Source organism: Neoarius graeffei, chromosome 5, assembly GCF_027579695.1.
Source record: "Neoarius graeffei isolate fNeoGra1 chromosome 5, fNeoGra1.pri, whole genome shotgun sequence".
NCBI lineage: Eukaryota > Metazoa > Chordata > Actinopteri > Siluriformes > Ariidae > Neoarius > Neoarius graeffei.
This window is the reverse complement of record NC_083573.1, coordinates 69426300-69659607: the sequence shown is the minus strand read 5'-3', so window position 1 is coordinate 69659607 and position 233308 is coordinate 69426300. Positions and strand designations below refer to the sequence as shown.

The 233308-nt window shown below is 41.5% G+C and overlaps 8 protein-coding genes and 1 non-coding gene across 15 annotated transcripts in view; 4 read left to right on the top strand and 5 right to left on the bottom strand.

Moving 5' to 3' along the window:
• Window positions 1–19803: 19803 nt before the first annotated feature.
• Window positions 19804–72266, top strand: limd1a (LIM domains containing 1a). Of its 4 annotated transcripts, XM_060922313.1 has the most exons (9): window positions 19804–21542; window positions 35942–36043; window positions 54249–54316; window positions 55666–55728; window positions 56353–56509; window positions 58239–58290; window positions 58892–58975; window positions 61758–61826; window positions 70555–70639. In XM_060922313.1, the coding sequence occupies exons 1-8, from the start codon at window positions 20423–20425 to the stop codon at window positions 61807–61809; spliced, it is 1698 nt and encodes a 565-aa protein (XP_060778296.1). In that variant the 5' UTR covers window positions 19804–20422; the 3' UTR covers window positions 61810–61826; window positions 70555–70639. The 4 variants fall into 4 exon arrangements, with proteins under 4 accessions (XP_060778296.1, XP_060778297.1, XP_060778298.1 ...); XM_060922314.1 differs by lacking the exon at window positions 70555–70639 and having other exon boundaries at window positions 56379–56509; window positions 61758–61827; XM_060922315.1 differs by lacking the exon at window positions 58892–58975 and having other exon boundaries at window positions 19805–21542.
• A 6564-nt stretch (window positions 72267–78830) lies between these two features.
• trnar-acg (transfer RNA arginine (anticodon ACG)) lies at window positions 78831–78903 on the bottom strand. Its single transcript has one exon. It is a non-coding gene; the product is annotated as a tRNA-Arg (tRNA).
• Window positions 78904–82615: 3712 nt separating this feature from the next.
• echdc1 (enoyl CoA hydratase domain containing 1) lies at window positions 82616–86232 on the bottom strand. 3 transcript variants are annotated; one of them, XM_060920678.1, is made up of 7 exons: window positions 86194–86219; window positions 84986–85159; window positions 84552–84790; window positions 84333–84475; window positions 83613–83665; window positions 83440–83520; window positions 82616–83361 (listed from the first exon to the last, which is right to left on the bottom strand). In XM_060920678.1, the coding sequence occupies exons 3-7, from the start codon at window positions 84778–84780 to the stop codon at window positions 82959–82961; spliced, it is 909 nt and encodes a 302-aa protein (XP_060776661.1). In that variant the 5' UTR covers window positions 84781–84790; window positions 84986–85159; window positions 86194–86219; the 3' UTR covers window positions 82616–82958. The 3 variants fall into 3 exon arrangements, with proteins under 3 accessions (XP_060776661.1, XP_060776662.1, XP_060776663.1); XM_060920679.1 differs by lacking the exon at window positions 84986–85159 and having other exon boundaries at window positions 86194–86232; XM_060920680.1 differs by lacking the exons at window positions 84986–85159; window positions 86194–86219 and adding an exon at window positions 86131–86187.
• A 2217-nt stretch (window positions 86233–88449) lies between these two features.
• Window positions 88450–106712, bottom strand: mtcl3a (MTCL family member 3a). Its single transcript, XM_060922310.1, is given in 8 exon segments — window positions 88450–89617; window positions 95146–96706; window positions 96820–96899; window positions 97024–97476; window positions 98276–98509; window positions 105617–105784; window positions 105884–106165; window positions 106167–106712. Coding segments are annotated over 8 exon segments (3024 nt in total). The 5' UTR covers window positions 106203–106712; the 3' UTR covers window positions 88450–89407.
• Window positions 106713–110833: 4121 nt separating this feature from the next.
• On the bottom strand, window positions 110834–116751 carry LOC132887015 (protein SOGA3). Its single transcript, XM_060922311.1, has 6 exons — window positions 116678–116751; window positions 115063–115813; window positions 114722–114946; window positions 113371–113529; window positions 113146–113214; window positions 110834–112126 (listed from the first exon to the last, which is right to left on the bottom strand). The coding sequence occupies exons 2-6, from the start codon at window positions 115762–115764 to the stop codon at window positions 110906–110908; spliced, it is 2376 nt and encodes a 791-aa protein (XP_060778294.1). The 5' UTR covers window positions 115765–115813; window positions 116678–116751; the 3' UTR covers window positions 110834–110905.
• A 5527-nt stretch (window positions 116752–122278) lies between these two features.
• elovl4a (ELOVL fatty acid elongase 4a) lies at window positions 122279–129198 on the bottom strand. Its single transcript, XM_060920677.1, has 8 exons — window positions 129168–129198; window positions 129006–129073; window positions 126610–126701; window positions 125521–125708; window positions 125204–125284; window positions 124537–124708; window positions 123264–123391; window positions 122279–122943 (listed from the first exon to the last, which is right to left on the bottom strand). Exons 3-8 carry the CDS (start codon window positions 126674–126676, stop codon window positions 122635–122637), a joined length of 945 nt encoding a protein of 314 aa, XP_060776660.1. The 5' UTR covers window positions 126677–126701; window positions 129006–129073; window positions 129168–129198; the 3' UTR covers window positions 122279–122634.
• A 6832-nt stretch (window positions 129199–136030) lies between these two features.
• On the top strand, window positions 136031–141988 carry dctn3 (dynactin 3 (p22)). Its single transcript, XM_060920675.1, has 7 exons — window positions 136031–136147; window positions 137743–137827; window positions 137915–138001; window positions 138696–138779; window positions 140643–140701; window positions 141304–141363; window positions 141571–141988. The coding sequence occupies exons 1-7, from the start codon at window positions 136052–136054 to the stop codon at window positions 141655–141657; spliced, it is 558 nt and encodes a 185-aa protein (XP_060776658.1). The 5' UTR covers window positions 136031–136051; the 3' UTR covers window positions 141658–141988.
• A 1614-nt stretch (window positions 141989–143602) lies between these two features.
• Window positions 143603–178681, top strand: ttk (ttk protein kinase). Of its 2 annotated transcripts, none has more exons than XM_060922309.1 (25): window positions 143603–143709; window positions 144160–144249; window positions 147875–148097; window positions 148204–148310; window positions 150688–150831; window positions 150972–151080; window positions 151212–151275; window positions 151361–151461; window positions 151544–151637; window positions 151792–151882; window positions 152062–152284; window positions 155926–156032; window positions 156142–156285; window positions 159704–159852; window positions 160004–160146; window positions 160233–160356; window positions 169477–169569; window positions 169658–169815; window positions 169972–170123; window positions 170223–170347; window positions 170432–170506; window positions 171060–171236; window positions 171326–171422; window positions 171569–171654; window positions 171751–178681. In XM_060922309.1, exons 2-25 carry the CDS (start codon window positions 144162–144164, stop codon window positions 171829–171831), a joined length of 2955 nt encoding a protein of 984 aa, XP_060778292.1. In that variant the 5' UTR covers window positions 143603–143709; window positions 144160–144161; the 3' UTR covers window positions 171832–178681. The 2 variants fall into 2 exon arrangements, with proteins under 2 accessions (XP_060778292.1, XP_060778291.1); XM_060922308.1 differs by having other exon boundaries at window positions 151194–151275.
• Window positions 178682–181948: 3267 nt separating this feature from the next.
• Window positions 181949–233308, top strand: part of bckdhb (branched chain keto acid dehydrogenase E1 subunit beta) — a 196880-nt gene continuing 145520 nt past the window's right edge. Inside the window, exons 1-8 of the mRNA XM_060922307.1 lie at window positions 181949–182178; window positions 194732–194809; window positions 195188–195256; window positions 206006–206139; window positions 215538–215693; window positions 223331–223439; window positions 228802–228899; window positions 229556–229666. Of these exons, the coding sequence (XP_060778290.1) occupies window positions 181980–182178; window positions 194732–194809; window positions 195188–195256; window positions 206006–206139; window positions 215538–215693; window positions 223331–223439; window positions 228802–228899; window positions 229556–229666 (954 nt within the window). The 5' untranslated portion in view covers window positions 181949–181979. The remainder of the gene's footprint in view (window positions 182179–194731; window positions 194810–195187; window positions 195257–206005; window positions 206140–215537; window positions 215694–223330; window positions 223440–228801; window positions 228900–229555; window positions 229667–233308) is intronic.

Below are 233308 nucleotides of genomic sequence, written 5' to 3'. Positions count from 1 at the left end.
AAAACTATATGGATATGCCAGAAGCCAAACCATGCATGCAGGGCATTCTCAAGCAAAAGGGATTAAAGTTATTTTTTTTAAGATTGTGTATATTTTTAGTCTTTAGTATTTGTAATTATTTGTATCTGTACATGCACGACCCCACCAGCTCTGCTGATCAACTTATCATGTTTAAATAAAGTTATTCATTCATTCATTCATTCATTCATTCATTTGTTATGAGTTGGAAAATTATCCATCTGTTGAGTTCCCTGATGTCTCAAACTACTTGGTGCTGCAGACATCGTTCTACACGGACAAAAAGATGAAAACCTGGAAGAGCATTGAGGCGAACAAATTTTTATATCTGGTGAGGATCAGGACCCTACAAGATAAATCCTGTATCGTTTTTGCCAGGGTAAGGAGGAATTTCTGGGCTTTTTGTCCGCATCTTTGAGAAGGTTGCTAGGATGCTATGAATTTTAGTATCAGGTACAAACACACCACATCTGCTCGATTCCCAATCCTCCCTGCTTTTCTCTTCCAGCAGGCATCACAGATCCATATAATTTACCCACAAATGCATTTATTTATTCAGCCTACTGTGAGTGCGCTCTCCCTCTGTGTGTGTGTGCGTGCGCACACACACGCAAGCACACACAGGTTAAATGCAGAGGAGGAGGAATGTGATAAAAATAAATGCTTGTTCTTCTTAATTTACCCACATATGTATTTATTTCACTTGAAAAGTTTTCGGCAAACCAGCTACCGGATTTGGGACACTACGACATCCTGAACTATTTAGTATTTGGCTTCAAACTTGAAAAAAATTCACAGCCCCCTAGATGGCGCTTCACAGCCCACTAATGGGCCACGGCCCAGTGGCTGAGAAACACTGGTCTAGACATCGCTTTATTCGCTTCATTATCACTGTATTATTTAAAATAATGTAAAGAACAGTTCAAAGAAATCACTGAAAACCCAATATTAGCATGATGGTAATGTCCATGATGACATTCATGTCTGTGTATGTCTGACCCCAACTGTATACATGGTTAAGACTACTGATCATAAGGTCACGCGTTCAAATCCCAGCTCCACCATGACCCTGACCAGGATAAAGCGTGAATCAATTTTCAGTACAGTTTCTGTGTTAAGGATTTAATTTAGATAACAATCGGGCAACCAGATCTTTTCAATATCTGTTTGTTAGTTTTGTTATGAAATGGTAGCAAAATATTTTCTAATGCTTTTCTGGCAAATATACATGATATGGAAAAAGAGTTGACGCCATTTTCTTTAATTATCAAATGCAACAGTTAATAATTGCGTTGAAGAAATACATCTCATGGTTTTAAATGAAAAATATTCTTCTTTAAAACTACTACATCATTATTATAATCATTATTATGATATGCTATCATTTACATTTCGATCAAATTTATCTTCTACCCATACACCAGAGGTGTATACACAAAGCAAAGGATTTTCACTCGACTAATTAAAACAATCTTTGATTTGAAGTAGGCATGTTGCAACAGGGAATTATTAGTCTGTGCAAAGCAGTGAAATTGCATGACTGGATTTTGTGAATGCTATTGTGTTTTGGGGGTTTAGGCAATATTTTGACAAGTAGCAACTATGTCACTGATTGAACAGGTCACACTGTTTTCACAGATGCCACTGGTTCGTGTTTGCACCTGTACTAATTGGATTATAAGGATATTTGTGTGGGGAAAGCAAATTTAAATTAACTACAGCAATATCATATTCATTTTTAAAAAAAACTGGTACATGCTAAATATATTTAGCAATATAACTCGACTATATTTGTTTTGGTTGAGAGGAACGTAGTGCCAGTGTAAGGAAAGAGGAAAACTCTGTCCATCTCTTGTTTCACTTTAGCACACTTTAGCACAAAACCTGCTGTCATAGATCTTTCTTCAGAACATCTAAAATCAGGACAACACTGAGATAGAAACTCAATATGTTTACATACTGAAAATATAAATTTAGAAGAAGCCTTTATTTGTCACATGCACTCTCAAGCACAGTGAAATTCGTCCTCTGAAGCAGTGAACACACACATGCGCGCACACACAAGTGAGCAATGAGTGCACACTCATACCCAGAGCAGTGGGCAGCTATGCCACAGTAGCTGGGGGCCAGACGCCTTGCTCAAGGGCACTTCAGTCCAAGGCCGCCCCCATGTTAACCTAACCACACGTCTTCGGACTGTGGGGGAAACCGGAACACGCAGGGGAAACCCACGCAGACATGGGGACAACATGCAAACTCCACACAAAAAGGCCCCCGTTGGCCACTAGGCTTGAACCCAGAACCTTCTTGGTGTGAGGTGACAGTATTAACCACTACACCACCGTGCTGCCCATATATTTATATTTATATGCCGCCTTATATATTTATATGTATATATACTGTATGTAGCTATAAAGAACATCATAAACATAACGTAACTGTAGCTACAGAATACATGTCTGCAGTTTGGAGTAGCTAATTATGAATAGATTTTATAAACAAAACTAAATGCATTAACCTCGGAATGGCTGCATTATCACTTTATCTTTATGCTCTTATATATGCTCAGTCTGAAGGGGTTCACTGAGTTTGTAATTGTTTGGTCTGGTGTATTCACTTGTGTGTTGGGCCACTCAAGAGTGTGTTTTTATCACAGACAAGCATTCCACTCCTTCACTCAGCAGATAGTGTAGCTGTGGTGGAATGTGTGGCTCGCAGCAGGAACGGTGTGTGTTTTCTCACACACAGCACACAGGGCTGAGGTGAAACCAGGGACACGTGGACTGAAGCGGTTATTTGCCACCTGCCTCTTCTACTCACACAGTCCTCCACTGTTTTGCTTGTATTTCTATTCATTCTTTTCATTTATAGAGCATAATGCTTGCTTTTCTTGGATTTTTTCTGCTTGTATGGTGCCTCTGAAGTGAGATATGTAACCTTAGTAGCCATTCTTATAATTTACCTCAAATAGCTTGATCATGCAGCAAGTTCTATAAAACTTTAAAATTGTTGTGTGCTATACAACAAATAGCCACAAGCTATCACTATGTCTACTCACTAGTATTGAAACATTTCAAGTGCAGTGTGAGCATAACTGTGTGATTCATAGTTCATAGGTTTCTGTTACCAAAAAAAATAAAGGGGAAACCACCTTGAAGTCTTTATAACGGAGTTTTCAGGCTACTGGAATAAAGCACAGAGTAGGGCCGTTTTAATCAGTCAGTATGTCATGGCTAGTCTACAGCTTTTGCCACAGCTGGGGGGTGGGGTGGGTGGGTGGGTGGAACGCAAGGATTTATTATGGTAGTTTCACATCTATGTTGAGTAATTTGGGTGTCGCTGGCCGCCTACACTGATACTTTATTGCTCAACGAGAAGGCATAATAAGAAAACAGACCACTGGCTCACTAACCACCAGAAAGGGGCACAAAATAAGTTAATTGTATTACGATGTCTTAAGTATACAGTACATGTAAATATCACATTTAAAACATATCGCCAACTTTACTGGATTTGGTTGTTTTACAACCCCGATTCCAAAAAAGTTGGGACAAAGTACAAATTGTAAATAAAAACGGAATGCAATAATTTACAAATCTCAAAAACTGATATTGTATTCACAATAGAACAGAGACAACATATCAAATGTCGAAAGTGAGACATTTTGAAATTTCATGCCAAATATTGGCTCATTTGAAATTTCATGACAGCAACACATCTCAAAAAGGTTGGGACAGGGGCAATAAGAGGCTGGAAAAGTTAAAGGTACAAAAAAGGAACAGCTGGAGGACCAAATTGCAACTCATTAGGTCATCTGGCAATAGGTCATTAACATGACTGGGTATAAAAAGAGCATCTTGGAGTGGCAGCGGCTCTAAGAAGTAAAGATGAGAAGAGGATCACCAATCCCCCTAATTCTGCACCGACAAATAGTGGAGCAATATCAGAAAGGAGTTCGACAGTGTAAAATTGCAAATAGTTTGAACATATCATCATCTACAGTGCATAATATCATCAAAAGATTCAGAGAATCTGGAAGAATCTCTGTGCGTAAGGATCAAGGCTGGAAAACCATACTGGGTGCCCGTGATCTTCGGGCCCTTAGACGGCACTGCATCACATACAGGCATGCTTCTGTATTGGAAATCACAAAATGGGCTCAGGAATATTTCCAGAGAACATTATCTGTGAACACAATTCACCGTGCCATCCACTGTTGCTAGCTAAAACTCTATAGTTCAAAGAAAAAGCCGTATCTAAAGAAGCGCAGACATCTTCTCTGGGCCAAGGCTCATTTAAAATGGACTGTGGCAAAGTGGAAAACTGTTCTGTGGTCAGACGAATCAAAATTTGAAGTTCTTTATGGAAATTAGGAACGCCGTGTCATTCGGACTAAAGAGGAGAAGGACGACCCAAGTTGTTATCGGCGCTCAGTTCAGAAGCCTGCATCTCTGATGGTATGGGGTTGCATTAGTACATGTGGCATGGGCAGCTTACACATCTGGAAAGACACCATCAATGCTGAAAGGTATATCCAGGTTCTAGAGCAACATATGCTCCCATCCAGACGACGTCTCTTTCAGGGAAGACCTTGCATTTTCCAACATGACAATGCCAAACCACACACTGCATCAATTACAGCATCATGGCTGCATAGAAGAAGGGTCCGGGTACTGAACTGGCCAGCCTGCAGTCCAGATCTTTCACCCACAGAAAACATTTGGCACATCATAAAACAGAAGATACGACAAAAAAGACCCAAGACAGTTGAGCAACTAGAATCCTACATTAGACAAGAATGGGTTAACATTCGTATCCCTAAACTTGAGCAACTTGTCTCCTCAGTCCCCAGACGTTTACAGACTGTTGTAAAGAGAAAAGGGGATGTCTCACAGTGGTAAACATGGCCTTGTCCCAACTTTTTTGAGATGTGTTGTTGTCATGAAATTTAAAATCACCTAATTTTTCTCTTTAAATGATACATTTTCTCAGTTTAAACATTTGATATGTCATCTATGTTCTATTCTGAATAAAATATGGAATTTTGAAACTTCCACATCATTGCATTCCGTTTTTATTTACAATTTTTACTTTGGGCGGCACGGTGGTGTAGTGGTTAGCGCTGTCGCCTCACGAGAAGAAGGTCCTGGGTTCGAGCCCTGGGGCTGGCGAGGGCCTTTCTGTGTGGAGTTTGCATGTTCTCCCCGTGTCCGTGTGGGTTTCCTCCGGGTGCTCCGGTTTCCCCCACAGTCCAAAGACATGCAGGTTAGGTTAACTGGTGACTCTAAATTGACCGTGAGTGTGAATGTTTGTCTGTGTCTATGTGTCAGCCCTGTGATGACCTGGCAACTTGTCCAGGGTGTACCCCGCCTTTCGCCCGTAGTCAGCTGGGATAGGTTCCAGCTTGCCTGCGACCCTGTAGAAGGATAAAGTGGCTAGAGATAATGAGATGAGATTTTTACTTTGTCCCAACTTTTTTGGAATCGGGGTTGTAGTTTAAGTGTGTGAGTTCATAATAAACTCCTTCACAACACTTTCCCCTTAAAAGGAATTTGTTTTAGTAATGTCAGTAGTGCATTAAGAACCAAATCATCACTATACTCATAGAAAAAAAAGCTCAAAATGCATGCATATTGTATATTTTAATGCAGGTTAATAGCTAAAATTTATGTGTCCATTTTAAATAGCTGAGATGGAGGGTAACATTGCTCCTCTACAGTGGAGGGCAATATATTTTTACAAAGCAAAAAGGAACCATACACTGATCAAATGATTCTGAAGTTAAAGGTCATCTAAAGTGTGAATAACATAAGTGCCTGAAGTGGTTGAAATGGGATCCAAATATAGAAAAAAGAATTAACACTATATAAAAGAATGTGATTGACTATTAATCTATTATTTTAAGAAAATTATTGTTGTTGTTACATATTATGTAATCCAGATTTATTTCCCCGTAGCTCTTATCATAACCTCCACTCTTCTGAGAAGGCTTTCCAGTGAGTTTTGGAATGTGACTGTGGAGATTTGTGCTCATTCAAGTCCCTTTCACATACAAAACCAACCATTTTTCCCTTCTACGTTTAGAAATCTCTCTAGCCCCCCCCCCCCCCCCCCCCCCCCCCCCCCGATGATGAATTACTTTTGGTAAATAAAAAAAATCTGATGTATTTGTTTTGTTTAAAATGATTTGCACATCCAAAAATGCAGCAAAACCTTCCCATATACTGATCAATAGCAACTAACTCATCTGAATGAAGTACTACAAGCGTGCCTCCTGTCATGGTGGCGTAGTTACCATTACTATGGGGGTCACGTGACAGTGCAAAGCCTCTATAGTGATAAACAGTTTTCAGTGTGCGTATGAGTGGGGTATCAGCCACAAGAGCACTGGGACGTTGGGTGAGGAGACCTGGGGCAGAGTCCCCATTCCTATTCATCCCAAAGGTGTTCACTGGGGTCGAGGTCAGTGCTCTGTGCAGGTCACTCAAATTCTTCCACTCCAACTTTGGCAAGCCATGGCTGCATCTGAATTCTCAGTATGCACTAACAACAGTCAAGTACCTACTACCCGAGCATAACTGTAGTACATACAAGTATGCAAGTGAGTAGTAAGGACACAATTTGGACGTACTCTGCTGTCATCTTACTGACCTGGATGTTCACAGTTGACATAAACCCATGTATGCCGCAAAAATAAAAAGTATATAGTGGTGCTTGAAAGTTTGTGAACCCTTTAGAATTTTCTATACTTCTCCATAAATATGACCTAAAACATCATCAGATTTTCACACAAGTCCTAAAAGTAGATAAAGAGAAGCAAGTTAAATAAATGAGACAAAAATATTATACTTGGTCAGTTATTTATTGAGGAAAATGATCCAATATTACATATCTGTGAGTGGCAAAAGTATGTGAACCTTTGCTTTCAGTATCTGGTGTGACCCCCTTGTGCAGCAATAACTGCAACTAAACGTTTCCGGTAACTGTTGATCAGTCCTGCACACCAGCTTGGAGGAATTGTAGCCCATTCCTCCGTACAGAACAGCTTCAATTCTGGGATGTTGGTAGGTTTCCTCACATGAACTGCTCGCTTCAGGTCCTTCTGCAACATTTCGATTGGATTAAGGTCAGGACTTTGACTTGGCCATTCCAAAACATTAACTTTATTCTTCTTTAACCATTCTTTGGTAGAACGACTTGTGTGCTTAGGGTCGTTGTCCTGCTGCATGACCCACTTTCTCTAGAGATTCAGTTCATGGACAGATTTCCTGACATTTTCCTTTAGAATTCACTGGTATAATTCAGAATTCATTGTTCCATCAATGATGGCAAGCCGTCCTGGCTCAGATGAAGCAAAACAGGCCCAAACCATGATACTACCACTACCATGTTTCACAGATGGGATAAGGTTCTTATGCTGGAATGCAGTGTTTTCCTTTCTCCAAACTTAACACTTCTCATTTAAATCAAAATGTTCTGTTTTGGTCTCATCCGTCCACAAAACATTTTTCCAATAGCCTTCTGGCTTGTCCATGTGATCTTTAGCAAACTGCAGACGAGCAGCAATGTTCTTTTTGGACAGCAGTGGCTTTCTCCTTGCAACCATGCCATGCACACCATTATTGTTCAGTGTCCTCCTGATGGTGGACTCATGAACATTAACATTAGCCAATGTGAGAGAGGCCTTCAGTTGCTTAGAAGTTACCCTGGGGTCCTTTGTGACCTCACCAACTATTACACGTGTTGCTCTTGGAGTGATCTTTGTTGGTCGATCACTCCTGGGGAGGGTAACAATGGTCTTGAATTTCCTCCATTTGTACACAATCTGTCTGACTGTGGATTGGTGGAGTCCAAACTCTTCAGAGATGGTTTTGTAACCTTTTCCAGCCTGATGAGCATCAACAATGCTTTTTCTGAGGTCCTCAGAAACCTCCTTTGTTCATGCCATGATACACTTCCACAAACATGTATTGTGAAGATCAGACTTTGATAGATCCCTGTTCTTTCAATAAAACAGGGTGCCTACTCACACCTGATTGTCATCCCATTGACTGAAAACACCTGACTCTAATTTCACCTTCAAATTAACTGCTAATCCTAGAGGTTCACATACTTTTGCCACTCACAGATATGTAATATTGGATAATTTTCCTCAATAAATAAATGACCAAGTATAATATTTTTGTCTCATTTGTTTAACTGGGTTCTCTTTATCTACTTTTAGGACTTGTGTGAAAATCTGATGATGTTTTAGGTCATATTTATGCAGAAATATAGAAAATTCTAAAGGGTTCACAAACTTTCAAGCACCACTGTACACTATATAATCAAAGTTTGTGGACATCTAGCCATCTTTCCTCAAACTGCTTTGTTTTCCTCAAACATGATTGTCTAGATGTCTTTATATGCTCTATAGCACTACAGTTTTCACTTCAGTGGAACTGAGAGGCCCAAACACCTTCAAATTAACTGCTAATCCTAGAGGTTCACATACTTTTGCCACTCACAGATATGTAACATTGGATCATTTTCCTCAATAAATAATTGGCCAAGTATAATATTTTTGTCTCATTTGTTTAACTGGGTTCTCTATCTACTTTTAGGACTTGTGTGAAAATCTGATGATGTTTTAGGTCATATTTATGCAGAAATATAGAAAATTCTAAAGGGTTCACAAACTTTCAAGCACCACTGTATATACTTCTGAAATGTCAGAAATGTTTAAACAATTCCTGATACGTTTTGTACACCACTGCAACAACTGGCTTCTCTTCGGATAGCCATTTTCTTTCTTTTTTTTCCAGGGTAATTTTTATTTCTCTTCCATTGTTTGGAGGCTCCAGCTGAATTATGGTATAACATAGTATAACTAGTGTATGTGGTATGTTTACATACCACAGATGCAGTAGCTCATCCAACTACTATGAAATGCCTATTGAGTATTCAGACATCCTACATACTGATTTTGCAAACTAATAGCATGGACACGTGTATTCAGATGCAGCCCATGTCTTTGTGGAACTCACTTTTATCCCTTTTTGACCAACAGGGAATGGGTTCTTGAACTGGTTCTGTTTAGGATTCTTTAAACCTTGGTGCCAGTTAGTGAACCAGCCCACGTTTTCTCCAGTTTTTGAGCAGAACTGTTGTAATCAAGGGCAGCATGGTGGTGTAGTGGTTAGTACTGTCGCCTCACAGCAAGAAGGTCCTGGGTTCGAGCCCAGTAGCTGATGAGGGCCTTTCTGTGTGGAGTTTGCAGGTTCTCCCCATGTCTGTGTGGGTTTCCTCCAGGTGCTCCGGTTTCCCCAACTGTCCAAAGGCATTTAGGTTAGGGTAATTGGTGGCTCTAAATTGACCGTAGATGTGAGTGTGAATGGTTGTTTATGTGTGTCAGCCCTGCAATGACCTGGCGACTTGTCCAGGGTGTACCCCGCCTCTTGCCCATAGTCAGCTGGGATAGGCTCCAGCTTGCCTGCGACCCTGTAGAATAGGATAAGCAGCTACAGATCTCATTATCTCTAGCCGCTTTATCCTGTTCTACAGGGTCGCAGGTAAGCTGGAGCCTATCCCAGCTGACTGCGGGCGAAAGGTGGGGTACACCCTGGACAAGTCACCAGGTCATCACAGGGCTGACACATAGACACAGACAACCATTCACACTCACACCTACAGTCAATTTAGAGTCACCAGTTAACCTAACCTGCATGTCTTTGGACTGTGGGGGAAACTGGAGCACCCGGAGGAAACCCACGTGGACACGGGGAGAACATGCAAACTCTGTACAGAAAGGCCCTCGCTGGCCACAGGGCTCGAACCCGGACCTTCTTGCTGTGAGGCGATAGCGCTAACCACTGCACCACTGTGCCGCCCGCAGCTACAGATAATGGATGGATATTGTAATCAAGGATGCATCATGAATAGAGGGTGTTGCACAATTCACAGCGTGAGTAAACAGTACTAGCAGGATGGCGGTGCACAGTGATTACCTGTGAACTTTTATTCTGTGATTAAAGATATTTGTTTTCGGTCCATTTATTTTTCTAAAGATGTATCCTTTTCTGCTGTGTTCTCCATTGCTGTGCTCTGTTTTCTCTCCAAACTAATGACACAACCCCTGATGTCTTCACAGTTTGTGCTGGAAAAAGCAGCTATATTTCGGTTTTGGCTGTGAACCAACTTTTCAGGTTCTGAACCAATTTATTTTTGGTCGAAATTCTCTGAACAGTTCAAAATCTGGTGCTTGAATAAGAATGGAACCTGTTCCCTGATGATAGAAAAGGTGGATTTGTGCACAGGGGTGATCTCCATGCATCTATTATCTGTAGCCACTTATCCTGTTCTACAGGGTCGCAGGCAAGCTGGAGCCTATCCCAGCTGACTATGGGCAAGAGGCAAGGTACACCCTGGACAAGTCACCAAGTTATTGCAGGGCTGATACAAAGACAAACAAGCCATTCACACCTAAGGTCAATTTAGAGCCACCAATTAGCCTAACCTGCATGTCTTTGGACTGTGGGGGAAACGGGAGCACCTGGAGTAACCCACGCAGATGCGGAAAGAACATGTAAACTCTATACAGAAAGGCCCTTGCCGGCCACTGGGCTCGAACCCAGGATTTTCTTGCTGTGAAGCAACAGTGCTAACCACTACACCACCGTGCCGCGGGTGCAATGTCGTACTGGAAAATGTTTGGGCCTCTCAGTTCCACTGAAGTGAAAACTGTAGTGCTATAGAGCATATAAAGACATCTAGACAATCATGTTTGAGGAAAACAAAGCAGTTTGAGGAAAGATGGCTAGATGTCCACAAACTTTGGTTATATATTGTACAGTGGTGCTTGAAAGTTTGTGAACCCTTTAGAATTTTCTATATTTCTGCATAAATATGACCTAAAACATCATCAGATTTTCACACAAGTCCTAAAAGTAGATAAAGAGAACCCAGTTAAACAAATGAGACAAAAATATTATACTTGGTCATTTATTTATTGAGGAAAATTATCCAATATTACATATCTGTGAGTGGCAAAAGTATGTGAACCTCTAGGATTAGCAGTTAATTTGAAGGTGAAATTAGAGTCAGGTGTTTTCAGTCAATGGGATGACAATCAGGTGTGAGTAGGCACCCTGTTTTATTGAAAGAACAGGGATCTATCAAAGTCTGATCTTCACAATACATGTTTGTGGAAGTGTATCATGGCACGAACAAAGGAGATTTCTGAGGACCTCAGAAAAAGCATTGTTGATGCTCATCAGGCTGGAAAAGGTTACAAAACCATCTCTAAAGAGTTTGGACTCCACCAATCCACAGTCAGATTGTGTACAAATGGAGGAAATTCAAGACCATTGTTACCCTCCCCAGGAGTGGTCGACCAACAAAGATCACTCCAAGAGCAAGGCGTGTAATAGTTGGCGAGGTCACAAAGGACCCAAGGGTAACTTCTAAGCAGCTGAAGGACTCTCTCACATTGGCTAATATTAATGTTCATGAGTCCATCATCAGGAGAACACTGAACAACAATGGTGTGCATGGCAGGGTTGCAAGGAGAAAGCCACCGCTCTCCAAAAAGAACATTGCTGCTCATCTGCAGTTTGCTAAAGATCACGTGGACAAGCCAGAAGGCTATTGGAAAAATATTTTGTGGACGGATGAGACCAAAATAGAACATTTTGGTTTAAATGAGAAGCGTTATGTTTGGAGAAAGGAAAACACTGCATTCCAGCATAAGAACCTTATCCCATCTGTGAAACATGGTAGTGGTAGTATCATGGTTTGGGTCTGTTTTGCTGCATCTGGGCTAGGACGGCTTAACATCATTGATGGAACAATGAATTCTGAATTATACCAGCAAATTCTAAGGGAAAATATCAGGACCTCGATCCATGAGCTGAATCTCAAGAGAAGGTGGGTCATGCAGCAAGACAACGACCCTAAGCACAGAAGTCGTTTTACCAAAGAATGGTTAAAGAAGAATAAAGTTAATGTTTTGGAATGGCCAAGTCAAAGTCCTGGCCTTAATCCAATCAAAATGTTGTGGAAGGACCTGAAGCGAGCAGTTCATGTGAGGAAACCCACCGACATCCCAGAGTTGAAGCTGTCCTGTACAGAGGAATGGGCTAAAATTCCTCCAAGCCACCGGCACAGATAGAGGGGGGGACGGGGGGGATTCATCCCACCCAGATTTAAATTCACCTTGTTCGGTCCCCCCCACTTATAGGGCGGAAAAAACGTCTATGCTGTCTTTCTTTGCATAAGGCAAACCTCACGGAAAAATCAAAAGACTAATTACCATTCGGTTTATTGAAGTGCACAGCAGTACATACATAGTTGCAACTGCGCAGACTGCACAGGTTGCGAGCTTGAGTTTGGTTGCTATGGTTACCCACAACAAGTTTGACAGGCATATCGGGGACAGCTCCTCCTAGTTCAGGACCCCAACACGGCATGATGAAGGGTGCCAAAAGGCAGAAAACGATTGCATCGTTTTTTCAAAAAACAACGACTGTAAGTAAACTGTGCCTTACTTTATCATATCACCTTGCAATTTTTTGATAGTCTGTTCAAAATAATGTCGTAGTGAAAGTAAAATCGTACGGAGTAGAGATGCCTTTCTGGTAGCCTCCTTCTTTCGGTGGTAGCCTGTAGATACAGTGCTCAGAAGGCAGTTTTAATGTTTAATCTGGCGTTCCCTGCCATAATTTCAGCGAGCATATTGTTTCATAAGGAAACTTTGCGAAGAGTTGTTGACTGACTGCCGCTCACGCAACACATAGGCATAGTTAGAAAGTCAGGATGCACTGGTTTACACTTTACACACACACATATAGCCCAGCCTCTCGCTATGTTTAACAGTTGGAACTTAGCGGTTTTAAAACTAGTTTTGCAGTTTTGCAATTTCTGTGCGTGATGATAATGTGTAAGCTTTGGATTTCCATAGGCTATGTTAAAATGTTATCATTGTCCTGGCCTGCAGGTAGTTCCTGGTGATGGCAGTGAAGGAGGTGAAATAACATGTATACACACTACCGTTCAAAAGTTTGGGGTCACCCAGACAATTTTGTGTTTTCCATGAAAAGTCACACTTTTATTTACCACCATAAGTTGTAAAATGAATAGAAAATATAGTCAAGACATTTTTCTGGCCATTTTGAGCATTTAATCGACCCCACAAATGTGAAGCTCCAGAAACTCAATCTGCTCAAAGGAAGGTCAGTTTTATAGCTTCTCTAAAGAGCTAAACTGTTTTCAGCTGTGCTAACATGATTGTACAAGGGTTTTCTAATCATCCATTAGCCTTCTGAGGCAATGAGCAAACACATTGTACCATTAGAACACTGGAGTGATAGTTGCTGGAAATGGGCCTCTATACACCTATGGAGATATTGCACCAAAAACCAGACATTTGCAGCTAGAATAGTCATTTACCACATTAGCAATGTATAGAGTGTATTTCTGATTAGTTTAAAGTGATCTTCATTGAAAATAACAGTGCTTTTCTTTCAAAAATAAGGACATTTCAAAGTGCCCCCAAACTTTTGAATGGTAGTGTGTGTGTATATATATATATATATATATATATATATATATATATATATATATATATATATATATATATATATATTAGTGCTGTCAAGCAATTAAAATATTTAATCGCGATTAATGTCGCGACTGTCATAGTTAACTCGCGATTAATCGCAATTTAATCGCACATTTTTGTCACATGAAAAACCATGTAATTCTCTTATCAGCATAAAAAAGTGAATGGGCTTGCTCACCGTTCGAACTACGGGGGTACTCGGGGGATCCGAATCCGAGATCCCCTAAAACAGACATGAGATCCCTTGAAAACATGATTTGGGAAATGTTGGGGGGTCTCGAAAATATTGGCAAAATGATGTTTATTGATATAGCAATCGTGTGTAACGGGAAGCATTTGCATATCCGAAGTGAGCGCGCGATGGAGATCCGCGCTCTGAGACAAGCGCAAGCACCCCCCCAAGGGAAAAAAAGGGACCCCCCAAAAAAATATCGGCATAGTTCAAACACTGGTTGTACCAATGTTTTTTTTTTATTGCAGAGCATAACACGTCTTGTCACAGCCACTGCAAAGTGGGGCTGGAGCCGCCAATGGGAAAACGAAACCTAAGCCGAGCACCGTGGCTCTTCGGGGGAGGGCAGAGGACTCTGGCTGTGCAGGGCGTGGCATTACAGTCTAGCTGCTATCGTTTTTCTAAGCAAAGTCTCTGTTCCAAGTTCCTGGCAGTTTCAAAAGCTTATGAAAAACCTACATCATGTCATAGAGCGTTAATCTCACGATAAAAAAATTATCGCCGTTAAAATTGAGTCAAGTTAACGCATTAATAACGCGACATTTTTGACAGCACTAATATATATATAAATATACATATATATATATATATATATATATATATATATATATATATATATATATATACACACAAAATGGAATCATTTGCTGACAGCTCAGTCCCCCCCAGTTCAAAAATCCTATCTGCGCCCCTGCTCCAAGCCGGTGTGCAGAACTGATCAACGGTTACCGGAAATGTTTAGTTGCAGTTATTGCTGCACAAGGGGGTCACACCAGATACTGAAAGCAAAGATTCACATACTTTTGCCACTCACAGATATGTAATATTGGATAATTTTCCTCAATAAATAAATGACCAAGTATAATATTTTTGTCTGATTTGTTTAACTGGGTTCTCTTTATCTACTTTTAGGACTTGTGTGAAAATCTGATGATGTTGTACGTAATATTTATGCAGAAATATAGGAAATTCCAAAGGGTTCACAAACTTTCAAGCACCACTGTATCTGACACTTTTGACCTTCCTTGTGGATTTTTTTTTACTGCAACTTTAGGGGTTAGGTTTAAGTTTAGGAGAGCATTAATTAGCTGTGTTAATAATTATATGGGCACGGTGGTGTAGTGGTTAGCACTGCTGCCTCACAACAAGAAGGTTCTGGGTTCTAACCCAGTTGCTAGAGGTGAATAGTAACAAAGTACATTTACTTAAGTACACTTTTTAAGTATCTGTACTTGAGTATTTTTTTTTTTGGAAACTTCTGACTTTAACTTCACTACATTTGAAAGAGAAATATTGTACTTTTCACTCCACTACATTTCTGTCAAGGTCCTCATTACTTGTTACTATGAAGCAGCTTTGAAAGTGGATGTTTTTTCTTTTTTTTTCTAAAACGTGGGTGTTTTTTTCGCAGGTGACACTGAGACAGCCGATCAGTAATCACTCGGGTCACGTCACGTCCACAGACTGTATAAAATCAAGTTCAGTGATTTCTCAGCAGCATTATTTGAACACGATCAGTTGATGGCAGAATGGAAGGAGGCGGTTCTTCTGGGGAATGCACGCACTCATGGCCCATGAACCCATGTTTCAGTTTTCTGAAAGGATTAAAGATTTGTTTCATTTTAAATGTTTGCTTTATTTGCCTAAAAATAACCACATCACTGCCTACAAAAACTCGCCATCCAACCTGCAGAAGCATATTGAGGGATGTAAAAGTTTTATTCCATGAGAAAGCTTGCAGTAAAATTGTGCTTTTGGAGCTAGCGATAACGTTGCAATAGCTATGCAGTCTGGTTAGTCAAATGACTTTCTATGGATTTTCCCGCCAAGTTGCCATCGCCTTGTCCATGGCTAACGTTTACACATAGCTAGTTAACTTGTACACTGTTAGTTAGCATGTAAAAATGAAGTTATGCTAACATGAATAACGTTAACTTATCTGAAGTGCTTTCAGAAATATGTTTTAGCATAATCTTGCCAAATAAACAGAATGTAGAAATCTTTCTTTTCTAGTTGCGTTAGCTACCCAATATGATTTTGAGTTTGAAAAGAGTTTGCTAGCATGTCAGGTGGAGCTTCACTGACTAGCTAGTTAAACCACCATGATGGGACAGCATGCGTTCATTTTGTGAATTCACATTTCTGTCTTTGGTAAGCATTGTGGCAAGAATACAATGATGCGTTGACAGAAAATGTACTTTTAATACTTAAGTCTTTTTAAAAGCAAGTGCTTCAGTACTTTAACTTAAGTAAAAAATTGACTGTACAACTTTCACTTGTATCGGAGTAACATTTGACCAGCGGGATCTGTACTCTGACTTAAGTAATGAAGTTGGGTACTTTGTCCACCTCTGCCAGCGGCTGACAAGGGCCTTTCTGTGTGGAGCTTGCATGTTCTCCCTGTGTCTGCGTGGGTTTCCTCCTACAATCCAAAGATATGCAGGTTAGATTAATTGGCGGCTCTAAATTGACCGTGAGTGTGAATGGTTGTTTGTGTGTCAGCCCTGCAATAAGCTGGCGACTTGTCCAGGGTGTATCCTGCCTCTCGCCCATGGTCAGCTGGGATAGGCTCCAGCTTGCCTGCAACCCTGAAGAACAGGATAAGCTACAGATAATGGATGGATGGATGCATGGATGGACATTGCCCCTGTGCACAAATTCCCCTTTTCTATCATCAGGGAACAGGTTCCATTCTTATTCGAGCACCAGATTTTGAACCGTTCAGAGCATTTCGACCAAAAATAAATTGGTTCAGAACCTGAAAAGTTGGTTCCCAGCTGAAACCGAAATATAGCTGCTTTTTCCAGTGCAAACTGTGAAGACATCAGGGGTTGGATCATTAGTTTGGAGAGAAAGCAGAGCACAGCAATGGAGAACACAACAGAAAAGGATACATCTTTAGAAAAATACAGCACCCTCCACAATTATTGGCACCCCTAGTTAAGATGTGTTAAAAGCCTTAAAATAAATTACATTTTTATTGCAGAAGCATAATCTCACACTGAAAATTGTAGAAAAATGTAACCCGTAACTCAAGTGAATTAAAAAAAAAATCCCTGACTAAGAAATAATTATTTTTCATAAAATCACCTGTTCCACAATTATTGGCACCCATAACAATTCCTATAAAATAAATGTAATTGAGGGCGGCACGGTGGTGTAGTGGTTAGCACTGTCGCCTCACAGCAAGAAGGTCCTGGGTTCGAGCCCCGGGGCCGGCGAGGGCCTTTCTGTGTGGAGTTTGCATGTTCTCCCCGTGTCCACGTGGGTTTCCTCCGGGTGCTCCGGTTTCCCCCACAGTCCAAAGACATGCAGGTTAGGTTAACTGGTGACTCTAAATTGACCGTAGGTGTGAATGTGAGTGTGAATGGTTGTCTGTGTCTGTGTGTCAGCCCTGTGATGACCTGGCGACTTGTCCAGGGTGTACCCCGCCTTTCGCCCGTAGTCAGCTGGGATAGGCTCCAGCTTGCCTGCGACCCTGTAGAAGGATAAAGTGGCTAGAGATAATGAGATGAGATAAATGTAATTGAAGCGTTTCTGTCATTTCTACTGTAGTTTATAAAGTTGATCAGAGTATCTAGGAACCTTTCATTAGTAATTCATCACATCCTATTTCCCTGGGGTATAAATATGATGTGACACAGAGGCCTATTTCTCTTATCCACTCTTCAACATGGGAAAGACAAGAGAACACACCATTCAAGTAAGGCAGATGTGTGTCGACCTTCATAAGTCAGGCAATGGCTACAAGAAAATAGCCACTCGCCTACATATGCCCATATCCACAGTCAGAGGAATCATCAAGAAGTTTAAAACAACTGTAACAGTGGCAAACAAGCCTGGACGAGGATGCAAGTTTATCTTGCCACCACGCACAGTGAGGAGGATGGTAAGAGAAGTAAAAAGTTCTCCAAAGCTCACTGTTAGAGAACTGCATCAAAGAGTAGCATCTTGGGGTCACAAAGTCTCCATAACAACCATCAGGCGCTATCTACATGCCAACAAGCTGTTTGGGAGGCATGCACGGAAAAAGCCTTTTCTCACTTATAAGCATAAACGTAAACGTCTGGAGTTCGCTAAGCGGTAGTGGGACTTCAACTGGGACCGTGTGCTTTGGTCAGATGAGACCAAGATAGAGCTTTTTGGCAACAAACACTCTAATACATCACAAAAGACGAGTATGCAGAAAAGCACCTTATGCCCACTGTGAAGTATGGGGGAGGATCGGTGATGCTGTGGGCCTGTTTCTATTCCAAAGGCCCCGGGAACCTTGTTAGGATGCATGGCATCATGAACTCTTTGAAATACCAGGACATTTTAAATCAAAATCTGGTGGCCTCTGCCCGAAAGCTGAAGATGGGTCATCACTGGGTCTTTCAGCAAGATAATGACCCTAAACATGTGGCCAAATCTCCACAAAAATGGTTCACCAGACACAAAATCAAGCTCCTCCCATGGCCATCTCAGTCCCCAGACCTCAACCCAATTGAAAACCTGTGGGGTGAGCTGAAGAGGAGAGTGCATAGGAGAAGACCCAGGACTCTGGATGATTTAGAGAGATTGTGCAAAGAGGAATGGTCAAATATCTCTCTCTCTCTGTATTCTCCCATCTTATGAAATGTTATAGGAGAATATTAAGTGCTGTCTTGTTGGCAAAAGGGAGTTGTACAAAGTATTAACATCAGGGGTGCCAATAATTGTGGCACACATGATTTAATGTAAAATAATTATTTCTTAATGTGGGATTTTTTTTCCCATTGAATAAATGCACTTGAATTAAAGGCTGGATTTTTCTCTTTTTTTGCATTGTTGTCCTATATTATTATTATTATTTTTTAAAATGAATTTATTAGAAGCCTAAGAACATATCTTAACGAGGGGTGCCAATAAATGTGGAGGGCGCTGTAAATGGACCGAAAACAAATATCTTCAGTCACAGAATAAAAATTCACAAGTAATCAGTGTGGGGCGGCACGGTGGTGTAGTGGTTAGCGCTGTCGCCTCACAGCAAGAAGGTCCGGGTTCGAGCCCCGTGGCCGGAGAGGGCCTTTCTGTGTGGAGTTTGCATGTTCTCCCCGTGTCCGCGTGGGTTTCCTCCGGGTGCTCCGGTTTCCCCCACAGTCCAAAGACATGCAGGTTAGGTTAACTGGTGACTCTAAATTGACCGTAGGTGTGAATGTGAGTGTGAATGGTTGTCTGTGTGTCGGCCCTGTGATGACCTGACGACTTGTCCAGGGTGTACCCCGCCTTTCGCCCGTAGTCAGCTGGGATAGGCTCCAGCTTGCCTGCGACCCTGTAGAACAGGATAAAGCAGCTAGAGATAATGAGATGAGATGAGATGAGATGAGATAATCAGTGTGCACTGATACCTGTGACCCACCACGGGATAAGCGGTTACAGATAAAACAAACAAACAATAATTGGGTGGCACGGTGGTGTAGTGGTTAGCACGGTCGCCTCACAGCAAGAAGGTCCTGGGTTTGAACCCAGCAGCCGGTGAGGGCCTTTCTGTGTGGAGTTTGCATGTTCTGTCTGTGTAGTTGTGCTCTGGTTTCCCCCACAGTCCAAAGACATGCAGTTAGGTTTATGTGGGGCAGCCTTGAGCGAGGCACCTAACCCCTGACTGGTGCTCTGGTGTGGCTGCCCACTGCTCTGGGTGTGTGTTCACTGCTTCAGATGGGTTAAATGCAGAGGATGAATTTCACTGTGCTTTAAGTGTGCATGTGACAAATAAAGGTTTCTTCTTCTAATTATATCAGTGGAAGGTCCTCACAAGGACAATAAGGTGTGTGTGTGTGTGTGTGTGTGTGAGAGAGAGAGAGAGAACTGCCCGCCGCTTGACGTTTTTAGTGTACTGTACCTTTAAATAAATAAATAAACAAACAAACAAATAAACCAAAGCGCGCGAGAGTTGTCGGTTACATTCATTATAAAAAGTTATAAAGCGCGTGCTCGTGTGTGTGATGCCTTCCGGTTACATTCAGTATAAACAGTTATAAACTTATAAGGCGCGCGCTCGTGTATGATGCCTTGTGTGTTTTATGAGAAGCGGAGTGTTTTGTAGGATAAGTAGATGAGATTATACTCGGGTTTCCATCTCACAGGAGTCTGAAGTGAAGCTGTCGGAGTGTGAAAGAGGTCCGAGCGGATCTCACTCACTTGACTGTGTGTGGTTAAAAGCGGAAAGCATCCTGTGAATGATTCAGTTCAGATGAACAGAGCAGGCTCGAGCTCTCTCTCTCTCACACACACAGTCAGTCCGACTGCAAGGCTTCCACACTCCTCTCTTTCTGCTCAGACTCGTCTTTTCGATAATACAAACGTTTCTCACGAGGATTATCTTTTAACCCTTTTCCCCCCCATGCGGATTATTTTTGTCTTTTTGCTACACTGAGAGGATATAAACAAACAGTCATTTCTTCCCCTCTTCTGTACAGTTTGTACTCGGACTTTGGTGAGTTTTCGGCGTTTGTTGCCTTTCACGTTTCACCATGGACAAAATGACAAAGATATTTTAGGAAACTTTTTGTGTTTACTTTGTATACATACTCCTGTCGCGTTTTAACCCTGTGGTCATGGATAAATACGAAGATTTGGGGCTCGAAGCGAGCAAGTTCATCGAAGACCTGAACATGTACGAGGCGTCCAAGGACGGACTGTTCCGCATGAAGAGGGACGCAGGAAATAACCCGGACTTTGAGGAAACCAGGAGAGTGTTCGCCTCCAAAATGACCAAAATTCACATGCAGAAGCATCAAGAAGAGATGGCGAGAAACAGCCTGGGAGAAAGGCTAAACGGTGGGCATGTCAAAGTAGCAGATGGCACGTTTTACACCAAAGACAGACCTCCTATTAGTAACTCCAGACATGAAGCTGCATCTAAGCCACCTATTCTGTCAGGACCGAGCACATGTTATGAAGGACAGAAGCATCATCCAGCCAGCCCACATGATGCCAGGGTTTTTAGCTATGGAAGCAATCATGATAATAAAGACCTGTCACGCTCATACCATAATCCATCTGTAGAACCTGGAAACTCTTGTCCTCAAACTATACCTCTTCCTAGCAGTCCTTCTGGCACTTTGGTATCTAAGAACAATCCTCAATCCCAGGCATCATCATCATCACTATCACCCAACTTTGGCTTGAGTTCAAGTGGAACGAACCTGAACCGTGGAGCAACTTCTCCTGTCCATCAGACTTCACCATGCCAAACTTTAACACCCGCTGGGAAGCCTGATTGGTTCCCACCATCAGTCACAGGTGCTCATGGAGAACCAGACTGTCACCACAAGTCTTCTCCTTATGTGAGCCCTACTCATCACGCCGAACCCATCGTGCCTCAGAAACCCTATGGAGACCCACGCCTTAACGGGGTTCCTCAAAGCACTGGGACGTGCTCCGCTGTCCAGCTGTCCCCGCTAGCGCAAAGCCAACCAGAAGCGCATCAGCCTAAAGGTCAAGTGCAGTGTCACACTCGAGGTCATAGCAGTTCCACTGTTCCAGACAACTTGCTGAACCCTGCAGAGCCAGCTCGGAGTGATGCCCACAGCCCCCCACAGGCACTCAAACTGCCATGCCACACTCTCCATATACAGCCCGAGTCTGGGCCATCTACAGCTGAAATAAAATTAGAAGCTCTAACTGAACGCCTGGAAAAGGAGATGGATGCCCAGCCTAAGGCTGACTACTTCGGTAAGGCATACGTGATCACTCCCAGTGTCGTTTCCCCCCCCCCCCCCTCCCCCTACTAATCTTTTTCTCATCTGTAATTTTGGAGAACAGTATTTAACAGCCCACTGATTGAAAAACAAGCTGTCTGTTCCACTTGACCTTCACAGTGTGTGTGTGAGAAAGAGTGAGTGAGAGTGAAGCAGGGTGGAGTGAAGCCAAGCTGAGGGATGAAGTCAAGCATGTGTCTAAATGATGCATTGTAGCTCCCTGTTGCTTGTATGTCTCCAGCCTATGAGATTTCATTTAAATTCTAGTGTTAATCATTGTTTGTTTGTTTTTCTTCGAGTTCATCAGCCTTTAACCTCATCAGCTTGTCTTAATGCCTCTGAACTAAATCTGGGGGAAAAGCCTCAGCTTTCATATTTCTTGTTCAAAACTATACGCTTTGATCACAAGTTGGATAATTTGTTTGCATTTCATGAAAAAGTGCCTGAATGGGCTTTTTCATAATGTGATTAATTATAGACATTACTAAAGAATACATTTTCACCAGTAAACCCACCATTACAGAGCAATTACAAAGTACACAGAATTGGTAAATGTAGTAAAGCAGTTAAAGGCAACATTACTTCTTCAGAGATCTGAGCACTATATGATAAATTTAGCTCCATGAAAGCACAAATCAATGGTAGCAGAATTTAGTTGGTAAATGTCTTGGTTTGTGAATATCACTGCTTCCTTTTTTATGCCCTCCTGATGTGTGCTTCCTGTTATGATGTCTTTCCTGTATTTCAGGAATTCGGGTTTTGAACGTTTCTGCATACTGCTTAGCACAGCAGTGTTTTTGTTATTGACCTCACATTATTTATAAAGAAGATTTGATTCAAACACTCCTGATGTGATGACTTGAAATTTACAAGATCATTACAGGAGAATTATTTAGAGATTATTTCAGAGGATCCACAGATTTGAAGGTTGAGAAAGAAAGAAAGCACAACTTTATTCATCACACACTTGTGAAATTCCTCTCTGTATTTAACCCATCTGAAGCAGTGAACACATACATGCGAGCAATGAGCACACACACGTACCCAGAGCAGCGGGCAGCCATGCTAACAGTACCCTGGGAGCAGTTAGGAATGAGGTGCCCTCGCTCAAGGGCACCTCAGCCCAAGGCCATCCCATATTAACCTAACCGCCCCATATTAACCTAACCGCATGTCTTTGGACTGTGGGGGGAAACCGGAGCACGCAGACACGGGGAGAACATGCAAACTCCACACAGAAAGGCCCCCGCCGGCTGCTGGACTCGAACCCAGAACCTTCTTGCTGTGAAGCAACCGTGCCAACCACTTACACCACCGTGCCACCCAGCGCGCCTCCCAGCACAGTACAAGAGTTACAGAAGCATATGTCTAAGCATCCATGCTGACTTAAATTCTTTGAGTATTTCTAAGGTTAATTCAGTATCACAGCAAAACAGCCAACACTGTCACCCAGGTCAACCAGCATAGCCTACTGTTTACACATATACATACTGGTACTAAGTGATAGCAGATTTTGGTGTGACTAAGTGAAAAAACAGTATGTTCAGGATGATGTGTTGTGTGGGACTGACTGCCTGTCTTCATTCAGGTCTCCCAGAGCATCGTCCTCACACTCCATGCTGTGGCTCATTCTCTGACTCACTCTTTCAGGCCACAAAATGGACTGAGTGATGAATGGAGAGCTTGACCTTGCTGATGCCTAAGCATATTTTAAAACTGGGTCTAGCTTTTCATGGCTCTGTCTTTTTCCAGTAAAGAGTGGGTGAGAGTTGACATCACTGTGTCTATTCTCAGTTTTTGTTTCTGTGGTCATTGACAACAGGCCATTGCTTTGTATGTCAGTCTTGAACCACATGAAACCATCTCATTTCCTCTCTAGTCCAGGCAAGAACTTGGACAAAAATAGCACATTTCCATACAATATTAATACAGAATTAAAAGTAATTTAGCCCTTGCACTGTGTCATAGATAAAGATTGACCTGCATTAATTTGATCCGATTTTTTCTCTAAATGATGCCAGTGCTGCAATTTATCAAAACACCATGGGAAAATTATCTGAACCCTCAGATATAGGGTTTTTTCGAACAATGTGCGGTGTATTGTAATGTCTTAGCTCTTTATTTTATTTATTCTTTTTTTGTCACTTTCTCGTTTTCTTTCTTTTGTATGTACAAATAGTTACATGCATTTTTTTTATACATGTTCGAAATAAAAGAAATTAATTAGTGCTGTCAAGCGATTAAAATATTTAATCGCGATTAATGTCGCGACTGTCATAGTTAACTCGCGATTAATCGCAATTTAATCGCACATTTTTGTCACATGAAAAACCATTGTAATTCTCTTATCAGCATAAAAAAGTGAATGGGCTTGCTTTGTACCAATGTTTTTTTTTATTTTATTGCAGAGCATAACACGTCTTGTCACAGCCACTGACATCCATAACTTCCATATTAGATGAGAAAACCAAGGGATGAAAAATAAAGTGCATATCACTGTGAAAATAAAAAAATGTTTTATTTTACTCTTCATTAGTTTCTTTTGAAGAGAAGTATTTGCCATAAAAGAAGAAAAAAACATAACAAAAATAAAAACATTCATCATACATTCAAAAACGTTCATCATAGTGTGGCACTGTATTATCTAATTCTCGCTGCTTATAACTCTACACCTACCCGGTGGAGATGAGCTGGGAAACTGAAGACTGAAGGAACAGTATTGAAAAGTATTTTTCCAGTCTCACCTGTGAAAGGTAATCCCATGTGATCTCGTTTGGACGGTAAACCTGTTGGTACAGTTAAACGCAGCACATGAATGAGGCATCTTTATTCTCCACTTTGCCCCATCCAATATGGCGGCGAGGATGTTTATATGTCTATGCCTTTCTCCATCACTCACACGTACTCTTATTGAAGCAGCGCGCGACAAGCCTCGACAGGAACTACGGGTTCCTGGAGATGAGCAGGGCCAAATTAGAATTTGCGTTAACGGCACTATTTTTTTTAATCGCGTTAAATTGAGATCGTGTTAACGCGTTATTATCGCGTTAACTTTGACAGCACTAAAATTCATTCATTCATTCATTCATTCATTCATATAGTAAGAATGATATTAGTACACAGTAAATCTACTGAAAGCCTCTGTATTAATAGTATTATAAAGTCTGACATTGTCTTAAAGCTATACTGCCTTTCAGATTTTTCAAGTGTCATAAAAAGAATTTTCCCCGACACCCAATTATTTTTGTTTAGTGGACTGAAAGCTACTGAATTCGAATCACAGACTTCCAATTTTATTAGTTTAAAAAAAATAGAACAGTTAATGAATTTAGGGCCATGTGGCTCTAAATTCTCTGCTATTTTTTCCTGCTTCACCATGACCCAATTCAAGATCCCATGTCATGTGGTGGGCTTTCCCTGTTCGCGCAAGGCATTGTGAGATACAAATTTGAAACAGGAGAGAAAAATGGAGGACGTGAGTGTGCAAATGAAACGTGAAAGACCGACTACAATAACAGAAAGCGAGAAGAAAAGACATTTTGTTGCAAATGAAAGGAAACGCAGGACCAAACTAATAAATATCGGCGGTCAGCGAGCACTTCGGTGTGATCAGCTGTTCATTTAGCGACAAAATGATGTAACTGTCAGTGCACGGTCAAGGTAAACCTGTAGATGGCAGTTGTGGATGCCAGCTGCTGTAAAACCCAAAAGAAGAAGACGAAGGTAAGCATGCGCACATGGACTTCCTCTGTCTGCTTGACTGCGCAAAGTGAGCAATTTCATGCATATTATTTGCAAAGGAATCCCTCAAATTAAACAACTTCCCAGCCACAGAATGGCCTTTTTTGTTTGTTTGTTTGTTTGTTTGTTTGTTTGTTTGTTTGTTTGTTTGTTTGTTAGATATTACAGAAATAAACATATCATAATTACCAAATTTCAGAGGGAACTAAATTTCACCAATTTTATGAAATCGAAAGGCTGGCTAGCTTTAAGGCCAGTTCTTCAGCAGAGAGACCAAAATTATGAAATTATTAAGATTGCCTTAACTTGTCAGCTCAGTGATTTATTACTAAAGTCTGGAATCTAAGGCATAATGTACTGAAAACCATATTTAAAAATCATATAGCAATGTTGCTGAAGAGAAATCTTGGTTTGAATTTTAAGGAGTTAAGTTTTTTTCTGACGTAATTCCATTACTGACTTTTCTTTCTTCATAAAAGATTTTGCATTCAGAGTTAAACCAAGCCAATTTTTCTAGGTTTTTTTTTTTAGGGCCAAAAGATACCCCATACAGTGTGAATTTTTTATTTAATGTCATTATCTTGAGTACTGCAACTAAAAAAGTTACGTTTTGCTGTGGATGTAATTCTGTTACTGAAGAACTACCCTTCACAACGTACACAATATATTGTGCAGCTTTACATGCTAGCATGTTCAAAAAATCCAGATGTGATAAAAGTTCATTCAAAAACATTATCTTCGCATCTTTTTAAAGCTTTCTCGACTAAATATGAGAGCTTCCTTGTGGATTATTTTTGCAATACATGCAGCATTGAGCTCAGTCAATGGCAAGGCATGGAACAAAAGTTCTGGGAAAATGAACATGCAGCCAAACTACTGCACCAGAGGGATGCTGAGGAATGTCTTGAAAAGCAGTTGTAGAATTTCTTAAAAGAGAGTTTGGGCCAGAGCCAGGAGATGATGATAAATAGGAAAGCGCTACAATGTCAAAAATGTGCAAGAGTCAGTGGCTCAATAGTTGAGATCCAAATGAAGGAGATATCGTGACCTTCTCTGTCTAGACATTTCAGCACAACCTGTGTATTTCAGACAAGCTTCAGTAGCGATAATGATCAGATCTGATGTGAAACAGCAGAAAGTTGAAGGAGACAGCATGCCAACAGGCTTTATCTTAATTCTCCAAATTTCTTAATACCTTCTCTCTTACTTTAATATCTTACAGTCTCTCTACTAATGTTGTATTACTCAAGTCCATGAATGATACTATTCCCCTAGAGAGGTGCAATGATGAGTAGTTTTATGATAAAACCTTAGGCCTGAAACTTTTTGTGCTTTGGACACTGTCCAGGTTTCCTGTTTAGAAACATTACATAGGCTACATCCTTAAACCTAAAAAAAAGGTATGAAGAGCAGGAAAAAAAGTGTATGATGCAGAATTCCTTTAACCATTGTCAGTAGTTGTAGGATCGTGTGCACAGACATGAGCTTTAGGCTACGTTTACATTAGACCGTATCTGTCTCGTTTTCTTCGCGGATGCACTGTCCGTTTACATTAAACCACCTGGAAAAGCCGGGAAACGGGAATCCGCCAGCGTCCACGTATTCAACCTAGATCGTATCTGGTCCGGTGCTGTGTAAACATTGAGAATACGCGAATACGCTGTGCTGAGCTCTAGCTGGCATCTCATTGGACAACGTCACTGTGACATCCACCTTCCTGATTCGCTGGCGTTGGTCATGTGACGCGACTGCTGAAAAACGGCGCGGACTTCCGCCTTGTATCACCTTTCATTAAAGAGTATAAAAGTATGAAAATACTGCAAATACTGATGCAAATACTGCCCATTGTGTAGTTATGATTGTCTTTAGGCTTGCCATCCTTCCACTTGCAAGTAGTAAGTGATGTGCGCTGGGATCACACACACAGCGGCTCAGTCCCGAATCACAGCTTGTGCACTTCACTCGCGCGCTCTGTGAGCTGCGCAGGGCCGGAGTGCGCACCCTCCAGAGGGCACTCGCTGTTCAGGGCGGAGTGATTTGGAGCGCAGGATGCCTGCGGAGCCGAGCGTATCCGTGTATTGGTGTTGCTGTGTGCACGGCTAACGGTTTAGTGTAAACGCGAATCGTTTTAAGAACATTAATCTGATGATCCGCTGATTCGACGTAATGTAAACGTAGCCTTAGGTCCCACCCTGTCTTCTCCAATAAATAGCCATAAATGGTTCTTAACATGCCTATTATATGTAATATTCAATATTTACTGTGTGTTAAGTAGGCCCATGTGATTACTTTCCTATGATCTTTTCAGTGCTGGTTCCATTTCACAACTCAAGGGTGGCTCTCAAAAAAAGACTTCGAAGAGGGTGCCTCTCAAAAATAGAAATTTGAAGAGGATGACTCTCAAAGTGGGTGCCATATAACTTAGTCATCATGAGTCAAAAAGTCCTTTGAGTCCTTAAACACATGCTCCTTCTTTAGCTTGTCATTTCCACAAAGTATCAAGTCCATTCAGCTGTTCTGCAACAATTTTTATAAACCAAGGCACTCATATTTATTGTAACTTTATAGCAAAGACCTCTGTATGTGACGACTGGAAAGGAATTTTGCCTGTCTGTTTGAAATACACTGTCCTGTTGATCACTTTCAACACTGAAGTTGCCAAATCACATGCGTGCTCAAGGGTGTGCTTGATGGTACACACTTGGGGAATTTTTGTATACATTTTCTGCAGCTGTGTTGAGAAGGCCGCAGGAGTGTGAGAATGTACATGGAGTATAATCACTTTCCCTGCTGTATGGCAGCACACGGCCTGAGCACTTCCTCTTCGTGGGGGATATGACACTCTACATGCTGATTCTCAAAAATGAGCAGGTTGACATAGCTTGGCGTGGTATGAAAATCCATGACGTTGAATCAGGCTCACATCAACTTGAACCTCAGTAAACCTATTATTATTAGGGCCCGAGCCCTATGGGCGAAGGCCCTATTGTTCTTGTAAGAGTTCACTATTATTATTCTTCCGTCTTCTTCTTCTTCTTCCGTCTTCTTCTTCTTCTTTATTTTTCTCCGCTGTTGGGCCATTTTCGGGGCGCTTGCCATGGGCGAAAACGCATGAAATTTGGCACCAGTTCCGAGAATTGCCACCGCTACTCAGAACCCAAAGCCCAAATTTGGCCGGGGCTCAGGGCCTCTATAGCGCCCCCTAAGTCGTTGTGATTTTGGCCTCCCGCATTAAGGTGCCTGGTTGCCATGTAGTTTGTAGTAGTGGCATGCAATTTGGTACGCATATGTATCTCACTAAGCCGGACAAAAATGTAATGCCAATGCATTAGCCACGCCCAACAGGAAGTGAGGTAATTTCACTTTTGTGCAAAATGCATGGCCACGAAGACGGCGCAACTCCTCCTACACCGTTCATAGGACTGTCACCAAAATTGATACACATCATCTACAGACATGGCTGACAAAAGTTACTAAATACGTTTCACGTTGGACACACCGTTCAGAAGTTATACGTCAATCAATTTTCAATGCAAAATTTTACATGCTTAAAAATTCATAACAAATCTTCTAATTGCTCAAAACTGCTCATACTTCGCACGCACATCACTCATTGGGCTTCTGACATGTTACCCAATTTCTGTGATAATTCGCCACTGGGGGCGCTATTTTTGGGCAAAAAATCCAATCTTTCCTCAAATTTGGTCAAACTTCACGGCCACCGTCTTACTCCCTCCCATGTCATGTATACCACATTTTGGGAATTTTTGTCCTTGGGGGGTGCTGTTTTTGGCCGTCGCAATTGCTCCAAAACGGGTTTTTGGTAAATTATTCCATACTGCTTTTCCTTCACACCACTACCTTGTGATAGTGCGTTGCTGTTGTAGACACTTATTTTTCCAACTCATAATCGCTCATGTACAGCATAGCGCCACCTACTGACATGGGAAAAACCAAAAAATTTATTCTTCAAAAATCTATATCTCATCTTCTATTTACTCAATTGTCATCAAACTTCATACGCAAACTCTTCATAGCTCACCTGACATGTACGCCAAATTTTGTGCACTTTCGCCCCTGGGGGTGCTGGTTATGGCAGAAATGATATTGCAGCTTCTGATTTGTCAATCTTGGCAAGCAAACTCTTTACAAGACCCTTATTGGGGCGCTTGCCATGGTTGACAACGCACGAAATTTGGCTCCTTCTTCTTAGACTGCCACCGCTACTGAGAACCAGAAACCCAGATCCAGGCGGGCCTCAGGGCCTCTATAGCGCCCCCTAACTCGTTGTGATTTTGGCCTCCCGCATTAAGGTGCCTGGTTGCCATGTAGTTTGTAGTAGTGGCATGCCATTTGGTACGCATGTGTATCTCACTAAGCCGGACAAAAATGTAATGCCAATGCATTAGCCACGCCCAATAGGAAGTGAGGTAATTTCACTTTTGTGCGAAATGCATGGCCACGAAGACGGCGCAACTCCTCCTAGACCGTTCATAGGAATGTCACCAAAATTGATACACATCATCTACAGACATGGCTGACAAAAGTTACTAAATACGTTTCACGTAGGATAAACCGTTCAGAAGTTATACGTCAATCAATTTTCGATGCAAAATTTTACATGCTTAAAAATTCATAAATCTTCTGATTGCTCAAAACTGCTCATACTTCACACGCAAATCACTCATTGGGCTTCTGACATGTTACCCAATTTCTGTGATATTTCGCCACTGGGGGCGCTATTTTTGGGCAAAAATTCCAATCTTTCCTCAAATTTGGTCAAACTTCACGGCCACCCTCTTACTACCTCCCATGTCATGTATACCACATTTTGGGAATTTTCGTCCATGGGGGGTGCTGTTTTTGGCCGACGCAATTGCTCCAGAACGGGTTTTTGGTAAATAATTCCATAACGCTTTTCCTTCACACCACTGCCTTGCGATAGTACGTTGCTGTTGTAGACACTTATTTTTCCAACTCATAATCGCTCATGTACAGCATAGCGCCACCTACTGACATGGGAAAAACCAAAAAATTTATTCTTCAAAAATCTATATCTCATCTTCTATTTACTCAATTGTCATCAAACTTCATATGCAAACTCTTCATAGCTCACCTGACATATACGCCAAATTTTGTGCACTTTCACCACTGGGGGCGCTATTTATGGGCAAAAAATCCAATCTTTCCTCAAAATTGGTCAAACTTCACGGCCACCCTCTTACTACCTCCCATGTCATGTATACCACATTTTGGGAATTTTCGTCCATGGGGGGCGCTGTTTCTGGCCGACGCAATTGCTCCAAAACGGGTTTTTGGTAAATAATTCCATAATGCTTTTCCTTCAAACCACTACCTTGTGATAGTACGCTGCTGTTGTAGACACTTATTTTTCCAACTCATAATCGCTCATGTACAGCATAGCGCCACCTACTGACATGGGAAAAACCAAAAAATTTATTCTTCAAAAATCTATATCTCATCTTCTATTTACTCAATTGTCATCAAACTTCATACGCAAACTCTTCATAGCTCACCTGACATATACGCCAAATTTTTTGCACTTTCGCCCCTGGGGGTGCTGGTTATGGCAAAAATGATATTGCAGCTTCTGATTTGTCAAACTTGGCAAGCAAACTCTTTACAAGACCCTTATTGGGGCGCTTGCCATGGTCGACGACGCACGAAATTTGGCTCCTTTTCCTTAGACTGCCACCGCTACTGAGAACCAGAAGCCCAGATCCAGGCGGGCCTCAGGGCCTCTATAGCGCCCCCCGAGCACCGTACAGTGCGAGACCCTATTGTTGCCATGTGTCCAATTCTGTGCTTTGTCGCCATTGTGGGAGTAATGTCTCTTGCCGAAGAAGCTGTGGACGGTGTTTCGCGGGGATGCATGCCCCCGCCCCCCTTGGCCGCTGGCGCGAGGGCCCGTCGAGGCCGCTTGCGGCTTTAATTATTATTATTATTATTATTATTATTATTATTATTATTAGGCCAACATATATTGGCCTTAAGTTCACTTCTTTGGAATTCACCTACTAAAAACTTGGATTAAATGATTGATGTAGAAAATATGGTGTGTGTTTTAACACTGTGATTCACTTTGTGAGAGTTCAGAGAGAAAAATGGAATTTGTTTTTGAGCGTCATGAATTCAAGATCTGAAGAATCTGATTTAAACACCCTTAAGATTGATTAGATGCATGTCAAAGATAACAGGCCAATTGTGCGTACGTATATAGAGGATATTACATGGTTGTGCGAAGATATGCCGTTTATCTTTGAGTATTGAACATATGCACGAGTGAGCGAAGTGAATGAGTGATATATTTTTCAACATGAGAAGATAAACTTCATATCTTCATGCCACCGTGTTACGTTCTTTATATGATATAGACACATCCACAAAAAATACGCAAGTTAATCAAAGGAATTTTAACCTTAACCGGTTCACCATTTTGACAACGGACATCTAGTCAGCAGGAAAACACTGGAAGTGACGTTATCGGAGTGAAATATCAGAAAATATGTCACTCAGATCCGCGATGTATTTCGTATGAAAAATGTGAATTTTTCAACACGAGCAGATAAACTTCATATATTCAAGCCAATGTGTGATTTTCTTTTTATTATATAGACATATTCACGAACAAAAAGTCCCCAAATTTATCAAAACAATTCATCTATTTTCTCTCAAGTGACATATAGAGATTTATATCATGGTTTTGGTTCTCTCCACGTCCCGGATGTAGCTCGTATGAAAAATATGAGTGGAGTATTATTATATAAATTGTAATAAATGTGACCATATAATAAGTATATAAAAAAAGAGTAAATAAAGCAATCTTGTTAGATAAAAACAGCAATGCATAAAAAAGATTTGGACCCCACAAGCTGAATCTATAAATGCTTTATGTATATTCATGAGTCATAAAAGATACTCAATGCGGGGGGAAAAACAGAAAAGTATCTGTGAGACATCAGTTATCTATCAATAAATTAAACTGAAATGTGCCTTGGTGCAATGTATAATGCCACAGTAAAAGTGCTTACCATTGCTAAATATGTCACAACTATAACTTGTTTCAGTCGTCATCATCGCTGCCAAACCGGGCTTGAGCCAACCAAACCATGTTTGGTTGACTTGGCCAGAATTGCAGCAGCAGGGTGGCCAGTTCCTTTTTGCACACTCACACTTATGGACAATTTTGAGTAGCCAGTTAAAGCAGATACGCAGAACCTTTATTTTTAAATAAATGTCTCAGTGGATAGTATCTCCATCCTTGACTTTTGTATGCTGCATAAATGGGAATAAAAATATATATTTTTGAGAGCCCAGGCAATTATTAAAACCCGGGACGGAACGGGACGTCACTGGTTTTAGCAACAACCGCAGGGAGGTCACTGCCTGAGCTATAATGTGTCACGTCTCGTTTCATCCCGGGTTTTACCAACAACCCTTGGCTCACTCTGGGAGGACTGGTGCAACTCATCTCATTATCTCTAGCCGCTTTATCCTGTTCTACAGGGTCGCAGGCAAGCTGGAGCCTATCCCAGCTGACTACGGGCGAAAGGCAGGGTACACCCTGGACAAGTTGCCAGGTCATCACAGGGCTGACACATAGACACAGACAACCATTCACACTCACACCTACGGTCAATTTAGAGTCACCAGTTAACCTAACCTGCATGTCTTTGGACTGTGGGGGAAACCGGAGCACCCGGAGGAAACGCACGCGGACAACATGCAAACTCCACACAGAAAGGCCCTCGTCGGACACGGGGCTCAAACCCGGATCTTCTTGCTGTGAGGCGACAGCGCTAACCACTACACCACCGTGCCACTGGTGCAACTGAACTTTTCTTTTTAAAAAAAATCTTAAATTGTTGGTACTGCACCCTCTTTCAATACGGCCTTATAGCCAACGCTCCTCAACAGATCAGAGATTTCATACAAGTCCTCAATAAAATGTGCAGAGCAGAGGAAAGACCACTTCGTAGGCATTCAATGTGCCTGTGAACTTCTCGCAAAACGCGTCCAAATCTTTGCAGTTTGAACATTCTTGGGCCATGAATGCAACGTAAATCCACCTTCTGTCGTGTTGCTGGTGGGTGCAGCAACACATCTACGTGGCATGGCAATAAATTAGCTCAAAATGGAGGATCGGAGTTGCAGTCAGCTGTGTTTTAGTTTTGTGGAAATGGCGATGAGACCGATAGATCTCCTGCTGTGACGTTACGGACGTTAAGGTCATTCACTCAGACCGCTACCTATATAAATCACTTTAATCGTAAAAATTGCTATATTAGATTTATTGTTAACGCTTAAAACTATTCCTCTGCCATTCTTGAGGTCTCAAGGCATTTATAAACGAAAGTGAGGCTGTGGTTCTGCATATATGCTTTAACCAAACTGCATGTCTTTGGACTGCAGGGGAAACCGGAGTACCCGGAGGAAACCCACATAGACAACATGCAAACTCCACACAGAAAGGCCCCCTGTCGGCTAATGGGCTCGAACCCAGAACCTTCTTGCTGTGAGGCAACAGTGCTAACCACTGTGCTGCTCATCCTTGTTTCAGTAGCAGTTTTGCCAGTATGGAAAATGTTGCGCTTAAGGCATGTAACATGGGTGTGGTAGTGTCCTCTAGTATAGAGCTTAACACATCAGGGTGGTTTGTTTAGAGTGGGCTGAGAGGGTGTAGGCAGAGTTTAAATGCGTGATGTTTGAACCTGAGAGAACAGAGGCTTCTTTGTAGGTGTTTATTCCAGCCTGTTCCTGACGTTCCTCTCTACCTTGGAGGAAAACTCGCCCCGGGTAATGCTGTTAACACAGCGTGATTCTGAACATCATGCCATTCCTCATCTGCTCTCACACACTGTGAGGCCTAGCCTATGTCTCCATTTTTAACAAAGACCACTGTTGTGTAGGTTTTTTTTTTTCTCTTAGCATTTCATTAACAGTGCTGTAGATCTTGTGATCATGTTATTTAGCTGAAGTCTCTTTGTGTTGAAAAACATATTTTGTTAACATTGTTAAACATTTGGGAATTTAGCTGGCAGTTAGTTGAATGTGTTACGTCCACATATCTACCTAGATTTTTTTTGCATGGAGAAGTATTTGGAGCCAAATTGTATGGAATAGCATATTCACCAGTTTTCTCTTTGTCTGATGGGCGCATTATAAAGTGCTCCATTTCCCTTTGCTCTTTAGCATGGTCTTAGTACAGCGTTTCTTAACCTTTTTTCAGTCACGGCACCCTTCAGAAGTATGCAAATTCTCAAGGCACCCCCATATAAAATGTATGCAGTCACGCTGACCATACGCTGACCCTGGCAGTGACGTTGTGACATGGGAAAGGGGGCCGTGAGACAAATTTTGATGATGCATGAGGCGGCGATGATCTGCATTAGTGTAACTGTCGTTTTTTGGAATTTTAATTCATTTTATTTATTTCAGTGCTAGAATATATAATTTTTGACGGCACCCCTAACGAAGCCAGACGGCACCCCGGTTGAGAAAGGCTGTCTTAGTACACGCTAAAGGAGAGTCATTATTGTGACAGGGTTATAATTGTATTGTTGCTCCACACCGAGGTCTGAACTGGTAAAAGAGGGACAATGTGCACTGCAAAAAATTGAAAACTGAATTTGAGGAGAAAATTACTTAATACTAGTGAAATAATCTTGCTGCATGGACAGATATTTTTTACTCGATAAGACATCCTAGAATAAGTTGGTTGCAATCTAGAACTAGGTTTAATAATCTCAGAACGGGTGTCTTGTATTCCTCTCATAGGAAATGCTAGATCGTTTAAACTATTCAAGATATTTTCACTTGCTAAGATATAATTTTTTGCAGTGTGTAATCAGGGACATGTCGCATTGTGCCAGTGTTCACAATAATCAACATAATAGGAAACACGACACAAGTCCTTAACACATTTAATCCTCGTTTCATTTATTATGGTTCAAAGTGACTCAGTTATTCCACCTCTGTGCCTTTACCCTTCTTCAGTGATTCCTTTTTTTTGTCTCTTATACCCTTTGTAATAATTCTTCCCACATCCTGTTGATATAGAGAGTGTGTGTGGGAATGTGTGTGTTTCATGTTTGGCAGTGTTGTGTGGGAACCCTTCAGCATCTGATTACACTGATCATGTGGCAGAATTCTCAGCATGTGTGCCAACTCAAACAAGAAAGTGGTTTATATTTCCACTCATAATGACCCAATATGCTAAGGGATTGTCGTGCTTCTCATCTCTTTTTTCATCTTGCTGTATTTTGTTTATTCAACAGGCAGTTTCATGCCTAATGTCATATATCATGTCATGAAATGAATTGCTTTCTTTTAGACTGATATGATCACATTAACTGTAGCATTAGTAAACGCAAATATATTGCAGTGTATGGTGAATGTAGTGACAGGGCTTGCATCTCTGAATTAGCCTGGAGTTATGTGCACACACCCCATGACACACCATCAGTATACAGAGAACCGGCACCAGCCGAGGAAGGTTTGTTTGCTGTGGTGCTAATGTGGGATCGAACCCACAACCCACAAAGCTGCTGGTTACTACATGCAATAATAAGGGTGATATTGATATGATTGTGTTGTGGCTATTTTTTACAGGCAGTTGTGTGAAATGCAGTAAGGCCGTGTATGGAGCCAGTCAGGCGTGCCAGGCCATGGGCAGCCTCTACCACGACAGCTGCTTCACCTGCAGTGCGTGCAGTAAGTATCTCATCTCATCTCACACACACACACCTCTCAGACTCACTCTCATGTTCTCTTATTGATATTACCTATTATTTTGTCCTCATCTATTTTTCAAGTCCAAAATCTCAACATGCTTTACATACTACTGTAGAATAGACCAAATGCAGTCACTTTTTAAATTTACGAGAATTACTACAAATCCTGAGAAGTATATTGTGTATGGATTTGAAAACACCTGTAGATTTAGAAATCCCAGGTTCTTCTAGAGTTTATGGGCCATACAAGAAAACCATTGTCCACTGGCTGAGCTGTGAGTGATACCTGAGATTAAGAGCAATGTGCTCAGGATGGCCTACATCGCTTCATGAGATCAGGAAGGTATAATGGAGCTAAATCATTTAGAGCTTTAAACATCATAGTCAGTGCAGAACTGATAGCAGCTCAAGTAGCTTGAATATGATTGGCATAATGTACAGTACTCTGATGTTCGTTTCCTGGTAGGAACTTGGGTTACAGCATTAACAGAAGCTGACTTAAAGAGAGAGCAACCAGCAAGATCTTGCAATGGTCCAATCTAGAGGGAAAGCATACCGTGTATGTGTGTTGAATTTTGGAACTGTTTATTTATTGATGTGTATTGAAATCCATTTATCCTTAATCACAGGAGGAGTAGGCCTACAGGCACAAATATTTTTTTAGCCCTAGCACTACAGTACAACAGATAGAAAGAGTAGTGAAGTGCTATTAGAGACTGAGTAAAGTGCACTAAAGCATGGTCTTGGAAACAGTTTTATGAGCATCCATCCATAGCTGCTTATCCTGTGGAGGGTCAGGAGCAAGCTTGAGCCTATCCCAGCTGACTATGGGCAAGAGGCAGGGTACACCCGGACAAGTCGCCAGAGCATCACAGGGCTGACATGTAGAGACAAACAACCATTCACACCTACAGTCAATTTAGAGCCACCAGTTAGCCTAACCAGCATGTCTTTGGACTGTGGGGGAAACCGGAGCACCTGGAGGAAACCCACGCAGACACCATGCAAACTCCACACAGAAAGGCCCTCGCTGGCCGCTGGGCTTGAACCCAGAACCTTCTTGCTGTGAGGCAACAGTGCTAACCACTACACCACCATGCCACCCCTGTTACTTGGATGATTGTTCAAAACATTTGTTCATCAGTCACAATTTTTCCCACAACTGAATAGAGAAGAGTCAACTGTCTGTGAAAATGATCATCAAACGCATGACACTGGCAGAAAGACTGTGGTAGTCTCATCTTATTCATCTCATTATCTCTAGCCGCTTTATCCTGTTCTACAGGGTCGCAGGCAAGCTGGAGCCTATCCCAGCTGACTACGGGCGAAAGGCAGGGTACACCCTGGACAAGTCGCCAGGTCATCACAGGGCTGACACATAGACACAGACAACCATTCACACTCACGTTCACACCTACGGTCAATTTAGAGTCACCAGTTAACCTAACCTGCATGTCTTTGGACTGTGGGGGAAACCGGAGCACCCGGAGGAAACCCACGCAGACACGGGGAGAACATGCAAACTCCGCACAGAAAGGCCCTCGCCGGCCACGGGGCTCGAACCCAGACCTTCTTGCTGTGAGGCGACAGCGCTAACCACTACACCACCGTGCCGCCACCGTGGTAGTCAAGTTGGCAAAATAGGTGCTTGGGCTTGGATATACAGTGGTGCTTGAAAGTTTGTGAACCCTTTAGAATTTTCTATATTTCTGCATAAATATGACCTAAAACATCATCAGATTTTCACACAAGTCCTAAAAGTAGATAAAGAGAACCCAGTTAAACAAATGAGACAAAACTATTATACTTGGTCATTTATTTATTGAGGAAAGTGATCCAATATTACATATCTGTGAGTGGCAAAAGTATGTGAACTTCTAGGATTAGCAGTTAATTTGAAGGTGAAATTAGAGTCAGATGTTTTCAGTCAATGGGATGGCAATCAGGTGTGAGTGGGCACCCTGTTTTATTTAAAGAACAGGGATCTATCAAAGTCTGATCTTCACAACACATGTCTGTGGAAGTGTATCATAGCACGAACAAAGGAGATTTCTGAGGAGCTCAGAAAAAGCGTTGTTGATGCTCATCAGGCTGGAAAAGGTTACAAAACCATCTCTAAAGAGTTTGGACTCCACCAATCCACAGTCAGACAGATTGTGTACAAATGGAGGAAATTCAAGGCCATTGTTACCCTCCCCAGGAGTGGTCGACCAACAAAGATCACTCCAAGAGCAAGGCGTGGAATAGTCGGCGAGGTCACAAAGGACCCCAGGGTAACTTCTAAGCAACTGAAGGCCTCTCTCACATTGGCTAATGTTCATGAGTCCACCATCAGGAGAACACTGAACAACAGTGGTGTGCATGGCAGGGTTGCAAGGAGAAAGCCATGGCTCTCCAAAAAGATCATTGCTGCTCATCTGCAGTTTGCTAAAAATCATGTGGACAAGCCAGAAGGCTATTGGAAAAATGTTTTGTGGACAGATGAGACCAAAATAGAAGTTTTTGGTTTAAATGAGAAGCATTATTTTTGGAGAAAGGAAAACACTGCATTCCAGCATAAGAACCTTATCCCATCTGTGAAACATGGTGGTGGTAGTATCATGGTTTGAGCCTGTTTTGCTGCATCTGGGCCAGGACGGCTTGCCATCATTGATGGAACAATGAATTCTGAATTATACCAACAAATTCTAAAGGAAAATGTCAGGACATCTGTCCATGAACTGAATCTCAAGAGAAGGCGGGTCATGCAGCAAGACAACGACCCTAAGCACACAAGTCGTTCTACCAAAGAATGGTTAAAGAAGAATAAAGTTAATGTTTTGGAATGGCCAAGTCAAAGTCCTGACCTTAATCCAATCGAAATGTTATGGAAGGACCTGAAGCGAGCAGTTCATGTGAGGAAACCCACCAACATCCCAGAGTTGAAGCTGTTCTGTACAGAGGAATGGGCTCAAATTCCTCCAAGCCGGTGTGCAGGACTGATCAACAGTTACCAGAAACGTTTAGTTGCAGTTATTGCTGCACAAGGGGGTCACACCAGATACTGAAAACAAAGGGTCACATACTTTTGCCACTCACAGATATGTAACATTGAATCATTTTCCTCAATAAATAAATGACCAAGTATAATATTTTTGTCTCATTTGTTTAACTGGGTTCTCTATCTACTTTTAGGATTTGCGTGAAAATCTGATGATGCTTTAGGTCATATTTATGCAGAAATATAGAGAATTCTAAAGGATTCACAAACTTTCAAGCACCACTGTATTTCTGAATTTGCATATGCGTTAAATGCATTTTGCATTTATTCCATTAACAGTATTTGTATTGTGATGCATATCTGTGGGTTAATTCCTCAACCAGGTAACATTCATCCATTGTATTCTGTGTAAAACACCCATCTGTTCTTTACACCAGATGTCTGACAGTGCTGCCTGTTTTGGCCTTGTGTGAGCGTGGTAAACTGGTTGTTCTCGCTTATTTGGTTTCAGGGTGTGTCTTCTTTTAAGTAATGCCAAAAGGATGTAAAGAAATGCCTGAATGGTGTTATACTGTCCAACGGAAAGCTCATATATCCCATGAGTGTGTGCTGATTGTAGCAGTTTGACATTTTTACTGCAAGAGGAGATAAGGAAGGGTACATCTGGTCTGACAAAATTAAATGTAATTTCCCTTCTGTTACAAGCATGCTATTTTAATCCTTTTGAGTGGAACTGTTAAAATGGTATTTTAGGGCAAAGCTATTAATATGGCAAGACAATAGATAGAATTTAAGTTTAATTTTTAAATATGGATTTCTATAAAGCTGCTTTGTGACAGTGTCCATTGTTAAAAGAGATGTAAAATTGAAATGAATAGGTAGTGCCTTAAATAATCAAAATTGCAGATTCATGCCATCACTGCTCCTAATATTGTCCAGCGTCCACCCAAAAGGCAATAACGTGTTACAGATCATGCTGTGATCTTATTTAGTATAATTAATTGCTGGCTACACCACTGATAGGCATTATGGGGCGTCATGTTTAAACGCTGAGTTGGCTGCATTGTGTGTGGGCTCAGAGTTCATGCTGTGAGGTGGCATGTGGCCAGGTGTTGCTGGATCTGATGATTCCAAACAGGAGCCATATGTTTGTGTTCAGACAACATACATGCCTCTAAACCAGTTTCATCAACCCCCACCTCCTGTTTAGTCTTGGCACTCGCACATATACATCACTGCCCAACAACTCCTGAAAGGGAAACTTACTGAGGCATTCCTAAGCTTCTCATCTGCATGACTGGCGTGCTGGTACGGCCTAATCCGCTACTTACAATTTCTTTCCTAATTACTCGGGCAAACAAAGGGAGGGCCTGTTAATGTGTGCTGGTAGCTATTACCATATCCCATAAGCAAAGACATTCCACACATTTCTGGGCCCTGTGCAAATGCATCCTCTGTTGAACCTCTTTGCATGTTTTGAAAAATGCAAACATTTTTGTCCTGACCTCTTGAATTCTCCTTTTAGTTAGGGTTCTTGGATAGCCAGATCTACTTTGTATGTTACACACTGCAACTGAGGATCAGTTCCTTGTGCTTCTGGAGGTCTACCTGTGTTTGAGACAACCTGATGTCTACCAATGTTTGAGTTTGTGTTTAGCTGCTTATTAGGGCTGCTGTTTGTTATCCCATTGAGAACATTGCTGAACAGGAATGCGGCCTGAGAGCAGGGTCTCGGATCCTTGGGTGGGATGAGCAGCTGGATATCAGTGTGGCGTGTTATGTCAGCTGGAGGCCGTGAGAGTGAAGCCTGGAAAATTATCAGAGAGGAAAGAAGGGTGTCCAGGCTTCTGGGAGTGTTGTGTATGTGTTCATTGGACTGTGCATTCAGAAGGTATTCAAACCACTTTATTTTTCCTGCAGCCTTATAAAGTGGATTTAATTTATGTTTTTTCCTCATCAACCTGCAAAACATGTTCCATAATAATATTAATTTTTTTCGCGGTGCGGTATTCGTCAAATCCTGTGCTCTGATTGGCTGGCAAGCGGGTCCGTATCCTATGGTACGGACCCCAGTTACGGACCTCTGGCAACTCGCTTGTTCACAACAACAACAAACATAGTAGCAATTTTTGTCAACATTTATTTTCGCATTTCTCAGGAGAATAGCATTAATTTTACATCATGGATAGTGATAATGACAGTGTTCACAGCAAAAGCGAGTTTTACTACCCTGAGAAAGAAGAAATAAAAGAAAACATTTCAGGAGAAAGCTACAAACCTCTAACTTGCTAACACCGAGCAAAAACATGGCTGAATCCTGAATGACTCAATTTTGTATAAATAGGGGACTACATAGGCGGCAAAATGTAGTTTTTTTTTTTCCTGCCATGGAAGTGCACTTGTATACCGAGGAGGAAGCCATTTGCATTACAGCCGTGAATGAGGATTCAAAATAGCATTAACTTTACATCATGGATAATGAGAACGACAGTCTTCACAGCAAAAGCGAGTTTTACTACCCTGAGGAAGGCAAAATAAAAGAAAACCATTTCAGGAGAAAGCTAAAAACCTGTAACTTGCTAACGCCAAGCAAAAACATGGCTGAATCCTGAATGACTCAATTTTGTATAAATAGGGGACTACATAGGCGGCAAATTGTAGTTTTTTTTTCCCTCCATGGAAGTGCACTTGTATACCAAGGAGAAAGCAATTTGCATTACAGCCGTGAATGAGGATTCAGAATGGCGGCTCGGCTCGGTTTTCCCTTTCAGGCGCTCTCGTTTTCTGTTAGAATTTGGTAAAGAAAAAAATATATATATTATTTACCAGCTTAAGGTCGGTCCATATGGTGAAATACCGTGACCCCGTCCTTGAATACTGACCTTGTCCCAGAGGGCCTCACTCAGTACTTTCAAGACCTTGGTCACGGTATTTCATGATACAGACCTCCCAGCTGGTAAATAGCATATATATTTTTAAATGTATACAGGAATATTGAGGTGATTGGACTTTTCAAAAGGTACAGCTCTGTCTTTATAAAGCCATTCAGCTGGCAATACATTTCAGAGAAAACACAAACAAGAAGAAGACTTTATTTTGTCACATGCACACTCAAGCACAGTGAGATTCATCCTCTGCATTTAACCCATCTGAAGCAGTGAACACACACACAGAGCAGTGGGCAGCCATACTACAGCGCCCGGGGAGCAGTTAGGGGTTAGGTACCTTGCTCAAGGGCACTTCAGCCCAAGGCCGTCCCATGTTAACCTAACTGCATGTCTTTGAACTGTGGGGGAAACTGGAGCACCCGGAGGAAACCCACACAGACACGGGGAGAACATGCAAACTCCACACAGAAAGGCCCCCCCATCAGCCACTGGGCTCGAACCCAGAACCTTCTTGCTGTGAGGCAACAGTGCTAACCACTACACCACCATGCCACCCAAGCAATGATAGCAAAATTACATGGACCATGGACCTCTGAGACAGGATTTTTCGAGACACAGACCAAAGTAATAGCTTTGCTCAGAGGTCCTGTGTGGTGATGGGAGAGCTTCTCAGAAGGACGACCATCTCTGTAGCACCTCGGTATTCCTTCATGGTAGCGTGACCAAGCGGAAGCCATTCTTCAATAAACAGCACATGATGGCTTGCTTAGAGTTCACCAAAAGATCTTTAAATCCAGATATGGCAAGCTTGTAGCCTAATAACCAGCAGTACCTAATACTATAATCAAAGTGTCTCAACAAAGCCTCGATACATGTGTAAATGTGATATTTCTGTTTTCTTTTAAATGAAAACATGTGAACCCTCCCTTATACCTTTTTACTATGGAGCATTTTTGCAGATTGATGAAAAAAGTATTCTAAGACATAAAATTAGAACAGGTGAAGCCGTCTAAATAATATCTGAAAGCACCATATATAAACACACATTAGACCTTTCAGCAGGTATAAAACCCTGTTTACCCTGTTTTAAAATATGTCTTGGGCAATCGTATCACAAGTGGACAGCACTAAATATAAATGTAAATGACCACCCACACTGTGATCTGATCACATAAAGCACCTGGTGGTCTGGGATGCATTTTACCACATATCTTTTGTAATGTAAACACTAATGCATCCTGATATGCCCTTGTCAGGGGCACAACAGGGAAAGTTGCGTAGGCAGTAAAGAAATCTGAACACAAGTGGTCAGCTGGACCCCTTGGAGACACCTGATGGACACAGGTGTAAATGGTGATATGTCTCGGGTGTCTATTTGTGCGATCACCCGAAACGTATTTTAAAATCAAGTGCAAGCAGGGCCTAAGAAAATAACCACATTATACTTTTTATATCTGTATTTTTCCCATCCCTATTGTTACTATTACATGATAACCCTGGAAAAACTTTCAAATGGAGTTTCTAGTGTCCACATTTATAAATATCACAGATTAATAGTTTACATCAGTAGTATATGGTCTAATTGTGGGTGTATTAAAGCCCTGGAGATAAATAACACATCATAATGCCACATTCTATGCATTGTTAAGTGTCCAGGCCACCCACCGATACAAATTACAGTAAACCACAACTGTAATACAGAGGGTCTTGTGGTATACAGTATTAGCAGTTTCAGTGTTTTATGGAAGGGAAAAGTGTTGAAGTTTTATCTAATGTGGGCTAGTGATGGTAGATGGATTATTTTAGTCTTGGCATGTCTTACTTTATGAGATGTCTAGTGCCTTGATACTCCTTACAGCAATTTTCTACAGCACCATAAACTCACAATTAGTGCTACAGCAAAAACAGTATCGGTGTCTCTTTTGTAGCATGAAGATTAGCTTTATGCTGTTATATAGGATCTAGAAATAGTGTATTGGCAACACAATGGCTCTTAAAAGAGGAAAGCAGAAAGAGAATCAATAGAAAATCTCTCACAAAGCCATAAATACCAGCAAACAGAGATGGCCTTCGGACAGATTATGGCCTCCCTTTTCTAAACATACCAGACACAAGGGACCAGAACAGGAAGTGTGCTAGATACTAGCCATGGGTTATCGAGGCATGCTTTTAATGTCTATTTTTACCTTTAGCTCTGGTTAATCCCCTCCACAGAGAAGCTTTATAAAGAGGCTACAGGTCTGGGCACTGAGGGAGCGAATAAGTCAAGGGCTTGTGTCCTCCCACCTGTGGTGCCTTATCACATCTCAGTTTTCCATTTCCTTTATTTGATGTTCCTTTGCTTTATTGGATATTTTTATGGCTTTGACTGTTACTCATTGAGTTTGGCAGCTGTTTCACCAGCAGTTTGTTAGAGAGAACAGCGTGGCGATTGTTTGAACACTCTGAGGAGGGCTGTCGTGACGTGATCCTGGTTAAAGCTAAACCCTTCAATGTGAGATGTGTTTGTTATTCAGGTCTGAAGACCAAATAGCACGAGTGTTCTACTGCAGTTTCACTTTGATCACTTCTCATATTCATGAAATGAATATATTAATATTTACATTTAGTATATAGATATAGTTGGTATGTATTTATATTTAAAACAACAAATAGAAATTAAATATAGTATGTAACATTATAAACGGATGACAAATAATAATAAAAAGTATAAGAAAATAAAGTGTCTTAGGATCTACATCTATCATCCCTTTGTGTGTGTGTGTGTGTGTGTGTGTGTGTGTGTGTGTGTGTGTGTGTGAATATATACAGGGTGTTTCAAAAAATTTGGTATCATTTCACAATCTAATAACTTTGCCAATTCTCGTTCAATTGACCTCAAATTTTAACAGCATGTGTCAAAATTTAATGTTTAATGTTTTTTGTTTTTATCTTTTTAGGTATAGAAATGCCATTCACTGGAAAAGAAAAGGCGTTTTGTGTGTTAGAGCAGCCTTTCTCAACCGGGGTGCTGTGGCACCCTAGGGTGCCATCTGGCTTCGTTAGGGATGCCGTCTAACATTGAAATAAATAAAATGAATTAAAATTCCAAAAAAACGATAGTTACACTAATGCAGATCATCGCTGCCTCATGCATCATCAAAATTTGTCTCACGGCCCCCTTTCCCATGTCACAACATCACTGCCAGGGTCAGCGTATGGTCAGCATGACTGCGTATATTTTATATGGGGGTGCCTTGAGAATTTGCATACTTCTGAAGGGTGCCGCGACTGAAAAAAGGTCGAGAAATGCTGTGTTAGGCCCACTTTACACGGGGACGGTCTGAAACAAAAACGCAAAAGTCCGTTTTCATTCTCACTTTTTTCCGTGTCTACGCGACCGTTTTCAAGGAGGAAATCTGCGTCTATACGGTGACGCATAAATGTGTGGAATTCAATTGGATGTGCATGCCAGGCGGTTAGGTGGTGCTGTGAAAGACCTCCGCTATGTCTGCACGCATGCGCAACGTCTTCCGTCTTGTCTGATCTGCACATCTGCGCCGCGAAAACTTTGACTACTCTGGCTATGGTAAGTAAGAAAGTAAGTAAAAAAGTAAGAGCATACTATACCCGCCTCTGTTCATTAACGGTATATGTGCAGATTCGGTATAGATGTTTGAAGGACTCCTGGACGTTTATTAAAGCTGCCAGAGCAGCTTGAAGGTCCGTTGGATCGATGTAATCAGACATGCTCTTACTTTTTTACTTACTTTCTTACTTCCCGGGCTGGCATGTACAGTATATGACATATGTATGACGTAAACGCGTACCCGACGTGAGCAGATCCGAGCAGAGTTTCGCGTATTGGGTAGTTTAGACGGATATGCAACGGGGGCTGTTTTTAACTTATCCACTCTGGAAGGCGTTTTCAATTTTTTCCGTTTTTCAGCCTCGGAAACGCCGTCCCCGTGTAGACGAAAGGCACTTCCGATAAAATATTTAGTAGTTTTTACCCGACAGCGTCCTCGTGTAAATGGGCCCTTAGAGTACACTCGAACACAGTTGAACAAGACTCCAGCGTGCATTTATGAGAGAATTCTCTAAAAATGCACCAACTGCAATGCAGATTTGGACACGGCACAAAAAGTTCAAAGAGGAAGGCTGTCTGTGTGTGTCTGTCTCAGGTGGTGCACATATTGAAAATTTGTGAAATCGTTCATGGATTCCACATACCTTTTGAATTTCTCATTCAAATTATGAGGAATAAATCTTATATTGCTCAACATTAAGCCTGTTCAGTTTCATTTGCCTAGACTATGGAGTTTCTGGGATATTTACATCTCAAATAATATCAAATTTTTTGATACACCCTGTGTGTGTGTGTGTGTGTGTGTGTGTGTGTGTGTGTGTGTGTGTGTGTGTGTGTGTGTGTTTATTTACTTGTTTATTTATTTATTACATAGACACGATTATTTTACTGGGAAGGATGCCACTCATACTTCTCATATGAACTACGTCTGGGACACTGAGTAATATATTTTTCAATATTGGGCGGCACGGTGGTGTAGTGGTTAGTGCTGTCGCCTCACAGCAAGAAGGTCCGGGTTCGAGCCCCGTGGCCGGCGAGGGCCTTTCTGTGTGGAGTTTGCATGTTCTCCCCGTGTCCGCGTGGGTTTCCTCCGGGTGCTCCGGTTTCCCCCACAGTCCAAAGACATGCAGGTTAGGTTAACTGGTGACTCTAAATCAGAGGTGGGCAAACTACGGCCCGCGGGCCACATCCGGCCCGTTGGCATTTTTAATCCGGCCCGCGGAAGACAATCATATAAACACGATTGAGCAGATCTATAAACTATAAGCATCAGTGTTATCACGTAGACAGGTGTTCTAGAGATCCGTCTTTCCAGTCAGTCGTATTCACGCGAGATTACATTTGCAGAGTGGTGCAGCGCGTGCCATGGAAGTCATTCTGGCGCCCGTGCCACTGATGATCTCGAGAACACAGGATAAAACTTTACAATGAGTGGTCCTAAAAAAAGAAAAGTGGACAGTGAGTGCAGGGTGTTCAATAAAGAATGGACAACTAAGTATTTTTTTGCTGAAGTCCGATCAAAGGCTGTATGCCTTATTTGCAAAGAAACCATTGCAGTTTTAAAGGAATATAACATCAAACGGCACTTTTCCTCCAAGCATGCTAATTATGCTAACAACCAGTCAGCGCAAGCACGGACGAATACAGCTCAGCGGTTGCTGAGTGAATGTGAGTATTAACACTTTCTCTTTTTAAAACTATGTTGGAGCTGTAATAAGATGGTAGTCACATGTTTACAGACATAATAATATAAAAAGTATAACTCTTAGTAATTTTGGTTGTCGTGGGTGGCTGCTGTAGTGCTGGTGTTTGTTTTTATATGTATATATTTTTTTATGTGCCAATCTATTGAACTGCAAGCATTTTTCTGCTCAGCCTTTGTTGACTGAGAACTAAAATAAATGTCAATCTGATCTGCATTTGGGTCTCTGTCAGTGAAGGCCTTACAATAACACTAAAGCTTTTCCGGTTTATGTTCGATATGTATGAATTTGGTGTTGGCCCGGCCCGCCTGGCAAATTTCAAAAGTCACTGTGGCCCCTGAGCCAAAAAGTTTGCCCACCCCTGCTCTAAATTGACCGTAGGTGTGAATGTGAGTGTGAATGGTTGTCTGTGTCTATGTGTCAGCCCTGTGATGACCTGGCGACTTGTCCAGGGTGTACCCCGCCTTTCGCCCGTAGTCAGCTGGGATAGGCTCCAGCTTGCCTGCGACCCTGTAGAACAGGATAAAGTGGCTACAGATAATGAGATGAGATTTTTCAATATTCTCATTTATGAGGAAATCGATTAATTGTTTTGATAAATTTGCACACTTTTTGTTTGTGAATGTGTCTATTTTTTGGTGGCGCATGCTCCTTGCGGCGACACGGTCAGGTGCACTACGTTCTGTTTGTAGAAATGTTTGTTTGTCTGCGTGGTGAAAGTTTGTCTTTTTAGTACTGCGAGTTAATTATAAGCATTCACACTCGCGCAAGATGAGACGAGACATGGAAATACTTTTAATTTTGGTAGTAATCATCTGCTTCCTGGATTGCACGGTGTTGGCGACTGGGCTTCCTACAGGACCCTGACTTAAAATCACTTACAGCCGGGAGGCTCTGCTAAAACTCAGGGAAGCAGTTCCATCTCTCTCCCAAGATCAATTTCTGGGATTACCGACACCACCACATGCATGCCATAAAACAAGACGAAAACAGGGCAGGAAAGGAAGGGTGTGGGTCCAACTTAGGAGGAGACCATTCAGACAACCACTACCAACAATCATGTTTGGGAACGTACAAAGTATACGGAACAAAATTGATGAACTTTGCGCCTGTGCGCAATATTTAGCGGACTACCGGCAATCCTGTCTGATCTGTCTATCAGAAACCTGGCTGATGGAATCAGATCCCGACTCAGCTGCCGACCTGGAAGATTTCACACTGGTAAGGGCAGACCGTAATGCAAACTCTGGAAAGAGCAAAGGCGGAGGTGTGTGTCTGTTCGTAAATAACAAATACTATAACCCAACACACATTACTGTGAAACATAGACTTTGCACAAAAGACATAGAACTGTTAGCGGTCAACCTAAGACCCTACTACATGCCCCGCAAAATAAATCAGATCTGCCTTTTTATTGTATACATCGCACCTTCAGCTGATGTGAGGGAGGCGGGCAACACTATACACGAGCTGGTGACACTGACTGAAGCAAAAGCGCCCGACGCAGCAAAATTCATACTTGGCGATTTCAATCTTTGTAGTCTGGCTGAGACCCTGCCTGCTTACCATCAATATGTGTCATGTTCTACATGCGAGAAAGCATGTTTAGATCTGTGCTACGGCAACCTGGAGAAAGCCTATTATGCAAGGGCTCTACCAGGGCTTGGTAGGTCAGACCACAACATGATGCATCTAATACCAACATATCAGCCTTTGCTGCATCGAGAAAAGGTGAGAAAAAAAGAAGTAAAGTGCTGGTCAGCTGAAGCTTCCGACACTCTGAGAGTCTGCCTAGACTGCACCGACTGGGAGCTTTTAATAAACTCGTCAACAGACATCAGTGACGCTGCGCTCGTAGTCACAGGATACATTAACTTCTGCGAGGATCTAATCATTCCCAAAAAGACAGTGAAACTTTACCCCAACAACAAACCGTGGGTCACCCCTGAACTCAAAGAACTGCTAAACCAAAAAAAGAGGTTATTTAAATCTGGGGGTTCAAAAGAGGACATGAAACTTTTACAGAAAAACATTAAAAGAAAAATACTGGACTGTAAAACTGTTTACAAAAATAAGATTCAGTCACTTTTTAATAGTGATTCTCGGAAGGCCTGGCAGGGACTACAAATAATGACTGGATATAAACCTAAAATGCATAACCTGACTGTTTCAAATGATATTATTTTTGCGGAAGAACTTAACTCATTTTATTGCAGATTTGATAGTACTGACTATACAGCTCAGCAGACCCTGGCAATGGATGCAGTCAATGCTATGCAAGCCAGTGACATTACAATCACCATTGATGAGGTTAAAGAACAATTTTTACGTATTAATACCAATAAATCTCAAGGTCCAGATGGCATTAGCTGTAAAGTTTTGCGTACATGTGCCAACTCGCTTGCCCCTCCCTTTCAAGTGTTGTTTCAACGTTCTGTAGACACTGGTTTAATACCTGACCAGTGGAAGCAGTCTCTGATCGTACCAGTGCCTAAAAACAACAGGCCCAAAGAGATGAATGATTTAAGACCTGTTGCATTAACATCAGCTCCCATGAAATGCCTGGAGAAGATTGTGCTGAAACATCTGCTTACTGATGTAGCACCATCACTGGATCCATACCAGTGTGCGTACCAGCCAAAGCGTAGTGTGGAGGATGCACTACTGACAATGACAACCAGTATATACGAGCATCTTGAAGCACCTCAGAGTTTTGTAAAGATTGTTTTTATTGATTTCAGCAGTGCATTCAACACCATACAACCCCACCTGCTGGTACGTAAGCTGGTAGATCTAGGCGTTAATCCAAGGCTCATCATGTGGATCAACAATTTTTTTCTAAAGCGAACCCAACAGGTCAGGTTTAATCAGACTATCTCTTCCATGAGGTACATCAATACTGGTGCACCGCAGGGCTGTGTGTTGTCCCCTATACTTTATACACTTTACACCAATGAGTGCCGCGCTTTTGACACCAGACACTCTTATTTTAAGTATGCGGATGACACTGCCCTGGTAGGATTTTTAACAACAGGGAGTGCATCAATGGCCAGCTTTGAGGAGGAAGTGGGGAGCTTCATAAGCTGGTGCTTTGAAAACCATCTTACTGTAAATGCAACCAAAACTAAAGAAATGGTTATTGATTTTAGACGTAATACAGAAGAAGTACCCCACACAGTCGTCAATAACACATCCATTGAAAGAGTTAACACCTACAAATATTTAGGGATTGAACTTGATGATCAGTTGAAGTTTGACAAATGTGCCACTTCTAAGGTAAAAAAAGCTCCAACAGAGAATGTTTTTCTTAAGGAAGTTACGAAGTTTTAATGTTGATAGATGTATTTTACAGTTGTTTTATAGGTCTGTGCTTCAGAGTGTCTTGTCCTTTGAACTGATCTGTGTCTTTGGCAATATGTGTAAACATGATCAGGATAAATTACAACGCATTATTAAGAATGCCAGTGGGATAATTGGGTGTAATCAAGTATCAGCTGTCCAGCTATACAAAGACATTATACTATATAAAGCTGAGAGTATTCTCAGGGATCCAACCCATCCCCTATACAATAGATTCCAGCCAAGCCAACATGGCAAGGGGAGACTGCTGCAAAGGAAAATAAGAACTACCAGGTTCAGTAAGTCATTTGTCCCCATTGCAATCAGGATTTTAAATGAAGGGCAAAGAACTTGACAGTACTGTGTGTGTGTGTTAGGGGGGGATGTGAAAGACCAGCATGTATCAATTGGATTGCTGATGTGTGGGGTGGGGTATTTATTATTTGTTTTATGTTTTAAATCTTGTCTACCTCTGTGTATGCACTGACCACTTGAATTTCCCCTTGTGGGATAATAAAGTTAACTTTTAACTTTAACTATATAATAAAAAAAAAAATCACACGCTAGCTTGAAGATATGAAGTTTATCTTCTTGTGTTGAAAAACTCACATTTTTTTATGCAAAATACATCATGGATCTGAGTGACACATTTCCCGATATTTCACTCTGATGACGTCATTCCCAGTATTTTCCCACTGACTAGACAGGTGTTGTCAAAATGGCGAACTGGTTCAAAATTAAAATTCTTTTGATTAACTTGCATATTTTTTGTGGATGTGTCCATAGAATAAAAAAAAATTACACGGTGGTGCAAAGTTATGAAGTTTATCTTCTCATGTTGAAAAATATTTTCACTTGTTTGTTGCTCTCATGAAATATATTCACCACTCGAAGATAAACTTCATATTTTCACTCCACCATGTAATATCCTCTATATATCACTCTCTCTCTCACACACACACACACACACACACAAACATGGACTGGGCAGGTTTGGTTTAGCAGTCTTCATTTTTTTTCCATCTGTATTAACATTTCCACAGAAGGTTTTGTTTTTCAGCTTTTGAGGGAAAATTGAATTGGGGGTTTGGGGGGCATGGGATTTATGTTTTGAGAAAGCAGCCCAAGTCTCCAGGGCTCATCAAAGCAATGAAAATATGTTGTGTGCTATGAATCAATGCATGAAGCTCTGATTTGTCAAGCTTAGTAAGTTTTATAACAGATATTTTCCTTACAATGTCAGACTGTTGTGATTATTTAAGCTATGGCAACCCCAAAGACAACATAACCAGAATACCATATGAGGTATTTATGCACAGAAATTAATTATTCATGTGCTCTGAATTCTGTATCAGTACAAACTGGCCTTTACCCTTTTATTTATCTTCTATTAAAACTCAGTCTTGACTGCTCTTTGCCTTCATGGAAACTCTGGCCCTTCTCTCCAGGATAAAGACAGACTGAAAAGAATGTGAAGGGAGAGAACAGTCTGTTCAGATTTCAGTTTCTTCTTTTGTGATATTGGACTTAACCCCAGGCACCGGCAGAGTTGTGACAGACAGAAATGTCTTGCAGCAGGGCCGTGCAAAGACCTTTGGAGGGGCAGGGGCTCAACATTCAAAAAAGGGCACTTGGAACAAATTTTTCACACAAGTTAACTTTATTCAAAACTAAATTTCAATTGCAACTGAACATTCTGTGTCTTGATAGAATATGTTGTGGACGTCGTCATTCAGCCTTAAGTTTTCGAAGCTGCTAGAATATGTTATTAATGCCGTCGTTCAAACTAAAGTTTCCGAATCTGCCACGTTAATGAAATGGATGGAGCAAACGGTTTAAATATAGCCGAGGCGGCTTCATTAAATGATAAACAACCCTACGCATTTACTGTTGTGTTCTAAGCTGCACAATATTGCATGTTCAGATAAGAAATGAAAGGAGACTTTCAGTGTGACCTTACCATGCCGTTCCTCGCACTGTCTCCCACTGTCAACCGCCTGCATGCACTTTCTGCACGGAGGTTCACTGAATGCATGACGTCACGGATTGATGCCCGCATTTACATAGAAAAACGTTATTTTATAAATCTATAATTTCATATATTATTGTCAAATTGTAGAGAATATTGATGTTGGAGCTAACTTATCTTTTACAAATATTAAAGAAAAAAAAAACAGTCCCTATGAAAAGGGCACTTTGGACAGCAAACAGAAAAGGGGAAGGGGCTAGAGCACCTGTAGCACCGGTTCATTGCACGTGGGTGTCTTGCAGCTTCCAACATCAACCTGTCACCAAATCAAGGCCAGCAAATTAAAGGATTATGGTACAGGATGAAAAAGTTATAATCCTTTGGGCTTTTAATTTCTCAAGAATATGATTCTTTAGGACAGTTATTACATATTTTTTCTCTGTAGATTTTCTGACCGTATTATCAAAACAGTGAAAACAGTATTCATAAAAATGCTGTAGCATTCTATCTGTTTAGTAATTGCAACCCAGTTTCATAGTGTTCAAGTGAATTTATTAATTGAGCGGGAGTAGAAGAACGGTTAAAGAAGAGAGGATGAGCTCTGTAAGGTTAAACAAACCCCATGAGACTGCTTAGTTTGTTGTTTAATTGTCATCTCCCAGGAGACTATATGATTTACTCACCACGCCCTGACTTAATTTCCCCTTTTTTTTCCCCCTCCCTAATGTGTAATGCTGCATATTTTTTAACCTCTGAGCCTAACTGTTAGACACTTAAAACTGTTAGACAGTTAAAATCTCCGTTTCCTGGAGATTTTAGAGATCAGATTTGTCTGCTATAGTGTGTTGAGAACAGTTTTTACATCACCTTTTGAACATCTGGTTGCAGTTCACTGCCACTCGTCTGTATTTTTTGGCTTTCTATAGGGTGTGAGTCAAACTCTAGACCCACAATAGACTGATTCACCCCAGAAAAACTGCAGAGTATGTATTCCGCCAGTATGTACGTACTGCCTGTATGTTGGAGGCAAATGGATAAAGGCTTCTATTGATGATGTGTTGCAGGCCTGTAAGGGTTAACTGCATTACCCTGTACCCCCTCCTTACAAAATGTGTGGAATGTTCCCCTTTCCTGTGGGACACCGGGTTTGTGAATGGGAGGGGTTTGTGTGTATCTGTGCGCGCGCGTGTGTGTGTGCTCATGGTTATGGAAGAAGGAGAACCGAAAAAGAGCCAATTCAGACAGGAAGTCCACCCAGCCAGCTCCCACATATAGACTGATGGAAAAGAATGGCGAGTGCCTGAGCTCCATGTGGTCCTCACTTTCTGCCTTGTAATGTCCTACACACTCATGCGGTGTCAATGTGTCCATGTGAATGTATTCATATCTTAAGCTAAAAATATTCCTTTCCATACATGTGGGTTATGTAAATGTATAATGCAGTTTTTTAGAGACTCTGGAGTTTTCAGTGGAGGAACTACACAGTATGAAATGATGCAGGGTTCAATACAACAATCATAACCCAAATATAACAAATTATGAACTGTATTAAGCTGTTTTTAGTTAAATTAAATGAAAATGTCATTTTTATATCCACTTAAGCTGTGTATTGGCATGAACAATCAATGTCGTCTGTCAAATCCCTTGCCAAAGCTTCTTTCTCAAAGACGGGCGTAGTTGTAATGCAAGGCATGTATATGATATGACATGTGACCTGTAATTCTGTGTGCTACTTCAGGTCGGAAGCTCAGGGGGAAAGCATTCTACTATGTCTCTGGGAAGGTGTTTTGTGAAGAGGATTTTCTGGTAAGCCGTCTCCTTAAAACATCTCTTTAGTTTTACAGAGATATACAGTAACCTCCTAGCATGTTTAAATTAACATTTGTGAGTATTCAGACATTTAAAAAAAAAAAAAACTTACTGAATTTGCTTGTAACCCACCAGGCACTTTTTAGCAACGTTAAGTGTTTTGCTGGTTCTGGAAGAGGGAGCTTTGAGTACTGTTAGAAGTCAGAAGGGAAAAATGAGTAAGTGATTTGCAAAAGTGCGGTGGCTGGCTATTCAAAATAGTGTGGCTTATTCCAACTTGAATAAACTCAGCTTGTTATGTTTATGTCTTCATACTAAATCTTAATTAAATGGGTGCTTGTGGGTGTTGAAGACATTATGAAAACAAAATTCCTTTCTGTATGTTTGTTCAAGAATAGCTGTTCTTTATTCTGTGTTTAAATAGTGGGATACACGCTTTGGTGTTCTGTCCAATAAACCAAATAACAATTATCTCCAATATAATCTTCAACTTTATAGTTCTTCTGATTAGCCTACAGGTTATTTTTCTTATATTGGAGCTCCAGTCAAAATATTTAATTACAGTTAAATCTTCACTCCTGATGCTATGTAACTGTGTTGTAATGTAACCATGGGAGCAAACATAAATGTTATTAGGCACAGCCTATATTTAAGATCTGCTACTGCCTTTGATGACATAGTGGTAAATAAGACAGAGGAAGGGTTATGTAGAAAAAAATAATTTAAAGGTTTCTGTACATGACGGTGTATTAAATTTAACAGTCAAGAACAGAACAGCAATACTGTACTCTCAACAACAGCTGTAAAATGGTAGCCCTCAGACTCTTGCAGGTGCCACATACACGTGTCCTATTGTGTATATAAATGTCTGTAAGTCTTAGATTTAGCAGTATATCTGTTCTGACTTCAGATATGTACCTAATTTTTCCACAATCAATGATCAGATCAGCGTGTTTTATTTGATTTTTTTTTAATATCTCTTCTTGGATGTAAGTGAAGTCTCATTACTTTCCTGTGGACTGATGTAAATTATGATCTTAAATATGGCAGCTATGGGAAATGGGTCACGTGACTGAAACTGAGCAATTGAGGTGTAGCTGAAGGGAGTTTAAATTTAGTTATTTTAAACTAATTTTGTTTGCATTTTTTTTTAATATCAGTCATTTATGAGCAAACAAAACATGCAAAGCCCTTGTATTTGAAATACTATTAAGTAGTCATCGTGGTATAAGAAAGATGGCTGAAACAGTTAACATTGTGGTGTTCTTTGTCAGTGTCTCATCGGCTATTTTCTGAAATAAGGATATATTTCTCTTAACCCTGTTCTCGCTTTTCTGAACACACAGTACTCTGGCTTTCAGCAGTCAGCTGACAAATGCAGTGTATGTGGCCACCTGATCATGGACATGGTGAGTGTAGCACTGCTGATCAGTGATTTAGTATTTTTGTGAATGAAAACTGCGTATAGGATCAAACAGGAGGGAGAGATCTGCTTTTCTGGGAGGTTTTAAAAACAGTACTATAGCGGTCAATTTACATGCATGTTTTGCTTCCAGTTACTTTTTTGTTATAGTTTTTGTCTTGTTTACAGTTGCTTGTGCTATCACCATGCTATCTGATATCTATATATAGAAAACAGATGAGAGGATAACATCATATTAGTAATTTTCTCTATTCACAAATACGTTTGCATTACATTCATGTTGAGGTATACACATTTCCCAAAGCCATCTTGAGAAACAGTAATGATAATGGTTAAAGTGTAAGCACAAAGGTAAGTGTTAGTGTCTACAGATGTTGACTCTAATCAGGCTATTGAAAATATGGGGAAAAATTCCCTTCTGACATTAGCAGTATACTGTTGTGTTCAGTAAAGCCTAATATTTACATACAGTGTTGTAATGTGCATAAACAGTGTTTGGTTATGGGTATAAATGAGGTTAAACTCAGACAACTGTATGCTGATTCAGCTGTAGACACTGATGTATCTACTTTGTGAATGCTTGAGTCTTGCTAAGTGTGTGTGTTTATAGATCAGTAACACGGTGCTCATCCGCAGATCCTGCAGGCACTGGGCAAGTCCTACCATCCAGGCTGTTTCCGCTGCGTCATCTGTAATGAGAGCCTGGATGGAGTGCCTTTCACTGTGGACACCGAGAACAAGATCTACTGTGTTAAAGACTACCACAGGTGTGTGTGTGTGTGTGTGTGTGTGTGTGTGTGTGTGTGTGTGTGTGTGTGTGTGTGAGAGACTAAAGATCAAAGATGCATGAAGTGCAAGAAGGCATTGTACGTTTCAGCTGTGACTACAATGACACATTTTGTGCTTAACCACCAGTGTTCTCAGTTGTTCCTACTCGCTTCTTCTATCCACATAAAAACAGCAGCTCATGAATTCTCTTTTATGCCCACAAGTTCTTATCAGCAGGAAGTGTTTGAGCAGCCCATTTCTGTTGAGTGCCAGTCCAAACATTCATTTTGGCTATTCAAGTAGAGCTATGTAATAGTGTTGTAGTACTCGAGACCGGTCTCAGGACCACTTTTTGAAGGTCTTGGTCTCATCTCGGAATCGACTGCATTTTTACTCTGCCTTGTCTTGGTCTCAGACGTGGAGGACTCTGGATTTTATTTCAAGACAAGTCAAGACCACAACTGCGGGGATTTCACTAAATCACCTGTGCTTTGTCCAAGTTATTTGTTAACATCGTTACTGAGATTGGATGTAAAATTTCCTGTTTCAGATGTGACCAGTAACGTGACTCATTGCTAATTAGAAATTTTCTTCCTGTTAGCAGCTGTCACCCCTCCCCACCCTCCTTGACACACACTGATCTGGTTCTGGTCTTGACTCGGTCTCGCCCTATCTTGGTCTTGACTTGATCTCAACCCCTCAAAGTCTTGGCCTTGTCTTCATCCCGATCCACTTTGGCCTTGGTCATGACTTGGTCTCGGTTTAGCTGGTCTTGACTACAACACTATTATGCAGTTTACAGAGTGAGGGTTGAGTTAGAGTCTATTCAGCTGTCTCACATTCTTCCCTGTTCAACCTGGTGTGTGTGTCTATCCCCTAAATATTTGGTTAAATGTGATTCACATGATATTACAGTGTTTGCGATTGTGAAGGAGCGAGTTTTTTGGAGGAACAAAAAAACACCACTGGCCCTCATTCATTAAAATTGTACAGAAATGAATACGGTTTTGAGTGCATGAATAAAATACAAACAAACCCACACCTGCTTCATGAAACGACATGAAAATACAACATTAAATGGTGAATCAGCTTCAGCTGCTGGAGCACAAGCTGGCATCCATTAATTCTGTGTTTACATGACATATGCATATGATATGCCCCAATTTACCATCATAAACAGTTTGTTTTCATGAAATATGCCCCAGTATGTGCAGGTGTTGTGATAGTGAGCTAATAAAAGAAAAGTGTTTAGTAAGATATCTAAGATGTGAGGCAGATCAAAGGAAAGAAAAAGCTGTCCATGATCTGAGAAGACGTAAACCATCAGTCGTTGTGTCTAAACAACAGTTTCCATGTGTGCATTTCAATAAAAATGACTGGAATGGTGTGATTTAAATATCCTTTGTCATGGTAAAACTGCAGACAATCAGATGGTGGCCACATGCAGGAAAAATCAAGAAATGGAATAAACCTGGATTTGTTCTCAACTCTTTTTTTTTTTTTTAAATAAGTAATTCATAAGGCAGCAGAGACAGGAACACATGTGCAGCTTGGCCCAACACCTTTCTTTGCTTCCCCTCCCGGTCTTATTTTCCATCTCTGTCCTTAGGCCTGGACCACCATATCCTTTTTTCCCTCTGAATAGTTTCATAAAAGAATTTTGATGAACATTAAAGAGGTTGTGTCACTTATTTTGGTCATCTGTCTTTGTGGCTGAAATATTTTTAGGGTTCTTGCTCCTAAGTGTGCAGCATGCAGTCAGCCAATCCTGCCTTCTGAGGTAAGCCTCCAGACTTCACACCATTGAACACAGTCAGTATTTTCCTTTTTGCAGAGCTACAGTGGACCAGTTATCCTTAGCTGTAAACACAGAATTTTCCACAGTAGTGTGGAATCTGTGGTTCCAAGCTCTGAGACGGTGTAAATGTTTGTCTTCAGAGAAAATGGACTTTGGTGTGTATAATCATTCATCTGTGTTGCACTGCCCTTCTTCCACAAGCCACATATTAGCACTGCTTTAGAAAAATGGAATTTCACAAGACCTCCTGTAGGTGTGCTTTATAGCTCCAGAGCATTAGAATGGTTTAAGTGCCTATGTAATTTTATACCTTACTGATCAAAGCTAGTGCGGGACTGGAGCAGTATAAGTTCTCTTCGTGTCTATAGATGTTCTGGAGTCAGACTGATCTCTAAAGGGTAAGAAATGCCACTGTGTCTTAGGCTGGGTTTATGCCTGTAATGCATTCTCATATGTAGGACAGCCACCGCGTAAATCCTGAGTTCATTCTGCATGTCATTTATGAATGAATATATTGAAAGTGCACCAGTGCTCAAAATATTCATTTGCATACATAATGTACATTATTGTTTTGATGGTTAAGGCAGCCCTGCTGTCACAGGGGAAGTTGTCCTGTACCCACGTACCATACGAGTGGAGGCCCATGGAATCTTATGATGCAGAATAGGTTTGTTTGATCAAAATATTTTAGTTAAAAACACAGGCTTTGTCCCAGACAAATTGGTTCTGAGGTTCTGAATGGTGATTTCTAATGCTGGAAAATTAAACATTAAATTAGCAAAAGTAATGCCATACTTTGTACAATGTACACTTTGTTTAGAAATAATACTGCAGCATTCTACTTATGTGCAATAAATAAGGATTTGAGTGTTAACTAGATAAATGCATGACTAAAGACTCGAGACTTGACTTGGACTTGCAAAAAAAAAAAAGTGATTGAACATCTCTTCTATTCACACTTAACTCATTGGAATGCTGGCAAGGTACCAACCAAAAGCAATATACTTGAAACTATGTGCTATAATATTTATCAGTTCAAATCAAGTGTACCATTAATGCAGTTTCCTAAAATACCCACAAATAGCTTGAATTTGGATTGAGATTAGTTTGTGTTGGTGCACATAAAGTGTAAGGTCTGTAAATTATGTTCTTCATGCTTAGAGCTGTGATGCCATTTCCGTCTGCTTCCTCCCCCACCAGTCTCCACTTAGGACACATATAGCCTCTGAGGAATGTTGCCCAGGGGTAAGAGCTGATGGCAGGGGGCAGTTTATCTGCACTGAGCCAACCTGAATGGAATTTTACACTAACCTCCCCAGTGCTGAGTGCCATTGTAGTTTAATTTTGTCTGAGCAAATAAGAAATTGTTTGCCTGTGCATACAGTATGTAAGGGCAGATGCAGGGTTATAAATGAAAGTGATCTCGATAGAAAAATCTCTGATAAGGAAACAAAAAGAGGTGGCAGTCAAGTTTCTTATAAATCAATTTTCTCATGGTTGTAAGAAGGTACAGACTCCAGACAGAATAAACAATAGACAGATCGATAAATAGATAGATTTACTTTATTGATCCCAAGCTGGGAAATTATGTTACAGCAGCAAGTTATCAAACATGCGAAAAGAAAAAGACACACTGTACAACATAAAATAGAATTTTTAAAAAAATCACAAGAACAAGCCGGCTATACAATATATAGATAAAATAAAATATAATGATTAAAAATATATATGTATGTGCTTTGTACAGGTGCACTAATAGTGCTAAAAACAAGAATTGTGATTAAAGAAAATTTAAAACTGTGCAAAAGTGGCAGTTTTGAATGGAAAATAGATAAATAAAGAAATAAACGCATACATTTAAAAAAATAACAATGTTTTCCTTGACCCATCATCAGGGAACATTATGGATGTGATATGAATCTATAGACCCTTTTCAGTCACGTGACCTTCGTAAACGTGACCACCATTTTGGACATGTAGCGGACTTCGGCTCGAATTGGTTTGAATGCGAGGAAGGCGACAAACGGAGAACATACAAGAAAAAGGAGCGAGATGCAGAAAACACCTTCGCTATCCAGCGACGTAGGGCATTTACAGGGCGAGCAGAGGGAGAAATAACAACAGTAATGACACATTAGCAACGCCGTACAGAAATAACGGTTTATGGCACAGACCCTTTTGGTTCTTGCTCATCTAGCTGCTACAATGACTGCTTAGACTGCAACAATAATACCTAACACACATTTAAGTATCCGTCGTAAAGATGTGAAACTCGTCGAGTGACGAGTGTGTTCATTGATAAGCTAACACAATCTAAAAGTAGACATACCATCACACTGCCCTGGCGCTGTGTACAGTTTACCTTCTATGGTTTGTGCACTCACTATTTGCCATTACTTTCTCCAACCGTTGTTACAGATTACAGGGAACGGCCTGGATTTAAGAGACAAATACATGTTCCTCTTGTTTTGAACACTTATTTGTAGGCAGTGCTTAATTTGTAAAGTGGGAGGTCCCGGAGCGCAGAGGATGAGCGGCTCCGGTGCGGAAAAAAAGAGGGGGGAGGGGGCGCGGCGCGGCGCTGCGCTTCTGGGCATGTTTTGTAATAACACTGCAAATTAAGTTCATCTGCAGATATTTTGTGGATGTCGTTTCATGAGAGAAATCACCAACAAGACAGATATCAAAATCAGACATTAACACTAAATAAACTTGCTTTTTTTTATTTAATTATTTGGTTTTTTTTTGTTACATAGTCAAAAGAGGTGTCGGATCACCGGATCCAGTGTAAATAGCTGCCAGAGCCAACGCCCGAGGTTCCGGAGCGTGCTCCGGCTTGCTCCCCCTCAAATTAAGCACTGTTTGTAGGACACTGCCTCTGATCTGTCCTACAGTCTACCAACAGCAAAGGAACACAACGCTAGCTAATGTCGTTAGCTAATAGCTACTACAGAAGAACAAAGACGTTACAATGGGTTATTTTAGCCTATTTGGTTACACACTCGCCACCACAGAATGTTAACAGCAATGTAATGCCTTTTCTGGCTAATTTTATTCGTTTTACCTCCAACAAAGTGGTCACTGCACAAGCGCTGGTATGCCGAGGGCTGCCAATCTGTTAATGGACGCTATCCATCTTCTCCGTCGGGATCTGATAAAATGATAAACCTTGCCTTGTTTGTTGATGGTTACTACATCCAGGTGCACAACAATATAGTGGCATGATGGAAGTCTTGCTGAAAGTAAACACTTTCTTTGCTGCCGTTCCTCAATGCTGGCTGTGGTAAACTACTGGTAGTACATGTCCAAAATGGCGGCCGCATTTGTCGTGACGTCACGTGAAAAGGGTCCATATGCACGTCATGTTAATTAGCTGACATGTCCACATAGGCAATTATTTGTCCAAACAGTTTCATCATATCCATTTCACCACGTATCTGTACTTTCAGGGGTCTGATGAAACCATTCGAGTGGTATCTATGGATAAGGACTATCATGTAGAATGCTACCACTGTGAGGTGAGTGAAACGTCACTGAAAATCTTAGCATGCTGTATTACCTCTGGGAAAATAGCATAAGTACATCTTTGTAGCTTTATTAATTTATTTACAGAGATCTTTTAGGTCAGAATAATACATATTTATGTATATATTCCTCATACTAAATCAAGTGATTAGCTCATTATGGCACTGATGCAGGCAGTGCATTTGAAAAGCATTTGGTTTGTCTCATTCAGCCATGATAAGCACGGCTGAAGCACTCTCGAGCTGTGCTAAATTCTGATAGACAGCTAATGAGCAAAAGAACTCTCGCAATCAAAGTGAGCTCGCAGTGAAATATACTCATCAAGTCCCTTCACTTCAGTGGCAGAATTAAACATCATTCAAGAATCCTCAGTTATTCATCAATCAGTCCTTTTTTACTGTTGATTTGTGGAATTGACACAAAATGGCCTCCTTTTAGGAATCTTTAATTATACTTCTGCAGCTGCTAGAAACACTATAATAAGAACTCAAAACCAGCAAAATCCAGACATCTGAAAGTTTGTTTTTAAGTTCTAATAACCAAAGCAAACTATTCAACTTTCTTTCATTTGTAAAATCATACTTATTAATTCAATAATAAAAACATTATTTCTGTGTAAAACATATGTGTGGTGATCTGGGGAAACACATCAGATGTCGCGACATGGTGAAATTATGGAAAGCAACCAAAAATCAGGTTTTTACCAAAATTTAGTATTTTAAATGTATTTAACCAAAAATAAATGTATTTCACCAAAATAATTAGGATTTTCTTTTCTTTTACACTGCTTAACTCACTAAATTAACCAGTGATTATTATCTTAATATTTGATTAATATTTGAAAAAAATCCATGAGATCATGAGATCAAAGCATAAGAAAAATGAGGCTTGTGTTTAAAAGATATGAAGGATTTTATCTGGGGTGATGAGATAGGGATGAATGTGGATGATGCTGATAAATGAATGATAACTCATTTCCCATTGTAAACTTTTATAACAGTATTATTGTTTTCCCAAAAATAGATTTAAGCAATTTTGCACAAGCAAGAGTGCAGTTATATTGAGGATTGCTTTTATACAATGGTTCTATCAACAACAAATTAATACTGAGGAAGTTTGGATACTATAGGGCCAAATATTCTATTTATTTTTGCTCCACTAGCAGGAGTAGATCCCTAAGAAACCACACTCGCTTTATAGCCTGTAGGCTAGCTGTCTCGCATTGATTTGTTCATTACTGTGAATGGTGCTTGCAGTAAAATTACCATCATTTTTCATCTTCATCTGAAGAGCTTTCATATTTTAAGTCAAAAGTTATATTCCTGAAAAGTATTGCTTGCCATGTCCACTGATGATGTCACTAACACTACTGTAGTAATGTGTTGGGTTTATTTGTTTGTTTGTGTGGTCACCACAAACAAGTGGAGTGATACAGTCGTGCTTGAAAGTTTGTGAACCCTTTAGAACTTTCTATATTTCTGCATACATATGACCTAAAACATAATCAGATTTTCACACAAGTCCTAAAAATAGATAAAGAGAACCCAGTTAAACATCCATCCATCCATTATCTGTCGCCGCTTATCCTGTTCTACAGGGTCGCAGGCGAGCTGGAGCCTATCCCAGCTGACTATGGGCGAGAGGCAGGGTACACCCTGGACAAGTTACCAGGTTATCGCAGGGCTAACCCAGTTAAACAAATGAGACAAAAATATTATACTTGGTCATTTATTTATTGAGGAAAATCATTGAATATTACATATCTGTGAGTGGCAAAAGTATGTGAACGTCTAGGATTAGCAGTTAATTTGAAGGTGAAATTAGAGTCAGATGTTTTCAATCAATGGGATGACAATCGGGTGTGAGTGGGCACCCTGTTTTATTTAAAGAACAGGGATCTATCAAAGTCTGATCTTCATAACATGTTTGTGGAAGTGTATCATGGCACGAACAAAGGAGATTTCTGAGGACCTCAGAAAAAGCGTTGTTGATGCTCCTCAGGCTGGAAAAGGTTACAAAACCATCTCTAAAGAGTTTGGACTCCACCAATCCACAGTCAGATAGAGTGTGTACAAATGGAGGAAAATCAAGACCATTGTTACCCTCCCCAGGAGTGATCAACCAACAAAGATCACTCCAAGAGCAAGGTGCGTAATAGTCAGCGAGGTCACAAAGGACCCCAGGGTAACTTCTAAGCAACTGAAGACCTCTCTCACATTGGCTAATGTTAATGTTCATGAGTCCACCATCAGGAGAACACTGAACAACAGTGGAGTGCATGGCAGCAAGGTTGCAAGGAGAAAGCCATTGCTGTCCAAAAGAACATTGCTGCTCGTCTGCAGTTTGCTAAAGATCATGTGGACAAGCCAAAAGGCTAATGGAAAAATGTTTTGTGGACGGATGAGACCAAAATAGAACTTTTTGGTTTAAATGAGAAGCATTATGTTTGGAGAAAGGAAAACACTGCATTCCAGCATAAGAACCTTATCCCATCTGTGAAACATGGTGGTGGTAGTATCATGGATTGGGCCTGTTTTGCTGCGTCTGGGCCAGGATGGCTTGCCATCATTGATGGAACAATGAATTCTGAATTATACCAGTGAATTCTAAAGGAAAATGTCAGGACATCTGTCCATGAACTGAATCTCAAGAGAAGGTGGGTCATGCAGCAAGACAACGACCCTAAGCACACAAGTTGTTCTACCAAAGAATGATTAAAGAAGAATAAAGTTAATGTTTTGGAATGGCCAAGTCAAAGTCCTGACCTTAATCCAATCGAAATGTTGTGGAAGGACCTGAAGCGAGCAGTTCATGTGAGGAAATCCACCAACATCCCAGAATTGAAGCTATTCTGTACGGAGGAATGGGCTAAAATTTCTCCAAGCCGGCGTGCAGGACTGATCAACGGTTACCGGAAATCTTTAGTTGCAGTTATTGCTGCACAAGGCGGTCGCACCAGATACTGAAAGCAAAGGTTCACATACGTTTGCCACTCACAGATATGTAATATTGGATCATTTTCCTCAATAAATAAATGACCAAGTACAATATTTTTGTCTCATTTGTTTAACTGGGTTCTCTTTATCTACTTTTAGGACTTGTGTGAAAATCTGATGTTTTAGGTCATATTTACGCAGAAATATAGAAAGTTCTAAAGGGTTCACAAACTTTCAAGCACCACTTTACACACAGTGAAATGCCCCAGTGCAGTTATCTTAAATATAAGCACTCTTAGAACGCCACTCATCCAACCAATTTTTTTTTCTTTTTTTTTAGTGGAACAGAACTAACTGTTGAATAATGGGTTATAAATGTAAATGCATGTGGCGTGTCTTTCTCCCTTTTCACTTTCTCCCTTTTCAATGTAAGCAGATTTTAAACTGCTACAACTTCTGCTTGAGATGCATACAAAAGAGATGAACATAGTACCAGTCAAAAGTTTGGGCACACCTTCTAATTCAATTTTTTTTTTCTTTATTTTTATTAATTAAGACACTTAATGTCTTAAAGTAATGATGGATGTCGTTTTGCTTGACTTAGTTGAACGGTTCTTGATATAATATGGATTACTACAGTTGTCAAATAGGGCCATTTACTGTATTTTTATTATTTACTATTTACTGTTTGATCTCAAACACATTAAGACGACACGAAATTGCACTAATTAACTTTTGACGAGGCATACCTGTTAACTGAAAAGCTTTCCAGGTGACTACCTCATGAATCTGGTTAAGATAATTACCCTGTAGAACAGGATAAGTGGCTACAGATACAGTGGTATGCAAAAGTTTGGGCACCCCTGGTCAAAATTGCTGTTACTGTGAACAGTTAAGCAAGTTGAAGATGAAATGATCTCCAAAAGGCATAAAGTTAAAGATGACGCATTCCCTTTTATATTTTAAGTAAAAACTATTTTTTATTTTCATCTTTTACATTTTCAAAATGACAAAAAAGGAAAAGGGCCCGAAACAAAAGTTTGGGCACCCTGCATGGTTAGTACCTAGTAACACAAGTATCACAGCTTGTAAACACTTTTTGTAGCCAGCTAATAATCTTTCAGTTCTTACCTGGGGGATTTTCACACATTCGTCCTTGCAAAAGGCTTCCAGTCCTACAAGTTTCTTGGGCTGTCTTGCATGCACTGCTCTTTTGAGATCTATCCATAGATTTTCAGTGATGTTTAGGTCAGGGGACTGTGAGGCCCAGGGAAAAACCTTCAGCTTGTGCCTCTTGAGGTATTCCATTGTAGATTTTGAGGTGTGTTTTGGATCATCGTCTTATTGTAGGACACATCCTCTTTTTAACTTCAACTTTTTTACAGATGGTGTGATGTTTGCTTCCAGAATTTGCTGGTATTTCTTCGAATCCATGCTTCCCTCGACCAATGAAATGTGCCCTATGCCACTGGCTGCAATACAACCCCAAAGCACGATCGATCCACACCCATGCTTCAGAGTTGGAGAGGTGTTCTTTTCCTGGAATTTGGCACCCTTTTTTCTCCAAACATACCTTTGCACATTGTGGCCAAAAAGTTCTATTCTGATTTCATCAGTCCACAGGATTTGTTTCCAAAATGCATCAGGCTTATTTAGATGTTCATTTGCAAACTTCAGACGCTGAATTTTGTGGCTAGGACGCAGGAACGGTTTTCTTCTGATGACTCTTCCATGAAGGTCATATTTGTTCAGGTGTCTAGTAGAACAGTGCACCACCACTCCAGGGTCTGCTAAATCTTTCTGAAGGTCTTTTGCAGTCAAACAGGGGTTTTTATTTGCCTTTCTAGCAATCCAACAAGCAGTTCTTTCAGAAAGTTTTCTTCATCTTCCAGACCTCACCTTGATCTCCACTGTTTCTGTTAACTGCCATTTCTTAATAACATTACAATCTGAGGAAACAGCTACCTGAAAACACTTTGCTGTGTTCTTGTAGCCTTCTCCTGCTTTGTGAGCATCAATTATTTTATTATTTAGAATGCGAGGGAGTTGCTTAGAGGAGCCCATGGCTGTTGATTTTCGGGACAAGTTTGAGGAGTCAGAGAATTTATACAGCTTTGAATTCTGCATCATCTGACCTTTCCTAACGAAGAATTTGAACAAGCCACAGCTCAATAAGCTAATTATGGTCTGGAACCTTGGTAAAAGTTACCTGAGAACTCAAATGTATTGGGGTGCCCAAACTTTCGCATGGTGTTCCTTTTCTTTTTTCACTCTCCAATTGTACAAAACAAAAATAATACACAAATCTTGCAGAAAATGCTGAAAAGAAATGTGTCGTCTTTACCTTTATGCCTTTTGGTGATCAGTTCATCTTCTGCTCACTTAACTATTCACAGTAACAGACATTTTCAGTAAGGGTGCCCAAACTTTTGCATGCCACTGTAATGGATGGATGGATGGAAGTTCCATGGGACTGGAGCCAACCTTCCTGGACATGACTGCAAGAGGAAAATCCATCACAGGTTGAACAGAAGGATAGTGCCAGTGGTAGACATAGAGCCAAGGACAACTTTCAAAGAGATAAAAGTTGAACTCCAAGGTCAAGGTACATCAATGTCTGATTGCACCATCTGTCACTTTTTGAGCAACAGCAGGCTCAATGGATGAAGACCCAGGAGGACTCCACTGTTGAAAGAAAAACTAAAAAAAAAAGCCAGACTGGACTTTATTAAAATGCATATTGACAAGCCACAATGTTTCTAGGAGCATGTTCTTTGGACAGATGAGACAAAACTCAAGCTTATTGGCAAGTTACATTAGCTCCAAGTCCACAAAAGAAAAAATGAAGCTTTTAAAGAAAAGAACACCATACCTACCATGAAACATGGAGGAGGCTTGGTTATGATTTGGGGCTGCTTTGCTGTGTCTGGCACAGAGTGCCTTGAATCTGTACAGGGCACAATGAAATCTCAAGACTATCAAGGCATTCTGGAGTGAAATGTACTATCCAGTGTCAGAAAGCTCTGTCTCAGTCGCAGGTCATGGGTCCTCCAACAGGAAAAAGACCCAAAACACATAGCTAAAAGCACCCAAGAATGGTGAAGAACAAAACATTGAACTATACTGAAGTGGCCTTCTGTGAGCTCTGATCTGAATCCTATCAAACATTTCTGAAAAGAGCTGAAATGTGCAGTATGGAGAAGGCACCCTTCAAACCTGAGACAGCTGGAGCAGTTTGCTCAGGAGCAGTGGACCAAACTACCTGTTGGCAGATGCAGGAGTCTCACTGAGAGCTACGGAGATCGCTTGTTAGCAGTGACTGCTGCTAAAGGTTGTGCAGCAAAATATTAAGTTAATTCATTATTAATATATATATTTTTTAAAGATATTTTTGGGCTTTTTTCACCTTTATTGGATAGGACAATGTAGAGACAGGAAATGAGTGGGAGAGAGAGATGGGGAGGGATCGGGAAATGACCTCGGGTCGGAATCGAACCCGGATTTATGGTATGGCGCCTTATCCACCTGAGCCATGACGCCCCCAATTCATCTCATCTCATCTCATTATCTCTAGCCGCTTTATCCTTCTACAGGGTCGCAGGCAAGCTGGAGCCTATCCCAGCTGACTACGGGCGAAAGGCGGGGTACACCCTGGACAAGTCGCCAGGTCATCACAGGGCTGACACATAGACACAGACAACCATTCACACTCACATTCACACCTACGGTCAATTTAGAGTCGCCCCCAATTCATTATTAATATTAAGGATACCATCACTTTTGTCCATGCCATTTTCATTTGTTTTGTTATGTAAAATATTCAGCTGAATCAAAAACCAAATATGATTTGTGTTAAACATGGAATAAACAGTGATGGATGCCATTAACTTTTTGTCAGTTTCAAGTTATTTCAGAGATAGTTGTGGGTTCTTTTTTTGGTGGAAGGGTACAGACAAATTTGTCCATGTCTTGAATTCCATATATTTTCCATTTCATAGTTTTGATGTATTTAGTATTGTTCCACAATGTAGAAAGCAGTCAAAATACAGAAAAACTTATGAGTAGGTGTGTCCAAACCTTTGACTGGTACTGTATTTCAGTTCAGTAGTTTTTTAGAACTACTAGAACTGTTCAAATTTGACAGGTTTGAAGGTTTTCCCAGGCTGCCACACATATCGGAAAATAACTACAGGACTATGTTTAAAGGAGATACGCAGAACCTTTATTTTTAAATACGTTTCTGAGTGGATAGTGTCTCCATCCTTGACTCTTGTATGCTGCATAATTGGGAATAAAAATAATATATTTTTGAGAGTTAAAATCGACTGCAAAGTTGGCATTCGAGCTGCCCTACTGAGCCAGCCAGCCCTGAGTGGGTGACATCACAGCGGGAATCGGTGCTATAGACCAAAGCCAGACTCAGCAGGCGAGTGGTTGCAATGGCCTCTTTGTTCAGATTTATTGGAGATTCTTTGGATTCCTCAGATAGTAATACATCTGACTGTGATAGTCCTGAAATTGGAGTGTGTGTACATGCTACTGCTATACACGTAGAACCGTATCAGTTCGAACCATCAGAAAGTGAATACGATAGTAACACGTCGGCCACAGAGGCCCCCACCTTACAAAATAAAGCCAGAGAACAAAGCCGTCTGTGAGAATTGGATGGAATTGAACTGACCATCTCATGTGACTCTCATTAAAACAGGATAGGTGTTATAACTTATGCAACATACATGTACATGCATGCATTTTCACTGATAAAACCTAAAAGGCTAATTAAATAATCAGATGAACTGAGACAATCACATTCTGAAGCAAATTAAATAATCTTATACCAGTAACTTAAATACACAATACAAGTTACATGTATTAATCTAAATGCAGGTAAACGAGTGTTGTTGTTTTTTGTTATGTAACCAAATGAGAGTCGCATCTTACCCGTCTGTGTTCTCGCTTCTTGAAGGCTGATCTTGTGGCCGATTGTTTTGAAACAATCAGACTTTCAGTAATTCGTTCATTCGCTTCTTCCACATAAGGGCGAGATATTGTTGCTGAGGCAAGCATATCCAGAGGGGGGGAAAAGCATATCCAGCGGAGAAATCTGACACCTGGTCCACTCATTCTCCATTTTCTCCATACTGAGTACTCCGCCATTACTGCTCGGCTCACACTCCGGAAGAACTGGTGCAACTGAACTTACTTTCCTTTTCTTGTAGTTTTCTTTTCCTTTAATTGTTGGTACTGCACCTTCTTTCAATACGGGCTTATAGCCAACACTCCTCAACAGATCAGAGGTTTCGTACGAGTCTTCAGTCAAATGTGCAGAGCAGAGGAGAGACCACTTCGTAGGCGTGAATTTCTCGCAAAATGCGTCCAAATCTTTGCAGTTTGAACATTCTTGGGCCATGAATGCAACATAAATCCACCTTCTGTCGTGTTGCTGCACCCGCCAGCAACACATCTACGTGGCATGGCAATAAATTAGCTCAAAATGGAAGCTCAAAGTTGCAGTTAGCTCTGTGTTTTAGTATAGCAAAAATGGCGATGAGACCGATAGCCTTCCTGCTGTGACATCACGGATGTCAAGGTCATTCACTCAGACCACTACCTATATGAATCATTTTAATCGTAAAAATTTACTATATTAGATTTATTGTTAACGCTTAAAACTATCCCTATGCCATTCTTGAGGTCTCAAGGCATTTATAAACAAAAAGTGAGGCCATGGTTCTGCGTATCTCCTTTAATGTTGTAAGTAAAACAGCTCCACCTTTCTCTACAGGACTGTATGATGGAGCTGAATGATGAAGAAGGACATCGCTGTTACCCACTAGATGGCCACCTGCTGTGCCACACATGCCACCTCAAACACATTGAGTCAAGCTGCCCGTCTGTCTGAGGAGAAGGATAATTAGTTCTGGATATCTGCTGCCCCCTGTGGCTGTCTGGAGACAGTGATGCCAAACTCTCATGCTTGACTTCAAATCAGTTGCAATAGTAGGATTCAAGAATAAACCTCACATTACTTCAAGGTCACAGCTCTTTGTTTGTCTGTATTGTTATAACCCAATTATTTTATTTTACCATTTTTAAGAGCTGACCCTAAATTGTCAGATTCTTCTAAGTATGCGTGCTCATATTTTCATTCTAATTCTGCCTGTGTTGTGTCTTTGACCAGAGTAATGCAGGCTGCTTAGTCATGATGACCAAGATTAAAAAGTAAATTGGCTTAGGACGTCAAATTTTAGCACTCTATGACAGGTTCAGTTCCCCATAGTTTGTTTCATTAACTTAAAAATTGCATTTACTACTCTCAAATTATGAATTCAAATAGTAAACAATATAATAAAGCATCGCTAAATTTCTTAGTAATTAAAAATGTCTTTTAATTGCATAGTCTGGACAAAAATAACTTATGGAATGAACGTGTGACCGAGTGGCAATGGATTATTGTGTATTGATTCACCTATGTCTGTTATTTATCTTTACAGTCTTGTTACAAAATTATCCCATGACAGTAATGTCATATATGTTTAAGAGAATGCCAAAATACACGTGTGTTACCTCTTATTCAAATCCATAATTTCAAAAAAATGTGGCTCTGTCATGCAATTTGAGTTTTGTTGTGCCATTTTATAATAAATAAAACATCCTACACATTTCCTTATCATTAGTTTATTCTAGTGAATCAAAGTACCAAGCATATAGCAGTTTTTTTTTTTTTTAAAGATATTTTTTGGGCTTTTTGCACCTTCATTGGATAGGACAGTGCAGAGACAGGAAATGAGCAGGAGAGAGAGACGGGGAGGGACCGGGAAACAACCCCGGGCCGGAATCGAACCCGGATTCACGGCACGGCGCCCCATCCACCCGAGCCACAACGCCCCCTGCATATAGCAGTTTTATAGAAATGTGTGCGTACTCGAGTTCAGGGAGCGCAGTTCAATGTAATTTTCTGTAGAGAATCAGCATACAGTACCTCGTGTTCACTAGGTGACTTTCTTGGATTTCATTTGTGTGTCAGGAGCTCACTCTGGACTGAATTCAGTCATTTAACCGTCATGTTCACATTAAAGTGTCTTTATGTAAGAAACGAAAAGACTATAAAAGTGTCAGGTTTTGTTTAAAGAGAAATGGAGATGTGTATTTAGCTCATCTGGCCATGAGGCCGATGAGCTATTGACATGGCGTGGCGTCCATCATCCGTCCATCGTTCACAATTCAGTTAAATTGTATCTCCTCCATCAATTCTCCACGGATTTCCATTCCGATTGTTTTATTTGAAAGATCTCATCATTCAGCACAAAACATAGTCGTTGTTTTGTCTAATTTTTTGCTAGTGAGTTTGTAATTAGGCCAAATTAACAAATTTTCCAGGCATCTCACTAGAATTTTATCTCCTCTCTCATTTCTCATCCAATTTAAGTTCTGATCGATGTTTTGAGTAGATCTTCCCTTGAGGAACAAAACTTGGTCATTTGTTTGTTGATTTTCCTGTTGTAAACAATTTGTTTACAACTTCATTTATTTTCAGTTAAATTGTATTTCCTCCCTCTATTCTCAATGGATCTCAGTTCTGATTGTTTTTTTTTTTTTTTAATGAACTAGACCTTCTGCACAAAACTTGGTCATTGTATTGTCAAATTTTTTGCTAATGAACTGCTAATTAGGTCACCTTTAATAAATTTTGGGACTTGTCATTCGAATTGTATCTCCTCTCGCAGTTCTCACCTGATTTCAGTTCTGATCGATGTTTTGGGTAGATCTTCCCTAGGAAAATTTACAACTTTTGTTTATTTTCAGTTAAATCATGTCTCCTCCCTCAGTTCTCAATGGATTTCAGTTCTGATTGTTTTATTTGAAAGAACTAGACCTTCTGCATAAAACTTGGTCATTGTATTAACAATTTTTTGCGAACAAATTAGTAATTAGGTCAACTTAACAAATTTTCTTCTGACTAGAATTGTATTTCCTCTCTCATTTATCATGCGAATTCAGTTCTGACTGATGTTTTGGGTAGATCTTCCCTTGGGGAACAAAACTTAGTCCTTTGTTGATTTTCCTGTTGTAAACAATTTCTTGTGGAGGTTGGTTCTCTCTCACATTGTCACATTTCAGTTCTGTTTGATGTTTTGGTCATCATGGTTGTTTTGATGGCAGGCCGGATGAGCGACTACGTCCTTGATGTTCTGATTTGGAAAGTTAATATCACCGAGTTCACAGTGTACTGTAAGTAGGTGTGCTTGATCTACTCATAGTTGTAATACTATATAATTATTTATGACTTTGCATCTGACAGTTTATTGGTCATGAGAGCACAGCTGATATTCAGTGTAATTGCACAACATTCTTGAAGGAAAATTGATTTTCTTTAATCAGAGCAAGTGATTTTTTTTTTAAACGATGGTTGAGTATTAATTTGTGGGTTTATGCTAACTTGTTGTTTAGTATCTTGGCCCACAGAAAAATGGAAAATTATAGATGTGGTCCATCAGTGACGGAGTCTTACACCCCTGGTCTAACTTCTAAGGTTTATATTTACACTATATGGCCAAATGTTTGTAGAGACCTGTACATCACACCCATATGTGGTTCTTGTTACTGTTCCCACAAAGTTGGAAGCACACAATTAAATATGATGTCTTTGTATGCTGTAACATTACAATTTCCCTTCACTGGAACTAAGAGATCCAAACGTGTTCCAATATGACAATGCTCCTGTGCACAAAGCAAGGTCCATGAAGACATGGTTTGCGAAGGTTGGAGTGGAAGAACTTGAGTGTCCTCAACAGAGCCCTGACCTCAACCCCAATGAACACCTGTGGGAGAAACTGGAACACTGACTGTACACCAGGTCTCCTCACTCGACATCAGTGCCTGACTTCACTAATGCTGTAGTCTTGTGGCTGAATGAACACAAATCCCTACAGACATGCTCCAAAATCTAGTGGAAAGCCTTCCCGAAAGAGTGGAGGTTATTATAACAACAAATGGAAGCAAAATCTGGAATTGGATGTTCAAAAAGCACATATGAGTGTGATGGTTATATAGTGTTATAGACTGATCAGCTGTAGCATTAAAACCACAGATAGGTGAAGTGAATAACATTGATTATCTCATTACAATGGCACCTGAAAAAGGGTGGAAAATATTAGGCAGCAAGTGAACAGCAAGCAAAGTTGATGTGCTGGAAGCAGGAAAAATGGGCAAGCGCAAGGATCTAAGCAACTTTGACAAGAGCCACATTTTGATGGCTAGACAACTGGGTCAGAGCATCTCCAAAACAGTAGGTCTTGTAGGGTGTTCCTGGTATATAGTGAACAGTACCTACCAAAAGTGGTCCAAGGAAGGACAATCGCTGAACCAGTGAGAGGGTCATGGGTGCTCAAGACTCATTGATGCGTGTGGGAAGCAAAGGCTAGCCCATCTGGTCCATTCCCACATAAGAGCTACTATAGCACAAACTGCTAAAAAAAAAAGTTATGCTGGCTATGACAGAAAGGTGTCAGAACACAAAGTGCATCACAGCTTGCTACCTTTTGAGCTGTGTAGCCACAAACTGGTCAGAGTGCCCATACTGACCCCTGTCTACCGCCAAAAGCACCTACAATAGGCATGTGAGAATCAGAACTGGACAATGGCGCAATAGAAGAATGTGGTCTGGTCTAATGAATTATATTTTCTTTTATATCATGTGGACGGCCGGGTGTGTACGAGTCGCTTACCTGGGGAAAAGATAGCACCAGGATGCACCATGGGAAGAAGGCAAACCTTGGGTCCTGGCATTCATGTGGATGTTACTTAGACACATACCACCTACCTAAACATTGCTATAGACCAAGTACACCCCTTCATGGCAACAGTATTCCCTAATGTCAGTGGCCTCTTTCACCAGGATAATGTGCCCTGCCACAGTGCAAAAAATTGTTCAGGAACATGACAAAGAGTTATAGGTGTTGACTTGGCCTCCAAATTCCTCAGATCCCAGTCCGATTGGGCATCTGTGGGATGTACTGGACAAACAAGTCTGATACATGGAGAACCCACCTTGCAACTTACAGGACATAAGCAATCTGCTGCTGATGTCTTGGTGCCAGCTACGACCGCACAAGAGGGGCCTCCACAATATTAGGGAGGTGGTTTTAATGTTATGGCTGGTATATAAAGGTTTTTCACTGACTTCACATATCCCATCACAACCCTTTCGGCTGCCATGCTTAAGGTCGGTTCTGACAGCTGTATGAAGGAGGTTTAAGTCATGTCACAGAAGAAATTGTACATATATCATCACTAGATTCAATGGCTAAGCAACAATATCAGGAAAAAAATAGCAAAAATAGACAGCATCGACCCTTATGAGGTGCCTAATAATCAATGATGCAGAGAAATTGACAAATATCCAGCCATTTTGTTCTTGGACACTGTGTCCTATCTGGTCCTATATAGAAGTTCATACTCTGTGGATGAATTTTGAGCTTATAAAAGCTTAGAAGCACACAACCAGTTTGTATGTGGATGGGTGAGAGAAAGCCGTGTTAAAAAAGTTCCAGAGAAGAATTTAACAATCGTCATCGGACTGGTAAGTGTACTCGTATTTTGTGTGTAACTTCAGCTTGCTCAGATCATGATAGTTTTCAATTTTGATTTGCAGTATTTTGAATCATATTGAAACAATTTCTCTGTGAAAGTATTTGGGATACTTAAATGTCAATTCAAAGCAGTTTATGAAAAATATTTGAGTAATTGGTGTGAAAAATTTATGTATATATCTTCTAAATTTTTTTGCAGCTTGGCGTGACCAAGATTGAATGTAGGACCCTGTCTGGATTCTCTGTATCATACAAGTCAGCTGGTTGTCCTATAAAGTGACATAAAGGTGGTTAATTATGACAGCTTTTGCGGAATCTTCTTGACTTGAATAACGAGCATCATTAGGCTGCAAATATTTAGCTCATATTACTATACTGTCACAAAATACCATAAACCCCAGCAAAATAAGCTTATTTTGACTCATACTATATTATAGTTATAAAATTATAAAAATGGGTCAAACTTGAGTGAAAGTGATCAGAGCAGACTCAACTGTACTTTGATGACATCCATTCCTTACGATTTAGATTCACCAACCACTGATGTCTTCTTTTTGTAGAAATTTCTGTAGTTTTCTCTCCCTGATGCAATATTACATTAGGAATGCAGAAATATACCTTTTTATTGCAGTTTGAGTGGTTTGAACAACCGAAAACTGAACAAAAATGGACCACGTTTACGTCCCTTTCCTCACTACTTAATTGTATTTGAATCAAAGGTTGACCTTAAACATGGCCGCCACATGTTGCCATTGGAAACGTAACACATGAAAAACCTCTATTCACATACGATATATTTTATTATGCTTTATCATATCTTACTTAAGGGTGGCACGGTGGTGTAGTGGTTAGCACTATTGCCTCACAGCAAGAAGGTTCTGGGTTTGAGTCCAACGGCTGATGGGGGCCTTTCTGTGTGGAGTTTGCATGTTCTCCCTGTGTCTGCGTGGGTTTCCTCTGGGTGCTCCGGTTTCCCTCACAGACATGTAGGTTAGGTTAATTGGTGGCTCTAAATTGACCATAGATGTGAGTGTGAAGTGTTGTTTGTCTCTGTGTCAGCCCTGCAATGATTTGGTGACTTGTTCAGGGTGTACCCCACCTCTTGCCCATAGTCAGATGGGATAGGCTCCAGCTTGCCCGCAACCCTGCACAGGATAAGCAGTTACAGATAATGGATGGATGGATGGAGGCAGACAGTTGGGGAAAACTGTGTATTTACAAGCATAAAAATAATGTTCATAAATAATAATATAACATAAACCAGTGTTTCGCAACCACTGGGCCCATTTGTGGACTGCGAAGTGCCATCTAGTGAGCTACGGTCACACTATAGCTTGCAATGCTTTGCGAAGGCTTATCGATGAAAATGCGGCATTTTGGTGGCAATACATGGCGATATACCGTACATGTGAGCTAAAAGTTGTGGTCACACAGCAGGTGAATACTTGACTGTCACGCCTTTGCGCATTTGAGTCTGGCGCAGCTCGAGGGGCTGCGCTCGCTCATGGAGCATGTTGTGCGCGCTCTTGGGACCCAATCGTTATGAGAAACACCTGATTCTGATTTGAGCACAATCAGCACGCACAGATACAAATGCTGTTTTCAAAGAATTTGCGAAGTATTATCATCACTGTCACGTTTGTTTCTTGCCATGTTTATAATGCTGTTTAAATACTTTGCTTTATGATTCTGCTTTCTGTTTTGCTTTCGTTTTTGTAAATATCACGCCTGCTCATAAACACTCTTCCTGCACTTAGAGCTGTCTACCGCCATCTATCTTGTCTTGTCTTATCTACCGCCCTAGATCTTTAACCCAGTCGCATATAAAAAGCTGTATGCCTCCATGCTATTCCAGATTTTCATCTGTTTGTCCATGTAAAACGATGTCTGCAGCACCAAGTAGTTTGAGATGTCGGGGAACTCGATGGATGGATAATTTTCCAACTCGGAGGAAAAACTGTTCTATGGGAAAAATAATGTGTAATGATCTATCCCATTGAGTGGCTTCTATATCCACTTCTTTTGAGTGTACTTCTTGGTTTTAATAACTTGCTTGCTGAACACAAACATGGCAATAAGTTCTTGTGTTAATTGACCAGACTCCACTTTTGGATCATTAATCCCTTTTGACTGAGAATGCCCTGCATGCATGGTTTTATGTTGGCTTCTGGCACATCCGTACAGTTTTAAATACAATACCTACAATTAAAAACAGTTTGTTTTTATTGCATTTATTTAATTCCTGGGCTCCCATCTGTAACAGCGAGTGATGTTGCTTTCCATTAATACACTTTACAATAGATTATTACATTCTAATAGAGTAGATGAGACAAAATAATTGGGGATCTTTTTTAATGGGTATGACTCGTTACAAGTATGAATAGCTGGGCTTTAAAGTAGAAAAGGTTGAGAATCCCTGACATAAATAATAATTTTTGGATTTAGGCTGCTTGGCCATAGAAGGTTCACGCTGCACGCTGCACACTACACGCTACACGCGTGTAAAGAAAAGTGGACAAACGTAGCATGACTTGCTCTGGGCCATAGAACGGCGTTCACGTTGCACGCTGCACACTTCACGCGTGAAGCGTGAAATGAACATGCACACTTTTTTCTAGGCGTGAAGATGGAAATTCCAGTCAGTGCATGCGGTCACCGCCGCGCCAGCCAATCAGAACGGGTCTAGGGAGATAACTCTATGCTTTCAGGGGAAAACTTCAGAAAAAATATAATTGAATGGTATAATTGAAAAATAGTTCTTCATCGGGATTGTCAAGCAGATTATAGAATGTTCGGTGAAATTCACCACGGGTTTCTCTCAGAAGGAAGTGTTCTCGGCTCCAAATTCTGTTCCTTTTTCTCTTCCTCTGTCTCAGTAAAAGCAGAATGAGGCAATCGTCGTCATCCGAAGAGTCCATATTGTTGGTTACTCGGTCAAAGTAGAACAGACGCAACACGTGAACATCCAAGCATGAAGTTTAATGGCCCAGGGTCCGGTTCTTCACGTGAACGTGCAGCATGCAGCGTGCAGCGTGAACCTTCTATGGCCCAGCTGCCTTATATCATAGCCAGTCTCTTTTATTTCTTTACTGGCTAGCACTGGCCACTAGGCGGCGTGTATGACTGGTAATTACTAACACTGGCCACTAGGCGGCGTGTATGACTGGTAATTACTAACACTGGCCACTAGGCGGCGTGTATGACTGGTAATTACTAACACTGGCCACTAGGCGGCGTGTATGACTGGTAATTACTAACACTGACTATTAGGCGGCGTGTGTGGCTGGTAATTACTAACACTGGCCACTAGGCGGTGTGCATGGCTGGTGGTACACGTACAAACCACAAAAAATCGACTCGATGGGTTTACCATTTTTTCTTAGGTCTGGTGCTCCGCTGGAGCTCCGCTAATATTATTGTCTGTGTCGATAATTTTCATTTTTATTATTAATAAAAATGGAAAAACTTCCGAGCCAGCCAGGAGTCGAACCTAGAATCTTCTGATCCGTAGTCAGACGCGTTATCCATTGCGCCACTGGCCCGCTTGTTTGTTGATCAGAATTGGATATATATGAACCGTCAACATGCACTCCAGCAATGTGTCATCATGAATAATTATATTCTGGAAACAATTTTATCAAGTAAGAGCTTTTGTTTAGTTGTTTGTTTCTTTGTTTTAAAGAAACGTGAAATAACTTACATTTGTTTTAGCTTGCATGATAAAAGTTTCTCCTTGCACTGCTCTCTTAAAACGTTTTAGTCAAAAGTCGTTCTTTAGCCTATATATTTCAATAATAATTAACAACAGATTTACTTTTATCTCACAGCTTTGTTAACGTGACATTTTTGTAGACAAAACACGAAACTAACCGGAAATGGCTGTTCTATGTTAATTTATCCTGTAGTGTCGCTGTCTCGCCTGTAGGCGGCACTCGTTCATCATTTTCACAACACTGAGTCAGGTATGGTTTTGTTCGATGGGTTTGTATGGAGGATTTTTATGACATATCTTTAATTATATGTGTCAGTCTATCCATCAATAAATATATCGTCCAATAAACACATTAATAAATACATCAATAAATATTTCAATGTATTATTACAAAACTTATTTCTGTATATGCGCGCGCCACTCAGGCTCAGCTTCTGGAGCGAGTTCACAGTTCCGAGTACGCATGCGTGAATTCGTAGAGGAATTCAGGCCCAGAAGCAAAACAAAACCACGTGCTTTATAGGAGTCTAGTAAGAAACGTCCAGACTTTCATTGAATTTCAGACACTTTTCAAAGGAAATCAAAGTTGTAAGTCATGTAAAGATATATATATAAACAGCAACATTACCACAATCAAAAAACATGATTTTAGCAAAGTGATTATCGCTTTTCATAATCTCTTAAGGGTCCAGAGCACAAGATGCATGACTGCAGGGCAGGTTGTTTTACTAGTGTTAAGTAACAGCAGGACTCCTTTTTGCCTTATGAACTTTTGACAGTGTTATACATATTTCTGTTACTTCAATTTATATGTATGAAAGGTCAAGTTTAACTAAAATGTGTGTTAGAGATATTTAAGTGCTATAGTCTGTCAAGATAACGTTTATGTACATGTGGTGTGTAATTAATAAATAAATAAATAAAAACTGAACAAACAAAAGTACATAACTTTTCCATATGATTTAATTATGTGATGAATGTCACTCCTGTGGAGGATGGCCCCATATGGACAGTTGAAAGTCACACTTGGAGGACGCACTGTGAAACATGGTGGTGGTGGCATCATGCTATAGGGACGCTTTTCTTCAGCAGGGACAGGGAAGCTGGTCAGAGTTGATGGGAAGATGGATGGAGCTAAATACAGGGCAATCCTGGAAGAAAACCTGTTGGAGGCTGCAAAAGACTTGAGACTGGGAAGGAGATTCACCTTCCAGCAAGACAATGACCCTAAACATACAGCCAGAGCTATAATGGAATGGCTTAGATCAAAGAATATTCATGTGTTAGAATGGCCCAGTCAAAGTCCAGACCTAAATCCCATTGAGCATCTGTAGCAAGACTTGAAAATTCCTGTTCACAGACGCTCTCCATCCAATCTGGCTGAGCTTGAGCTATTTTGCAAAGAAGAATGGGCAAAAATTTCAGTGTCTAGATGTGCAAAGCTGGTAGAGACATACCACAAAAGACTTGCAGCTGTAATTGCAGCAAAAGGTGACTCTACAAAGTATTGATGCAGGGAGGCTGAATACTAATGCACATCACATTTTTTCAGATTTTTATTTGTTTAAAATTTTGAAGACCATTTATCATTTTTGTTTCACTTCACAATTATGTGCTACTCTGTGTTGGTCTATCACATAAAATCTCAATAAAAAACTTTTAAGTTCGTGGTTGTAAGGTGGAAAAATGTGAAAAAGTTCAAGGGGTATGAATACTTTTTCAAGGCACTGTATTTGTTTTGTAACAAACAACTGTGTAACTTAGTCATGAACAGGTCTTTTGGGTATGAGTCTTCTGTTCACTTGTCATGTGACCACTGTGGAGTTTTATTCCTATCTCTAATCAAGAATGCGGTCTTTCAATTTGAGAGCAGTGTTAGTTTATTCATTTGACATTCAGATTTTGCAAATAACTACTGCTCATCAGACTGCTCTGTACGCTTGCGAACCTTCTGCTCACAAATTTCAATATCAAAATTCACCAACCAATAGAATGCAAGGTATGACCTTGACCAATGAACTCGTCACTGCGTCCTCGGGCCCATTCGCTTCAGGTACCGGGGGGCATTTAACAGGGTTCGTCCACTCCTGCCATCCAGGGCCTTATTACATTCATGAAGTACAACATATATGTACTTCACTTGCTTAGTGTTGTTTCACTTGGAATAAAAACTCCAAAGTGGTCACGTGACAAGAATGAGAGACTTGTATCCACATGACCTGGCCTGAGTTTCCTAAAAGCATCGCAGCACAAAGATCATCATTAAATGGTAGAGCAAGCAGCACAATGAACACTCTCTCTCCTAGTTAATATGCTCATAGTGTTAAGAGGCTTTTGGGAAACCCACCCCTTTTCAAGAATGAAGCTGAGCTGGCCCAGGGGAAAATTAGCGAATCACTCACTTAGATGACGCTTTACTCCCAAGGTATACAAAAGATTAGTTCAAAATGACCGGATCGTTCATGAATGACACACCACTACTCCATTCTGCTAACATTTTGGTTAGTGTTGGTGCCATGACCGCGTAGTACCAGAAAAAGCAATAAAGTTAGTTTTGTTGTTCTAATTACCAAAACACTGTACAACACAGTGAGATACAGATTTTAGTAGTAATGTTAATTCGAGTATTAACCATTTTGTGTTCCTCTTTTAACTCTATCTGCTGCTTCCCACAGCACATCACCTGCGCTTCTCCATTTGGTCTGTGATTGCAGGGCCACAGTTTGGCCACGCCTCTGCACTTTTACAGACCAATCAGAACAGCCCTAATTTGCATATTAGAATCCTTCAAACTTTCAATCTATCATTCAATAAATCTCATCTCATTATCTCTAGCCGCTTTATCCTTCTACAGGGTCGCAGGCAAGCTGGAGCCTATCCCAGCTGACTACGGGCGAAAGGCGGGGTACACCCTGGACAAGTCGCCAGGTCATCACAGGGCTGACACATAGACACAGACAACCATTCACATTCACACCTACGGTCAATTTAGAGTCACCAGTTAACCTAACCTGCATGTCTTTGGACTGTGGGGGAAACCGGAGCACCCGGAGGAAACCCACACAGACACGGGGAGAACATGCAAACTCCGCACAGAAAGGCCCTCACCGGCCCCGGGGCTCGAACCCAGGACCTTCTTGCTGTGAGGCGACAGCGCTAACCACTACACCACCGTGCCGCCCCTCATTCAATAAATGTGTCAATAAATCATGAAAAATAAAATGTTAAAGTTTTGTAATAATAAATTGAAAGATTTTATGCGTTTAATTATTGATGCACGTATTGAACAATATATTTACAGATTTATTGATGGATAGATTAAGACACATAAAGATATGTCACAAAAAAATCCTCCTAAGCTAAAAATGTACATTTCCAAACTCTATTTACACTACTATAACACATTAAGAGGTTTATTCTATCCAATTCTTACAACCTGAAGTGTGCAATAGAAATAACAAAAGATTGCATACTAAGTTGACAAAAGTATACACTTGCACAAAAGGAGTCAGATTTTTAAAACAATGAATTAGGAAACGCAGCTTCTTCCACAGCTTTATTTTAAAAACTTTTTTTTTAAATCACTACAGTAACCACTGTAAACATTAATATAACAGTAATCTGATCTATATTCATGCTGTTTTAGGAAATCTCATACCCTAAACAGCTGGATCACCTGGTAAAATCATAACTCCATTTACTGGAATAATCAGAGTTGAAATGTAGCAACATGGCAGACAGTAAATTCATTTCTGAGCTAAATTCAGACCTGCTGATCCTTTACAAGTTACTGTTAACAGTCCATCTCTGTATAATTATGGTGCTATTTTTCCCCCAAAGATACAGACTTTAGTGTTGAAGTTCATTTTTTAAAACCACATTCTCTCACTTGTGTTTTGTTTTAAGTGCCAGAGCCTCGAGATTGGCTGGTCCTCCCCACACTGTCCCAAATACATGTCTTTCAGTTGTGAGGGCTTCATCCAGAGAGAGCTCTCTGCCAGATAACACCACCTTCTTCACAGCCCTGATTACAGGAGCTGAGCCCTTTGTAAACTGGTTCAGCCATCGCTCTGTTTCCACCAGAGAGTTTCCTTCCCCAACAGTCAACACGTCATCAACTAGTCCAATCTGCTTTCCAAAGTCTGGATCAACTTTCTTTGCACTCGCGAGTAATTTTAGGGCATTTTGGCTGCCAATGATTCGGACCAACCTCACAGCTCCGCCCCATCCTGGCACCAAGCCCATGTGTTTATGGACAAACTGGATCATGGCACCAGATGTCATCAGTCTGGTGGTAGAAGCATAGATTTGTAAACACATATAATCTCTATGGTAAGGTACTACATCCAGCACACAAATATTTTACCTGAAGTCACAGGCAGTAGTGAGTTCTGCACCTCCACCCAGCGCTTTTCCTTCAACCAGAGCTACGGAGATGAGGGGCAACCTATACTAAGAGATACATGGAAGCTTAGGTATATTACATGTAAGCTTAGATATATTACAATTTATAGTCATAGAAAAGTCACACAAGCCAACCTGAGAAGTCGTGCAAGAGTCTTTTGCATGAACATACACATCTTCATTCCATCCTGCAAAAAAAAAAGACGGCAAGGTAAAACTTCCATATGTTAATATAATGATGCAAGGTAGAGGTCAAAACAATTCTAGCAGACAGAGAAAAAAAAAACCTAAACAAAACAGGATTTTAACGCAAAAATTCTAGCATTATGTTGGTGGACAGGAAGGCTACAGCATAAATAATAAACCGCCTGTTCTACCCTACAATTTTACCAAGCAAAGAGACCAAAGCTCTGCTCTTTTATGTTCTATTAATTCATAAACCCAAGGTTTTGGTCTAACTACTGTTTTCGCTGAAAAAAAGGAAAGTACAGTTTTCAGATGTCTCCTATATCACTGCAACAAGCTGTCAAAAATTGTAAATTCTACAGCTATACTATAGATGTGGGCAGCTTTGGAAAAGAGAATCTGAAATAGTTACAGCATTGATCACTATTCGTTTAAAATTATTCTACAAATAAACATTATTTTTAAAACTGGATCATCTACTTTTTAAAGAACAGGATGCCACACACATCATTTCAGTATTTTTTTAATAAACTACTAAAAGCAACTCTCATAAGTTAGAGTTAACAAATATTCCAAGTTTTAAACCAAATAATTTAATACCATTGAATGACTGAACAATCTACTATGATATACTGAAAACCATGATGTTACATATTAAATACTGAGGACCTGTGGGTTTGATATTGCTCTGACTGCATTCAGGTCAGATCCAGAGCAGAATGTTCTAGCAGCCCCTTGCACAATGAGACCTTTTCCTTCTGTCCACGTCTCTAGTTCAGATACCCGTTCTTCTAGTTCAGTCATCATGCTGCCTGGAAAACACAGAGCTTGTCTAAATATTAAATAATCTCACAGACTAAGAAACTGAAGTTGTGCCACATTATTCACCTGAGAAGGCGTTCATACGTGTTGGGTTATTGACTGTCATCACTGCAATGCCTGACTCTTGTTTCTGAAGATCTATGGATCCTCCTGGAAACAACTGAAGCTTCTTTCGAATCTCCTCCTCCTCAGAGTCAGTGGCTTTACAGCAAAATGCCTGCTTTTGCTTAAAAAAACATCCCAAAGCACGTCTTGTGTTCGGGAGAAAAGGACGACCAACACTGAATAAAGCCATTTTACTTTCTCTGCAGAAGAGACACACACAAAGTGAAGTCACTTACATGATATAACTGAAGAATATAACAGCCTACTATGCAAGATATCTCTCTCATATATATTATTACACACACGTCATAGCTTCAAGCCAATATGTGATTTTCTTTTTATTATATAGACACAAAGTACCCAAATGTATCAAAACAATTCATCAATTTCCTCACAAGTGACATATAGAGATTTATGTCATGGTTTTGGTTCTCCATGTCCTGGATGTAGCTCATATGAAAAATATGTGTGTCATATTTCCCAGTAGAACTCTTGTGTCCATCCATCCATTATCTGTAGCCGCTTATCCTGCGTAGGGTTGCAGGCAAGCTGGAGCCTATCCCAGCTGACTGTGGGCGAGAGGCGGGGTACACCCTGGATAAGTCGCCAGGTCATTGCAGCTCGTGTCCATATAATATATGAAACACACACAGTATATACACAACAATGGCATAATAAAATAAAGTGCACAACATACTAAAGTTGCATTGCTTATAGTCAGACTACAATGTCTACCTGCTAGTGCAAGAGGAGGAGCTTTCTAAATTCATGTGCAAAATGCTTTATGGATGAGTAGAGATGGTTCCTTGTTCTAAATACCAGGATGATGGTGATCCACATCATTTGTTTACAGAGCCTGAGCTGTCACAGGGACCATAGTTTTTCCTCTGTGCAGATATTTCACTGACAGCCACATACAGTTTGAGAGAGTATTCTGACTTTAAATTCACAGACATCCACTTTATTTTAAAAAAATATTAATTACAGGCACTAATAATGGACACTCTGTGGACATGGATTGCTCCAAAGGACTGTTAACACTTAAAGCAGGGTTTCTCCACTTCAGTCCTGGACACCCAAAGATCTTGCACATTTTCATGATTTCCCCTGATCCCAACACAAGAGTACCCAACTCATGTAATGCATAATGATAAGCTGATATGACAGGACAGTGTGTTGGGAATAAACAAACCTAAAACTGTGCAGGTCAGCGAATGGCCAGGACTGTGGTTGAGAAACTCTGATATAGAGAATTTTCTCTTTGCTTGAGAAAATAAAGTGTTATACATCCTTTACAATACAAGTGAAACCACAGCACAGAACTAGAGGACTAAAAAATTAATTCTTTTTATAGTTATATTGTAAGACAAACCCTGATGTAAAGAGAAATTACACAGTTTACAGCCCATAAGCTTTTAAAAGCAGGCAAAGTACAAGGTCGAGTGTGTGTCAGGTTACACTTAATTAAAAAAACAAAAAGAGTACTCTCAGTAAACTGTCTGACCATTTTGAGTTATAAAATGACAATTTAAAACGATACCTAAAATTATTTTCAATAACTGTTCGCTAAAGGAGTTAGATATGTTGCTGTTGGTTCACAAACCTGCAGTAAAACTCCAGCCAAGGTGCTACTTCTAAAGCAGTCCGCCAGGAACTTGAGTGCCGAATTATAGTTCCTACCTTATAGTCAGATCTAAATTACTGTATGTTGCTTTCCGATTAGATTATTTGTAATTACATTTGTATTAATGCATCAGATATTATCCCAGCTTACTGAACAAGGGTATTAACACCACACCCTCTGTTCTACCATGAGAAAAAGATGGATTCTACAATTCTGAGGTATTTTTCGTTAGCTCTGTTGTATCAGGAGCTATTTTCAAATAAACAGTTTTCTGGAAGATTCTTTCACTCTGCATAGAATAACCTCACCAAACCTAGGTAGCTCCTGGTTGCATTTTCCCACAGTTCTGGTCTGATTAGTCCAGAACATAAACCAAACAGGTCACTTTAGGTTGCTGTTCAGTGACTACTTAAAGTGCCATTCCACCATTGGATGTATTCTTTGGCATAAAATACAATATATTTTATGACAACATGACTAGACAGAGAAATCTTTTAGCTTCAAAATGATATATCAAACATAATTTTTTGACAACGACAAGTATATTAATTTTGCGACCAAAGTCACCTACCCTTTTAATTTCCGCGCGGTAGTGAAACGTGATGTCATCGGCAGGTTCCCTTTCTTGTGTACCACGTCACGTGTGACGTGGCACAGATTATCAGCAATGGCGGATAGAACGCGATTTCCACTTGTCGATTGCTGTGCCGATATTCACCATCGACCGTCTCCTTTGGGCATCACTTGCTATTTTCCTTCGCTTCTTTTCCGAAGCTGACAATCGCGTTCTATCCGCCATTGCTGATAATCTGTGCCACGTCACACGTGACGTGGTACACAAGAAGGGGAACCTGCTGATGACATCACGTTTCACTACCGCGTGGAAATTAAAAGGGTAGGTGACTTTGGTCGCAAAATTAATATACTTGTCGTTGTCAAAAAATTATGTTTGATATATAATTTTGAAGCTAAAAGATTTCTCTGTCTAATCATGTTGTCATAAAATATATTGTATTTTATGCCAAAAAAAATACATCCAATGGTGGAATGGCACTTTAATGTTGACTTTATTCTCAATGATCCTGCTTAGGAAATAACAGGAGTGAAACTAAAGGGGAAGGAACATGTGAGGAGAACTTTTGTTCCTGCTACCTAAAGCTCACTTACAGCAGGCTACAGAAGTGAAGAAGTTTTGGTGAATTTCTAGTTGTTTTTTGCTTAAAAAATATAATAGTATGGAAATTGAAATAGCCATATTTCTGAAATATCTTCACAATATAGGCTAAAAGATACATCAACAAAGGCCATGTTTATTCTGGTTGTTTACTGGAGCCCTAGAGATTTCTATTCCAGAACTTTCCACCATCAGCACACGTTAAGTCCAAGTTAACATTATTTATTGGCTTGCTTGTTTTTGAGTTATTGAGGTTTGCATTAAACCCATTCAATTTAACTGACCAGTCAAACCAGCTAATAACTGTCAATAATAAATGTAATAACTTTATGTTGAATCATGATTTCTGCCAAAGTAAAATGTTGTTTGTTTGCTTTTTAAAATGCATCACACCTGTTATAGAAGATCAGTCCACTCTGCCATATGTTATGTACTATACATCAACAAACCTATGTGTAAGATCCTTTCTGGTCTGTCAGTATTTATTCTGAGTTGGCATGAGAGCCTCCATTTCTCCAGACACATCAAGCGGAAAAGAGGAAATGGTGTACATCTCCACTACAGGAAAAGGACAAAGTATTTTTATCTCCATTAGGATAGGATTTCAGGCAGCAAAACAGCATCACACCTGCTATTTTTGTCAAAGGGACCACATTACTGCCCAGGGTTAGGTGTCTCTTTGCCTGTGCTTGGAATTCATGCACTCTTGCCTGTTAATCTCCAGACAGACTGACGATATACTAAAGTTGTCTCCTGGATGCTAAATGCAGGTCTGAGTTGGAGTAATCGATGCCAGCATGGGTCTCTCAGTCATCACACTTGTATAATAGTGCCAAAGAAACAGGATTTCTCAAATTAAATATTTCAAATATCTCATACACCCAGTGAGAGCTGTCTTCAGCAGGCTCTATATGCATAAATGTGATAGCATATTCAACCACCGGTCAGGAAAAGAATGTTGTATTGGAGTTGTGTTGACTTGAAAGGGTAATTTCATTTGAAATCATTATTAGGACATAGAGGTTGTAAAGGTTATACTTTAATGATATGTATCACATCAGGTAAGTAGAGAGGGTGAGTTTATAATACATGTCTTATTCATACGGTACAAGTCAATCATTCTGATGAGAGTCAATGAAAGTGTAACAAATGATTTCTTTGAAATAATCACTAGAGCTTTAAATATGGTCAAAAATTAGAGGCACCTATAAGCATAGGGAGAAATATCACGGCAGTTACACAGAAATCCATCTGTTGGATTCTTAACACAACCTTTGCTGTGGACCATGAACACAGCTGGAGAGAAAAATAAACATTGATGCACTATATGGCCAAAGGTTTGTGGACACCTAACTATCACTCTCATATGTGCTCCTTGAACTTCATGTATGATATTTAGCCCCCTTTGCTCTTATAATCACATCCACTTTTCTATGAAGGCTGGGGATTTACCCAATTAGTCACAACAGCATTAGTGAGGTCAGGCACTGATGTAGGGCAAGGAGGCCTGGGGTGCAGTCCATGTTCCAAATTATTCCAAAGGTGTTCAGTGGGGTTGAGGGGCTGTGTGCAGACCACTCAAGGTCTTCCACACCAACCTTGCCAAGCCATGTCTTCATGGCGCTCACTTTGTGCAAAGGTGCTGTCATGCTGGGACATGTTTGGGCCCCTTAATTCCAGTGAAGAGAAATTGTAATGCTACACCATACAAAGACATCCTATACAACTGTGTATACAACTCCCAACTTTGTGGCAACAGTTTGGGGAAGAACCACATATTGGTGTGATGGTCAGGTGTAAAACATTTGGCTATATAGTGTATGCTTCGTATATTGACAATACAAAACATGATTAATACAATGCAGCTGTAAGTGAGGCTGTATTTTGAAAAACTTGTTGGATTAACAGTCATTATTGGTATATACAAAGGTAAACAGGAAGAGTCAAGGAAGCGTTCAGCTTTGAAAACATTGTTCTCAGCATGTGTGTGACTGATTAGTCACATTTTGTTGTATGTTCTTACATGATAAGTGTCTCTGTGTGAAATGCAGAGTAGGTAAGTGTTTGTTGTGAGCTGGAGATGGTGGGCTGTGTTGTTGGTGAGGGAGATGGGGAGGATGCAGATGAGGTGGAGGAAGAGCGATTAGCCCAGCGTGAGGGTAGACGTCTTTTAGTAGGGCAAACTGGTCGAGAGAAACTCTTCTTGGCAGTTACTGTTGATTCTTTGCTCTGCAGTAGAGACAAACATTTTAAAATATCACTTTTTTCTTGAAGTATATAAAGGTTAAATTGGTAAGCAATCTCATTGTCTTTTCTCTTTATCAACCTACAGTAGGCTAATGTTCAAGCATTCCTGAGTTTCATATAAAATGACTTGATTATGAAGATATAACCATGTTTGCTGTGAATGCCTTCCATCTGGAGTCAAGATAAGACAAATTTAACCCTTGTTTTATTGTTTGATGTGCTTTTTTATAATGGTTGATTTTCCAACAGTTTGTAAAGTAATCTTTAACAGACATCTGTGCAGAAGGTTCTGCTAGCCATATGTAGATAGTTTAGTAATTGCACCACAAGTCTTTCCTTCTGTCTAAAGGCAGATTCCAACTGGGCCATAGATGAAAGGTTTGGATTTAAAGCTTAGTAACAGAGCCAAATTTCGTGCTACTAGTCTTTAAATTTTAGGAGCTTAAAAATGCCTCATCTCTGTAATAAAGTGGTGTGTACTCATTTTCTGAACAGACCAGAAATGAATAATGGTGTGCAATCTGGAAATATTTTCTAATGGAACTCAGCATCAGGAATTTTAATTATGCTCTTTCAAAGGTTTTGGGGAGACAGAGTATTTTATTTCCTGGTATACTCTACATTTTTCCAGATGCATAAAGCAATCCTTGTACCAGAATTAAAAATAAACAAGAATAAAAAGACCATAAGATACATTCTCTTTACTTTGTCTCCAGAAAATGACAAAGATGTGGTGAACAAAGCATGAGTTTGACTAAGCAACCATGGATTTCCACAGTAACTATACCTGTGTCTCATATAAACGAGAGACAATTTAAAGGAAAAAACTTTGGCTCTTTTATGCTTTCGGTCATTTTGCTGGTGTGGTGTGGGTTCACTTTTTTCCACTGAGTGGGCGGCACGGCATTGTAGTGGTTAGTACTGTCGCCTCACAGCAAGAAGGTTCTGGGTTCAAGCCCAATGGCCGACAGGGGCCTTTCTGTGTAGAGTTTGCATGTTCTCTCCCGTGTCTGTGTGGGTTTCATTCGGGTGATCCGGTTTCCCCCACAGTCCAAAGACATGCGGTTAGGTTAACATGGGGTGGTCTTGGGCTGAACTGCCCTTGAGCAAGGCACCTAACCCCCAACTGCTCCCCAGGCACTGTAGCATAGCTGCCCACTGCTCTGGGTATATATGTGTGTGTGTGTGTGTGTGTGTGTGTGTGTGTGTGTGTGTGTGTGTGTGTGTGTGTGTGTGTGCGCGCATGTGTGTGTTCACTGCTTCAGATGGATTAAATGCAGAGGATGAATTTCACTGTGCTTGAGTGTGCATGTGACAAATAAAGGCTGCTTCTTCTTTTTCTAAAAAAGTCACTGTAAACCAACACAAAATTATTCTGACTGATCATCACTTTTATCCTACTGGACAGTAATCAGGATAGAATTAGGACATTTCTATCCAGAGTGACAATGTCCCTGTCCACAAGACATGAGGGCTCACTGAATGGTTTGATGAGTATGAAAATGATGTATATCCTAAAACTATGCTATAACCTTCACACTCACCAGATCTCAACCCAATTAAAGACCTATGGGAAATTTTGGACTAATGTGTTAGACAGCATTCTCACCATCATCAAAACACCAACTGGGAGAATGGTTTTTGGAAGAATGGTGTTCATTCCTCCAGCACAGTTCTCGAGGTTTGCTGAATCTACACCAAAGTGCATTGGTGGAGCAATGGGACAAAGTGCAACAATGGGATGAGCCGGGATACGACACCCCATCCCGGCAGAGCTGAGGAGGAGACCCAGGGACTGCAAAGCCGGGGCTAAGCTAAATGCTAGGCTAGCGGACAACCGGCAGCGCTGCAAACCATCCATTCCCTCTGTTATCATGGGGAATGTGAACTCATTGTCGAACAAGGTCGACGAGCTATCCGCACTGAACAGCCAGTGGATTTACCGTGAGAGCAGCTTGTTTATCTTTACGGAGACATGGCTAACACACCTCGTACCGGATGCTAACGTGGACCTGCAGGGATTCACTGCTGTGAGAGCCGACAGAGACGCTAAAGCATGCGGGAAAGGCGAATATGGGGGACTCATAATCTATGTAAACAACCGCTGGTGTAACCCGGGGCATATCTCCGTAAAGACAGTCTTATGTTGCCCGGACTTGGAGCTGCTAGTCGTTAGCCTGCGGCCATATTATCTGCCGAGGGAGTTCAGTCACGTGATCACCATCTGTGTTTACATCCCTCCGAGGGTAGACGCAGCCACTGCATGTGAGAGGATTCACTCTGTCACAACAAGGCTGCAGATACAGCACCCTGAGGCATTTATGATAATTTCTGGGGACTTTAATCACGCTACTTTGGACTCTGCTTTGGCTGCTTTTTACCAGGTTGTGGACTGTCCAATAAGGAACAACAGGACAATTGACTTGCTGTATGCTAATGTGAGGGATGCATAGAGAGTCATACCCCTCCCCCCACTAGGGAAGTCTGACCACAACCTGGTTCGTCTACAGCCGAAGTACACCCCCCTGGTCCAAAGGCAGCCTTCAACAACTAGCTCCATCAGGAGGTAGTCCCCTGAAATGGAAGATGCCCTCAGAGACTGCTATGACACCACGGACTGGGATGTGCTGCTTAGCCCACACTGTGAGGACATAGAGGGGCTGGCACACTGTCTGACGGATTACCTCAGCTTCTGTGCAGATGTGGTCTCCCCCGCTAAGACTGTACGGTGTTACCCTAATAACAAGCCATGGGTAACACAGGAAGTCAAAGCTGTCCTCAACAGGAAGAAGGCCGCCTTCAGGAGCAGGGACAGGGAGATGATGAAAGCAGCACAGCAGGAAGTGAAACGCTGCGTGAGGGAAACTAAGGACAGCTACAAGAGAAAGGTGGAGCAGAAGCTGAAGGAGAACAGCATGAGGGAGGTCTGGGAAGGTGTGAAAACCATCACAGGCCACAACACAAAGACCAGAGTCGTTGAGGGGACAGTGGAGAGGGCGAACGAGCTGAATGACTTCTTCAAGCGGTTCAACCAGCCCACATCCCCCCCACCCTCCCCCTCACTGCAGCCATCTCTCCTTCTTCCCTCAACATACCTCCCCCCAGTCATCGCAGCAGCCCCCTCCTTCCCCACCTCAACACAGACTCCTCCATGCATCACTGCAGACCAGGTCAGAGGTCAACTGAGGAAGCTTCACCCCAGGAAAGCAGCAGGCTTGGACAAGGTGTGTCCCCGACTACTGAAGACCTGCGCTGCTGAACTGGGTGAACTACTCCAACGCATCTTCAACCTCAGCCTGCAGTTGGGGAGAGTGCCCACCCTCTGGAAGACATCATGCATCGTTCCAGTTCCCAAGAAGAACTGGCCCAGCAAGCTGAACGACTTCTGACCAGTGGCACACACTTCACATCTGATGAAGATGTTTGAGCAGCTCTTCCTCAGCCTCCTCAGACCCCAGGTGCAACATGCCCAGGACTGTCTGCAGTTTGCGTACTGGGCAGGTGTTGGTGTGGAAGACGCCATCCTCTACCTGCTACACCGAGCCCACTTGCATCTGGATAAGGGAAATGGCACAGTGAGGATCCTCTTCTTGGACTTCTCGAGTGCCTTCAGCACCATCTTCAGCCCCTTATGCTTCAGGACAAACTGAACAGGATGCGAGTGGACCCCTGCCTGGTCACCTGGATCTCCAGCTACCTCACCAACAGGCCGCAGTACGTCAGGCTGAAGGACATCATGTCTGATGCTGTGATTAGCAGCATCGGAGCACCCCAGGGCACGGTGCTGGCCCCTCTTCTCTTCACCCTGTACACCACGGACTTCTGCTACAACTAGGAGCTGTGTCACATTCAGAAGTTCGCCAATGACACAGCCATCATGGGGTGTATCTGGGACGACAGAGAGGAGGAGTATAGGAGCCTGGTGCGGGGCTTTGCCATTTGGTGCATCAGAAACCATCTGTAGCTCAACACCTCAAAGACCAAGGAGCTCGTCATTGACTTTGGGAGGTCCAGACCAAGGTCACGACCAGTTCTGATCGAGGGAGTTGAGGTGGAGGCTGTGGATTCCTACAAATACCCCAGGCTGTGGCTGGACAGCAAGCTGGACTGGACTTGCAACACCAACCACCTGTACAGGAAGGTACAGAGCAGGCTATACTTCCTGAGGAGGCTGAGGTCCTTTAACATCTGCAGGAAACTCCTGTGGATGTTCTATCAGTCCGTGGTCACCAGTGTCCTGTTTTACACTGTGGTGTGCTGGGCGGCAGCACATCCAAGAAGGACACATCCAGGCTGGACAAACTGATCAGGTGGGCCGGCTCTGTGGTCGGCATGAAGCTGGACTCTCTGGTGATGGTGGCAGAGAAGAGGACTATGGACAAACTACTGAACATCACGGACGATGCTAGTCACCCTCTGCACACCGTCATCAGCAACCAGAGGAGCCTGAACAGAATGCTCCTTCCCAAGTGCAGGACTAACAGACTTAAAAACTCCTTTGTCCCTCATGCCATCAGACTGTACAACTCCTCTCGGGGGGGAACAGGAGGACAGAGGCTGGGAAGGAGCAGTAGCCTAGCCTGACAAAAAGCAATACTGGACAATGTGCAATATAAATGTGCAATCCCTCTCCTGCTGGACTTTTTTTTCTCCCCATATCTTATTTTTTTTATATTTGTATATGTAAATACTTAATTTAATTTATCTAGAAGTTTTCTCTATTTTCTATTTATCCTGTAATGATGCTGCTGGAATTTTAATTTCGCTGAGGGAACCTTCCCAAAGGGATCAATAAAGTTCAATCTAATCTAATCTAATCTAATCTAATCTAATCTAATCTAATCTAATCTAATCTAATCTAATCTAATCTAATCTAATCTAATCTAATCTAATCTAATCTAATCTAATCTAATCTAATCTAAATTAAAGCTGTTCTGGTAGATCATAATGGCCCAACACCTTACTAAGACATTTTATGTTGTATTTTCCTCTAACTTGGTGGCACGGTGGTGTAATGTTTAGCACTGTCACTTCACAGCAAGAAGGTTGTGGATTCGAGCCCGGTGGCCAACAGGGGCCTTTCTGTGTGGAGTTTGCATGTTCTCCCCGTGTCTGCGTGGGTTTCCTCTGGGTGCTCCGGTTTTCCCCACAGTCCAAAGACATGCAGGTTAGGCTAACTGGTGGTTCTAAATTGACCATAGGTATGAATGTGAGTGTGAATGGTTGTTTGTCTCTATGTGTCAGCCCTGTGATGATCTGGCGACTTGTCCAGGGTGTACCCCGCCTCTCACCCATAGTCAGCTGGGATAGGCTCCAGCTTGCCCACGACCCTGCACAGGATAAGCGGTTACAGATAATGGATGGATGGATTTTTGTCTAACTTGTCAGTCATGTGTCCCTCGTTCATCAAAATATCTAATTGCAATTGGATGTTTTTCATAAGCAATGATACCAGTGTGTCTTTTAACAGTGTTTAACATGTTTTTTTGTCTTTAAGTTGGCAGACTGACCTTCACTGCTACACGTGCTTCTTTGTGAGCTATAGCTTGGTGGTGAGGTGTATGTGTGACTCTTTCACTGGATCTTGACTGATGCTGGATTTCCAGCAAATTCAAGAGCTCTGTGAGGTCCTCCTCCCTCCCTGGATTAAACTGCAGTTGCTTGTCTTGCTGGGAATGTCCCAAATTTTCATAACTCTTCAAAATCCTCTCTATTGCCCCATAGTTGGACCGGGACTCCAGTGGTCGAGGGTAGGCAGCCAGAGTCGAAGGTTTCCAAGGATTTTCATCTAAAACTCTGGACCTTGTGTTAGGCATGTCCTGTTTTGTACGTTCTGGTTTTTTAGGTTTTGTTTCAGCAGGATACTGACCTGAAGTGACAGACTTGACTTTATTGACTTTACTCTCAGCCTGATCTTTTAGCTGTGATGGACTCAAATCTAAATCTGATTTAATTGTTCTCAAGCTTTTATCATACCGAGTGATGGAAGGTTGCCTGTCTTCTGTATGTGATAACAGGCGTGTACATTTTGAGTCCTTGTGTTTCACTGCTAGATGCTGTGACAGACCAGATGTTACCTTCTTCACTTTTACATCCTGTTGCAGAGTTGAGGGGCCAGAACTGGAATCTTTTGTTTCGTTCTTTAACTGAGGAGCAACCTGTTCATACTTGCTTATGGAATACTGTGTTGTAAGATCTGGTGGCACATTTGTCAGATTGTCCTCAGTGGTGCTATCAAATTTATAGTCCACATCTTTGGAGCTACTGTCCTCATCACACTGAAAACCCATGCCTGCCTGAAAGAGGATGCGGTTGAACTCAGCTGTTTTCCGTTCTAACATCTCATTCCTCCGTGGGACGGTGGTGTTGATAGAAGGTGAAGTTATGTCTGGAGGCGTGAGGAAGTCAGCATCCACACCCTTGTGTGTTGAGTCCATGAGATGAAGCTCTTCCTTCAAATTTTGTTTACTGTCTGCATCTATTTTTTTCTGACTGCACTCAGCCTCTGCAGCTATTATATTAACTTCTGAGATACATTTTTGGATAGGCACATATGTGGATGACTTGCTGCTGCCAAACCTGCTTCCATCACAGGACCACCGGCTCTGGCAGCAGCTGATATTGCACTTGGAATCATGAGGCACTGGGCCGGGCACAATCCCAGAGTCTGTCAGAATCTTTCCCTCATTTTCTTGTAGCATTGCTTCAAATCTTCGCACGATAGAAGGGCTGTTGCACTTTCTGTGACGACAAGGGCTTCCACATGTTTTGCGCAGCAGTGGCTCTGGGGCGTTCGATGGTATGTCTGTAGCCAAGGGGCTGTTAATATACCAAGATGTGCTCCTGAATGGAATAGGTGGGACATCTCTTCTCTTCACAGGTAGTTCAGTGTCACTTTCAGTCTTGGTTGAATTCTTTTTAACGTCATCCCAGTTCATTCCTTTCTGCTTTTCCAGGACATGAAGATCTTTGCACCACTCATTCAAGCTGAAATCTGTGTCACCTAGTTCCAACATATCTTTCTCACCCATCTCAGCATCTCCTGGAAAGAACGTTGACTCAGTCTGACTTCTGTGATAATAAACACAGAAAACACAGACCATTAACCTATCAGGCATGTGTCTCAAACATTCCTAAAGTGTATAGAATTACTGGTGATAATGATTAGTATGATTAGCAATTACCTTTTGAAATCAGATTTCTTCCTGATCTCATCCTGGTAGCTGCACAGCTCCTCACTAACCCTAGCTATTTCTTTAAGAGCCTATGGCAAATAAAATATATTTAACTGGGTGAGAAGGCACAACAACAAATCAGCAAATTTCTTACATAATTTCCACCAAATAATTGAATTACTACTCATGTTTATTTTATTCAAGAAAACTCACAGCATTAAGAGCAATCGTGTTCTTCTTTTTATCACTCGCACAGCTGATGTCCATATTCTGAAACCCTCGGTAAGGGTTGAGCAGATCCTTTTGTCCACCAGAGCTGGGCTTGTTCACAAGGCACCCATGAAGAATATCTTCTAGCTCTGCAGTGTTAATGGGCTCGAGTTCATTATGCTCATATTTCCCAGAGCTGCTATGCTTTGATCGCTCACTCTGACTGCTATAGTGCTGGCCATTGGGTTCATTGCTGTTATGACTGGAGTCAGTGCTGCTATGCCTGTGCTGGGTGAGGGGCTCTGAGTAACTGCTGCTGCGTGCCTCTGAGGAGTCAGTCAGAGTGCTGGATACAGTGCTGCCAGAATGTGTACTGAGCCTTATGGCAGTGGTTTGTGCACCACTGTTTGGTCCAAAAGCACCTTTCTGTCGATGAACCTTTACTTCATTGTACAGCTGAAATGACATGCAATAAATTCACTTGAAGGCTTAGCAATACCTCAGGATTGCCACTTCCATAAACAATATTGAATTACTGTTTTACTATTCATTTGTTCCTTTTTTGGCTTTAAATTTGCATTTGGGAGGCCAAAAGGCTCACTTGTTTTGATTTAAAACAGATTGTTCTGCTGGTTTAGTTCCCAACCAACACTTTTATTTCATTAAAATGAATAATCTCTTCTTCAAAGTGTATTAAATTTAAATGCATTCTTCTGGATCCCCCTGTAGTTCTGTAATTAAATTCTCCCCACCCCACCCCCTTATTATTACCACCCAATAAAAGCTCCTGACTGCAGCAGAGCTTGTTTACTAAGTATGATAAGTCTGAGAAATAACAAGATTTTTTTTTAAAAAGTGCCTAATTACAAAACAACAGACTGCTACTATCTAAAGTTTCTCATGTTTTATGTATCTAAATAAATGTATGTTAGCTCTATTACAAACATAAAATTCCTACAATGGCCACAATTGCATTCTCTCTCTAACCCTTTTGCACTATGGTATTTAATGAAGCATGTGATTAAGTTTTTAGAGCTCAAACTCATTTGACAAAAGCACTGATGCACAAAATTCTTTAAAATGGATAACCACTTTCACTGAAGGCATCCTGTTTTAAGCTCTGTAATAAGCTCTGTAATTAGCAATCTAGGAATGTGTTCAAAATCAATAGGACCACAGCACAGTTTATACTTTTTGAAGACCTTTGGGGTGTGGCAGCTTGTTTCCTGGGCTTGGTTTCCATCTGCAGACTCACCTCTTCAATCTTGTGCTGCATGTCCCTGAGCTGACTCTCCCACTCCTTCCTCTCCAAATCAAAGCGCTCCAAAAGCTCAGATTTCTCCCTCAGCCAGTCCCTCTCGCTGTGCTCCAGCCGGCAACGCAGGTCCATTGCTGCAGTATGGGTGTCTGCCAGCAGCCTCCGCTCTTCCTCTCTTTCCTTCCTTAATGTGTCTCCAGTCCCACTATTCACTGTACCTTTGGCCTCCAACTGAAAAAAGAGACAGAGAGAGAGATTTGATGAGAGTCAGAAGAAAATGGTGGTGTGCAGAGGATATTTACAGGAAAAAACAAGCACGGTTTTGAGGGAAAGTGGAAGTAGTGGGGTTATGAGGACAGGAGGATTCTGGGATTAAGTGGCTGGCATGCCCATAATATATAATACTGTAAAACTTGTCCTCACACTTATCCCATAGGATATATATCCTTAACCTTTTCAATATACAGGTGTATGGGTGCTGAAAGATTCCATATGCCATGACAAGGCCACCCTTGTGGGATGGCATCCCTGACCCACTAGTACTGACACAACATGTACTTCCATGATACATACAATTAAGACACATGTACTTGCAAAGAGTCGGTTTCAGATTTGAAGCATTTTATCAAATTTAATGTAGCAATTAAAATAAAAGTACTGTTATTGATGTCTTACTTTTCATTTCCCAGTCGCTGTTAGGTACCTTCAAGCATGATATGGACTGGATGTTAGGCAGATCAATTTACTTTGGATGGAAGAGCTGGATTATGGCTTTACTACCTTTGTGTAGGTGTAGTGTAGTGTAAGGTAGCTTACTACTTTTTCCTTTTGCCTTATCGTTTGTCATAAATTGAGAATATTCATACGGTTTTACTTTCCAGGGAAAAGTAAGCAATTAACTGTGTGAATACCAAGCAGCCATTTCCATTTCAGTTCAACACTTGTTAATACCAGAACACATTCCACATGCTATGAAGAAGGACAGGCTTAAATTTACACCCAAGTCTCTGTCCTTGAGCTGGCAATGGAAATAAATAGTGGCACAGCACCAGGGTGACATGAAGAATTATGGTCTGTCCTTGATGTATTTTAAGTCCATTATGAACATTTCTATGATTTGTTAGAAAGCAGCTTCACTCTGTCTTTTTTTTCCCCAGAGAAACTTGTATTAGGACAACAGTTTCACCTTTATAATGACAATATGTACACCATTCAATAAAAATATTCACTGTAATCATGTGTGGTTCATGAGAGAGAAAAAGGCTGTAACATACAATACATTTTAATTAAACAGACATTAGCTAACATTAAAACTGTTAAGAGGGAGATTAGAATATACTTTTGAGTCAGTTACTCTGTGCACACAGTTCTTTATTGAACATTTTGTTCTATTTCTTCTCATTATAAATGGAAAGGAGCAAGAAAAGATACATAATATAGTGCATAGAGTACCAGTAAAAAGTCTGAACACACCTTCTAATTCAATGGTTTTTACTGATTTTTATTAATTAAAAGACACTTTATGTCTTAAAGTAATGATGGATGTCGTTTCTCTTTACTTAGCTAAGTGGGTCTTGACATAATATGGATTACTACATTTGTGGAATAGGGCTATTTGCTGTATTTTTATTATTCACTATTTACTGTTTGATCAACACATTAAGAAGGCAAGAAATTGCATTAATTAACTTTTGACGAGGCACACCTGTTAATTGAAAAGCATTCCAGGTGACTACCTCATGAAGCTGGTTAAGATAATGCCAATAGTGTGTAAAACATCATCACGGTAAACGGTGGCTACTTTGAAGAATCTAAAATATGAAACATTTTTGGCTTTTTTAACACTTTTTGTTTACCACAAAATTCCATATACACTCATTCACCTGCTGTTTGATGCAGTTCTCTAATTAGCCGATCCCTTGACAGCAGCACAATGCATAAAATCATGCAGATACAAATCAAGAGCTTCAGTTAATGTTCACTTCAAACATCAGAATGGGAAAAACTGTGATCTCTGTGACTTTCACTGTGGCATGGGTGTTGGTGCCAGATGGACTGGTTTGAGTATTTCAGAAACTGCTGATCTCCTGGGGTTTTCACACACAACAGTCTCTAGGATTTACAGAGCATGGTGCAACAAACAAAAAAACATTGAGTGAATGACAGTTCTGTGGATGGAAACGTCTTGTTGATAAGAGAGGTCAGAGGAAAATGGCCAGTGGTGGGTTTCCCAAAAGCCTCTTAACGCTAAGAGCATCTTAACTAGGGAAGGGAGTGTTCATTGTGCTGCTTGCACGACCATTTAATGATGATCTTTGTGCTACGATGCTTTTGGGAAACTCGGCACAGATTGGTTTGAGCTGCCAGAAAGGATGTAGCAACTCATAGCAACTCTTTATAACCATGATGAACAGAAAAGCATCTCAGCATGCAACAGCAGAAGACCACATTGGGTTCCACTCCTGCCAGCCAAGAACGGGAATCTTAGAATCAAGAACAAGTTCATATTAATGTGGCCGGTGAGTGTATGTTCCATATGCTATTTTATAGTTTTGATGTCTTTAGTATTGTTCTACAGTGTAGAAAATAGTGAAAAATACAGAAAAACCTATGAATGAGTAGGGGTGTCCTAACTTTTGATTGGTACTGTAGTTCAATAGCTTTTACAATTAAATTTAGGTCAGCTAAACTCTTACAAATTTATATGTATTGAATTTTGCAACAATATTGACACAGCATAAAGGCTGGAATCATATACTGTAATAATCAATAAAATTCCAAAACCTAAAATGTTTTCACAAATTGGCCATTTTGACTTTATCAAACAATCAAAACAATAGAGCATGTCAGGATACTGAACTAAAACTGAACTCATACAAATATTCACAATACCATGCTGATATAGGGATGTACCTCTTGTAGTACTATACATCTTAAGCATGTGACTGTAGCCATGGCAGATGTTTCAAGGTCCTGGTTCTCTGACATGGTTTATATATCCATTTGACCTGTTCTGAAAATGGAAACCCTACATTCTGTTCAGGAATCCGGTCTCTCTCTTTTCAACACTTCTTTCACCAAGAACTCCTGAAAGTTCACAATACTTGTGTCTTGAAAAGCTGGTGATTGTCAGAGAGGGTTTTTTTAAACATATTGGTGTAAGGAATTTCCTAAGCATCATTAAACAAATGACTTTTAATAAATGGTAATTTGACTTTACTGCTTGTTAGTAGTTCATTCTTCTTGACAAAAATATCTTTGCAGTTCATCAGTACACAATACTACTAATAATGTTTTGTTTTGCTTTTTCACACATTCTTCATGTGGAAACCTACTTGCACTTGCCAGGTAAACACTAGTTCAGTGATCCACCATGTGCCCAAAACCACAAATAATACCTATAATACAATAGTGCTTCATAACAGCAAAACCAGATTCAATCATGGCCTGTATAAAACAACAAACCACTAAATAATATGGACATAGCTGTTAACTGCATGCATTCCTTTAGGTGGATTAGCTCTGATTATTTACAAACCAAGGGCATGTGAAATGGTGCACTGGTCATATTTTGTACCATGTGATCAACCTCGAAGGAAATGGTCGGCTGCTTTAAAGTTCAGTTTAAAATATGATTATTGCTGTAACTCTGTGACTGAAGCTCTGTCTCTGGGTAAGAGTGTCACAGAGGCAGTCCTCTATAAATAGGCAGCTAGACCAATGCTTTAACATTTCACATTCCTAAGGGTGGGGCTGCAAGGACACAGAGAGTTCACCACCTCCATTTTAAAAATATGCAAGGAAATATACTGGCAAAAACATAACCAGGAATGCCTGGTAAACCTGGGGCGTCCTCAGTGGCCGCAGTCTAAGCTGTGGAAGGATGTGGGTGATGGTGAAAACAGCATTTATGCTTTCTTTTGACTCCTCCCTGAAATCTAATCTCAATGCCAGCTAATACTTTAGTGTGTGCAACCAAATTGCTGTTTTTCAGATTTTTTTTTAGGGAAGGCAAGTGCAGCAGTGTTATTGTGATTGAAATGATTGGCTGGTGAAATGTTAAACACTAGTAAACAAGGCACAGCTTTTCTTTCTTTTCTTTTTTTTTTTGTAAATGCATATAGCTTTATTTAAAAACCACAGGAACCTAACTATGTGATTGCATTTAATTGTGCTAGTATCTGTATGGTGAGAATCTGCATGGACAAACTGTGAATAAACTGTGATATTTGAAGGACTACATGTACTGTGCTGACCACGAGATGGCCTAGTGGTTAGCATGTCCGCCTCTCAACTGGGAGATCGCGAGTTCTACTTGCGGTTGAGTCATACCAAAGACTGTCATAAAAATGGTACCTACTACCATCTGGCAAGGCATGCCACAATAAGAGTCAAACTCTTGTGGTTACCAGAGGACTAACCCCCCATTGTAACCCTATCTGTAATAGGTGACACGCAGAGGGCTACTGAAACGGAGATCGGTGCCGCACCCATGTGCCTCAAGAGCCGGTTAGTACTGGGACAGGAGACTGCCTGGGAAGACCAGATCCTGACGGGGAAGGATTTTGACTTGACTTGGTCTGTGCCAGGACTTCTTCAAGTTTATATGTAAAATGAGTAGTCTTTATTGTAGTAAAAGTTGTATAAACTAATAAATATAGCATTCTTGTAATTTTTTGTGGTCCATACATAGTAATAATTGGGTACAGTCTCAAACCCACTTGTGTAAATTTTGTAGAGTTTTGGACAGAGGTATGTCAATCAAGCTATGGAATTACAGGCCATAGCTGACTGGTTCTTAGTTGTCGGGCCTCAGAAAATTCGGGGGGGGGGGGGGGGGGGGGGGATGTTGAACTGTGTTTAATATTTCCTTTTCCCCCCTTCATTCACACTTTGCTGGATGTTGCATTTAACACTGAAATTTGGTATGACATTTGGTATATTTTATTCCCACAAATTAAAAAACTAAGCTTTTAGATAAGCTTTTAAAGAATATTGGCTCCAAGTTTGGGAAACTGTTTCAAATCATGATTCAAGCTCCGTATGACTACCCAGACTAATGTGTATCTAATACGCCAAGACATCCTGAGATGCATCCACCCCTCCAAAATTCCACAGCACTACTCCTCTCCATCTCCTCTGCCCTGAAGAGTACACTGCACTACTGTATTAGGAGAGCATAGCAATGACTCACTCGAGGGATAATGCATAAACCACCAGAGGGGATTATAACGGTTCTGACTCCAGATGATAAATACAGTAGACAGTCTGGACTGTGTCTTTAAAAGATGTCAAAAACAAAAGGGAGAATTATTTGAGAATGGGACCAGACAATAAGGGATAATGTCTTGATACTAAAATGTCAGAGACAGTGTATTAGTTTTAAACAGCACCACTGCCTTCATCACTCATTTTGTAAAAATCCAGGCTAAGTAACAAATGGCTTTTCCAAATGTGGGAGTACACATCTCCATTTCTTGCATTCAAAAAGTAATTTTGTTTGCTTATTATGAGTGCATTTGGCCTGGCAGACAATAAGTTAAGCACTCACAAGCAATTTGGCTAGTTTTTGGGTCTGTGATGACTTGTCAGATTTTCTTTTGAAAAAAAAAAAACTTCTGATACTCAATTAGTGATGGTGGTGATTTGTGATTCTCATGTGTAACCCTTATGAAAATATTAGATTTTTTTTTCAGTCTTGGTTCCTTTAATGTGTGCTACCGTATATAATGATCCCTGGTTGTGTGACTGCCCAGTGTGTGCACTATACCAGATTATTATACGTACAGGACACTTTTTCGATGGAATAAAAACATGCATGCTATTACCTTCTAGCGGGTTTCATTCATTTGGTTTGATAGCATGCAATATTGTTAGCATATCACTTATCCTACATGTATTATGTCACTCTACCTAATGGAGAATGAGCGTTGAATATGGTTTACGATATTGCATGGTTGTCAAGACAGCATGACATCACACATCGGAAACATAAAACTTCCATGCTAGCAAGCAACTGTGACAATTTGTAAACAAACATGGCCGCCAGGTTTGCTTCGGTAAATATGGAAGATCTCATCTCATTATCTGTAGCCACTTTATCCTGTTCTACAGGGCCGCAGGCAAGCTGTAGCCTATCCCAGCTGACTATGGGCGAGAGGCGGGGTACACCCTGGACAAGTCGCCAGGTCATCACAGGGCTGACACATAAACACAGACAACCACTCACATTCACACCTACAGTCAATTTAGAGTCACCAGTTAACCTAACCTGCATGTCTTTGGACTGTGGGGGAAACCGGAGCACCCAGACACGGGGAGAACATGCAAACTCCACACAGAAAGGCCCTCGCCGGCCATGGGGCTCGAACCCGGATCTTCTTGCTGTGAGGTGACAGCGCTAACCACTACACCACCATGCCGCCCTAAAAATAATAATAATAATAATAATAATAATAACATTGGTTGGCTTTTTTTGTGGTAGAGCAGATATATTCCATTCAGCTAGCATGATATTGAACGAGTTGAAAACAAGTTCAGTATCATGAAGCTGAATGGAATATATCTGATATACCACTCAAAGCCATCCAATATTTTTTTTTTCGTGGTCTGGTTTCCATCAAATCGTGCGCTCTGATTGGCTTGCGAGCAGTCCGGAATCCTACAATCCGGACCCCGGTTACAGACCTTTGGTGACTTGCTCATTCACACCAACAATAAACATAGTAGCAATTTTTTGTCAACATTCATTTTTGCATTTCTCAGTATAATAGCATTAATTTTACAGCATGGATAGCAATAACGACAGTGTTTACAGCGAAAGTGAGTTTTACTACCCTGATGAAGACGAAATAAAAGAAAACATTTCAGGAGAAAGCCGAAAACAAGCTTGGAGCAGGTTTGTTCTAAATATGGTTTCCCTTTCGGGCGCGCTCATTTTCTCTTAGAATTTGGTAAAGAAAAAAATAAATATATTATTTACCAGCTTAAGGTCGGTCCATATCGTGAAATACCATGACCTCGGCCCAGAGGCCTCGGTCAGTATTTTCAAGACCTCGGTCACGGTATTTCACGATATGGACCGACCTTAAGCTGGTAAATAATATATGCAATTGTGCATAAATCCCAGGATGAAAAAAAAAAATCTTGAGATGCTTTCATATAATAAAGTACTGTTGACTCTTGGCTGAATTTAGTCCAGGCCAAATACCCGAGTGAGGCTTTTAATATATATGCAGCCTACCTCTGTCACCTACAACCAGGCATAACTTCTCAGCCATGAAAGAATCTATTTACAGACTTTCATTAAAGCACATAAACTCCTCTTGCTGCATGTACCTGTGCAATTCTGCATTTGAGCTCTGCCTTTTCCAGCTCCCAGGCGCACTGGTCCTTGGTGTACTGCATCTGGAGTTGGCTGCGTTTACTCTCTTCCCTTTTCACCTCCGACTGCACCTCCTCCAACAAGGACTTCAGATCCAGCAATATCCGTCTGTTCTCTCCGCCCTGCAAACAGCACGCACACACACACAAAGTTAACCATTAAATAGGCTATGTGAAGTGATCAGTGGTTGTCTGCGACTGATCCGTGCTGCATTAGATTACTTGCACTTCTGCAACTTCTCTCAAAAGCATTTCCTTCTCTTTCATCCACGCGTCTTTTTCCTGCCCGTGCCGCTTCCTGAGCTCCTCGAACCTCTTTCTGAGTCGTAAATGTTGGTTCTGGAGATCTGCAGATGGCGACACTGCACCTCCGAGGCCAGAGTGCTGGGAAAAATGTCCCACAGAGGCCCTAGAGGTCACTTCTCGGAGTGGACTCCGACTGCGGTTCCTGTCCTCTTCCTTCATGGAACAAGGCACGAATTCCCAGCCATGCGTCTTACGCACTGTGAAACCCTGCGCCATTTCCAAGCGCATTCCACATCTCTCTCGAGCACTCCGAGATTACAGAAGTGTTGTGAAAGACCCCCTTTAGGAGTCCCTTCAGCTGCAGTCCTTGTTTCACTCTGAGAGATTACAAAGACTAGCCGAACCCGGCCATGGTTGTATCTGTGCGCGCACCGGGCGCATTTGCTCTTCCCATGCCAGCGTTGGAGCGACAGGATCAGCCTGTCACACTCCACTGACACACCCACATCCAGCTTTTTACTACTCCAATCCTCAGCCAGCGCGCATTTCCAACTGTCTTTACTTAGTCCACATTCTGGTGTTAGTTTTCATCCGGCTCCTTCTAACATACCGATCAGAAGGAGCACAACATACAGCGCTCTGATGTCAGAGTTTGGTGTTTATATTTACTCCTTGTAGCTACCCGACTCACCTCCCTGACCGGACCGAGTAGGCTATTCGATCTAAAAATACCAATAAAGACTGCAGTTGCAATAGCACTGGAATATCATTATTCAGGAATACTGGAATTCCATGCATGCCTTTGTGTTTCCTTGCTAGCTTTCAGAGCAGCCCCTTTCAAACAAACACCCGTCCCGTCCCCCCTTTAGCTCCATGGCGCAACAGCTGCATGACAAAAAAAAAAAACATTCCTATCAACTCTCACATCGAAAACAAAGCGTGAAGATGTCTTACCTCGAAGCATTGTACACTCGTTTAAAAAGGTTGAAATCGCCGTTGAATGATTGTAACAGATGCATCTGTGGAAAGCTTATTTTCCGCTGTGAATAGTTGGCGAGTTTGTGCGCATCTCTTTCCCGCACAGCTGGTAATAACGGCTCATATGACGCCAGTTTCCAGAGGGAGTCTCGAAGCACACACTCCTCCTTCACACAACATATTGCCATTCTCACTTACTATAAACGCTGCACACACACACACACACACACACAATACACTCTAAAAAATAAAGGTGCTTCAGTGGTTCTTCAAATCTCTGAATGGTTCCATGGAGAGTCAAAACTCTGTGATGAACCATTACATTATGCGAAAGGTTCTTCATTGGAAATGGTTCTTCAGAGCCTGGCATTCTCTTACCATTTGCTGGTCAATGCACATAGGCTATGTTTACACAAATCTGTCTTCACTGCTCAAACAAATGGTTTAAATGGTTCTTTAAAGAACTGTTGCATGAACGGTTCTTTGAAGCCCTGAAAAAGGTTCTTCTATGGCATCGCCCTGAAGAACCGGTACTGGCCCCATTATTTTTTAGAGTGTATATAGCCTAATACACGCAGTCACTTCCAGAATTATTGTCATCCTTCATGAAAATGAGCTAAAATGTTCATATTGTAGCTGTAGGGGGTTTCATCATTTTATTTCAACATCCCCAGAGTTTACAGTATTGAAATAAGTCCCCCCCCCCCCCCCCCCCCCCACAGTGTTTTTTTTCTTCTGCAAAGCACCTCGGCAATAAATATTTGGTGAAGCTTCACCTGGTTTTCATGCAGAACACATGATGTTCCATTATGTTCTTTGGTTTGCACATGTGGACTCTTTTTTCTTTTTTTTATTTCAGCTCACAAGTTCTCAATACTATGTGTATGTTTAGCATCAGCAGTTTGTTTAAATATCCTTCGACAGAAAAGTGTTCATTTCCTGTCAGAGGCAACCAGTTCTTGGGTTAAAATGATCTAGAACCTAACGGCTCCTGATACCATCAATCTCCATAAAAGTTCCTGGACCACCAACCGCAAAACAGACATACAGTATCAATAATCTACCACCGTATTTTACTGTGGGTTTGGATGCCTTTCCTTATATGCAATCCCCTTTTCTTTGCCAAACCTGCAGATGGTATGCTAGGTCAAAATACCAGATTTTCATCTTAACTGACCACAACACTCATTTGTAATTGTAGCTTTGACTGCTGCAGTTTGTGAGTTACTCTCAGGAACAATTTTTGCGCCTTTTTTTTTAAAGATCATTCCAAACAGTTTGTTGGGAAGGTGGTTGATTTTGATTTTGAAGCTAGACAACTTCAAGCATGAACAAGACTGTGTAATTTGTTTTTTGGCTCCCCACCATCTTCCTTACTGTGGTCATGGATCTTTTTCAAGTTTTCAAGTTTCATCAGTTATCAACTTTGAAAAGTTTTTCTTATGGTCCACTATGTGCTATTGTGCAACTAGTTATGTTTTTTTTTTTTTTTATCTGATGTCTGCAGGTCAAAAAGTATTTGTGTTGACAGGTCTTTGGTTTATCACATGGTGATGGATGACATGAAATTTCATTTACAGGACCGACAGCCTTGTAGCCTTATTCCCCCAGCAGAATAGGTAACAATAGTTCATGGAGACTTAAATCATTTTAAAGCATAATACAGCACATTTAACAAATATATTTTTTTTCAAGAATCAAAACCTGCCTATATCTATTTGACATATTCTTTATTCAAATAAATACATTTATAATACATTTTACTATTCTTAAAAAAAGTCTCCAATTGTTTGTGTCGAAAATTGTAACCTTTGTGTGTAAAATGTATTTTTTTATAATGATTTCTGCCCATGCTTTTGAAAGATGCCAACACTGCCTGCCAAAACTAGTGATGATATATTGTTGTTTTAAACAAAACAGAATTAAGTGAGGCGGCACGGTGGTGTAGTGGTTAGCGCTGTCGCCTCACAGCAAGAAGGTCCTGGGTTTGAGCCCCGGGGCCGGCGAGGGCCTTTCTGTGCGGAGTTTGCATGTTCTCCCCGTGTCCGCGTGGGTTTCCTCCGGGTGCTCCGGTTTCCCCCACAGTCCAAAGACATGCAGGTTAGGTTAACTGGTGACTCTAAATTGACCATAGGTGTGAATGTGAGTGTGAATGGTTGTCTGTGTCTATGTGTCAGCCCTGTGATGACCTGGCGACTTGTCCAGGGTGTACCCCGCCTTTCGCCCATAGTCAGCTGGGATAGGCTCCAGCTTGCCTGCGACCCTGTAGAAGGATAAAGCGGCTAGAGATAATGAGATGAGATGAGAATTAAGTGATATTTAAAATGGCAGTATTGTTGCCCTTTTGTTGATGTTTTTAGCAATATCACAAGCCTAACAGCAGCAGAGTAGTCTATATTAAATGACTGTTTTTAACCATTCTTATATTTTATTCTACTAATTGGATGGGGGTGTTAAAAGTTCCTGAACCAAAATGAAAAACATTTCATTCACTTGGGTATAGGTGGTGAACACTGTAATCTCGTGAGTTTTAATGCCCACAGACTGATATGCAGTCAGTATGATTCATTTCACAGGTAGTATGCCTATAAAATATATCTTCAGATCACATGGATTGATTCCAGAACTCAAAACATGAGCTGGGCAAGCAGTACCACCAGCAAGCGACAATTATTAAATTTCCATATATATACAGGGTGTTTCAAAAAAACTTGATATCATTTCACAATCTAATAACTTTACCAATTCTCGTTCAATTGACCTCAAATTTTAACAGCATGTGTGGAAACAGGTCAAAATTTTATGTTTAATGTTTTTTGTTTTGATCTTTTTAGGTATAGAAATGCCATTCACTGTAAAAGAAAAGGCATTTTGTGTGTTAGAGTACGCTCGAACACAGACAAACAAGACTGCAGCGTGCATTTATGAGAGAATTCTTTAAAACTGCACCAACTGCAATGCAGATTTGGACACGGCACAAAAAGTTCAAAAAGGAAGGCTGTCTGTGTGTGTCTGTCTCAGGTGGCGCGAATATTGAAAATTTGTGAAATTGTTCATGGAATCCACATACCTTTGAATTTCTCATTCAATTTTTGAGGAATAAATCTTATATTGCTCAACATTAAGTCTGTTCAGTTTCATTTGCCTAGACTATGCAGTTTCTGGGATATTTACATCTCAAATAATATCAAATTTTTTGAAACACCCCGTATAATAATAACCTTTTGATCTATCTCAATGAATTCCCTATACAAACATGTCTTCAACATGTCAACATCAGTGAAATTAAAAAATCTTGATATTACTCAGTGTCTCGATACTAACTGTTGACACTGATAATCCATAAAACATATTTTCACTTACCACATGAACAGATTGAAGCAAAGATGCAAAGCTGGTGTCACTGTACGTTGAAACTGTGTTGTATTTGGTTGAGTAACTGTAGTCCATGCGTAAATTGGTGAAAAACCTCCTGTACCTTGTATAACCTTAATGACATGGCCAAAATCAATTGAAAACAGCAACAAAACAAACAAAAAACAACAAAAAAACAATATGGCTGCAGGGGAAAAAGAAGGGGGGGGGTTACAGAACAAAGAAAAGGGTGAAAAGAAAGACCAATTTGAATATAGTGGCATATGACAGAGATGAGAACAAAACAAGAATGAGGATAAGCAAAATGATAGGCTGAAACATCTGGATGAGTGGGTATGGGAAAAGAACACAAAATGAAAAGCAAAGAAGTAAATGAAATAAGGCACAACCAGAGTAAATGTGAGAAATTCAGACACAAAAGCCCTGAACATATTTATCAGTCTAATGTACTTTTTGGAATGAGCTCATAAGGTATGAGAAAACAGCATGTGTGAATCCTGCATAATAATAATAATAATAATAATAATAATAATAATAATAATAATAATAATAATAATAATAATAATGGTATCTACTCATTTGATGCATGAAAGTTGAAAGTGTGAGAAAAAGCTCCATTAAAATATAGTGATTGTGAGACGCGAGCTATTCTGAAACAATGTGTTTGTGTAGACTTACAGAGAGAGGCTCTTCGGTTTCACGATCTTCCGGTTTGGGAACATCTAAACGGTCAATAAAACTCTGGAGATCCTTCCTGAAAGTTTTCATCTGTGCATTAATGCGGTACAGAAGCTCATGCTCACGTATTCGGCTTCCATCATCGTCCTCATCCATTCGGCCAAACAGCTCACCATTTGTCACATAGACTCGTGCTTCTGCAATTATGGTGCTTGTATCAGCAATCAGTCTGTCAATGGTCCGGCTCAGACGTTCGGCCTCCATGCGAATATCAATCATCTGCTGCCGGTCCTTGAGACTTCGGGATAAAAAACGGCTCTCGGGAGAGTACAGAGAGCGAGTGGGAGTAAGGCATCGGATATTACGTACTTCCTCAGAGTCGCTCTCACCACCAATGGGGCCCTCGCGCTTGCGATGTGGTGGGAGGCGTGAAGAGTCATCATCACTCTCTCTGCGGCCTCCATCACTTTCAGCATCGCTGTCTCGAGGGCTGGATCGGATGCCTAGGTGTGAGGCCAGGTCGTAGCGCTGCATGTTGGACAGCAGTATACGATTTTCGTACTGCAACTGCATCACTTTTCCACTCAGCTCGTTGATCTGTAGCCTAGCAGCTTTTAGCTCTTCCTGCAGAGCCTCAGCTTTGGACCCATCCGCCCCTGAACCACCATGACGGGAACCCTCGTGTGAGCCAGCCTTATACTTGAGCTTGTTAAGCTCCACTGTCACCCTCTTGTTCTGCTCCTCCATGTCAGCCAGGTTGCGGCGCAGCAGCTCGGCCTCATCCTCCACCAGCTGCAGTTGCTGCCGCATCTCAGATATCACCTCACTTTGTTCCCGTGTTGAGGGGTCTGCTGTGCCCCCTGCCAGCTCCTCTCCTCGCAGATCATCAAGCTCTGCCTTTAGACCACGGTTCTCCACCTCCAACTCCACAATTTTACGCCCCAAGATGTTGGCCTCTTCCTCTACCAGGCGGAGACGCAGCTTCAACTCAGACTCTCGCGTGGTAGGGGGACCACCAGCCTCACCCTTAGGAAGGGGACTATCAACATCACCATAGAAGGAACGGTACTTTTGTAGTTCCTGCTCGAGTCGGTCCTTCTCTTTGTCAATCTTTGCCATCTTCTTCCTCATCAGTACAGCTTCTTCTTTAATGAGGGCCAACTGGCATTTTAGGTCCTCATTTTCCTCCTATAAAGACCATTTTGAAATAAACAAATTCTGTTTGTTTTATTAACTATTAACCAGTTAATTTAATTAACTGGTTTGATTATTTAATTATTAACCAGTTGGTGGGTAAAATACAACGAGAGGCGGAAGAATCTGAGCAACTTCATAAAGCCACAGAGTACGCTGTTTGAAGCTCAGCTTCTCCTGGATAAAATTGTATTTAACATCTGGTTGTCACCTTCGCCAGCTACATTTACATTTTATTTTTAGTGTCCCAGTAATATACAGTATATGGCCAAACATTTGTATACGCTCATCACACACATATGTGACCCTTCCGCAAACTGTTCCCACAGAATTGGAAGCTCACAATTGTATAGAATGTCTTTGTATGCTGGAGCACTACAATTTCCCTTCACTGGAACTAAGAGGCCCAAACATCTTCCAGCATGACAATGCCCCTGTACACAAAGCAAGGTCCATAAAGACCTGGTTTGCCAAAGTTGGCACAGAGCCCTGACCTCAACCCCACTGAACACCTTTGGGATGAATTGGATCACCAACTATATACCAGGCCTCCTCACCCAACATCAGTGCCTGACCTCAGTTATGATCTTGATGCTGAATGAGCAAATCCTCATTGCCACTCCCCAAAATCTAGTGGAAAGCCTTCACAGAAGAGTGGAGGTTAATATAGTAAAGGGAGAACTAAATCTGGAATGGCGTGTTCAAAAAGCACACATGGGTATGACGGTCACATGTCTGCATTTTGGCCACATGATGTGTATTCAGTATGAACTTCTTAATGAAATATTAAATAGCAATTGAGGGTGCTATATAATCCTAAAGCTCAAGACCAGTGACAAGGAACAACTGTTTGTCTAAGCCAAAATGTCACATGAATAATATTTACCATATAAGTAATGTTCTTTGTAAATTGTCAAATTACAGCATCACTCAAAAACAGGCATCTGCATCCTTATACAGTAAGTTCCATCATAATCACACAAAATGTAATACTACATTTTTCTTATTTTTACCTCTGTTGGAGTATGCGGAATCTTCTTTTCTGATTTCTGTGCATCCTTGCCTCTTCGTTTCAGAGATGCCTGATGAAAATATTTATTAGAAGTATTTCATAGATAAATCAAAATCACATGGCAGTAAACAGCTACTTCCTATATGTCTTAATAACTTTGAAGTACTGTGCCTTAGCATTAAATTATGATTAATATTTTCTGAGTTTAGTTTGTTAACATCCTCACCTCTTTAGCTTTCTCCAGCTCGATCTGTAAAGCTTGCTTAGTCACCTCCACTTCAATCAACTGCTGCCTCAGTCTTTCATTCTCCTCCTCTGTTTTTGCCCTTTTCTCTTCCACATTTTCCAGTTCATTATGCAATCTCACAGACACATCTTTTGCCACCTGGATATAAAAAAGAGAGAGTTGGGATTAAATGTCTTAATGAATGAGGTTATTTGGATGAGGCCTTTAGTTGTCCTAGATATTATGGTGTATAGTTTAAAAGGGTTTTTTGTTTTGTTTTTGTTGTTTTTCTTTGTTTTGTTTTTACTTATGACTGCCCCACTTTACAACTAAAACTCATATAGAGCTAATCCCTCTGTCTAAATACTATTATATAAGTCCTATAACACATTAACCTCCTACGACCCAAGCTGTTTTTTTTTTACATGCATTTTTTATTTCTTTTTGCTATTTGGGCTTATTAGAACCTGATTAGAATAAAAACTAAGCATCATCTTTGATAAGATGTACTTTTTGAGAAAAAGTATGTCCACATATGTGGATTCTTGTTCTGAATTTCTAAAAAGTGCTGTCCACGTATGTGACCGCTAGGCCCTAGGAGGTTAATATTTAAATCAAAACATGTGACATACAAATTCATTCAAGATCTATTAAAAAAAAAATTTTATAATTATGTCCAAGCCTCATTTCTGAAATAGGGTCAGTTTTGGCAGTTAAAAGAAAATACCATTCCTCCAGTTTTGAAATTTGGCAAAGATCATCCCTCTTGTAATACTGTCATTCCCACCTTTCCATTTCTTTTTAAATATCTATTAATTTATATCACTTAGGCGGCATGGTGGTGTAGTGGTTAGCGCTGTCGCCTCACAGCAAGAAGGTCCAGGGTTTGAGCCCAGCGGCCGGCGAGGGCCTTTCTGTGTGGAATTTGCATGTTCTCCCTGTGTCTGCATGGGTTTCCTCTGGGTGCTCCGGTTTCCCCCACAGTCCAAAGGCTAATTGGTGGCTCTAAATTGACCGTAGATGTGAATGTGAGTATGAATGGTTGTTTGTCTCTGTGTGTCAGCCCTGCGATGACCTGACGACTTGTCCAGGGTGTACCCCGCCTCTCGCCCACAGTCAGCTGGGATAGGCTCCAGCTTGCCGACCTTCTAGAACAGGATCAGCGGCTACAGATAATGGATGGATGAATGGATTATATCACTTAAGGTGCCCGTTGCCAACTTATACTTCTAATAGTAAGATATTTGAATTTTAACACAGTTGATTTTTAATTTTACTCAACCACCAGAAATGGCGCATTTTTCATACCCATTCCACTGCATGTTTAATTCTGCCGTGCCATGTAGTCTACCTTTAAATCTTGTTCCAGACTCCGCAGTAACTCCCCGTCGATCTCCCCGGTCTCTGCGTATCGCAGTCGCTTCCGTTCCGCCTTCCGCACGCGGTACTGGAGGATCCGGCAGTTCTTATTGGCTCTAACGAGCTCGCGCCGCATGTCCTGCAACTGGCACGCGTCTTCCTCGTAAAACGTGTCTCTCATCTCCTCCATCTCTGCCCGCATTTCTTCGATTTCATGCTGGCACAATCAATAAAACACAATCAATCACGACCTCCGTATCAAAACCAATGCTGTATTTGTACGTTTCCCTATTATTTGTCTATAATTATTTGTTTGCGATCATCCGAACCTACCTTAAGATTATCGTTTTCATCGTTCAGTTTTTCAATTTCGTCTCGTAAATCTCGCTCGAGATGGGCCTCGCTAGGCCTGAGGGGTGCCTCGGGTGAGAGCTCCATGCCGTTGGCGGGCGAGTTGGCCGCCTTCGCGTGCATGGCCCCTTCTTTCTTCAAGCTCTTATTCATGTGAAACTGTATTAATTCAGACTGTAAGCACCCTTCCCTCCAGAAGCCAGGCCCGCATCCCACGGTATTGTTAGCCGCTTGTTTAGCGCAGCTCGCTGCCCCGTCTTTTCCTCCTCTCTGATTCTTCGCTTTGCTCTGGGAAGATTTCGAAGAGCTCGGCTGATCGGACACCACGCGATCGCCCTTTAAAGGAGGCTCGTCCGCGTCTTCCGTAGAGCTATGGCGCTCCTCGATCCTCCTGGCCTTCTCCGAGCGTCTGGTGGTGGGACTTTCAGCACCGCTCGGGTGGACAGCGGCCGCTCCCTTCGCCGCCTGTCTGTCTTTCCCCGCGCTGGCGGCCACAGGAGAACTGCTCCGACTGCTTTTCCCGCCTTGTTTTGCTGAAGCAGATTTAGCTGAGGCGCCTTTCGAGGGCGTTTTCGACGTCGCGTCTTTAAATCTGCCCGGTGAGGGCGCCCGTTGTTGCTGCTGCTTCCCGGTACTATTGTCTGCCTGGCGCGGATCGGCAGCGCCGCCAGTGGCGGAACTCATGGCGTCGTGTGCTAGTGATCAGATGTCGCCCATCATCCATTACCCTTAGCTGTCCAAAGAGTGAACAAATAATCGCAAAATAATCTTTAACGTAAATCCGCCGCGACTGAAAAGCTGCTATGTGCACTGACCGCCAATATTACCTTGTGTCGCCTATATGAAGCTCGCTATAACGTAGCATAAGCCCTTTTGGACGAAGCCATAAAGCACTCCAGTACATCTCAATCTTCAGAAAATCTTTACAAATTACAAGCATAGGCCTTTTTAATGGGACATCGCAGAGGAAAAAAAAAAGGCTGGAAATGTCAAGCATGCCAAACCTTGTTGTTTAAGTCGAAAGCTGATTATTAGGCCTACAGAACCACGGGCCACGTTTTTACGCATGGCTCATCCCTAAAGACATGGAATAATTTAGCGTCTTATTTGGTAATAAACAAGCTTTATTAGGTTTCGTAAACAATGGTCTATTCAGCAGCCATGCGTGGCCTCTGGATCAGCTCCGAATCGTCCCTCCCATCCAGTAAGACTCAGATTAAATAACGGTATATAAATAACCTGTCCAACACACACATGGTTATGTCTAGGTTATTTTTATTTCGAAATAATAAGACCGTTACGACGCAGACATTACTCAGGATACAGCCGATATTATGCTCTCTATAAAGCGAAAGAACCTATTGTCAAGTAGTTTGGGTAAACATGCGAGTGGTTGAATTTGCATTCAAATGGTTTTATGCTATCCTTTAAGCCAGTTAGGCCTGTGTTAAGTGAGTTGCATTATTTATAACCTTTACAAGGTGACTGTCTAAAACAAGAATAATAGATAGGATCAACTTTAACTTGCAGATTTTTAAATACTTCTATTTCTGTTCCTCCTGCATCCTTACTCATAGCTTCAGAAGATATCCCTTACCGTTTCAGCATCCTGGTTTCTGTTTTTTGTTTTTTCCAGTAGCCTCCTGATGAATGGTGTGGAGGAAAGATGCACACCATCCGGCGATGCAGGACCACCAGCGAACATCCACCGGAAAGAGATGTGTGCGCAGTGACGTCACTGCCAGGCGGGGTCTTAGCCGAGAGCCGAGTTGCATTTTCTCGTCTTTATTTACTGTCTTTAGTGAATAAAGATACTGTGAGATACATTAGACCTTCGTAATGTAATACCTGAGATGTAAAGGAGAAATACAATAATGGAATGGGATCTGACAGGGAGTGGCAGCTGTGGATATGTAACAAGGAATATAACAAGGAATGAGCAACAAATGAGGAATGATGGAGAAAAGAACAAACAGAGAGACTTCTGCCTAGCAACAGTGATGTCAGCACCTCAAATTGGCTTGCTTTCCTTTGTAAAGCTTAGGTCCTACATATCCCTGAGAAGTGAGATACAGGCTATAAAAAGATATAGGATATATCTTATATGCCCAAAAATTTGCGGACATCTGATCATCACACCCATATGTGCTTTTTGAACATCCCTTTACAGATTTATATGATGAGACACAAGCTCCATATACTGCCCTGTCCATGTCGTTCCCAAAAAAAAGAAGAGAAAATTGACTTACATTTATGAAAAATCAAAGAAAAATGCAGGCTCACGACACAGCAGAGAATCCCCCCCCCCCCCCCCCCCCAAAAAAAAAAGAACTGACAACAAGGAACCGTGCACTGACAGTTCAGATTTTGGCTTTTTCCCAGTTAGACACTCAGTATTTGACTCCCAGAATGACACTTGTTCTATACTGTTGGCTGGATGCATTTGACCAAGTCGTGCTTAGGCTGTAGTTGACATCAGGAGAACATGCCACTGATAAACTTCTTCTAGTATATTGGCTGAATATATCTCATAAAAAGTAATGCTTAGGCAGCAGTGCAGCATGGAGGCCCACTAAATGATAGCTCATATGAGCAGAAGGGGGAGGAGAGGAACTGTGTACTGTTGCCATAGAAACTTTTGTCTGTATTACTGTGCTGACCAGAAGGAGGAAGAGAGACTGGGCTCTGATAGGTCCTTAGGGACCCTCATCATCTATGATCGATGGAGAGAAAAGGGATGGGTGGCACCCCAAGGAGCAGCTGGTGTGTTGGTGTGTAGTTACCTTCAGCTCAAAAAGGAGTGTGAATGAATAAGGAAGTAGCTGGTGAAGCAAGAGGAGCTGTTTTAAGGCACAACAGGGTGAACATTGTATGCCATATTGCACATAATAACCCTGTAGAACAGGATAAAGTGGCTAGAGATAAATGAGATGAGATGAGATGAGATGAGATGTAAGGAATGAAGGAGACAGTAGAGAAATTGTTATATGGAGATTGGGATGATATACCAGATATGTCACTTCCAACAGTCACAGGTATAATGACTGCATCATAAATGCAATGGTCATGAAAATTATCTTAACATTGTGTCTGATATGGTCTTGTCCTGGCTAATTTGTTACAATTTGCATGATTTACAATGTTTAAAATGTTGTCCTTGCATGTTTAGACTCATGCCAAACTTTTTTATAAGATCTGCTTAAAAGACTGAGAAGTAATCCGTGACAAAGGATGCAAAAATGAAAATTTCTTGCCAGTCACCATGTCTGTAGTCATATATTTCATACTTTAGAACCTATATAATGGCATGCATTGTAAATTTTTCATAACGATAGTGTTTAAAAAGAAGAAAACGAGATGCCATTTTGACAGAGAAGGGTCCATTCATGATAGCCATTTTATTTTTAAAAGCACAATGTACAAAATTGCACAGCATATACAACATAAAAACAATTATTTAAGAAGACAAAACACAACAGCATTGCATTTTCGGATAACTGTTCAGAATTATGAGATGCTTTATAAGACCACGTTGAGGAACAATTGAATATTTCAGATGACAATGGCAGGCTTCAGAGAGTATTTTTGTTGTATTTATAACTTGAAGATTATGTCTCTAAAATCTTTATGGGAACAGTCTGCTACTAGTTTAACATCAAAACATTTCCCCTTTTGCAATCTCGTTAAAAAAGGCAATTTTGCAGGAGCTAGGCATCACACACTGTAGCTGCTGTCAAAGTCCTTTTGAAGCAATGAAAATAATGACAGTTTTGAGAGTGAAGTAATACTTTTAAATAAATTAGTAAAATAAAAATATGGAAACATAAATAACATTGGTTGATGCTTATACTACTAGATATATAAAGCAGTGTTTACCCTTGGTCATGACAAAGTCAGCTTATAAATAATATTATAAAGCATGTATTGAGTGAAGAAGCTGTGTTAGAGTATAGAAAATGCTGAATTGTGCAGAACTGCTTCAGAATTAGCTCAATCTGGATATTTTAAAGGCATTAGGTATGGTATGAAAATTAAAGTGCTAGTCTTACGAAAATGACATTACCCCTGGAAATTATACCTTATAAAACTAGACATGTTAAATAGTTTACTGTCTAAATTGTATTTTAATATGAGACCGGGAACATGTTCTATTTAGCCAGTGAAGTTTGGCTCTTTGAGGCCGCCATTACATGAATGCGTTCCTGGTAAGTTATTGTTAATTCAGAGGAAGTGACATCATACGTGCAGCGCGCTTGAAAGTTCACGGCATTTCTGGCTTTGTCTGCTTTGCAAAATGTAGCACGCTTATAATCATTTTTTTATTCCAAAACCAAATTAAAACCAAAGCATGCATCCTAAGAGGGGTGTCGTTCAAGGCTGTTCAAGTGTAGCCGATAAAAAAAGGGGAACTTCGATCAATTATAGCCCAAAGTCAGCAGGACACTTACGGAATTAATGGGTTCGATTTGTACGGAAAAAGAGAGGTAACTTCAAGCCGACAGAACGGTTTGGTATTTGCTCTATACATTTTGAAAAAGATACATTTGTGAGGCAAATTCATATAGAAGGATTTGAACGACGTCTGGTATGCGGAGCAGTTCCTACGATCTGGAAACAAAAGTCAGAAGCGCCATCCAAAAGAGCTCACCGCACAGTAAGTGTCAAGCTTGTGTTTAGCTGTTGCTTGATTTTAGTAGTTGTCCTTAGTCTTTTATCCTTTTAAACAATAAAAGAAACATGATGTGTTTAGTAGCTAGAGTAATTTTGAATGTCCAGTATCACCAACTGATAGCAGTTCTGAAGTTTTATACAAGGCTAAATAATGGCAATAATCATGGAACTGACACGAAGGAAAAAGCCATTGCAAGATTCATTTATAATCACTCTGTGATAAACTTCCCTGTGTATTTCTGAATCTTGTCATTGCCTTTTTGTCCACTGACACACGTGTGACGTTATACTGCATCTAAAAACATGATTTCAATACCAAATGAATGGACATGTCATCCTGTTACCTCTCTCAATTAACTCATCATTTTTTCTGTATTTATAGACTCTGAAAGAGATTCTCTTACAACATGGGCAAAATGTACGCTGTTCAGCTGATACTTTATCTTCAGGAACTACTAACACATCATATCCATCTTCCATCAAATACTGCCTGTAAACAAAATAAACTGTCTAAACAACCACTCTTCTCCTTTAGGTATTTCATCCAAGTGTGCTATAGCCAAAACAGTTGCGCATATGATGTTACACATGCAGCGCCACTGGCCAATAAATCACTACAGTGCCTTGAAAAAGTATTCATACCCCTTGAACTTTTTCACATTTTTCCACCTTACAACCACGAACTTAAAAGTTTTTTATTGAGATTTTATGTGATAGACCAACACAGAGTAGCACATAATTGTGAAGTGAAACGAAAATGATAAATGGTCTTCAAAATTTTAAACAAATAAAAATCTGAAAAATGTGGTGTGCATTAGTATTCAGCCCCTTGTACTCTGATACCTCTAAATACAATCCAGTGCAATCAATTGCCTTCAGAAGTCATCTAATTAGTTAATAGAGTCCTACTGTGTGTAATTTACTCTCAGCATAAATACACTTATTCTGTGAAGGCCTCAGTGGTTTGTTAGAGAACACTGAAGAACAAACAGCATCATGAAGACCACAGAACTCACCAGACAGGTCAGGGATAAAGTTCTGGAGAAGTTTAAAGCAGGGTTAGGTTATAAAAAAATATCCCAAGCTCTGAACATCTCAAGAAGCACTGTTCAATCCATCATTCAAACATGGAAAAAGTACGGCACAACTGCAAACCTACCAAGACATGGCCGTCCACCTAAACTGACAGAGCGAGCAAGGAGAGCACTGGTCAGAGAAGCAGCCAAGAGGCCCATGATCACTCTGGAGGAGCTGCAGAAATCCACAGCTCAGGTGGGAGAATCTGTGCACAGGACAACTAGAAGTCGTACACTCCACAAATCTGGCCTTTTTGGAAGAGTGGCAAGAAGAAAGCCATTGTTGAAAGACAGGCATAAGAAGTCCCGTTTGCAGTTTGCCAGAAGCCATGTAGGGGACACAGCAAACATGTGGAAGAAGGTGCTTTGGTCAGATGAGACCAAAGTTGAACTTTTTGGCCTAAATGCAAAGCGCTATGTGTGGCGGAAAACTAACACTGCTCATCACCCTGCACACACCATCCCCACTGTGAAACATAGTGGTGGCAGCATCATGCTATAGGGACGCTTTTCTTCAGCAGGGACAGGGAAGCTGGTCAGAGTTGATGGGAAGATGGATGGAGCTAAATACAGGGCAATCCTGGAAGAAAACCTGTTGGAGGCTGCAAAAGACTTGAGACTGGGAAGGAGATTCACCTTCCAGCAAGACAATGACCCTAAACATACAGCCAGAGCTACAATGGAATAGTTTAGATCAAAGAATATTCATGTGTTAGAATGGCCCAGTCAAAGTCCAGACCTAAATCCCATTGAGCATCTGTGGCAAGACTTGAAAATTGCTGTTCACAGACGCTCTCCATCCAATCTGGCTGAGCTTGAGCTATTTTGCAAAGAAGAATGGACAAAAATTTCAGTGTCTAGATGTGCAAAGCTGGTAGAGACATACCACAAAAGACTTGCAGCTGTAATTGCAGCAAAAGGTGGCTCTACAAAGTATTGACGCAGGGGGGCTGAATACTAATGCACACCACATTTTTCAGATTTTTATTTGTTTAAAATTTTGAAAACCATTTATCATTTTCGTTTCACTTCACAATTATGTACTACTCTGTGTTGGTCTATCACATAAAATCTCAATAAAAAACTTTTAAGTTCGTGGTTGTAAGGTGGAAAAATGTGAAAAAGTTCAAGGGGTATGAATACTTTTTCAAGGCACTGTACAATCTAACAATGGCGGACAAGCTTTTAGTGATTTTTGGAACAGAATTCAGACACAAAAAATTTATTTTTCAAACCAATTTTTTATTTATCAGTGAACTTTACAACCTATCACACACAGAAAACCCGGGATTTTTTGATGTCCTTTTCGTAAGACTAGCACTTTAAAAAGCAAAGATTTTTTTTTTTTTTTAACTTGAGAATGTAGTGAGTGGCATGTAAACGTGCTGAAATTCTGGCCTGAAATCTAAGCCATGATGATCTGAAGTATAAGGACATTAAACGCAGACACACAGAGGAAGATCATGACTATAAAAAAGGATCATTTAAATAATAGTATGCTTTGATAGAGATCTCAGGCTCCCATGATCATGAATTCTCATTACAGTGTTGCTTATACACAGAATCAGCAAAAACACTGCTGTAATGAGAAGGATCAAAATTTTTGTTCTCGACAAATAATTCTTATCACGTCCACCCTGACTGATGGTGGCAAACCCCACACAATGCTGTAAACCTTTGCGCTACCTCCAAACAGGCATATACTCATTCCGGGCATCCCACAAAAGTATTGGTTCCTAACAAATGTCCCATGTCTTCCATCCTTTCTCAAATCTGCCTGTTTCTGCCTTTCATCACTTCATCTGCTCTAGTCACGCTTTGCCCTGCCCTTCCTCTTCCTCCTCCCATTTTCTGCTACCACAGGCTTCTCCATCATCTTTCCACTCACTCCATTACTGACTGCCATTCCATTAGGCGCTCCATTAGACAGTACCTTGCCTGACTTGAACAGACCTTCACGACGCGGCTGGCGACGATATGTCTGGTAGTAGAAGTTCCCAAAGAGGACAATGAAGGTGAGGGCATAACCAATCAGACACCAGTGCATCCATTTAGGGAAGGGGCAGTCAGTGTAGAGAGAGAGAGCAGTGTGACCAATAGTGACATGGAACTGGATCTGAGGAAGTAGAAAACATTTGTAAAGTGACTGCAAAATGGCATTCTGGGAGAAATTAAATGAAAATATTGCGCACAAGTTCCCTAAATGTTAAACAATTCTACAGGTTCAGTGGGGTTTAAGCTTGGGTTGTAGTAGTAATATTTGGTAACTGGCCTTCAGTTGTAATCTTCATGACTACAAGCCAAGTACAGCTACCTTGACTTACAACTACAAAGACTACGATTAGTGAAAAGTGTCATATATATATATTTAAGTCTCCAGCTTAGTGACTGAAACAGTAAAAATCATCACAGCACAATAATTTAAAGTCAGAATACCATTTGGATAATTGTCAGGTACTTCTTCCACCACAGGTATTTCTGGATCTTTGGCCCACAGGCAGCCAGCCCATAATAAAGATACATAAGGACATGGATTGCAGCATTCATATGAGCACCAAAGAATGCTGTAAGAGTGAAAAACAAACACTTTATTTAATTCAAGCTGCCACTTAGCAGAAATATCACATGCAGTATGGAGTTTATCTCTGGATACACTGTTTCATTAAACATCCTAATACCCCAGGAGTGTTGAATTTAAATCTGAAGGCTAATTTTCTATAACAGCACGGCTCTGGCCCTGTGATGACCTGGCGACTTATCCAGGGTGTACCCTGCCTTTCGCCCGGAGTCAGCTGGGATAGGCTCCAGCTTGCCTGCGACCCTGTAGAACAGGATAAAGTGGCTAGAGATAATGAGATGAGATGAGCACGGCTCTGACAGTAACTTCGACTGTAATTCAAATGATAGGTTTGTATGAATGCTCTAATTTTAACGCACTATTAATTTAGTAGTTACAACTTATTCACCTGGATTTGTAACATAACTTATTACATCCAGGTGAATAAGTTACAACTTATTCACCTGGATATGTGCAACATAATCTCAACCTTATTATAAACAGATTTTTAAAACAGTGTTATTTAATGAAGAAAATGCATAACTGTTGATTATGGTGAAGTTTTCTGTTAGGAGATGTTTATTTAACATTTATGGAAGGAGTTTCCAATATCAGTATTTCTAACAATCAGTAATATTTCCTCCATGGGAAAGTCTTCAGAACAGAGTGCTTTCTAGTGTATCAGTCACATGACAAGCTGCAGTTTGTCTTATTAATTCAAGCGAGAGAAGAAAAAGGCTGGTGAAGGAATGACTATTTATAGCTGTTATGGTGTAAGTGATTAAAAAAAACTTGTTTCATTGACTTTTCAGAACATTAAATGTAAGTGCCAATGTTTACAAAGGAACGTGTTATTCATTAATAAATAATAACTTGGAATCCAAATTGCTGTGGTGTAAGAGGATTAATCTGCTTTAGGGCATGCTGTTATTGGAAAAATAATCAACTTTGAGGTGGTATCACACCACTCTGTCACTGATTATTTTCATATACCCTGTCATGTTTTATTCCTTACATAATTCTTGTTTAATAATGTTTTCAGGTTGCATGCAGGAGGCTATGAATTTTGTTGTACGTGGTTTCACTCCTGAATGCATGTGCTGTACATTGCAGTAATGTTTCTTAACTGTCATGACTATATCAAATACTTACACTGTCCACCTGCAACCCATTTGATACCAATCCACCACAGAGTGAACATGGTGCAGTGGTGATAAACGTGCAAAAAGCTGACATGGTTGAACTTCTTACGAAGGATGAAAAACACTGTGTCCAGATATTCAACCCCCTTTGACACAAAGTACCACCACAGAGCAGCTGCAACCTGTTTAGGAAAAACAACATTAGGAATAAGTAAAGGGTTTTATACAATGTCGTAAACATTTTATAACCATTTAGTTTATTTGTATTATAAATGAGTTCTTTCATGATTATTATTTTGGTTATTCGAGCTTGTAATTAGCTACAGTACCTTGGAATAATTTATAGTAGTTTTTTAAATAACTAAAAAGTATGCTTCAGGCCTTGACATCCTCCTAATGATTTATATGGGTTATTAAAAATATCCATAAGACAATATCAAGACATTTAGCATATGTAAGCTGGGTAATCGTTACACTTGATGGCACTGGCATTCAAATTGAGCTCACTCTCTCATACACCCTCTATGAGTCCACTCCTTGGCAAGATAAAAGGGAAGGATCAGGTTGCTGAGTGTCTACATCATGTTTCGTTTTCCATGGGCTGGTTCAGTCATGGCAACAGTCATAGGAACACTGCAGTTAATCATATCAGAGCCCCTCTTGAGGAACATACTCACCCTGACTTCATTAGGGTCATCAGAGTAGTCCACTGGCTGGCAGAGGTAGCTGTAATTTGCTGCCCTTGCTGTAAGGAAGAGCTGTAATAGAACAACAAACAACAGCTATTATATAGATGCATTAAATTAAATGCATTAAAAAGGATCAGTGACAGGTCATGCAAAAGCCTCACTGAGAAACTTTAGGCGGAAGTCAAGAATGACACATTTTTGTGACACATTTATTAATGACAAATTCCTATACATTATGTCAAATTTAGGATTTATTATTACTAATTATTGAAGCTACTTAACTTCTATATCCTGTCAGGACGCACCTCTTTGAAGATGAAGAAGTTAAGGATAACCATGCTGAAGTTGTACACAATAAGGGTCTTCCTGAGCTGGAAAGGCTCCCTGTTCCGCATGAATTTTGGCCCCAGCCAGAGGAAGAGCAGGTATGAAGAGCTGATGGCCAGCGTGGGGAGAGGAGAATCCATCAAAGGCCATTTTTCCACACGCTTGTCTGGAACAACGAAAAAGCCAGCAAGTATTTAAAATTTGATTCATTACTATTCTCCAATCAGGTACAGCTAGCTTTAATGCTTCAAGTGCTGTCGGTAAGTAACTGGACAGTGACCAAATGATTACAGTTTTAACTCTGTAATCAAACACATTTGGAATTTAAATTAAACAGTGACTATGAAAAAAGTGTTTGCCCTATTGTCCAGAGATTGCGAGCTTGAATGTCTCTCCTCTGTCAATGACAGTAACACTAGCTAATTGTGAGCTTCTTTGAGCTCAAGCATGCAGAAGAGGACAGATAGCGCTCCCCTACTCCACTCCAAGTGTGTTATGCCGCCTCATGACACAGCATGAATAGCAATTCGGAAAATACTGGCTTCACATGTCTTGGAAGAAGCACGTAACATTATCATTAGTATTTGAATGCAAATACATTGCAGTCAATGCTTATCTGCAAAACACAGGCTTTACTGGATGCAATGATACTCTGCCAAGTCTGTAATGAATCCATTTTCAGTTCCTACCTTCAGTAAGGAAAATGGATTCAGTGTGGTTCAGACAAAAGCTTCAGTGTCACAGAAAGACTGCACTGTAGAGAAATATTTAGTGCAGCTTCACATTTTTAATAGTGTCGAATGCATTCTACCAGTAATAGGTCATTTTATTTAGAATGCTACTGACTTTGACTATTATCTGATATTAATGTCTGATATAAGTTGATAGCTTTTAGCATTTCTGCTGTCTCATTTCTGTTTCATTAGTCTCAGAGGAAATTCGATTATAGTGAACATGCTGTTCTCTTAGTTGCAGTTTTACCTGATATCCATGTTCCCAAGGATATAATGTATCACAGTTGCTGTATCATATGGAATTAAGAAGCAAATCAAGGAAATTGTACTTACCTGCAATGGTAAGACTCCATTTGTAGAATTCGATAGTGTCGTTGATGAAATGTGTTACAATATCCATCTTTGCAGGATTGGTCCTAATCGTCCTTTCATGAACAAAATGGGACATTGTAAAAATGCACATAAATCCAAATATATAGCAATAACATAGCTAGTCTAAACCATTGTAATTGCAATAATTGGTGTGCCTCTGCATAGGATATGACTCACATTACAGAAAGAAATCTGATTACAATATGTGTAATGCTTAAGGCTTGATCTATGGCGGTCCTGTTGAACCTATCTGACCTAACTAGATTCTGAATATATTTGTTGGTTGAGAAGGTTGGGAAAGTCTTTTTTGCAGCGATCAATCAATCAATTTCATTAATTGATCGATTGATTGATGCACTCAAGGAGCATATCATTACAGTCAATGCTAGTGGCTTTTCCCCCCCAACATTCAATTAAATTTCAAGTTGATTTGTATATCACTTTTAACAAAAGATTTTATCACAAAGCAGGATTACAGAGACCCAGATGTTGATTCAGATCCCCAGTGAACAATCCAGAGGCAACAGGGGTAAAGCCAACACCCTAAGATGACATGAGGAAAAATCCTGAAGAGAAACCAGACTCAAAAGGAAACCCATCCTCTTGTGGATGACACGGAATAGTGAGATTATAAATCATTTCAGTATACATTTGTAGAAGAATACAGATGAAGTGTTCCTTGAATTTGTGTTTAGACTTTCAGTTCCTAAAGACGAGAGAGATTTAGAGATACTTATTAGATCTCTTCGAAACTAAATAATCCAATATAATACTATAACATCTAATATGGTATTAGCCAGGAGGTTCAGCTCTCTGGCTATCTGTTGCCTGAATTCAGCCATTTGAGCCTCAGTGCAATAATTTACAGTCCATCCACAGAGTCTGATATTATCAACCACTGAATATACTGATATTATCAACCACTGAATGTACACAGATAGCATATTTGATTGACAAGTGCGCTTTAACACAAGGACAAGAAAAACACAAACAATGTAGACATTTATGATTAAAGAAATAAATGATTCAAGAAAACAAAAAAACCTATATTAATGCAAAAAAAAGAGAGAGAGCTGAAACAGATCTGTACATACAGAAATACCTTGTGTCAGATTTCCAAGTGCATTTATTTAGGTTACTTTTAAATGTATTTGCATGTTTATTTAATGATCCATGTATATATAAAAGTCATGGGGAGGGGTGGCACGGCACGGTGGTGTAGTGGTTAGTGGTTAGCACTGTTGCCTCACAGCAAGAAGGTCCTAGGTTCAAGCCCAGCGGCTGGCGAGGGCCTTTCTGTGTGGAGTTTGTATGTTCTCCCCATGTCTGCGTGGGTTTCCTCCGGGTGCTCCGGTTTCCCCCACAGTCCAAAGACATGCAGGTTAGGTTAACTGGTGGCTCTAAATTGACCGTAGGTGTGAACATGAGTGTGAATGGTTGTTTGTCTCTATGTGTCAGCCCTGCGATGACTGGGCGACTTGTCCAGGGTGTACCCTGCCTCTCGCCCATAGTCAGCTGGGATAGGCTCCAGCTTGCCTGCGACCCTGTAGGACAGGATAAAGCGGCTACAGATAATGGATGGATGTCATAGGGTAGCTATTATTTCATTTCAATTGTGGTAGATTTCTCCACATTGGGTTTCCAGCATAAAGCTACAGTGGCAGATGTCTCCTGATAAGTGGTTATATGTGAAATCTCTGCTACGTTGCTGAATATGTCATAAATGGTCTATAGGTGAACTACCCCAGATAGTCTACCTGCTAATGGTTTTGCATTTTAATTTATTAAAACATATCAGTGCGGCAGGATGCGGTTTCGGATGTCGCAAATTGATGCCAAAGCTGAAAAAGCCATTTTGTAATCCGGGGACACATGAGCTTCCCCAAATCCCATTATCATTCACTACATCCGAAACAGCCTGGTGCTGTCCTCAATAAACAGCAGTATGTTGCAAAAAACACTATGCAATTCTTCATGCAATAAGAATCAGAGTTATATAACAGGCTGCTTCCAATTTAAAAGAGAGGCCTCTCCTTATCTAGGCTCGAGGGCCAGACGCAGCCCAACACCCTCCATCAGACAAGAGCAGCAGCACCAAATGGCGATGAAGCAGCTGCCCATGCACAGGATCAGCACAAATACCCTCAATACAACGCGCGCGCGCGCACGCATGAGAGGTGCATTAAACACTCTGCACGGTTATCTGATCTAGCCCAATTCATCGTTTCGACCGGTTCACATTCATTTGGCTGGTTAATACGGTTGCCTAATATACTGGATTGTACCTAAACCTAGGATTAACTGTTGCTGGCTCCCTATACAGACCATAAATGTGGTTCTCATGATTTCATCCTTACCGTATTGGGCTTCGATCCGCTCCGAATGACACTCAGCGCAAGGTCATGCGACACAAATGTTCCGTTTGCTATCAAGGATCCAGATGTGACAAAAATGAAATTCAATATATTTAAAAAAAATTCAACAGCAAACCTGCGTGTATGTACAAAGAAGCATCCTACATGGACATTTGCATCAGTGCGTTTGTGGCTGCTGTTCTCTGGGCGCTCCTGTGAAAACGGGCAGAGGCGAACTGCGCATGCGCTGATTCAAGGCGCATTTGAGATCAGCTGGTCTGATCTGAGGTCAGCTTCAGCTACCCACACCACAAGCCCAATTATTGTCTCATCTCATCTCATTATCTCTAGCCGCTTTATCCTGTTCTACAGGGTCGCAGGCGAGCTGGAGCCTATCCCAGCTGACTACGGGCGAAAGGCGGGGTACACCCTGGACAAGTCGCCAGGTCATCACAGGGCCGACACATAGACACAGACAACCATTCACACTCACATTCACACCTACGGTCAATTTAGAGCCACCAGTTAACCTAACCTGCATGTCTTTGGACTGTGGGGGAAACCGGAGCACCCGGAGGAAACCCACACGGACACGGGGAGAACATGCAAACTCCACACAGAAAGGCCCTCGCCGGCCACGGGGCTCGAACCCGGACCTTCTTGCTGTGAGGCGACAGCGCTAACCACTACACCACCGTGCCGCCCCCCAATTATTGTTAGAATGTAAATTACATTGGAATGTAAACTTGATAGGGAAGTCATAGCCTAATGGTTAGAGAGCAGCTTTGGATCAAAAGGTCGCTGGTTCGAGTCTCTCAACCAGAATGGTTGACGTGCCTTTGAGCAAGGCACCTACAGTAACTGCTCCCTAGGTTGCTCTGAAAATGCCAGTAATGTAAAAACACTGAGCAAGCAAGTACACTGTAAAACATTTCAGACTTGTTTAGTTATGTCCACTTACTTCTTCTTTTGGCTGCTCCCGATTAGGGGTCGCCACAGCAGATCTTTCGTCTCCATTGCTCCCTGTCTTCCACATCCTTCTCTACCACACCTGCCACTTTCATGTCCTCTCTCACCACATCCATGTATCTCCTCTTTGGCCTTCCTCGTTTTCATGTGCCTGGCAGCTCCATCCTCAACATTCTCCTTCCAACATGCTCTGCATCTCTTCTCAGGATGTGCCCATACCATCTCAGTCTCATCTCTCTTAGCTTAATTCCCAAGCTCTCCACATGTGCTGTCCCTCTGATGTGCTCATTCCTTATCCTGTCCAACCTTGTCACTCCCATTGCAAACCTTAACATCCTCAACTCCGCCACCTCCAACTTTGCCTCCTGTCTCTTCGTTAAGGGTACAGTCTCCAATGCATACATCACAGCTGTTCTCACTACTGTCTTATACAGCTTACCTTTCACTTTTGCTGGGACTTTCCTATCACAAATGACTCCCGAATTCCTTCTCCAACTGCTCCACCCTGCCTGCACTTGCTTTCTCACCTCACTATTGCAGCCTCCATTTTCCTGCACAGTTGACCCCAGGTACTTGAATTCACCAACTTTTTTTACGTCTACTCCTTGCATCTACTTTTTCTCTTTAACTAAACACTGTAAAACATTTCAGCATTGTTTAGTTATGTCTACTTACTTTTTCTCTTTAACTCAATGAGCTCTGAAAAGTGTTTTAATTTGAACTAATCTGTGCAATTTTTCAAAGGCTAGACTTGAATTACTTGGTTGTCTTGACTAATTGAGACTTTTTCTGAGTTGAAACAAAGATAATCATCAAATTGAGTTAGCTTGCATTTTCAAGGCAGCAGGTGAACTTGCATTTCCAAGTTAAACCAATCTGAAATGTTCTACAGTGTAGCTCAAATAGCATAACACAATTTAGTCTATATTATGACAGTATATGTAAAACTAACAGTGTAGTAAGAAGCATTTAACAAAGTGACACCAGAAGAACAGGTTAACAGATTGAATGGATTTGTCAAATTCTGGGCCTTCTCAGGGAGGACAGATGGCAGGAGGCGTAAAGGTTTTTCACCAGGGTAATCACCAGTCCACATCCTACTCACTCCACCCCTCACCCCAAAGGATGGGTCAGAGTGCAATTATTGTACCATATAAGCTATTTAGAGTGTAACTTCACCCCAGTTCTGAGTCTAACTGCACAGACTGCATACATTTGAAAAATGCTTTAAAGAAAGAAAGAAAGTAAAAAAGGAAAGGGGGAGAGGGGTTAGGAATGATGACAGTGATGATGAGTCTTGAGTCACACATCCTGATGGAGATTAGATTGATTATGGGAGAGCGGGGAGACTTGGAACAGTTTGCATTCCCATAAATTAATTTCAACCAGTCAGGTTTTAGGTGACATCAGAAGTTACATACTGCCCCTTAGAGTAACCTACTTCCTTTAGAGTCATGAAGCTGGACACTGCAGTTTGAGATGTGCAGTTAAATATTTTTATCATTCAAATTGTTTTTTTTATGCCATTTTGATTGGCTGAGCGAACTGCAAATAACTGCCTACGAATAATGGGCAGTGCGCAGTGACTTTGCACTTTTCTCAACGTGGCTTGCTTCCGTAAATTGACTGGCAATGAGTTGGCTTCTTTAATTAAAAGCAAAAACAAAGAAAATACAAAAATAAAAATACCCTTGTCGCACAAACTTTATAATCGGGATTTCAAAAAATTTTGAATGAAAAAGCAATTATTAAACTTGGTTTTCACAAAATACAGTGGTGCTTGAAAGTTTGTGAACCCTTTAGAATTTTCTATATTTCTGCATAAATATGACCTAAAACATCATCAGATTTTCACACAAGTCCTAAAAGTAGATAAAGAGAACCCAATTAAACAAATGAGACAAAAATATTATACTTGGTCATTTATTTATTGAGGAAAATGATCCAATATTACATATCTGTGAGAGGCAAAAGTATGTGAACCTCTAGGATTAGCAGTTAATTTGAAGGTGAAATTAGAGTCAGGTGTTTTCAATCAATGGGATGACAATCAGGTGTGAGTGGGCACCCTGTTTTATTTCAAGAACAGGGATCTATCAAAATCTGATCTTCACAACACATGTTTGTGGAAGTGTATCATGGCACGAACAAAGGAGATCTCTGAGGACCTCAGAAAAAGCTGTGTTGATGCTCATCAGGCTGGAAAAGGTTACAAAACCATCTCTAAAGAGTCTGGACTCCACCAATCCACAGTCAAACAGATTGTGTACAAATGGAGGAAATTCAAGACCATTGTTACCCTCCCCAGGAGTGGTCGACCAACAAAGATCACTCCAAGAGCAAGGCGTGTAATAGTCTGCGAGGTCACAATGGACCCCAGGGTAACCTCTAAGCAACTGAAGGCCTCTCTCACATTGGCTAATGTTAATGTTCATGAGTCCACCATCAGGAGAACACTGAACAACAATGGTGTGCATGGTGGGGTTGCAAGAAGAAAGCCTCTGCTCTCCAAAAAGACCATTGCTGCTCGTCTGCAGTTTGCTAAAGATCATGTGGGCAAGCCAGAAGGCTATTGGAAAAATGTTTTGTGGATGGATGAAACCAAAATAGAACTTTTTGGTTTAAATGAGAAGTGTTATGTTTGGAGAAAGAAAAACACTGCATTCCAGCATAAGAACCTTATCCAATCTGTGAAACATGGTGGTGGTAGTATCATGGTTTGGGCCTGTTTTGCTGCATCTGGGCCAGGACGGCTTACCATCATTGATGGAACAATGAATTCTGAATTATACCAGCGAATTCTAAAGGAAAATGTCAGGACATCTGTCCATGAACTGAATCTCAAGAGAAGGTGGGTCATGCAGCAAGACAACGACCCTAAGCACACAAGTCATTCTACCAAAGAATGATTAAAGAAGAATAAAGTTAATGTTTTGGAATGGCCAAGTCAAAGCCTTGACCTTAATCCAATCGAAATGTTGTGGAAGGACCTGAAGCAAGCAGTTCATGTGAGGAAACCCACCAACATCCCAGAGTTGAAGCTGTTCTGTACGGAGAAACGGGCTAAAATTCCTCCAAGCCGGTGTGCAGGACTGATCAACAGTTACCAGAAATGTTTAGTTGCAGTTATTGCTGCATAAGGGGGTCACACCAGATACTGAAAGCAAAGGTTCACATACTTTTGCCACTCACAGATACAGTATGTAATATTGGATCATTTTCCTCAATAAATAAATGACCAAGTATAATATTTTTGTCTCATTTGTTTAACTGGGTTCTTTTTATCTACTTTTAGGACTTGTGTGAAAATCTGATGATGTTTTAGGTCATATTTATGCAGAAATATAGAAAATTCTAAAGGGTTCACAAACTTTCAAGCACCACTGTATCTTGATTTGTTAGTGTCTCCCAAGCAATTATTTGCCTCTCCCTCCAACATCGGCAAATAATTGCTTGCACACCACTAACAAATCATGATATTTTGTTCAACCTTGTCCAATAACTGCTTTTTGTCAACCAAAATGTGTATTTTCTACTTTGCAGTCCACCTCCATTCTGTGGTGTAATGTCTGCTGGTGAATTCGGGATTTGTTAGGAATTAAAGTATGTAGCCTAGAGTTACCATATACGAGTATAGTATTATTTATTAAACTTAAATTCTGGGGGAAATAAACATTTAAGGATTTTTTTTTCCAAAATAGCCAGATGGGGAGAGTTGGGATAGTTCATGTTACAGGTTTTTCTTGTGGTTTACAAATATAAAATTGCTTAAAAATGTGGGCATGTACCTGCATGAGGATTAAACTTATTTCATTATTCATTGTGAATACATCTGATTTGTCTCCTCAGGTTTTGAGTAAACTGACATTTTTCTATCACTGTGCCAGCATTGTGTGTTCATACAATTCATGTGTTACAAGTTTTGATAATAAATAAAACATGTAGGCCTAGGTATTTTATTTTTATTCCATGTCTACCAACATAATGTCCCATGTCTCCCCTCAATGTCTCATCTCATTTTCTCTAGCCAGTTTTATCCTGTTCTACAGGGTCGCAGGCAAGCTGGAGCCTATCCCAGCTGACTACGGGCGAAAGGCGGGGTACACCCTGGACAAGTCGCCAAGCCATCACAGGGCCAACACATAGACACAGACAACCATTCACACTCACATTCACACCTACGGTCAATTTAGAGTCACCAGTTAACCTAACCTGCATGTCTTTGGACTGTGGGGAAAACTTCAGTGGTGCTTGAAAGTTCGTGAACCCTTTAGAATTTTCTATATTTCTGCATAAATATGACCTAAAATATCAGATTTTTCACACAAGTCCTAAAAGTAGATAAAAAGAACCCAGTTTAAAAAATGAGACGAAATTATTATACTTGGCCATTTATTTATTGAGGAAAATGATCCAATATTACATATCTGTGAGTGGCAAAAATAGGTGAACCTTTGCTTTCAGTCTCTGGTGTGACCCCCTTGTGCAGCAATAACTACAACTAAACGTTTCCGGTAACTGTTGATCAGTCCTGCACACCGGCTTGGAGGAATTTTAGCCCATTCTTCTGTACAGAACAGCTTCAAGTCTGGGATGTTGGTGGGTTTCCTCACATGAACTGCTTGCTTCAGGTCGTTCTGCAACATTTCAGTTGGATTAAGGTCAGAACTTTGACTTGGCCATTCCAAAACATTAACTTTATTCTTCTTTAACCATTCTTTGGTAGAATGACTTGTGTGCTTAGGGTCGTTGTCTTGCTGCATGACCCACCTTCTCTTGAGATTCAATTCATGGACAGATGTCCTGATATTTTCCTTTAGAATTCACTGGTATAATTCAGCATTCATTGTTCCATCAATGATAGCAAGCCGTCCTGGCCCAGATGCAGCAAAACGGGCCCAAACCATGATACTACCACCACCATGTTTCATAGATGGGATAAGGTTCTTATGCTGGAATGCCATGTTTTCCTTTCTCCAAACATAACACTTCTCATTTAAACCAAAAAAGTTCTATTTTGGTCTCATCCAGCCACAAAACATTTTGCCAATCTTTAGCAAAATGCAGATGAGCAGCAATGTTCTTTAGCAATCTTTACCAAACTGAAGAGGAGCAGCAATGTTCTTTTTGGAGAGCAGTGGCTTTCTCCTTGCAACCCTGCCATGCACACCATTGTTGTTCAGTGTTCTCCTGATGGTGGACTCATGAACATTAACATTAGCCAATGTGAGAGAGGCCTTCAGTTGCTTAGAGGTTACCCTGGGGTCCTTTGTGACCTCACCGACTGTTACATGCCTTGCTCTTGGAGTGATCTTTGTTGGTTGACCACTCCTGGGGAGGGTAACAATGGTCTTGAGTTTCCTCCATTTGTACACAATCTGTCTGACTGTGGATTGGTGGAGTCCAAACTCTTTAGAAATGGTTTAGTAACCTTTTCCAGCCTGATGAGCATCAGCAACACTTTTTCTGAGGTCCTCAGAAATCTCCTTTGTTCATGCCATGATACACTTCCACAAACGTGTTGTGAAGATCAGACTTTGATAGATCCCTGTTCTTTAAATAAAACAGGGTGCCCACTCACACCTGATTGTCAAATTAACTGCTAATCCTAGAGGTTCACATACTTTTGCCACTCACAGATATGTAATATTGGATCATTTTCCTCAATCAATAAATGACCAAGTATAATATTTTTGTCTCATTTGTTTAACTGGGTTCTCTTTATCTACTTTTAGGACTTGTGTGAAAATCTGATGATGTTTTAGGTCATATTTATGCAGAAATATAGAAAATTCTAAAGGGTTCACAAGCTTTCAAGCACCACTGTAAATTAGCTGTCTAGTTCATGCTCCAGGACTAGAACTGGAAACCTGTTCCCTCCAGTGCTACTCTTTTTACCTTACGTTACTATATGTCAAGGCTCCAGTAAGAGGTTTTGATTCCTTGACAGGTTAGAATCACTGATCTGTCCACTGGAGGAACATATTGCGGAAATGAGCTGTTTATGGCAACCCAGGAGTGGGCGTTGAGCGCTGACAATTACAACGTCATTTCCGGTTTGAAGAACCACAGAAGGCAAAATGGAAGGAAGCAATAGTGATGAGTTGGATACTCGGCTTCAAGCGCTGGAAAAGCGTGTGTATGGTGAACGGAGGCAAAGTAATAAGCCAGTTAAGGTACTGTGGTTTTGGGAATTGTGAAAATGTAAATATTTATGCGACGATTTGTTTTGGTGGTTAGCAGTCATTGGTTAGCTGCATGTCCCTAGTTAGCCATCGAGCTGGTCCTCTCCAGTCCCAGTGTACCTTTTAATGGTCGTTTAATAGAGCGAGCTGCGGGAAATGGCCATACTGTGTTTGATATAACGCTGTATTTCCTGCAGTATATGTTGTCATACAGTTTAATCACTGATAACAAGCGTTTTAAATATATTATATTGACCTACTGGACTGTCCGGGTGTGGCACAGCTGCACTTCTGTAAATGAACGTGTGGGCAGTGTTAAAGTGCATGTCATGTCATGTCATGTCTTGAGCTACATAATAATAATAATAATAATAATAATAATAATATGCATAACATTCTCATTAAATTGTATACCGTTAGCTGTGTTGTGCTGTCTACTTTAGCCAGCAGCTATTAGCCAAGTCAAGAAGGCTGTACTATCATTCCTTTACATCATATAAAGAAAATAACGGACTGCAGTTGTCATGAATAGTTTTGCACTCAAGTTTCCATCATCTCATCTCATTATCTCTAGCCGCTTTATCCTGTTCTACAGGGTCGCAGGCAAGCTGGAGCCTATCCCAGCTGACTACGGGCGAAAGGCGGGGTACACCCTGGACAAGTCGCCAGGTCATCACAGGACTGACACATAGACACAGACAACCATTCACACTCACATTCACACCTATGGTCAATTTAGAGTCACCAGTTAACCTAACCTGCATGTCTTTGGACTGTGGGGGAAACCGGAGAACCCGGAGGAAACCCACGGGGAGAACATGCAAACTCTGCACAGAAAGGTCCTCGCCGGCCACGGGGCTCGAACCCAGACCTTCTTGCTGTGAGGCGACAGCGCTAACCACTACACCACCGTGCCGCCAAGTTTCCATCAATGAAGAGTTATAACATCAGCGAAACTGACTTCATGTTAAAACTGTTAATGTTATAGTCATGTTGCCCAAATGAGGATGGGTTCCCTTTTGAATCTGGTTCCTCTCAAGGTTTCTTCCTCATGTCATCTGAGGGAGCTTTTTCCTTGCCGTGGGCTTGCTCATTGGGGATAGATTAGGGATAAAATTGGCTCATGTCTTGGGTCATTCAGATTCTGTAAAGCTGCTTTGGGACAATGTCTATTGTTAAAAGTGCTATACTGACTTGACTTGACCTTTAATCACAGATATAGTTTCCTCAGCATCATGGTGATGAGACAAGAGGATATAATATAACATAGTGATGTACAGTGTAATTGTCAATAAAGACAATCAATGCAGAGACATATAACTTTAATAGTTTTGACCAGCAGTATGTCTGTCAAGTGACTGATTATGTGTGGGGTAGGAAAATGGAATAAGATGTAATGAAATGATCACCAGGCATGTGTTTAAGTCTAATGGACAGTGAGAGTGTTTATGTATTTGGTGGACTTGCCTTGGATGCTCCGTAGCCTAATCTTCCAGATGAAGAGTGTGAACAGTCCATGCCAAGTGTGATAAGGATCCTTAATGGTGCTAGTTGTTAGCAGTAATCACACCTTTTCCCTGTTTCAGTGTGTTGAATCTTTGGCAAGGATAAATTCTGCCCTCGCAAACACAGCAAACAAGAGAGAACGTGTCAAGATTCTTCACAAGAAAAGTGAGCAAAGGCATATTTTTTACCCTTATAGATCCCATAAACCTACTGCACTACATTTGTTTGTTTTTATCTTTTCTGCTGTATCAGTTGAAGATCTGCTGAAGTATATAGATCCACAATTCACGGACTACATTGCTGTGCCAGATGCAATGAAACTGGAGTTTATCTTAGCAGGTTAGTAGTCTCTTTTTTTTTTTTTTTTTATTCTGTCAAACCTTGATGGTGTGTGTTGTACTATTGCTTTAGTGGCAATAATACCGAAGCAGTCTGGTGAATGTTGTGCACGTTATGCTCATCGGAACTCAGTCTCGTGCTGCTATTTGTACCACCACCATCATGTAATAAATAATTCCAGCTGATAAGTTCCAGAAGCTGCTTTTTTTTTTTTTTTTTTTTGTTGCCAACTGTATTTACCTTCCCCACAGCTGTCCATTTCTGTACTATTGTTTAGACCGAATTGCTTTTTATAGTGTGTATATTAGTCTGCAGTTCCTTTGTAAAGTTAACTCTACTCCTTAAAGCAGTTGCTACAGCCACCCTTGTATATGTATATACGGTTCACCCTTAGAACATATTTACAAGAAAAGTCATCAAATGTCGTCATGGTGCATACACGCCAGTGTCATATGTCGTTGTTATGGGATATACACGGGGTCGTCATTAAGGGGTAAAGAGTTAAAGACAACTTTGCCCTCCATCCACTTGTCCAACAGTGCATATTTAAAGTGATTGACATATTTGTGCATGTTTTTTAAACTAAATCTTTTTAATATTCTTTTTTTTTTTTAACTTTCTTTTAACTCACTGTGTTGATAGTTAAATGCTAATTAATAGCTAATAGTCACGCCTCTTTTTCCTCACATTATAGAGGAGGACTTCTTGCGCTCCCAGGCTGCTTTGCTTGAGCAGGTGAATACCCTGCAGCCTCTGCTGGATAGTCCGCATATTAAAGGTAAGAGGAGTTCTAATACCTATAGTATAAATGCATCTGTTGGTGAAACTGAAAACTAGTGATTAAATATACTGTCATGTGGTATAAACTTGGCTGTTGATTTCTAAAAGATGTCTTATAAGACAGTTGTCTTATTTTCTGCTTAGTTGCCCTTATGCACTGAGAGAGAATAAGGAGAATAACATGATCATATTTATACTTTGCAAACTTTATTTGCTGTGCACTTTAGAGACAAGTTTATAGTACACGATTCATTTTAAAGTGGTACTTATACAGTGGTGCTTGAAAGTTTGTGAACCTTGTCGAATTTTCTATATTTCTGCATAAATGTGACCTAAAACAACATCAGAGTTTTACACAAGTCCTAAAAGTAGATAAAGAGAACCCAGTTAAACAAATGAGATAAAAATATTATACTCGGTCATTTATTTATTGAGGAAAATGATCCAATATTACATACCTGTGAGTGGCAAAAGTATGTGAACCTCTAGGATTAGCAATTAATTTGAAGGTGAAATTAGAGTCAGGTGTTTTCAATCAATGGGATGACAATCAGGTGTGAGTGGGCACCCTGTTTTATTTAAAGAACAGGGATCTATCAAAGTCTGATCTTCACAACATGTTTGTGGAAGTGTATCATGGCACGAACAAAGGAGATTTCTGAGGACCTCAGAAAAAGCGTTGCTGATGCTCATCAGGCTGGAAAAGGTTACAAAACCATCTCTAAAGAGTTTGGACTCCACCAATCCACAGTCAGACAGATTGTGTACAAATGGAGGAAACTCAAGACCATCGTTACCCTCTCCAGGAGTGGTCGACCAACAAAGATCACTCCAAGAGCAAGGCATGTAATAGTCGGCGAGGTCACAAAGGACCCCAGGGTAACTTCTAAGCAACTGAAGGCCTCTCTCACATTGGCTAATGTTCATGAGTCCACCATCAGGAGAACACTGAACAACAATGGTGTGCATGGCAGGGTTGTAAGGAGAAAGCCACTGCTCTCCCAAAAGAACATTGCTGCTCATCTGCAGTTTGCTAAAGATCACATGGACAAGCCAGAAGGCTATTGGAAAAATGTTTTGTGGACGGATGAGACTAAAATAGAACTTTTTGGTTTAAATGAGAAGTGTTATGTTTGGAGAAAGGAAAACCCTGCATTCCAGCATAAGAACCTTATCCCATCCATGAAACGTGGTGGTGGTAGTATCATGGTTTGGGCCCATTTTGCTGCATCTGGGCCAGGACGGCTTACCATCATTGATGGAACAATGAATTCTGAATTATACCAGAGTTGAACCTGTTTTGTACAGAGGAATATGGTAAAATTCCTCCAAGCCGGTGTGCAGGACTGATCAACAGTTTAGTTTAGAAATGTTTAGTTGCAGTTATTGCTGCACAAGGGGGTCACACCAGATACTGAAAGCAGAGGTTCATATACTTTTGCCACTTACAGATATGTAATATTGGGTCATTTTCCTCAATAAATAAATGACCAAGTATAATATTTTGTCTCATTTGTTTAACTGGGTTCTCTTTATATACTTTTAGGACTTGTGTGAAAATCTGATGATGTTTTAGGTCATTTATCTAGAAATATAGAAAATTCTAAAGGGTTCACAAACTTTCAAGCACCACTGTACATTGCAAAATTATCTATATGCTTTGATGTAATGCTTTTTAAATTATTTAAATATCTATTGTTAAGCATAGGTTTTAAAGCTGTGCTGTTTGTTATTGCCATATTTTCCTCTCTAAGTATTTATTAGTTTTTTTATATAAAAAGCATATGTAACTGATGGAATGTCTTTGTTTTACATCAAGTTTAATTTAAAAATTTTCTCTCTGCTGCTTGATTTAACACAGCTGTTCCAGAGCTATCTACCAAAGTGCAACGTCTGTCTCAAATTCACATCAGTCAGCAGGTAAAACATGGGTCATTTTGTACACTTTTCCCAACACAAGCTGCAAGATTTTGAGTATTTCAATCTGATTGGTTCTTTGCACTAATATGTATCTGCACATTCTAACACACCCTTTGTCATTTGAAATGACAATGAACTTTTTGAAAAAAGATGGTCACTGTAAAACTTCCAGTAAAAACCTAAATGGTATTCTACTTTTGAGTGTTTTGTTAAACAGTCTATTGATGCATAAACGTGGTTGGGAGGTTGCACTGTCAGTCAAACAGCTTCCCTTGGTGAAAGTACCAGACTTGCTAGCTTAAGCTAGAGATCTGGCCTGTGAGACTAGGTGCCACTCCCTTTTACCTTTTATATAAATGTATTTTGTTCTTGATAATTGCAGCAGCACTGACCATAGCTATTCCTAAAGTGACACAAGTTAAGTTTTAAACTGAATAAACACCCTAGATACTGTTTATGGTGCCGATTTTATTACTTCATAGCCATCCTTATTGCTTCATAATTTTATTGGTCTCCCTTATCCTCCTTTATGAACAGCATAAATTTAATATATTCCTTTATTGGTATCAAATGTTTTTCTCAATCCTGATTCTACTTTACAGGACCAAAATGAAGCGTTATCTGCAGATGTGAAAAGGCTGTTTGAAGAATACAACAAAATGGTATCCTTCATTACACAAAGCTCTCTTTGTTAATGCTAGGTTGTTGTGTTCTAAATGTGAAAAGGGGCTTTCCCTTGTGCGTGGTTCCAGTTATCCTTATACAGTACTCATGTGGTTAGAGTGCCTCTGTTATAAACTACTTGTTTATTTGACTGTCAGTGGTTTAAAGCTTGAATGTGTAAAGATACTTCCTTAACAATTGCCCAGATGTTTCTGTTGTCTAAACAGTTTACCCAGTGGGATGAAACCCTGAGGAAGCTGGAAGCACCCAAACAAGTCCAACTAACTGATTAGTAAATTAAAGCTTAATTTTAGACACCAAGTTATTCATGCCATTTTTCTTCTTGTGTTGTACATATGTTCCTTATTAGCTTATGATGATTTTGCAACTGTTTAACATTATTTTCAATGATGTATTGCACCTAAAGCATGCAGTCATTGATGTACCCTACATTATTAGCTTGAGTAATAAAGTATAAATATTATCCCCTTATGTTGTCATTTCATATTTATTATATACTACTTGTGTATTAATAAATTGCTCCAAATGGCTAATATGAAATGCTACATAGGTATGCTTAAAGGTCTTGTATTAAAAGTTGCATTAAATATTTCTTTTCACATCTTTGTATGAATCAAATGTTTTTTTTAGGAGGGCACTTTTATCTACTATGTAAACTTGGCTGCAATCTCCAGAAAATAAGTTTTCTTTATTTTAAAAAGGATTGATTTTCATGTTATGACTATACTCACTGGCCACTTTATTAGGAACACCCATACAGCTGCTGTTTTATGCAGTTATCTAATCAGCCAACCCCTTGACAGCAGCACAATGCATAAAATCATGCAGATACAAATCAAGAGCTTCAGTTAATCTTCACTTTAAACATCAGAATGGGAAAAATTGTGATCACTGTGGCATGGGTGTTGGTGCCAGATGGACTGGTTTGAGTATTTCAGAAATTGCTGATGATCTGGGTTTTCCACACACAACAGTCTCTAGAATTTACACAATGGTGTGGACAAACAAACAATACTGAGTGACAGTTCTGTGGGTGGAAACGCCTTGTTGGTAAGAGAGGTCAGAAGAAAATGGCTAGGTTGGTTTGAGCTGCCAGGAGGGATAGAGTAACTCATATATAATCACTCTTTACAACTGTGGTGAGCAGAAAAGCATCTCAGCATGCAACAGCAGAAGACTACATTGGGTTCCACTCCTGCCAGCCAAGAACAGATCTTAGAACCAAGAACACATTCCTATTAAAGTGGCCAGTGAATGTATAAATAAAAGTTGCATTTATATAGCACCTTTCTCAGACTCAATGTTGTTTTACATAGGTCAAAGAAAACAACACACACAAGTTGTTAAAGAGTGGCAAGTTTATGCAGTGGTGGTGGAGGAGGAGAAGTGTTCATGAAACAGAAAGGTTTTGAGATGAATTGTTTTGCTGTTTTCCTTCTCATGTGATGCCAGGTGCTTGTACTCCTAAATATAATAACTTTGATTATGTAACATTGTGATTCAGTCAATGTAACAAAATTATAAAAGAGGAAAAATAATGGAACTGTGGTTCATGGACCCCACTTTTAGAACCACGGACATAAAACATCTGCACGCAATTGTAGGATCAACAAATGCAATTTGGTACATGTTAAAGAATGCTTTGTTCTACAAATAAAGGTAAAACACACAGGTTACACATGCATTCATTGAGGATGAAAGTAAAGGCCTAAACCAATGAAAATGTGTGTATTATCACAAATTTCCAACATATCTCTTTTGTAACCTGGTATCTTTATTTCTGAGGATGTAGGGTCAAATTATTATATTATACGCATGTAACCTGATGTCATATTTCACATAATCATGCAGTTTTCTACAATCATGGATCAGCTCTTAATACATTATAAAAAGTAGCCCATCTCAGATTTGACATAATGATAACAGCAGGGTAAATCCCAAGGTGTGGCTCTGCGCTGTGACCCAAACATTACTTCTAATACCCAGAAGGAATAATATGTTATGTGCTACTTCCAACAATGCTGCATTCTACTATGGTTCACGGTTTATCAGAAAAGACGAGCAGTTTTAATTCACATTTCAGTACGCTGTGTAAAACCCTTCCTCATTTTAAACAGGACACAAGATGGCGTCTGTCCTCGCAGAGCTGCTAGGAGGCGGAGCTTCTCAATACAAACTGACCAATGAGAGCAGGCGGCTGGGCGAGGTGGCGATTTTGAACGCTGAACAAAACAGTTTTTCCTGGTGCTTCATTCGCGGATTACAGGATAATCAGAGATACGACACAAATACAGGTTTTGTGAAGTTTTCCAGTAGAAGTGGCGGTAAGTTATATACTTGTTATATTAGTATCAGCTATGTTAGGATCAGAGTTTAACGCTGTTATTGTTGCTTTGACTATGTTCGGTAGTGTTATAGTTTCTAACGTTACTGTATGCTAGCTAACTTAGCTTCCAAGCTAACTAGCAATATCGTATCACTGTGTTTTTAGCTCGTTCACTATTTGTTATTGGATTTTTTTTTTATTACATCGTCTAGTTTTGCTCCAAATGGTTGTTTCGGTGACCATTAGTATCCCTAGTTTTATTGTAATGTCAGGATTCAGTACTGGGATAATGCCAGCTTCAGAGTTTTACTATACAGATAAGATCTGCCCTGTATTTATAGCTGAACATGTGTCTGTGAATCAGAACGCCTGTTAATGTTACTGGTGTCACTGGTGGAATTTATTTTGCTGTAGTGAAAGCAGGGTGTGTGTCTCTCTCTCTCTTTAGGCATGGATGAGGAAGAGAACACTGACCGGAAGTTACAGATTGCCATGCTCTATCAGAAGCTGGAGAAGATAAAGAGATACTACAATGATGGTTGGTTATTTGTTTATTTATTTATGAATGATTTACAGTACGGTGCAAATGTCTTAGGCACATGCAAAGGAATGGTGTAAAGATGACTTCAGAAACAATGAAAATAAATCTTTGCACTTAAAATAAAAATACTACAATGTGCAGTAAACAGTAATAAACTAAATAGTCAGTATTCGGTGTGATGACACTTTGCCTTTTTCTTAGATAGTAGTCGTATGTACAACTTAGGACTGCATCTAAAATCACTGGTACCCCTCTCCAATCCCTGGAACAGATATAGAATAGAATGCCTTTGTCACTATACACATGTACAATGAGATTAAAAGCAACTCCAATTACGGTGCAAACAGCATAAAGTATAAAATATGCAATAAAAAAAGGGTGGCGGCACGGTGGTGTAGTGGTTAGCGCTGTCGCCTCACAGCAAGAAGGTCCTGGGTTCGAGCCCCATGGCCGGCGAGGGCCTTTCTGTGCGGAGTTTGCATGTTCTCACCGTGTCCGCGTGGGTTTCCTCCGGGTGCTCCGGTTTCCCCCACAGTCCAAAGACATGCAGGTTAGGTTAACTGGTGACTCTAAACTGACCGTAGGTGTGAATGTGAGTGTGAATGGTTGTCTGTGTCTATGTGTCAGCCCTGTGATGACCTGGCGACTTGTCCAGGGTGTACCCCGCCTTTTGCCCGTAGTCAGCTGGGATAGGCTCCAGCTTGCCTGCGACCCTGTAGAAGGATAAAGCGGCTAGAGATAATGAGATGAGATGAGAAAAAAGGGTGCTATGTATAGTGTTGTGTTCCACATTATGGAGTGGGGTATTGCATATTATAAGTATTGCACACGGAGAGTCCGGGTATTGCACATTATAAGTATTGCACAGTGAGAGTTAGACTATAAAGTCAGTGCATATTCAAGTTCAGGGTGGTTATGGCTTTTGGAAAGAAGCTGCCAGGCTGAGAAACAGAGCCACAAAGATTAGGACTGACTGCAATCATCCTGGACAATGTCTTTCTGACACTTTTCCCTCTGGCAGGCTTAGGGTCATAGTCACGTACAGCAAGACACCAAAATAGCTTCTTTCCCAGGGCTGTAAAAGCTCTGCTGGAGGCCTGATCCGGATTTGGACTCTCACTCTGCGCCTTAGAAGAAGAAGAAACCTTTATTTGTCACATGCACACTTCAAGCACAGTGAAATTCATCCTCTGCATTTAACCCATCTGAAGCAGTGAACACACACGTGTGTGCACACACACCCAGAGCAGTGGGCAGCCACACTAGAGCGCCCGGGGAGCAGTCAGGGGTTAGGTACCTTGCTCAAGGGCACTTCAGCCCAAGGCCGCCCCACGTCAACCTAACTGCATGTCTTTGGACTGTGGGGGAAACCGGAGCACCCAGAGGAAATCCACACAGACACGGTGAGAACATGCAAACTCCACACAGAAAGGCCCTCGCTGGCTGCTGGGTTCGAACCCGGAACCTTCTTGCTGTAAGGCAACCGTGCTAACCACTACACCACCGTCCTGCCCCATACAATGGAGCCAAACACCTTACTGTGTTTGGCTCCATTGTATAATTACATACTGTAATTTATACTACTGCTTATATGCCAATGCTGCTTTTTAAAAGGTTATTATTTACAACCCCGATTCCAAAAAAGTTGGGACAAAGCACAAATTGTAAATAAAAACGGAATGCAATGATGTGGAAGTTTCAAAATTCCATATTTTATTCAGAATAGAACATAGATGACATATCAAATGTTTAAACTGAGAAAATGTATGTATCATTTAAAGAGAAAAATTAGGTGATTTTAAATTTCATGACAACAACACATCTCAAAAAAGTTGGGACAAGGCAATGTTTTCCACTGTGAGACATCCCCTTTTCTCTTTACAACAGTCTGTAAACGTCTGGGGACTGAGGAGACAAGTTGCTCAAGTTTAGGGATAGGAATGTTAACCCATTCTTGTCTAATGTAGGATTCTAGTTGCTCAACTGTCTTTGGTCTTTTTTGTCGTATCTTCCATTTTATGATGCGGCAAATGTTTTCTATGGGTGAAAGATCTGGACTGCAGGCTGGCCAGTTCAGTACCCGGACCCTTCTTCTACGCATCCATGATGCTGTAATTGATGCAGTATGTGGTTTGGCATTGTCATGTTGGAAAATGCAAGGTCTTCCCTGAAAGAGACGTCGTCTGGATGGGAGCATATGTTGCTTTAGAACCTGGATATACCTTTCAGCATTGATGGTGTCTTTCCAGATGTGTAAGCTGCCCATGCCACACACACTAATGCAACCTTATACCATCAGAGATGCAGGCTTCTGAACTGAGCGCTGATGACAACTTGGGTCGTCCTTCTCCTCTTTAGTCCGAATGACACAGCGTCCCTGATTTCCATAAAGAACTTCAAATTTTGATTTGTCTGACCACAGAACAGTTTTCCACTTTGCCACAGTCCATTTTAAATGAGCCTTGGCCCAGAGAAGACGTCTGCGCTTCTGGATCATGTTTAGATACGACTTCTTCTTTGAACTATAGAGTTTTAGCTGGCAACGGCGGATGGCACGGTGAATTGTGTTCACAGATAATGTTCTCTGGAAATATTCCTGAGCCCATTTTGTGATTTCCAATACAGAAGCATGCCTGTATGTGATGCAGTGCCGTCTAAGGGCCCGAAGATCACAGGCACCCCGTATGGTTTTTCGGCCTTGACCCTTACGCACAGAGATTCTTCCAGGTTCTCTGAATCTTTTGATGATATTATGCACTGTAGATGATGATGTGTTCAAACTCTTTGCAGTTTTACACTGTCGAACTCCTTTCTGATATTGCTCCACTATTTGTCGGTGCAGAATTAGGGGGATTGGTGATCCTCTTCCCATCTTTACTTCTAGCCGCTGCCACTCCAAGATGCTCTTTTTATACCCAGTCATGTTAATGACCTATTGCCAATTGACCTAATGAGTTGCAATTTGGTCCTCGAGCTGTTCCTTTTTTGTACCTTTAACTTTTCCAGCCTCTTATTGCCCCTGTCCCAACTTTTTTGAGATGTGTTGCTGTCATGAAATTTCAAATGAGCCAATATTTGGCATGAAATTTCAAAATGTCTCACTTTCGACATTTGATATGTTGTCTATGTTCTATTGTGAATACAATGAGTTTTTGAGATGTGTAAATTATTGCATTCCGTTTTTATTTACAATTTGTACTCTGTCCCAACTTTTTTGGAATCAGGGTTGTATTTATTTTATTGATATGCTGCTGTGATTTGAGCCCTCAAACAGCGTTTCGTTGTATAGTAATGTGGAATGACAATAAAGAATCTATCTAACTTATGCAGAATTATACAGTAATTACAAACCCAGCAGCCTTCATTATGTGTGTGGGTTTTTTTAATGTGATGTTTTCTTTACTGACATCCAAGCATTTTTTTTTTCCTCTAACTTTTTTTTTTTCTTAAGTTATGTTTGGAAATCTACATGTTTGTACTGACTCAATTCATAAAATAAATATCTATAACAAAATTTGTATAAAAAAATAGGGTGCCTAAGACTGTTAGTCTTCCTGTTAGACCAGCTTCTTCTCTGAGACTTTAGCAGTTTTTCAGTAATGACTTGTTTCCTTTCTTGCAGATGACACAGACAACATTAATCAGATCATCAGTTCCAATTCACCAGATACATGTCATATGTTTTTGACTAACCTGGAAAAGAAAGGCAATCCCCAGTCAGATCCTACTCTCCTCTCCAAATTAATGGATTGCTACACCCGGGTTTTCTCAAGCATGCCACTAGGAAAACACAGCCAGAATTTAAGCTATGCAAGGATGCTGGTCAGATTCGCAGAGCTTAAAGCGTAAGTCTCGGACATATTCTGTTCTTTCACAGCTACACTTTAAATAGACACAAGTACCACTAGCAACTGAATATTCATCTTATTTTTTATTTTTAAAAACCCACAGAATCCAAGATGTCACTGATGCCCGGGATAGTTTTGACATAGCAAGATCCCACTGCAAGGATTTTGCCTTTGTCCATATAGCGTGTGCTCAGTTTGAGCTTTTACAAGGTGAGGAGACATGAATTACTGATGTAGTCCTTAAAACTCTCTTATTGCCTCAAAGTTTTTGAATAAGATTTTGAATTCATAAAGATAATGTGAAAAGTGTGAAACTACTTTCATTCATGAATTAGAATTTGAGATTATTCTTTATTTTAATCTGAGCATGATAACTGTAAAGTTGTTGAGCTGTGGTTTTTGCACCATAAATTTGAGGGGAGCCAGAATTTTTGCTGGATAAACACAGCAGGGATTGCAGGCAGGCCTTTTAAAATATTTAAATCTAATAATCAGTTTCATTTGTTTATATTGGCCTTCATGTAGTATTTACAGTTAGGTCCATAAATATTTGGACAGAGACATTTTTCTAATTTTGGTTCTGTACATTACCACAATGAATTTTGAACAAAACAATTCAGATGCAGGCGGCACGGTGGTGTAGTGGTTAGCGCTGTCGCCTCACAGCAAGAAGGTCCGGGTTCGAGCCCCGTGGCCGGCGAGGATCTTTCTGTGCGGAGTTTGCATGTTCTCCCCGTGTCCGCATGGGTTTCCTCCGGGTGCTCCGGTTTCCTCCACAGTCCAAAGACATGCAGGCTAGGTTAACTGGTGACTCTAAATTGACCGTAGGTGTGAATGTGAGTGTGAATGGTTGTCTGTGTCTATGTGTCAGCCCTGTGATGACCTGGCGACTTGTCCAGGGTGTACCCCGCCTTTCGCCCGTAGTCAGCTGGGATAGGCTCCAGCTTGCCTGCAACCCTGTAGAACAGGATAAAGCGGCTAGAGATAATGAGATGAGATGAGAATTCAGATGCAGTTGAAGTTCAGACTTTCAGCTTTAATTCAGTGGGCTGAACAAAAATGATTGCATAAAAATGTGAGGAACTAAAGCATTTTTAAACACAATCCCTTCATTTCAGGGGCTCAAAAGTAATTGGACAAATTAAATAATTGTAAATAAAATGTTCATTTCTAATACTTGGTTGAAATCCCTTTGTTGGCAATGACCGCCTGAAGTCTTGAACTCATGGACATCACCAGACACTGTGTTTCCTCCTTTTTAATGCTCTGCCAGGCCTTTACTGCAGCGGTTTTCAGTTGCTGTTTGTTTGTGGGCCTTTCTGTCTGAAGTTTAGTCTTTAACAAGTGAAATGCATGCTCAATTGGCTTGAGATCAGGTGACTGACTTGGCCATTCAAGAACATTCCACTTCTTTGCTTTAATAAACTCCTGGGTTGCTTTGGCTTTGTTTTGGGTCATTGTCCATCTTTATTATGAAATGCCGACCAATCAGTTTGGCTGCATTTGGCTGGATTTGAGCACACAGTATGTCTCTGAATACCTCAGAATTCATCCGGCTGCTTCTGTCCTGTGTCACATCATCAATAAACACTAGTGACCCAGTGCCACTGGCAGCCATGCATGCCCAAGCCATCACGCTGCCTCTGCCATGTTTTACAGATGATGTGGTATGCTTTGGATCATGAGCTGTACCACGCCTTCGCCATACTTTTTTCTTTCCATCATTCTGGTGGAGGTTGATCTTGGTTTCATCTGTCCAAAGAATGCTCTTCCAGAACTGTGCTGGCTTTTTTAGATGTTTTTTAGCAAAGTCCAATCTAGCCTTTTTATTCTTGAGGCTTATGAGTGGCTTGCACCGTGCAGTGAACCCTCTGTATTTACTTTCATGCAGTCTTCTCTTTATGGTAGATTTGTATATTGATACGCCTACCTCCTGGAGAGTGTTGTTCACTTGGTTGGCTGTTGTGAAGGGGTTTCTCTTCATTCTGCAATCATCCACTACTGTTGTCTTCTGTGGGTGTCCAGGTCTTTTTGCATTGATGAGTTCACCAGTGCTTTCTTTCTTTCTCAGGATGTACCAAACTGTACATTTTGCCACTCCTAATATTGTAGCAATTTCTCGGATGTTTTTTTTCTGTTTTCGCAGCTTAAGGATGGCTTGTTTCACCTGCATAGAGAGCTCCTTTGACCGCATGTTTTCTTCACAGCAAAATCTTCCAAATGCAAGCACCACACCTCAAATCGACTCCAGGCCTTTTATCTGCTTAATTGAGAATGACATAACGAAGGAATTGTCCACACCTGCCCATGAAATAGCCTTTGAGTCAATTGTCCAATTACTTTTGGTCCCTTTTAAAAACGGGGTGGCAAAGGTTAAGGAGCTGAAACTCCTAAACCCTTCATTCAATTTTAATGTGGATACCCTCAAATGAAAGCTGAAAGTCTGGACTTTATGTCCATTATATAACTATAACTTGAATATGTTTCAGTAAACAGGTAAAAAAACCAAAATTTGTCAGTGTCCAAATATATATGGACCTAACTGTATATGCAAAACATATCTTGCCTCCATTCTCATAACCAACAGGCGATGTAAAGAAAAGTGCCTCGATTCTTCAGCAGGCGATTGAAGTGGGCGCTAAGCCGTGGGACACGCTGGAAACTGCAGTGCAGAATCTAAAACTGGGTAAATGTCAACTCGTTTCCCAAGAGGATAAAGAGAATATTGCAGGTTGGTTTTTAAAATATTTTTTACTCAGCATATGCAGTTTATTGTTCTGGTTTTTGTTATTTTATTTGTACATGTTCTATAAGTGTTTTATTTATTGACACATGGAATTTTTGAATAATGAGAAAAGTGTTGATTTTTAGTGACTGAAAAGCCACAAGAACCCATAAAGAGCAACTTCCTGTCCAAAGGTGACTCCAGGAATTCTGATGGATCAGGTGACTTTCAGCTGGCCAGTGGCTTTTCACTGGGGTAGGAGACCAATCTAGATTATTAACGCATACAGTAATGCAATCCATTACGTAAATATTACATTATATTACAGTTACATTTGAAGACTACTTTTCAAATCTTTGGACTCATAGATCTGATCTGAAAAACAGCTCACCAGATGACCATGTTCTGGTCCGGAGGTCCAGCTCACAACGCAAAAGAACAGTTGCGATGGTAACTTTGGAAATGCTATTTGGTCTTTAAACTAGATCTTGACATACAGATGAAGAAACTAATTTTGTTTGCTTTTCCTTCGTAGCCTGGGAGGATTCCCATGGTACCCCTGTCTATTCCTGAAAATGAAAATATTGATAGTGTTTACAAACCTGAGGCTCCCAGCTATAGCAGTACTTTGTCGAGGTGAGAATCTTTCCATGTCTGTGTTATGCTGGTGGTAACTATCATATTATTTGTCAATAACGAAAAGCTGTTTTATCTGTAGGCCAACATATCGTTCGGGTGCCTTCACGCTTTCCTCTTCAAAGAAGAGTTCTGGAGATGGAGACTCTTATAACTACAGCCTGTTAAATCTGAAGGTATGGTAATTAAACATTCCCACTTCACTATTTTAAGGACTAGAGCTTGACATCAATGATTTAATTGTATTAAAGTTCTATGTCTGAACTACTCTTGAACTCCTTATATCTGTAAAAATTATACAATTATGTAATATTCTATATCGTTGTGTAGCCACTTGTTATTAGCCCAGAGCCACATCCTGGGGAGGACATTGTTGATGTGGACTCCATCACAGCACTTCTGCACAGACCAGAACGGAAAGGTACGGTTATCAGAATTGTTCCTGAGAGCCTAATGTTTGTCTTACTGGAGGGAAAATGCCGCCCTGATTTCTCAGGTTTTTTTTTTTTTTTCCTCATTCTTGATTTTACATTTGTTCATCCAATGATCTTGCCCCAGCACTTTTTCGTACTGTTGAGATTCTGATGTTTTGCTTTTCAGATACCATTGACTTTACTAGCCAGATAATGGGATTAAACTCTCCTGAGGCTTGCTATACCTATCTCACAGACCTGGAGAGGATCAATGACCCTCGTACAGATGCTGCTTTTCTCTCCAAGCTGTTGAGTTACTACTCTAAAGTGTTCACCAGGTTTCCTCTGGAACAGTATCATAAACTTGAAAGCTATGCACGGATACTGGTCAGATACGCGGAGTTAAAAGGGTGAGTAAATGGTAAAAGCGAAAAAGCTTAGTTAGCGTAATATAATGATGCATGATGAAGTCCTGGTTTTGGTTGCCCAGAAACTTAACCGATGAAGCTAAAATGTGGTAGTTACTGTAGCTGGTTAAGTACATTTAATACAGACAAAATGTCAGAACTTTTTAACTATGATCTCCTTATATTGCTAGAATAATATTAAATTGGGGCGAGTAGTTGTTGGGGGCTCTGCTGGCCACAGATGGCTGTGGCATCATCAGGCTTCAAACCTGCAATCTCCATATATACCTGCATGGTTCTGATTCTGAAAATAAATTCAGAACATGCATCCCAAACGAAAAAAACTTGTTTTGCAGAAGTCAGAAAGACTTTTGTGGTTGTTGATTCTACTTTTCGGCATTTAATGAATAGCCTGGACACTAGTGATTTGTCTAGCCCTGTGACATGATTTTTTGTTAATATTGTGCCATAGGACAGTTGATTTTTCTTAAATTTGATAATGACAGACTTTAATTCAGATATCATTTCTCATGTTTATGGCATTTGGTGGTGGCACGGTGGTGTAGTGGTTAGCGCTGTCGCCTCATAGCAAGAAGGTCCAGGTTTGAGCCCCGTGGCCGGCGAGGGCCTTTCTGTGCGGAGTTTGCATGTTCTCCCCGTGTCCGCGTGAGTTTCCTCCGGGTGCTCCGGTTTCCCCCACAGTCCAAAGACATGCAGGTTAGGTTAACTGGTGACTCTAAATTGACCGTAGGTGTGAATGTGAGTGTGAATGGTTGTCTGTGTCTATGTGTCAGCCCTGTGATGATCTGGTGACTTGTCCAGGGTGTACCCCGCCTTTCGCCCGTAGTCAGCTGGGATAGGCTCCAGCTTGCCTGCGACCCTGTAGAACAGGATAAAGCCGCTAGAGATAATGAGATGAGATGGCATTTGGCAGACACCTTTATCTAGAGTGACTTGCAGAAGTGCTTTGAAGTCTCTGTCAATAAATACATCCTCATGCTGGTTCACTAGGTCACGGACCAAGAATACCATCAGTCTAAAAACTGTTGGAAGTAATCTAGTAAGAAAAGCACACAGGCAACTTCTTTTTTTCTTATATATAAATAAAGTGCTAATTTAAGAAACATGCCAGTATGTAGACTGTCTACTCCAAGGGTGTCCAAACTTTTTTTTTTTTTCCTCTCCCCCTCCCAAAGGGGCTTATAGGCCACATCAAAATACTCAAGGGCTTTTTCCAAAATATTATTTTAGTGCTTAAATGTAGTGAAATTAATTTTAGTAGAAGAACTGCAGCAGGGTTTCACCTGACAGCTGTCGTTGTGACACACAAGGTGATTGTTCATAAACTCGTGCTTCGTTTTGGGGCGACTGACTGACCACTTTAGTTAAGGAATCTTTCAAGAATTCACAAAAAGGTTTTTCATGCTTAGTGGTTGGAACCATTGCCACTTATGGCCCTTTTCCACTACCCTTTTTCAGCTCACTTCAGCTCGCTTCAGCTCACTTCAGCCCGACACGGCTCGCGTTTCGACTACCAAAAACCAGCACGACTCAGCTCGTTTCAGCCCTGCTTAGCCCCTAAAACTCGCACCGTTTTGGAGTGGGGCTGAAGCGAGCCAAGCCGTGCCGAGTGAGGCTCGGGGCGTGAGCAGACACTCCCCTGTGCACTGATTGGTGAGGAGGAGTGTCCTCACATGCCCACACACGCCCCGCGAGCGCGCTGGGATCTGTAAACACCGCAAACCCGGAAGGAGAAGAATTACGAATTACGAGAATTTCTGAAGCCTTATGCGCCTCGCCTCATCTATACGCTCTTGCCAGTATCTGTCCGCGTTGTCGGTGACAACAAGCCACAGCACCAAGACCAGCCACACTAACGACTCCATGTTTATTGTTTACTATTCGGGTCGTGAGACTACCGCTTAAAAGCTCACTGATGTCACTGTTTGCGCTGCTCAACGACATCACGTGACGTCCACCCAGTTTCGCTAACTCCACCCAATGTGTCCACCCACTTCCAGCCAGCACGGTTCAGCGCGGTTGTAGTCGAAATGCAACTCCAACAGCCCCGCTCAGCCTGACTCAGCACGGCACGGCTCAGCCCGACTCAGCCGCGTTGGTAGTGGAAAAGCGGCATTATTAGCTCTCATAATGTTATGTGCCTTGCTTGTTCAGATAAAAAGTTGCTTCTGCCAGGATAACTCCTGCTGCTTCAGCTTCTTTCATCTTTTGAATATAATTTTACAATGCCCATTGTTTGCTTCATATTGTTTTATGATATTAAATACATAACATATTCTTAACATATGAGGGATTTGCTTTGGCTCTTGATGAATGATTCTTGTTTCCCCCTCTTTTGAAATCACCTTCTCACTTTTTAACTTTTGTATGTGTGTGTTTTTTTTTTAAAATGTATTTATTTTTCTTCTGTAGCCATGACTAAATATTATTTAGTTAATTAAAGGTAGACTGCCTTTCAGACTTTTCAAGTATAGATCATAAAAATAATTTTCTGTGACACCCAATTACTTTTGTTTAGTGGACCGAAAGCTACTGAATTTGAATCACAGACTTCCAATTTTATTAGTTTTTTTTTTTTTTCAATAGAACAATTAATGAATTTAGGGCCACATGGCCCTAAATGTTCCGCTTTCTTTTTTTTCCCTGCTTCACCATGATCCAGTTCAAGATACTGCATCATGTGGTGGGCTTTCCCTGTTCGTGCAAGGCATTGTGGGGTACAAATTTGAAATAGGAGAGAAAAATGGAGGACGTGAGTGTGCGAATGAAATGTGAAAGACCGACTACAGTAACAGAAAGTGAGAAGAAAAGACATTATGTTGCGAAGGAAAGGAAATGCAGGACCAAACTAATAAATATCGGCGGTCAGCGAGCACCTCTGTGTGATCAGCTGTTCATTTAGCGACAAAATGATGTAACTGTCAGTGCACGGTCAAGGTAAACCTGTAGATGGCGGTAATGCACCACTGTGGATGCCAGCTGCTGTAAAACCCAAAAGAAGAAGGTAAACCTGTGCGTGCGCACACGGACTTCCTCTGTCTGCTTGACTGTGCAAAGCAAGCGATTTCATGCACATTATTTGCTAGGGAATCCCCTCAAATGAAATAATTTCCCAGCCACAGAATGGCCTGGGTTGTTTTTTTGAGATATTACATATGTTCATTTATCACAATGACCTAATTTCAGACGGAACTAAATTTCACTGATTTTATGAAATCGAAAGGCCGTTTAGCTTTAATGTGCAGATGTAGTCAGAGAAAGAAAAGCATTTGCAATGTAGCTATCTAAACCTTCACAATCGGGTGAAAGAAACCACCTGAAGGCCACCGATCATACATTAAGAGAAGCAGTGTGCCAGTTAACATGTGTCCGCAGGCTACGTTTGGCCCTGAGGCCAGACATTGCTCTACTCTAAATCACCCCTAGCTGTGATTGAGTGTGTGAATGTTTGTATGGTGCCCTGCAATGGTCTGATGTTGTATTTGGTAGGAGTCCTGCCTCATTCCTAGTGTTCCTGGGATATGCATGTTATTATGAAATGGTTAATATTAACTGTTTAATAAAATCCAAAAGATCAATTTGTCTTTAAAGTTGTAATAATACATTGTTATACTGTTTTGTAGAATTGAGGATCCTGATGAAGCCGAAGATAATTTCATAATTGCCAGAGCAAACAGCAAAGTATTTGCCTTTGTTCATATCGCCCATGCTCAGTTTGAGCTCTCACAAGGTTGGTGTATGTTTGTGTGTGTGTGTGTGTGTTTTACATTTATGTATATACCTGCCATGTGCATCTCCAGTTATTTTTATATTGATTTTTCCCATATTCATTTTTGCAGGTAATAGTAAGAGAAGTGCTTCCATTCTGCAAAAGGCCCTAACAGCAAATGCAAAACCAACTGAACTTCTCCAGATGGCAATGAAGAATTTAAAGTCTGGAAAAACCCAGCTTCTCCCCACTGAAAATAAAGAGAATGTGACCGGTCAGTTATTTCATTATTTCAAATTATTCATAGCAAAGTGTTTATCAATTATTTGGCTAAAAGTTTGTGGATACCTGACAAAAGAAATCACACAGGTGTGAACATTCCATTCCTGATTTAGTCCCTTTGCTATTATTATAATAACCTCCACTCTTCTGGGAATGCTTTCCACTAGATTTTGGAGTACAGCTATAGGAATTTGCTCATTCAGCCACAAGAGCATTAGTGAGGTCGGGCATTGATGTCGGGTGAAGAGGCCTGGGACCCAGTCAGCATTCTAATTCATGCCCAAGGTGTTCAGTGGGGTTGAGGTCAGGGCTTTGTGCAGGCCACTCAAGTTCTTCTGCACTTCTTCTTCTTCTAGCTGCTCCCATTAGGGATCGGCACAGAGGATCATCCTTCCCAATTGATGATCCACATATTTGATTTGGCATAGGTTTTTACACCGGATGCCCTTCCTGATGCAACCCTCCCCAATCTATCTGGACTTGGGACAGGCACGAAGTATGCACTGGCTTGTGTAACCCCAGTGGCTGGGTATCCAAGTTTTTCTGCACCAACTTTCGCAAACCATGTCTTCATGGGACTTTGCTTGCTTTGTGCACAGGGGCATTTTCATACTAGAACAGGTTTGAACCCCTTTGTTCCAGTGAAGGGAAATTGTAATGTTACAGTATACAAAGACATCCTATATACAGTGGGGGGAAATAAGTATTCAAAATGGCAACTATTTTTCTTTTAAACATACATTTCCAATGCAGCTATTCACATGAAATGTTAAGCAGACATTTGATATTAATGCAATGAAAAGAAGAAAAAGAAATCGTAATATTCCAATCCATAAAAACGTTATGCGGAATGACTGAGGAAAAATGTATTGCGCACGTTAACTGAAATTTATTTAATACTTGTTGAAGTCGTTGTTGCAATGACAGCTTCAAGATGCTTCCTGTATGAAAAACTAATCTCTCAGTGTTTCGATGGGATTTTGTTTCATTCGTCTACAGTCTTTTAAATGAAATGGTGAATCATGATCTTCAGTTTGTTCTACAAATTTTCTATTGGGTTTAAGTGTGGTGATTTGACTGATTTCCAACAACTTCTTGTGGGACCGGCTGTATGATTCTAATTAGCACAGGTAGGGGAACTACACTCTCTGGCCATTTTAATAGGAACTTGTTCTTGATTCCTGTTCTTGGCTGCAGGAGTGGAACCCAATGTGGTCTTCTGCTGTTGCATGCCGAGATACTTTTCTGCTCACCACTGTTGTAAAGAGTTGCTATGAGTTACTGTATCCTTCCTGGCAGCTCGAACCAATCTGGCCATTTTCCTCTGACCTCTCTTATCAACAAGGCGTTTCCATCCACAGAACTGTTGCCCGCTCAACATTTTTTGTTTTTCGCACCACTCTGTGTAAACTCTAGAGACTGGTGTGTGTGTGTGTGTGAGAGAGAGAGAAAATGGCAGGACATCAGTAGTTTCTGAAATACTCAAACCAATCCATCTGGCACCAACACCCATGCCACACTGAAAGTCACAGATCACAATTTTTCCCATTCTGATGTTTGAAGTGAAAAACATTTTTGTGAACATGATTTTATGCATCAAGCTGCTGTTAAGGGATGAGATAACTGCATAAAAAAGCAGGCGTATGGGTGTGCCTAATAAAGTGGCTGGTGAGTGTAATTAGTGCAACCAATTAGCTGGATTTCTTAGGCTGCTTTCAGACTGTTAGCCTAAATCTTGTGTGAGGTGTAGTGTGTATGTGTGCAGTCCCCCCCCCCCCCCCCCCCCCCCGCATATCCCATCTGAATCCGATCTTCTTGATTGACTGTCCGTGTTGTATATTGTAAGATCTGTGTGTCAGTCCTCATTTTCAGTCTTATTTAAATTGATTACTATGGTCATGACATTGCCCCCAGAAGTAATAATGACATTGTGCCTGAAAGTAGTAGTAGTAGTTTACATAAACAAACCAAAATAGAGGGTAATGAAATGGGCTTGCTCATTTACTGTATGGCAATGTGGAGACGCTGCACAGGTTTTAGAAAAATAATGAGACCGCGTCCGAACCTAAGGAGGCTTGCATACTCTGCTTTAATTTGTGTACCACCAAACTAGCATGTTTCCTGGGCATGTGATGCGATGCGATTCATGAACTTTACATGGTGTCAAAAGCCATAGGCGTTTATTTAAAAAAAAAAACCACCCTGAAATCCAGTCGGAGCAGTCTGACTTAAATAGATTTATAAAAGTGCTATTTGAATCATATTTCAAACAACATATGAATGTGGTTTGAAATAGATTTGTAAAAAACGGATCTCCTGTCTTTTTTTTTTTTTTTTTTTTTTTTTGGGCTGTTCTGACTTGCTACATCTGATCGGATTCTAATCGGATATGCACAGTAATTGGATTTGGACTGACAGTCTGAACATAGCCTTACTGTGTTCAAAACCTTTTCCATCCATCCATCCATCCATCCATCCTGCGTTCCGCTTTATTGCACATAACATTTTTATGGATTGGAATACTAATAATTTCTTTATTGAGTAGACTCGGGAGATAAAGCGGAAGAGTGCCTCTGCTTGCTGACATGTTGTGCAGAGGCATGGCTTCCAGGTGTCATGTCCACTAAATTTAACACAACGTGATGCCCTTGTGCAATCCGGTCTAATGGCCTAACAAGGTCCATAGCAATTCTTTCAAAAGGGACATAGATTTTTGGGAGCGGGCACAATGCCAGTGCCATGCTGGATTTCCCCTGTGCCTTGCTACTGCAGGACCTATCCATAAGCAGTTTCTTCACTAATGCCTGAAACCCTGTCCAGTTTCTCCCCCACATTAGTGGACGGGTGAGGCGAGGACTAACCGCTACTACCTCTTTGCCCGGTCTTGGTGGGTACAGATGGTTCCATCTGTGGAGAGGGGGGATTTAATGGAGACATTGGACTGGAAGGAAAAGGGAGTGAGGGAAAACAGGAAGGGGCTGAGAGAACCTGGGTTTGGGGATCTGGCTTCAGGTGAATTGGCCCCGGTTTCTGTGGTGCAGGGAAAGAGGGAGGGTGGAAAGAAGCAAAGGAAGGATGAGAGTAAGGGAGAGCTGCATATTGTGATTTAACAAGGGACATGTTTATAGTTAATTTAAGAAGGAATTCCTTTTTTTTTTTTTTTTTTTTTAACATTTTAGACCTTGCATGAACAGTTGGCCTAACTAGAATAGACCGTGTCAGTGCTCTGAAAGTACTGCTCTGAAAGTATTACAGCACAACTATAGTCTGAGCTTAATAGTGATCATGTGTTAGTGTGCACATATTTATACAGGGCTTCCTGAAGACCAACTAATGTGTTTTGAAAAAGTGCAGTTTTGCACAACATTAGTAGAGAGCTCAGTGTCAGTTTGTGTCTTTTTATATTACAGATGTAGCAGGTGCTTCCAGTGATGGAAGAAGTAAAGAGGAGGAGAATCCACTGAGGAGTTCCACAAATAAAGCACAGCCTAAACCATGCATTATGGACAGTTTGCCTGAATGGAAGATTTCTGCAAGTGTCAGACAAGCTTCTCCAGAGGTGTGACTATTACTAGCTTTAGGGCCTTTTCATTTCAAGTATTTTGTTTAGTAATGTATATACTCATAGTATTACCATAAATACACTACTTCTCGTGTTGTAAAACTGGCCTTTATTTATTTATTTATTTATTTATTTGTGACTATTATAGGAACATAAGCGTGCTGTAGATCCCCTTCCCACTCCACGTCCTCTTCAGTCACTAAGAACTCCCTCAGCTGTCTCTGTTCCATCCAGGATAAACCCAGTCATTAGCTTTCAGACACCCAACTACAAAGACTCTCAGGCAAACAGGTCAAGACACCACATGAGCTTATGGATTCAAATGGATATTTCATCTACTTGGGGTTTTAAACTGACTAATCTTTCTTCTTCTCTAGTTTTGTTACACCTGTAGTGAAACAGAGACCAGCTGTTGTATCTCTTCCATCTCAGAGGGTCAGCCACGCTCAGTTACCCTGCACCCCACAGAGTCAGGCATCATTTCTCCAGCAGACACCACAGGTAAAGAAATGGGGATCCATACATCTATGTCATTTGAATTTTTACACCAGAAATACTTGAGTTTGCATGGGTTTGAACATGTATAAGAACAGGTTTAACACCTGTTTTATTGATTATCAATACTTCTACAGGCTTAAGCTAGTTCATGTATAAATAACTTGAAGAATAAAATCTGTACACATTTGACTTTGTTTATTCGTTTACTTTAACAAGAATAATGACACAAGCATTTTGGATTTAAGCCTTCATCAATGTGTCCCCAACCATAAACGCGCTTCCTTTTTATCCCCCGCTGGCTGAAAGGCCCGAAGAGGGATTATGTTGTGGCGACATTCGTCCGTCTGTCTGTCCGTCCTGGGAAGGGTACTCCCCTTCTGAAATCAACTCCTCTCACAATTTTTGGAGGAATTTCATGAAATTTGACAGGATTCTTTGACAGGATATGAGTAATACACACATTGCAATTTCATTCAATTCAGTCGCATTTTACCAGCGTTATGGCCCTTGATTACCAAACTTGTACTTTGACAATTTCATGAGGGTGTGCTTATCTTCTGAAATTAACTCCTCTTGCAATTCTTGGGTAATTTCATGAAACTTGGCAAAAGGCTTTGTTACCTCCGCCAAGGAGGTTATGTTTTCGGTAGCGTTGATTTGTTTGTTTGTTGGTTTGTCGGTTAGCAACATTACGGAAAAAGTTATGAACAGATTGCTCTGAAATTTTTTCCAGAGGTGTGACTGGGCACAAGTAACAATCCATTAAATTTTGACGGTGATCCGGCTCACCTTCTGGATCCCAGAATTTTTTTAAAGGATTCTTGGCGGAGGTCTGCGCTCTCCGAGTGCTTTTCTAGTTTATATGTTGGTAATACGCACATTGCAATTTAGAACTAGGCCAAAGTAGAACTACAAGCCTGCTTTGACTGCACTGATTGGAGTGTTTTTGAGGCTGCAACTTCAGACCTGCATGAACTGACTGATACTGTGACATCTTGCATCAGTTTTTGTGAGGATGTGTGTGTGCCCACCAAGACTTTCCACACATACAACAACAACAAACAACCCTGGTTCACTGCAAAACTCGGGCAGCTTTGCCAGGCCAAGGAGGAGGCCTACAGAAGTGGGGACAGAGTCCTGTACAAACATACCAGAAACACACTGACGAAAGAGGTGAAAACAGCTAAGAGGAGCTACGCTGAAAGGATCAAAAACAGCCTTTCAGCCAACGAGCCGGCGTCAGTGTGGAGAGGCCTGAAGAACATCACCAACTACAGGAGACCGTCCTCCAACACTGCAATGAACCATCAACTGGCTGACGAGTTGAATGTGTTCTACTGCAGATTTGACACATTCACACCTCCCCCCCAGACATTAAAGACCCATTTACTGGCCTGGTCCTTCCCGCGCCGTGTGGCGCATCGGGCGGCGCCGATCTCCGTTTCTAAAGACCCATTTACACCCCCTGCTATTCTGCCTCCTCTCGCCTCTGACCCCACACCAGCACTCAAGAGCTGTGAGGAGGTTTGTGAGCTTTTTCGCAGACAGAAGATCAGGAAGGCACCTGGCCCAGACGGTGTGTCACCCTCCTGTCTGAAGGTCTGTTACCCCTTTTCCACCAAATCAGTTCCAGGGCTGGTTCGGGGCCAGGGCTGGTGCTGGTTCACAACTTGTTCAACTTGCGAGCCAGCTAAGAACCAGTTTGCTTTTCCATAGCTCGGGGTGCTAAGGGGAGCCACGTCAGTTACGTCGCTGCACATCAGTTACGTCGCTGCATTTGCATAAACCTTGGCGCGAATATCGAAGCAACAACAACACGGAGAAGAAGAAGCAGCAACAATAACAACAATAATAATGGATGACTTCTCGTTTGTACAGCTGCTGCTTCTCATCGCTTAAAAAATGGCGACCTTTCGCGGTCTTGCTATTACTGTTGGTCTTGGTCTTACCCCCCCCCCCCCCCCCCCCCGGTTGAGATAAGCGGTTCTTTCCTCTGGAACCGGTTCTTTGCCTGGAACCGGTTTTTCTGGCCCCAGAGCCAGTTCTTTTTGTCAGTGGAAACAGAAAACCCGGTTCCAAACTAAGCACTGGCCCCGAACCAGCCCTGAAACTGCTTTGGTGGAAAAGGGGCATGTGCTGATGAGCTGGCCCCCATCTTCACCCAGATCTTCAATAGATCCCTGGAGCTGTGTGAAGTCCCCTCATGCTTCAAACGCTCCACAATAATCCCAGTTCCCAAGAAAACCACCATCACAGGACTGAATGACTACAGGCCTGTAGCCCTCACATCTGTAGTCATGAAGTCCTTCGAGAGATTGGTGTTGTCACACCTGAAGGACATCACAGACCCCCTGCTGGACCCCCTGCAGTTTGCCTACTGGACAAACAGGTCAGCGGATGATGCAATCAATATGGGACTGCACTACATCCTGCAACACCTTGACTCTGCAGGGACGTACGCCAGGATCCTGTTCGTGGACTTCAGTTTGGCGTTCAACACAATCGTTCCAGACATCCTCCACATCAAGCTCACCCAGCTCACTGTGCCCTCCTCCACCTGTCAGCGGATTATAAACTTCCTGACTGACAGGAAGCAGCAGGTGAGGCTGGGGAGCATCACATCCAGCACCCGGGCTGTCAGCACTGGCGCCCCCCCAGGGGTGTGTGCTCTCCCCACTGCTATTCTCCCTTTACACCAACGACTGCACCTCGAGAGACCCATCTGTTAAACTCCTGAAATTTGCAGATGACACAACGGTCATCGGCCTCAACTGAGACGGTGACAAGTCTGCATACAGACGGGAGGTTGAACGGCTGGTCTGTTGGTGCAGTCAGAACAATCTGGAGCTGAACACGCTCAAAACTGTGGAGATGACAGTGAACTTTAGGAAGAGCCCCTCCCAATCACCATCAACAACAACATTGTGACTGCTGTTGAAACCTTCAGGTTTCTGGGTTCCACAATCTCCCGGGACCTGAAGTGGGAGACCAACACAGTCACCATCATCAAAAAGGCCCAGCAGAGGTTGTACTTTCTGCGCCAGCTCAGGAAGCTTAACCTGTCTAAGGAGCTGCTAACACAATTCTACTCTGCCATCATTCAGTCTGTTCTCTGCTCTTCCATCACTGTTTGGATCGGTCACCAAGCAGGACAAGAAGAGACTGCAACGGTCAATAAGGTCTGCAGAGAAAATTATTGGTGTCAGCCTGCCCTCCATCCAAGACCTGTACCTGTCCAGAGTCAGGAAACGGGCAGGGAACATCTCTGCAGACCTGTCACATCCTGGTCACAAATTGTTTAAACTTCTCCCCTCTGGGAAACGCTACAGAACACTACGCAAAAACAACCAGACAAGTTTTTTTTTTTTTTTTCCCCCCTCAGGCTGTCTCTGTGATGAACAGCTAAAACCAGACTCAAATATCAGTAACATCAACTGTGAAATATCTGCACACTCATACCGTTATTCTGTGCACACCTGTATATTTATATTTACTAAGTCATCCTTGCACTATGCACCATTTTGCACCAAAAGATAAAAAAAAAATCCTTGTCTATACATATATTTACCCTTCTACATGTACATAGCTTTTTATCTGTCTGCAGGGATGAGAATTTTCCGCGGATCCGCAGAATTCCGAGTTTTTCCCGCTGAAAATGTCATTTTTGTGAAACGTCTAAATCCGTTGAGAGAATTTCGGGGAGGGGTAGGGGTCGGCGCGAGGCGAGGACAGGGTTCCCGCGGGTCCTTAAAGTCTTAAATACAACTTTCAGTTTTCAAGGCCTAAAAACGTCTTAAATTGTTTGGAATGACTGGAATTTTCAAAAGGGAGGTATTAAATTTAATATTGGACCGAACGAGTGAAATGTCTCCGTCCGGTTTGGGGTATTTTTTATTATTTTTTTTAACTGTAATTTTAAAAGTGACCAGCGTAGCTTTTGGGGGCAGCATTGGTTCTGTGCATTCCGTAGATCAAGAACTAACGTTAGGAGGCTGCTGGAGGCAGTGTGGTGCGGTGTGGTGGTTGTGAAGAGTGAGAGATACACAGGTAGCTTACGTGGGCGCTAGAAAGCGCCCCCAAAATAAGGAGAAGAATCGTTTGCGATAAAAAGCGCTGGATCGCACAAATGTGTTTAAAGCCGGTACTGCAGCGCTGGGGACACGCCCACTGGGAAACTGGCTTTTCACGGACACGAGGCGCGCATGTGTGTGTTAGCGGTCAAGCACTCCGGAGTGAAACGCAGGGGGGTTCGCGCATGCGCACAAGAGTCAGGTGGAAAATGGGGCTTATAGAGCTCTTGCAGTCACGTGACCGGAAAGTTAACAGCCGCCATCTTGTCGGTAAAAAACACAGCTGAATACTGCTGCACTCGTGTACAGAATGGATCGATTTCAGCCGACGGACTACACGGCTCATTTTTCTAATGAACAGATAACTAGATATATGTCTAAAATAAACGATCTACAGATTAGTGACCCTTATGGCTTACCAGACGTAGTTTTCACGACCGTGTCAGTGGATGTTGAACTGCCAGAGGTGGAATACCCAGACATGTATAATTACCTCATTAACTTTCCCTCGCTGTTCAGTGGTGAAGCACTGCGTGCTTATAAATCTCTGGACAGTTATCTTTACAGAAATTCAGGATTTGTCAGCTGCGGCATCTTGTAAACAAGAAAATAACAATCCTCATTGGACGGGTAAGTCACTTAAGTATTACTAGTACTGATACTAGATATAGCAGTAGTATAGCACTGACCAGCCGATTATAGAATAAGGTAATTCCAGCTGTAATTCCAAATCGTCCGTCTTGTTTACCATGGATCTGGCATTGGAGAGATAGAGGCTTAGCAGTGGAAATTTGAGTGGCTGTTTTCTGAGCTTAGTCAACAGGCCGGCTCTGCCTGCAGCCTCGCTTTTGCTTCCACTCCCGGCGCCGCCTCCTTCGCCTGCCAGACTCGATAACAATCCACAGAGACCCCGCTGGTCTCGTTATCTCGTCCGGAATGTTGTGCATGCGATGGAAATCGCTACAAACCGTCATTTTCTGCTGGAAACCAATGTCCAGTAAGTCCATACGGTTGTAGTGGATATTGAAGTCTGATACAGACGAACAACACGCAAAAATACACACAAAAAACATAAACGTGCACAGGTAGGGAGAGCTTGTAGCCACAGCTGTTGTAGTAGAATTGTATATAGTAGGGTTTTCCAGAAGAAAAGGTAGAAGTAGAAGGCGGAAATATGGCGTTTGACCGACAAGATGGCGTCTGTTACAATCTGGGTCGGCTGTGACGTCACATGCAAGATCTCCATAGGAAATAATAATAGTGATTAGCATCATTTTTTTTTTTTACATAATTAACATTTGTTTGTTGTACCAAGTTTAATATAAATATATAAACAACCTTTATTTCAAAACTCAATTAAAAAGAACTCCAGAAAATACAGTAATTCTAAATATAGTGCAATATAAATAATTTGTACGAAAAGTTTTTTAGTTTTATTACTTATCTACAACAGTGCTTTTAATATAAGAATAATATTAACAACCACTAATAATAATTAGTAGTAATAGTAATTATTATTGATTATTAATCATTACTACTTGTGAATTAGTGATTAATAAGTACTAGGGATTATTAAATGTTATAAAAGTAAGTTTATAAACGTTTTAAGCCATCATTGAATTTGAAAACATATATCATATATAATGTGTGTGTATGTATGTGTGTGTGTGTGTGTGTGTGTGTGTGTGTGTGTATGTGTGTATTTTGTGTGTATGTATGTATTTTGTGTGTGTGTGTATGTATTTTGTGTGTGTGTGGGAAAGTTGGCAGACATTTCAGAGTTTTTTTTAAATGTCCCATTCTCATCCCTGTGTTTGTACTAAGAGAGCTATGTGAACCCAGAGTCAAATTCCTCGTGTGTGTGTGTGTGTGTGTGTGTTCACATACCTGGCAATAAAAAAAAAAAGTGATTGATTCAGTTTAGTTCAACTCGGTGGAATTTTTTCAGAGTTATGGCCCTTGATTACCAAACTTGTACTTTGACATTTTCATGAGGGTGTATTAAGCACTTATAGCATAGATATAGTTGCCAGCGGGGGATCTTGTGCTCTCAGAGCGCTCTTGTTTTAAAAGGCATTATTCCTGTTGAATAAATGATTGAAAAGAGCTAAATGTGCACTGACCTTTTTATTCATTGAGTTAGGTTGTATGGTTTTGTTTGATAAATTATGATTTAACAATTAGACTTTTGTTGTTCGGCTATGACAATACTGCCTTGACTATTTATATTTGTGTTTATAAGCATGTGCAACAAACAACATATTTGTGAAGCAGCACAAGCTTTCATTAAACACGAGGTTGGCTGGCCGCTCTACGTGATTAGGGCTAAAAAGATCAGATGCAGAGCTTTGCCATGGTGTGTGGGTTTCTATCGATCAATTGATCGATCTAAAGATGAGGAAGGGGAAAAGCTAATGAGTAGAGTAGTTTCATGTAATTAATTTTTATATTGATGCTCAATTATTGTTATATTAACTATAAAACTGGTTGTAATTTGATTTGAAGTGAGAGGTCTTCTTGGTCCCACAGTGTGCTTAAAACGTTGCTATTTGGGTAAAGGGGGAAGTATTGGATTAGTGCTTAGAGCTCTAAGCTACTGACTAAAATTGTTTTAAATCCCAGTACTGGCTAAGCTCCACCATCAGGCTCTTTGGCAAAGGTCTATAAACCCGAACTGAATGAATTATATCCTCTTTTAATTGCAAGTCTCTTTGGATAGTACCATAACAGGGTAATTTAATAAATGGTAGTGGAAAAATATTTTATAGCATAAAGAAACAGAAATACAAGAAAAACCATCACTGGATGTTGGATATAAATAATATCCTTATATTCAATATTTTCAGTTGGCAGATAATGTGTGAAACATAATTATTTTAGCAATTATTTGCCAAAGGCGGAGTGAATATCGGTGAATAATAACCGGGAATATGTAACCTTCATCTCGGTTGTTATTCACAGATATTCACTGAGCCTTAGGCAGATTGTTTTAGTATAAACACACAGGAGGTGATTTTAAAAAAAGTTGTTGTTTTTTTTTGTGTGTGTGTACAATATAAAATTATTTATTTCAAACTTCAAAGGCGCCATGCAAATGTAATAAAGGCGCAGGCTTGTCACTTATCTATGCCGACTCACGTAAAATACTCACAAAGTCTGGTTTCTGCAGTGGTCGAGGCACAGCTGATATGATCTTTGCATATAGGCAACTTCAGGAAAAGTGCTTAGAACAGAACCAATCTCTCTACTCTGTATTCGTTGATCTGACCAAGGCGTTTGACAATGTAAGTAGGGAAGGGCTCTGGACGTTACTTCACAAGGTCGGATGCCCAGAGAGACTTATTGCCATTATTAGATCATTTCACGATGGCATGATGGGTCGCGTTTATGACAACGGTAACTTCTCTGAACCATTTAGTATATCAAATGGCGTAAAACAGGGATGTGTATTAGCCTCTACATTATTCGGCATTGTATTAGCACTCATGCTGCAATATGCATTCCGTGAGTTGGACCTCGGTGTGTACTTACAAGTAAGATCTGACAGTGGTGTCTTTTAACCTCGGGCGTTTTTCAGCTCGCACAAAGGTATGCTAATAAGAGACCTACTGTTTGCCAATGACTGCGCACTCTCCGCTCACTACCTAGAAGACATCCAAGTAATAGTTTATAGGTTTGCTGACGCAGCGAAAAAATTCGGTCTCAGTATTAGCCTGGAAAAGACAGAAGTAATGTTCCAGCCTTGTCCCCGTGAAACTCACCATAATCCGGTTGTTACATTTGACGGTATGAAGCTTTCGTTCCTGAAGAGCTTCTGTTACCTCGGCACTGTAATGTCGCACAACTGCTCACTTGATGTTATGATAATCCAGCGCATATCTAAAGCCAGTGTTGCATTTGGTAGTCTGACAGACTATGGAAGAGCCACGATGTAAAATTGGGTACAAAAATTAGGGTGTATAAGTCCGCAGTGCTGCCCTCTTTGGTGTATGGCTGCGAAACGTGGACCCCATACAGAAGACACATATGACCGCTTGAAGCATTCCACATGCGATGCCTTTGCCGAATATGCAATATCTGCTGGCAAGATCACGTTCCCAACACTGCCATTTTGGAGAAGCGTGGCATAATAAGCATCGAGGCTCTACTGATAAAATCGCAGCTGCATTGGGCTGGATATTTGGTGCGTATGGACAACAACCGCATCCCAAAGTCACTGTTCTATGGGCAGCTGAAAAGAGGCAGTCGCCGAGTAGGATGTCCATGCTTGCGGTATAAGGACAACCTAAAGTGCAACCTTATGGGCTGTGGCATAAATCTGACCACCTGGGAAGCTGACTCACTCAGCTGTGCTTCATGCTGGAACCAGTGCCACTCAGCACTCAAGGAGTTCAAAGAGCAACACATCGTGGACATGAAGGAGAGAAGAGCTGCTAGGAAAGCCTGCACATCGGAGACCAACACGTCCTTTGAGTGCAGCTTGTGCAGCAAGAAATACCTCTCCCACATCAGACTCCAGTCGCATGAAAGGGCTCACCGGCGCCGAGACGCTTAGCTGTCGTAACGATGGGAGATACCCAACCGATATATATAAAAAAAAAAAAATCATATTTAAAAGAAATTATTTCAAGCTTCAAAGGCGCCATGCAAATGTAATAAAGGTGCAGGCTTGTCACTTATCTATGCCGACTCACATAAAATACTTTTGTTTTGGAATAGATAAATCACAATTCTACCTTTACCTTTGAATAGTTTTAGACCAAATTTTGTAGCATCTTTAGTGTTTTTAGGAACAGCATTTTCTTTCATAATTTGTAATTCTTCCTCACTTGAGGTGATTAAGCGATTGGCTGCCATTTTGCCAAGTTTCTCTAGGTGATTTATCCAGAAATTCTGATTATTTCTTGATAATCAGCATGTACAGTTTTCTATAATCGCATGTATTGATACTATAGAAAGAGAATCTTTGCTTTTGTGTTTGCCAAGATGTTCTGAAATAAAATGGTGGCTTGGGGCTGTCTCTGTTTGCCATAAATTCTCGCTTTGCTTTCAGAGTTCTGTCAGTACCATCTCTAATGAATCTATCACCATCAAAGGCAGACAGTTCTTCATTTTGAAGATGATAGGCCGAGGTGGTTCCAGTAAGGTAATCTGTGAATAGCCTGATAAAGCTCACTTGCATTTATACATGCTTGTCACACTTGATGGAACATATGCCATGTCCTTAACTTTAGGTATACCAGGTTCTGGACCAGAAGAAACAACTATACGCTGTAAAATATGTGAATCTGGAGGAAGCAGATGCCCAGACAGTTGAAAGTTACAAAAACGAGATTGAGCACCTGAACCACCTCCAGCAGTACAGTGACCAGATTATCAAACTGTATGATTAGTGAGTATTTTCTCTACTTCCAGATGTAACGGAGCTGTATATGGGGCTAAGAAAAGTGAAAGATGAACATCTAAAACAGTTTAACTCTTCTCCACCCATATGTTATGTAGCACACGAGTGTCTGGTTCATATGATAACTGTGATAACTAATTTCAGTGAGATCACAGACCGCTACATCTATATGTTGATGGAGTGTGGTAACCTGGACTTCAACACATGGCTTCGCAACCGCAAGACTGTCAACTCACAAGAAAGGAAGTTCTTCTGGAGGAACATGCTCGAGGCAGTGCAGACTATCCACAAGCATGGTGACTACACAAATCTTACAGTATTAAGAGAAAAATACTGCAGAATTGTTCGTTTTCACTTGGCCTAAATCTTTTTTTTCTTTAACCACTCTTTTCTAGGAATTGTCCACAGTGACCTAAAGCCAGCTAATTTTGTCATTGTCAATGCATCACTGAAGCTCATTGACTTTGGCATAGCAAACCACATTCAGCCAGACATGACAAGTGTTATGAAGGACTCGCAGGTTGGTCCAGAATTTTGACTGCTAAATAGAGTTTCATTTGTGCTGTGTGTTTGGTGGTTTGATAGTTCTGACGTTGTGCTTCAGGTGGGGACATTAAACTACATGCCACCAGAGGCAATTAAAGACACCTCATCAAAAGGTGGAAAACCAAGGTCAAAGGTAAGGTTAAATATTACTAAACTAATCTCTAGTCTAGGGCAGCACGGTGGTGTAGTGGTTAGCGCTGTCGCCTCACAGCAAGAAGGTCCGGGTTCGAGCCCCGTGGCCGGCAAGGGCCTTTCTGTGCGGAGTTTGCATGTTCTCCCCGTGTCTGCGTGGGTTTCCTCTGGGTGCTCCGGTTTCCCCCACAGTCCAAAGACATGCAGGTTAGGTTAACTGGTGACTCTAAATTGACCGTAGGTGTGAATGTGAGTGTGAATGGTTGTCTGTGTCAGCTCTGTGATGACCTGGCGACTTGTCCAGGGTGTACCCCGCCTTTCGCCCGTAGTCAGCTGGGATAGGCTCCAGCTTGCCTGCGACCCTGTAGAACAGGATAAAGCAGCTAGAGATAATGAGATGAGATGAATCTCTAGTCTAGCAAAGCTCCAATATAGCAGTATACAACAGTACATTTTTTTAAAATTTTGTTTATTTTTGACATGATGTTTAAACTCTCAAATGATGTTTTAGCTTTTCTGCTGCAGTGCCTAATGCGTGTTGCTGCTATTCACAGATTAGTCCAAAGGGAGACGTGTGGTCACTTGGATGTATACTGTATTGTATGACCTATGGGAAAACTCCTTTCCAAAACATCACCAACCAGATCACTAAACTCCATGCTATTATTGATCCATCCCATGAGATTGACTTTCCTGATATTCCTGAGAAGGATCTGCTAGATGTATTGAAGGTCTGTGTTTTTGTTAAATAATTACACGATTGAAAACATGACCATTTAAAATAAAAATGAAATTTATTTATTTTTGTTCTTTTACTTAGCGGTGCCTGGTGCGGAATCCCAAAGAGCGAATCTCGATTGCAGAACTGCTCGATCATCCATACTTACAGCTGCAGCCTCAGCAACCGTCTGAACCAGGTGGCCATTGTGCTTCCCTTTACACGCAAGTAGATACACAAAGCTGCCATGTGTAGATGGAACACAGTAGTATGCTTAACGAGATGGCACTAATGTACATGCTTTTAACGTCTCATTTCTGAATAATTTCATTTTCTTGTCTGTAGTGGAACCATGCAACAATGACCTAAAGAGAATTCTGAATGAGTTGGCTGCTTTACAGTCTCCAAACAGCATTGCAAGAGCTGCTAGTGTGAGTATTCCTCCACTGAAAGTCACTCGTTCCGCTGCGTTTTTATTCCGCTGTACCTCCCATTCACAACTAACTATTTCTCTCCAATGTTTACAGAACCTAGCAAAAATGTGCAACAGTGGGAAGAAGCTGGATGTTTCTGAGTGTGTCAGGAGCTCCATTCAGTCCTGGAAGTGAACATGCTGATGTAGTGACTGCATTAATAGTTCATAATGATAGTTTGACAACATGGCATGCAATTAGTTGGATATATTGAAAATGACCATTATTTTTTACATCAGATTTAGGTTGTCTGTTGTTCTGAAGAAAAAGAACAATGACTTGAGTTACTTGTATTCTTTGTTTTTGAAAAACCTTGAACTTTTTTCAAGTTTCTATCTTTGAATTCTATTAAATTCAAGCCACTTTTTTTTTTAAATTGGCACTGTGCCCTGATTTCTGTCTGTATGTTTAAAGTTCACACAAATAAACGAGGGTTATGTATATAACCGCGGTTCTATGAGTTTCGGATGACCGCCAGAGGCGGTGCTTTCAGCACATGGATATCCATCACATGAACGTGCAGGTCGAGTAATAGTAACAACAAAGTCACGTGTGACCTGGGTGACGTCACCCCGTGACCCCGGCACAAAAGACCGGTGAACCCAGGAAGTGACCTCTTGGCAAATCTTCTCGTGTACACTCCGAGTGACTGCCAAGCTCTGGCGGTCATCCGAAACTCATAGAACTGCGGTTATATACATAACCCTCGTTCTATTTCGTTTCTCCTGACCGCCAGAGGCGGTGCTTTCAGCACATGGATGACTAATACCAACCAGGTCATGAGGAGTGCCTACCCATACTCAGTGCTGCTGCGACGGGCCTGGAATGACGGCCGTCGCCACAGGATTATGTGGGACGACATTAAGACGGTAAAACCTGGTGAAGGTGCAGCTGGAAGCCCAGGAGGCTGCGCTGCATATGTCTGAAAGGGGCACGCCCTTCAGTGATGCCCATGAGGCCGCCATGCCCCGTGCAGAGTGCGCCCTGACAGCCGGAGGAATCGGGGAGCCACTGTGCCTGTAGGCATGTAATATGGCCTCGACTATCCACTTGGATAGCCACTGCTTAGAGAGCGCCAGACCCCTCCTCGGCCCTGTGTGGCACAGAAACAGGGCGTCACTCCTACGGAAGCCCTCCGTACGGGACACGTACACCCTGAGGGCGCGAACTGGGCACAAAAGTTCCGACCTCTCACCATGGCCCGTCTCGAACGCCACAACACTAAGGGGCTGGTTGACGAAGGTAGCAGAGAGGGTCTTCGGGAGGAAAGAGGGGTTAGGCCACAGAGTGACCCCACTGTTGCCGGAGTGCCACTGCAGGCACTCCCCACTGACTGACAGCGCGTGTAATTCCCCGATGCGCCTCGTCGATGGTAATGGCCAGAAGAAAAGCAGTCTTCAGGGAGAGCCATGAAATGTCTGCCGTGAGCAGGGGCTCAAACGGTGCGTCGCAGAGAGCCTGCAGCACCAAGTGAAGATCCCATGTGGGTACCCGGCTCTGTCGGGGGGGTCTCAACCGGAGAGCACCCTTCAAGAAACGTGCCACCAAGGGGTGGGACCCCACGGTCCTTCCCCCAACTCTGGCATGCTGAGCAGAGATGGCAGCTGCATAGACCTTGATGGTGGAAGGAGTAAGACCCTTATCAAACAGAGACTGGAGGAACAGTAGAATGGTCGGCAGGGGGCAGCATGTAGGCTCCTCCCCCCGAGTCAAGCACCAGTTGGAGAAAAACCTCCATCTGTTGGCGTAGAGGGCATTGGTGGAGGGTGCCCGAGAGCTTGCAATGGTGTTGACCACTGCCGGCTCACAAAGACCTAGCAGGGGGTCCGGCCCTTCAGCGGCCACACCCAGCGCTGCAGACGGGCTGGATCCGGGTGCCAGATCTGCCCTCCCAGCTGTGATAGCAGGTCCGTCCTCACTGGCAGGCACCAGGGGTCGCCGTTCAGAAGTTGCAGCAACTTGGGAAACCACACTTGGCCCGGCCACCGAGGGGCGACAAGCAGCAGCCCGTGGTGGTCCATCGCAACCCTGTGTAGGGTTGGCACGATCAGCAGCAGAGGGGGGAAGGCATACAGCAGTTGCCTCGGCCAAGCATGCGCCAGCGCATCCTGGCCCAGGGAGCTGGGGCCGTGGAGGCTGAACCACAGAGGGCAGTGTGTCGACTCCTGGCAGGCAAAGAGGTCCACCTCTGCCCTGCCAAAACGTTCCCAGATGGCGAGAACCACCGCTGGGTTGAGTCTCCATTCCCCGGGATCGGGGTCCTGGCGGGACAGCAGATCTGCTGCCCTGTTGGCAGTGCCTGGCAAGTACATGGCACGCAGGCTCAAGAGATGTCGATGGGCCCACCGCAGAAGTTGGCCGGCCACTTCCAAGCACTGGAGGGACTTGGTGCCTCCCTGGTGGTTGATGTAGTACACTACCGTAGCGTTGTCCGTCCGCACCAGAACGTGTCTGCCGGCCAGGCCTGGGAGGAAGTGCTGTAGGCCGAGGAACACAGCCCGTAGCTCCAGCACGTTGATGTGCTGCTGTCGCTGCCCTGGACTCCAGCAGCCTCTGACGGTCCGGCATTGCCAGACTGCACCCCAACCTCCCAGGGAAGCATCCGTGGTGATGACCTCCCTCCGGGAGGGGATAGCCGCCAGCGGAACACCCCGCAGAAGGTAAGCCCTCCTCCTCCATGGACGGAAGAGCCTGAAAAAAGTATCCGTCACCTTCACGAGCCTGCGCCCGTGCAGCGCCGGGTGGAGGTGGAGACCGTTGAGCCACCTCTGAAGCGGGCGTAAGTCCAGGAGTCCCAGCGGGACCAGAGAGGAGGCTGCCGTAAGCATGCCCAGCAGGCGCTGAAAGGTCTTCAGGGCGAGTGACCTGCCCCGTCCGAAGCGGCCAAGCAGCAGGCGGATGTTGTGGATCCTGGTCTGGGAGGGGGTTGCCATCAACGACCTCGAATCCAGGTGCATGCCCAAGAAAGTCGTCTCCTGGCTGGGCACCAGCGAGCTCTTCTTGTAATTCACCCTGAGCCCCAGCTCTGTGACATGTGAGAGCACAGTCGCGATGTCGGTGTGGGCCTGAGCTGCTGACCGTGAACAGACGAGCCAGTCGTCCAGGTAAGGCAGGACACGCAAACCCCTTGCCTGAAGTGGTGCCAATGCCGCTGCCACACACCTGGTGAACACACGGGGTGCCAGCGATATCCCAAAGGGCAGAACATTGAACTCGAAAGCCTGGCCCTCGAAGACAATCCGCAGGAACTGCCTGTGGTGTGGCGCAATGGGAACATGGAAATAGGCGTCTTTCAGGTCGACGGTGGCAAACCAGTCGCCCGCCTGGATGTGGTGTAAGACATCCACTGTACGCAGCATGCGGAATCTCATGGTCTTCAAGTGGGAGTTGAGGGACCTCAGGTCGAGGATCGGGCGGATACCGCCGTCCTTCTTCGGAACCAGAAAATACCTGGAGTAGAACCCACCTTGCTGTCTCTGCCTGTCGACGGGAGAGATTGCTCCTTTCTCCAGGAGGGTGGCGATTTCCTGCCGGAGGACGAGGGACTTCCCCAGATGGCTCACGGTGGTGTGTTTGACCCCATGAAAACGCGGCGGTTGGCGGCAGAACTGGATGCGGTAACCCTCGGTGAGGGTCACCAGCACCCAGGGGTCTGGGGTCAACGCTCTCCAGCTTTGGAGCTGTTCGCTGGAAAAGTGGCCGACCGCCGGCGCGCTGATGTCAGCGCCGCCCAGACCGCCCCCATCGGTCACCATGGGGGCGACGAGGAGCGGACTGGGTGTAGGGGGCGGCGCCGCGGGTCCAGGAGGTGGTGGGGCGACGAAAGTCATCAACCCGTCTGGTCTCCTGGCGGGTGCGTGGCCGAGACAGAGTCGGTGTGGGCCCCCTGAAGGACTGGGCAGCGTTGCCGTGGTGGTGGACCTGGCGGAGGCCAGCGAACTGCTGTTGCGCCTGGACGACCTGGGCACTCCGGTCCAGGGCTTGCTGAGCGGCCTCGCCAAACAGCTCCCCAGGGACAACAGGGAGAGAGCGCAGCACATGCCGGTCGGGCTCGGCCAGAGGGGACTGCGCCAGCCATATCTGCCAGAGGGTGAGATACGACATCAGCCGGCCCAGTTCCCGCGACGAGTAGGTAAAGGCCTGGAGAGCCGCGTCGCACAGCTCCCGTGATGCCGCGCTCGTCCCCTCCAGCGTCTGGGCGAGGGCCAGCAGCAGATGGGACATGGAATTGTCAATTCGACCCATTCGTGCCGCCATGTCATATCCCCGCACGATGAGGTCGTCGGTCGCACGGCATTGAGTGCGGGGGCATCGGGCGTCAGGCCACAGAGCCTCGTTGGGCGAAAGGACGAGGGCAGCCACGGAGGGCTCAATGTTGGGCATCTGCTGGAGGCTGTAGGTAGGGGCGTCCTGCATTGCTGCCAGGGCCCTGCAGTCACTAGGGAGGTGGGAAAGGCGTCTAGGGTCCGCCCAACACCTCTGTAACTCCTCGATGTATGGGGCCGAGGGCGGAACAGACAACGAGGAAGGCTGTGTGGAGCCTCTGAAGAAAGCGCTCTGATGCTGGGCCACCGGGGGCATGTCCAACCCCAGACGGGCCAATGGAGCCCTCAGCGTTGGCTGGATGGATGAGCGTCCGCCTTCCGACGCTGCCACGGTGCCATGGCTGGTGGCCTGGGAACTGGCCGGAGAGGTGGAGTCGTGACCGTCAGACCCACCGCAGTCAAAGCTCTCAGACACCCGGATCGACAGCTCATCCAGGCCGCGTGCATCAACGGCTGGTGACAGAAGCGGTGGTGATGGCGAACGGTCGGGCTGCCAGGCAGATGGGGTGGCTGCGGGAACACTGCTGCCTTGTGGCGGAGGCTGGAGATTCGCCAGCAGGGCCTTCATCTCCTCCAGCTCGGCGGACATCACCTCCACCTTCCGAGCCAAATCGCCTGAGCGCTTCTTTTTCGCCTTGGAAGCGGAGACGTGTGGGGGAGCCCCACGGCGCTTGCTGGGCCCCGCTGCTGCAGCCGGCACCATGTCCTGTCCCCCCGAGGCCTGGGGGATGTCAGACGGAGGATCCATCCGAGCCAGCCTGGCGGTCCGTGCAGCCACGCTCAGGCACATGCAGTCTGCGCAGGCCATGTCCGTCAGCCCCTGCCGCAGGTGATCAATACCCAGGCACGAGGGGCACTCGCGGTGGCCGTCCTCCGGCTCAAGGGGGGCCCGGCAGTTGGCGCAGCAAGAGAATAGGTCCATGACACCTGGCTGGCAGAAGGGAACTTAAAAAATAGAGCGAGAACACCCCAAATAAGTATCCCAAAATAAACAATCAGGCGGCAACGAAAAACGACCGGGCGAACACACCCGTGGTCGGGAAAAAAAAAATGGTGCGAGGGCCTAAGCGGGAGCACCCGGACCTCGCGAACCGCGAGCCTACTGCCGCGGGTTTAAAAGACAGCCGCAACTAAACAGTCACTCACTAGCGTGAGAAGACATCATACGCCGCTAAAACGCACAAGACAGCCGGCCCGTGAGCAGGCCGGAGGCAAGGTTACACAAAACAAGGCGGTCGATAATATTAACAAAGATAGGCGCCGTGCGCCACAGAACTGATAACAAACAGCGGCGAGAAACACCGCTTTAATTTAAATGAATGAAAACCGCTTACCTGAACGAAAACAAGCCGGCCTCCAGCGGCGAGGACACCGCCTCGGAGGGCTAGTCAGCTAACTCCACCGAGCGAGAGCACTCCGCTTAACGGAGTAACAAACAATACGAATACAACACACACAAGACAGCTGGCCCGTGAGCAGGCCGGAGGCAAGGCTATACAAAACAAGGCGGTCAATAATATTAACAAAGATAGGCGCCGTGCGCCACAGAACTGATAAACAGCGGCGAGAAACACTGCTTTAATTTAAATGAATGAAAACCGCTTACCTGAACGAAAACAAGCCGGCCTCCAGCGGCGAGGACACCGCCTCGGAGGGCTAATCAGCTAACTCCACCGAGCGAGAGCACTCAGCTTAACGGAGTAACAAATCAATACGAATATAACAACGAGAAAAAGAATTGGTGGACTTAATGCAGTTTCTTGGAGGATGCGTAAGCACAGCCCCAACCCTACGGGTAACGAAACTAACACGGCGCTTTGTCCAAATTCCAATCCAACTCGCAACCTGCAAACCCGAGAAGATGCAAGAGGTCGCTTCCTGGGTTCACCGGTCTTTTGTGCCGGGGTCACGGGGTGACGTCACCCAGGTCACACGTGACTTTGTTGTTACTATTACTCGACCTGCACGTTCGTGTGATGGATGTCCATGTGCTGAAAGCACCGCCTCTGGCGGTCAGGAGAAACGAAATAGAACCTACCCTTATGGTATAGTAACCTGTACGGTATATTTCTGTGGTACTATACATGGAGGATATTGCATGGTTGCGTGAAGATATGAAATTTATCTTTTGAGTTGTGAATAGATAGATCATGAGTGAGTCAAGTGAACGAGTAATATATTTTTCAACACAAGAAGATAAACTTCATGCCAACATGTAATGTTCTTTATATTATATGGACACATCCACAAAAAAATGCACACGTTAATCAAAAGAATTTTGATTTTGAACTGGTTTGCCATTCGGACAATGCAAAGACACTGGGAGTGATGTCATGGGAGTGAAATATCAGAAAATATCACTCAGAGCCACAATGTATTTCATATGTAAAATGTGAGTTTTTCAACACGGGAAGATAAACTTCATATCTTCAAGCCAAATCTTATTATATAGACACATTCACAAACAAAAAGTACCCACATTTATCAAAACAATTCATTGATTTTCCTCACAAGTGAAATAGAGATTTATGTCTCGGTTTTGGTTCTCCATGTCCCGGATGTAGCTTGTATGAAAAATGAGTGGCATGTTTCCCAGTAAAACTCATGTCCCTATAATATGTTTGAAGAGATAAAAAATAATAATAATAATTAATTTTGGAGATATCTGTACCTATTTTTTTTTTCCTTAAAGGAAAAGTAAACATATATCTAAGGAAAAAGGGGTAGAAAACTGAAATGAAAGAACTGGATTTATAGACTAGTCAGTGAAAAATGTCTATTTAACAAGGGTATTCTTTCACACAAGTAGTGGCTTTGCCTTACGTTGCTTAATAATGTATTGCATTCTTCATAGTCATTTAACAGCTTATCAGTAGATTCCATTCCATTACAGGCATTTTAGCAGACACTCTTATCCAGAGCGATGTACGAGAAGACCCTGACATACCAGCTGGAGAAGCAGTTGGGGGTTTGGTGCCTTGCTCAAGGGCACTTCAACCATTCCTGCTGGTCCATGGAAATGTACCGGTGACCTTTTGGTCCTGAAGCTGCTTCTCTAACCTTTTAGGCCATGGCTTCTCCATAGATTAAGCTGAATAGTCAAGAATCTAATAAAAACATAGTTCTATTTCACCTCTCCTAATTGTTAGGGGCAATAAATAATCAACGTAGTAAAATTTATTGGTGTCTCATTGTTGGAGCCCAGTTTTCTGGAAATATAAAATTTGTTAATAATTAATATTTATATATTATTAATGTGGTGGCACTGTGGTGTAGTGGTTAGCACTGTTGCCTCACAGCAAGAAGGTCCTGGGTTCGAGCCCAGCAGCCGGCGAGGGCCTTTCTGTGTGGAGTTCCTCCAGGCACTCCGGTTTCCCCCGCAGTACAAAGGCATGCAGGTTAGGCTAATTGGTGGCTCTAAATTGACCATGAGTGTGAATGGTTGTTTGTGTCAACCCTGCGATGACCTGGTGACTTGTCCAGGGTGTACCCTGCCTCTCGCCCATAGTCAGCTGGGATAGGCTCCTGCGACCCTGTAGAACAGGATAAGCAGGTACAGATAATGGATGGATATTATTAATGTTTGTTAATAATTATCAAACTTTATAAATGTATATAGAAATTAAATAAAAGAAATATTTCCTTTTAAAGAACAATTTTAATACTTCGACATTTGATTATCTGATAATGTGGGTCAAAGCTGGAGTTTGAGTGACTTAACTTGGGTATCTTGGGTATCTAGTTTCATTTAACTCTAGACTGTCTGTTCCATCATAGTGCGGTTTTCTTTAGTTAATTAGTTGCTGGGTTTCATTGCTATGGTAAATTAAAGTGCATATTCTGGACCAATTTCGTGGGTTTTTTTATATGAAAGAATGTCCCTTTACACACTCATCCAGAAGGGTAATTTTGCACGAGGCCATCTGTCTACAGCAGAAAAAAATAAAATAACACAATGGGTCTAGAAAAATCCCAAGGGAGTCTGGAGCCAGATTCGTGACATTACCTGCAGAAGCGCCAGCAGGCTGCGCAAGCTTTGCCCAGTTTCAGTGCACAGCCTGTGTAGACGAAGCGCTCCCATTTCTCTCTCATTGTCCAGTCTTTTGGAAAACGATGAGTACTAATCCCATCAAGATTGGTGTTGCTACACCCTCCTACGATACATCTGTTAACCATTTTAATAATTATGTGATAACGTTGAAGAAATTTGCAGAAAACCACCAGGTTGTTTTCTCATAAACAAACCAACGTAGGATTCAGAGGGAGGCGTCCCCCAGATGACGTCACGAAAATCAATGTTTCCCGGGAAATCCAAATGCCAATTTTTTCAGAGGTGGACCAATTTGCCTCAAATTGCTTGATTTCAACTGAATTTTTCTGGTATTGCGCAAGGTAAAACAATTGCAGAGAATGCAGAATGTTACAGATATTTGACCAAAGTTTAATATAAAATAGGAGAATTACATTGATCTTGGGGGCGGCACGGTGGTGTAGTGGTCAGCGCTGTCGCCTCACAGCAAGAAGGTCCGGGTTCGAGCCCTGTGGCCGATGAGGGCCTTTCTGGGCGGAGTTTGTATGTTCTCCCTGTGTCTGCGTGGGTTTCCTCCGGGTGCTCCGGTTTCCCCCACAGTCCAAAGACATGCAGGTTAGGTTAACTGGTGACTCTAAATTGACCGTAGGTGTGAATGTGAGTGTGAATGGTTGTCTGTGTCTATGTGTCAGCCCTGTGATGACCTGGCGACTTGTCCAGGGTGTACCCCGCCTTTCGCCCGTAGTCAGCTGGGATAGGCTCCAGCTTGCCTGCGACCCTGTAGAACAGGATAAAGCGGCTAGAGATAATGAGATGAGATGAGACATTGATCTTGCTTCTGAATTTACCCGTGATATGCACTTTAAGCTGGATAGCTGGTCAAGGTCAGGATCGTTCCTACCAACAGTGTATTTCTTGCTGTGCCAGATCTAGAGGCTTCAACATCTCATCTCATCTCATCTCATTATCTCTAGCCGCTTTATCCTTCTACAGGGTCGCAGGCAAGCTGGAGCCTATCCCAGCTGACTATGGGCGAAAGGCGGGGTACACCCTGGACAAGTCGCCAGGTCATCACAGGGCTGACACATAGACACAGACAACCATTCACACTCACATTCACACCTACGGTCAATTTAGAGTCACCAGTTAACCTAACCTGCATGTCTTTGGACTGTGGGGGAAACCGGAGCACCCGGAGGAAACCCACGCGGACACGGGGAGAACATGCAAACTCCACACAGAAAGGCCCTCGCCGGCCCCGGGGCTCGAACCCAGGACCTTCTTGCTGTGAGGCGACAGCGCTAACCACTACACCACCGTGCCGCCGGCTTCAACATTACGAACAGAAATGGTAAAAAGGTCAGTTAGCACAGGAGTGCTATTTCTGATTGATTGATTTATAAATATCCAGAATTTCTTTAGAATATTCTATCTACTGGAGCACATACACAAATTTAATGGACAATAAAGTAGTCTGAGCTCATGTGGGGGACTGAGGGATTGTCACCAATTTTTGATAAGGCCCCTGTTGTGAGCCTGCAACAGGGAATATAGATAGATAGATAGATAGATAGATAGATGATTTTTCTTTCCCACATCACTTAAACTATATTCAGTTGCATATTTTAATAGACTGCCTTATGAAGAAATGCATTCAGTATGACAGTATATGAAGAATAAATGTGTAGATGTGTGGGCGAGGAAGAAAAAAAAAAGTGGAGTGCGCATGCGCAGTATCCCTTGGCATTCCTGGAATGAGGGCCTGGACAACCAAAACTACAACAGGTTGTAGTTTAAAAGCGACCCACATTTTCAACCAATCAGCTCTTTGGATGCCGGCTGCCGTAAAACTCCAAAGAAGAAGAACCAATCAGCTCAGCATTCTGGAGTGACGTCAGGGTTCCTTTTCCTGGTCGCAGTATTCTGCAATGGCGGCCGCGGCGCGGTTATTGCTCGGGAGTGCGGCTCTTAAAGCCTCTATTTCTGATGTGTGCACAGGTGTGTACAATAATAGTGCAGGAATTTCACTCCTCAGAGTCTCAGCGAGCTGCTCGTTGAGGCTGAAGACACAAAAAAGACATGCGGCTCACTTCACCTTTTACTCTGACCCTGTTTCTGCGAAATACGGTACGTTAATGTCCTTGGTGTGTGAAGCAAATCATAAACAACTCCTTGGGGTAGAGCCTCGAGGTGCCATCAGTACAGTCTTTCATGCATTTCTATGCAGAGATAGGGAGCAGTTTGGAAGTCAGGAGCATTTGATGTTTTCCTTCATGCAACTGATTAGATTAGATTAAACTTTGTCATTGCACATGTCACAGGTACAAGGCAACGAAATGCAGATTGCATCTAACGAGAAGTGCATAGCAGTAAATAACAAGTGTAATATACAAATATGAATGTACAGGAATTACAGTATATGGAATGGTATAATATCTCATCTCATTATCTCTAGCCACTTTATCGTGTTCTACAGGGTCGCAGGCAAGCTAGAGCCTATCCTAGCTGACTACGGGCGAAAGGTGGGGTACACCCTGGACAAGTCGCCAGGTAGAGCCCTGCACTCCCGCGGGAGTCCCGCGGGACCCGACGCAAAGCAGTGTGGTGCGGGACAAATTTTGAAAGCTCATTGCGGGCGGGAGAGGTGATGAGCTGCAATCCCGCTAACTAAAAACGTGTTTAAAATAAAATTTATAAATTATTAATTTGTCTATCGTATATAATTTGTGCTGGATATTTTATTTGGCATTAATAAAAACATTTTAAGATGCCTAAATTTGCGGATGTGGTCTAATCTCGCGTACGTTTCCGATTCCTTTCCGCTCTTCCGTGTTTGAGATCTCCAATCATGGCAGAAGAGCAGAGCTCCTCTAGTGAAGCTCACAGTGCTTCATAAGTAAATGCTGCTTTAAAAAGAGGTACATTTACCATTAAAAAGTCAAGAGTATTAGTCCTAAGTATTAAAAAGTATTCAAAAGTATTAACTAGTATTAAAAAGGACTGTGTATCACACAGATTGTTCAATTTAAAGCTAGAAATAGACAGTGTATAATCTGAGGAGCTGGTTGTGGTTGCGCAGCACTTCATATGAGAGAAGAATGAAATCGCGGTTGGAATCATAATGCCACAGACTCGGAAGTGGGAGTGCGAGTGCACAAAGCGAGAGCTGTCAATCAAAGCGAGAGCTGTCAATCATGAGTGCATGCAGCGCTCAACTTGGAATGTGTCAGCAGAATGTCAGAGTCTAAACAATAAACTTACAATAAATGAAGGATCGGTCAGTGGAGAGCTCAGCTAAGCTCAGCATGTTTAATTCCCCAAGCCAATGACAAGAACTTTCGTGAGAAATAACGCGAACGTCTGCATCATGCGGGATTTGCGGGCGGGAGCGGGACTGAAAATCATAATTCTTTGCGGGAGCGGGCCTGAAAATTCTGTCCTGCGCAGACCTCTATCGCCAGGTCATCACAGGGCTGACACATAGACACAGACAACCATTCACACTCACATTCACACCTACAGTCAATTTAGAGTCACCAGTTAACCTAACCTGCATGTCTTTGGACGGTGGGGGAAACCGGAGGAAACCCACGCGGACACGGGGAGAACATGCTAACTCCGCACAGAAAGGCCCTCACCGGCTACGGGGCTCGAACCTGGACCTTCTTGCTGTGAGGCGACAGCGCTAACCACTACACCACTGTGCCGCCACAGAATAAATAAAATAAAAAAAGCAATCAACTGAGTGATTATACAGTAAATATAAGAAAAAGAAATATACATACATGAATGAATAATGTAAAACAATAAAGGTACAATACATAAATTAAAATAGAAAAAAACCCCAGAGTGGATTGACAATAAATAAACAAACAACATAACTATAGATAACTTATGTTTGATGGTAGATAAACAGTTCAGCAGTGAGACAGCTGAAGGAAAAAAACTGTTCCCGAACCTAGTGGTTTTGGTCCGAAGGCTCCTGTCGCACCTTCCAGAGGGCAGGAGAGTGAACAGTTTGTGCTGGATGGTAGGAGTCTTTGTTGATGTTTATGGCTGTCCTGAGACATCGCTTCCTGTTGATGTATTCAATAGCAGGAAGTGAGACTCCCATGACACGCTGGGCGATTTTCACCACCCTTTGCAGTGCCCTCCGGTCCGAGACAGAGCAGTTCCTATACCAGTTGGTTAGGATGCTCTTGATGGTACAGCGGTAGAAGTTCACCAGGATGTCTGAAGAGAGGTGTTTTTTCTTTAGAGTCCTCAAGCAAAAGAGACGCTGGTGAGCCTTTTTGACCAGGTTGGAGCAGTTGGTTGTCCAGGTGAGGTCCTGCGAGATGTGGATCCCCAGGAGTTTGAAGCTGGTCACATGCTCCACTGCTGCACTGTTGATGTGGATGGGTGTGTGTGTGTGTGTGTGTGTCAGCATTCCTCCTGAAGTCCACGATGAGCTTCTTGGTCTTATTGGTATTGAGCAGCAGGTTGTTCTCGCTGCACCACACAGCCAGGTGGTCCACCTGGCTGTGTGGTGCAGTTAGTTCTAACATCTTTATACTTACCTTGTATGATAAGTATCTAATTGTATAAATTGAAGGAAAAAAAGTTCATTGGTTTAATGTTTTGAAGGTTTTGTCACTTCAGCTGGTTAACTATCCCCTGTGTGTTTACCAGAACCTTTACTGTTCTTCTAACATTACCCTTTCTTCTCTTCATAAACACTGTTGTCCTTTGCCAAGCAGGTCACTGTACTGGCTTTAAGTCACAGCCCTGAGAACTCTGTTTTGCCCCCAGCCTGTGTTTGTTTTTCAAACTGTTTCCTAACTTGTACAGAGTGGAAGTGGTTTTCTGCTGTGTAACCCCCATTGCAAGTCATGGAAGAAAAAAAGTGATTATTACATAATTATTTTGCTCTAATAACTTATTTGTCGATATTATGTTATTGGGGGCGGGACGGTGGTATACTGGTGGTTAGCACTGTCGCCTCATAGCAAGAAGGTCCTGGGTTCGAGCCCAGCGGCTGACGAGGGCCTTTCTGTGTGGAGTTTGCATGTTCTCCCCATGTCTGCCCAGGTTTCCTCCGGGTACTCCGGTTTCCCCCACAGTCCAAAGGCATGCAGGTTAGGTTAATTGGTGGCTCTAAATTGACCGTAGGTGTGAATGGTTGTCTGTGTCTCTGTGTCAGCCCTGCAATAACCTGGCAACTTGTCCAGGGTGTACCCCGCCTCTCACCCCTAGTCAGCTGGGATAGGCTCTGGCTTGCCTGCGACCCTGTAGAACAGGATAAGCGGCTACAGATGATGGATGGATGTTGTTATTGTCTCATCTCATCTCATTATCTCTAGCCGCTTTATCCTTCTACAGGGTCGCAGGCAAGCTGGAGCCTATCCCAGCTGACTACGGGCGAAAGGCGGGGTACACCCTGGACAAGTCGCCAGGTCATCGCAGGGCTGACACAGACACCCATTCACACTCACATTCACACCTACGGTCAATTTAGAGTCACCGGTTGACCTAACCTGCATGTCTTTGGACTGTGGGGGAAACCGGAGCACCCGGAGGAAACCCACGCGGACACGGGGAGAACATGCAAACTCCACACAGAAAGGCCCTCGCCGGCCACGGGGCTCGAACCCAGGACCTTCTTGCTGTGAGGCGACAGCGCTAACCACTACACCACCGTGCCGCCCATGTTGTTATTGTGACTCTTTTTTTCTTTTGGCTGCTCCCATACATTTGGGGTTGCCACAGCGGATCTGTTCTGCATATTTGATTTGGCATAGGTTTTACACCAGATACCCTTGCTCACACAACCCTTCCCAGTCTATCCGGGCTTGGGACTGGCACTAAGTGGACTGGCACGGACTGGGATGTGCTGCTTAGCCCACACTGTGAGGACATAGAGGGGCTGACACACTGACGGATTACCTCAATTTCTGTGCATACGTAGTCTCCCCCGCTAAGACTGTATGGTGTTACCCTAATAACAAGCCATGGGTAACACAGGAAGTCAAAGCTGTCCTCAACAGGAAGAAGGCCGCTTCAGGAGCAGGGACAGGGAGGCGATGAAAGCAGCACAGCAGGAGGTGAAACGCTGCGTGAGGGAAGCTAAGGACAGCTACAGGAGAAAGGTGGAGCAGAAGCTGAAGGAGAACAGCATGAGGGAGGTCTGGGAAAGTGTGAAAACCATCACAGGCCACAACACAAAGACCAGAGTCGTAGGGGGGACAGTGGAGAGGGCTGAATGACTTCTTCAGGCGGTTCAACCAGTCACTGCAGCAGCTCCCTCCTCCTCCCCTACCTCAACACAGACTCCTCCATGTATCACTGCAGACCAGGTCAGAGGTCACCTGAGGAAGCTTCACCCCAGGAAAGCAGCAGACCCGGACAAGGTGTGTCCCTGACTACTGAAGACTTGCACTGCTGAACTGGGTGAACCACTCCAATGTATCTTCAACCTCAGCCTGCAGCTGGGGAGAGTGCCCACCCTCTGGTAGACATCATGCATCGTTCCAGTTCCTAAGAAGAACCGGCCCAGAGAGCTGAACGACCTCCGACCGGTGGCACTCACTTCACATCTGATGAAGACGTTGGAGCAGCTCTTCTTCAGCCTCCTCAGACCCCAGGTGCAACACGCCCAGGACTGTCTGCAGTTTGTGTACCGGGCAGGTGTTAGTGTGGAAGATGCCATCCTCTACCTGCTACACCGATCCCACTCGCATCTGGATAAGGGAAATGGCACAGTGTGGATCCTCTTTTTGGACTTCTCGAGTGCCTTCAACACCATCCAGCCCCTTATGCTTCAGAACAAACTGAACAGAATGCGAGTGGACCCCTGCCTGGTCACCTGGATCTCCAGCTACCTCACCGACAGGCTGCAGTACGTCAGACTGAAGGACATCACATCTGACACTGTGATTAGCAGCACCGGAGCACCCCAGGGCACGGTGCTGGCCCCTCTTCACCCTGTACACCGCGGACTTCTGCTACAACTCAGAGCTGTGTCACATTCAGAAGTTCACCGATGACACAGCCTTCGTGGGGTGTATCAGGGACGACAGAGAGGAGGAGTATAGGAGCCTGGTGAGGGACTTTGCTGTTTGGTGCAATAGGAACCATCTGCAGCTCAACACCTTGAAGACCAAGGAGCTGGTCATTGACTTTGGGAGGTCCAGACCAAGGTCATGACCAGTTCTGATCGAGGGAGTCGAGGTGGAGGCTGTGGATTCCTACAAGTACCTCGGGCTATGGCTGGACAGCAAGCTGGACTGGATTTGCAACACCAACCACCTGTACAGGAAGGTACAGAGCAGGCTGTACTTCCTGAGGAGGCTTACGGTCCTTTAACATCTGCAGGAAACTCCTGTGGATGTTCTATCAGTCTGTGGTTGCCAGTGTCCTGTTTTACACCGTGGTGTGCTGGGGGGGGATAGCACATCCAAGGGCACATTCAGGCTGGACAAACTGATCAGGCGGGCCGGCTCTGTGGTTGGCATGAAGCTGGACTCTCTGGTGACGGTGGGAGAGAAGAGGACTATGGACAAACTACTGAACATCATGGATGATGCTAGTCACCCTCTGCACACCGTCATCAGCAACCAGAGGAGCCTGTTCAGTGACAGAATGCTCCTTCCCAAGTGCAGGACTAACAGACTCAAAAACTCCTTTGTCCCTCATGCCATCAGACTGTACAACTCCTCTCTGGGGGGAGGGGTAACAAGAGGACGGGAAGGAGCAGTAGCCTAGCTTGACAAAAAGCAATACTGGACAATGTGCAATACCTCTCCTGCTGGACTTTTTTTTTTCTAAATATTTGCATAATGCTTTAATGTATCTCGAAGTTTTCTCTATTTTCTATTCTCTGTTTATCCTGTAATGATGCTGCTAGAATTTTAATTTCCCTGAGGGAACCTTCCCAAAGGGATCAATAAAGTTCTATCTAATCTAAGTATGCACTGTCTTGTACAACCCCAGTGGCTGGGTATTTTTACCTAATTTGCATGTCTTTGGACTGTGGGGGAAACCAGAGCACCAGGAAAAAACCCACGCAGACACGGGGAACAAAAGAACAGAACACATTACTCCAATTCTAAGGTCCCTTCACTAGAGGTCCCTACTAGAGATGAAGGCACTACACACAGAAAGGCCCTCACCAGTTGTGAGGTTTGAACCCGGAACATTTCTTGCTGTGAGGCAAGGCAAGTTTATTTATATAGCGCATTTCATACACAGTGGCAGTTCAGTGTGCTTTACAGAGGTAAAAGCAAAACAGTAAACAATAGAAAATAAAATTACATAAAATAAAGGGGGAAGAAGAGAGAAAAAATAAGAATTAAACATTAGTTGAAATAAAATGAAGTAAAAGTTCAGTAAAAAAACAGCAGAATAAAATAGAATCAAAGTTAAGTCAAGTTTAAAACATGCAGAGACTGTAAAAGTTAAGTAAAGTTTAAAACGTGTAAAGATGATATTTATCAGTTAGCAGAAAGCATCTGAGAACAGCTTGGTCTTTTAATCTAGATTTGAAGCTGCCAACAGCAGGAGCATTTTTGATGTCCTCTGGCAGTTGGTTCCATAGCTGTACTGCATAGTAGCTAAAAGCTGCTTCACCACACTTTGTTTTAACAGGTTTTACCAGTAAATTTTGCTGCTGCGATCTGGTAGATCTGATTGGGTTAGGTCACTGCAACATATCAGAGAGGTAATTGGGCCCTGTACCATTTAGAGATTTGTACACCAGCAGCAATGCTTTAAAGTCAATTCTGTAGCTTACTGGAAGCCAGTGAAGGGACCTTAGAATTGGAGTAATGTGTTCTGTTCTTTTTGTTCATGTGAGAACCCTAGCTGCTGCATTTTGAACCAGCTGAAGTCGTTTGATGGTCTTTTTTGGCAGGCCTGTGAAAAGGCCATTGCAGTAATCAACCCTACTAGAGATGAAGGCATGTATTAGTTTTTCCAGATCATTTTTTGACATAAGTCCTCTTAGTTTGGAAATGTATTTTTAGGTGATAAAATGCCGATTTAGTGATTGCTTTCATGTGACTGTCAAAGTTTAGCTCACTGTCAATGAAAACACCAAGATTTTTAACCATATCTTTTGTTTTAATCCCTTTTGTGTCAAGAATAGTGGTAATCCTGAGTCTTTCATCTTTTTTCCCAAATAGAATTACTTCTGTTTTATCTGTGTTCAGCTGAAGAAAATTTTGTGACATCCAGTTGTTGATTTGGTCGATACACTGGTAGAGACATTCAAAGGGGGCATAATCATTAGGTGATGGAGCAAAATAAATTTGGGTGTCATCTGCATAGCAGTGATACAAAATTGAGTTGTTCTTGATAATTTGTCCAAGTGGGAGCATATAAAGGTTGAAAAGTAATGGTCCAAGGATCGACCCCTGGGGGACACCACAGGTCAAGGACATTGTTGAGGTACAATTTCCCATGGTAACAAAGAAGCTTCTATCTTTTAAGTATGATTTTAACCAGTTGATAACTTTACCAGTCAACCCAACCCAGTGTTCAAGTCGATATAGCAGTATGTTGTGATCAGCAGTATCAAAAGCTGCACTGAGGTCCATTAACACCAGGACTGATTTTTTGCCTGCATCAGTATTAAGACGTATGTCATTTATAACTTTAATCAGCGCTGTTTCAGTGCTATGATTGGCACGATATCCTGACTGAAAGTTATCAAAACAGCTGTTTGATATCAAGAAGGCAGTTAATTGATTGAAGACAATTTTTTCAAGGATTTTCCCAATGAATGCTAGATTTGATATTGGCCTGTAGTTGTTCAATACTGAAGCATCCAGATTATTCTTTTTAAGTAGGGGCTTTACAACGGCTTTTTTTAGGGACACAGGAAAAATGCCAGTCTCTAGGGATGTATTTATGATCTGAAGCACATCTGTAATTATGAGGTGAAGAACAGACTTAAAAAAGTTGGTGGGCAGAATGTCCAATTCAGATGTTGAGGAACTGAGATTTTGTACAGTCCCCCCCCCCCCCCCCCCCCCCCCCCCCAAGAGTCTCGTAATCAATCAAACAAAATTCTGACATTGTGTTAATTGTCTGTCTGTGTCACTGGTGATTGCAGCTTTTCAGTTATTTGCAACTGAGATATATTATGAGCAATATTCTGCCGTATTTTATCAATTTTACCTTTTGAAGAAGGATGCAAACTCATTGCATTTATTAACTGAGAGAAGTTCAGGTGCTAATTGTGGTGGGGGATTAGTTAGCTTCTCTACTGTTGAAAATAGCACACGGGCATTGTTCATATTCCTGTTGATTGATGTTGGAGAAGAAAGACTGTCTTGCTTTACCAATTTCATAATTATATTTACAAAGCATCTCTTTATGGATTTGATAATGGATGTGAAGTTTAGATTTGCACCATTTTCTTTGTCTTCCTACATTCTCTCTTTAGCAATTTAACAGCTGGGTATTGCTTCCATGGTGCTTTCTGCTTGTCACTGACTCTTTTGATTTTGAATGGAGCAATATCATCCATAATTTGGGTCATATTTAAATTAAAAATGTCCAGTAAGTCGTCTACAGAGTCTGACATTTTGGTTGAGATCCGAGAGAGAGCTTGCTCAAAGAGAACACGTGTTGTCATTTATGACTCCCCTACCCATAGTCGTTGAGTTGTTCTGAATGTGAGGGGACATAGAAACATCAGAGAAAACACAGAAATGATCAGATAAGGCCAGGTCAACAACAGTAGTAGAAACAGTAAGACCCTTTGCGATAACGAGGTCAAGGGTATGACCACGAGAGTGGGTCGGCCCCTGTACATGTTGTACTAGGTTGAAGTTGTCAATAAGTGCAAGTAGTTCTCTGGCATAAGTGTTTTCAGGATTATCTACATGCAAGTTAAAATCCCCAGATATAATAAGACAGTCAAACTCTAGGCAAATGACTGACAACAGTTCACCAAACTCTTCCAGAAAAACTTTGGCTGAATGTTTCGGAGGCCTGTAAATAGTTAATAACAATATGTTAGGAGAGCATGTAACAAGTGCACATACGTGTTCAAAGGATGTAAAATCACCAAGTGAGGACTGTATTGAAAAGAGGCTTTGAATATATTTGCGATCCCTCCACCTTTCCCATGTCGGGTAGCACTCGTGAAATTAAAATTTGGGGGAGCTGCTTCAATAAGGGTGGTAGCACTCTTTTGCTTGATCCAGCCATGTTTCAGTTAGAAGCAAAAATCAAGATTGTGTTTGCAAATGAGATCATTAATTAAAAATGACTTGTTTGAAAGTGATCTAACGTTCAGAAGAGCTAGCTTTACAGAAAGTCTAGAAGTAATATCCGCTTGGGCACTCTGATGTTGTTTTGAAACAGGAAGGAGACTAGACTGGTTTACCCCCTGGGTTAAATATGCTCTATGTTTTCTATTTCTTATCAACACAGGAATAGTGAGTGATAGTGAGGCGACTGTGCTAACCACTGCACCACCGTGCCACCCCTTTATTGTGACTTAATACTGAACACATTTATTTTAAAGATATGCCATTATTTTGATATAATAACCCATTATTTCAAGTTATTATATCGTCATTATTTTGAATTATTTGATCAAATGGGTTGCATGGTGGAGCTTTGCATGTTCTCCTTGTATCCATGTGGATTGCCTCTGGGCTGTCCAGTTTCATCGCCTAAAACTTTCCAGTAGGTGGATTGGTCATGCTGAATTGCCCTCAGGAGTGAGTGAGTGTGCATGGTGCCTTGTGTTTTACTGGTCTTCTATAGAGATCTTGCAGTCACGTGACCGGAAAGTACACAACCCCCATCTTGTCGGTCAAAAACACCGCTGAATACTGCTGCACTCGTGTACAGAATGGATCAATTTCAACCGACGGACTACACGGCTCATTTTTCTAATGAACAGATAACTAGATATATGTCTAAAATAAACGATCTACAGATTTGTGACCCTTATGGCTTTCCGGACGGAGTTTTCACGACCGGATTTTGAACTGCCAGCGGAATACCCGGACGTGTATGATTACCTCATCAACTTTCCCTCGCTGTTCAGTGGTGAAGCACTGCGTGCTTATAAATCTCTGGACAGTTTTCTTTACAGAAATTCAGGATTTGTCAGCGACTCAGGTGTGGCATCTTGTAAACAAGAAAATAATCCTCATTGGATGGGTAAGTCACTTAAGTATTGAGTATAGCACTGACCAGCCGATTATAGAATAGAATAAGGTAATTCCAAATCGTCCGTCTTGTTTACATGGATCTGGCGTTGGAGAGGTAGAGGCTTGGCAGTGGAGGTTTGAGTAGCTGTTTTCTGAGCTTAGTCAACAGGCCGGCTCTGCCTGTAGCCTCGCTTTTGCTTCGGCTCCCGGCGCTGCCTCCTTCGCTTTGCTTCCAATAACAATCCACGGAGACCCCGCTGGTCTCGCCATCTCGTCCGGAATGTTTTTTTTTTTTTCCCTCGTCCGGAATGTTGTGCATGCGATGGAAATCGCTACAAACCGTCATTTTCTGCTGGAAACCAATGTCCAGTAAGTCCATACGGTTGTAGTGGATATTGAAGTCCGGTACAGACGAACAACACGCAAAAATACACACAAAAAACATAAACGTGCACAGGTAGGGAGAGCTTGTAGCCGCAGCCTTTGTAGTAGAATTGTATATAGTAGGGTTTTCCAGAAGAAAAGGTAGAAGTAAAAGCAGAAGTAGAAGGCGGAATATGGCGTTTGACCGACACGATGGCGTCCGTCACAATCTGGATCGGCTGTGATGTCACATGCAAGTGCTCCATTCAGGGTTTGTGTTTGCCTCACACCCCATGTTCTCATGATAGACTCTGTATCCACTGCCACCCTAAGCATAATAAAGTGGTTATTAAAGATGAATGATCTCGTCAAATTCAAACAGTCAAAGTGACTGCTCTGGCCACTTATGGAATTTTCATCAATTTAACAGGAATCTGAGATTACGGTGGGCACAGGCCCTGGAAACACACAAGGTAAAGTTTTTCCAGTCTTTAGCTGTCCAGTTTCAATGATTCTATACCTATTGAATTCCACTAAAGTAATGTATGGCTTACTATCTGGGAAGCAGCAGTTGGGATGAGAATTATAAGCTAACATGTAATTTAATTAGTCTCATTGATTTATGGGGTGTTAAATATTCAGTCATAGTAACTCATTTTTATTTTATCCTGATGCCTGTCAGTTGCCAGCCTCTTACGAGACTGATAATTGAGAGCAGGCCTCATCTACTGCCGGCTTTCTAGGCCTGTCGCAGCTTATCAGACAAACCATTCAGACCCACGGGCAATTTAGAGTAGCCAGTTAACCTTTGGACTGTAGGGGAAACTGGAGCACCCGGAGAAAACCCATGCAGACACAGGGAGAACATGCAAACTCCACACAGAAAGGCCCTCGTTGGCCACTGGGCTCAAACCCAGAACCTTGTTGCTGTGAGGTGACAGTGCTAACCACTACACCACCGTGCCACCTAATAACTCACTAATAAACTTGAAATTATTAAATTGAAATAACAAGCGAGCATGATATGACATCATAATACCTTGAGATAACAAATGTCAAAGTCAAAATAATGAGAGATTAAGTTAAACAAGTGTTGCCAAGCCAAACAAACCTTGCCCTTGTCAAAATGTTTGTGCCATTTTGACAAAGTTAGAAAATTTGTCTAAACATCTGAAGTTAATATAGAATAAAATACATGGTCTAATAGTTCTGTTAGAAACCAAACTAAATTAGTATTAAGTGTTGCTAGGCAAAACAAACCTCGCCTGGTAGCACTTACGATGAATATGAAGGAAGATATCGAAAAAAAAAAGAGGTACCCTATGGGTACATGTGGCTACTGCTTATAAATAAAATAGTTTTCTGATACCATGGCCATACAGTAAATATAGCATAAATATTTACTCTATGAGGCAGTAGCCACAAAAATGAAGCGTAATCCAAAAAGGAACAATTTAAAAATCACAGAAGTAAAATATACCAAGTGTCTGTACTTTTATATTATTCTACTCTTACCTCTTACAGCTTTAGAAACTGAAACCTCCGAACCGAGGCTGACATACACGCTGTTGCCATGACCGAAATGCTTATTTCCCAGAAATGGCCCTGCACTAGAGCTCAGTGGAACGCACTTTCCCTCTGTAATAAGCATAAACATGTCTGAAAGTGATTTCTTTAGTCTAGTCCATTTATTTCGAATGACGAACCGAATTGTATACACTCACTGGCCATTTTAATCGGAACACATGTATGTGCAGTGTGCGACTGTTCCACTCTCTTACATTCTTGCAGCACGATGACATAGTGGCTAGTGGCTCTATATGAAGCAACAACAAAAACGATTTTGACATTTTTGGTGACCTTGACCGAATGACCCTCAAAATGTTGGAGGTTCTATTTGAGACCAGTGCCCATCTATCCTGAAAGTTTCATGAAGATTGAGCCAGCCTTTTTCCCGTAATATTGTTAACAAAAAAATCCGACCGAAAACAAACAATACCTCACCCCGCTTACTCCTTACTGGGCGAGGTAATTAACAACATGGCACTTCAACATTTTCATTTTCATGACTTGCAGTTCAGAGCTTTTGTACCACAGCCCTCACCATAGACACTACATTACATTTCCTTATTTTCCATGATGATGTGTTTACGTATGTGCCCCAGGCCCCACAACAAAGATGAACCTGTTCCAGTCCATAACAAGTGCCTTGGACGTCACGTTGGCCAGTGATCCCACAGCAGGTATTAACACCTCTATCACTTCCTCTTCACTTTTTGTTTGCTGAAAGCACTAAACAGTTATGTGTACACTCAGTTTTTTAAAAAATTTTCTTACGAGTTATTTCCCATTATGTCAACATTTTGGAATTATTTTTAATTTAAATTCATTAAATTTGGATTAAAAATTTTTGCAAGCATGTCGAGAGGAAGTTTAAATATGAGCAGAAGAAATTTCAAACTACAGTGTGTTCATACTTGAAGCAGTCACTAAAAATAGTGCACTCTGTGTTAACAATAGCATGATTTGTACTCAGATACATGCTTGTCTGTTTTAATGGTGACGCACTGGCATATGTCAAAAGTGAGCTATCTTATCAGTGATTTCTCTGTGTTTCAAAGTAATTTTCGGGGAAGATGTAGCCTTTGGTGGTGTCTTTCGATGCACAGTTGGCCTGAGGGACAAATATGGTGAGTACTTCTCATTTTTGATTATTTGAATGGAGTGTGAAACCCATGTTTTTTGTGTAACACTAGATGGCAGCATCTTCCTGCTTTTGAAAGGCATAAGTACGTGGCACCTCATTTTTAAAAGCACATTCTAAATGTGGACATATGATTTATTTCTTCAAAGTTCTGACTAATGAAATATACAACTGTGTGTGAATCAGTGTGGTTAAATCCTACCCACTATCTGCTTTGTTTAAAATTGTGATTCTGATTATTTCCTGTTAAAATCATGGATACCCTGAAATGTTCTTATATGGGGGAACACCATTAATTTTAACAGTTGACACTCTACATGGTCTTTGGAAAAAGCTGTCTCAGTCATGTGTTCATGATGTATATAACAGAGCAATCCGAGCCGTGTGTGTAATATTCAGTCACATTTGTTTCACCCATGTGGTCATTGGGGATTTAATGAGTACAGCGTGCAGCCTTTATGTATTTTTTATTTATTTTTTTTTTTTTACATTTATGGTATTTGGCAGATGCACTTATCCAGAGCAACCATACATTTATCTCCTTTATACAACTGAGTAGTTGAAGGTGAAGGGCCTTGCTCAGGTGCCCAGCAGTGGCAGCTTTGAAACACTGGGATTTGAACTCAGGTCTTTCCAATTAGTAATCCAACATCTGAGCCACCGTGCCACCACTGCTTTTTTGCTCTTAACTGTCTGTCATTTGGTCATTTATTTTCCTTAAACATTTTCTTATCAACCTTGTACTGTATTCATTCATTAACTGAAACAGTTATTACTACCTCACTTCATTATGGGTGTAAAGTGGCATCATACCTGACCTGACATGTACCAGCGCATGAGCGCTTTTATTTTTTAACAAATTATACATACGTTTAATTCTATGCATGTAGACAGTACCAGTCAAAAGTTTCATAGGTTTTTCTGTATTTGGACTGGTTTCTACATTGTAGAACAATACTGAAGACATCAAAACTATGAAATAACATATGCGGTAAAAAAAAAATGTTCAACTCCAAAAAGTTTCATATTTTAGATTCTTCAAAGTAGCCACAGTTTACCTTGATGATGCTTTGCACACTATTGGCATTATCTTAACCAACTTCATGACATAGTCACCTGGAGTGCTTTTCAATTAACAGATGTGCCTCGTCAAAAATTAATTAGTGCAATTTCTTGCCCTCCTAGTGCATTTGAGATCAAGCACTAAATATTCTGTCAAGAACTGTAATATTCTATAATCTAAAATAATAATATTCTATCTGTAATATAAACTACCCCAAAGAGATTACTACCCCAAAGAGATCACTACCTTATTGTGGTGGGGTAGTTTGTATGTTTCAGTGACCCCTAGAGCTACATCGGCTGGAGCATTAAACTCCTGGTAGGGCCTCCCATGCCGAACAGGTTGAAGGGTAGAGGCCAGACTAAATGTGATCTCCTGGTCCTCCAGGTTGGGGGTTGGTGGTAGGAAGGGCATCCAACCGTAAAATATTGGTTCAATTTTTCTCTTATGGCAGTTATCAGTAAGCTCCTGTAAGAGAGGGACTGGAAACCATATGGTTGAAGGTGTCACTCCCAGTAGGACTGGTGTTAGATGTGGGCCCAGTCAGATTGATAGTCAGCGACCACATCAGAATTTTAGAGTTAGCACATGGAACGTTGAAACGATGAGAGGGAGATCATGCGAAGTAGTGGAAGCGTTGTCCCGGTGGAACATTGACATCTGTGGCATTCAGGAAGTCCGGTGAAGAGGAGCATCCGCCAGAATGATTACAAGGAAAGATTCTAGGTAAAAGTTATTTTGGGTTGGTAATGAGAAGGGCATTGGAGGTGTTGGGATTCTGCTTGCTGAAAAGTGGGTGGAAAATGTTTATGATGTGAAGCGTGTATCCGATCGAATCATGCTCATCAAACTCATTGTTGGAAAATGTATTGTGACCGTGCTATCAGCCTATGCTCCACAAGCTGGCCTCTGCGATGATGAGAGAGACTCTTTCTACCAAGATCTACAAGCAACTGTAGCCAAGATGGGTGCTTCGGAGATCCTCTTCCAGTGTGGTGACTTCAATCGACACATTGGAATGATGGCTGCTGGATATGATGGTGTTCATGGAGGAAAGGGTTATGGCACCTGAAACACAGAGGGTGAAAGGTTACTTGAGTTTGCTGTTGCCAATAACCTAGTTGTAGCCAACTCTCATTTCATGAAGAGAGATAATCATCTGGTGATGTACGAGTCTGGGGGAAATTGTAGTCAAGTGGATTACATCTTGGTCAAGCAACGCGACCTCAAATTGGTGCGCAATGCAAAAGTGATTCCAAATGAGGAATGTGTTACCCAGCACAAGTTAGTGGTATGTAACGTCAAACTATCACACTCGGTGAGTCAGCAGAAAGAGTTTGTGCCTAAAAGGTGTGTCTGGAAGCTGAAAGAGGATAACATACACAATGAGTTTAAGACCTGTTTGCAGGAGCGTGTTAACAACATGGTAGGCGGTGATGTTGAATGTATACAGACGGAACTCAAAGACAGCTTCCTGTATGCTGTTGATAAGACCTGTGGCTGGACAAAGAAGGGGTTATGGAGAAGACAAACCTGGTGGTGGAATGAGGATGTCAGCGGCCCAGTGAAAGAGAAACGCAAGCTGTGGAAAGCCTGGAAGAACAGGGGTAGCAGAGAGGATTACCTGGCAGCTAAATGCCGGGCTAGAACTGCAGTTTATTTTGCCAAGAGGAATGCCGAAGAGATCACCTTTGCTGGCATAGATTCAAGTACAGACAGCATCTACCGTGTGGCAAAGCAAATGCGCAAAGAAAACCAAGATGTAATAGGTGAGAAATGTATTCTTGATGATTATGATAATATGGCATTTGATGAGGATGCTAAAAAGAAGGCCTGGAAACAACACTATGAACGGCTACTTAACATCGAATTTCCTTGGTCTCAAAACCTTTCTACAGTAGATCCTGTCGCTGGACAACCATGTTATGTCACTAACAAAATGGTCTTTGATGCACTGAAGAAAATGAAAACGGGCAAAGCAGCTGGTCTTTCTGGCATTGTCAAAATGTTGCATGCATCCCCCGAGGTGTGTTGCCAAGTTGTTACGGATTTGGCCAATGCTATTGTGAGAGAGGAAAAGATCCCTACAGACTGGGACGAAAGCAGAATCCTTAGTCTGTTTAAAGGTAAAGGTGATGCATTGATTCGAGGCAACTACAGAGGCCTGAAGGTTACAGAACAGGTACTTAAGATCATTGAGAGAGTGGTGGAGAAAAACATCAGAGGTTATGTCAACATTGATGAAATGCAGTTTGGGTTTTGCCCAGGACGAAGTACCATTGATGCTATTTTCATCCTCAGATGGCTACAAGAAAAATATTTGGCCAACCAAAAGCATTTATACTTAGCATTTGTAGACCTTGCAAAGGTCTTTGATAGGGTCTCCCGAAGAGTGGTGTGGTGGGCGATGCGGGTCGTTGGAGTGCCTGAATGGATTGTCAAACTGGTATAAGCCATGTACAGTGGTGCAAAGAGTCGGGCACGGGTCAACAACTCACTCAGTGAAGAGTTCGAGGTTAAGGTTGGGATCCATTAAGGATCTGTTTTGAGCCCCCTGTTGTTTATAATTGTTAGAGGCCTTATCAAGAGAGTTTCGGGTTGGTTGTCCTTGGGAGATGCTTTTAGGCTGATGACCTGGTTATAATCGCAGAATCCCTGGATTAACTACTTGAGAAGCTGAACCGCTGGAAGGTTGGTCTTGAGGAAAAGGGCCTGAAAGTCAACATGGGGAAGACCAAAGTCATGATCTCTGGTAATGACCTAAACACACTGAGAATCTCTGGAAAATATCTTTGTGGTGGGTGCAGAAAAGGGGTTGGCCAGAATTCAATTTTCTGTAGTGGTTGCAAAATGTGGGTACACAAAAGATGTTCTGGTGTGCAGGGGAGGTTAGTTGAAAACCCAGATTACAAGTGTCAGCGTTGTCTCAGAGGAGCTCGGCCGATTGATGCAAGACCATGCAGTGAGGTAATGTTGGCAGGTAGCAAACTAGAGGTTGTCGATAGATTCGTTACCTTGGTGATAGTATCTGCCCAGGAGGTGGTTGTGAACTGGCAATGATTATCAGAACTCGTTCTGCTTGGGGAAAGTTTAGAGAGCTGCTGCCATTGTTAACCTGTGAAGCTGTCTCACTTCATACCTGTGGTCAACTATACAGCAGTTGTGTGCGTAGCACCATGTTATACGGCTCTGAATGTTGGGCACTCTGAAGAGATGACCAAAAACGGCTTGAGCGTAATGAAAGAGTCATGCTTTTTTGGATGTGCAATGTCAAAAGAGGAATATGAATTAGCACGTCTTCTCTTTTGTGGATGCTGAACCTCTGTCGCCTTGACACTGTTCTCAGATGCAATTGTCTCCGTTGGTTTGGACACATCCAATGCAGTAATTCTTGGATCAACAGATGTACTACCCTGGAAGTTGAAGGATTGAACAACCGTGGCCGACCTCGAAAAAGCTGGAAAGAATCTGTTGATTTTGAAGCTATGGAATATCTCGGAGGAGGCAACTCAAGACCATGCTGAATGGAGAGTTCTGCTGAAGACTGCTAGTCATACACACGTCTGATGTGTCAACTGACTCAAAACGGATAGTGAGTGAGTGAACTGCTCAACTAAGTAAAGAGAAATGGCAATGAAATGTCTTTTAGTTTATAAAAATAAAGATAAAAATTTAATTAGGTGTGTCCAAACTTTTGACAGGTACTGTAAGGACACTGGTTTCATCAGTTATAATATAATGTATAGTGTATAATGTTATAATGTTTATCGACCATAAACCGTGACCTAATGGTTAGAGAAGTAGCTTTGGGACCAAAATATTGCTGGTTCGATTCCCTGGACCAGCAGAAATGGCTGAAGTGCCCTTGAGCAAGGCACCTTACCCCCAGCTGTTCCCCAGACTGCTCTGGGTATGTTGTATGTCGTTCTGGGTAAAAGCCTCTGCTAAATGCCTGTAGTGTAACAATTATTAACTGGCCATGACATAAGTTTAGGTTTCATAAATCCAAATTTCTGCATAACTTGTAACATAAGTTACTTTGTGTAATTCATTTCATCTTTACCACATCTACAACATTGCTTTTATAATGGATATAAAGTGTACACATCCTGTTAAAATGATAGGTTTTTCTGATGTAAAAAAAAAAAAAAAGACCACGATAAATAATTTCAAAACTTTTCCCATCTTTAATGTGACCTATAACCTGTACAATTCAATTGAAAAACACAAAAAATAAAAAATTTACAATAAGCTGGTTGCATAAGTGTGCACACCCTTAAACTAATACTTTGTTGAAGCACCTTTTGATTTAATTACAGCATTCAGTCGTTTTGGGTTCACACCTGCCATCAATTAAAATGACTCTGATTAACCCCAAATAAAGTCCAGACATTTACTCCATTGCATCCTCCAGCAAAAGCCAGGGTTCGCAGAGAGCTTACAAAGCATCAAAGGGATCTCATTGTTGAAAGGTATCAGCCAGGAGAAGGGAACAAAAACATTTTCCACAGCATTAGATACACCATGGAGCACAGTGAAGACACTCATCAAGAAGTGGAGAAGATATGGGACAAGAGTGACATTATTGAGAACTGGACGTCCCTCCAAAATTGATGAAAAGACGAGACGAAAACTGGTCGGGGAGGCTGCCAAGAGGCCTATAGCAACACTGAAGGAGCTGTAGGAATTTCTGGCAAGTACTGGTTGTGTACTACATGTGGCAACAATCTCCTGTATTCTCCATATGTCTGGACTATGGGGTAGGCTCAAAGAAAAACCAGGGCTGTGAAAAATCCGTGGAATTCCGCGAATTTGGCTGCCAAAAATATCATTTTAGTAAATCATCTAATTTTGCAATAAAAATTGGGAGGGGAGGTTTCTTTTGCGACAATGACGACCGGTTTACAGCATTTGCGCCATGCTTACGAACCACGGCGCAAATCTTGTGTTCTTTTCGTTTTACCATTTGTGCTCTTTAAATACGCTTTCGATATCAACGGTTTTGAAAAGGAGAATTTCGCAGTATGTCCGTGTCACGGAGGGACATCATTCAGAGGGAGCATATAAAGCTTAGAACAGTGAAAAGGCAGAAAAAGCAAAGAAGAAACAAGAAAAACAAAAAGAACAAGGAGTTATCCTAAGTGCAGCAAAGCTACCATCCAAAAGGAAAGCTAAAGAGGTGCTTGAAAGAGACACCAAAAGAGCAAGGAAAAGCCATATAGAAAGTCAGAAAGAAAAGAGTAGGCTTTCTAAGCTGAAGAAACTGCTAACAAAGAAAAGGAAATAAATATAAATATTGCCTTGTAAATAGTTGTATATAGTTTTTGACTAGAATCTGTCTAACATGAACAAGTAAGACATTTTGGTATTGAAGAAGTTCAAAAACAAGAACATTAGTGACTATTATTTAATAGTCAGTCTATAATTTCCCCCCTGGAAAAGACATTATGGTACCCAATGAATTGATACGAATCTACACAAGAATATAAGTGAATTTACAATATGAGGTATGTTATTGATATATTTTCATTCTTCAAGTGAACCCTTATCAGTTAAAAGGTAAATCAGTTCATATTGTATTATTTCAACATAACAGTTCAAATTAAATGGCATGGTTGAGAAAATATTTGCTTTCAGGAGATGCTTCAAATCTATCAATATACACAAAATCTGTTCAGCTTCTGGGGCACTGTGGGCCCCAGGCCCCCTGCTCCTGGGGGGGCTGCACCCCCCAGACCCCCTGCTAAAATTGTTTCCTTGGATTTTGTCATTTCTGTTTCACAGCCCTGAAAAACATCCAGGCCTGGCTAAATTTTGCAAAAAAAATACATCAGCTCTCCCAAAAGCATGTGGGAAAATGTGTTATGGTCTGATGAAACCAAGGTTGAACTTTTTGGCCACAATTCCAAAAGGTATGTTTGGCGCAAAAACAACACTGTGCATCACCAAAAGAACACCATACCCACGGTGAAGCATGGTGGCGGCAGCATCATGTTTTGGGGTTGTTTTTCTTCAGCTGGAACAGGGGCTTTAGTCGAGGTGGAGGGAATTATGAACAGTTCTAAATACCAGTCAATTTTGGCCCAAAACCTTCAGGGGTCTGCTAGAAAGCTGAAGATGAAGAGGAATTTCATCTTTCAGCATGACAATGACCCCAAAAAAGTTTTGGAATGGCCCAGCCAGAGTCCAGACCTAAATCCAATTGAAAATCTGTGGGGTGACCTGAAGAAGGCTGAAGACAAGAGATGCTCTCGCAATCTGACAGATTTGGAGTGCTTTTGCAAGGAGGAGTGGACAAATATTGCCAAGTCTAGATGTGGCAGGCTGATAGACTCCGACCCAAAAAGACTGAGTGCTGTAATTAAATCAAAAGGTGCTTCAACAAAGTATTAGTTTAAGGGTGTGCACACTTATGCAACCAGCTTATTGTATTTTTTTTTTATTTAATTTTTTGTTTTTCCCCCAAACAGATTTGTTGGTTTTTCAAATGAATTGTACAGGTTATAGGTCACATTAAAGGTGGGAAAAGTTTTTAAATTATTTATCATTGTCTCATTTTTTTTACATCAGAAAAATCTATCATTTTAATGGGGTGTGTACACTTTTTTTTTTTTTTTTATATCCACTGTGCATATAATGAAAACAAAACCTAGTGTATACTTCATTCATGATGTGTACAGAAAGTAATATTTTTTTCATGTGAAAATAGACCTTGTACTGTCTTATCTGTATTACATTTTTGTCTTATGAAATTGCTTTGTAGTACCAGACTTGTTTACACCTATATGTATGTACAGTGGTGCTTGAAAGTTTGTGAACCCTTTAGAATTTTTCTATATTTCTGCATAAATATGATCAGATTTTCACATAAGTCCTAAAAGTAGATAAAGAGAACCCAGTTAAACAAATGAGTCAAAAATATTATACTTGGTCATTTATTTATTGAGGAAAATGATCCAATATTACGTATCTGTGAGTGGCAAAAGTATGTGAACCTTTGCTTTCAGTATCTGGTGTGACCCCCTTGTGCAGCAATAACTGCAACTAAATGTTTCCGGTAACTGTTGATCAGTCCTGCACACCAGCTTGGAGGAATTTTAGCCCATTCCTCCATACAGAACAGCTTCAACTCTGGGATGTTGGTGGGTTTCCTCACATGAACTGCTCACTTCAGGTCCTTCCACAACATTTTGATTGGCTTAAGGTCTGGACTTTGACTTGGCCATTCCAAAACATTAACTTTATTCTTCTTTAACCATTCTTTGGGAGAACGACTTGTGTGTTTTGGGTCATTGTCTTGCTGCATGACCCAATGTCTCTTGAGATTCAGTTCATGGACAGATGTCCTGACGTTTTCCTTTAGAATTCACTGGTATAATTCAGAATTCATTGTTCCATCAATGATGGCAAGCTGTCCTTGCCCAGATGCAGCAAAACAGGCCCAAACCATGATGGTACCACCACATTTCACAGATGGGATAAGGTTCTTATTCTGGAATGCAGTGTTTTTCCTTTCTCCAAACATAACGCTTCTCATTTAAACCAAAAACTTCTATTTTGGTCTCATCTATCCACAAAACATTTTTCCAATAGCCTTCTGGCTTGTCTGCGTGATCTTTAGCAAACTGCAGACGAGCAGCAATGTTCTTTTTGGAGAGCAGTGGCTTTCTCCTTGCAACCCTGCCATGCACACCACAGTTGTTCAGTGTTCTCCTGATGGTGGACTCATGAACATTTAACATTAGCCAAAGTGAGAGAGGCCTTCAGTTGCTTAGAAGTTACCCTGGGGTCCTTTGTAACCTCGCTGACTACTACACGCCTTGCTCTTGGAGTGATTTTTGTTGTCCGACCACTCCTGGGGAGGGTAACAATGATGTTGAATTTCCTCCATTTGTACACAATCTGTCTGACTGTGGATTGGTGGAGTCCAAACTCTTTAGAGATGGTTTTGTAACCTTTTCCAGCCTGATGAGCATCAACAACGCTCTTTCTGAGGGCCTCAGAAATCTCCTTTGTTCGTGCCATGATACACTCCCACAAACGTGTTGTGAAGATCAGACTTTGATAGATCCCTGTTCTTTAAATAAAACAGGGTGCCCACTCACACCTCATTGTCATCCCATTGATTGAAAACATCTGACTCTAATTTCACCTTTAAATTAACTGCTAATCCTAGAGGTTCACATACTTTTGCCACTCACAGATATGTAATATTGGATCGTTTTCCTCAATGGATAAATGATCAAGTATAATATTTTTCGTCTCGTTTGTTTAACTGGGATTTCTTTATCTACTTTTAGGACTTGTGTGAAAATCTCATGATGTTTTAGGTCATATTTATGCAGAAATATAGAACATTCTAAAGGGTTCACAAGCTTTCAAGCACCACTGTACTTGCACACTTTTTTTATTTTTTATTTTTTTTTAATTGAACAACAAATTGTGGTTATTTTAAACATTGATCTAATGTAGATTTTTATCATATCAATCCTCTATTTATAGCCTTATCTGTTTAGACATTAATGGGAATTTGATATTTCCTGCATGACCATGATTTTATTCACGTCGGTGGACAAACATGAGGTGATTCATGGATTGCTTAGCAACTTGCAGTTAAAATAAACACATTGCGTACCCTTGCTCAGTCTCTTCTCTCGTCCTCTTTTACTCACTCTCTTTTGTTTTCATTGACGTCAGAGGTGTGGACCTATTGCAAGGGATCATTATTTTCCATGTCAACTTGTTAGAGGACACACACACACACGCGCGCGCGCACACACACACACACACACACACACGCGCGCACACCCACCCTCACTTCTGAGCATTACTCACTGCTACCACTGTCAACCTGAATTCCACATTTTGAGCTGTGATTTGTCCTCTCGCCATTTTACTTTAAATTCCCTCTCTGTGAAATCGATTGCACACACCAGCCAGGAAACCTTGTATCAAATCAAGCACCAACTTCCTAAATGAAACCTACCTTTTGCTCCGTACTCACTCATCTCCACACATGCAGAAGAGACCTATAATTCTGTGAATGGAAACACAGTGTTTAGAGATTAATGCAGTGCTGACACATTCATCTTTCTTCATTCATTCATCATTTTTTTTTGGTAAATGTCCCCTTGTGTACCAGTCCTTTTATTTGATTTTTATTTTTTTTGTTTTGTGTGTGGTTTTAGATGACCATGTAATATATGGACAGTATTATGTAAGCCTTTTTTTCTCCCCCCTCCCCAAATCAGTGTGTGATCATTGGGTATGTGGGCCAACACCAACAGGCGACTAGAATAGAGGAACAGCTGACCACTTGGAATGAATAAAAATAGAAATCCTTGACCATATGTCCAGTGTAATTCTTGTGGTTTATCATTGGATTATGGGATAGACGAGGAAAGCACACTGTTTTTGTGGTCATGGATGAGTCTCCCATTCAGGATTACATTGACTGACTGTTGTGCTTTTTAACATGGTTGGGGAAATAAACGGGCCTATACTGGATCTTGTTTTATTCAAGATGGTTTTAATTTGTGTCTGTTCTGTGGATGTTTATCCTGTGTCTTACAGTTTTATTATTAAAGCTGGTTCTCAAATGGTCTGTGTAAAGTCACACTCATCAGCTTATGTATTTTTTTTTAAATTTTTTTTCTTGTTTCTCCTTGCTAGGCAAAGACAGAGTTTTTAACACGCCACTATGTGAGCAAGGAATTGTGGGATTTGGCATAGGAGTAGCTGCTGCAGGAGCCATAGCCATTGCTGAAATTCAGTTTGCTGATTACATTTTTCCTGCTTTTGACCAGGTGGGCTCTCTAATCTGATTTCTACTTTGCATTCTAATGTTTTTAGAAGCACCCATACTTTAAGTCTAACATACCATTTAAAAAAACAAACAAAACCTCATGCAACAACATAAAACTGTCTGAATGTCCAGACTTTCCAATATAGCAAACTAATCAAACCAGATTATAAGGACAAAATTATTTGTTGGTGAAATAAAAAGGTAAATATTTCTTTCATTCTCTGTCATTTAAAAGCTTACAAAGTGTAAACTGCATTCTGACATCTCTGGCTCATTATATTTAGGGCCCGAGCACCGTTCAGTGCGAGACCCTATTGTTTTTCGAAGGATTTTTCTACTTCTTATTATTATTCTACCGTGTTTGGCCTTATTTGAGGCATTTCCAATGCACAAAAACTCATGAAATTTGATACACACATCAGTCATTGTCACCACTACTCAGCCACAGACTTTTGGCCTCAGGCATGGCCCAGGGACTTCATAGCGCCCCTTTTTCCATTTCCCATTGAAATTAATGGGTAGAACTTTGGAATGATGATGTCATAAGGCCATTTGGCGTGAAATTACACATGGTCATTTTTAACGTACTCCTCCTAGATGGTTCATCAGATTCATGTCAAACTTGGCAAACATGATGCCAAGATATTGCTGAAGTTGAATTGCTAAGAGATTTTTGATATGTTGTAATATGTTGAAATATTATAATATATAATATGCCAAGATATTGCTGAATGTTGAACTTGATATCTTGAATATGATTCTGATTCTGATACTCTTTAGCCGTTATGGGCCTGTCTGGTATAGCGCCACCAACTGGCCAAGGAAAGGATAGGGCTTTGAATGTGTGTTTTGACACATGATGAATTTTAACATGCTCCTCCTAGACGGTTCATGAGATTCATATAAAATTTGTTATACGTGATGCCAAGATGTCGCTGATATTAAATTGCGAAGGGATTTTTGATATCTTGTAATATGTTGAAATGGCCTTATGATTTTAATATCTTGCCACATAAACAGGAAACGTGTCAGAAAGCCACAGTGCATTGACTGTATGGTCAGACACTTCTTACTTCAATAGATATTATGATTATGATAACCTGACACCCAATGGGCCTGCCTGTTATAGCGCCACCACCTGGCCAAGCAAGAAATGTGCCAGAAATTGGCAATGCCTTAAGTGATTGATCTGACACTTTAGAAAATATTGTGTATTATGATGATATTCACGTGTAATTCAGATGCCTAGCACAGCACCACCATCTGGCCAAGCAGGAAATGGGGAAAAATGTTCAATTTATTGATGGATTGATCTGAAACTTTACAAAATATTGGATATCATGAGTCTGATGATATAACATATACAATTCTGTGCACACTCGTACACACACAGTCATATGCATATTTATGCATACACACACAAGTATGCACACGCAACATTTATGAGCACTCTCTCTCTCTCTCACTCACTCACTCACTCACACTCTCTCTCTCACACACACACACACACACACACACACACACACACACACACTTTCTCTCTCCCTCTGACAGACAGACACACACGTGCGCGCACACAATAATAGCGGAGCACCATACCTAAGAAAAAATGGTAAACCCATAGAGTCGATTTTTTTGTGGTTTGTCCCTGTACGTGTACCACCAGTCATACACACCGCCTAGTGGTCAGTGTTAGTAATTACCAATCATACACACTGCCTAGTGGCCAGTGTTAGTAATTACCAGTCATACACACCGCCTAGTGGCCAGTGTTAGTAATTACCAATCATACACGCTGCCTAGTGGCCAGTGTGAGTAATTACCAGTCATACACACTGCCTAGTGGTCAGTGTTAGTAATTACCAGTCATACACACTGCCTAGTGGCCAGTGTTAGTAATTACCAATCATACACGCTGCCTAGTGGTCAGTGTTAGTAATTACCAGTCATACACACTGCCTAGTGGTCAGTGTTGGTAATTACCAGTCATACACGCTGCCTAGTGGCCAGTGTTGGTAATTACCAGTCATACACACTGCCTAGTGGTCAGTGTTGGTAATTACCAGTCATACACGCTGCCTAGTGGCCAGTGTTGGTAATTACCAGTCATACACGCTGCCTAGTGGCCAGTGTTGGTAATTACCAGTCATACACGCTGCGTAGTGGCCAGTGTTAGTAATTACCAGTCATACACACTGCCTAGTGGTCAGTGTTGGTAATTACCAGTCATACACGCTGCCTAGTGGCCAGTGTTGGTAATTACCAGTCATACACACTGCCTAGTGGTCAGTGTTAGTAATTACCAGTCATACACGCCACCTAGTGGTCAGTGTTAGTAATTACCAGTCATACACGCCGCCTAGTGGTCAGTGTTAGTAATTACCAGTCATACACGCCGCCTAGTGGCCAGTGCTAGCCAGTAAAGAAATAAAACAAGAGAGACTGGCTAGGATATAAGAAAATTCTACAACCCAGAAACGGATGGAAGCTCCGCTTTTAGGCAGTGCCTAAATCTATATATTAGTGACCTGCCATCATTGTGCATTTTGTTGCAGACATATGAAAACTCTGTGTATGTGTGTATATATATGTATGTGTGTGTGTGTGTGTGTATATATATATATATATATATATATATATATATATATATACACACACACACACACACACACACACACACACTGCAGACACAGGAAAGCTAAGATGACTTAAGATTACAGCGTGAGGTAGAGATAAGGAGGAGACATGTATAGTTTTGTGCATATATAAATATACATTTTCGCACCACAGAAACACACACACACACACACACACACACACACACACACACACACACTCTTACAGTCTTTGTCTGCCTGTCTGTCTCTCATCCGTCAAGCAGTCATGGCATTTACAACATGCACATCACCTTTGAACATTTGATGAATATATGACACGTGACTGTTTTGTTGGGTGGCGGGATGTCCTGGGTTGCGTAACCACACGTGCGAGGACCCGTCAAGGCCGCTCACTGCTTTAATTTGACTTGTATTTTAATTAACATTCAAATGAGCCAAATACAACATTGTACAATAATTATGTATTAAAATATGGTTCAAAGCATAGCAGACACTACACTGTGTTTCTTGTTTCATAACACATGATCTACAGGTCAGCATCATCAATGCTTTCAAGGGCTGGGTAGCCAAGACTCATACTTTTACAACCCCATTTCCAGAAAAGTTGGCATATTTTCCAAAATGCAATAAAAACAAAAAATATGTGATTTGTTAATTAATGTGAACCTTTATTTAACTGACAAAAATACAAAGAAAAGATTTTCAGTAGTTTTACTAACCAAGGTTTGGAAATGTAAACGGAAGTTAGAATCTTGATGCCTGCAACACGCTCCAAAAAAGTTGGGACAGAGGCATTATTACCATTGTATTATATCACCTTTCATTTTAATAGCAATTTTTAATTGTATGGGCTCTGAGGATACTAATTATTGTAGTTTTGCAACTGGAATTTCTGTCCATTCTTGATTAATCCAAGACTTCAGCTGCTCAACAGTCTGTGGTCACCATTGTCTAATTCTCATCATGATGCCACATACATTCTCAATAGGAGACAGAGCTGGTCTGGCAGCAGGCCAGCCAAGCACATTTCTCTGTGTCTATGAAGCTATGCTGTTATAGTCTGTGCAGAATGAGGCCTAGCATTGTCTTGCTGAAATAAGCATGGGCTTCCTGGGAAGAGACGTTGCCTCAATGAAGATGTCTCTCTAAAATCCCAATATATGCCCCAATATATCAATGGGTACCTTCACACACATGCAACTCACCCATGCTGTGGGCACTGATGCCCCCCATACCATCACAGATGATGGCTTTTGCACCTTTCTCTGATGATAAACTGGAGGGTTCTGTTCACCTTTGGTACTGAGAACTCATTCAGTGCATTTACATGCACATCCAAATCGAGCTACTGGCGGTAATCGAGCTAAGGGTCCCAGCAGGGGTGCCAGAGAAATCCAATCCTACATGCACACAAGGAAATCGAGCTATTGTGTGAGGTACATTGTGCACCCGAGCCACAGGTGGCGCTACACGCCCCATCGTGTTGGTACACTTCCGGTTGTCGTCATGAAGAAGAGCTATTCAAGAGTATAAACAAAGTTCTCCTTGTTCCTCCTGACCTCTTCTGCTGCTCGCTACTACTACTGTTGTCATGCCGACCGAGGCTGTTGTGTTTCCCACTTGTGGTCTCGTCACTTCCGGAAGGGGCAGTGCTGAAGTAAGTAGCTCGACTATGTAGCTCGATAGGGTTTACATGCACTAAGTAGCTCAGCTACAATCACATAATCTAGGTCGCATAGCTCGATTACGAGAAATCTAGTTCGGTTCGATTTCAGCCGAGCTAAGGTGCTTCCATGGCATTTAGAACTTCAATTTCAGTCGAGCTACGGCAGAAATTCGGTTTTCTCTATGTGCATGTAAACGCACTGATTGTCTGGTTTTCCTGAAAACAAACTGAAATGTGAACTCCTTTGACCACAGTACACATTTCCACTGTCTTTTGGGCCATCTGAGATGAGTTCACGCCCAGAGGAATCAGCATCATTTCTGTATAGAATTTGATGATTGGATTCCTCCTTGCGTAATACAGTTTCAGGTTGCATTTCTGGATGCAGTGGCGGACTGTGTTAAGTGGCAACTGTTTTCCGAAGTACTCCCAAACCCATGTGGCTATATTTGTCACATTAGCATGACGGTTTCTCAGGCAGTGCTGCCTGAGGGTTCGAAGGTCATGCACATTCAACAATGGTTTCTGACCTTGCCCTTTACGCACTGAGATGTGTCTGAATTCCTTGAATCTCTTCACAATATTATGTATTGTACATTTTGAAAGCTCTAAAATCTTGCATTGAGATGTTGTTTTTGAATTGACTAACAATTCTCTCATGAATGTTGGCACAAAAGGATGAGCCGCAACCCATCCTTGCTTGCAAAGACTGAGCCTTAGGCCATTATTAAAAAATGTTCTGTTTCTGGTCCACCGGCCAGGTGAGTGCCGTTTGTGCGGGTGAAATTTTTTTTTTTTAACGCCGGGGGGAGTAAACACAAAACTAGAGATGACAGTCTCTATGAGGCTCCGATGCTGTGAGCCTGTGTGTGTGTGTGAGAGAGAGAGAGGGCAGCCCCTCCCCTCTCTGCTCCCTGAGTGGAGCTCGTCGCCTTGGTAACGGTGCTCAGGTTCAGGGAAGAGACACAATATGACAAGCAAAGAGCGCTTTTTCTCAGAGTTCCCGCTCCTCGAACAACGGTGATTTACACGGAAACAAAAGGAGCTATTCACAAAATTCTTGCACATTGAGCGCTACAAGGCTCCCATGAACACATTGATGTAAGTTCTTTTTGTCCCTAGTGTAAAAAATGTGGACAATAGAGCGAGTTGAAAACAAGTGACTTTTCTGATTTTGCAGTCAGAGCGCAGCCAGGTTTATAATGGGAGTGAATGGGGCAGCGCGCCTGTCCTCTCCTTATTTTCAGGCTTCTTATTCAAAAACTGTAAATCCTATCGCTCAGGTAGACACATTGTGTGAATCAAGACAAGTGTGTAAGGGGCGGCACGGTGGTGTAGTGGTTAGCGCTTTCGCCTCACAGCAAGAAGGTCCTGGGTTCGAACCCCAGGTCCGGCGAGGGCCTTTCTGTGTGGAGTTTGCATGTTCTCCCCGTGTCCGCGTGGGTTTCCTCCGGGTGCTCCGGTTTCCCCCACAGTCCAAAGACATGCAGGTTAGGTTAACTGGTGACTCTAAATTGACCGTAGGTGTGAATGTGAGTGTGAATGGTTGTCTGTGTCTATGTGTCAGCCCTGTGATGACCTGGCGACTTGTCCAGGGTGTACCCCGCCTTTCGCCCGTAGTCAGCTGGGATAGGCTCCAGCTTGCCTGCGACCCTGTAGAAGGATAAAGCGGCTAGAGATAATGAGAATGAGAATGAAGACAAGTGTGTACAACTTTTGAGAAAATTGTGTGTGTAGAGTGAAATTTGTGGCTGAAAACACAGTTTAAATGAGAAAGTTTGAGCTACTTTTTCAAGCCCTCTACACTCTAACTTAACGAGCTCCACTGAAGTGTAACGCCATAGACACCCATTATAAAGCCTGAATTTCTCCAGATTTGATCATGGTGTTTGATCTGTGACTGATCAAAAAGTATAGAACCTAGCAAAAAAGTTGAATGCCAGATCCACACAGTAGAAGTTTGTCTATGTTTTAAAGTTTGAATCATGTCTCTAGGTGAAAGCATGCCAGAGCAGCGGATGTTTGAAAAACATTGAAAATGTGCGATTTTTTTTCAATTAATTCCATAGAAAATGAATGGGAAATTGTGTGATTTTTTTTTCGCGACTACGTCGTGAAAAAAATCATAGAATGCTGAACAAAGTAATAGCATATCGAGTCTGATCGAGCCACACGTTTTGATGTATTGTTTGTCTGTGTGCGATGTACGGTTATTGGGTTATTCGAAATTGAAATTTGTACAGAAGATGAAAAACGGAAGAACGAGTTTGCTGTGCTTTGTTCCCTATATGGGAGTCAGTAGTTTGTAATGCATAGCACTGCATCACTAATAATAAACTCCTGTGCACGCAGTTCCCAGGATTAAATGTATTTTCCACAGACCATTTGTTTATTCACTTTACTAAAATACAAAGTAAAATGGCAGTAAATCATCTTTCTTTTCTTGCGTATTGCATCATGAGGCGTTCCTGGCTTGTAAATCTCTTATTTTCAGTGCATGACACATTCACGCAGCTGAGCATGCTATGAATTAACAACGACAACGGTCTGCAGTGACGGCTACACAATTAAGCACTCAGCGAACATTTCTCCATTTGTGTATGAAAATACACTCCAACGATTCAGTTTGGTTTCATTTACAACCAACGGTGTCTTTTGATGCCAGCACATAATTGAACAAGAGAAGACTGGTTTACTGGAGACAAAATAAGCGTTATCTCTGCTTCTATTCCCTCCAATGTCGCCTCCGACGGCCCCGACACACTACTGCCTCCGCAGAGTGCGCGCGCACACCGCATGTCGGCCCGCAGATGAGTTACTCTCCCTTGATCAACGAAGTCGGCGGGGAATTTGTGGTTATTATCGGTACAAACAGCGCGAATCACAACTTAAATGAGTGCGGTTCAGTTTGACATTGTCAGTCCGTTAAATAAACATTTAATTTTATTAAAATCAAAAATTAATACTTAGAGCCTGTGGGCTACAAAAATAATAGTCATTAAAGTAGCCGGCTGGACTTAATTGTGTAGTCGGCTGTATGGCCGGCAGCCGGCGCTTGTGGAAAGCCGAATCAGCTCTGCACATGCGCCGTGCGGCACAAAAAAATGGCAGCCACCATGAAGGAAGGAGATCCGGAGTTTTCAAACATTTGCTTAAGTGTGAAATCGCAGAATGGTATTCTAGCGAACAACAAAATAGTAAAGATTCAAAAAAACAAATCATTCAGTGATCATTTTAATAGTGTAATTTCATCCGAACTAGGCCTAACGGTCGATTTAGAACTACAAAAAGTCCATGTGTCGGACATTTTAAGTACCTTTGCAAAAGTTTTGCAAATGTTGCAGTCAGCATTTAAAATGCTAACTTAGTTTTTGTACAAGTTTCAGTTGATTAAACGGTCATTTTATTAAATGTGTCTGCTTTTGTAATAAAGTACTGAAAGAAAAAGCAAACACAGCATTGTGATTTCTTATCCATCCATTTAAAAAAAAAATAAAAAAAACAAAATCCCTCCCTCCCTACTGAAATTTTTTTTGCTCACCCGGTGGACAGGAAACGGATTTTTTTTTAAGGATGGCCTTAGGTGCATGCTCCTTTTATACCCAATCGTGACCATAACTAACCTGCTTATTGTGGAATCTTCCAGAATGGTATTACTTGAATATCTTATGAACTTTTCAGTCTTAATTTGCCTCTGTCCCAATTTTTTTTGAGTGTGTTGCAGGTATCAAATTCTAACATTGTTTATATTTACAAAATACAATTAAGTTGGTCAGTAAAACTATTGAAAATCTTTTCTTTGTACTTTTGCCAGTTAAATAAATGTTCACGCAAATTAACAAATATTTTTATTGCATTTTGGAAAATATCCCAGCTTTTATGGATATGGGGTTGTACATCAATAGGTGGATCATATTTGGGCAATGAGTCAGTTTTGCAAGGCAACATGCAGACCAAAGCAATGAGTGCTGTAAGATCATTGAGAGTTTTAAGCACAGAAAGTAAATGCTGTTTTGACCATTTGATATTTCTGTACTTTACTGTAGACTTGGAATTGATAAGTTCTTTCTATTCAGTAAATCAAAAATAAACACAAATTACCTGTTTGGAAAGGTTTTTGGACACTTAAAAATGGACATCATGCTTCCAGATGCTGCAAGTTTGGTTTCCTTAGTACTCTCAACACAACCTGACACAGTTACGGTTGAGACATTTGCAAAAACCACAAATGTTCTTCCAAAGACCAGATTCAATTACTCTCTCTTAAATATACTATGCCAAAGAACAAAAAAAAAAAAATCACCTACTTTAACACTTTGTTAGCCTGAAAATCTCTTAACCTGATGATAAAACCTTTTTTTAAGCATTAAAATGTTGACTTAGTTCCAGTGTCCTTTTATGTTCTGTATATTGTGAACATGCTGTCCTCATGAACACGTGCTTGCATTGTGCTGATGGAGTTGGAAGATTGTAGAGCCTCCAGAGACATGGAAGTTGTGGAAACGCTGTACAGTGGTGTTGGTGACAGTTTTGTAGAGCCTTGCACATCGCAGTAGTGATTCACCTTGAAGGATAAATAGAGTATTAGCTGGCTGAGAGAAACTTGCAGATTTGGTTCATCTGATATTGAGCCCTGCGTGTCCTCACCTTGCCGAAGATGGATGAGTTTTCACTCCTTCGTCAAGGAAACCGAATATTTGATGTGATAATGAGTGGGTGGGGGGGATTTTAATATGGTGGGACCTACTGCCTGGGGAATTGAAGCCAGACTCTGAGTCATCTCGCCTCTCTGCACGTCCATCTTTTTTTTTTTTTTTTTTGCTAAGTGTTTTTCATTGCATCAGTACTACCATGTTATTGATTTTAGCTTCATTTGCAGTTCAAATGTGCTTTGTATGAAGACATAATTTCAAGCAGTTTGAGGGGCTTTTTTTCTCAACAAACTTTATATGCAATACATTTTAATGACATTGAAAAGAAATGGTTTGCAGTCTTAGCAGTGTTCTTCTAAGGATGGCAAAAGATGGATATGTGCAAAGTTTGTTTTCAATAGAGGTATAAACTAAGTGTATTTCTTAATCATAACTCTGTACATGTTGTATACCTTTTTTAAAGATTGTAAACGAAGCTGCCAAGTACCGGTACCGTTCAGGGAATCATTTTGACTGTGGGAAACTGACCATCCGAGCACCGTGGGGCTGTGTGGGCCATGGTTCCCTCTACCACTCCCAGAGTCCTGAGGCCTTCTTTGTTCACTGTGCTGGCCTTAAGGTGAGCCTTTACAAATACAGCACTCCTTGTTCTAAACTCGTATGACATGATGTGAAGATTAGTGAAGGGTACAGTAGGTCAGAAAATAGGATATGATAGAGGAAGCACAATACAAATTGACGCATTGTAATTACATAACATTGACTTCTTCCAATGAATGACAGCGGTGTAAAAATAGGCTTTCTTATGTACACCAATGGATTTTGCACTATTATATTTGAGCTGCAAGTCTACAGTAAATCCAGGATGAACTTTTAAGCTACGGTCATGATGCTTTGCGATGGATTATTGGTGAAAATGCGACGTTTTGGTGACGATGCATGGCGATATACAGGCGAGCTAAAAGTTGTGGTCACACAGCAGGTGAACACTTGACTGTCATGCTTTTGCACGCTTGAGGACCCAGTTGTTATGGGAAACGCCTGATGCTGATTTGAGCACAATCAGTATGCGCATATAAAGACACAGAGGCTTTGTAAAGTATTCTCATTATCACAGTCACGTTTGTTTCTAGCCATGTTTGACTGCTTTCAGTTTCGTTTGTGTTTTGTTTCTGTAAATATCACGCCTCCTAATAAACACTCTTCCTGCACTTGGATCCTTCTACTGCTGCGTACCTGACAGAATACTTGCAAAGTCTCTATGAAAACAGCGTCCTTATATACACGTGCTGATTGTGCTCAAATCAGCATTGGGTGTTTCCCATAACAACTGGGGCCCAGGCACGCGCACAACACGCTCCGAAGGATACCCAAATGTAAATGCACTTTTTAAGTCTTGGCGAAGGTGAGGTTCTGCAGACCCACTGTGTTGATGAGGCTCCCGCGAGCATCAGGGACATGGATTTGAGACAAATACATCTCAAGAGGCTCGATGAAGGTTCCCCGAGCTTCGGGAAATATTCCCAAATCCATCTGCGAGTATTCGCTTCTTAGTTTGCTGATGAAAACATTGCCATCAAATTGCAGTGCATGCATTTGAAATTTTTCGTGACGTTTTTGGCCACTCATGGGTCAGAGAGAGACACAAAAAAAAAAAACAACTTGCAAAGTTCCAGTTTTTCATTGCCAAGTATTCGCAAACCTATTGCGAGCTGTAGTGTGACCAGGGCATTAATCTGAACAGCTTCTCTTGTTTTTAAATCACTCATGGTTTTAAACCACTCATCACTGACAGAGCCTAGTGTGTGTGAGGACTAGTATACAAGTATTAGACAGTGTAGAATATTAAATCGTTTTTGATGCAGATGTGATTTTACATGGTTAAATTTGGACAATTTCTATGATGTAATAGTTTTGAAAGCTATAGGTTTTTCTGATCTGTCTTAAACAGAAGTAAAGTTCTAGCATTTTAAAGGTTATTTAAAGGGAGAAAATAAAGTTTGAGATGGGAAGTGAGTTGTCACGTTGACTTTTGACATCATCCACATTTCTGTCTCATCACCTGAGGTAAAAGGCATTTGTAGTTTTTAAACACACTTGTCATTGTTGTAATATATGATTTCTGTTGGTAGGGAAATAATTCCTGATTCATTGAGTCAGTTTTGCTGTGTTGAATAAATTTCTTGTTATTCCTGTCTTTTATTAGTTCAGTTCGACTTTTTTTTTGGACAAATTGTCTGCGGTTTTCTGTACTGTGGTGTAAGCAATTAGTCATGGTGCAGGAGCACATACAGTACCAGTCAAAAGTTTACACCCCTACTTATTCGTAGGTTTTTCTGTATGTTGACCATTTTCTGCATTGTAGAACAATATTGAAGACATCAAAACCATGAAATAACGGATGGAACATATATGGAATTGTATGGTAAACCAAAAAAAAAAAAAGTGTTAAACCAAAATGTTTCATATTTTAGATTCTTCAAAGTATCCAGTGTTTTACCTTGATGTCACTTTACACACTATTGGCATTATCTTAACCAGCTTCATGAGGGAGTCACCTGGAATGCTTTTCAATTAACAGTTGTGCCTCGTCAAAAGTTAATTAGTGCAATTTCTTGTCTTCTTAATGTGTTTGAGATCAAACAGTAAATAATAAAAATACAGTAAATAGCCCTATTCCACAACTGTAGTAATCCATATTATGTCAAGAACTGCTTAACTAAAGCCTAGGTCACAACTGGCCGTACGTGCTTCTGCGGCCGGTGTACATGCTTCTACGGTCTGGTCTACGTGCAAAAAACGCAAGAAACGCACGGAGGGCGCGCGTGTGACGTGCTGATTTTCGAGCCGCAGACCGGCCGCAGAGGTTCTTTGTCATGTCAAACAAACTCTACGGGCGCTTACATTTTTTTCAGGTTGCAAGACAAACTTACGGCCAACGTGCGTCTTTCTCCACAAACAAAAAAAACGCAGCGATTTGGGAAACGCCAATAATCGCACGGCCAAAAAATCATACGTCGGGTTGTGACCTAGGCTTAAGAGAAACGACATCCATCATTACTTTAAGACATGACATATCTTTTAATTAATAAAAAAATAAAGGAAAAAATTTTGATTTAGAAGGTGTGTCCAGGGGCAGCACGGTGGTGTAGTGGTTAGCGCTGTCGCCTCACAGCAAGAAGGTCCGGGTTCGAGCCCCGTGGCCGACGAGGGCCTTTCTGTGCGGAGTTTGCATGTTCTCCCCGTGTCCGCGTGGGTTTCCTCCGGGTGCTCCGGTTTCCCCCACAGTCCAAAGACATGCAGGTTAGGTTAACTGGTGACTCTAAATTGACCGTAGGTGTGAATGGTTGTCTGTGTCTATGTGTCAGCTCTATGATGACCTGGCGACTTGTCCAGGGTGTACCCCGCCTTTCGCCCGTAGTCCCCTGGGATAGGCTCCAGCTTGCCTGCGACCCTGTAGAAGGATAAAGCGGCTAGAGATAATGAGATGAGATGTAACTGTCCATCTAAAATCTTGATCAAATCCTGAAGAAGGCACACTCAGTTAGCCAAGTGTTAAGGCCAATTTATGCTGACAACCCAGTCCTCGCAGATAGCGTCGCAGACAGTGTCTGCGTAGCCCCCCCCACCTTCGCAGACGCTCTGCGCGCACCTCCCAAAAATTGTGACCACCGCAGAAGCCTCGCAGACAGCGCCGCAGACAAGAGGGCTCTGATTGGTCCACTCTACATCCGCTGTACACGCACTTCCGCTTCCCTACTTTCCCGGTTTAGTTTGTTTTCACGACCGGCATTTTTAAAAACATGAGCGAAGATGGAGCAGCACGAAGAGCGGTTGATTGAGGAAGTACGTACATCTATACGACTCCAGTTCTAGTCATTATTTAAAAAAAAAAAAGGTCGTCATTATAAGTAACCGGAGGATAAACACTCCACTAACCACACCCACCAACTACTCCTAGCGACTTCGCGCCCCCTTGCGTTGTGGCGGTGAATAACATTGCGCACGCCTATTACTCCTCGCTCAACGATAAATTACAACTGTCTGCGAAAAGCTATCTGCGAAGCCTTGTCGCAAGAGCATGCAGAGGCCTTTAGTCATTAAGGTGGACTGACCCCCCACCCCACCCCCCCAAACTGACTTGTTGGTTTTGCAGGCAGAAAGCCAAGGTAAGGTTATAAAGCAACCCAAATAAATAAATAAATAAAATCCACAATGTTTTGGTAAAGCATGTTTGCTAGAGATGTGAAATTTTGCTCAGAACTTGACTTTTCGTCATATTAGACAGTTTCCAAAATTCAGATCTAGTGACATCCAGCGAGGTTGCTGGGATGCCTCACAAATATCCATATTTTACGCTGTAAGTTGAAAGTTACTTATATATCAGTGGTCTCAAATATGTAGGTCACGATCATCACAGTAACCTTAACTTGCGATTGATTTTAGTCACTACCTTGCAATTTACTGACTGTCCTTTACAGTCCAGAAGTGTCTAAAATGTCAGAACAGTGTTGTTCACTGTATACAATATTGTGCCCAGTGCCTTCAGCTACAGTGCTCAGCGTAAATGAGTACACCCCCTTTGAAAAGTAACATTTTAAACAATATCTCAATGAACACAAACAATTTCAAAAATGTTGACAAGACGAAGTTTAATATAGCATCTGTTTAACTTATAACGTGAAAGTAAGGTTAATAATATAACTTGGATTACACATTTTTTCGGTTTTACTCAAATTAGGGTGGTGCAAAAATGAGTATACCTCACAACAAAAACTACTACATCTAGTACTTTGTATGGCCGCCATGATTTTTAATGACAGCACCAAGTCTTCTAGGCATGGAATGAACAAGTTGGCGATATTTTGCAACATCAATCTTTTTCCATTCTTCAACAATGACCTTTTTTAGTGACTGGATGCTGGATGGAGAGTGATGCTCAACTTGTCTCTTCAGAATTCCCCAAAGAAAATAATTTCTTTACACCACAAAGGTGAAGGCTACAAGATGGTCAGCAAAGCTTTACTTATCAGTCAGAATACTGTAGCAAAAGTGGTACAAAAATTTAAGAAAGATGGAACTGCATCCATCTCACAGAGATGTCCAGGTCTTCCACGGAAGTTAACACCTCGACAGGAGCGTCTTCTGATGAGAAGGGTTGAAGAAAATCGGCATGCAAGTTCACTGCAGTTATCTAAAGAAATAGAAAGCCAAACTGGGGTGACTATTTCCCGTGACACAATACGGCGTACACTGCAGAGGAATGCAGGGGTGATAGCGTTCCGGCGCCGCGCCGGATTTCCGGCGTACCGCGGCGCCGGAAAAAAAAAAATCTAGTTCGCCCATTATCCTGTGTCATTCTGAGATGCGCAGATAGACAGTAAAGGGAATTCCCTTTACTGTCTATCTGCGCATCTCAGAATGACACAGGATAATGGGCGAACTAGATTTTTTTTTTTCCGGCGCCGCGGTACGCCGGAAATCCGGCACGGCGCCGGAACGCTATCACCCCTGTGAATGGCATGCATGGATGCTGTCCACGAAAGAAGCCTCTCCTAAAGCCCAGGCGCAAAAAAGCCCGCCTAGAGTTTGCCAGGGCCCATGCTGACAAAGATGAAGACTACTGGGACTCTATACTCTGGAGTGATGAGACCAAGATAAATGTTTTTGGAACTGATGGCTTAAAAACTGTACGCCGTCGCAAAGGTGAGGAATGCAAAGAAAAATGCATGGTGCCTACAGTGAAACATGGTGGTGGCAGTGTCCTTATGTGGGGCTGCATGAGTGCTGCTGGTGTCGGGGAGCTGCATTTCATTGATGGCATCATGAATTCACAGACGTATTGCTCTATACTGAAAGAGAAGATGCTACCATCACTCCGTGCCCTTGGTCATCGTGCACTTCTCCAACATGACTAAACACACATCTAAGGCCACTGTTGGATTTCTGAAGAAGAACAGGGTGAAAGTGATTCAGTGGCCAAGTATGTCTCCTGATCTGAACCCAATCGAACACCTATGGGGAATTCTGAAGAGACAAGTTGAGCATCACTCTCTATCCATCATCCAGTCACTAAAAGAGGTCATTGTTGAAGAATGGAAAAAGATTGATGTTGCAAAATGTCGCCAACTTGTTCATTCCGTGCCTAGAAGACTTGGTGCTGTCATTTAAAAATCATGGAGGCCATACAAAGTACTAGATGTAGTAGTTTTTGTTATGGGGTGTACTCATTTTTGCACCACCCTCATTTGAGTAAAACTGAAAGTGTGTAATCTAAGTTATATTATTAACCTTACTTTCACGTTATAAGTTACAGATGTTATATTAAACTTTGTCTTGTCAACATTTTGGAAATTGTTTGTGTTCATTGAGATACAGTGCCTTGAAAAAGTATTCATACCCCTTGAACTTTTTCACATTTTTCCACCTTACAACCACGAACTTAAAAGTTTTTTATTGAGATTTTATGTGATAGATCAACACAGAGTAGCACATAATTGTGAAGTGAAACGAAAATGATAAAAGGTCTTCAAAATTTTAAACAAATAAAAATCTGAAAAATGTGATGTGCATTAGTATTCAGCCCCCCCCGCGTCAATACTTTGTAGAGCCACCTTTTGCTGCAATTACAGCTGCAAGTCTTTTGTGGTATGTCTCTACCAGCTTTGCACATCTAGACACTGAAATTTTTGCCCATTCTTCTTTGCAAAATAGCTCAAGCTCAGCCAGATTGCATGGAGAGCGTCTGTGAACAGCAATTTTCAAGTCTTGCCACAGATGCTCAATGGGATTTAGGTCTGGACTTTGACTGGGCCATTCTAACACATGAATATTCTTTGATCTAAACCATTCCATTGTAGCTCTGGCTGTATGTTTGGGGTCATTGTCTTGCTGGAAGGTGAATCTCCTTCCCAGTCTCAAGTCTTTTGCAGCCTCCAACAGGTTTTCTTCCAGGATTGCCCTGTATTTAGCTCCATCCATCTTCCCATCAACTCTGACCAGCTTCCCTGTCCCTGCTGAAGAAAAGCATCCCCATAGCATGATGCTGCCACCACTATGTTTCACAGTGGGGATGGTGTGTGCAGGGTGATGAGCAGTGTTAGTTTTCCGCCACACATAGCGCTTTGCATTTAGGCCAAAAAGTTCAACTTTGGTCTCATCTGACCAAAGCACCTTCTTCCACGTGTTTGCTGTGTCCCCTATATAGCTTCTGGCAAACTGCAAACAGGACTTCTTATGCCTGTCTTTCAACAATGGTTTTCTTCTTGCCACTCTTCCAAAAAGGCCAGATTTGTGGAGTGTACGACTTCTAGTTGTCCTGTGCACAGATTCTCCCACCTGAGCTGTGGATTTCTGCAGCTCCTCCAGAGTGATCATGGGCCTCTTGGCTGCTTCTCTGACCAGTGCTCTCCTTGCTCGCTCTATCAGTTTAGGTGGATGGCCATGTCTTGGTAGGTTTGCAGTTGTGCTGTACTTTTTCCATTTTTGAATGATGGATTGAACAGTGCTTCTTGAGATGTTCAGAGCTTGGGATATTCTTTTATAACCTAACCCTGCTTTAAACTTCTCCAGAACTTTAGCCCTGACCTGTCTGGTGAGTTCTTTGGTCTTCATGATGCTGTTTGTTCTTTGGTGTTCTTTAACAAACCACTGAGGCCTTCACAGAATAAGTGTATTTATGCTGAGAGTAAATTACACACAGTAGGACTCTATTAACTAATTACGTAGATGACTTCTGAAGGCAATTGATTGCACTGGATTGTATTTAGAGGTATCAGAGTACAGGGGGCTGAATACTAATGCACACCACATTTTTCAGATTTTTATTTGTTTAAAATTTTGAAGACCATTTATCATTTTCGTTTCACTTCACAATTATATGCTACTCTGTGTTGGTCTATCACATAAAATCTCAATAAAAAACTTTTAAGTTCGTGGTTGTAAGGTGGAAAAATGTGAAAAAGTTCAAGGAGTATGAATACTTTTTCAAGGTACTGTATTGTTTAAAATGTTACTTTTCAAAGGGGGTGTACTCATTTACGCTGAGCATTGTATGTCCTAATCTTATACCCATGACAGTGTGGTAAACATGTTTTGTTGTTTTGTGGTCTGAAAAGGATCACTCCAAAATCCTAAAGAGAGGTGTTGCACATGACTACAAACTTTTTTTTCTTTTTTTTTTCCTTTTTAAATCTGTTTTGTCTGCTCAGGGCTTATTTTATAGAAAATAGTCAAAACGTGATTGCTTTTTAACAGGTGGTTGTGCCAAGAGGTCCAGTCCAAGCTAAAGGGCTGCTCCTTTCCTGCATTGCTGATGAGAATCCCTGTATCTTCTTTGAGCCCAAGATCCTTTACAGAGCAGCAGGTTAGTTCTCAGCAATGTCCTGTATCTCACTTCTGAGACGCGACCTTGAATCCGTTTTTATGAATTCAGTTAGTGAATTCATGAATTCAGCCTCGAAAAGTAGTTCTGGCTATAACATGAACAATATTAATGTGCTCATGCTAATAAGTTATTGTATCTATAGTAACGGCTCATACTCGGGGGTTTATATGGCAGACGCTTCACATAATCTAAGACTAAAAATAAACAGATGCAAAACAGGCTGTTATTTTAAGAAAGTAAAATGTATGGAATGAGTCTCGATTGTGAGCACCTTTAGTTTTCTGTTGTCATGATAAAGTGACAGGCTGTGCTTTTAGAAAGAGAGAGATATATGAGGGAGTGACTGTTTATCATAGTTATAACATAGGTGAGAACAGGATATAACTTGTCTCTTGGATGTTCCACAACACTAAGTGTAACTAAAGCATTAAAATATGCAACATGTCATTCATTAATAAAGTAGATATTGTAATACTTTGCAAATTGCCATGGTATAAGCAGAATAACACACACAATACTGTGGTGTTTTACGAAAATAATGCACTTGGGGTTGTTTATTTTCATATAATGGCATGATCTGGAATGTGTTATGCCTTACGTATGCATCATGATTTACATGTAGGAATTATTATGACAAAATCAACAGGTTTGAACAAAGTGCTCCAAAAGGGACATTTCTTTCCAAAGAGAAACTTCCTTTTAATTACAGTGGGGAACAATGCAAGTTTATTCAGTCGGAGAGGAAAACAAACCGAATGCCACTACTTTCACAACCCGTGAATACATTTTCTGTAACTTCACTACTCGGGTTATTTCCCTTTTTGCAACATGTTTTAAATTTAGTATGAGAAGTTGCTAATGAGCATTGTGAAGCATGTATTTATACTATCAGATTCCAGGGGGAAGAAGATATCTAATAAACCACTCTCAATATGATGTATATTGAAAATCACAAAGATTCTTAGGCTTCTGTTTCAATAAGTTAATTCAAGATGATTTAAAGTGTTTTTAATCAGAATTGTCAATGTATTATTAAAACCAAGACATTGGCTACAACTGCGTGATGAATTATTACTTGTAGCATGGCAGACATATATCACTTTTTAAGAGTTTGAACAGATTTGCTTTGGTTTTTGGAGAACACATGATTTACAGTGGCACATCAGTGATTGTGGTATACCCTGATGCGGTTCTCAATTTGTTTTCCACTGTTGGCAGGCTGACTTGATGGCATGCTTGGCTTGATTATCGGTACATAAAGTACAACGTGATGCCTTATTACAGCTGTCTGTTTATGTGGCTGGAAAAAGATAAAAGTAATGATGGACATTAGCTACTCCATCCACATGTTAAATCTATTGAGGTTTAAGCTTGACATTTTTTACATGTTCAGGAGTTGTGTTTGTAGAATGGTGGAAATTCTCACATACATTCAGAACATTAAAACCTTATGGCTCTCTTCTTAAAGCGATGCAGATTCTTGAAATGGTCAACTTTCGTCATTATCTGCTATGAAGGAATAAGTTGGAATTTCATGCATGATGCATGATGTCCATAAATAGTAAGTAGTAACCTAAAGAATGCTTTTGTACCACTGAATCCAAAAGCACATTATGATGTAAAAAAAGGCCTTCAATGAATTCGTTTGTTTATCCATTTCCTAGCTGAAGAACAGCTCATGTTGTTCTCCTCGGTGGAAATTGCTCCCCCCCCCCCTTGTGTCCTGATCTAAGATGGTCATATGTGTGTGAAGGGTACAAAGTATATAAATAATGTGCTGCTAAGATGAAAGTTTAAAAAATTTTTTTAAAAAACCCTAAACTTGTGCACCACTTTTTTTTTTCTATTAAAGATGTTGTACAATGATTCTGCCACAGGAAAAGAACAGAAGAAATCACTGAAAGTCCAATATTGCCATGTCCATGATAACATTCATGTCCGTGTTTGTAAACTTCTGACCGCAACAGTATAAGAATCAGAAACACTTTAATTGCCAGGTATGTGGACACACACGAGGAATTTGACTCCGGTTCACTTAGCTCTCATAGTACAAAACCGATTAAAAAAAAGCGTATACACAAAACAAGCAAACAACAAAAATAGTTGCATAGTGCAAAGTAATCCAGGTAAGTCAAGTATGGAATAGTTAAATAAATATAAAGTATACAGTGTGCACAGAATGATGGTATAAGTGTTCAGATATTTTACAAGTGATATTACGGATATATGAATCTGGATTTAAGCTGTTCATCACAGAAAGGATTACTAAATTATAAATCTAAATTTATAAAATCTATAAATCTAAAATCTATAAATCTAAATAAATGATTACTAAATAATAAATCCAATAGTATGCTAACTTGTGAGTTCCACCACTGTAACAAAAAAAAAAAAAAATCAGTCCTCCCTGTCTGTGACACAGACCTCACTTTCAGAACCACTAACCATAAGGAATTGTTGATGTGGGAGTGATCTCTTGTGATCAGTATTATAGAAATGGATCAGCATCATTTATTCATGGCTGGACCACCCATCGCACGCAAGTGAATGCCATTAATTTACTGTAATTAATTAGAAAGACGACCTTAAATTTAGGGGTAAATGCTTATGTTGACATCTGGTGGTTAGAGATAAAAAATGGCCAATTTTCCCCTCTGTTAACACATTTAATTTCATGGAGTGAAATACAGTTCCTAAATAACTGTTTTTAACACATCTTTTTACTTGCAATGCTGTAAAGCTATAATAATTGCAGTATGCAAAATACCAAGAGAGTAGAAGGGTGCCTTTGTTTTGGTTTCGACTAGACATTTCGGTCTGCAAGACACTGTTTCTTTTGTGCGAGGGAATCGCACTTCAAAAAGTAGACCTTCTCCTCCCCATTCACACTGTACACTACAACTCTTACCTTTCCACCATCAATTTTCTTAATCACAGCTATCATGCATCATTAAGGGTTTTGTACTTGATCTCTGATGTTGAATTATCTTCACAGTTAAATGATGTGTAATTATAGACCGTTTTTTCCATTCTTTTTGTAAAGGCATCATTTCAACTTATTGGCTCATTTGATCTGTTTTCCTACTTCACTGTCTCCTATGCTGTTTTGGCAATGTGGATTTAAACAAATAACATGGTTCACAAATGAATGGAAATGACACATTCTGTGCAAGAGCTTACATCTCTAGAAACGGCTGTGAAACGTTATATGTAGTCTTCAAGCAGTGTCTGTGTAGATATTAATGAATCCATTTGCCCTTTAGTAGGAATTTAAAATTTATTAGAAATTTTTAACAGTTGTCGTTTCTGTATACAAAGCCAAAACTTAATTCATATTTTGTGACCTCACTTGGGATCGCTGCTTTGAATGTCACAAAGTATAACTGAAACATCTGATGGTGAAAAATAGACTCCTCAAGCCAGGCTTGTCAGCTCGTAAGTTGATTTTAACATTACATCAGCCAAAAACTAATCCCCCTTTGAAGACATTTGAAGGTATCTGTTGTCATGTGTCACTGGAAGTGTTGAAACTTGCTTTTGGCACAGTATTTCCTGATTCAAGAAAAGGAAAGTATGGCACTCAACCAAACAGTTGGCTGAACATGGAGACGAGAGGTCATAGGCTGACAGAATTACTACAGTAGCCAGCAACCACTGTTTTATTGATACATTACTCGATTCCTGTGGATCTGCATTTTGTTGAGTAAATTCATGCTCATTGTGGCTTAAAAGCTCTCATTTAAAAATGGGATAGAAAAAGTTATGAATTATGTTAGGCTTCACTTTTCTGGAAGGGTGGTTGTTTTACATGTACATTTTTTCATCATTAGCTTGCAAACCTTGGAGATTTTTGTTTAAATATATTTTCAGCATCACGAATGGGGGAAAAATCCCAGTGTAAATAAATATTTTGGTGGCTTTTTATTTCCTGAACATCATGTAAAAATAGCTTTCCTTTGTTTCCAGAGAAATAATTAAAGACTTATTTTGATTAGCCCTTCTTTGAGGCAATTTGGTTATTTTAGTGGAGCGCCATACTTAAGAGAATATAGTAATGCATCGACTTGATTTTGGATGGCTTTTGTGACCATACGACGTCTGTCTATACATGCATATGAACAATGTGTTTCAATGTGTTTGTGTGGGACCACAGGGTCCCAATTGTAAGTGCGAGGCAACATATCTTATAAGCACTGGACAACAAAATATGCATATTTATTTATATAAAAGAGATGGGTTTTTATCCAGCGCTTATTTTTAAATTGCTTTTTAAAAAAAATAATGTGGGATTATTTACTAACACTGTAGCAGCTCTTGGCATTAAGAACAACAGCAGAGAGTCTCTGACAGGTGCAGATGCGTTTTATTCCTTTTGAACACGAGTATCGTGTCATACACCGAGGACCGTGAAAACTAAAGAAAAGAAAACAAAAATAATTCACATAACATGGTTGTAAACAAATACACAGTTTTGCAGAGTAATGTTTACAGACCATGCTCTTAACATTATGCACCTTGCTCTGCTCAACCAAGCATGCAAACCTCTACAAGTTCACCAAATGTGCACCATTAGCCTCTCAAAGTCTTGTTCTAAACAAGAGTTCAACCAATACACCAAACACAGAAAAAACACTCAATAAACAGCGCACACAAACTTTATATTGTGCATGAATGGCATATCAGGATGACAGACAGCAAAGCTTTATAATAACATACTGTGCTAAAGCTCTGACAGGGGCACTTGGTGAATATAAACACAGTGGTGAACATCTGTAGTATAACAAATACAACTTCCTGGGCTGATAGCTCTGCTTATAACATGACTGATGAGTGATGGTTCTGGCTGCCACCTACAAACACATTGTATGCTCTTTGGGAGCTCTGGTTTTAGGCAGCGCACAAACAAACTTACTCCTATCCCTCCATCCATCCCTCCCTCCATCCATCCATCCATCCATCATCCCTCCCTCCATCATCCCTCCCTTCCTCCATCCATCCATCCATCCCTGAATAGAGATGTTGAGGCAGTGCTGATTAACAGCATTGAGGAATTCCCTTGACTCTTGATGAAAATCTGAGATTAATTGTCCGTATCATTTGGACAGTTTGGAGTGGTAGTGTACTGGCCTCTCACACAGTTTCCAGTTGTCCTGTAATCTATCATTGAGAGAGCTTGGAACTCATTCATTCATTCATTCATTCATTCATTCATTCATTCATTTATTACCTAAACCTCATTGAAAACATAATTTTAACAAGGTGATTCTGATACTGGGGAATGTAAGCGGAGCTGGCGTTTTCTTTTTGTGTGTTTAAAGTTTTCTTGTTTTTCTTTGTACAGTGGAGCAAGTACCGACCGAAGCATACCATATCCCTCTTTCTCAGGCTGATATTGTGCAGGAGGGAAGTGACCTCACCATGGTTGCCTGGGGAACACAGGTAGGTCACACATAAAGAGAAAATTGTTCACGCTGGTAGAATTGGCCACAACTGACCCATGTGGTGAGGTGCAGGGGTCTGAATAGACTCCAATTTATCCAACGAGTTTTGTGACATTTGCAAACAAAAAGCAGCACCATGGATTAAAACAGTTTCCGTCATAAAATTTAGCTGGTTTACAAGGTGTGCTGACCTCCTGCATCCTGCTTCTGTATGAACACACTATACACACCAGCTTTGCTGGTGAGTGTTTGTTCTCCCTCCTATATCTTCTATGGGCAGAATCGGATTATAATTTCTAAACCTCCCTGGGGGTCCAAAAAGCTTGGTTCAAAGACTTTATCCTCTGTGTTGGATAATTTACCTTATCCTAAAATGCATAGGGGTGTCAGGGGTCAGAATTGAAGTAGGGAAACCATCTTGCTTCACTCCAGTCATTTAATGTTAAACATGCATCTGACATTGCTGAAATCAGGGCTTGTTACAAAACTGATTATTCCTCAGTCCAATAAGTTAAGCAGCTTGCTGGTTCCTATAGTTATGTTGTTTTGGCATAGTCTGATTTTGTTAATTAAAAAATGTTCTGTAGGACACAGGATTGGAAACACAGGTCTAGCCTATAGTGACACACTGTTACCATTCCTTCTGTTTTATAGGTTCATGTACTGAGGGAAGTTGCTAACATGGCACAGGAAAAGCTTGGTTTGTCTTGTGAGGTTATTGACCTTCAGACAATTTTGCCATGGGATATAGAGACCGTATGCAAGGTAGGTCATGCAGATGGATGTGTGCATGCGTACACACACACACACACACACACACACACACACACACACACACACACAGATATTAGTGGTGGACCACAATTACACTATATGTATCTATTTTGTACTTCAAATATCTGTAGTTCGATTAACTCTCAAAATGAGCTTAAGTTCATCATAATATCTGATCACTCGTTCTTGTCTGCATGAAAGTAAAAATCTCCAGCTTGCATAGACATTTGATATAAAATGACAAATACTGTCATAAAGACAGAAAGGACACGTTCCACTATTGTTGGCACCCCTGCATTTAATACTTTGTACAACCCCCCCTTGCCAGTAAAACAGCATCGAGTCTTCTCCTTTAACATTTTATAAGGTTGGAGATGCAGAGCAGGGCATCTGAGACCATTCCTCTTTAAAGAATCTCTCCTGATCATTCAGGGTCCTTGGCCCTCTCTTGTGCTCTCTCCTCTTCAGCTCACCCCACAGGTTTTCAGTGGGGTTTCAGTCAGGGGACTGAGATGGCCAGGGCAGAAACTTGATTCTGTGGCCAACTAATTATTATTATGTTCGTTTGGACATATGCTTCAGATCATTGTCCTGCTGGAAGATTCAGTGACAACTCAGTTTTAGTTTCCTGGCAGAAGCAGCCAGATTTTGATTTAAAATGTCCTGGCATTTCATGGAGTCCATGATGCCATGTACCTGAACAAGGTTTCCAGGGCCTTTGGAGGAAAAACAGCCCCAAAACTTCAGAGCTTCCACCATATTTCACAGTTGGGATCGGGTTCTTTTCATTATAGCCATCCTTCTTTTTACACCAAACCCATCTTGAGTGTTTATTGCCAAACAGCTCCATTTTTGTTACATCAGACCGTAGAACATGGTTCCAGTCAAAGTTGTACTAGCGTTTCACAAACTTCAGGTGCTTACATTTGTGGTTAACTGACAGAAAAGCCTCCCCCCCCCCCCCCCCCCCCCCCCCCCCCCCGGCTTAAATTCCAAATAATCTGTTGGCATGGAGGTGGAATCTGATGGTGGTTTTGGAGACTCAGAAGCCCCAAGATTTAACTTTTTCTTGTGATTCATCAACAGTGATCCTTGGGGAATTTATTTATTCATTTTTTTTTGTCTCTCTTCACTGTATGCGTGGGAAAAATAAACTTCAGTCCTCTTCCAGGCAAGTTTGTAACAGTTCCAATTGGTGTCCACTTTTTTTTTTTGCTCTAACCGTAGAAATGGGCATTTTCAGGCAAGTTGCTTATTTATTTATGTTTGTTTTATAACCGTTCCCTGACTTATGAAGGTCAACACACTTCGCTCTCATTTGGTTTGTATGTTCTCTTATCTTTCCCATGTTGATGGATGACTAAGGGAATGTGGCCTCTGTGCCACCTCATATTTGTACCCCAGTTAATCAGGAAGTCATGGGTTGCAGCTTGGAGCATATAGGAACATTTCAGTCAACTCAAAAATGTACAACTTAAATGGTAAACATGCTTCAGTTACCGTATCTCATCTCATTATCTCTAGCCGCTTTATCCTGTTCTACAGGGTCGCAGGCAAGCTGGAGCCTATCCCAGCTGACTACGGGTGAAAGGCGGGGTACACCCTGGACAAGTCGCCAGGTCATCATAGGGCTGACACATGGACACAGACAACCATTCACACTCACATTCACACCTACGGTCAATTTAGAGTCACCAGTTAACCTAACCTGCATGTCTTTGGACTGTGGGGGAAACCGGAGCACCCGGAGGAAACCCACGCGGACACGGGGAGAACATGCAAACTCCGCACAGAAAGGCCCTCGCTGGCCACGGGGCTCGAACCTGGACCTTCTTGCTGTGAGGCAACAGCGCTAACCACTACACCACCGTGCCACCCCCAGTTACCGTGTGTTCACTATAATTTCCAGGGACGCCAATAATAGTGGTACATGTGTTTTTGTTTAAAATAATCATTTCTTGATGAGGGATTTGTTTTTCTCGAATAAACTTTACGAAAGTTTATGCACGAGTATGCTTATATACTCTGTGCATTATACACAGACAGTATGCCCTCACAGACCAAATTACAATTTAGCACTCTGCAATACTATTTATATATTCAGTAGCACAATGGAGCCACAGCTGTGTCCAACTGTATTTTGCATTTTAAAGGCCTAGAAGTATGAGGTTGTCTCAGATGCTTTGCTCATTGTTTTCATTTCAGTTCAAGCACTCTGGTAAATGTCAAATCTTGTTTATATTTTAATGTTGATCATGAACATTTGGAGACATGACGTGGACTGTTGAACATATTTACCCTTAACGAACACTTAAAGGTCAGAGGCAATGGTCGGAGGTGAAACGTAGAATATCAACTTTATTGTCTAGAACAGGGGTTCTCAACTATTACCTATAACTATTATATAACTATTATATACTATAGATAGATAGACTATTATTTTTAGGCCCACACTACTACTACTACTTTATTATTATTATTATTATTATTATTATTATTATTATTATCATCATCATCAGTAGCGGTAGGTAGGCCCATCATCATTACTAGGCTATTGTTATAACTGGAAGTAGCATCAGACTTCTAATGTGAGCTTGCAGGCATTATTATTATTATTATTATTATTATTATTATGAGTAGTGGTAGGCCTATTATCATTACTAGGCTATAGCTATATAGTTATGAGGTTACATGTTTTGCTGTTGTTTATTATTATTATTATTATTATTATTATTATTGTTATTATTATTGTCAGTAGGCCTATTATCATTACTAGGCTATTGCTATAACTGGGAATTGGCACTAGACCTCTGATATTAATTTATGCTTTATTATTGTTATTATTACTAGGCCTAATAATAGGCTTATCATCTGCATGTTTTACAGAAGCTTGCAGGTAGGCAATGTTAATGTGAGACCTGAGCCTGCTTTGGCTTGCAAAGATCCTCAATTCTTGGTGCAATGTCTGATAAACATAGTCTCAAATCATCCTCGATTTGTGCACGATTACGGTATTTCATTTTGAGTGCAGTCATTTTTGAGAATCCTGCCTCTCACAAATATGTGGATGCGAAAGGGAGGAGAATCTTCAAGGCGACGTCACAGAGTTGAGGGTATTCCTGCATCAATGCTGCCCAGAATGACGAAAGAGGGCAGGAGGTAAAAAGTTCCTTCAGCCGACTGTCACTCTTCAGCTCAGTAAGCTGTTCCTGCATATCAGTTGACAGCTTGTTTGCTGTGCACACAAATGGATCTCGAACCCACGCAAAAGAGCGATAATCCTCTTTAAAGTACGTCGCAAATTCTTTTCTCATTGCAGACAGGTGCTCAGACGCTGATTGAAATAGAGAGGAGAAATTGTGTGACGTGCCTGCATCAGTGATAAAGTCTGCAAGGCTGGGGAACATGTCACAGTTCCCTCGACTGATGCGGCCATGCCAGAGGTCAATTTTTTGTGTGAAGGCGTCCACTCTGTCTGCGAGGAGCAAAATATGAGTTTCGTGGCCTTGCAGAGACAGGTTGAGGCCATTCAAACGGTCAAATGTATCGACCAAATAGGACAGAGACGCAAGCCACATAGTGTCATCCAGATGCTTCGCCAAATCTGATTTGATTTCTGTCAAAAAACACTTC

What these genes read in the sequence shown, in the direction of transcription:
- limd1a (XM_060922312.1), top strand. Translation starts at nt 20,423, where the DNA reads ATGGATAAATACGAAGATTTGGGGCTCGAAGCGAGCAAGTTCATCGAA. An exon ending in TTTGTGAAGAGGATTTTCTG is followed by an intron (nt 54,317 to 55,665) that starts GTAAGCCGTCTC and finishes CTGAACACACAG; the next exon opens with TACTCTGGCTTTCAGCAGTC. An exon ending in TAGAATGCTACCACTGTGAG is followed by an intron (nt 61,827 to 70,554) that starts GTGAGTGAAACG and finishes CTTTCTCTACAG; the next exon opens with GACTGTATGATGGAGCTGAA.
- echdc1 (XM_060920679.1), bottom strand. Translation starts at nt 84,780, where the DNA reads ATGGCTTTATTCAGTGTTGGTCGTCCTTTTCTCCCGAACACAAGACGT. An exon ending in ACGTATGAACGCCTTCTCAG is followed by an intron (nt 84,476 to 84,551) that starts GTGAATAATGTG and finishes TGTGTTTTCCAG; the next exon opens with GCAGCATGATGACTGAACTA. An exon ending in ACTCTTGCACGACTTCTCAG is followed by an intron (nt 83,521 to 83,612) that starts GTTGGCTTGTGT and finishes CTCTTAGTATAG; the next exon opens with GTTGCCCCTCATCTCCGTAG.
- LOC132887015 (XM_060922311.1), bottom strand. Translation starts at nt 115,764, where the DNA reads ATGAGTTCCGCCACTGGCGGCGCTGCCGATCCGCGCCAGGCAGACAAT. An exon ending in ATGAAAACGATAATCTTAAG is followed by an intron (nt 114,947 to 115,062) that starts GTAGGTTCGGAT and finishes TGATTGTGCCAG; the next exon opens with CATGAAATCGAAGAAATGCG. An exon ending in AGCTGGAGAAAGCTAAAGAG is followed by an intron (nt 113,215 to 113,370) that starts GTGAGGATGTTA and finishes TATTTTCATCAG; the next exon opens with GCATCTCTGAAACGAAGAGG.
- elovl4a (XM_060920677.1), bottom strand. Translation starts at nt 126,676, where the DNA reads ATGGATATTGTAACACATTTCATCAACGACACTATCGAATTCTACAAA. An exon ending in ACTTCTTCATCTTCAAAGAG is followed by an intron (nt 125,285 to 125,520) that starts GTGCGTCCTGAC and finishes GTTCTATTACAG; the next exon opens with CTCTTCCTTACAGCAAGGGC. An exon ending in ACCTGACAATTATCCAAATG is followed by an intron (nt 122,944 to 123,263) that starts GTATTCTGACTT and finishes CTACTTCCTCAG; the next exon opens with ATCCAGTTCCATGTCACTAT.
- dctn3 (XM_060920675.1), top strand. Translation starts at nt 136,052, where the DNA reads ATGGAAGGAAGCAATAGTGATGAGTTGGATACTCGGCTTCAAGCGCTG. An exon ending in CAAGATTCTTCACAAGAAAA is followed by an intron (nt 137,828 to 137,914) that starts GTGAGCAAAGGC and finishes CTGCTGTATCAG; the next exon opens with TTGAAGATCTGCTGAAGTAT. An exon ending in AAATTCACATCAGTCAGCAG is followed by an intron (nt 140,702 to 141,303) that starts GTAAAACATGGG and finishes TCTACTTTACAG; the next exon opens with GACCAAAATGAAGCGTTATC.
- ttk (XM_060922308.1), top strand. Translation starts at nt 144,162, where the DNA reads ATGGATGAGGAAGAGAACACTGACCGGAAGTTACAGATTGCCATGCTC. An exon ending in TCAGTTTGAGCTCTCACAAG is followed by an intron (nt 156,033 to 156,141) that starts GTTGGTGTATGT and finishes TCATTTTTGCAG; the next exon opens with GTAATAGTAAGAGAAGTGCT. An exon ending in TCAGCAACCGTCTGAACCAG is followed by an intron (nt 171,423 to 171,568) that starts GTGGCCATTGTG and finishes TCTTGTCTGTAG; the next exon opens with TGGAACCATGCAACAATGAC.